Raw genomic sequence first — 269,379 nt, forward strand, 5'->3', positions numbered from 1 at the left:
AAGGGTGCTATGAAACTTCATTGTGATAACAAGGTTGCTATTGAGATTGCTCATAATCCAGTGTAACATGATCAAACAAAACATGTGGAGATTGATCGACATTTCATTAAGGAAAAATTGGATGCTGGAATTATTATGTTTCCTTTTGCGAGATCTGAAGATCAACTTCATGATGTTCTTACTAAGGTTGTGTCTAATAGTGTGTTTTCCAACTCGCTTGACAAGTTGGGCATGCGTGACATCTTTGCACCAATTTGAAGGGGGTGTGTTGCGAGTTATATATTAGTTAAAGTGTAAATAGTAGTTTATTGTCCCACATTGGTGAAGTACATATGTAATACCAATTGTAACTCCTATATATACTCCACTTTGGAGATTAATGAAATATAAGAAATTCTCAAATATTGTTATATATATTTTTGATATTTACCATGTTTAATTTAATATTGGTATTTACCATGTTTAGTTTAATATAATCAAGTTTCATGCACTTTCAATATAACAATAACAGTCACTTCATGTTACGATCTAATAGTATTCCTCTTCACTTGTAAATGAGATATCTTAGGTTCAATTATTGTCAAAGGCGAATTTGAACCACATTATTGCTAGTTTATTGTGAGGTTAAGTCCACCCCTCTCTCTTAGTGTAGATAATATCAATTGTTTGAAGAAGAAAAAAAATATAACGATAAGAAAATGACATAAATGCCCATCATTTATATATGGCATGTGAGCACGTTATCTACTCACTGATCCGTCTAAACATTGACAACGAGCTGGTGGGCCAATGGTAAAAGACGGATTATAAGGTTTCCTTAAAACTAAAAATTGGAGGTCTCGGGTTCGAAATCCGCTGCTAGTCTGAAAGCCAGACTTATGGCCAGGGAAGGCTAAAATGCCTTTGTGAGTCTTCCTAACCCTCGGAAGTAGTGGATAACCGTGGATTGTCACTAGTTGTCTTTAAAAAAAAAATAGTAACTAAACTCAAAAAAATGATAAGGCCAATACTTAGGTGCTCAGTGCTCATTGGGACGGAGGCAGATTCTCTGCCCTCCCATTTCTCGTGCCCTCTTGTTTGTGTGGTCACGGTTAAGCCACGTCAACATTTTATATTACTATTCCTTTTTGTCTTATTATCTTTATAAAAAATAATATAAAATATTAACGTGGCTTAACCGTGATCACATAAAACAGGAGGACATGGGAAATGGGAGGGCAAAGAATCTGCCTCCCACTGGGACTTCCTAATTTTATGACTATCTTTCACCGGCTCACTACAATTTTAACACATTTCAAATGAATTTCAACCCAAAACTCTTACTATCTTCATAACCAAACATCATCCATCTTCCTTCTCCCTTATTGCCTATGTGCATACAAACCGTCCCCTTCTTCTCCGGCAATTTCGCCGCTCACTTAACCGGTGATAACATCCATGAATTAAAAATAGTTTTGAATTCATATCTGAACTTTTGAGACCTAATTATTTTAGGCATGAAACATAACTAATATAGTTTGTAATATGATTTTTTCAATTTTTTTACCATTAGCCTCTCTTCTCCGTTGAGCCTGCCCCCAAATCCCTCACTTTTTCTGGTGAAGCCACCCTAATCCCTCTCTTCTCAAGCGAGCCCACCCCCAAACCTCTCTGCATCGGCAAGCTTGCCCCAATCCCTAATTTCCCCGGCAACCCCAACTCCACCCATCTCTCCTCTAGCGACCTCAACTACCCAAGAAACTAGGTGTTTGGTTACAAGGATAACAAATGTTTGGTGGAGTTTTAGATAAGACAGGTGGGCTATTTTCATTAGGCCACATCATAAATATAATTACAGAAAAGTAAGTAAAGTTAATGTCCAAGAAACTAAGGTTGGGTTTTTGACTAAATAGTTGCATACACCCCAAAATTACTATTAACCCTTTCTTTCCTAATAAGTGTTTTAGCCATTCTTAAATCACTTTCCAAACAAGTCGAAAGCTCTAATTAAGCTATAAACCACTTTCGGAAATGCGATTATGAGCCAAAATGATTCCTAGCTAGAAAAGCAATCCCAACAGCGATAGTTTGAAAGCAAATATCAAGATAAACAAAGAGAGGAGACATACAAATTCCAAAAGCTGTTAAGAAATAACTATGACAGAACTCATCAAAAAATTTACATTCCCCGTTACAAAATAATTATGCAGGAGGATCCTCTCCGAATCCTTTTTACGAGGATCCTAGGAATCCTCAAATCATGTCCATTCATCGTATATCATATGATCAGCTTTCGTCAGGTACTATTCATATTTAATTTAAAATAAACGTTTTTAAAATAATTTTTGACCGCATGATGTACGATGAACGGACACAATTTGAAGATCCCAGAATCCTCACAGAGAGGATCCGAGGATCCTCATTCAATAATTATGATCGACTTTCCTATGTGGGAGTTTCTACCGAAATTTGGCAGCCGGATACATGTAACTTGTGTAGTTGTATGTATCCATATTTTCTTGTACATGTATACCCCCTCCTATGTATTCCAAGAAAAATGGCTTTCATGTCTTCTAGGCTGAAAATTTTAATTCGCCGAAGGACCGAGCTCCATGTTCTCTTCATTGCATTCAGGAGCTCGGGATGCCTGCACGCTTTCGCCATTGCTATCAGGAGTCTGAGAACCCTGCGCGTTTTCTTCATTGCTTTCCGAAGAAGTTTGGGAAAGCTGCAATTTTTCATCATTGCTTGAAGTTCTGTAACGCCTTTGCTCCCTCTTGGTCTGTTTTTCCCTGCAAGCCAAGCAAACAGTTAATGCATCAACAACCAGTTCATAAAAAATGGGTTGGGGTGGGGGAGAAAACAGTGCGATATCAGAACGATATTAACAACATAAAACAAGTATGTGTGCATACTTTAGAGCCAGAGAAGAGCGGTATTTGTCAATTGGCTCTTTCATTTCAGCACCACAGACGAACCATTGTTCACCAGATGGAGTTCCATCCCAGGATCCCAGACCTGTAAAATGGTTGAAAATAAAATTATGACCTCGAAATAACTCAAAGACTGGAAATCAACACATTGTATTTGGAACAGTTAAAACTAACCTTGAAGCAATATATCTTCATCAAAATCGCCTCTCAGTTTCCAGAAGGCATGGCCATCAGCATCCACAATGTAGGGCTCTATTCTAACAGCCTCACATATTTCATTGCCTGTAAAATACGTCCACAATTTTAGCGCAAGCATGTGCAACCAGATTTTCGTGAAGGACCAAAACATGAAAAGAATTTCAACCATCTGGAAAAGCATCTCAAGTGTTCTTAAGTCTTAACGATAGTTTTAACATCAATTCTAGAAAGAAAAAAGGTAACTGAAAGGCTGAATATATTAGAAATGGGAACTTACTTTCGGGTACCATGGCCATTGCTTCAACCACCTCCATGTGAGCTTGAGCTAACTCACTTCTGAGTACTGAAGCAATGGAGTCCGACTCTGAAATCGGGATGCTCGACTCTGAAATTGGGACAGCATCGCTATTCTCTGCAGTGGTCCTCTTAGCCATCTGCTCTTGCAACTTTGCTTGGAGATCCCTCTCCTGCACATATTTGATTTAGTTAAAAACAGAACTCTATGTTGGCTCCATAAGATGCTTGCCTCATAAAAGCTTGACTTGTTTTCATATTACCTTATCCTTTGCTAGAGCAACTTTTGCTTTCATGTCCCTTTTACGTTGGACAGATCTTTCATTTTGCTCCTCAATCCATCCCCTCAGCGTCCTGGAGGAAAGGTTGAAAATTTATCATCACTCGTAACGCAGAACACAAGACAATTACAAAATTATAATTTACATATTATGTATCTTCTACTTACTTTGTGTTAAGAGCCTCATCGCAGAGGAAAATCAGGAGCTGAAGCTTTTGGGAGAAGTTTAAGGCATCGTATCCCTCCCCGCCTTCAATAAAACACTCTGTAGGCAGCTCCTTCATCACAGGGTCGACCTTAGAGACCCCGGATGCAGACACCAGGTTTGCCAAATCTTGGAACCATGAGCAGTTGGTGCTTGCTTGCTCAAGAGACCTGACAGAAAATGGAGATGTAAGAAACCATATGAGTTATTTCAATCATTAAAGTTTACAAAAAGAACTTTATGCATAACTATAATATGCTAGGTAGAGTTCTTACTCCTGTAATAAACCCTTCTGTATGAAGAAGAGCATATAGCTATGAAATCGAACTACAGAGGAGTACTGTCCAGGCCGTCCACTTCGCCCACTTCCTCCACGCGATAGTTCCCGAAGAACAGACTCAGCTTGGGGCTTTTCAATCTTAAAAAACTAGAGTAAAAAGAATAAAGGAATGGGATTTCAAGTGTCAAAATCAATATAAACAAGTTTAGAGCATCTTTCAATCGACTATCTAATAGAACAGAAGTTAGGATTACCTCTCTAAAAGTTTCACAAAATTTCAAGAATTGGAGAGCATTTCCCACATCCTCTGCAGCTAAGTCGACACCCGCTACAGTTGTCAATGGGGTGCCCTGAGGTAGGGGAACCTCAGGAACAGCCACTCTGCTCTCCATGCAATGTTCCTTGACCCTGTGACGCCCTCTTGCAGCCTTGCCCTTGGCCTTCGCATCATTGTCATTCACAGCAGCAGCACCATCTCTGCCGTCATCACAAGTTTCTATCAACTCATCCTCTTTTGCTGCATCCGAGTTCACATCTTCACTCTGATCAAGGGCGTCCTCCTTCCCTCGTTTGCTAGGTGAATCAACACCCGTTGCCTGCCAAAACTTGAGAGCATAAGCCACTTAACCAGTAACAGACCAACCAAAAACAACACCAACAATATCAATATGCATTAACCATTAAACTGTCATTAGTAACAGCACCAAACCTTGTCTGAAGCCACACGCTCCTGCCCGTTACCACCCTTGCTGTCGCCATTTTCCTTCTTTTGCGGCTTCTCCACAATCAACATATCGGCAACAGATTGATACCCTTTCCTCTTGGCTTCGTGTGTGCGAATACCAGTGGGCATTAAACCGGCTTTCTTACTGAGAAAACACATTTCTCTAATTAGCAGCAGCACCAAAACACAAACAACTACAAACACAAAGCCAACAGTTATATGGCATGCCAAACACTTACTGGCATATACTGCAATTACATTCGCCTCGACATTTCGGACATTTCTCTGCCACTTGCTCAGCCGTCAATGTATACCTATTCTCAATCAACACCCACCACCACCAATTTTAGTCCAAAAACTTAACTCGAAAAACCGAAAACCGAAAAAAGCGAGACCAAATTTCATTCTAATCTAACCTGTTCTTCAGACAACTATGGCATAGCTTAACCGTGCAAGGGCCTTTCGCTTTGACGTTTGTACACGACGCTGCGAATTCCGTCTTCCTCTGACGGCACTGCGCAATTAAACCAACAAATCGACGATTAAATTAACCAAAATAATAAATCTACTCCAAATCTCATTTTCCGACGTTTCCCGTCATCCAAACAGAATAAAGAAACAAGATATAACGGCTACGAAAATCAACTCTCCCCTACATTCAAAATTTTTCTCACCAAACAAACAGAGCCCCTCAATCGGTACTCAGAAACCGAAAAGAAAACCACTCACCTGGTGACAGGTTCCGTTCTTAGAACCGGCGATCTGGCCTCCGACGGCCGGGCCGTCATGGTCCTGCACAAACACGTTGCTCTCCGCAAGATAGTTGACCTCCACATCCATCCTCTCAACAGCAGAGCTCGAATCTATTGCCATTGCTCTCCCAAAAAATGGATTCAGAATTCAACAGTCACTCACTCGAAGTCTCAAATCTATCCTCAAACTCAGACACCGGAAGATTTCAGCTCTGCCGCTTGTGCAGCATACCGGAGAGCGGGATCGCTATTTATAGTGTCGAAATCTTCATCCGCCTTCGACACTTGGCGGGAGAAATTTGTCGCCAATCAAATTTTGGGGTCCGATTTGAGATTTGGGATTTACGAGGACCGTGAAAATAAAAGGGAATATGTTTCCTTCCTGTTCTGGCTGTGAAATATCAGGAGTCGTAACCTTCTCGCCTATTTAATTTCTACGTCTCGGATTTCTTACCATAAAAGCCTAAAATGTTAGATATTATTTTCTTTTTTCTTTTTCGACCAAATTTATTATCTTTCTCTAGTTTGTAAATGTATCTCGTTTTTCATACATACATAGACATTTTTATAGTAAATAAGTTTTAAAATATTTACCATAATAATGGTTTAAATCGTAATTAGCCGTTAATTTTAAATTACGGACTATTATCTTTGATTTTGTAAACCTAACCATTACTCTCTACCACCTTTTTTTAGGGAACTTTAACGAAAAGCATCCGGTACTGTTCACTTTAACGAAAAACCACATTTTTATACTAAAAAGTCAATCCTGGTACTATTCACTTTACCCTTTATTTTGTCCTTATCATTAAAACTCAAAATTTTCAAGCCATTTTCATTAGTTTTTTTTTTTTTTTTATCTCCCGCCAAGTGTGGAAGACGGATGGAGACTACAACATTGTATAAATAGCGTCCGTACTGTCCAACATGCAAAAGAAGTGTCAGCTCTGAAATCTTCCCAGCGTCTTGAATTTAAGAGTGCGTTTGTTGCATCGGACTGTCTCGGACTGGACTAGTTTCAGGGACTAAACTAGACTGGCTTAGACTAGACTAAGCTGGACTAACTTAGTGAAGCGTTTGGTGCAGTGTCGGACTAAGAAGCAGGACTATAATATTATATTATTTAATCTATATTTATTAATATTTTTTTTTAATTTAATCTATATCAATTAATATTTTATTATTTCTTTATCATTTTCCATTTTTTCTACTCCTCTTCTTCTCTGTTTTATATGCCTCCCTCTTTATCATTTTCCATTTTTTTCTCCGCCCTCCGTCTCCTCCTTCCCCCTTCCTTTTTCTTCTGTTTCACATATGTACCACTGTCCCCTCTCCCCTCTCTCCCCTTGTATTCATTTCGTTTCGCCTCCAAGGAAACGCTTGGAGTAGGAGTTGCAGTGTGGCAGAGGGATCTCAAATTGCGAAGATCGTTTTCGGATCCAAAGTTCTTTAGGCGAAGACTGTTATCTTTGTTTTATGGGTCTAATTCCAGTTCAATTGATGAAAATGGAGAACCCGTTTCTGCATATCGATTAAGTGTTAAATGTTCTTTTGTCTGTTCGTCGGGAAATTTAGGTTGTGGGTTCGTCGGAAAGCAAATATGGGGTTGGGTTTGCTGGGTTCGCAGGATGATGGAGGTTGGCAAAAAGGCTAGATTTTGATGACTGGGTTCGCGGGATATTGGTGGTGGTGGAGACGGGATTAGCAATCCCGTCGTTTTCGAGGGGTTTAGCTAAGATCAGCGAGCGAAGGAGTTAGTCGACACGAGTCCGAGCTAATCCCATTTAACCTAGTCCCTTGCTATACCAAACATGGGTTATTAGTCCTAGCTAGTCCAGTCCTAGCTAAGGAGGTCAAACAAACGAGGCCTTAGAGTATAAATTGAGGTTTTGAGAGAGAGAGAGATAGAGAGAGAGATTCGTACTTGCCAAACAATTTTGGAGGAAAATGGTGATTGCTTGGAGCTCTGCTACAGCTATCGTTGAGAGGATGGAAGTAAAGGTCAACTCTCTTGCGAAGAGCAACGTGTTTGTGCAAAAACACAATGATTCGGCCATTAAAGGCAGGATTGCCAGTTCGAAAAACGAAACCTGTCATCACCTGAGTTTTAAGTGTGGTTAAAAAATTTGTCTTATAGGTTTTATTTTTAATATATTACATAAAACTATCATTAAAATTTGAAGGTACAATTTTCTAATCTACATTTGTTTTTGGTAATTACTATCGGCATTTTAAAATTTTAATTGTGTACTCCTGGGAGGAATATTTTTTTTTTCTAAATATAAAAGAATTGGAGTGCACCATTAAATTTTTGGAGTTTTAATAACATTTTTTTTTATTCCTTAAATTTTCTAAAAAATAAAGAAAAAAATCTTCGAATTATTTATACATTTCCTCAAAATCATTCTATATTTGATGAATAATAACTATTGTGAAAAGCCACCTAATGTTTACTCATCAAAAATTTGTTACTTTTAAAACTATTTCACTAATTAAATTTGAAGACCAAAAAAAAAATCTCAATGCTTAACAGGGTAAAAATCTATGAATCTCAAATCATCATCCAAATAGAATCTAAACATCTTAATTGTTTTAATATATAATTTTAGTAAAGACAATATTCTATATTATTCTTGTCACATCCCAGCTCGGGCCCCACCACATCCCGAGCTAGACTCCGTCGTAGCACGATATTGTCCGTTTTGGGCCCTGACCACGCCCTCATTGTTTTGTTTCTGGGAACTCACACGAGAACTTCCTAATGGGTCACCTATCTTCGGATTGTTCTCGCCTGAAGTTGCTTAACTTCGAAGTTCCGATAGAACCCGAAGCCAGTGAGCTCCCAAAAGGCCTCATGCTAGGAAGATACGAGAATATACCTATAAGGCTTACATGATCCACTCCCCTGGACGATGTGGGATGTTACAATTCTACATGAGAGGGTGATGGCTTGAACACAGGACGCGGTAGATTGACAATCCACTAGTTTGCCCAAAAATGATATGCAGTAATGATTTAATTTAATCTAATTTTCAAATATATAATTACATAAAAAAATTAAAGTAATATGCAACTGATTTGTGATTTAAGTAGTTATGACCATTGATCTTTGAATGTGAAGTCTTACTCGATTCGCCACATCCTCAACACTTGTATAAGAAAACGATAATAATCTACTAAGAACTTAAGCTAACAACTACACACCCATAAAATTCATTTAGACAAGTTAACAATCATCAAGACTCTAATCTATTCCATTTTCATTACTAGATTACAATCGAGCTTGAGAAAAAAATGCAAATTAATATAGATATGAGAACATCGACATACATGCAATTGAGATATAACAGAAAAATGCTAGAGAAGTTTCATACCTTCATATTAGAGTGAGGGAAATGCAAACGGAAGAAAATTTATTGATGAAATCGTTTTCTGAAAAACACGAGACAAGATAGATATGAGCAACGACGACCTTTGCTGGTATGAAAGTGAAGCGAAAACACATATAAATAGGAGGCGTCTAGGGTTTGGAGGGTATATTTGTAATTTGATTAAAAAGAAACAACACTGAATGATGGCCGCTTTTACGTTGCTATTCAGTTTCCTTTTTATTCATAGTAGGTGCACTGTCACGACGTTGTTTATCACGCCCCAACTTGAAAATAGGGATGTGATATCCACACACATTTTTTTCCTTCTTTCACACCCTTTTAATTTTTGGCCGTCGGATCGGATGAATTGAAAAAGATCAAATGACGGAAATTAATTAACAAAGGGTGTGGAAGAAGTAAAAGGGATGTGTGGATAGCACACCCCTGAAAATATTATGATTTCTTAAGTTGGGCCGACCCATTATATAATGAACACAAGTCTTCATTCTCGAGCTTCACCCAACCTTGTTTTGATAAATAGGCATATGGTGATATTTCACGCTTGTGTGATGTTACTTAAGTCATTTTGATAGAGTGTAGGGGCCTTAACAACTATCAAGTCAAGTTTCTAGGACTATTTAATGAAATGATATTAAATATTACTTAAATGTCCGCTATTTATATATAACATGTGAACGATGAATGTTCTCATTGAAATAAAATTTTCTTTGTAGATACGGTTTATCGTAATGACAGAAAGCAATCATACTTATGCATCATAGTACACAGAAGTGGCTTGGGGGACAAAAGGCTCCAAATTTGAAGGGACCACAAAAAAATTTTGCCACCCAATATTTTTATGTTGTGATGCTATATATTAAAAAAAAAATTGTTTTCTTTCTAAATATAAAAATTTAGAGTACACAATCAGATATTTAGAGTAAAAAGAGCTACAAAAAAATTGTCCTACTTTTCTTTTAGGAAAACTATCTTAAGGAGGAGCCTTTTTATAAATTTTGCATAGGGCCCCAAAAATCTTAGAAACGGTCATGCTTATACGGGTTCGATCCTTATTGATTCCTCCCCCCCTAACAACTAATTATCTGATTGACTTATGCTATCATTCTACTAAAAAGGTGTAACTACTAAAACTAAACTATGTATATACAAAGTATGTCTTTGCAGTGCTAAAAACATAGCGGTAGTGACCTACTATGTATATACAAAGTATGTCTTTGCAGTAGTAAAAACATAGCGGTAGTGACCTTTTCTCACTCACCAAATCAACCCCAGTCTAGAGTATATTAATTAATTTCATATATTCATATTCATGTCCTCTGTTTGGTTGCTGAGAAAATAACTGAAATTTCAAAGAAAATGTATCCTGATTTGTCTAGCAAGTTGGCCTTTCGAGTTTGATCAGTTTGGTTGCTGAGAAAATGCTCCCTCATTAGTGTTTTACTTGGATAGCTCTGGTTTCTAGATTAAAATCTTGCCTGCATTTCTCCAAATGCACATGCACCCGCATGTGTTTTCAGCGCCAGCTTTTATGTCATCATCATTGTTTTCTTTATAAGATTTTTGCATGTAACCGTTGTAATTGTCACGTTCCTCAAGATAAAAAAAATGATAAAAATGATAGTTTGCATTCAAGTTTCCACATCCAACCGTTATGAGTGAGATAGATAAACAATGAAAAAATACAACATACATCCAAGTTTTTCTCCTTTTTTTCCTTCAAGAATCAATTGTTACAAAAAAGATAGAGAAACGATAAAAAATTACAACACACACCCAGGTTTTTCTCATATTTTTTTAAAGAATCAACCGTTATGAAAGAGATAGAGAAACGTGAAAATCACTACATACATCCAAGTTTTTATCATTTTTTAAGAATCGATTGTTACGAAAGAGATAGAGAAAGGATGAAAATCACAACATACAGCTAAGTTTTTATCATTTTTTAGGAATCGACCTTTATGAAAGAGAGAATAACAATGAAAAATCACAGTATACACCCAAGTTTTTCTCCTTTTTAAAAAAAAAAAAAAAGAATCAACTGTCATGAATGAGAGAAACGTGAAAACACAACTTACACCCAAGTTTTTACCCTTTTCTTCAATGCTCAAGTCCATTACTAATAGGGAAAACTAATGAAAATGGCTTGAAAACTTTGAGTTTTAACGTTAAGGACAAAATAAAGGGTAAAGTAAATAGTAACAGGATTGACTTTTTAGTATAAAAATATGATTTTTCGTTAAAATTAACAGTACCGGGAACTTTTTGTTAAAGTCCCCTTACTAATAAGGTAAAGAAACAGCGAAATCACATCTTACACCCAGCCAAATCGAGCACAGGCTGAAAACGTGAATTTTGTTTTCTTCAATGCCCAACCGTTACAAATGAGACAGAAACGATGAAAAATCACAACAAACGCCGCAGTTGTTTTCATTTCTTTTCTTATGCCAACCGTTACAAATAAGATAAAAAAACGAAATCACAACTTACACCCAAATTTTTCTCATTTTCGTCACCACCCAACCAATTCGAGCATGGGCCTGGACCCAATAATTTAAACTCGGGCCAGCCCATCGATAACACTTGCTAAAAACTTTTGTGTAATATGCTACGTTTTGGATCTTAAACTATGGGCAAACATAGTAAAACCTCCCCATAGTGATAACCTCAATGTAATCATAAAAAAATATTCGATCCCAACTTTGCCCAGTTATACATAGGAGTAAACAGCACATTATAATAAGATATATTTTTTGTACGTGCCTTCTTGAGAAACTTGTCTCCACATAGTAATAATCGTTAATAAATGTAGCTAATATTACATCTTTCACTAAGGAAGATAAGCATTGATTGTATTTAGAAAGAGAAGAATTAAAGCAAGCACTATATACATACATGTACTAACTTCTAGAGATTAGGCGTCTTTATTTTTCCAATTTTACTTCGTCGAAATTGGCATGCTCCACTACTAATGTGGGTTTTTGTAAACATTCAACTTTCATTAAGAATAACTAAGTCATATTATTTGTTTATTTTTAACTACACTTCTATTAAATATTAAGTAATAACCTCTTAATCGTTATAAAATGATTTAGTCCCAGCATTATAACGATATAGAGGTTGTGTTGTATCAAAGACAAATGAAGAGACATGAAAATGTATTAACTTCTAAAATGACTTCATGAATTACAATAAAAACAAAGCTCGTCACATTGTTTTACATTACCCAACACAAAATAAAATTAGGGGAATAATTTTTGCGCACTCGTTTTTCCTTCTGCACATTAGATATTTATATCTTTTGATTGATTCTCGTTAAATTTATTCAATTCAAAAGTAAAAAATAAACAAAAATGTGCATGAGAATGCAAGGCATGCGAAAATCACTTTCCTAACATTAAGATACAACTATCCGATCGAAAGTTCAGATTAACAATTCTTTCCGTCTGAGGCAGTTGGCCGGCTTCTCAAGATCGCTTCCCCGTCATACAGAGCCAAATCTGAAGTAGGAAATGATCATCCCATCTAGGAGTTTGTGCAGAAACTGGGGCAGCCAAATACTCCCTTCTGAGCTCCATGTTTTCTTCATTGCTTTCAAGTGTCAGAAACCTGCGCGTTTCTTCATTGCTTTCAGGAGTCTGAGGAACCTGCAAGTTTTCTTCATTGCTTGCAAACTGCGCGAAGTCTAATTGAAATTGTAAAACAATTCAGTCTAATTGAAATTGTAAAACAATTGTATGTGCATACTTTAGACTCAGAGAAGAGAGGTATTTGTTGATTGGCTCTTTCGTTTCGGCATCATAAACGAACCAGTTTTCAACAGAAGAAGCTCCATCCCACTTTCCCATATCTGTACAATACGCAAAAATTAAATTACAGACATCGAAATAAGTCATGAACCGAAAATCTTAATCTACACATTGTATTTGGCACAGTTAAAACTAAGGAAAACTAATGAAAATGACGTGAAAACTTCGAGTGTTAACGATAAGGACAAAATAAAGGGTAAAAGTGAATAGTACCATGATTGACTTTTTAGTGTAAAAATATGATTTTTCGTTAAAATGAACAGTACATGGAGTTTTTTGTTAAAATTCCCTTAAAACTAACCTTGAAGCAAAATATCTTCACCAAAATCGCTATTCAGTTTCCAAAATACACGACCATGCACGTCCAAAACATAAGCTTCTATTCTAAGTTCTAACAGCCTCACATATTTCATTGCCTGTAAAATAGGTCAAAACATTTTAGCACGAGCATGTACAGCAAGTTTGCTTGCAAAGTACGAAAGCTTAACAATTAGCAAGATGATAACCAGATTTTCATGAAGAATTAAAACATAAAAAGCATTGATCAAAGAAAAATGTTTTCTCAAAAGATGTAATTTGATTAAAACAGAAGAGGGGTATTTTTACTTTGCTTTTGCAATAATAAACTTTGGTCCTTTTTCGCTTACCTTGACAATCATTTTTTATAGGTGTGTCATGACGTTGGTTATCATGCTCAAACTTGAAACTATTTTCCTTTATTAAGTGGGGCCAACCCATCGTATAGCAAGCATGATTGATAATATATTTCTAGTTTAACGAGTTTGGCTTAAGCTATCTCCAATCCAAAACATAAAAGTTAACTTAAATGTCTGCCATTTGAATACAACATGTGAACACTGTCTACTCACTAAAATTATAAAGTAGTCTTTAAAATTGCAAATGCTGGAAAACTAAAGGATAAACCTACTTATATTGAAAGTATGGACCAATTTCCATAAACCATATGAAAGTTAGAAACCTAAATCCTTACCATATACACAATATGTCTGCGCACTTATACATTTGTGTATATATATATATTTCAGGCCCCAAAATGGGGGAAATAGGGCTTAAAATAAAATTTTCTTCATATAAACAGGTGGCTTAAAATAATTATAAAAAACTTATGTGGCCTTAAAATAAATAAATAAACAAACGTGGGGCCTAAAAGCCTCTACTTTTTCTTGGGTTTTCTTGTACGTTGACCATTAGTTTCTGACTAGTTGCCAAACCATATCGCCGGTGGGTCAATCGTGGCAACATCCTATTGAAGCAAAACAGATAAGGAGAATCCACATTGGATTTCATTCATTTCATGTCAGACTGTCGGTCTCACTTTCTTACTGTTCCTTTCAATCCTAAGCTTTCCATGTGTTATTTGTACTTGGTTAATGGCATAATCTGAATCAAAGCAGAAGTACAAACAACCTGGGACTTTGTCCCCCTATCAAAACTTCTGCAAATAAAAGCTTGTAAAACCCAGTTGGGGGTTGGACTGTCGGAGGTATGTAAAACTACCCTTTTGATATTTTCTGTTTTGTTCAATAAAGTTGGTATTTTCCCAAGAAAAAGTCTCCTCCTTTGTATTGCACTTGAAGAGAATATGGTTTCTAGATTAAAAGCTTGTTTTTGGTAACTATGGAGAAAATGGGTTGGTTATAAATGGAAATTGCTTTCATAATTAACCAGGCAAACCATCTTAAGCTTTTGTGTTTTGTAAAGTTGGCCTTTCTGTTTGGTTGCTGAGAAAATAACTGCCAACTAACAAGAAAAAGTCTATTGCTTTAGTATTGTACTTGTAAAAGAATTTGCTCTCTAGTGTCTAAAGCAAATGCAACCACATGTGTTTTCAGTACTAGCTTTTACTTCCTCACAATTTTTTCTTCAAGAGATTCTTGCATGTAACCGCACTGATTTCACGTGACGAGTGAGATAGAGAGCAGAAATAAACCACTGGTTATCGCTATTGTTGCACATATTGGAATTAGTCAATGCATGACACCCTTTTTGTTGTTTGGTTTCTTTCGTTTCCAGGAACAAATGGCTGTGGTTCCGATATGCTACAAAATGCCTTACAAAGGATATGCTCAATCGAATCACTACGTAATCGGACAAAGGGACAGCAAATTTCGATGTGATTATATTCCGACTTCTGCAAATACTGCTAGAGAACATAAGAATCTGGGGATGGTTTGGTATGCTGCACCAGATTCCGGTACGAACGGGGAGCAACTGAGATCCTTGGATTCTTACTTTGGGAAGCTCCAAAATGTCACGAATCTGCCTCTGGATAATTCAAACAAGACAAGGGAGCAGCCACTCAGTAAAAATAGCGGTCAGCTGAGATTAAAGAAGGGTTTGGAGTCTCTTGATGATTATCTTGGAAAACTTAATAATAATGGTAAAACTATCTTCCAGCTGAGTAGCCTTTATGTGTTGGTTTTAGAAATGACATTCTAATTCTTATAGTTTTTATTGACTCAGGTGGAGACTCGGCGAATTCGACATCTAGCTATTTTGATCTTACTACTGAAGAAATTCCAATTGCGAAACCATCAGCTATCATTCGAGATTCTGGAAATGGTGATAAGAGGGTACTGAAGACATATAGGAATCCTATAAGTAAAAGGGAAGATCTTGGTCCAGAGAATTCTCAAGATCCGCTCGAGTATAATGAAATCTCTGATCTCTACTTAATGTAAGACCCTGCTCTATCTAAATTAGTTCTCAGAAATACGCCCCCAATGGAACTGGTTAAGAACTTTTAATCAAAAATAGAATTAGGGGCATTAAACAGGCTCATAAGTTTGTATATAAACCGCAGTTTAATGTCCTTCCAGTTCTATTTTCGATTAAAAGTTTGTGAGCGTTTATATTTGGGTGTATGGTATTGGGAACTGCAAAAGCCAGGTTAAATCTGGGAGCTCCTCAGGAATAAGGACACTTTGCTTCTTTGTTCTTTGTGTTGGATGCAGAAGCATAGTGGGTTCTGTAAACATTGCAGTGTTTCTGTTTGAGATTGCGAGTCCGGTTAGGAACACTGACTTAGGGCTCTTCTCTCTTCCATTGCTATATGGAGCAAAGATAAATGATTTGATCCTGGTTGGGGAATGGTGGAGGCTAGTCACACCCATGTTTCTGGTACAAGACTAATGATTCGGTTCGTGATTCCATTCTGTTTCCATTTCAACATTATCTGTGATAGTTTGCATTAGCTAGTTAACCATTGGATTTGAATGTGAACATATCAAAGAATTATATAGGGCATTTGCACATTACTAGAGATTTATTCGGCCTTAACATTTTTCCGGTATTTAAACATAGTTCTTATAGAAGCTGACTTTTCATTCATTTGAAGAGATAATGGGAAAAGTCTGAAATGACATGGTGCATGAAATGGTTCAATTTGTTGGTTCTTAGTATAATGCAGCATATATATGCTTTCTGGTTTATGAAATATCTGCAATATCTGCCTCACAGTTTGTATCGATTAAACAAAATCGTTGGAATTCCTAAAAGCGATACATTCTCAAAGAGCATTACACATATTCTTCTTGCTGATCTACGATTAGCTCTTAGCTCATGTAACTTAATACAGCACTCAGGACTTTTCCACATAGCTGTTGGTTGCTGGGGACTTGTTGCATTTGGGCCTAAAGTGTGCAGAGGCTATGGATCATTCACATTTTTCTTGATTTACATACTTGGAGGAGTCTCCGGCAACTTGATTAGCTTTCTTCATACACCAGAGCCAACTGTTGGCGGAACGGTAAGCAGCTCAGCTCCTAAAATTACATTTCATGTTCTACGAATCTTGTTACCCTCTTCCAAACATGTTTGAGTTCGTAATGTGATCGCAGGGACCAATATTCGCTATGATCGGAGCTTGGCTCGCTTATCAGGTCCAGAACAAGGACATAATTGCAAAGGATGTTTCGGAGAGTATGTTCCAAAAGGCTGTCATAACCACGCTTCTTAGCTTCGTGTTGAGCATTTTCGGTCCTATTGATGATTGGTAAGCTACCGGACGCATTCTCAAAATTCAAGATACATATTCGTTTTTTCATCTTCATATTCGAAAACGTTACGAGACGGTAAGTGACCATATGTCATATTATGTTGTTCTAGGACGCATTTTGGAGCAGCATTTACAGGAGTGGCATATGGTTTTTTGACATGCCCAACTCTTCAACTGGATGATGCATCATCTTCTCCAGCGAGTGGGCAAGAGGAAGGGGTCGCACTTGTTAGACGATATGCAGATCCTTGCAAATCACTGTTTTTCTTTGCCCTATTTGTTCTTGTATTAAGCTCTATACTTTTCTTCGTTGAACCTCCTCTCGATGTCATAGCATCAGATACTTCTCTTTAAAACTTCAACAAGGATGCAATTTTCAATTATACAACATATTTAGCTTATTTGTGAATCGAAATCCTTCAGTTTTTTTATAGTATTTATCATGCAATTTGTAACATAGATTGTGAAACTTATGCTTCTCTAGAGTAGAGAGAAACTTCGGTAAAATTATGTGACTAGAGCACCTCTTACATCGGTTATAACAAGTTTGAGGCTGAATTTGACTTAATATAAGGGTCTCGTCCTTTTGTGAGAGACAAAGACGGAGCCAGCCTTAAACTTTGGGGCGGGCTGTGACCTTGTGCTAGGGGTAGGTTAGGATGGGAGGGCTATAGAACACGTGTGCCTCACGGTGCTCCGTTTTGAAGTACCATATAAATGACGTGATCAAACACTTTTAATCAAGTTTTTCTCTCTAAAGTACTATGTAATAGTATGCTCGGTCGTTTATGTACGTGAATAATTATAATTGCACATGCACACATAACTCACAATGCATAAGTCGAAATTCATTCACACTCACCGAACATAGTATCCCTTTGATTCTTTGAACAACTTGGCCAACAAACTAACTTTAATTAAACGAACTCCCGTCACCCTACATGTGATCCAAGTGACTTTGTTCTAACATGGCTCCCAAGTCCAAACTACAATTTCATTTGTTTTGTTTTTTTCAGACCGAATGTTTCATGCATGGTTTATCTCCACGTTAAAGGCACCAGGCCCTTGCTGCTGACACGTTTGCAGTTGGGTTCCTTACAACAAACCACGTAACACACACAGCTTTCTGTCCTCTTCTTCCATCAACTTTCAACCTCTCTGAGTCACTCAGGCTGTGTACTTTTGAGATTGGAGTATAAAAAGTGTGTATAGTTTGAGAACTAAAAATTTAAGTGTTGCAGCTTGAGCTTTTGAAGCTTTAATATCAATGGCGGTCGGAAGGATTGGTAGAGGTTTAATGGCTCCTCTTCTGGTAGTCAACTTGGTGGTCCATCTGATCATGCTTGGACTTGCTGGTTGGTCCCTTGATAAGTACATCAATGGAGAGCAAAATCACCCCCGTAAGCGCTCTCTCTCTCTCTCTCTCTCTCTCTCTCTCTCACACACATTGTAATGACAGCAATTTCGAAGGAAAATATGCACAAATAGAACCGACTATACAAACTTTTAAGCAAAATAATAGCGGGAGACACTATACATACAATAAACTGTACATAAATAACTGTTTAGTCCCTTGGTTTAGTCTCTGTCTAATATTTCTCTAGTCATCGATGTGCGTTAGGTCAATTGATCGTATTGTATAGTTTATTGAACATTTAGTATCCTCTAATACTCGATTTGGGTTGAGTCAGTTGATTATCGGTGTAGTACTCCAAATACTCAATGCGTGGATTAAGTTATTTGATCGCATTGTATATGTTTTATTGTCAGTGTAGTACCCCAAATACTCTGATATGTGGGTTATTAGCTCAGTTGATCAGAGAAGTGTGAGTCATGTGCACCGAGTATGATTACTTTTGGAATAGATGAGAGTAGTTTAGAATACTATGGTCGAAAGACGGCTTTGGACTCTGATACTTTTGTGCAGATTTGGGAGGGAATACATCGACTAGCTTCTTGTTGATCTTTGCATTGATAGCCGGTGTGGTTGGGGCTGCTTCTGTGCTTTATGGTCTGATACATCTCCGGATATGGCGAACCGATAGTTTAGCCGGTGCAGCTTCTTCAGCTATCATAGCCCTGACGATTATCGCCCTCACTTTCGGGTAGTTTTCTCTCCCCTCTCCACACCAAAATTAACAACAAAAGGGTTTGCATTTTCATAACAAAAAATTAAGAAATTAATCAGGTTTGGTTGATGTGATTTGATGCAGTTTTGTGTGCAAGGAGATCATACTTGGAGGGCACAGAGGAAAACGCTTGGTAAGAGGATTTTAAGCAAACATTGCTGTTTGATGAAGCACAATTAAATTAATTAAACTAGATTATCTTGATTAATTGGTGTTTTCCAGCAAACATTGGAAGCTATGATTGCAATATCACTACTAAGTCAATTGCTTTACCTGGTGCTTCTGCATGCTGGGATGTTTAGGAGCAGACATAGACATGGAGGAATTGGCTTGGGTCATGACCCCTGGAGCGCCGGCACGACGACTGTGATCTGACTTCCGTTCATATCAGTAGCTGTAAGTTAAATAACACAATGTCTCTGCTTTATTTGCTGCGCTCCGTTTGCATCGTTTTTTTTCTGGTTACTTTCGAGGGAATGGAACGCTGGACATATCCTAATCCTGATCCGAGCTATATTGAATGGTTTAGCATTAATAGTACATTCCCCAGGGGATTCCTTTCCTGCTCTTTCCGGCCAAACAGAGCTATTACTCCACCCATCCCTCACCGCCCCCTCCGGGCTCGGTGGGGCTTATGTTTGGAGGAGTTTCGGCATACAATGATTTTGCTTGAATGTTCATTGCACATTTTGATTACCTGAGCAACTATAGAGACTAACCTATAAATCCACCTAACTCAAAAACCCGAAATCGGAACAATTAAGAACAAAAATATTAAATTATGTTGCTGTTTGAACTAAAATAACACAGTTATACATAAACAACATCAATTATTCGAGTTACCGGAAAATTTTCCGACATAACTTCTATGATTCTGATTCATCATCAGCTTTCCATTCTACGATTGCCAAGGTATGGCGTCCTCCGCAAGCAACCAGTTTGGCAATCCAATGTCCATTGTCTGCGGTGCCATGTCTGGGAGGGATGCTGATGGGAACTTCCATCGGCTGACCAGTCGTCACCTTCCTTCCATATCCAAGGCGTCCGTGGTCGCCTCGGCCAAACTGCCGATACAAAGACAAGTCGTCGGAGTAAACAAAATGGTGGAACCAGATGTGATGTGAAAGCAAACTCAAGATATTGGAACATCAGAGCAAGATTATTCCAATGCGTTTGCAGATATAAAATTTCTTACCGAATACATTCGCCCATCACGAGTTAATGCAACAGAGTGAGTGCCTCCACAAGACACCTACATTCACAAATCAACACGATCCATCTCAAACTGTTGGAAGGAAATGAACTATTCTGAGCGTGCAGGATTTTTGAGCAATCGACGATAGAAATGGTACCTGAACAATATCCTCGCCGGCTAAAAGATGAACCTTTTGCGGCACCATTTTGCTGCTTTTATCATTATCGCCAAACCCAAGCCTCCCATGTTCTCCTCGTCCCCAACCATACACCTGCAATGAGATGAAAAGGTGGAAGAGATAAGGTTCTCTCACAAACTCAAATGCAGATGTTACAACGTTAGCAATACCGGAATATTTGAACTATAGCACATTGATCTCAGTTGGTTATTGATGAACTTGAAACGCCACTTGAGCGGTAGCCCGTGGAGTAAGAAGGGGGGAGGGAGAGAGTACTCACCTCTCCATCTTCTGTTAGTGCAGTAGAATGCCATCCTCCAGCAGCAATATCCACCTATAGTCGCAAAAAGGTTAAAAAAACACACATTATAAACATACGGCGAATCATATCGTAACGAAGGCATGAAACCTACGGACTATCACATAATAACCTTCCGGGACAGACAACAATAACAAAATCAGGACAAGCAAGTGAAGTTAGCCGAACAAGAATTGGTGTAAGCGACCAAGGCACCAATCTCTGCCTAACAACAATAGGCGTAAACAATATAAAATGGATTTTGAGCTCGTTTGGATGTGCTTTTAAAATGACTGAAAGCGCTTTTGGTGAAAATATTTTTGGAAACAATCCTTAGTAAAAATGATAGTAAATCCTGAAAAAACACTTAAAATGCTTCCCAGAAGAAGCAAATAACTGGTGCTTCTCGGAAAAAGGACTTAAAGTGCTTTTGAAACCCAAAAATATTTTCTCCAAAAGCACTTTAAGTCATTTTAAAAGCACATCCAAACGAGGCTATATCAACAGATACTTTGTCAAGGCTTCACACCATGAGAAATGAGACAACAGATACAACGAAATGTGATACAAACCAAAGTAAGACCAGAAAGCCCTTGGACAGGAATAGGTTGTGATCTCGGCTGAGTATCCCCTGTTCCAAGTTGTCCATATTCGTTGTTACCCCAAGCCCATAAAGCACCATCCTCTTGCAGAGCCAAATTATGAAATGCCCCAACTGCGATAAGCCTCACTGCATCAAGACCTTGTACTCGCACAGGTGTTGAAATTTGTTTTCTGGAAATTAAAAGAAACGTTCACGGATGATTGTAGGACAAATAACAATATGAAAAGAGTTTGATACGGTACAACTCAGAAGGTAGGCTTCTGTAAAAGATAGATGCTTGAAAAGGAATTGACGGAGTCAGGTCTAAGGGCAACATACATGTCTCCCGGAGGCCATGGCTGACCCCACGTCCAGACTTGCCCGTCGCGTGTAAGTACCACAGAGTGAGTACCCCCAGCAGCTACCTGTGATGTGAAAAATTAGAGCATGTCAAATACAGTTTTATAGAAAGAGAGGTCATTTGAGAAACAAAAGCATCCTACACCCAAAAATTCCTATCATGCAGTTCAATGTTCTACACATGGGCATGGGGTACCCACCTGGCGAACTTTAAGTTTCGGTGCACAGCGTTGAGGAATCACTATATCCCTTCTCAAGGGTCTACTAGTTTCATCTTTCCGCTCTGGTTCCTCGCCACACTGTCCATACTCGTTTCCACCTGCACGAAACAACTTTTGTACTCTTAGACTGACCAAAATAACATCCAGGTCACTCGCCAATCGCCACACATCAAGAAACCAATCAAAACCTTTACTTGGAAGTAAAGGACTAAGACTTCAGGATGGTTTTAATTCCTGACTTAAAGGAATTACATTCTTTCATCTATTGGATTCTAAATAATGAAAACAAAAGAACACAATGTAACGAAATAGCTTTTCATCCAAATATTCATTACAATTTAAGAGTTTGGATTCTAATTAACGAAAACAATAGAACCCAATGCAACGAAATAGCTTTTCACCCAAACATTCATTACAATTTAAGAGTAAAAGAAAGCGTGATTAAATACCCCAGGCGTAAGCGCGGCCTTGATCATCAACAGCCAAACAATGCCATCCACCAATAGCAGCCTATATTTCAAACAACCTCTAGTTACAACGAAAATTATAACGCTAGTTAACAATTTCCTATGAAAGTACGATTTCTGAGTATAATCGGAAATTACCTGAACAATTTTGACATTGGCCAGAGCTTTAACCTGGCTTGGAATGTTTTCAGTTTTGCTCTGGCTTGGAATGTTCTCAGATTTGGTCTCAGGAGGATGCCCCAGGGTTCCTCTCTGGTTCCAACCCCATGTAAACAACTGGTAACCCAATTCAATTCACAACCCAAACAATCAAACTTTTAGTAAACCCAAAACCAAAAATTCAACAAAAATCAAAATTTTCAGTAAACCCAAAACCCAAAATCCAAACTTTCAGTAAACCCAAAACAAAAAATTCAACAAATATCCAAACTTTCAGTAAAACCCACAACCAAATATTAAAAATTAAAAATCCAACTTTCAATAAAACCCAAAACCAACAATCACAAACAAGTGAAGAAGAGGGGCAGTAATCAAAACAGTTGAGAGAGTGATAAAAAGACAAGATGAAGAAGAAGAAAAAAGGGGCCCACCTTGCCATCATCGCAAATGGCGAGGGAGTTTCGGCTGCCAGCGACAACAGAGCGGACAGTCTGCGACTCGAGGGCTTTGACGGCGCACACCCATTCCTTCTCCTCGTTATTCCCGATTCCTAATTGGCCGTCTTCCCCGGAGCCCCTGCGCACAAAAACAAACGGAATGAACGAAACTTGCTTTACTTGCTATCTCTATAATAGCATAATAGTGAAGAAAGAGAGCAAATACCAAGTGACAATGGTGGTATCGGATACCATTTGAGCCTGAATCAGAGCTTGAATTGAAGATATGGACTATGAGCTAAAAAGCTAGCACAGGGGGAGAGGAGAGTGACTCAGTTTATCAATACAATACAATAGCATATCGTGCGTGTGTGTGTGTGTATATATATATATATACCGTGAGAGGAAGTTTTAACGAAAAGCTCGTAAGTTCATTTTAACGAAAATTTATATTTTTACAATAAAATATTAAACATGTTACTATTTATTTTACACTTTATTTTGTCCTTATAGTTAAAACTCAAAGTTTTCAAGTTTTTTTCATTAATTTTCTTTATATATATATTGATGCAATTTGTGCAGGGAACCAGATACCGAAAATGCGATAGAGATGGAAGAGGGGAAAACGAGGCGTTTTACTTGACCAGTGGAGAAAAAATTGGCGGCACTAGATTGGGAAATTTTATATAAACCCTACAATTATCTTTATACACCCAACTTAAAAGTATCTTTTAATGTTATTCCGATTAATCAGCGGTCCGATGAACACCTTATTGGACTTAATCAATTTATACTTAATGAGTACATCTCAAATCTTTATATTTTGTTTAGAGAGGCAGAGGGAGGATAATTCAAAGCATCAAATGAAGATAATATAGTTTGATATTCAATCCAACAGTAGATTTGGTGCAAAACCTAGCAACACCATGCTAAGCCCCTGCAAATCAACAACCACTAGTATTTTTTTCTAAGAGCATTCTCAATGGAGACTTTATCCTCCATAAGGCTACTATATTTGAAGTCTTATTGAGAAATTTCATCTCTAGTGGGCTTGAAAATTGGGCTAGATCCACCACTGGCTAGCAACTTCCTTATTTAGGTAGCATAAAATTAGGCTACATATAGCCCCAAAAAAATAGTGGGTCCCACAAAAAAAGTAGCAACTCATGTGAGCAAAAATCTATCACTCTCCTTCTACTTGCAAATGCACTTACACTCTCCTTTATTCTTTTTTTAATTCTTTTTTCTTACATATTTTTCTTGCAATTTGGCTTAATCATGATTGTTTTAAATTTCATAAGAATTAAAATTTCAAATGGATTTAACGTTCATGGGCATTGGTGGGTGAATTTTTCAAATAATATTTTTTTTTCAAAATTATATGATGCTAATTTACCAATTGGTGCTAGGTAAATTGTTGTGTTGTACGTGAAAATCAAATTCTTTCAGTGTGGTTTAATTGTTGTTGCCATGGCATGGCTGGGTTGAGTTTTGTCGCACGAGGGGGTTAATTGTGATTTTTGCTTTTAGTTCTCAAATTGCGAGCGCGAACTTTTGTTAGGGGCAAGGTAGAAATTTTATGTGACAAATTTAAAAGTTGGATGTAAAGAGAGATTTAACTAGGATTTTATGCATCAAATAGAATTTCTTCAGTAATTTTTCTAGCATTTAAAAAAATTTCTTTTATTTTGCTTGACCAGTAAATTTTAGAATGTGTATCAACTAATGGAAAATTAAAGAAAAACTAAAAAAGAAATATGCTCTAATAGAAAATTAAAGAAAATCTAAAAAAAATAATATGCTCATGACCTTTCTCTTTCCTAATTCCTAGTCAGTTGAATAGAGAAAGGAGAGCAAGCAAAATAGTAAAGTTTTTATTTTTGGGTGTGTGTGTGTTTTTGAGGGAGGGAGGGAGGGAGGGAGGGAGGGAGGGAGGGAGAGAGGGAGGGTTTGTTGTTCCATTAAGTCGAATACTATTTTGCCAGTAATCTCATTTTCTCATTCGACACTCTTCTTATTTCTTTATTTTTCTTTCATTAATTCTATTTAGAGTCAAGAAAGAGCAAAATATAATAACATCAAGAGAAAATGAGAGCGTGAAATTACTTTTCTTATTTTTAGTCTCAAGTGTAAAGAGAATAGGGAGGAGGGGAGAAAGAGAAAGATGTAGTGCGGAGGTTCTTCTCATAATTGTTTAATAGGGCAAAATCGCAATTTTGAGGGAGAATTTTTTTGATGGGCTAAAGATAAAATTGTGGGGGTTCAAATGAAATTTTATTTTATTTTAAAGTTAATCTCAATTTATTACCCTGAAGTTTTTTTATTTTCAACATTTGGTACATAAAGTTTTTTTCGTTCCTGTCTAGTACCTAAAGTTATAATTCTGGAACATTTTTTTACATTCGTTAAGTTTTCCGTTAGATTTTTTATTAACTAATAACGTGATGCCTACATGAACAATAACTAAGCACCACATGTCAACATGAGCCCACTTGAATGTTAATTTTTTTTTTATCCTTTGATTCTCTTTAATTCTTTCAATCCGACAATCAACAATTAAAAAAAGTGTAAAAAGCAAAAACGAGTGTTTTGATGGCACCACCCTTTTGTAAAAGCTCACCAACAATCAATTCTAATCTTCCAATGAACAATGGAGGTACCACATTCTAATTGAAAGAAGCAAAAAGAATACAAGCTACATAATGTTATATCTGGTAAAAAGAACACAAGCCATTGGAAATCTCAAAGAAACATTAAAACCACTATTTTTTGACACTAAATCATATAGCACAGCATTGAAATCTCACCAAATTATAAAACGCAATTTTGCAATCTGTTGGAACATTCCAACTCCTACGCTGGAACATTTCAACCCCAAGCGCTGCCGCACTCAAGATCGTCAAGTTCATAGACAAATCCTTCTACAACCCACATGCCATCTATTACAAAGGTCCCAAGATAAAAGGGGTACAGAGTACAAATTCTATGAACCAGAAGACCTGTTACTGTGCTTCACTGGATTCGCGCTTCGATGCTTCCTTGATTTCGTCCCCGGCATCATCCTAAACCACCAGATAAACAATTAAATTTAGTTTACCAAAGTTAAAATACTGATGTGGAACTTAATCATCAAACAGCATTTGATATATACTGAATTGCAAGGATTGGTTGCATAATCGGTATCACTATAATGATGCATCCCAATCTCAAGAGTCAAGACCCCCTTTTCGGTCATATGTGTACATGCATCACGAGGGAAAGAGGATGAGAGAGATACCGTGATATCAGAAGTCCAGAGTGTAAGATTGTCTCGGAGAAGCTGCATGATCAAAGTGCTATCCTTGTAGGATTCCTCACCCAATGTGTCAAGCTCAGAAATAGCCTCATCAAAAGCCTGTGGGAAGAAGTATCGAAATTGAGTTAAAAAGCAATACAGCAATACACTAAACATCCAATTCTCAAGTTTATTTAAAAACTGCAGGTCACAAACAAACCTGTACTCAGCCATAAGGGAGAAAAGAATCATTTTACAAAAGCTTGTTTGGTTCATTTAACAACCAAGTGTTAGAAAGCAAAACACATACCAAATTCATGCCATGAAGACACAAGAATGGTTAAACAGCCCCTAAATAAGAAATGTATAACACTCATATACAGATTCTGCAGCATGAATTGCTAATTTGTAACATGTTACATAACAGCAAAAACTCAAAAGTTCACGTCCAGATTGTCGATTCACTAAAGGTCCAATCTTATCTAAATTATCCGAGCATATTTCACCAATCAATACTCCAAGACTAATGAACAGAACCAAATATGATGGCTGATATTCTTGAAATTGGAGAGAGCTCATTTCTTCTAGTAAATGTAGTTGTACCAATTAAGTAGAAGGGTTTTTTAAATTTTGACCCAAGAAGTAGAAATTGTTCAGGAAAGAAGTATCCAGAGAAGTATAAAAGTGATTGATTAAAGGATGAGACACCATTTTTCATATGACATGTGGCATAACCAGATAAACCAAAAAGAGAAGTAGTTCTTACTTCATTTATAAACCAACTAACACTCTCAAATAAATTTGCAACTAAATGTCTACGGAAAAGAATTTCTCATCAAGCATGTAAATTCCATGCACACTAAAGCCAGGTGCAATAAGGGCAAACATAGTGACCTAATAAATTCATAAAGAACCATAAAAACCAGGGAAGGAGAATAACAATGAATATAGGTTATGTATTTTCAGTGAATATCTACAACTGTATATTAAATTTATACAATAAATACCACTGAATAATTTAGAGACTAGAATGCACATAAAGACGACAAAAGGCCTTGCGTACAAACCTGTTTTGCCAGATTGCAAGCACGATCAGGTGAGTTAAGGATTTCATAGTAGAAGACTGAGAAGTTGAGTGCAAGTCCAAGCCTTATTGGGTGGGTTGGAGCCAACTCGGCGAGGGCAATGTCCTGCATCAAACAAAACAAAACAAAACAAGCTTAAGGATCACTACAAAAAACAAAAGCACAATTAGAAAACTAAAAATGGCAGAAAGGCAAGCTGAATACCAACCTGAGCAGACTTGTAAGCCAACAAAGTGCTCTCAGCTGCTTCCTTTCTCTCGCCTCCAGTCTTAAACTCTGCAAGGTACCTGTGGTAGTCACCTTTCATCTTGAGGTAAAACACCTTGGACTCAGCGGAAGAGGCAGACGGAATGAGGTGCGACTCAAGAAGGTTCAATATCCCATCACAGATCTTGCTGAGCTCAGCCTCGATCTTGCTCCTGTATTCCTTGATAATCGCAACATGATCCTCATTCCCTCTGCTCTCCTCCTTCTGCTCAATGGAAGATATGATCCTCCATGAAGCTCTCCTAGCTCCAATGACATTCTTATAAGCCACAGAGAGGAGGTTTCTTTCCTCCACTGTTAGCTCCTCAACATCAACAGTCTTGGCAACTTTCTCCATAAACTCAACCATCTCCTCATATCTCTCAGCCTGTTCGGCCAACTTGGCCATGTACACATTCTCCTCACGTGAAGAATCAGGTGGCGACATCTTTGCTATCTAAGTCTAAATCTGAAACCTGGGAATTAATCCAACAAATGACAGTTTAAGTCAGTGATCTCTATTCACAGACACATATACTCGCATACAAGTAAATCACTACACACAGAACAACATCGTAGCACATATCAAATTAGTTACACACGAAACTAGCACGCAATAGATAAACAAACTATCAAACATTTACTCAGATCTGAACATAGTTGGAACTAAGTGGAGTCGGCTGTATGAATCCTAGAAGGCTATATGAACATAGTTGAACTAAGTGGTGTTCTAGGATTCATCCAGCCGACCCCACTTAGTGGGAAAAGGCTTTGTTGTTGTTGTTGAACATAGTTGAACTAACAACAGATGTGGAAAAACATGTTAATTCTATAAAATCCTATAAGAAACCAAATAAAAAAGCGAACTTCAGACCTTTTCATGAAATTTTCTCAGCAAACAAACAGATCAGGATCCTGATTCAGCTATCACAAAAACAGATTAGAGCAGTAAATCTCACTCCCAACTTACCAACAGTAATCCCCAAGCTTTTAACTTTAGTCATACCAGAAAAAAAAATACCCCAATTTCCAATCCCCTTTTCAAAAAACTCATCTTTTTTAATCATTGAAAAACCACTTCCACTTCCCCAGCAACCAAACAAGTCACAAATCGAAATCTAATCGATCCAACACTCAAATCAACTACCAAAGTTAAATCAAATCAGATCCAGTCAGAAGAAAATTAAGTCAACAACTTTTTTTTCCCAAAAAATAAAAGATATCAAAACCCTAGATAACAGATAAGCAATCATCACAAGCAAACAGTAGATCAACAACAAAAAATTAAAATTAAAATTAAAATTAAAATTGAAATCAAATCAGGAAAAATCAAACCCCAAGCTAACCCTAGTTCTTGAGAAGTTGGGGACGGCCGTACCTTCTCTGGTCCACGATGAAGATGAAGATCTAAGCTTGGAGTAAAATTGGGGGAAGTGGAAATCCGGGTGGGGGGCTTTAAAATGGTCGCCACGAGGAAAGAGTAGGGAGGTAGGCCCAATGGGAACGTGACACGTGGTGCGTGGTGGAGATTGCGTTTTTTTTGGGAGTGGGGGAGACGCCACGCTGGCGTTGACGGTCAACGGAAAATCCTTCATCATCTCTTTGGGCTGTCGACTTGTCGTTTGGTTTGGTATTATTGCTGCAGCCTGACGTGCGTTGTGAGGTGCGGGTGTTTGGCCTCGTGGGGACGGACGGACGGCCGGACTTGACGGTGTCAAAATCGACAAAATTAAGGCCGTGCAACAAGAATCACGCTGTGCTGACGGTGTTTTTGTTTTTCCATGAAGAAGATGTTCAAAACTTAGCATAATTGGTATTTTTATTTTAGGAAAATTAATGAAAAGAGTTTCAAATCTTCACATTTTAATTAAAAATCACCTATTAACTTTATTTAATAATAAGAACAAAAGACTAATAAAAAAATTAAAAACCTAACACATCCAACTTGCGCTGGGGCGTGTACCCTCTCCTTTAAAACTTCAAACACTCCATTTTTTTCTCCCATCTTTTTGTTTAATAGATTTTTTTTCTACCCCTCACCGTCGCCATCGCCTTTGGCCGACACTTTGGACTTGTCTCTGTGCAACAAGAGGCCTGCCTCGCCTCATGTGGCAAGGTTGAGTTATATGAGGTCAGGAGGTGCTACTTCTGTGACTGTAAGGTTCAATCCGGTTAGCAGTAGTTACGTGGATGAGGACATTCCACTACCTCCGCCACCTCCTCCTCTATCAATTAACCAAAACGATAGTAGTGTAGATGGTAACGCGAATTCGATAAACTCGGGAGTTGATGGGTCTTTACAAACAGGCAATGGTGAAGGGAGACAGTTGTGGGAAGTAATGCCAATGGTGGAGCTACAAGTTTGACAGGCAAAGTCGGTGTTGAGCAGTTTGGTTCAAAGAGAGAGAAGGATTTATGTGCAGAAAGAGAGGACCCTTTAGGAGTTTCATTTTAGTAAGTTTTTATAAACAATGTATTAAGTTTCATAAACAGTGTCGTAAGTTTTCATAAACAGTGTAGTAAGTTTCATAAACAATGTCCTAAGTTTCATAAACAGTGTAGAAAGTTTTATAAACAGTGTACCATGAGTCCACGCGTGAGATTTTTTGTTCTTTTTATTAAAATTATGTCTTGTTCATTAAAATTTAAGTTCTTTTGTCATTTTTATTAAAATTTAAGGATTTTTTTTTATTAAAATTTAAGTCTTTTTAATTAAATAAAGTTATAGCATAATTTTTTTTATTAAAATAAACTTAGTTCAAGCCTTTTTCATGAAAATTCTTTTCTTTTTTTGTGAACGCATAATTGGCATTTGGTGAATAGCACCTTCATGATTAATTATGTGTTTTTTGGTTTTTCTCAAAGGTAACATTCATTAAGCAGAAAAAGATTATTGGCCAACTCAAAGGAAGACAAAATAACCCAAAATACAATGAGAAATTCAGATACACAAAAATCCCACCCAATAAACAGCTTACGCTGCCTCCGCCACGAACGTGTTGCTAGTAGCCACCAAGGTAACAACACTAGAGAAAACAATCAAGTGATTAATTCAACTAAGACATGCACACATATTACAAACCCCCAACCAAAAGAACACCACAACTAGATTTTGTCACAAAAAAAGATGAATTGAGAAATTGTCACCATATCCAAATCCCCTTCACAAAGCCCTGCAAATATATACAAACATATTAACACATGGATAGAAGGTGAGGCTAAAGAAGTACGTAAAATACACCTATTGGCCGAATTCCCATAACATTTGGCCTCGATTATAATTCGGCATGCCAATCGATGGAGGGGAAGTAAGGGAGGAAAATGGATCTAACATCCATTTTAGGTTCAGAGACCGCAGATTGAAGCAAATGATGAGGTGGGGATGGAATATGAGGAAGGGAGGTAGAAGGAAAGGGTAGGGGAGATGGAGGTTTGGGTTTGAAAAGGCATGACCCAAGAGAGGGAGAGTGGAAAACTAAATAACAAATTGCAGTAAAAACTGACGAAAAACCCGGATAAGCGGCGATGCACGCCGAGGGAGAGGCAAGAAGTCCAAATCTGAGACAAGGTCAAAGGATAATTTTACCAAGTTCAAATAGAACTGAGATAAAACTCATAAGAAAATGAAATAAAAGAAAAAAGAAGAAGAGAATGAGGAAATGAGAAAAAAAGGGGTTGCCACGGGCACCCAAGGCAAAGCTAGGATCAGCGGCTATTGCTTTTTTGCTCCGTTTGTGTTTTCAACGAGAGACAACACAACTTATTGAATAATTGTGTGTTTAATGCCTTATGGTTTCTTTGTCAAATATGCATTCTCAATTCATAGAATTTCTTATGAAAAGTATTACTAACACTTTAAAAATGTCACTGTAAAAAGTTCTCCTACATCATGTGTGTGGTATATGCAAATATGAGGTTGATCCCACTGAGATTGCTTTAACACCAATTTAACCAGCTAATTACACGAAATTTAACTTAGAAAAAAACGAATGATTGATTGATTATGACAAAATTAAAATTAGAAAGATGAATAATGAAAAATCACAAAGAATAGAAGTTTAAACAAGTTAAGATGATGAAGCCTATGGTCATGAATCCACCAATAACAATCATATTCTCTTTTCTTCAAGCCAATTACTATCCAATTACCATACCAATATTTAAGGTTGTTCTTTCTAAGATATGAATTAATCCGTAGTCAGACATCAACTCGTGTATCTATACGCGATAAATATGTTCTATTGGTTAGGCAAGCTGTTAAACCCATTAGCACTGAAGAATCATGTAAACCAAGTAGGACTAGTTTGATATTGGTCATCCTGACTAGTTTTCCACTCTTCTTAATCTTAATTCCAATAAATCTAATTGATTGGTCATCCTCTTAGATTTACCTAAATATCTAGCAACAAGTTCACAATGATGGTCAATCAAAAGAACATTTGAAACTATAAAATACACACAAAGATTAAGAATTAAACATGGCATGTAATCGAATGATAATCAACAAAATACTTCGGAAATAATCATGTCATGGTTTCATCATATACCTTAGAAAAGTAGTTTAGTTACAAATAGTCATAATAAATAGCACAAAAGAAGTCATGGAAGATATCAATCTCAACATAAATATAATACGTCGTTGATGTCTATGTGAGTCAAACTTATGACATCTCACTTACAAGTTAAGAGAAAAACCATTAGACCATGGTACTAGTTTGTACATATGAGATTATTGAAGCCAAATTTATGGACAACATATACATTGTGTTGTAGAGATGGAGCAAGTCTCATCATTGGACCCAACACGTAGATAACCTGTCATGATACCAAGAAAGAATTCTTATTCAGCAGTAAAATCAATTGGCATTAGAATAGTGTTTAACTCATTATAAGCTATTGCAATGTTTTGTATTTTCTCTAATATATCACACTTCCTAATGTTTATTTTTATAAACTATTGCAATGTTTTGTACTCACCATTAAAAACTCACACTTCTTAAATTTTTATAAATCCTTGCAACCTCTCTATTGTATCTACATTTCCAGCATTGACTTCCTACTTCTTAGATGATACGGTCAAGCAAATGAAATAAGAGAGTTCGAAACTTTAATAATAATTTATAGGATGAGACATTTTCGAACCCGAGACGTATGGTTACAAGCTCTAACAATGAAAAAATAATAAAATAAAATAGAAGGTAGAAAAATATTGAATGGATAAGAGTCAAGCAAACCAATCAAAGCAAAAGAGGGAAAGCGTGTTTGTTATGGCTTTTATATCAACCATAATTCGAAAGGTTAGGGATCAATCATGAGTCATTTAATCCCAAACACTGACTTGATTAGTCACAAACACAACTGCCCCCTTGCTTATCCTAAATGATGTTTGGAAAATATAAGGATAAATATTAGATCTTGGCATGGTCCCATAGTAAGTTCCACGTGTATATATAATGGCTATTGAACTGGACTCCAATTGAGTGAAACAATAAGTTAGTTATGGTTTAACAAAATGGAACAGTTAAAAATTTGGGGAAATACTTTGGTATGGGTGTTTGAACACGTTAGTCGTATGAAATCTCTTACAAAAACACGAAACTTTCTTGTATTTTGATATTTCCCGATACCATGCGGTCTTATCTAGTATGAAAGATTCTCTAATCAAATAGCCATACTGAAAATGTACTCACAACTTCAATTGCTTTACTTTTTCTCTAAAGAAAGGAAAGCAATTTTAATGGATTTATTGATGGATTTGGAAGAATGGGGCAAAATGAGACTAAATTTGATTTTCAAGAGGTTAAGTGACACAATTTAAGTCTCGTGAAGCAAAAGTGAGAATGACTTTGAGTTTCAAGGGGCATTGACCTAAAGAAGTATAAAAAAAAAAAAAAGTTAGGACTGGGTCAGAACCATGGCAAGTGGTCCGGTGGAAATATTGCAGAATTCCAAGTCAGTTATGCTCTCTGGTATTGTGTTCAAGACACGAAGCTGACAAAAACACTAGTGATCCCTGGTTGAAAGCTTTGGGATGAAGTGTAGCATTTGATTGTGTTCAGGAATGGACTGAAATGTCTTTAGCCTTTTCGGACTCCGGTGAAGATTAGTCTTACCTTTCGAGGTGCGGGATACCTCTCGGAAAAAAGTAAATTTGGATTGGGTCAGATTCAGTGCCGAATAGCCAGTTAAAACAAGCCCACATGAAGCCCAGTGCCCTAGCGTTTTAGACCTGGACTATTATCACCCGCTGGTGATGGAGCGTGCGATCAGCCAATACAGTTAGTCACTGACTGCGAGTCCTGGCTTTTGCGCCACACTCCTTCGGTGCTCCGCAGCCAAGCCCCGTCGTCCTCTTCACTAGCTGAGACCTACAGAGAGGGAGAAAGGAGGAGAAATCAATGGGATACATACAGGAAGCACGTGAGAATCACGTGAAGAAGAAGGTTGAAGAAGGTATGACGTATTTCAAAGCTCAAACTCTCTAGGGCTCTCAACAATTATTCTTTCGTTTGATCGTTGTGCTGTAAAAATGTGTAATCTTTTTGTGGAAATTACTGCTTCAACAGCATTGCGGAGCAAAATGAAGCACAAGGCGCTGCAGGAGTGCAAGGATTTGGCGTCAAAGTACGCCGAGTGCTCCTACGGCAGAACCATATCGGTCGTCTGGCAGTGCCGGCAGCAAGCCAAGGAATTGAACGAGTGCCTTCACCAATTGTAAGCCCCAATTCCTCGATTAATTCACCCCGATCATTTGTTAATCGTAAGAAAAAATGGGAAAGATTTTGTTTTTAGAACAGGGTTTTATATATTAATATCAATTATATGTTTAGTTAGGAAATGCTCTTACCCAAATTGTATTGGCGTGCTTAGACTTGCTTGTTATGAATGTTGGTTTGCTTGAGTAGCGGTTAGAGAATAGCGGACTTGTGAAATTATTCCCTTTTTTTATGAAGATTCCTGGTGATGCTTACTACTATATCTGTTGTGTGTTGGTTGAGTTGAATTGCCTTTTATAATTGGACTCAATGCATTGTACTCGTCATGGTTTACGCAAGTGGGAGGCAGTAGAATAGCGGACTTGTGAAATTGTTCCGATTTTTATGAAGTTTCTCGGTGATGCTTACTATTCGTTTTGTAGTAACTAAAGAAATTAGTTGGATATTACTCTTTATCTTTTGTGTGTTGGTTGAGTTGAATTGCCTTTTAGAATTGGACTCAGTGCATTGTACTTGTCATGGTTTACTCAAGTGGGAGGCAGTAGAGTGGTGTTTGATCACGAAATATGGCAAGATGGTGGCAGCCTTAGGGTTAGGGCTGGGGTTGAGTTATGTAGTTTGGATTAATACGCTGCCATTCTACATTTTCTGTCCTTTTCTTCTTAACTGCGGAGTTAAATTTGGCTTTTGGGTTTTTGCATATGGTTTTCCTCGTAGTGTTTGCATAGACCAAATCAAAATGTGGAAACTGCATTCTGGTTTTTGAAAGCCTTGTGGGATTAGATTTGCTAGGCATAGTGTTTTATGAATTGGTTTCTAGTCCAATGACAACCGGTTATCAGAAAAATGGAAATCGTGCAACATTCATGAGTCGTGGCAATGGTAGAGGCATATTGAATGGGATCATCAAGGGCAACTTCTCATGCAATCTGTTCGAACCGAGGTTATAAATGTTTGTATTTGGCATTCAATTGTCTGTAGACGGGATACTAAACTAGTTATAGAACAGAAAAGGTATTCCAATCTCTTCTTGCATTTGCTTTAGACTTTAGAGAGCACGAAGCGAGAGAGGAGAAAATTTCTCATCGATAAGCTGAATGGCCGTGCTTGGGCATAGTTATGATTAGGTTATGCTTAAGGAATGGCTTGGTGCAGTGATGTCTTCATGTTGTTTTTATTGCTAGTAACGCATCACCATTTTTCGTAGTCTTTCAGTAAGAGAAATGAAAACTTTACGGATATCCAATCTACCCGCGCAAATGCATGCGAAGTACGTTTTTTCTCTATAGGGTTATGAATATGCAAAGCCTCCTGACATTGTTTTGCTTTTTGCAGCACCAACGATGACGTATTGGAGGAAATGAAAAGAGCGTACATGCTTCAACAAGACGGGAAAGCGCCTGCAAAAGTCTGAGATCATCACCGGTTCATGATTTTGACGTTGAAGTTTGTTATCTGAATTCTGGCATCATCACTGGTTTATGATTTTGATTTCTGTAGTTCGGTTGATGCCAGGAGGTTGTGTTCGTAATATTTTCCAAAGAACTCAATAATTTTAGAGATTTCACATGGATTATGTAACATTTTCTCGAGTAATTTATCTAGAAATGCATGAATAATTTCGTCTTGAAAATATCGACCGCGTTGAGTGCGAAGAATCGACCAACTCTTGATTGCAAAAAGCGTTGTATTCCATGGTCTTAACTAAAACCCAAATAGTAAAAACTCGAAAATTGTACAGTAATCGAAAATTCAAGAACAGAGGGTAACAAAATTATATGGTTGTTTTCCACCCTGGTTGAACCAATTCAACCTCAAAAAACGAGCGGAAAATGCGAACCTCGAAAAGTTTCAGCCAAACAAGATGTATATATTACAGAAATTCTTCATTCATAAGAAAAGACCTAGAGCACATGCAAATTCAGATTTCCTCTAACAATCCTCAGTCAGTTAAGGTAGTTTCAACCAAATCATTCACTGACGACAAGACGATAGGCTTCACACGGCCAGAAACATATGCTGAAGCTTAAGTTGGCTTCCGCATGTTACGCCCAGCACGAATTACTTCATCGACCAACAACAGTTGAGATGCAATTACGGGCCTGCATAAAATAAAAACGAACACCTGAATGTTAAGCACGATGAGAAAAGAAAGGCTTAAATGCAAGCTCGATTCAATGAGTTACATAAACCGAAAAAGATCTGAAAGAAAAGGATTTCAAAATCATGCCATGTACCCTGAGTTTATAATCTGTCGCTTCACAGAGTAGTTGTCAAAGATACCCTCCATCTGTGGGTCAAGCGGTTCTCCAGTGTTGTGATTTAGTCCCACGACATTTCCCTGATCATGCTCTCCCTGAACAAGCATCCACTTAAGAGATTATTTTTCAATCACTTGAAGAAAGATAACCAAATGAAAAACTCAGGAACTTTTTTAGAAGTATACCGTAAGGGCAATTATCACATCTTGCGTATCGAGGCCAGAATTCTCAGCAAGTGTCTTGGGTACCACAAGGAGAGCATCAGCAAAAGCTTGAACGCCTAGTTGAGCGCGCTGTTTCATAGTATGTGAATGTGAGAAAGATGAGAAAGACGAGGTTCAGAAAGATAAGAGGTGCTTAAAAGTAATACCCGTAAGGAAATTTAGGGAAATATTCAATTACCCCTTTAACAGTTTTCTTCACTTCATTTACTAGATATTGTCTGGCTGCAACTTCAAAAGCTCCAGCACCCTGATTCGTATATTAAAAACGTTTCACATATCACAATCAGACGTACCTTCCAGAAGCAAAAACTTGTTTATGACTTATGCCTAAAGCATATACAACATGTAGAAGGTCATATGATTCAAAAAACGAAAAAAAAAAAAAAACAAAAATACGATGGGGAAATCTCTAGAACAAACTTACTAAGATGACAGCTTCATCTTCAATTGTGTTTTTAACTGCCCTCAGACCATCACGAACAGCATCCTTAATCTGAGCAATTGTATGGTCATTAGGTCCTGCACCAATTTTAAGAGGAAATAAGGATTACATCACTACAGGACTTGCCAAAGGCAATAGAATGTTGAATATCACTTAAGCATTACTATGAGATGGGTGCTACATAAATTACTAACTACTGGGTAAAAAGCCAGAGACTAGTTATAATTTGCTAGGTGAAGCACGAATGGAGTACCTTTGATCAAGATTGTGCAAGAATGGGGGTTTTTAACATTTTCGACAAATGTATACTTCTCTTCACCAAGGACATGCTCGTATACAAGTCCAGCCCAACCAAGGCAATCAGGAGTTAGATCATCTACGGAGTTCACAGCCTCTCCGCCACAAGCCAAAACCAACCGTTCCATATTTCTCCTCTTTGCTCTTCTCAAGGCAATAATCTAAGAAACCAGGGGATTAGAGAAGTGCCAAACACGTTGCACAAAATCGTAGTTAAGTGCACAACACAACACCAATAAAAAAAGCTGCGGTGTCTATCTGGTTGATATGTTGGAAAATAATTGAAAAGAAATCTAAAATAATGATCCATAACTTACCCCTGCCCTTGCAAGGAGATCCAGAGATGGGGGATCAATTCCCTTCTGATTGATAACGACAAAATTATTATCATTACCAGAGCAAACCTGCAAATCAGCCAGTACAGGAAATATTTCAGAATCTGTAAAGTCGATATATGCTAGGATGAGTGCTAAATCAATATCAAGCAAATGGCATTGATAGCAACACTCTACCTTATTTTTCAGTTCAATGATTTTTTTAACTCTTTCATCAACCTGACGCCTTTCAGCTAAAACCATTGCTTCTCTCTGCTCCGCATTTGAATAGAAAAAGCCTGAGTTTACTTCACTGAGATGAAAATCATCAAATTCAAAATGATCAGAAAATCATATCCATAAGAACATAGGATGCTAGCTGTCCAAAAGACTGCTATTTCATAACTGTGCAAAAGAAAAAGAATGAGCAAAAGCAAGGGGGCAAAAGGAGAAAATATTGAAGACAAAATGTAACAATCATTTGATCAAATTTCTATATATATACACCTTTTATCGTACTCCAAAGATACATTGCTTGTCAAGATGTAACAATTCTCTGCTCTCCGCTTCATATCAGGATGCCTAGAACCATGATCCAGAACAAGACCCTCGACCTACAAGACAACATAAATGAGATGAAAAACCACAGGGTAACAATACATTCCTCTATTTTGTAAACAAACGTAATATTAAGCTTGCACAGTGTTCAGAAATCAAATCTAAACTGGTTCCAAGCAACTATCATGATTTACAATTTCATCATAGATTCAAAAAAAATGATTTACAATTTCATCATGTGAACTTGGAATAAAGAAAGAAAATAAAAGCACTAATTATTATTCAATGTTACCACCAAACAAAACAACTATAGCAATACAAAACCACCAATTGATGCACATAGTAGCACCAGAAAAGATACATAGCCATTACTATAGGATTACAACTCTAACAAAATAAAAGCCAAATCATTTGCAGAACCTTCGCAAAAGATTGAGGACCCAATATCCATGGAAATGCCTCTTTGGATTCATCAAGGGATAAGAAATATCTAAAAGGCAGAGTGGTGGAAAGTACAAGATATTAACATACCAAACGTGTGTCTACATCAAATTTGTGTCGCATGTGCATAATCTCCACCATAAACAGATCAATGGGTTCCTCAGGTTTGCGGATGCAAAGAACCTGTCATTTGTAAAACCCTAGTTTGTCACACGTCAAGATGCAAGAAGTCTATGAAATATTATAGATTCCATAAAAATGGATACAATCTTTCAAGCATTCTTACATAAACCACAAACACTCACCGAATTAACAACTATGTCGGTCAATTGATCCGCCAATGCTTCATATAACTGCAAAACAGAACATGTCATATTAAATATATAAAGGGTAAAAATTCCATTTACTCTGAGCGGTATGTAAACCTAGTAAACCCCACGCTGCCCAACACTATTTAAACGGTAAGAAATCATACAAACAACATACTAGATACCTTTGTTCGCAATGTTGTCCTTGCTACCATTTTCAGAATCTCTTTGTCGGGCTCATTGCCCATCACAACAGGAGTTTTGAATTTCTCAAGAAACTGAAGCGTTGCTCTTTTGGCAATCTCAAAACCATCAACTAGGACACGGGGATGCATCCCTAGAACAAGAACAAACTCACTATTATCAAGGATGCCAAGACAAAAAAGGAAGAAATGAAAAGAAATAGATTGACTTGGGGAACATTTCAGAACCACAAGGTGCAAAGATCTAGACTTTTAACCCTTTATGAAGAACCAGATCAAATGTCCAGTCATTGATTACAGGTAACTGTGAGTATGTAGCAACCAACCTTCGTCAATGTATCGCTCTGATTGTTTCATAAGCTCGCCGATGAATAAGACAGTGGACGTGGTGCCATCTCCGCTTATGTCATCTTGGGCAACAGCGGTCCTTGCAATCATAATTGCTGTTGGGTTCTGAATTTGCTGCAACCATTTGACAGAACACCAATGAACAAAGCAAAATACGAAAAACACAAAACATACTGAATAATTAAATTTAACACTAAATCCATACAGCCAATTCGAGTAAACCCTACACCATCTGTATTCTCACATTAGAAGCAAAAACAATCGACTTCGAGAGTTTCGAAAACATATCAAAGTTTTCGATAACCAAACAGAACCTCGGTTACTAAATACAGTTTCATTTCGCATTTCGATCAACCATAAATCCTTAAACCCTAATTTAACACACTCTATACAACCAACCGGAGATCTAGGGTTCCGAAAACACAAAACCATACCATTTCTTTGAGCAGAGTGTTGCCATCCTTAGTGAGCTTAATGTCGCCAGCTCCACCAACAAGCCTGAAAACATTATGGAAGAAATTAAAACCGAAAAATCAATAAAAAAAAAAGAAAAATGAATAAAAAAGTATAAAAGCAGTGTAATTTTTTCCTACATTTTGATGGTGCCCTTGGGGCCGAGGTTGGTCTTGAGGACGTCCTGCAAGCCCTTGGCGGCGTTGATGTTCATGTGCAGCGCCGCCGATTTGTTCAGCACCTCCGCATTCGGATTCAGCACTCGAATCGACATCCCTTTACTTCTTCTCCTTCTCCTTCTTGTTCTTCTTGTTCTTCTACTCAGATGAAATCCAAGTGAGAGCGTGCGAGTTTTTGAAAACTTTTGAGAGTTGGAGAACAAGTAGAAGCTCCAAAACAGTGTAGTTTTATGAATCTCAGAGCGTGGGGTTTGTTAGGGCTTTCTGGAGGGGACTCGGAAAGCTCCGAAACCGTACCTGCAAACGTCGTCGTGTTGGTTTTACAGACCGACTAAATGGGCCGATTCAAAAGTCTAAAGTCCAAAGAGGAAATGGGCTCATTGATGATGAATAGTATAGATCAATATTATTGGGCCACAATAAAATCTCAGTTCTCTTTCTTTTTCTTTTGTACTTTTCTCTTTTGGAGTTTTCCTCCTAGAGAAGTAACGAATGGTCGAACTGTCACGTGGTATTACTTCACTCATGCCATAAATATAAAGTACTCGTTTTTATTCCTCCTAAATTGAAAAATTATTCTCACTATTTTAGACAATGTAAAATGAATTTTAGACAATGTAAAACGAGGATATTTGCAACCTTCTCATTAGTTTAAACATTCTCAATTTTTTGTAGAATCCTACGATATTGCTTGATGGTCAGAAATTTTGTTCTATTAATATAGTTCATGGTATATATAATTTATCGGTATCCAGACCCATCCATTGCTTGAGCAATGGTGGGATGGTCAAAAAGGAGGAGGAGAAGTGAAAGAATAATTTTAAGGGAAAAGATGATGGCAGTGGCTCATCCATTCCTTCCTTCAACCTTCCTGCATGAAAGAATCTGAAACTTTAACTAACCGTGACTAATAATGCATGTGACTTATGAACAATGAGAATATATATGACCAGTCGTGCGGGATCCGTGTCCATGGATTTGCTGAGGTATCTGGTTTTATGACGACTTAGTTCAATGGACTGGAAGATATGCAGGTTTAAATTATATATTATACATCCAAGGTTAGATTTTTCTCGTATAAAGTCTTCCCAGCTAGTAACCGAGTTAACGTTGAATTTTTAAGACAAGGTTCACCTTGCTCGAAAATTCTAGAACGGCAGAATGTGCGGTCTGTTGAGAGTTCATATCACATCAAGTTTTGGATGTGTTTACCAAAGTTTGGATCACTTTTCATATTGCTAATTAATTTTATAGTGAAATTTCAACTTTCTTTCATGATCAATGATCCAACTGGTGAGAATCCCAATACATTCCATGCTCCGGTCTATAAGAAAATTTTCAGATTTCTGGCCTTTGAATTTTTTACTTCAATACAACCCAATACATTGAATGATATATATGCATCTGCCGAAATTAATTTATATTAGCCAAAAACTAAGGTATCCTTTTAAAATATGAAAAGGACTGTTAGTGCCAATCTGCGGTAAAGATTACAACTTGAATGTAGGAAAATGAATGTACAATCCCTTAACCAAGGTTCTTACGTAGGCACTAGTTGGGGGCGGGTTCCTCGCCTAGGCGGATTAGATTGATTTAAGTAAATTTATTATATATTGTATGAATAAGTGTCTAATTATACTTAAAAAGTACATAATTATATTGTAATATATAAATTACAAAATAAAATGACATATAGATTATAAAGTATTAGAACATATTGAAAATGTGTGGAACAAGTATATATGAGTGTTCATCCAAGTATTTAACAAGTCTCTTACAATTTATTGAAAATAAAATGCAAAATGAAAGTTATCGATTTTTGTCTACATGAAAGTTGCGACCTAAGCAGGTGCTTAAACGGGCTAGGCGGACGCCTAAGCGGGTCTTGGCACATTTTCTTAATTTTTAAACTCCTAAGGACTAATCCGGATGGTGGCCAACCGTATAGTGCCTAAGCGACGTTAGATGGAGATTTTTAGAACAGTGACCTTAACAGATTTAACTAACTAACTTAACTCGAGCTTGCAAAAGTAAAGTATCTTTAATTTGAAAAGAAATTACCGATCGACAACTTTTCAAATTTTCTATTATTTTCTTTGTAAACCACTGTCTAGCACCATGCATGAACTTTATATGAAAGTGTAACTGTTAGGGTAAAATTGGCAATCCCTGACATAATGCCTGAGTCTGTAATAGCTTAGACTTGTTATACATTTTCAATTGTAATAGTTTAAGTCTAGGAAGGGTTCTCACACTTTCGATGCAAAGATGTTACCTACACGCGATAAATATTCAGGTATGTTTGCATGCATACATCCAACTACATTCATCTATATCTCATGTTATTGTTTTTGATATAGGACTCTTAACCATTGTGTGGTTTATCTCTTTAAAATATCTTATTCCTTTATATTCGAGATTTTAAAGCATGCAAAATAGTCTAATTGCATTAGGACTAATCTGATGGTATTGAGACTTTTCAAACCGTGTTATCAAAACGTGTTTGGGTGTTGGTAGAGTTATTGATCAATATGGAGTGTCGATTTAGCTAAAACAGGTTTTAGTTATGAAATCTTATCAGGTTAAATTGGTTCCCGTGCATTGAGGATTTATAAGGAAGCTTTGAAATTGTTTCAAGTGAACCATTTTATGCATAGAAACTGATTTTATTGAAAAGGATTTTTTAAGAAACATCAGTTGGGTTTTTCGTGTGCGTTGAAAAATAATTGAAATACTGTTGTTTGCTTATGGTTCCAACAGCATGGGTTTTTAAGAGAAGATATTATTTTTCATGCTGTTTTTCTTTGAGGTTTTAAATTGAATACCAATTATGGAAATGAGCTTTGTGATTTTCGTAATTGATTGTTTTCCAAATAAACACTTCATCATATAAACATTCTGCATAATCGAGTTAGCATTGTGCAAAGTTCGAGGGAAAGGTGATTGACGGTTGCGTTAGTACCGTGCCACTTCAACTCGAGGACTGAAGAAAGATCGAGTAGCAAAGCGCGAAGACAAAGCTGCCAACTGGTATGAGTGTCTAGTTGATGAGTTTTGTAAGTCTTTATGTATTCTTTCTTTCTTAGTGCTTCCTGGCTTGGTAGCCCGAGGATTTTCCCAATGGTGGGTTTTGCCTCGTTAAATCCTACATCATGTGTGTGCTTTTTATATTCATGTTGAATATTTGTGTAGGATTAATTTTGAATAACTGATTAATAGAAACCATAATTTGCTTTAGCGTTAAGTTGTCATTTATAGATTAAGTTAGTACCCATCCTAGGACTTTCAGTAACAGTACTGTGGAAGAATAATGACGTGCATGCAAAAAGATGGACGAACGGCATATATTCCTGAGGCAAGTACAATATTAAGAACAAAATCTAATGTTTTTTGGGACAACTTGTACAGGAAAGGTACAACTGTACGTGTTGTTGCAAAAACTACAAATAGTCAACCAATGATCGATTTCCAAATTCCATAAACTGAAAGATTTGTGGAAGAAATTCAAAATTGAAAAAAAAAATGAGATGATTAATTGCATTGCATGAAATTTCAGAGAACTCGGTTTCGGTAATTATTCACTAAGCAAAGATTTCCAGAAGAGGGTTATTTTTAAAGGAAAACTAATGAAAATGGCTTGAAAACTTTGAATTTTAATGATAAGGACAAAATAAAGGGTAAAGTGAATAGTATCAGGATTGATTTTTTACTGTAAAAATGTGGTTTTTCGTTAAAGTGAACAGTACCGGGTACTTTTCGTTAAAGTTCCCTATTTTTAATGCATGTTTTTATCTTTTGTCTATAGTTTCAATGCATTTTTTGTGTTATAGGTACATTGAAAAATCTCATGTTTGGACGAATTGTTAGACTTCAAGTTTCACTGGTCATCCCACTGTTGAAAACCAATTTCGGGCATCAACATGGCTGATTAGTTGACCTTTTATTTCAGTTTTTAGATTATGTTCCAAGAAAGAGAACCTGGTGAGGGAAGTTATGATAACGCTTTAATCAAATCAACAAAAAAGAAGATGGCAACGGAATAATTGGACAGCATAAATTAGAAGGCAGGAACAACCTTGGTCATATGGTTCATCCGTTGACTCCAATCATCAATTTAAGTCAGACTTGAGTTAGACCAGTTGTTCATTATAGTGTGCTCGCCTCTACATGTACGAGTTAGACCAGTTGTTCATTATACGAATTTGTTTTCTTCTAATTCGGTTTGTATTTAGGGTTTTCCTTTTAGTGTTTTCCTTGTCTTAATTGGTTTCCTTCCTGTTGATTGTCTTGGTCTGAATTGTATATAATCCAGGAAATGAATGATTTTTTATTTTTTTTTATGTGTGTTTTGTGAATTCAATTGCAGAGAAGTATTATTGTTATATAGCGAACTAAAAGCAATGGTAGAGGGGGGCAAACATAAACCTAAGAAGGAGCGAGAATAAAAAAGGATTAGCGGTTGTCGGGATGGCGAAAAGGAGGGGAATGGAGAGAGGAGACATAGGTGAAAAAATAGAGATAAGAGAGATTGTGATCTAGTCATTCCGCAAGAGACGGGTTTTGTGATTCTGAGGACGAGAGGGACAATGTAGAGAAGGGCATTGAGGAGATAGGGAGAGTGGTAGTCATAGGAGGACTAGAGATAGAGAGAGAAAAAGGGAGAAAGAGAAAGAGAGAGAGGGCTTGGTAGAAGGAAAGGGACAAAGGTCGAAAGAGAAGGATGCGGAGTGATGATATAGGTGAGGAGGAGGTTGATGATGTTAGGGAGAGTGATAGGAAGCCACGTACGAAGGATGACAAGGAGAATGTGGAGAGAGAGGGGGAAAGGAGTAGAAGTAGGTCAGATAGACATTGGGATGGTCAAGTTGATAGCCTGGTAAAGAAGAGTGATGAAGATGATTTATTTATGAAAGAGAAGAAGCCAACCGAGGAGTTAGAGGATATACAAAAGAAATTGGATGAGGAAATGGAAAGGCGGAGGAGGAGAGTTCAGCAGTGGCTGGAGTTCATAAGGAAGAAGAAAGAAGCTGAGGGAGAGAAGCACCGGGAAGTGGATGTTGATGAACCCAATTCTGTAAAGACCTGGACTCTTGAGGGAGAATCTGATGATGAAGAGACAGGACGGAGAAGCCTATCGCACTGACAAAGAGGATGGAGCTGTCTTGGAGGTTGATTCCGAGAATGAAACAGCTGCACCTGCTTTGCAGGATGATGAAATTGATCCATTAGACGCTTTTATAATTCTACGGTGCCGCCTGACGTTGAGAAGCTGGCCAATGCTGTGGAACAATCAATAGTTTCTGTTGAAAAAGGTTCAAATAAATCTTTAGGCAGAATAATTCCTGGGGAGGATTCAGACTCGGATTATGGGGACATTGAGAATAATGACAATCCCTTAGAAGATGAAGACGATGATGAGTTCACAAAAAGGGTGACAAACAAAAAAGTGGAGAAACTTTGTCTAGTGGACCACTCAAAGATAGATTATGAACCATTCCGGAAAAATTTCTACATTGATGTGAAGGAGATCTCAAAAATGACCCCAGAAGATGTGGGTGCATACCGAAAACAGTTGGAAGTGAAGATACATGGTAAGGATGTCCCAAAGCCCATTTAGACCTTACCCAACTGGAGTTACAAATAAAATCTTGGAAATGATAAAGAAGCTCGACTATGAAAAGCCAATACCAATTCAGGCTCAGGCATTGCCTATAATTATGAGCGGTCAAGACTGCATTGGCATTGCAAAAACTGGCTCAGGCAAAACCCTTGCATATGTGCTGCCAATGCTGGGGCATATCAAGGACCATCCACCTGTGGTAGCTGGATGAGCCTATTGGTCTTATAATGGCACCGAGTAGGGAGCTTGTGCAGCATATTCACAGTGTTATTTTCAAGTTTGCCAAGGCACTTAGTCTCAGGTTTGTCCCTGTATATGGAGGTTCTGGTATTGCCCAACAGACCGGTGAGTTGAAGCTCGGTGCTGCATTTGTCGTCTGTACCCCCGGTAGGATGATAGACATACTTTGTACAAATGCAGGGAGGATAACAAACCTGCAGAGAGTAACTTACTTAGTTGTGGATGAAGCTGATCAAATGTTTGACTTGGGTTTTGGACTTCAAATCAATCGTAGTGTTCAAAGTATTCGGTCAGATCATCAGACTGTATTGTTTTCTGCCATATTCCCTCACCAGGTTAAAGTCTCGGCACATAAAGTCTTAAACAGACCCCTGTCTCTGCTGCCCAAATGCTTCCCAATGGTGGATTACCTGTTTCTTTTTCAGGTGTCCTTGGTAGTGTAACTTTACCAGGAACAGCAGCCGTTGTGCCTGGGATGGGTCTGGCACTTGTTGGACACTAGGGGGCAGCTCGGGCTGCAGCAATTGCAGTTGCCATGAATTTGAAGCATAACCTGGCAAAAATTCAAGCTGATGCAATGCCTGAGCACTTTGAAGCAGAGTTGGAAATAAATGATATTCCCCAGAATGCCCGATGGAAGGTTACCCACAAGGAAACTTTGGGCCCTATATCAGACTTGACTGGAGCTGCCATTACTATCAGGGGTCAATATTTCCCGCCAGGCAAGGTTCCAGGGCCAGGAGATCCCAAGGTGTTCCTGTTTATTGAGGGTCCTACCGAACAATCTGTCAAGAGAGGTAAAGCAGAACTAAAACGCAAGTTGGAAGAAATCATGAATCAGGCATTATCACTTCCTGGAGGCGCTCAGCCACGCAGATATCAATTATATAAGAGAGAACGTGATTCCAACCTACCTTTTGCATAATTTTACCTGTGTTTGCTGAACTTAATCTGCCTCTCAGTTCTTGGTTTATTATTTCTCACTCACCTAATGAGTGTTCTTTTTGAGTTTTTCTATTTAATAGAATATTTTTGTCTTTCCACATGTCCTATCTATCCTGCTGATCTTCAATATTCAACTTACTTTACGATTTTTATTTAGGAGTCATTTTATTTTTTACAATGAATAATCTGATACATTTGGATTTATTTGTGTGAATAGCTATGAATTTGTTTTGTCTTGCTTTGCACAATTTTCAGTCCACTTTTGATCTTTTGTTTTTTGACTTCCTTTGTTTGTCATTTCCCCTGGTGCGAGGGACATTATGTTCATATGCTCGCATGCTCAATATTTTCTTTGCCGTTATGAAGCTGTGCAAGAGATGCGATCATGGTGCGATTCTTCAGTTTAAAGGGATGTAAGTGTTTTAGAATCTTCTAGTCCATGTTGTTTTTTTCTTGTTCATGAGTTGTAGAACCTGTGAATTGATTCATTTGGGTTCTTTCCTTGGTGCTTACCCAGGTTTTGTTTGGGAATTGCTGGAGCCGATCAGCTGCCCTCCAAAATGGATTTGCTTTTGTGGCGTTGTTCGCTATAACGGGTTACTGAGTTCTGCAGAGATAACTAACCCTGTACAATTTGCTTTAGTTTTGCTGCTTTCGACTCTGTTCACTTTTTGATTACCGTGATCATTTTATTTGTTGCAAATGCATTTTATGATCTAAATTCTGAATAGCAGGCTTTGGTTTTGCTTTCTAGTTAAGATTTTCAGTTTTGGCTTGTTTACGTTCTTTTGCTTCTCATTAGCAGATTTAATTTGTCCTCTTTCTTGTGGAGACGATCTTATAATGTAGACAGTAGTAAACCAACACAGTGATGATATACTGATGTCTTTTGTTCGTTTCAGCTTCAGCTATCAACAGAACATAAGCCAATCGGAATGATTTCTTGCCAAAGGTCAGAAAATCCCCGCTTCATTAAGTATGCTAGATTTTTATAAAAACAACAACAACAACAAAACCTTTTCTCATTAAGTGGGGTCGGCTATATGAATCCTAGAACGCCATTGCGCTCGGTTCTGTATCATATCCTCTGTTAGATCCAAGTACTCTAAGTCTTTTCTTAGAGTCTATTCCAAAGTTTTCCTAGGTCTTCCTCTAACCCTTTGGCCCTGGACCTCTGTCCCGTAGTCGCATCTTATAATCAGAGCGTCAGTATGCTTTCTTTGCACATGTCCAAACCACCGTAACCGATTTTCTCTCATCTTTCCTTCAATTTCAGCTACCCCTACTTTACCTTGGATATCCTCATTCCTAATCTTATCATTTCTCGTGTGCCCACACATCCAACGAAGCATCCTCATCTCCGCTACACCCATTTTATGTACGTGTTGATGCTTCACCGCCCAACATTCCGTGCCATACAGCATTGCCGGCCTTATTGCCGTCCCATAAAATTTTCCCTTGAGCTTCAGTGGCATACGGCGGTCAAGCAGATTTTTATAATAAATAAAAATAAAATAAAAACAATCAAGAGGCTAAAAATTATAATATAATTGGAAAGAGAAGTTCAATATATATCGTAGTGGATTCTCTCATTATAATTTTGATACTTACACATTACATCTCTCTTACAAACTGATATAGCATTGATGATGATGAGATGATGATGGTGATGTTGAACGTGGTGCGATTCTTCAGTTTGAAGGCATGTATGTGCTTTAGAATCAAGGGATGCGAACGTGGTGCGATTCTTCCGTTTGAAGGGATGTATGTGCTTTTACAATCTTCTGGTCGATGTTTTGTCTTTTTTTTTTTTTTTTTTTGTTCCCTGAGTTGTGGGACCTGTGAATTCATCCATATGGGTTCTTTCCTTGCTGTCCAGGTTTTGTTTGGGATTTGGTGGAGCCGATGAGCTGCCTTATAAAAGAATTTGCTTTTGTTGGAGTTATTCGCTATAACGGGTTGCTGAGTTCCTTCAGAGACAACTAACCCTCCGCATTTTGCTTTAGTTTTGCCACTTTTGACCTTTTGACCTTTTTATTTTCGTGGTCATTTTATTTGTTGCGAATGCGTTTTATAATTTAAATTCTAGGAATTTTTTTAGCGTGCTTGAAACATGGGTACATACACCATATATTTAAATCGCTGGCTCTGTTTTTGCTTTCTAGGAAGGAGACCGGTGGCTTTGTGTGTTCCCTTTCATTCAATTTTTACTAGCCTAGTCTTACACTCTTTGTATAAAATTATTAGTATTTTTTTAATTCATTTTTAATATGTAAGTATATATATTTCTTAATAGAAAGTGACTCAGATCGTAAAGGTTGGAAAACACAATGACCATTTTGACTAAATGAAAAACATAGTAATTAAAATAGATTTTAAACATACAAGGTGACCAAAAAGGTTTTAGCCTATAAAAAGTGTTGTGGGCCCGATTTCCCTACTTGTAGTGTAGTAAAAAATAAAGAAATTATAAACACTCATTTTAGCCTCTTACATATTTGTTTAATCTTTATTGTTGTTTTCGTAAGACTTTTTCAATTCGACAATTAGAATATAAAATGATACGCGAGAAGCTAAAAATTATGAGTGAAAATAGAAAATATTGCCTACTTTTGAGGAGTAGACATCAATTGCCTATGCCATTGAAGTTTATTTTGACCTTACATGACTCATCAAAATGAGTTTGCCTATTCAATGGCCTACACTATTAAAGATGCTCTTACTGAAAAGAAGAAAATCAAACCGGCCGTATGCATGATGGGAGGAGCAAAGAACACACCACTTATCAAATGTATTTAAGAAGGCTGTACATATATGTATATCATATCTTTCACACATCTACCCCCAGTTTCACGTGAAATATAATTTTCTAGTTATTATTTTATTTTATTATATTCGGGGATGGTGAGCAATTTTTGTATTTTTATATTTTTATATGTTTTTGGAGTTTTCAAACTTGACTCATGGACGTTGCAGATCCACTTGAGCTTGACATTGCAAGTAGCTTTGGCTGGAGTGTACTAATCCTACATTGGAATGAGCCGACAAGTGATTTCCTGCGTGAAGTAGTTAAGTTGAGTTTCGTTCTCTCGCCTGTTGGATTTCTCTACAGCATTGGCTGGATGTAGTTTTCGTCTTGAGCGATGAGTTATATGATCTCGTCAACCAATGATAAATTTACGTGGTATCACTCATCTGCGATGATTTTATGTGGCCTCGTTATTTGACAACGACTTGTTGTAGTCACTGATACAAATATGTTGCATCTATTGTTTTGTGGTATGAGTGACGCCTCGCTGTTCGATCATGACTTGTGGTCACTAATAGAAATCTGTTTCATCTATAGTTCTGTGACAGATTAGTATAGTGGCGTGTGTAGTTTTGGTACATGTGGTAGCCATTTAGGGGTTTACTATGGTTCCCTTGTCTGAGAAAATTCACACTAGATCATTTTTCTTGTCATTGGAGCATTGTCCCCAATTAGCACCTTTGTATTAGTTTGCAATGTTAAATAAAAGGATAATGATAGAGATACTAAATTTTTAAATCAAATGATATGTCACCAATATGAAATAAGCACGTTAATCAACACTTAAGTAATAATCCAATCATCAACATCCACATCAGTTAGTTTACAAAATTTGGTTTAGAAGTTTGTTCTCCCTAGCATTACTTTAAATGAACTATCAACCTATCGTTTCTTGTAAAAAGAGAAAAGATAAGAGTACAAGTAGACCAGAAAAGGAAAGATAAAGAAAATGAATGATAAAGAAAATGAAATGCTGAGATTAAAAATAAAAAATCTAAATCATTGTGGAAATCAAAACTAAAGGCTGAAACACTCGTAAATTGAATGATACATATCATTGAAGCCTTACTCGATTTTATACTTTACTTTGGTCTTTTTTCTTTTGTGAGAATGATATTCTTACTTGTCTTAGTGGTTGTTCAAATTTCTCATCTCACGTTAGAATGAGATTCTTTCGAGTTTCTATAAATTTCTCTCCACTTCTCTCTTTTCATCTTCAAATCTTGTAACCATTTTGGAGACTTATATTTTAAAAATTGTTTCGGATTGCAGATTCTTCCTCGTCAAATCGGGACTTTGGTTTGTTTTTGTTCCTGAATCTTGTTGATTGCCTTGCTTTCGAAATATAACACACACATACTATGATTTCTTCTCTTGTTCTTAGCATTTATATAGAGTAGTGTCGTTTTTTTTTGTTTTTGTTTTTGGTCAATATTTAGGTGGGGTTCTGAGGAGAAAAGGGAGCCTTGAATTTGGATGAGGAGGGCCACAAGGGTGCTTGATTTCCACTATAGCACTTGCCCTCCACAAGTGGTGTTAGACAGCTGATTTTGTTTCATTTTTTTTCTTTCACATATGCCCTATTAACATAAAATCTCGTTGAATAAATGGGCAGGTTGAATATGACTACTACAGTTGTTTCTACAGTTCTTAATCATGAGAACTATAAGGATTGGAGTTTTCGAATAAAGACCTACTTTTTGGCCGAAGATCTTTGGGACGTCGTCCAAGGCACCGTTAAGGAACCTCCTGAAGGAGAAGAATATAAGGCTTGGAAGAAGAAGGATGCCAAGGCCCTATATGCAATCCAAAATTCTTGCGGGGATAATTATCCCTTAATCAAGGATGCAACCACGGCCAGAGAAGCATGGCAAGATTTGTCAAAGAAATTAGAGCGAGTTGAAGGACCACCAGATGTTGAAAGTGGTACGTACATACAAGAAATGTTGATGAGGATCATTTTGTAATTATTTTCACACGTACGCGTAGGCATTTGTATATAGGAAGGGAGAAGAAAAAGAAAATTAAGAATTGAATGATAAATCAAAATTTTCATTTTCGGCAGACAAGACAATTGGTGAAGCGTATCCGATTCCAAACAGGCCAGAGTCAGCATTGGAAGAAGGTCGGAGTGTCCCTGGAGCAGGACATGATGAGAGCATCCAAGAAACTTTCGTGAAATATGTCAAGTCTGATGATTGGGATACTGCGATCAACCTTCTTCGCCAACATCCCCAGGCAGCAAGGATGACAGATTGGCCACATACAACAGCTCTTCACTACGCAATCAGGAAGAGGTGCAGCGTGCGCATTATACAACAGTTGGTGGATTTAATGGATAACGAAGCCTTGGAAATGACAGACGTTACTGATTGCACAGCTCTTAACGATTTGATAAATCTGTTTCCAGAAAGGGTTGAAGTAGCTGAATGCATGGTTAAAAAGAACCCCAATTTACTTACTATTTTACCGAGATTTGATCGGAAGGCACTAGTTACGGTGGCCCAAGGGAATACAAAAGGGGATCGAATGGCTCGCTTTCTCTATAACCTCACTCCACTAGAAACAATAAAAGTTAAGGATGCCGCTCAACTTATTTCTGACGGTTTTCGTCTCCAAAGATTTGGTACAACTTTTCTCCATTTGATTTTGTTTTTTTTTTTAGGTTACAAATTTTGTCTATATATGTACTTACAATGTTTTCTTCTCACACTTGTATTATATATAGATATTGCGTGGGATTTGATTCATCGTTACCCAAAATTGGCCATGGCTACAGACCACGACGGGAATATCCCCTTAGCAACATTGGGTAGTAATCATTTTGCATTCAAAAGCAGAATGCCGCTCAGTTTATGGGAAAATTTGATCTATTATGGTTAGTACATAATTGCTTTTTGTTTTCTCATTGTATTTTTTTTTTCTTTCCAAAAGATACGGCTTGATATAAGTCCAATTTTATAAGTCATTATTAGTATTAGTCCACTTACATGAAATTGGTCCAATGTCTAGAATTACACATCATCATACTTTTATTTTCGTACCAATACTAATATACAACTAAGATTATAAATATGTAAATGCACATAATCCGATAATTATAGGATTACTAGTAGAACGAATTCCTTAATTATAGGAGTTGAACTAATCCCTTAATAACTTCAACTCCCCAGTAGAAAAATCTTCTTCTATATAGTTCCCTTAATAATTTTGTGTTCAACTTTATCAATTGTTTTTTTCATTTTGTGTTCACGTTTCTGTTTCCACAACAAAAAATTTCTATTACTGAATTTATTTTATAAAAAATAAAAATGTTGCATGGCATGCGTAAGGCCCACTTGTGTTAAATTGTAAGCCACGGGTACCGACCCGATTTCTCTGCCCTCTCACTTCCTATACACTTTTATATTCTCCTATTTTATGCGGTTACGGTTAAGCCACGTCAACATTTTATATTAATTTTTTTTATAGAGATAATAAGACAAAAAACAATAGTAATATAAAATGTTGACGTGGCTTAACCGTGATCGTATAAATAGAAAATGATGGAAGTGTATGAGAAGTGGGAGGGCAGAGAAGGTAGATCCCACGGGGACATCTGATCCAAGGTTGAAAAGGCTCTGACTCTGACAGTGATAATGGGTACGGATTTGGATCCTTTCCTGAGCTAATGGAGAGGATCCTCCTGATCAATCATTGTGGACTGTTGAATTTTTATCCAATAGCTACAAACAGGAGGTCCCTTTAAAGTTATAATAATTATAACCGTTGGATAAAAATCCAACGGCTCACGATGATTGGTTAGGAGGATCCTCTCCCACGATGATTGGTTAGGAGGATGATTGGTTAGGAGTCCGGGAGAGGATCCAAATCCAATGGGTACAAACGGGTTGGGTTCTGGTTTAAATTTTTAAACCCATTAAGCTGCTGGTTTGATATGACACAACACTTAAAAATAATTGATTTGACACACAAACACTACAAACACAATGGTTGAGAAGAATATTTCATTGAATTAATGATTGGGCTTGTATTCTTATCTTGATAGGTATCCACATAAAACCTCTTCCTCTTCCTCCCATCAACAACAAGGATAGTCATATAAATGTTGATGAAGGGCCTCTCGCAGAACAAAAAGAGAATAAAAGGCATCATCTCATTTACTCAGGTAATTTACATGTCTGCAATCCAATTTGGTTTTTGTTAATGCCATATTTCCTACTTAGATTGTTTTGACTTAGCAAAACACTTGAACACATCGTACTCAACAAAAATAAAAAATAAAAAATAACATAAACAAAATGGGCAGATTAAAACCGAAAAAGAATAAGGGTTTTCTCGGATTTCACCTTAATTTCACCCACAACCTTCCATTCTTCTCGGTCGAGCTTGGAAACAACCTTGATTCACCTTCCTCCTCCCCAATCATCCACGTGCATACACAAAATGGAATGAAAATTCCAAATATAGAAATCGATCCCAAAACTTAAAGCTTTGATTTTGGGATTAAAAACACTTACACTGGAGGACAGCCCACGAGGAGTGGATCATTCTTACCTCTTGGGTCGAGCTCCAATTCCGGTAGGTTTGGCCCGAAATTCCGCGAACGTCATTTCTTAGATCTGAAATTAAGGAACTTCGGCTACGAATTTGTAGAAACTATCTTGGGGTTTGAAAAGAGGACGGAAAGAGGATTGTGAAGGTATAATTTGACGGTCGTTGGTGACTGGTGGACGACAGCGCTGTTAGTCTTTATTGGGTTGCTGTTGCAACGTGAAAGGGAAGAGGGAGAAAGAGTATGCAAGAGAGAGAGAGAGAAAGAGAGAGAGAGAGAGAATGGGTTTCTAAAATTAAAAAGCGACAAAAAGAAAAGGAAAGGAAGGGAAATAAATTAAAATTAAATGAAAATGAAAAAAAAAGGTAATTAAACAGAGAGAGAGAGAGAGAGAGAGAATGGGTTTCTAAAATTAAAAAGCAACAAAAAGAAAAGGAAAGGAAGGGAAATAAATTAAAATTAAATGAAAATGAAAAATAAAGGTAATTAAACTGATAGCATAAGGTAAAATTCAAACTAATGGTAGAAAATAAGTATACATCCTGCAGCTAATGGAAAAATAACTGATATGAGGGAAATGGTGTTAGTGATAAATAAAATGTTTTTGTTTTGTTTTTCATCAAATTTGACTTGTAATGCAGGAATGAGTTTATTCCGAAGGCTAATGGCGAATCTCCAAACACTTTTGGGTGGGCCACATACACATTTATATTGTTGATTGATTTTTTTTTTTTATGATAGTTTTATTAATAGTCAATATTATTTTAAATGATTCTTTTTTTTAATGAACCTAGGAATCAATCGTATATATCAGATAAAATTGGTGCATGAGCGGGTCCAATAGTTTCTACCTCTCATGTGTAAAGCAATGATTGAAGGAGATATGAATGATTATAAAGCAAATAAATTGACGGAAGCACGGTGTGTGGCAGCAAAACGAGGGCATGCAGAGTATATTACTCATTTTCTCCCATATGACATACTTGATGTTAGGAACGAAAAAAATCAAAGCCTACTCCAAATTGCTATTGAATGTCGTCACTACAATGTTTATAATATTATATGTGAGTTTCTCCGAAAACAAGATAAAGATGGTCTCAATCAATCCAGGTATGGCTGGCATTCCGAAATGCTAAAGAAAACAGTGAAGCGTAAAGATAACCTCGGCAATAATATGCTACATACGGTAGCAAGGATTACCCCATTGTCACAAATTGATCACATTGAAGGTGCAACTTTGCAAATGCAAAGAGAACTACAATGGTTCAAGGTGACTATATATCTATCTATATATGCTTATATTTATGAAGTGTTTTCCCTATATGTTGTTTATATATATTTTGTGGCTATAATTTTACTCTCATTTTTCCCTACCCCTGCACATATTTTTGTTAATTTATTTATTCAATTTCAAAGAAAAAAGAGAATGTAGAGGTTACTTCACTTTAAAAATAAAAAACAAAAACAATAAGTTTGTCGACACGCACAAACATAACATGAAAGAATTGAAATTAAAATGGAAAACATTATTATGATTTGACTACGTACTATATTATCATCCTATGTGCTTAACTACTGATTTTGGGTTATGTGTTCAAAGATTTAAATGAAGCAATAAAGATTTCTAAGATACATATATAAAAAATATTGTCGCAAAAAATGCAGGAGGTAGAGAGAATCCATGGATCGTGAATCTAAAAACAATGATAAGAAGACACCGCGAGAAGTATTTACGGAGAATCACAAAGAAATGTGGAAAGATGCAAAAAAATCAATGAAGGAAACAACAAATTCTTGTACAATTGTAGGTGCTCTTATTATCACCATAATGTTCGCTGCAGTATTCACAGTTCCTGGTGGATACGATGGAGGTACAAGTCTTCCTATATTCTTAACTAAAAAGGTCTTCATAGCATTTATGGTTTCAGATGCACTCTCACTGTTTTCTTCCACAACTTCGGTTATCATGTTTTTGAGCGTTATCACTTCACGTTATCATGAAGATGAATTCCACGGATCCTTGCCCACAAAAATGATAATAGGCCTTTTCACCCTCTTTTCATCTATTGCCAGCATGATGATTGTCTTTTCTTGTGCCATTTACATTATGCTTGACGGAAAATCATGGATTATTATTCCAACCATTTTGCTAGCCAGTGTTCCACTTACCTCGTACCTATGGATGCAATTTCTGCTGCTCGTTGAGTCTTTTCTACTTTTAGACTGGGAGCATTCGAATCTGAAGTTTCTTATTTTTTAAGAAATTTGTGAAGAGAAGCTAATGTACGTGCTTTTTATTTGGCCAATTATGTATGTGCTTTCTATTTGGCCAATTATGTATGTGCTTTCCATTCTAATCCTACATTTGGATAAAGATGCAAATTATTAGAAATTGTAAAATGACAGAATTTAAATTCTCATCAAAGAAAATTTCGTCAATTGCAAATTTTATTGTTTGGAGATTATGTATGTGGAATTTCAAAAGGACAAATTATAAGACTGTTTAGGCCCAAAATGTTGGTTTGGGCCGAGTTTTATTCTCGGCCCAGAAGATCTTACGAAAATGTCACTGTGGATCGTTTAGTTCATGGGCTTCCTAACCTAGGTTGGCCAAGTCGTACTGCGAGACGAGTAATTGAATCCTGGCGCAATAAGGAGTCTCGGCAAGACATAGATATTGATAACCCGGAAGTGAATACGGCTTGATAAAGGACAGGGTTCAAAGTCTTTATGAAAATAGGACTGGTCGAGATACTGGTCGAGATTCTGTTCGATCAGAATAAGAAGTCCTAATCCGAGTAGGATTTTAACTCGATCTAAAGAGGACCTGAAGCTATAAATAGAGGAGGTTGTGCATCATTCAAGGCCCCTTCAATTTCAACACACAACTGCCCTACGCAAATTCTCTTAACAACCTTGAGATTTTTTCCTTTTCTCTTTTCGCCGACACACCTTCAGTTTGGATAAACAACACTGTGAAGGCAACCGGTGATATCTTTAGTCGGCATAGATAACACTGTCACCGTAGAATCAGCCGATCTCGTAGCATCTTCAGTTGGCATAAACAGCACTGCGTCGAGGGGGACTAGTTATCTATCCAAGTCTCGGTCGAGAAGGATTTCCGAATCCTTGTTGGTCGAGGTCATCTCATCAGCCTTCTCGGCAAAGTGAGGTGTTACAGCCTACTGGGCTCGGCATATTGCACGCCGAGTTATTTTATGATTAGATACTCATAAGTGGGATTTAGAGTTCGGCATTCCAATGGCCGAACCACGTTTACTGTTAAGACTTATATTCGCTTTGAGTATTTGTGCCCTTACACTTTGGTGTCGATTCGGCGTGAGTTTACTCTGACGAATACCATCACTGTGACCGAATTCGACGACGACGATTTGTGAACTTCGTAAGAATAGTAGCCTTGTTTTCAGGTTCGAGAACCCAAGAGGCCGAGACGTGTTCCTTCCTCGGTCGCAATCGCAAGACGCAGAAGTCATTCGCGCACCCAACGCAACATCAGTAAATTTTACTCCTCGGCCGAGCTCGACCGACGAGTTGGCACGCCCCGCATTCAATCGAATGACGTAGTTAGCTCATAGATTACTCGGCATGCGCACCACGTAGACTTGGTACTTTTTAGGGTCAACATTTTGGCACGCCCGGTGGGACCCAGTGCTAAAACTACGAAGTTCATGCCAATTGAAACACGATCGGTTAAAAAGAAAACAGCTATGGGAAAATCAACAACCGATTTGCCAATTCAGAACATAGGACAAAATGTACCACAGGCGCATAATCCCTTTAGCGCCGTGACGCCTGAGTCCACAAGCATGACTCGCCAAGAAAAGGGAAGTTAATCTCGGCGGTCAACTTCGCAGTCTAGAAATCCATAACAAAAACACCTGCGTTTTCAATGAAGGGATAATGGATGACTGTGATGAGGATGGTGGTGAAGGCTCTGATCCACCAACAAGATCGTTTCTTCAAAGACGACTTGACGAACAATCTCGGATGGTTGAACAGACATTTAGTCGAGGAATCGATAAACTGCACGACGTGATACGCAGTACCAGTGAGACACAAACCAGATTGCTCGAAATACTGGTTAGTAAGGTTAGTGACGACATGTCTTTCGATTTTTCCCGACACTTGCCACCAAGAAATAATCTATTACCAATAGTAGAGACCGAGCCAATCCCTGCTCGGCTCAAACCAATTGACTTAGAAAAAAAAGAGGATCGGGTAGTAGGTCAGATGAATCCGACCAAAAAGTGGAAACAACACCCGTTGATATGACCGAGGTCCAGCGGATGATCGATTCAGCCATGAAAAAGGGGCCGAAGTTCCCTAAATTTATCCATCTGTATCCAGCTTATGTGGAAACATTCGAATACCCTAAAGGTTTCAAAATTCCAGATTTTAGCCTTTTCGCTGGGGAATTGTCCTTGTCTTCGTTAGAACATGTGGCTCGTTTCACCGCGCAATGCGGAGATGTTAATAATAACTTTCATAAGCTACGACTGTTCAACTTTTCCTTCGCATGCATCGACATAACTTTAAGATGAACCCGGCCAAATACGCCTTTGGTATGTCAGCCGGTAATTTCTTAGGATTTCTTGTCCACCATCGCGGCATCGAGGTAGACGAGAACAAAGCTCGTGCAATTTTTAACGCCCCACACCTGACGACCAAAAAACAACTCCAGTCCTTGCTGGGGAAAATAAATTTTCTTCGCCGCTTCATAGCTAATTCAAATGGCAAAATGAAGGCATTCTTTACGCTTTTGAAACTTAAAGACTCAGACAAGTTTGAGTGGCATGAGGCCCTTTCAATTTCAACACACAACTGCTCTGCGCAAATTCTCTCAACAACCTTGAGATTTTTTCCTTTTCTCTTTTCGCCGACACACCTTCAGTTTGGATAAACAGCACTGTGAAAGCAACCAGTGATATCTTCAGTCGACATAGATAACACTGTCACCGTAGAATCAGCCGATCTCGCAGCATCTTCAGTTGGCATAAACACCAGTGCGTCGAGGGCGACTAGTTATCTATCCAAGTCTCGGTCGAGAAGGATTTCCAAATCCTTAATGGTCTAGGTCATCTCATCAGCCTTCTCGGCAAAGTGAGGTGTTACAGTCTACTTGGCTCGGCACATTGCACGCTGAGTTATTTTATGATTGGATAATCACAAGTGGGATTTAGAGTTCGGCATTCCAACGGCCGAACCATGTTTACTGTTAAGACTTATATCCGCTTTGAGTATTTGTGCCCTTACACTTTGGTGTCGATTCGGCGTGAGTTTACTTTGACGAGTACCATCACTGTGACCGAATTCGACAACGACGATTTGTGAACTTCATAAGAATAGTAGCCTTGTCTTCAGGTACGAGAACTTAAGAGGCCGAGACGTGTTCCTTTCTCGGTCGTAATCGCAAGACGCAGAAGTCAGCCGCCTACCCAACGCAACATCAGCAAATTTTACTCCTCGGCCGAGCTCGGCCGACGAGTTGGCACGCCCCGCATTCAATCGAAAGACGTAGTTAACTCATAGATTACTCGGCCTGCGCGCCACGTAGGCTTGGTACTTTTTAAGGTCAACAAAGACAAAGAAAGTGAAAACCATATATGGCAAAAGAGAGTGAAACAAGAGAAATATGAAATATATAAAACCCAAAATTCATAGGCACCAAATAAACTCGCGGTAAAATGAATTTTGCAGAAAAACCAGAAACCCACAACCCAGCCTCTCTCCTCTCTCTTAACCCTGATTTCCAGAGTCCACAGGATTTACAGCCCCCCACCCCGTAACCCTAATTTTGTTATGCAGCAAGTTTGCATCATACGACAACACAGAGGGAGCAGTCTAACGAAGTAATCTCACCGTCCGAATCGCGAATAGAGCATTAATTAGCACCTCTGTCGAGGAGTTGTAAAAAGAGATCGAGAACGGCAGAGCTTCTGGGAACAGCACGAATATCAGCTTTATAAAACTCATGTTGAGCTCAGAAAATTGGAATTGCGAAATGACGACGATTTTTGAGGAATTTGAACTCGGACAATTGGACCCCCAATTTCTGTGTTTTTTTTTTCAGCTCGGCAATTATCGATTTCTTTCTTCCAATTAGCCAAACGTGGAAAATCCAAATTCTTGTCGTCAATTCCATGCTTTTAGTTAAGGGAGTTTTAACGAAAGCACACTAAAAAGTCAATTATGGTACTATTTATTTTACCTTTTATTTTGTCTTTATCGTTAAAACTCAAAGTTTTCAATCCATTTTCATTAGTTTTCTTTTTAGTTAGGGATTTTTAACTTTTCTTTTAGTTTTCTTATTAGTTTTTCTTATCCAAACAACGTAAAAGAAAATTCCAATTCAATAGATATTTTTGGGTTAGTTACTAAGACAACCTCTCTATATGGCTCTATTTTTCATTTGATAAAATGAATTCATTGAAGCAAGCGCAAAAGGGTGAAAATTGCAGCAATGTTTGTTTGGCCTAGATTTGTAATCTCGCGTCCAGTCGAGGGGACGCGCTTCCAAGTTGGCGCGAGTAACTCCTTTTTTTCCTAATTTATAAAGTAATTTTATTTTTCTCATTTTTAACGTAATTTCAAGTGTATTTCTTATTTTCTCGCACTTTATTTTCTTGCAATAGGATTATTGAAATTTAGTTACTTATCGGTTCGATCTATTCGACCAATTCATTTGGGTTGATACGATTTCCCTTCCCATGCATCCCATCCTACCATATCAACCACAATATCCATTCAACATCACTTTCACGAACAGCCCCAATCTAAAGTTCTTTCACCTAAGGCACAGAGAGCCCTCGATCGAAACGAGTTCCTTGCTCGACCATCAATCACATTGAAAGAGGTCAATTTAAGCCAACCAAAATCACCAACTTACATCTTTACTCGCTCGACCTTAGGCAGTGAGTTACCACGCTCGCTACACAAACTAGAGGACCAAGAAATCCCAAAATCCTTGGCTTGTTAGCCGAGACCGATTTTAAGACCAACAATGTTATAAGCAGGGAAAAGACATCCCAGCAAGTAGAGACTAACAAAACTAAGTCACACAGGCATACCAAAGGAGGTCAGTAAAAAGCACTGCCGAGCAGCAACAATTCAAATACCGGAGGATATGGTAATTCATCGTGTGACAGGACCAAGACCAAATATATCATATTTTTGAAAATTACACGTATATCAAAAAATGTTTGGACTTCGAGAAGACAATTCACGTGTTAGTGGCTTAAAAAATATTTGGAACATGAGAAACCTTTCCACAAATACTATCAACATTGTGTTGACCCTAAAAACTACCAAGCCTACGTGGCGCGTAGGCCAAGTAATCTATGAGCTAACTACGTCATTCGATTGTGTGCGGGACGTGCCAACTCGTCGGCCGAGCTCGGCCGAGGAGTAAAATATGTTGATGTTGCATTGGGTGCGCAACTGACTTCTGTGTCTTGCGATTACGGCCGAAGAAGGAACACGTCTCGGCCTCTTGGGTTCTCAAACCTGAAGACAAGGCTACTATTCTTACGAAGTTCACAAATAGTCGTCATCGGATTCGGTCACAGTGATGGTATTCGTCAGAGTAAACTCACGCCGAATCGACACCAAAGTGTAAGGGCACAAATACTCAAAGCGGATATAAGTCTTAACAGTAAACGTGGATTGGCCGTCGAAGTGCCGAACTCTAAATCCCAATTGAGAGTATCCAATCATAAAATAACTCGGCGTGCAATGTGCCGAGCCCAATAAACTGTAACACCTCACTTTGCCGAGAAGGCTGATGAGATGACCCCGACCAACAAGGATTCGGAAATCCTTCTCGACCGAGACTTGGATAGATAACCAGTCGCCCTCGACGCAGTGTTGTCTATGCCGACTGAAGATGCAACGAGATCGGTTGATTCTACGGCGACAGTGCTGTTTATGCCAACTGAAGATATCACCGGTTGCCTTCACAGTACTGTTTATGCCAACTGAAGATATTTCGGCGAAAAAGAAAAGAAAAAATCTCAAGGTTGTTGAGAGAATTTGCGCAGGGCAGTTGTGTGTTGAATTGGAGGGGGCCTTGAATGATGCACATCCTTATCTATTTATAGCATCAGGTCCTCTATAGATCGAGTTAAAACCCTACTCGGATTAGGACTTCTTATTCTAATCAAACACTATCTCGACCAGTCCTATTTTCACTATGACTTTGAACCCAGTCCTTTATCGAGCTGCATTCACTTCCGGGTTATCAATATCTATATCTTGCCGAGACTCCTTATTGTGCCAGGATTCAATTACTCGTCTCGCAGCACGACTTGGCCGACCTAGGTTAGGAAGCCCATGAACTAGACGATCCACGATAACCTTTTCATAAGACCTTTCGGGCCGAGAATAAAACTTTACCCAAACCAACATTTTGGGCCCAAACACATTGACATCAATGAATGTATTATAACATGTAGTGTATCTACTCATATTTTGAATACACTAAAAGTCTCTCCCCACAATTGCCACAATAAATGCATTAACCACCATGACCTAGTGTCACGGGATGACTCTTTAAGCCTTCCGCCCGTGCGGCACTTAGACTTGAATAACTCGATGAACAAGCTAAGTAAGCCTTCGAAGCCTCGCTTCCCCGGATTGAATCACAAAGAAAGCTAAGATAGCTTGGAGAATGCTAAAATCACTTAGAAGATGGGAGAAAGGAAGCTTTGTATTGAAACTTAGGAGAACTTTACAATTGCTTACAATTCTTGGATGGTTTGGCCAAATGGCCTTGCCTCCTATTTATAGGCCTAAGTCACCTCCTCAATGGAGGGTTCTAGAATCCCCTACTTACATCCAGAAATATCTAGCATAGTTCTAGATACAACTTGCCTAATCTAGATTGTTCTAGGTGAGGCTTTAAATATGTACACTTGTGTGGAATGTTCCGGAATTCCCTAGATTATCTTGAATGCTCCGCCATGTTCTTGATTTCTCTGGGACGTTCCAGAAGCTTCCATGAAGACATGGCTTCATGGGCTTAGATATATGATGTCTTGGGCATTTCTTTGTTCTTGACACATGGCCCGTGACATCCTCCCCCACTTAAACCGTCGACGTCCTCGTCGACTCCTGCCTCTCGAATGTCTGAATCAAGTCCTTATATTGCCATAAGGACGTCTCCTTCTCCCATGTTGCTTCGGAGTATGGTAGCCCCTTCCATTTGACAAAGTACTCCACATGTTTTGGTTGTCTTGGTCGCACCACGACACGCTTAGCTTCAATGCTCTCTACTTCTTTGTCAAATGCCTCTGTCATCAAAGGGGGTGCTCGATGAGACTCACCTCGGCTTGGTTCCTCATTGTCTGCATGATAAGGTTTCAAGTTGCTCACATGGAACACTGGGTGAAACTTGAGACGGGGTGGGAGTTCCACAACATACGCGGCTTTGCCAACCTTCTTGATGATAGGGAATGGTCCCTCATATTTCCGCAACAATCTCTTATGCAAGCCACGAGTACTCTTGTGCTGAGACGCATTGAGCTTCACAAAGACTTGGTCGCCAGTTTGGAACTCCACATTCCTTCGCTTGCGATCTGCCCATTTCTTCATCTTCTTTGAAGCCTTCTCCAAATGAGCTCGAGCAAGTTCGTGGGCTAATTGCCACTCCTTAGCGGTTTTGAAAACGGCTGGACTATTCCCTGTGTAGCCAGTCACGACCGTGTTCGGGGTCAAGGGTTGTTGCCCTATAGCCAACTCGAACGGACTTTTCCCCGTCGACTCCGAACGTTGCAAGTTATAAGAGAATTGGGCAACATCAAGTAACTTAGCCCAATCTCGTTGATTGGCACTAACATAGTGCCGCAAATAAGTCTCCAACAATGCATTAACCCGCTCCGTTTGTCCATCAGTTTGGGGATGAAAAGCCGTGGAGAAGTCTAACTTTGAGCCAAGTAGCTTGAAGAGCTCCTTCCAAAATCTGCCCGTGAATCGAGCATCTCAATCACTGACTATGCTCCTCGGAACACCCCAATACTTCACCACGTGCTTTAGAAATAAGCGTGCAGCTACTTCGGCTGTGCACTCCACAGGTGCGGGTATGAAAGTGGCATACTTGGTGAATCTATCGACCACGACGAAGATAGATCCACATCCATCAGACTTGGGCAAATGTGTGATGAAATCCATGGTTAGACACTCCCATGGTCTTGATGGGGTGGGAAGTGGTTCCAACAGTCCTCCCTGTTGCCTTTGTTCCACTTTGTCTTGTTGGCACACAAGACAAGTCTTCACGTATGAATCTACATCATCCCGCATTTGTGGCCAATAATAAGCATCGCTCACCAAAGCCAACGTGCGGTGAGTGCCAGGATGTCCTGCCCACATTGAGTCATGGCACTCCTTCAGGATTTCTTTCCTTAAGCTTCCCCACTTTGGGACGTAGATCCGCTTGCCCTTAGTGTATAGCAAGCCGTCCTCAAGCCAAAACCTTCTTGTCTTCCCATCCTTGACAAACTCCACAATGTTCTTGGCTTGGACGTCATGTGATAAACCTTCTCGGACACGGCCCAAGAGATGGCTTTGCGGCTTGAGTACCGTAGCCATTAACTCTACTCGTCTACTTAGAGCATCGGCCACCACGTTCTCCTTTCCTTGTTTGTACTCTAGCTTGTAATCAAACTCCGCTAAGAACTCTTGCCACCTTGCTTGCTTAGGTGTGAGCTTTTGTTGGGTTTGAAAGTAGCTAGTGGCAACGTTGTCCGTCTTGATGATGAATGGGGTTCCAAGCAAGTAATGCCTCCAAACTCTAAGGCAATGGATGATGGCGGTCATCTCCTTTTCATGGGTCGTGTACCTCTTCTCGGCATTGTTTAGCTTGCGACTTTCATAGGCTATCGGATGTCCCTCTTGCATCAACACTCCTCCTATGGCAAAGTCGGAAGCATCAGTGTGTAACTCGAATGGCTTGTTAAGGTCGGGCAACCTTAGTACAGGTTCCTCCATTAGGGCCTTCTTCAACCTCTCAAAGGCCTCTTGACACCGGTCCGTCCATTCTCATGCCTTGTTCTTCTTAAGAAGGTCTGTCAAGGGTGCCGCTATGGCTGAGTACCCTTTAATGAATCTCCGGTAGTAGTTGGCTAGCCCCAGAAAGGATCGTAGTGTCGGTACCTTGGTCGGCGGTTCCCACTCTTGAATGGCCTTGATCTTGCCCTTTTCCATCATAAGTTTTCCCTCCTTTATCTTGTGGCCAAGAAATTCTACTTCTTTTGCGGCAAAGGAGCATTTCTCCTTCTTGACATAGAGTTCATGCTCCCGAAGGGTCTTGAACACTATGCACAAGTGCTCGACGTGCTCCTCCAATGTCTTGCTATAGACAACGATATCATCAATGTAAACCACGATAAACTTGTCAAGATAAGGATGGAATACCTTATTCATCAATGTGCAGAATGTTGCGGGGGCATTGGTCAGACCAAATGACATGACTTTATACTCGAACGATCCATATCTGGTCACCATCGCTGTCTTCGATTCATCTCCAGGGGCTATCCTCACTTGGTAGTATCCCGATCGAAGATCTAACTTTGTGAAGTACCTTGCTTCACCAAGTTGATCAAATAAGTCGGCGATTAACGGAAGTGGGTACTTGTTCTTGATGGTAATCTTGTTCAATGCTCTATAGTCGATGCACAACCTTAAGCTACCATCCTTCTTGCGTTGGAACAAGACGGGTGCACCATATGGGGACTTGGAGGGTTGGATGTAGCCATCATCAAGTAGCTCGTTGAGTTGCTTCCTCAATTCCTCCAACTCGGGTGGCGACATCCTATAAGGTGATTTGGAGGGAGGCTTAGCACCAGGCTCCAACTCAATCGCATGGTCGACCTCTCTCCTTGGTGGCAACTTCTTTGGAAGTTCCTTAGGCATCACGTCCGCAAACTCCACAAGGACGTCTTCCACTTGTTTCGGCAAAGGCCCTTGCTTCTCCTCCCCTTCATTCAACATTAGGGTTGCAAGAAATGTGGCCTCGCCTTTCTTCCAAGACTTGGCAAATTGAATTGCCGACAAGTGCTGGGTACACTTCTTGGCTTGCCTTTCCAATGGCACCAGGCAAGGTTGTCTTCCATCGGCTAGGATACAGAAGATATTGTAGAAGGGAATGGGAAAGGCTCGTACCTTGTCCATGAACTCTAACCCAATGACTACGCCATAGTCGTCCATCTTGACTACGGTGAAGTCGATATTTCCCTTCCATGCGCCAATGCCTACTTGTACATTGCGCGCAACTCCAACAATGGGGGTGGCAGCGGAATTTACCGTCTTCACGCTACCAGGCTCCTTTGTGACTCGGAGGCCAAGCCTTGTGGCTTCCTCCGACGTCATGAAGTTGTGTGTTGCTCCCGTGTCCACCAACACACGCGTCGTCTTGTCACCAGTCTTGACGTCGACGAACAATGATCCTCCTCCAACCTGAGCCTTGGGTTGTGGGAGGGTTGTCTGGATGGCATTCAGTAGACGGATGCATCCCATGCTTGCATCGTTACTCTCCTCGGCCTTGTCCTCCTTGAAAGCCATGGCCTTAAGGGCCTTCTTTTGTGGGCAATCTCGCATCATGTGAGGGCCGTCGCATAGGTAACAGTTGGGTTGCCAAGACTTACCCTTGCCTTTGTCATGCTTATCGGCTTTCTTCTCCTTCGGTTTGCTTGTCTCGGCCTTATCCTTCGGTTTATGTTCTCCCCCACTTTTCTCATGGTTATCCCTCTTCCCCGTGGACTTGGAATCACTTTGGTGGCTTGATTTAAACTCAATCAAGGATTCGGCAGCGGCAATGGCATCAGACAATGTTTGCACGTGTCTCCTTTGTAGTTCGAGTTTTGCCCAATTTTGCAGTCCACTCATGAAGTACATGAGCTTGTCTTCCTCTAACATGTTGGGCACCTCGAACAACAAACTCACAAAGGTGTTGACATAGTCTTTGACACTCCCCGTTTGCTTGAGCCACCTTAGTTTCTCCTTGGCTTCATACTTGGCATTTTGGGGATAGAAGTGCAACATAAGATCTTTCTTAAATTCATCCCAAGTGGTGAGAGAAAACGTACCTTGCTCAATCTCCATGCTCCGACGACGCCACCACATAAGGGCATTGTCAGCTAAGAACATGGTTGCCGTTGAGATTTTGGACTCGTCATCTTCAAGCTTCAGGTACTTGAAGTATCGCTCCACGTTCCACACGAATGTGTCGAGCTCCTTTGCTTCCCTCTTCCCATTATAGGATTTGGGTTTAAAGGAGTCGATTACCTTGGAGTCCAACGCCTTGATTTCCCTCGACCCTTGCACGAATTGCTTCACGACTGCTTCTTTACAAAACGCCACATCTCCCTTGAGTTCCCTTGTGTCCTTTATTTCTTCTTGAAGCGCCACAAACCTTGCCTCTATGTTGTCAAGGTGAACCTGGACTTCCCTCCGCATCTTGTCTGCCATGGTGTTGAGGGCGCCAAGGAGCTCATCTCGTAGCCCTTCCACCAAGCCACGCAGTTCATCCTTACCATTGTCCACCATGGTTTGGATTTCCTCCTTGTCGACAACGTCCTCATCAAGTCGAGTATCGAACTCGAGTATGGTTCGTTCCACCCTCTCGAGTGGCTCTTCCATGGTCTCCATCGATGCTTGCAAGTCCTTTAACTTTGGCTTGCTCTTGGCAACGTCTTGGACCTCGGCAGCACGCTCCCTTAGCTCGGAGACTCCGGACACCGTCTCTCCACTTGCCATATCCTACTTTCCTTCAAGTGATTCACGAGCTTGGCTCTGATACCAGCTGTCACGGGATGACTCTTTAAGCCTTCCGCCCGTGCGGCACTTAGACTTGAATAACTCGATGAACAAGCTAAGTAAGCCTTCGAAGCCTCGCTTCCCCGGATTGAATCACAAAGAAAGCTAAGATAGCTTGGAGAATGCTAAAATCACTTAGAAGATGGGAGAAAGGAAGCTTTGTATTGAAACTTAGGAGAACTTTACAATTGCTTACAATTCTTGGATGGTTTGGCCAAATGGCCTTGCCCCCTAATTATAGGCCTAAGTCACCTCCTCAATGGAGGGTTCTAGAATCCCCTACTTACATCCAGAAATATCTAGCATAGTTCTAGATACAACTTGCCTAATCTAGATTGTTCTAGGTGAGGCTTTAAATATGTACACTTGTGTGGAATGTTCCAGAATTCCCTAGATTATCTTGAATGCTCCGCCATGTTCTTGATTTCTCCGGGACGTTCCAGAAGCTTCCATGAAGACATGGCTTCATGGGCTTAGATATATGATGTCTTGGGCATTTCTTTGTTCTTGACACATGGCCCGTGACACTAGGAAGACATAAAATTCCTTGGTAGAATTCTCTACCAACTCCAATTTCAATATCTGCATGCACCACCCAACTCAGCATTCAACCATACATTAACACATGCATTCACCTTATGAGAATTACCTTGTGGCAATTTCAAAAGCCATGCTCCTCCACTGAGAAGGGACGTGTCATTCTCAATAAGAAGAAAATTTTCATTGTGACGAGAATATGGGTGGTACACCACGTGTTTTTTATATAAGTGGTGGGAAATTGTATTTTTTAAGTGATTAACTTTTTAGCACACATATTTCACCATTAGTATAGTGACACGTGATATACCACCCCGTATTCCAATCACAATGAAAAATCTCTCCTCAATAGGGAGAGATTTTGTAGCGTGTTCGAAAGATGATATGGTACACCGCGTAGGACTATGGAGACGCTGAGGACTGACTTGCTTAATTCTTATTGCTTAAGTAAGAGTTATGTGCAGATACGGAAAATGCATTGGCTGATCATTATTACTTTCTCTTCTGATCTTGGAAGTGCATACAAAACCTTCATACTTTCCTTCGACTCCGGGAAGGAAGAGTTCGGAAAGGATCGTAAACCATTCAACATGTTTCTTCTGTAACAAAGGATAACCAATTTGATATATGGCTCTTGAAGAAGTATTATATACGATAGGAAGAAACTCGTGGGATAAAGACTACAACATACACATCAAGGTGAGTCCTAGTGTGATAAAAACTTTCATACTCCTCTTTGTTTCGTGGGTACTCTGCGCAATCTGTCGTAGGTGCTTGGGAGCATGGCATATATTTCAAAGGGTACTACTCCAAATTTGAAAGTATTGTCTTCTTTTTCGATCTAAAATACGGAAACATTAGAGTTGTACAAGTTGGAACTTCGAATGGGAATTGCAATGTTATAACATCGATATATTCAGTTATACCACAAGCTTGATTCCTTTTCGGAAATATGGTAATTAGATCTAAGCAGATGTAGGCCAGAGAAATCTCTCTGACATGGGAAAGTTACAGAAGTCTACTAGTGTGCCACGGTATTGCAGAGAAGTTGGGCAGAGAAGCAACACTGCAAGAAAAAACAGTTTTTGCGACGAAATATTTGGCCACGGAAGTAGGATTTCGACCCCAAAGGTATGGAAAGCATGGCGGTTGGCAGACTGAGAAGTAGAACACGTTTAACTTATAAGTTGAGTCATCGTTCGTCAATTATATAAGAATTCATAGCATCATCAAAACTCAATGGAGCACAAAATCCTCTCATTTGAGCACTCGACCAATGTATATAAATTATGGGTTTCAGATTTCACATCGAATTCTTTGATCCATTGAAGATTTCGTAGCATTAGTGTCAATCGAAGAATACTAAAAAAATATATCATTTCTTGTACTTAAATTATAATATGTGGATGATCCCTTAAATATGAAAAATAGACTTTCGCAAAAAAGAATCAAAATAATATGATGCCCCTTCAGATACATAGGGACATTTGTAGGACTTTGAATTTTTTCAAGGCCGGAGTAAGGAGGATTGAAATACGTATATCTCATAAGTTCAATCAAAGACTTAACAACACCAATCAGATTGAGTTGCTCAAACGGATCATTGATACCAACACATCCTGTTGTACTTCAAAAATGTTTGCAAAGTCTGCACATTTCGTTGAGATTGACTATTTTTGTTCCGTAAGATATGAAAACCTGATCCATTTGGGGATCAGACGAGTTTTCTATATTATCAAAGATTTGTACAATCTAGGAATTGATGAGCGTATTAGTTATACTTACTTTGTTTCCTTTTCACTTTTGTTGCTTTATTTTATTTTTTTCCGCGTACTCGACAAAATGGAAAATTATCAATCACTCCACCACACCCAGCATCGTGTACAGTATACTCTGCCTTTATAAAATTGACAGATTGTGGACCATGCTTTATAAAACCTCCGAAAAATTGACCTGTTCTTTTTTCATAGCAATGGCCATATGAATTTATGAGTTCTTAAGGCAATCACCTACTGAATCAACCATCTTACCTCAGTTTGCGGTCGCAAAGTAGGCACCATTAAGTGTGTACAAAGAAGGTGGGACATGACACCAAAGCTGAACTTCATCAGTGTGTACGTCATCACATCTGCCACTAATTTCGTCATAAATTTTGTGTGACTAAAATGACAACAAGTAAGGTCATCTTCAACTGAAATGACTAAATATAGCCCCGTTCAGAATTATAGCCTAACAAAAAATTATTTTAAGTGAAAAATAAAAAAGTACACATGTAAGACGAAGCTCTGCAATGGTTTCAATGGGTAAATTGTGTCAAGAATTATCCTGGTTGGGAAGATTTCACTAAGTTGTTTTGTCGTGAACTTGGAACATCAGAGTTTAATGATTCTGCAAAAAAATATGGTTAAACTTCTTCACACGGGGTTTGCTGCGATTACATCTCTGAATTTTGTCGGTTGGCTAATCGAACGAAGGATATAGATCTGGGCCCACTCAAAATTTGTTTCATTGGTGGATTACAGCAGAAATCTGTCATGATGTCAAGATTCTCCGCCCTCGGGACGTCCATAAAGCGATTACAATTGATCAGCAGTCATTGTTTGCAAATATCATTATACAGATCAATAGTTAGAAGCATGTTTTCGAAAGCAGTACGCTTTTACTAAGATTGATAGGTTTTCAGATTCTATTAAACATCATCTTGCAGTTTCTTACGTTTTCCATGCCTTTCCCACTTTAACCATTTTAACCAAAATCAATCCAGTGTTAAACAATGAATGTTTGATATCACGTGTTTGACATTTCTGTTGAGCTCATCCTTGCATGCAGTTCGTACATAGCGTCTAATAAGTCCTGCCTTTGTGGTTTTCTCAGACTTAGAATCACATTATTGGAAATTTTGAGTATATTTCATTGTCCCACATTAGTCATTACTAAAAGATTTTCTTATTTTATAAGGCTTTATCCTTTTCAAAAAGTGAATGGAGTGATAGACTATGACGAATATTATTGGGCTCAACTTTGGGTATGAGACTTTGAGATGTGCTAATTAATTGAAAAGATGGGCCTCGGGCTATAATAAATAAATTCTTTAAATAATTATTTTTTTAATTAATTTTGGATTTAATTAATTAATTAATTTTTATATCAACAGACTCATCTTTTCAGATAAAGTTTGAAATGATGAAAGAAGCAAAGCACCCCTCTGAGAAGATGTCTCCTAACAAACACATCTCATACTCATACTTGTTGCAAACATGCATAAATTAATTATATATACATCCATCTGCATAGCATTTAGAATATAGAAAAAAAAAATCAAATTCATCTTCTACAATCCCAAACCTTCTTACTAAGAGAACCACAAAGAAATTCGATAAAAAAATCTAGTTTTCTGGTGCTGAAATCTCGACTTAGATCATTGAACCTGGTGAAGCATATGTCCATAAAACTACAAGCACATAATAGAAACGAAACTCTATTTCAAGGACATTGCCGTACTGAATCCTCGATCTTCAGTTTATCTGTTTAATATTATTTCGATTTCTTCATACTCTGTTAAATTATTTATTCATATTTATTATTTATTAACATATATAAATTTATCATTGATTGTTGATATTTATCCAACAAAAATTGCAAATCACATACCCTGTTAATATTTGTAAAAGGTATCTTGAGAAATCCAGGGGCAGTGACCAAGGTTAAACAGGCCAAACTTTGCATTATAACCTATGGACGATTAAAGTAAGCCAATAATTTGTTTGGTAAAAGCACTTTTTAGATCAGAAGTACTTATTCAGCTAATAATATCATCATATCCTTTGTCAGCTAATAATATGATCATAGCTTTTGTCACCACCGTATGCTTCAAAATTCAAATAACCAGTTCCTAACTTCCTAAAGCAGCAGAAACAATACCCCAGAAAATCCAAATTCTCCAATTCAATCACACACAGAAAGCATCATTTGCACAACAAAAGCACAATCGCAATCGAAATTCTCAAACATAAATCAACTACTTCCGAATTAATTCGAAGCTGTTGTGAAGAGCACCACCTAAAACCAAGCTCAAGTTAAAAATTGAGAAAAAATGGACCAAAAGTCTAATGTATAGAAACGTAAATAATCGCTATGGAAGAAGATGTGGAAGGGAATCAGAGCTTACCGGAGAGAGAGTGGAGAGTTTAGTAAAACCCTGATTTTTGAGGAAGAAGATGAGGGAGAGAATGGAAGCTAGAAGCAAGGAGAGTCAGAGAGCAAACTGCCGAGACAAAGAGAGCGATTGTTTTCTCGATTATGTCTCTTGAAATTACATAAAAGCTCTTAATAATTTGTGTTAACGGGTTTCGTGGGTTGATCCAAAATGACCCGTTATTTAACGAATTTACCCATTAACAACCCAACTCAATAAGCATTCATTCAAATACTAATTTTTTTGGCCGGTCACGTACTCAATAAAAAACAATACTTGACTACTCAAAGATAGGTAACAACTCCTACTTAAAATTCCTCTAAATTGTTTGTTGTCAATTTATAGAAATTAATGTTTATAATCAGAATCGTTCATATTATAAATCACCATATAAAGATCACCTCTGTAAATCAATTAAAATTAAGGTCGTTTAGTCATCAAACTGTTTAAAAATAAATGAACGGTATTGGTAAAAGCATTGCGAACCGTCTATGTATTTGCTACAATAGATTGCCTAAACGACCTTAGTTTTAATTTATTTTTTCGCTGAGATGATCTTTACAATGTGATTCATAGTATGAACAGTTCTGAACATAAGTACAAAACTCTGTGTTTAAAATATTAAGAGTTTTAAGTAGTAGTTTCTACTTATCTTTGACTAGCCAATTATTGTTCCTCAATCAACCATATGAATTTCACTGTTGTGGAGAATTCTAGGTTGTGTAGAACGTTAAAGGAGGTGGGACATGACAGCTAAGCTGAACGTTATTGCCTAGTGTGTACGTCATCACATTTTCCACTAATTTCGTCAGAAAGTTTTTCTTAGTGTGACTAGAATGACAACAACTAATTGCTAAGGTATAACAACCTAACATTTTGTGTCAATAAAAAAAAAATTAGAATAAAAATTTACATGTATATTTTATTATATTAGCATGCAATGTCACTAAGACAATATATCGTCTCATATGAGAAATTTTGTAAGTGTCTATTATTCAAATGGGTACTCTACGTCTCATAAAATAAGACGATAGATACAAAATAAAAATATCATTTCTCTATTTGTGTTATGACATTTAGAGTGCCGCTTGAATACCTAGTAGTCAGAAAAATATTTTGTATCATATTCTCGACTTAAACACAATCACGTGATTATTATCTTATTTAAATTACAATATGTGCATTTGTTATTACTTTTCGAGCAATAAAAAACTAAGAGCATGTCCAAAGGAAATACCAAATTCAAAACATCAAATTTAAATTTGGTGGCTGACTTGGCAATTTAAGATATGGTCAATATTTTCCTTTTACCCAGTATGCCAAAACAATAAAAATTAGGTTGATGTTGGTTTAAAAATAGTAAAATAATACTTAAATATGCTAGCATTTAAGGTAAGGCAAGTGAAATGCATTTGGAAATAGCAAAATCCATTTTGAAGGCAGCTTCAAATTTGATATCTCTTTGTCCATGTCATCTTTGACATCTCCATTGGAGTAGATAGTACGTCATCTGTTACGGTTATATGTATGTGACATTTTTGACGTCTCCTTTAAAGATGGTGTGTAATTTTTTTGTTTAATATATTTTAAAAATAAAACATTTCCGTTTTATATCTTGCTCACATAAAACAATGGATAAAGTATATTTACTGTCTCAAGTTTGGGTCTAATTGTACCCCCATACAATAATTTTAAATCATTTTAGTTAGGCTTACTTTGTTTCCTTTTCATTTTTGTTGCTTTTTTTTACATATGCTCGATAAAATGGAAAATTATCAATCACTCGACGAAATTTTATACGGTAACGGTTAAGCCACGTCAAAATTTTATATTGATTTTTTATAAAGATAATAAGACAAAAAACAATAGTGATATAAAATGTTAACGTGACTTAATCGTAACCGCACAAATAAAAAGGGATGGAAGTGTATGAGAACTGGGAGGGCAGAGAAACCAGTGTTGGAAAATATTAGTATTTAGGTTTACTTTAATGTTTTGTTTTCTGGGCTTAGCCCGTTAGCATTAGGGTTTAGGGTTAGTTTATTATAAATAGAGTGCTTTGTTATTCATTCGATATTAAGTCAGTCACAATGTAGTCTCTAGGGTTTTTGTAGCCGTCTTGGCATTCTCAATTTGTTCAATAAAATTCCTATTATTTTGTAGTCTTGTTTGTTCCGCACTCAGATATTCAACTTGGTATCAGAGCAGGTTTCATTCTTCAGGATTTAATCTGCTTTGGTTGGTATCTATTTGCTTGTTTTTGTCGTCGTTCGTGTTCGGATTGTCTAGTTGTGTTTGATTGTTTGTAGAAAAAAAAAGCCTGGAAAAAGTTCGACCCGTTTGCATCTGTGCCTTGTTATTGCACTCGCATCAACCCCACACCATGCCGCCAGCAACCTGAAGATTGAACCCGTAGGTTACCCCCGCTGATCCGCCGCCGTTCTGATCCGCAAACCATTGCCATCACCATCGCAGAATCAGATCTACCCACCACTGCCCTGTCTTTGCATGGTACCCGCATCCCCTTCCCTGCCTAATCGCACCGCCGCCGCACCAATGCTGGAGGTGTATGGCATGCATCTCAAATTTGTTAGTCCAGAAAGAAGGAAAAACGAAAAAAGGAAAAAGGGAAGTAAGGAAAAAAAAAGGAAAAGAAAATAAGAAAGAAAAAAAAGAAAAAAAAAAAGGAAAAGAAAATTGTTTGCTGTTGGTTTTAGGCCCACACGGGCAAAGAAAAAAAAAACATAGTTAAGTTTGTTTTTGGGCCACACAAGTTGTTGGTGTTGTCCGTTTGTTGGTACAATTGAGATATGGAAATCTCATCCATTTAGTGACGGGTTCTTTCCATACTCTCAACTCTAGTCAGTTGGAACCACAATCAGTTTGCCAGCAAGAATCAAGTCAAGTTTGCTAGTCAAGTCAAGTTCGCAAGTTCACCAGTTCGCAAGTCAAGTCAAGTCAAGTTTGCATACCTGCCTGTCTGTTTGTCCGCATTGCGGAGCCTGCCTGTCTGTTTGTCCGCATTGCGGAGCCTGCCTGTCTGTCTGTCCGCGTTGCGGAGCCTGCCTGTCTGTCTGTCCGCGTTGCGGAGCCTACCTGTCTGTCTGTCCGCCTAACGGAGCCAGTCCGCATCTGCTTGTTTGCAAACCCATGTCGTATACCGCCATGAGTTTGACAGGGGGTGTTGGAAAATATTAGTATTTAGGTTTACTTTAATGTTTTGTTTTCTGGGCTTAGCCCGTTAGCATTAGGGTTTAGGGTTAGTTTATTATAAATAGAGTTCTTTGTTATTCATTCGATATTAAGTCAGTCACAATGTAGTCTCTAGGGTTTTTGTAGCCGTCTTGGCATTCTCAATTTGTTCAATAAAATTCCTATTATTTTGTAGTCTTGTTTGTTCCGCACTCTGATATTGTCCTTTTAAAATGGACAGATTGTGGACCAAGCTTTATGAGGCCTCCCAAAAATTGACTTATTATGTTTTCAATGCTAGGGCTGTATGAATTTATGATTTTTAAGCCGACCACCTACTCCATTAACCATATTACCTGAGTTTGCGGGCCTCAAAGTAGGTGCCATTAAGTGTGTACGAAGAAAATAATGTCTGATCACTCTTGTGGACAATTCTAGTGGTGCGTAGAACGTTTAAGAAGAAATGGGGACATGGCAGCTAAGTTGAACTTGATCAGTGTGTACGTCATCACATTTTCCACTAATTTCGTCATAGATTTTTTTGGTGTGATTAAAATGACAACAACTAAATGTAAGGGTATACTAACTAGTACAAAAAAAAAAAAAAAGCAACTGAAAAGAAGAAAAGAAACAAAAAACAATAGTGATATAAAATGTTAACGTGACTCAATCGTAACCGCACAAATAAAAAGGGATGGAAGTGTATGAGAACTGGGAGGGCAGAGAAACCAAGACCTTTTAAAATGGACAGATTGTGGACCAAGCTTTATGAGGCCTCCCAGAAATTGACTTATTATGTTTTCAATGCTAGGGCCGTATGAATTTATGATTTTTAAGCCGACCACCTACTCCATCAACCATATTACCTGAGTTTGCGGGCCTCAAAGTAGGTGCCATTAAGTGTGTACGAAGAAAATAATGTCTGATCACTCTTGTGGACAATTCTAGTGGTGCGTAGAACGTTTAAGAAGAAATGGGGACATGGCAGCTAAGTTGAACTTGATCAGTGTGTACGTCATCACATTTTCCACTAATTTCGTCATAGATTTTTTTGGTGTGATTAAAATGACAACAACTAAATGTAAGGGTATACTAACTAGTACCAAAAAAAAAAAAGCAACTGAAAAGAAGAAAAGAAACAAAAAATAATAGTGATATAAAATGTTAACGTGACTTAATCGTAACCGCACAAATAAAAAGGGATGGAAGTGTATGAGAACTGGGAGGGCAGAGAAACCAGGTCCTTTTAAAATGGACAGATTGTGGACCAAGCTTTATGAGCCCTCCCAAAAATTGACTTATTATGTTTTCAATGCTAGGGCCGTATGAATTTATGATTTTTAAGCCGACCACCTACTCCATCAACCATATTACCTGAGTTTGCGGGCCTCAAAGTAGGTGCCATTAAGTGTGTACGAAGAAAATAATGTCTGATCACTCTTGTGGACAATTCTAGTGGTGCGCAGAACGTTTAAGAAGAAATGGGGACATGGCAGCTAAGTTGAACTTGATCAGTGTGTACGTCATCACATTTTCCACTAATTTCGTCATAGATTTTTTTGGTGTGATTAAAATGACAACAACTAAATGTAAGGGTATACTGCCATTTAGCATTTTTTTTATCAATAAAACAAAGACATTAGAATAAAAATTTACACGTATTTTTATTATATTTGCATGCAATGTTACCATTTTTTTTATGCACCCGGTATTTAAACGGATACTCCACACGTAATAAAATAAGTTGAGAGATTTAAAAAAATATATCATTTTCTCTATTTGTATTATGAAATGTTGAGAAACGCTTGAATGCCTTATACTTAGAAAAATTCTCTCTTTTCATATAAATCATTCCCGACTTGAACACCATCACGTAATTATTATTTTATTTAAATAATAATATATGGATTTGTTCCTTTTGAGGAATAAAAATAATATATCCCAAAAGTGTGTGCATTTTTTTAAAATAAATTTTTAATATAAAATATCTCAGTTATATTTCTGGTTCCACATAAAATGATAACAAGCATTTTACATAAATAAAAATTTTATTAATACCAAAACAATTCACAAGTATATAATTTTTAATGTTTTAAAATTCAGATGATGGTGACCATTTTTCGTGTTTTGGTCCTTTTGGACTTTTTGGCTTAAAGATAAGGTTCTAATTTTTCAGAAATATCCTCTCCATATTTCTTCCACCAAATCCACATAATTAACTAATTTGGGCCTTTGAAATTTTCGGATCCCTTTCCTAATTTTTCAATAAAGGAATAGTACATGTGGACCAATAAAGAAGGACAACACATTTTAATTAAAATTTCACTTGTAAGTAAGAGCGGTTAGATTCGAATATCATAGATAACGAATTTGATACCAAATTGGGTTGCCCATTGTGTGACTTAGCCAAATTCTTCATTTTCTTAGTGTAAAATATATCGTTGCATTAAAAAAAATCGCTATTTTTTGTTAGTATATTAAAATTTTTGTTTGTCAATTATAAAGTAATTAAATTCTTAGTTTTATGTGCCAGTGAAATAAATGTAGAATGAGTAAAAGTAAGAAGGCTAAAATGAGAAAATAAGTGAGAAGGTTGATGGCATTTTCCTAAACTAGATATACAAACATACAAAACAATCACATTATTGTTTATCTATAAATAAAAAGTTTGGCTACTCTATGTGCACATGCAAGGGAATTACCAATTTGAAAGCTTATAGCGCTGCTACTGCCTCTTTTGAAGATTGCCTCAGCTGAATTTGTGAGTGTACTGGTTAGAATGACTTTGTTTCTTTTCTTCTTTTCAGTTGCTTTTTTTTTTTTTTTTTCACAAATGCTCGATTAACATAAAGTATCGTTGAATAAATGGGCAGATTGAACATGACAACTGCAGTTGTTCGTACAGTTCTTAACTATAAGAATTATGACGATTGGAGTTCTCAAATCAAGACCTACTTGTTGGCCGAAGATCTTTGGGATGTTTTAGGTGAAGAACGTCCTAAAACAGAAGATGAAGAAAGTAAGGCTTGGGAGAGGAAGGATGCCAAGGCGTTATATGCAATCCAGAATTCTTGCGGGGATGATACTTATAAACTTATCAAGGACAAAACCACAGCCAAAAAAGCATGGAATACTTTGTTTTATGAACTAAAGCAAATGGAGCAAAGGAAGCAAATGGAGCAAATGGAACAAGCATTAAATATTGGTAGGTACATACATAAAAAATTGAAGGAAGAAAGAAAAGCTGATAAACATACGGCAATGGTTGTACGGTTGTACCTTGTATGTGATCTGTGATTCTATTCTGATCTGAGGAATATTTCACACGTTCGTATAGGCATTTTGTATGAAGGGAAAAGAAAAAGAAAATTAAGAATTGAATGATAAGATCTGTCATCTTAACATCAAAATTTTCATTTTCAGCATACAAGTCAGTTAGTGAAGTGTATCCAACGCCAGGGGTTTCATTGGAAGAAGGGCGCACTGGAGGTATATATGTATATACCTTGATCCTCACAAATGCATACTTCTATTTAATGGTAATTAATTATTTTGATGCAAGTATGGGAAACATAGCAATTAACAAACTGGAATGCAGAACATGATGAGAGCGATGAGAGCGGTGAGACTCTTGAGAGCATCCATAAAACTTTCGCCAAATATGTGAAGTCTAATGATTGGGTTAATGCGATCAAGTTTCTTCGCCAACATCGCCAACTAGGGTGTGCAAGACTTCCATTTGTGCGAAGTGGTACAGCTCTTCATTACGCAATCCAGAATTTGGAGAGGTTCTGCGAGCGCATTATACAAGAGTTGGTGGAGTTGATGGCAATGGAAGACTTGGAAATACAAGACAATCTCGGTTACACAGCTATTGATTATTTAATAAAATATTATCCAGAGAGGGTTGAAGTAGCTAAATGCATGGTAAAAAGGAACCACAATTTACTAAGTCCTCCTTATGACGATGTGCCACGAGTTGTCGTGGCCCAAGGGAAGACAAAAGGGGAAAAAATGGCTCTTTGGCTCTACTCCCGCACTTCACCCGAAACACTAAATGTTATTTATGCCGCTCAACTTGTTTCTGACGGTTTTCGTCTCCAAAGATTTGGTACACTTTTTCCCGTCTGATTTTTTATTTTTATTTTTTGTTACAAATTTTGTCTGTATACTTACAATGTTCTCTTTTTACACTTGTATTATATATAGATATTGTGTGGAATTTGATTCAACGTTATCCCAAATTGGCCGTGGCTATGAACTTGGAAGGGAATAGTCCTTTAAAAGCATTGGCTAGTAACCCTTTTGCATTCAAAAGTGGAAGCCGACTCAGTTTATGGGAAAATTTGATCTATTATGGTTAGTACATTACTGCTTTTTATTTTCTCATATTTTTTTCTTTCTAAAAGATAAAACTTGATACAAGTCCAATTTTGTACGTCGCTAATACGATTAATCCACTGATGTGAAATTGGTCCAATGTCTAATATCACACATCATATTTTTATTGTCTTACCAATATACCCCTAACATTATAAATTATTAAAAATATGTAACTGCACCTAATCCCTTAATTATAAAATTACTAGTTGAGTGAATTCCCTTGTTGTAGGAGTTGAACTAATCCCTTAATAACTTCAACTCTCCCGTAGAAAAATATGGTCTCTATGTGTTCTTCAATAGCTCCCTCGCTTGACACCGTTTACTCATTCAAACTTTGATTTTGTGTCCATCTCTCGTGTGGTGCTTGCTGGGTTCAAACTTCTTGGTAAAGTGAAAGTGGTATGGCAGGGAACGGTAGGATTAATATTTTTTACAAATTATATGGTAGTCTTCTTAATTCTGTGGAATTTGTTGGTGTTTACCTACTTGTATGATAGATTTTTTTAATTAATCTATCGTATTTATATCTAAACTATATGGTAATACAATCTTCTTTATCAATCAAAAGACAGTGAAAATATTGTTTAGTCTTCTATCACAACAAAAAGGTTAAGGGCATCAACATAATTTTACAAAACAATATTTTGCTGTTGTTTGTTTAAGCTTCATCTACAGGTGAATTTAACATCTCTAATATTTTGCCACTTAGTACTATGCCTAATGGTATTTCTCTTCACTTATAAGTGAGAGATCTTAGGTTCGATTCTCGCCAAAGATAAATTTGAACCACATTATTGCTAACCCATTGTGAAACTAAGTCCAACCTTTCTCCCTTAGTGTAAAAGATATTATTTGTTCAAAACAAAATTTTTAAAAAATATAAATAGACCTCTCTCCCTCTCTCCCTCTCTCCCACTTTCATGTTTTCTCTCACTCTCGTCCTCTCTCCTTCAATTTTAAAAACAAAAATAAAAATTTTCACACAGTTTGTGTGTGGGCATATGCTCTATTTACAAAATCTTCTCGGTCAACCAAAATAGCTTTTGAATGAAAAGACAATTGTAGCCCACTATTCACAATTCAATAAAGATATATCAGAAAAGAAAAATAATAGACATAAAAATAATTTCTCACAAAATGAAATTTTACTTTTTTTTCTTTCACTTCCCTCCTACACATATCATCAAATTATCTCTCTTTCTCTCCATGGTCTCTCTTTCCTCTCTCTTTCTCTCCACGTGATCTCTCTCTCTCTCTCTCCTCTCTTTCTCTCACTCAAAAATAAAAAACATTCAAATAAAAAACAAAAACAACTTAACCGGTGTTCTCTCTCTTAAAATGAAAACATTTTAGATAAAATAAAAAATAAATTAACCCACGATTCTCTCTTCATTTGATCCTATTAAAAAACAACTAAATCTCTCAGTGTGTGGGCTTTTTAAATATACTAGCCTTTTGCCACATGCATACGCGTGCGGCAATTGACATTTTTATATATCTTTTATTTAAATAATTAATTTACATATTTTAAAAAATTATTTAAAAAAAAAAAGAAATGAATTAAAAACGTGAAACCACCCACTAATGTGGGATGTTTTGTTTTTTTTTTTCTATAATTTTAAATATTAAATTCATTCAAAATAAAAATATGTTTAAATACTTTATCTTCTTTTGGTTCAATTGTAATTTATGAAATTCTTAAAGGACAATTTATGGTATTTTGAATGTTTCACCATTTTAGGGTGCTCACTTTATATATATAGATAGATATATATATATATATATATATTATAGATTAATTATCTTTTATCTATCTATATCACGTGATCTATCTCAAAAATGCTACTGTTAGCACATTTTGCCTACTTCTATGTGAAAATTGATACAAATATGATATGAAAAATACAATATGTGTAGCATTACTCGATCTATCTCAAATTAATTGTTTATTCACATGTATCATAGATTTTTGTTCTCTTATTAATCTACATCTCTGCATATATTTTGGATTTTTTTTATTAACATCTCACACATAGAATCTAAAGCTAATCAAGAAACTTTTCAATAACCTAATCTAACCCCCTTTTTTTCTTAAAGGTACTGTAGAATAGCTATTCTTTTTATACATGGCCTAATCGGATAAACGGTCCCTATGGTGATAAGGTAATCGAAAAGTAGCCCCCGTGGTAAAAAAATTAGGATTTAAACCCTCGTGGTGTAGTCCGTTAGCAAATTTACTCCAAAAGTGATTTTTCCATTAAAAGTCTGTTATATGCAAGGGTAAAAATGTACATTGATGTGTCTTCTTCATAGTCTCATAGAACACTGGGAGTATTTAAAACCTCAAAAGCCATCATTCAGCCAAGAAAATTACGACATGGCCCGAGTATTTTCCTTGATCAGGGAATGCTACTGAATCAAAAGCTGAGAGCTCTGAATCTTGAGAGGAAGCTTCATAGAGCTGGCGGGTTAAGCAGGTGGTTAGCATCACTAGGACTGGGGGTAGTTTGTTAGGATTTTCCAGAGGAAAGGTCTGAGTAAGTTCCAGTTGGTGAATCTGACCATGAAGAAGCTCAAAGACATGGGTGCCAATGCAGTAGGGTATAAATGTACATTTTTACCCTTGCATATAACAGACATTTAATAGAAAAATCAATTTTGGACTAAATTTGCTAACAGACTACACCACGAGGGTTTAAATCCTAATTTTTTTTACCATGGAGGCTACTTTCCGATTACCTTATCACCACGGGAAACGTTTATCCGATTAGGCCTTTATACATACATATACATATACATATATACACACACACACAAGATATATTTAGACAAAGGAGTGGAGGGAATAAATTGGTTAGAAATTCATTATTTTCGAGATTCAAACCTAAAAACTCTCACTTATAAGTAACGAAAAATATCACTAAACTGTAGTGTTAAGAAACAATCCACAACTAATTAAGAAAATTCATTGTTATATGTTTGGTCGAGGGCCGAGTTCATTGGGAATGTTTAAGAATGCTGGAATGGTTAAAGTAAAGTATTTAGTATTAAAGGTTATATGTTTGGTTTGTTATAACGACTCATAAAATTCAAAAAGGCATTCTAATTTCGTCCCGTGAAATTTAAATCTTGTTACTTAACCATTGAAACTCAAATTTAGTCTCCCAGGCCATCCAAATCCTTCTAACAATTTTCAAAAAATAAAAAATAAAATAAAATAAAATAAAAAATCCTTTAAACATATCTACAAAAAAATGTTGGCATGACATGCGTAAGACCCACTTATGTTGAAAGCCACAGGGACAAACTATTAATAGTCAGATTAGTTTTAAAAGATGTTAGACATTTGATCTAAAGGTTGGGAAGGCTCTCACTCCACCAGAGAGCTCAAGGGGTACCACAAACGGGTTGGGTTTGGGTTTTAACTTTTAAACCTGTTAAACTAACGAAGCTTAACAAGTTTAACATGACACAACTCATTCAAATAACGAGTAAAAAAAATACGAACACAACAAACACAATCTAAGGTAAAAATCTTGGTTGAGAAGAATATTTCATTGAATTAATGATTGGGCTTGTATTCTTATCTTGATAGATATCAGCATAAATCCTCTTCCTCACATCGACACGGACATTCGTATAAATGTTGGAGAACCTGAAAGTGAGCACAGTGATGAAGGGCCTCTCGCAGAACAAAAAGAGAATAAAAGGCATCATCTCATTTCCTCAGGTATTTGACATGTCTGCAATCCAATTTGGTTTTTGTTAATGCCATGCCAATGCTACTACAAAAATATATGAACATGTTTATTCCATATTTCCTACTTACGGTTGTATTCACGATATGAGTAGATACAATGTTAAGCAATATACTTAAACACACAAAACATAAACAAAATGGGCAGATTATAGTGCCCCTTAAAACAGAAATAGAAATTCTTGGATTTCACCTTAATTTCACCCACAACCTTCCATTCTCCTTGGCCCAATTCTGGCAGGTTTGGCCGGAAATCCTGCGGTCACCGTTTCTTAGATCTGAAATTGAGGAAATTCGGCTATGAATTTGTGGAAACTATCTTGGGGTTTGAAAAGAGGACGGGAAGAGGTTTGTGGAGGTATAATTCGAGGTCGTTGGTGACCGGTGGAAGGCGGCGCCGTTTGTCTTTACTGGGTTGTTGAAGTAGCGTGAAAGGGAAGAAGGGAAGAGGGAGTGAGAGGTACGGGAGGGAGGAGGGTGTGAGTGAGAAAGAATGGGATTCTAATTTTTTGTTTTTTTAATAAGTAATATTATCTATGCAGAAAAAGAGAAAAAGAGGTAAGTTTAATCTTATAATTAATTAATGATAATATGGTTAAAGTTCGTTTTTTACGAGATCATGTGATCTTTCATTTTGAAAATTATATTTAGGTTCACAGGACTAGGGTCCTCTCCGGATCCTTCGGACGTCTTAATCCTGACCGTTCATTTAAATCATACGGTCATGAATTATTTTAATCTTTTTGTCTTTTTTTTTTCTGTGCGCCTTCGTCTTCATCCTTTCTTTTCAATTTTTCATCATCATCATGCCTTCTATCTCTCCTTTCTTTCTCTGTGTGTCTTCGTCTCCGCCAGCAAGCGGTTGCCCATGTTTTGATGCCGGTGGTCAGTGGTTGATGGTGCCAGATCTGACATTAGGAAAATTGGGTGACAGTTGGACACACGAAAGAGGTGGTGGACAGGCGGCGATGGCGGCAGATCTGCATTGAGGAAAGAGTGGGAGGGAGGCCATCACTCGTGAAGGACGAGTTAGTGAGTGAAGGGTTCAAAAGTTTTGGGAAATTCAACAGCTCTAATTAGAGCTTCTAAGTTTTTAACATCTTGTTTGCGTGAAATTCAACAATTAACCCGCAAAAATTGTTGAGAGAGAGAGAGAGAGAGAGAGAAATGGTGAAGAGAAGAGATCGATTCAGGGTAGGGAGGAAATAAGGGGGTGAATATAGGAAAGAGGGATCGCTTCGTGAGGAGAGTAAAAATTCATATTGATCGTTTCATGGTGAAGAGAAGAGATAGATTCATATTGGGTTGAACACGTCAATCCAAGGATCCCAAGGATCCCGATAAAAGGGATCCAGAGAGGATCAGTCTTAGGTTCCCGTTCACCTGCTAGAATACTCCTCCAAAATAAAATGCGACAAAAAGAAAAAGAAAGGAAGGGAAATAAATTAAAATGGAAATGAAAAATAAAAGTAATTAAACTGACAGGCTACAGCATAAGGTAAAATTCAACCAAGGTAAAAGATAAGTACATATCCGTCAGCTAATGGAAAAATAACTGATAAGAGGGAAATGGTGTTAGTGATAAATAAAAGGGAGACTTTGGATGTGGTCCCTAGTTATGAACAGTCTTTGACTGAAATCTTGTTGGTTTTCAATTTTTGATCCAAGTCCCTGAAATTAATTGATAATTTATTTCTATGTACGTTACTATATTTTTTAAATTAAAAATTAAAATTTATAGTTGTTTATAGTAATGAGATTTTAAATAAAAAACCATAATTTGTGGGATTAAAAATATTAAAATATAAATATACTATTGTGTGTGTAAACATGGGTACATTCATAAAAAATAACCAAAAAATTATTGTATCAAAACATGAGTACATTCTTCAAAATAGGTACATTTAGCAAAAATAAAAATGGGTACAAATAAATAAAAAAAATATGGGTACAATACAAATAAAACTTTAAAAAATATGGGCACAAAAAGAAATTAATATATGGGTACAAATTAAAACTGAAAGGAAAATTGGTACAAATTAAAAAAGGGTTGCAAATTAAAATGGGTACAAACTAAAAATAAAAATATATGATAAAAAATTTAGCCATAAATATAAATATACTAATTGTAACATTTTTAATATTAAATGAATATATTTAGAAAAAAAAAATATTTTATTATTGAAATAATTAATGATATTATTAATACAAAGGACCTTGATCAAAAATTGAAAAGTAATAAGGTTTTAATCAATAGAGTAGTAAAAATAGGGATGAAAACCTAATTACTCCTAAATAAAATGTCTTTGTTTTGTTTCTCATCAAATTTAACTTGTAATGCACGAATGAGTTTATTTCGAAGACTAGTGGCAAATCTTCAAACACTTTTGGGTGGGCCACATACACATTTATATTGTTGATTGATTTTTTTATGATAATTTTATTAATGGTCAATATTATTTTTAAATGATTTTCTTTTAATGAACCTAGGAATCGATTGTATATACCAGATGAAATTGGTGCATGAGCGGGTCCAGCAGTTTCTACCTCTCATGTGTGAAGCAGTGAGGAGAGATGATATGAGTTATTATCAAAGAAAGAAATTGGAAGAAACACTGTTCGTGGCAGCAGAACGAGGACATGTGGAGTATATTACTAATTTTCTTAGATATTCCTCATATCCCATATTTAGAGTTAGGAACAAAAAACATCAGAGCTTGTTCCAAATTGCCGCTGAATGTCGTCGTTACAATGTTTATAATATTATATGTGAGTTGTTCCAAAAACTAGATAAATGTGGTTTCTATAAATCCAAATATGGCCTTGATTACTCCGAACAAGAACTAAAGGAAATAGTGGAGCATAAAGATGACCTTGGCAATACTATGCTACATACAGCAGCAAGGATTACCCCATTGTCACAAATTGATCACATTCAAGGTGCAACTTTGCAAATGCAAAGAGAACTACAATGGTTCAAGGTGACTATTTACCTGTCTATCTATATATATATGCTTATATTTATGAAATTTTTTTCCCTATATGTTGTTTATATATATTTTGCAGCTATAATTTTGCCCTCATTTTCTACTACTCCTTTACATATTTTTGTTATTTTATTTATTCAATTTCAAAGAAAATAAAAAAGAGAATGTAGAAATTACTTCTCTTAAAAAATAAAAAATCAAAACAAAAGGGTTGTCGACTCGACATGCACAAGCATAACAGGAAAGAATTGAGATTTAAAAGGAAAACATTATGATGATTTAACTACGTACTATATTATCATCCTACGTGCTTAATTAATGATTTTGGGTTATGTGGTGTCTCAAACGACAAAAGTTCAAGCATTTATATGAAGAGATAAAGATTTGAGAATCACATCCATAAATAATTTTGTTGCCAAAAATGCAGAAGGTGGAGAGCATTGCAAATGTCAAGGATTGTGAATCTGTAAACAATGATAATAAGACACCACGGGAAGTATTTATGGAGAATCACAAAGAAATGTGGAAAGAGGCAAAAAATTCAATGAAGGAAACAGCAAGTTCTTGTACAGTTGTAGGTGCTCTTATTATCACCATAATGTTTGCTGCAATATTCACAGTTCCTGGTGGATATGATGGAGGTACAGGTCTTCCTATATTCTTAACTAAAAAGGTATTCATAGCATTTATGGTTTCAGACGTACTCTCACTTTTTTCTTCCATAACTTCAGTCATCATGTTTTTGGGCGTTATCACGTCACGTTATAATGAAGATGATTTCCACGGATCCTTGCCCACAAAAATGATAATAGGCCTTTTCACCCTTTTTTTATCTATTGCCACCATGATGATTGTCTTTTTTTGTGCTATTTACATTATGCTTGACGGAAAATTATCGATTGTTATTCTAACCATTGTGCTAGCCATTGTTCCACTTATCTCGTACCTATGGATGCAATTTCCGTTGCTCGTCGAGTCTTTTCTACTTTTTGACTGGGAGCATTTGTATTCTATAGTTTCTTATTTTTTTAAGAAATTTGTAAAGAGAAGCCCATGTGGGGCTTTTTATTCGGCCTATTATGTATGAGCTTTCCAAAATGACAGAATTTAAATTCTCATCAAATAAAATCTTATCAATTGCAAATTTTATTGTTTGGAGATATGTATGTGGAATTTCAAAAGGACAAATTATAATCATGATTTATTTTGTTTCTTTGTTAGTTCAACATTAAACTCTATCATTGAAAACAATATAAGGCAAAGAAAGTGAAAACCATATATGGCAAAAGAAAGTGAAACAAGAGAAATATGAAATATATAAAAGGAAAACTAATGAAAAGGGCTTGAAAACTTTGAGTTTTAATGATAAGGACAAAATAAAGGGTAAAGTGAATAGTATCAGGATTGACTTTTTAGTGTAAAAATGTGGTTTTTCGTTAAAGTGAACAGTACCGGGTGCTTTTTGTTAAAGTTCCCATATATAAAACCCAAAATTCATAGGCACCAAATAAACTCGCGGTAAAATGAAATTTGCAGAAAAACCAGAAACCCACAACCCACGACCATTTTTGAGGAATTTGAACTCCGAGAATTGGACCCCCAATTTCTGTGTTTTTTTTTTCAGCTCGGCAATTATTGATTTCTTCCCATGTTTTAACAAAACTATGTCACACTGGCATACCAAAGGAGGTCAGTAGAAGGCACTGCCGAGCAATAACAATTAAAATACCGGAAGATATGGTAATTCACATGACAGGACCAAGACCAAAGATATTATATTTTTGAAAATTACACGTACATAAAAAAATGTTTGGACTTTGAGAAGACGATTCACGTGTTAGTGGCTTAAAAAATAATTGGAACATGAGAAACATTTCCACAAATACTATTAATATTGACATCGATGAATATATTACAACATGTAGTGTATCGACTCATATTTTGAATCCAATGAAAGTCTCTCCCCACAATTGCCACAATAAATGCATTAACCACCATGACCTAGGAAGACATAAAATTCCTTTGTAGAATTCTCTACCAACTCCAATTTCAATGCTTGCATGCACCACCCAACTCAGCATTCAACCATACATTAACCAGAGCGTGTAAATACCACAAGCATTCACCATATGAGAATTGAGATCAAATCTTCTGCATCCAAATTTAGTGTGGTCTCTCTGTGGCCCCAATGAGTGATTGACACATATTAAATTCATAACAACAAAATTTAGAAAAGTTAAGATAATAACTATGAATTTAATATGTGTCAATCATTTATTGAGGCCACACCAAATTTGGGTGCAGAAGATTTGATCTCATGAGAATTACCTTGTGGGAATTTCAAAAGCCATGCACCTCCACTGAGGAGCGACGTGTCATTCTCAATAGGAAGAAATTTTTCATTGTACTGGGAATATGGGTGGTACAACACGTATTTTTATATAAGTGGTGGAAAATTGTATTTTTAAGTGATTAACTTTGTAGCACACATATTCCACCATTGGTATAGGGACTCGTGGTATACCACCCCGTATTCTAGTCACACTAAAAAATCTCTCCTCAATAGGTAGAGATTTTGTAGCATGTCCGAAAGACAATCTGGTACACCATGTGTTATAATACAAGTAAATGAACTTCTCTCCACTTATATCATACTTCCTTTTGGTCGTGGGTTCTCCGCGTGAATTAGTTCAATCTTGTTTCCTTGATTTTGTATATACAATAGACAGACTTGCTTAATTCTTATCTTCATCACGCGTAGGACTATGGAGACGTTGAGGACCATAGTGTTCGTGGCAGGAATTTCCGTCAGGGATGTTCCCTGGCCGACGAGCACACAACTTCTCGAGAGGTTGGTGCCGGTTGATGCTTTCTGTCGGGCTTCTGCTTTACTGGCGGGCTTTGTCGGGCAAGGCTTGTCGGGCAAAGCTGAAAGAGAATGACAGAGTTAACTTTGAAAAGTGCCTTTGTGGGGCCTTAGGTGTAGGCCTTGAGGCTCACAATCAAGATTAACTTCTAAGTGCTCAGGCGTGCCACTGCCATCTTCAGCATGACAGATGTAAAATGGATGTTGAGTTTTAGTTGCACATATACTCTAGAGGCCATGTTAGTTATGACAGGTGCCTTTGTGGGGCTTTATGTGTAGGCCTTGAGGCTTCCGATCAAGAACTAACCCAGTACTCGAATATATGATGTCTGTTTTATTGATTGCAGGAGTCTTATAACCATTATAGTTCTGATTACCCGAGCCCGAAGAGCAGAATGAATCCAAATAGTGCCTTTGTAGGGCCTTAGATATAGGCCTTGAGGCTTCCTATCAGAATTAACTCTATACTCAAACGCTCTAGCCCGAAAAGTAGAATGAATCCAAATAGGTGCCTTTGTGGGGCCTTAGATGTAGGCCTTGAGACTTCCTATCAGAATTCATTCTATACTCAAACGTTCTACGATAATCATAATATAATAGAAATAAATCTAAGAGATAGGTCGATTACTTGCGCCCCAAGTAACTTCGGACTTCTTGTTATCAAAGCTTGTCGTGGATGGGTTAAGTCCACATAAGGTTCTTTTTTATGCCTTGAGGCCAATGACTTTTAAATGATCAATCTTATATGCCCAAGAGCTTAGAACTTAGATCTAGTTTGAACTGTGAAGACATATTCAAATCGGATTCAAGCATTGAGAGAGTCTTTTAATAGTCATCTTACTAAAAATAACTTGAATACAACTGGAAGTATACAACATATTGCTAGGCTAATGAATGAAAAGACAAAAAAAAAGAGGGTCGGGCAAGGTTTAACCTTGTCGGGCAAGGCTGATCGTCTTGCAACTTCCTATCTTTGTGGTTTATCAAGGGGTTTGAGAGTTTTATAAAAAAGGGTAGGGAGATGAGTTTACAGAAAGAAATCGATACTACAGCAAGAGTTGAACAGGGTAGCAGAGCTATTACAAAGGCTTTAGGTGAAGGTTTATCCCGAAAGGGATGAAGGCTTGGGCTGACTACAGCTTCGTTTGAAGGCAAATCTGGCTTTGAGCAGAGTTTGTGCTTGTATTTGTTTGTTTGATTGAGTGTCCTTATCTCTGATTTCACTTTCTTCTTTTATAGACACTTTGGCTTGGCCTCCTGTAGCAGTAATTTTGCCCGAATGCAGCTTGAAGGGTAGTGACTCATCAACTTTTTACTTGTACTATCACTGTAAAGTACTTTTTGTTGGAAATTTTGAGTAGTTTGAGTAGAAATTTCTTTGTCCCACATTGGCCATTCCCAAAAGATTTTATTACTTTATAAGGCTTTGTCCTTTTATAGAAAGTGATTGGAGTAATAGGCCTGGAGACTAAAATTGGGCTCACCCTTGGGGTTGGGCTTAGGGGTGCATTAATTAATTGATAATTAATATATAATTAATATATTTAATTGTCAAAAGATGGGCCTTGGGCCTTGGGGCTCTAATAATTAAATTAATTAATTATTTTTAATTTCGAATTTAAATTAATTAATTATTTTTACCAACAGACTCATCTTTTCAGATGAAGTCTGAAGTGTGAGAATGCAGAAACAAAAACACCATTTTCAGCAGAAGTCTCTCAACAGATGCATCCCTTCCTCATACCTGTTGCGAACAGGTATAATCACATTATATATACATCCATCTGCATAGCATTTAGAACATAGAAAATAATCAACTTCATCTTCTACATTCCTAAACCTTCTTACTGAGAGAACCACACTAAATTCGCCAGAAGTTAAATTTTCCGGTGTTGGAATTTTAACTTGATCGTTGAATCCTGGTGAAGCAGAAGTCTGTAGAACTACAAGCACAGAGTAGGGACAAAATTTCTGTTTCAAGGACATTGCGATACACAATCCTCGATCTTCAAGTTGTATGTTTTTATAATTCGTATTCTAGTTTATATTCTGTTAATTCCTATTGCATTTATTATTTATTAGCATAAATAAATTATCACAGATTGTTGATATATATCCAACAATTTTTGGGCTGATTAGCTGATTGGTCTACACTACTTGGCCTTTGGGTAGGTGAGCAAGTGGTTCAAATGAGCTGCACCAAGTCAGAAAAGGCATTTTCTGCTTTCTGGGTTTCGGCTGGGCTTCGGGCTTCTCTCTTCATTTTGGGCCAACTCCCCTTTGAGCCCAAAGTTTAAGTTTTAATCCAAACACATAGACCGACTTGCTTAATTCTTATTGCTTAAGTAAGAGTTATGTATGCAGATACGGAAAATGCATTGGCTGATCATGATTACTTTCTCTTCTGATCTTGGAAGTGCATACAAAACCTTCATACTTTCTTTCGACTCTGGAAAGGAAGAGTTCGGAAAGGATCGTTAACCATTCAACATGTTTCTTCTGTAACAAAAGATAACCAATTTGATATATGGCTCTTGAAGAAGTATTAAATACGATAGGAAGACACTCGTGGGATAAAGACTACAGCGTACACTTCAAGGTGAGTCCTAGTGTAATAAAAACTTTCACACTCCTCTTTGTTTCGTGGGTACTCTGCACAATCTGTCGTAGGTGCTTGGGAGCATGGAATATATTTCAAAGGGTACTACTCTAAATTTGAAAGTATTGTCTTCTTTTTCTATCTAAACCCCGGAAACATTAGAATTGTACAAGTTGGAACTTCGAATGGGAATTGCAATGTTATACCATCGATATATTCAGTTATACCACAAGCTTGATTCCTTTTCGGAAATATGGTAATTAGATCTAAGCAGATGTAGGTCAGAGAAATCTCTTTGACATGGGAAAGTTACAGAAGTCTACTAGTGTGCCATGGTATTGCAGAGAAGTTGGGCAGAGAAGCAACACTGCAAGGAAAAACAGTTTTTGCGACGAAGTATTTGGCCGCGGAAGTAGGATTTCGATCCCAAAGGTATGGAAGGCATGGCAGTTGGCAGACTGAGAAGTAGAACAGGTTTTAACTTATATTTCGTATCGAATTCTTTGATCAATTGAAGATTCCGTAGCATGACAATCGAAGAATACTAAAAAAATATATCATTTCATCTACTTAAATTATGACATGTGACTCTTGCAAAAAAGAATCAAAATAATACGATGCCCTTTCAGATACATAGTTAGGGATTTGTAGGACTATGAATTTTTTCAGGGCTAGAGTAAGGCTGATTGAAATACGTATATCTCAGAAGTTCAATCATGGACTTAACAGCTTCAATTAGATTGAGTTGCTCAAACGGATCATTGATACCACCACATCCTGTTGTACTCCAAAAATGTATGCAAAGTCTAGCCACTTCGCTGAGATTGACTATTCTTGTTCAGCAAGATATGGAAACTTGATCCAATTGAGGATCAAACAAGTTTTCTATATTATCAAAGATTCGTACAATCTAAGGATTGATGAGTGTACTACTTATACTTTGTTTGCTTTTCACTTTTGTTGCTTTTTTTCTTTCACATATGCTCGATAAAATGGAAAATTATCAATCCTGCATCGTGGACAGTATACTCTACCTTTATAAAATGGACAGATTGTGGACCATGCTTTATGAAGCATCCAAAAAATTGACCTGTTCTTTTTTCATAGCGATGGCCATATGAATTTATGAGTTTTTAAGGCAACCACCTACTGAATCAACCATCTTACCTAAGTTTGCGGTCGCAAAGTAGGCACCATTAAGTGTGTACAAAGAAGGTGGGACATGACACCTAAGCTGAACTTCATCAGTATGTACGTCATCACATCTTCCACTAATTTTGTCATAAATTTTTTGTGACTAAAATGACAATAATTAAAGCCATCTCCAACTGCAAAGGCTAAATATAATATCGTCCAGAATTATAGCCTTACAAAAAATTATTTTAAGTGAAAAATAAAAAAGTACACATGTAAGACGAAGCTCTACAATGGTTTCAATGGGTAAATTGTGTCCAGAATTATCCTTGTTGGGAAGATTTCACTAAGATGTTTTGCTGTTAATTTGGACCGTCAGAGGTTAATGATTCTACAAAAAAAAAAAAAAAGGTTAAACTTCTTCAAACAGGTTTGCTACGATTACATCTTTGAATTTCGTCGATTGGATAATCGAACGAAGGATATAGATCTGGGCCTACTCAAAATTTGTTTCATTGGTGGATTACGAGCAGAAATCTATCATGATGTCAAGATTCTCCGCCCTCAGGACGTTCATAAAGATTTTACAATTGATCAACAGATTGATGCCAAGATAATTGAGTTAAAGATTAAACCTCTTTCTAAATCAGGTAATTTGGCTGTTTATATTTCCCTTCTTGCTATAGTCATGTATATGACTTCTTGTTTGCAAATATCATTATACCGATCAATAGTTAGAAGCATGTTTTCAAAAGCAGTAGGCTTTTACTAAGATTGATAGGTTTTCAGATTCTATTAAACAGCATCTTGCAGTTTCTTACGTTTTCCATGCCTTTCCCACTTTAACCCTTTGAACCAAAATCAATCCAATGTTAAACAATGAATGTTTAACGTTTGCAGAACCTTCACAGAAGATTGAGGACCCAATATCCATGGAAATGCCTCTTAGGATTCATCAAGATCAAGGGATAAGAAGTATCTAAAAGGCAGAGTGGTGGAAGGTACAAGATATTAACATACCAAACAACGTGTGTCTACATCAAATTTGTGTCGCATGTGCATAATCTCCACCATAAACAGATCAATGGGTTCCTCAGGTTTGCGGATGCAAAGAACCTGTCATTTGTAAAACTCTAGTTTGTCACGCATCAAGATGCAAGGGGTCTTGAAATATTTAGATTCCATAAAAATGGATACAATCTTTCAGCATTCTTATATAAACCACAAACACTCACCGAATTAACAACTATGTCGGTCAATTGATCCGCCAATGCTTCATATAACTGCAAAACAGAACATGTCATATTAAATATATAAAGTGTAAAAGATCTAGACTTTGAACCCTTTATGGAGAACAAACTCACTATTATCAAAAGGTGCAAAGAACAAGAACAAACTCACTAGGACACGGGAATGCATCCCTAAAACAAGAACAAACTCACTATTATCAAAAGGTGCAAAGATCTAGACTTTTAGGGCACGTTTGTTTGACAGGATTCGCTGGGACTGGACTGGACTAGACTATAGTCCAGTGTTTGGTGGGTACCGGGATTAGCTTTAATGAGCTTAGGTGGGATTCGCTAGGACTAAGGGGGGGCTTAGCCGTTCTTCACGAGGGATCCCAAATTCGGGCGGACTCGTAAGCCAGAGAAACCGCGTCTTCCCACATCTCACATCCCACATCGTCCTCATCTCTGCGTCTGCCCTCGTCGTCGTCCTTGCCGTGCTCCCACATCGTCCTCACGCTCATCGTCGTCCTTGCATCTGGTCGCTGTCATCTGCCTCTAGTCGGTAAGCTTCGAATCTTGGATTTTTTTTCGTCGATTTGTGTGGATTTGTTTGTGATATTAACTGAGGTTTATTTGATTTTGTTGTTTTGGGTTTGAGAAATTCATAATATACAAGTGGATTTGCAATTGAACAAATTAGGGTTTTGTTATTTAGGTGAAATTGAGATTAGAATTTGGGGTTTTCATAAGATGAAATTGAGATTAGTCTCAGGTGTGTGCTCTCTGTGTGTGTGTTTGTGTGTACTGAAAAAAATTTGTCTGTGTGTTTGTGTGTGTGTGAGTGTGTTTGTGTGTGTGTGTATGTAATCTGTGTAACCTGTGTAATATCTGTGTGTGTGTGAGTTGTGTGTGTAAAATGTGTGTGTAATCTATCCGTGTGTGTGTGTGTAACCTGTGTTATTTGCAGTGTGTGTGTGAGTTGTGTGTGTAAAATGTGTGTGTAATATGTCCGTGTGTGTGTGTGTAATCTGTTTTTGTGTGTATGTGTGTGAGTTGTGTGTGTAAAATGTGTGTGTGAGTTGTGTGTGTAAAATGTGTGTGTGAGTGTGAGTGTGAGTGTAAGTGTTTGTGTGTGTGTGTGTGTTTGTGTGTGAGTGTGAGTGTAAGTGTGAGTGTGAGTGTGTGTGAGTGTGAGTGTGTGTGCAGTGTGTGTGTGTATGCAGTGTGTGTGTGTGTGTGCAGTGTGTGTGTGAGTGTGTATGCAGTTTGTGTGTGTGTGTGTGCAGTGTGTGTGTGAGTGTGTATGCAGTGTGTGAGTGTGAGTGTGTGTGAGTGTGAGTGTGTGTGCAGTGTGTGTGTGTATGTAGTGTGTGTGTGTGTGCAGTTTGTGTGTGTGTGCAGTTTGTGTGTGTATGCAGTGTGTGTGTGTGCAGTTTGTGTGTGTGTGCAATTTGTGTGTGTATGCAGTGTGTGTGTGCAGTTTGTGTGTGTGTGTATGTGTGTGTCCAGTGTGTGTGTGTGTGTGACTGTGTTCAGTGTGTATGCAGTGTGTGTGTGCAGTTTGTGTGTGTGTATGTATGTATGTAGTATGTATGCAGTGTGTGTGTGTATGTATGTAGTATGTATGCAGTGTGTGTGTAAGTGTGAGTGTGAGTGTGAGTGTGAGTGTGAGTGTAAGTGTGCAGTGTGTGTGTGTGTTTGTGTGTGAGTGTGAGTGTAAGTGTGAGTGTGAGTGTGTGTGAGTGTGAGTGTGTGTGCAGTGTGTGTGTGTATGCAGTGTGTGTGTGTGTGTGTGTGCAGTGTGTGTGTGAGTGTGTATGCAGTTTGTGTGTGTGTGTGCAGTGTGTGTGTGAGTGTGTATGCAGTGTGTGCAGTGTGTGTGTGTCTATGCAGTGTGTGCAGTGTGTGTGTGTGCGCAGTGTGTGTGTGTGTGTATGTATGCAGTATGTATGCAATGTGTGTGTGTGTGTGTGCGTGTGTGTGTGTGTGCAGTGTGTGTGTGTGTGTGCAGTGTGTGTGTATGCAAGTATGTATGCAGTGTGTGTGTGTGAGTATAAAAACAGAGTGTGTGTGTGAGGGTAAGAGTTTGTTGCACTCTGTCCCCGTGTGTGTGTGTGTGTCACTGTGTTCAGTGTGTGAGTGTGAGTGTGTGTGAGTGTGAGTGTGTGTGCAGTGTGAGTGTGTGTGCAGTGTGTGTGTGTATGTAGTGTGTGTGTGTGTGCAGTTTGTGTGTGTGTGCAGTTTGTGTGTGTATGCAGTGTGTGTGTGTGCAGTTTGTGTGTGTGTGCAATTTGTGTGTGTATGCAGTGTGTGTGTGCAGTTTGTGTGTGTGTGTATATATGCAATGTGTGTATGTGTGTGTCCAGTGTGTGTGTGTGTGTGACTGTGTTTAGTGTGTGAGTGTGAGTGTGTGTGTGTGTATGCAGTGTGTGTGTGTGTGCAGTGTGTGTGTGAGTGTGTATGCAGTTTGTGTGTGTGTGTGCAGTTTGTGTGTGAGTGTGTATGCAGTGTGTGTGTGTCTATGCAGTGTGTGCAGTGTGTGTGTGTGCGCGCAGTGTGTGTGTGTGTATATATGCAGTGTGTGAGTGTGAGTGTGTGTGTGTGCAGTGTGTGTGTGAGTGTGAGTGTGTGTGTGTGCAGTGTGTGTGTAAGTGTGAGTGTGTGTGTATGTATGCAGTGTGTGTGTGTGTATGTATGTAGTATGTATGCAGTGTATGTGTATGTATGCAGTGTGTGTGTGTGTATGTATGTAGTATGTATGCAGTGTATGTGTATGTATGCAGTATGTATGCAGTGTGTGTAAGTGTGAGTGTGTGTGTATGTATGCAGTGTGTGTGTATATATGCAGTGTGTGTGTGTGTATGCAGTATGTATGCAGTGTGTGAGTGTGAGTGTGTGTGTGTGCAGTGTGTATGCGGGGTGTGTGTGTAGTGTATGCAGTGTGTGTGTAAGTGTAGTGTATGTAGTGTGTGTGTGTGTTTGTGTACTGTGTATGCAGTGTGTATGTATGCAGGGTGTATGCAGGGTGTATGCAGTGTGTGTATGTATGTATGCACTGTGTGTGTACTTGCAGGGTGTGTGTGTAGTGTATGCAGTGTATGTGTGTAGTGTATGTAGTGTGTGTAGTGTATGCAGTGTATGTAGTGTGTGTATGTATGTACTGTGTTTGCAGTGTGTATGTATGTACTGTGTATACAATGTGAATGTTTTGTATTGTGTGGGGTTGATGCTGAATTGCAATTTGTTGTGGTTGTTGGTTGCAGAGAAGAGGAGCATAAACGGAAGGCTAAGGCTAAGGCTACTGCATTACAGGTGTCCTTTAATTTCCCTTTTCACATGCAATGCCTAGCAATGATAGCAATCCTCATACTAGTGTTCTTAGACACATGTTTATAGATGTATAAGAGTAGAACATTTTGAATATGATGCCTCGGGTTAATGAAAACTTTTTTTTTTCAACGCCATATGTATATTTGTTGCCTCGGGTTAATGATTTAGTTAATTTGTTTTTTGTTTGGATAGATATGGATCGAAGGAAGCTTTTATTGATCTTATTGTTAGAGATGTCTTATTTGGAAACAATTTGTATTTGTACGATTCTTGTGGTGATGATGCTACGTGGCAAACAGAGACATGTTGAACGACCCACATTGACTAACCGTTCACTTATTAGACGAGAGATTAGTTTGTGTTATCTGAATGGTATAATAGGGAATACTGATACTGAATGTGTTAACGAATTGAGAATGGATAGAAGGACTTTTGGCATATTACCAACAAAGCCAACAAAGCACCCCATCTGAAAATAGCCAAAGAAAGAGGAAAAGAGCTGTGGGAAGTTCAAGTGATGGAACCGAGGCAATTATCAGTGGACTGAAAGATTTTTATGTTGAAAGTGGGAAGAGGATGCAAATGGTAACTGAAGCTTTAGTTCAAGGTACTGCAGATCATACTGACATAGCTAATGAACTTGAAGCAATGGGTCTCTCTCCTATGGATCAAATTGATGCATTGTCTCTTATTTTGGATAAACAAAAAAATGTGGGAGTGTTCAGGGCAATCAAACCGGAACTCAAGAAAGTGTTCGTCCAAAGACTTTTAAGAGACAACGCAAGCGGATGAGGATTTTGGCTAATGTTAACATGGATGTATTTTATTAACGTTAACATGGATGTATTTTATTAATCATACAGTCTTATGTTATGACTTATAACTTAGCTTTGCACTAGTATTTTGGCTTATGTTTACTAGCCATTTTGTAAATTATGGAGATCTATTTTGGCTAATGTTAACTAATGTTAACTAGGATTTTCTAAATTATGGAGATCTTATGTACTTGTATTTGTTGAAGTTGCATGTATTGGCCACTATTATTTTTCTTCTGTTGGGTGATAGAGTTTAAATCAAGCTACATTTGCAAATTAAACCCAATTCTATTAGCAGGTAATAAAAACAAAACAATTGTCAATTTTTTTTAAGATTCATAATATACATGGCAAAAATATGCTCCAATTAACCCATATCATGAGATTTGTAGCATTACTCTATTACACAATGACAAAAATTTGTAGTCCTAGTCTAAGCAAACACAAATCTGGTGAACAGTACTGTTTTTCTTATCCTGCTTCTTAGTCCGAGACTGCACCAAACGCTTCACTAAGTTAGTCCAGCTTAGTCCAGTCTAAGCCAGTCCAGCTTAGTCCCGGCAGCTAGTCCAGTCCGAGACAGTCCGGCGCAACAAACGCACCCTTAACCCTTTATGAAGAACCAGATCAAATGTCCAGTCATTGATTACAGGTAACTGTGAGTATGTAGCAACCAACCTTCGTCAATGTTTCGCTCTGATTGTTTCATAAGCTCGCCGATGAATAAAGACAGTAGACGTGGCTTATGTCATCCTGGGCAACAGCGGTCCTTGCAATCATAATTGCTGTAGGGTTCTGAATTTGCTGCAACCATCTTTAATCTTTAATCTTTAATATTAGAAAGTAGTGTCTCAAGACTTCACTAAAAACAATTGGACTATAAAGCCTCTCAAACAAAAAAATCCATAACTAGCTGAAAATAATAGAAACAAAATTGTAGGGATAATTTTGTCATAAAAACAAAAAAAAATTACGAAACAAACAAAAAAAAAATTACAAAACATTAGAAATAGTTTTCTTCCCACTATCTTGCGAGAAGAATCCGCGTGATGGAAGCAAAAGAAACTGTCGTCGTCCCGCACAAGAACCACATCCGGAGGAACTCTTTCACTCATCTCAAGAACCACACCCGGAGGAAAATAACCAGTTTTCTTCCTACCAATTCTCTCTCCTCCACCTACGCCCCGGCGTCTTCATTGCCATCTTCTCCAGGTACCCAACTTCCCAATTTAAAAAACTAGGGTTTTTTCTTTTCTTTTTCCTGTCAGTTAATTTGGGAATGGTGACTATCTTGCTCAATGGGTGAGATTGTGTGTGTTAAAAGAGATTGGGCATCTACAGAGCCACGGAAAATCCCCAAGTCCAGTTTTGATTTTCCACTCTTTTCATTTTTTTCCCTTGCAGATTCGTGAAATGGATTGGGAGTACAAAGTGAAGCTTTTTTTGTAGTTTGTCACTGATCTTGATGTAATTTTTTTTTTTGAGGTTTTCAGAATATGGGATTTGATCGAAATGTGTGATTTATATTATAAGGCTATGAAATTTCACTAAATTATGTTTCAAGCTATGGAATTTATTTAACCGTGTGTTTTACTACTATGTTTACAGACTATACACAAGAGCAGGAAATGGAAATCGAAGCGTTGGAAGAAAATTCTTGCGACTTCAAGGTATCTGCTATGTCTGCTTCTGCAGACCAGCATTTGTTATAAAATTTGTTATCTGTTTTCAATTTTTATTATCACAAATAGTGAAATTAATAGGAATGTTCTTTTCTGTTGTTTTTGATATGCCAGAAATACATTCGGGTGAGAGCGGGTTAAATATTTCCAAGCGGTGTTTCCAAATAAAAGTATCCCAGGTGGTAGGTATCTCCTTCTCTTGCTGTTTGCATTCTACTGGCATAATATTGTTATAACAGCATCATGTTAGGTTGAGAAAGAGTCTTGCTCGGTACAACTTTTCAACTCTCAATCTTAATCTTTTATTCTCAATTCTCAACTTCATTCGTTTTGGTCTTGTCAAGCTTAAATAGGGATTACAAACTTGGACGTGCATATATGTATACTTACCATAATTCATTTTTAGTTTATACTTACCATAATTCATTTTTAGTTTCATTTTGGCAATCTTAAATAGGGTTTACAAACTTGGACTATTGGACTATTAATCGGTAGTGGGTACATATGCGTTTCATTTAGTGGTTTGCATTACTAATATCAATTCCCTGTCTATATTCTCCTCATTTCTTTGTGGTTAAATAGGCTTTGGTGCAGTGAATTAGTGGAGCATTCAAACAGAAATACAAACAAAATTACTGCATTACTAAGGTATTTCCCTCATTTCATTACTGAGGTAATTCCCTATTCATTCTTAATTTGTTAGATGGTAGACAATCGCACAACATGTTTAATATTTACTTTGAATGCCGTCAAAGGCATCACCTTTTTATGCCTACTTTAGAACAAAACTCTAATTAATAAAAGTACAAACAAGTTGATGAGAAAATATTATTTTTGACGGATGAAACATAAAATTGACGTTTTGGGAGGCTTCACATGAGCTAAGACTTTACATTTTTCGTATTTGAATGATTTCAACGCCATCGTGATCAATTTAAGCATGTACTTGCTTTTGCTTTCCAAACGGTGTTTCCAAATAAAAGTATCTCCAGTGGTAGGTATCTCATTCTCTTTCATTTTTAGTTTTATTTTGGATGCAAATTTTTCTTCGTTCTGTTAGATTATGTCATGGAAGCTTCAGGTGGAGTTTTTTTTTTCACAGTAAGTAGAATAGAAAAGGAAGGTCATGCCCAAAGACTTACGAACTAAGGCAAAACACCAGAAACGGAGACGGGAAAGCATAGAAATGGTACAACAAAAATAATAGCAAAAAGTGACTGCATGAAGGGTAAGTGACTTGAAGTAAACTTCAGTCTCGACCCCATTTCTAAAAACCAAGCCCCAGAGAAAGATAGGATAGGGTTAACAGTGCAAGTGCTAGCGATAGAATAGGTAGAACACTATGACACGATGGCACGATTATGTAATCTGCCTCACCAAATGACACTATCTGTTTTGTCCATGCATTTTTATGTCACCCATAAATGAAATAATCCCCTCTTTGTGAGCCTTAAAGTCAATTCATTCACCCACCATAAAAATATGAGAAAAAAACATATTATATGCGTCTTTATTGTTCTGTTTTCTATTTAGTTCATATGTTCTTCAAATATGACACGCATCCTTACTTCTTTATTGTGAATACTCTTCATTTGATGTTATACATTTTCTTGCCAAAGAGTAAATAGGTAGAAAAATTAAACATATGTCATTTGTTATAGCACAACACTATGACACGATTATCTAATCTGCCTCACCAAATGACACTGTCTGTTTTGTCCATGCATTTTTATGTCACCCATAAATGAAATAGGGATTACAGACTTGGACCATTATAGGGATTACAGACTTGGACTATTAATCAGTAGTGGGTGTATATGCGTTTCATTTAGTGGTTTGCATTACTAATATCAATTCCATGTCTACATTCTCCTCATTTCTTTTTGGTTAAACAGGGTTTGGTGCGGTGAATTAGTGGAGCATTCAAACAAAAATGCAAATAGAAATACTGCATTACTAAGGTATTTCCCTCATTTCATTACTGAGGTATTCCCCTATTCATTCTTAATTTTGTTAGATGGTACACAATCGCACAACATGTTTAATATTTACTTTGAATGTTGTCAAAGGCATCACCTTTTTATACCTACTGTCTTAACTTTGGTTAGGGTGGTATATGTTTGGCTCGGGGTAGTTGTGGGACATTACTGAATAGATAAACACTATGTCTCCTTTTACACAAAAACTCCCTAGACCAAGAAGGAGTTCCACCAGGAAGCAGTTCAACAATAGTCGCTGCAATACCTATGCCAATGAAAAATACAGAAAATGCAGACTAAATGAACAAAATTGAAGTACAGAATATGGGGAAAATAGATAAAAATAAAAAAATGCATAAGTAATTTAGAAACTGCACATAAAAAGAAAACTTTACGTGCTGCTGCTAGGTATTCCTCCCATTAGGGTGGTATATGTCGTTGAAGGCATCACCTTTTTATGCCTACTGTCTTATCTAATTTGTGCAAGCATCATTTTTTATTGTTCAATTTCAATGCTATGTGTTCATATTTTTCTTCAATTTTACCTTTATTAAGAGTCATCAAATTGAAATTTCAGTATTAAGATCTTCATAGGCTTTCAACATATCAAGTATGGAGGGAATTGATAGAAGTGATATGTCAAAGGTTGTTACCTTATCTGCAGTATTCCTCTTATGTAGAGATGCTTTATTTTTTCTTCTTTTTCAACAATAAAATAAAATTCATTCTCTTTGGCAATTTCTCCATGTAGGTCGGCAATCATGAAGTTCACTTCGGACAAACAAATGTTCACAATTCTCAACAATCAGACCAAAGGTATTGTAGGAGCAATCAACAAAGACAAAGACGACAATCTATGAATTCATCACAGCGGGCTCGAATTTCAATACAACGGCGTGCCAATTATCAAACTCGATTGAACTCGGTAAATATAGTACAAAATCAAATGGAAGTAAACCAAGAAGACATAGGACCAACATCGGCGGGTAACTATGATTTTTTTTTTTGGTCTCTATTAATTATATATTTGTAAATCCATACATGGTACGAATATTTTTGTACGAATTATTAAGACACATCTATTAAGATTGAATGGAATAGTGATTTTACATTATCATTGCCTTTTTGTACTATCAATGCAAACATCCATTTAATAATTCTGTTATGTCTATAACAATTTCAACATTTGGATTGTATATATCTAACCATAGTGACCAACGTTTTAACAAGTACTCCAAACAAAATAAATAAATAAAAAATAAATAAATTAAGGGGAAAAAAAAAAGGAAAGAAATATGTCTGGAATGATAGGTGATACAAAATTTTATAAAAACTTGGAATAACAGTAATAGTCAAGAGAAAAATGTAAAAAGAACATCACATAAAGATATAGTATATCTATATATACTAAAACCCAAACGGAGAAACATTGTTCATGAACAGTGAAAGTAACAGTGTCGTTCCGAATCTGCCCTCCCATGTTTACTCTAATCTCAGTTTTGCCCTTCTGTATTCTATTTTCCATTTTGCTCCATCACTTTTCTGCTTCTCTTCCTCCCTCTTTCTCTTCCTATCTCTCTGCCTCAAATTCAATCTGATCATCTAAAAACGTAGTTCCTCTATTTTTCTCCGCCGTTTTCCAGAAATCGATCATTTTTGCTGCTGTAGTAGTCATCGTCCACGCAGTCCATCACCGTCCGACCACACAAACCTTAACGGCGGCCGGAGAACCACATAACCAAGAGTAAAAAAAGGAGAGCGGGAAGCAGCCAAAATACAGAGAAGATGGCAAGAGAAAGGAGAAATGGAAAGCAGACAAACAAAAACCCTGTTGCAAACGTGGTGTGCTAGCGAGATTTCTCTGTCTTTCATTGCTGGCTGCTTTGGCTTTTTGATTGTTCAAGATATTTCTTTCCGTTTTCTCTCCTGACTTCCCCTTGCATGCATAGCCCTGCATCCCTGCCGCGATCTCGCCTTCGATTCCAACAAGTGCGATCAATCTCGCCCCTCATTTCCCTGCATAATCCTCCTTTTCCAAGCCTCTCCGCCCATCTGTCCTAAACGAAACCGTGGATCGACTGCTTCCCCTGAAATCAAACCCTAATTTTGCCCCCAAACGAATTCGAACCCAGCCAAACTCAAATCCCTGCAAATTTTTTTGCCTTTAAAAGGTTTGGATCGGTGCCGATTGATGTTGGATTTTGTGAGGTTGGATTTCTTACCTCTAAGATTTGTTGGTGAGTTTTTAAGTTTTTTTTTATTAATTATGTTTTAACTTTTTTCTGGTAGTTTTTTATGTTGAGAAGATTAGTGGTCAATTTTTTTTTTTTAATTTGATTGTAGGTGTTTTCTCTATATTGTTAGATCTGTGGCACGGTGTGTCTCCATATCACCACCAATGGAAGGTAATTTGAGAATCGTGTAAGATTAATCCTCAAATTTTGAATTTTAATTTTTATTTGATTTCTCTTAATGTATGTTTAAGATTCGTGTTTGTGGAGGTGATTTTAGACGGATTTCAAGCTGGATTGCAGAGATAAGTAAGTTAATAAGAATCATGATTATTGAAAGAAAAAATGGATAAAAATCAAAGTCGCACAGTATTTGGTACACTTTCTGTGTAAAGGAGCCGAAATTATAGTAATCTTCCTTTTATTTGATAGTTGTGTTAGGTATAATATATGGTTTTCCTATCTGTTAATAGGGGTTTGGGAGTTCACTAAAATCGCTTCGAATTTGCTTTAGTTTTGATCAGAAGAGGAGGCACAGGCAACTGGTCAGGAGACTTGGCTCGATTTTCGACGGGGGACAAAGATTTAGATGTATACTCTGCTTCTATTTGCCCATTTCTTTGTGTAATTCAATTCAATGTGCTTTGTTTTCATGAAACTAAATGCGTTGTAGTGATACTAATATTCAATTCTCTAGATGCATGTGCTTCTCTTTATGATCTAGCATATTTGATAGATAATAAAGCTGTACAATTGCACATTCAATAAAACATCCTGTCTTCCTTTGCTGACAAGCCGAATGATTATGAGCTTCCAATCCTTTGAGCAATATTTTTACCAATTGTTTTTTTGTTGAGTAAACCAATTCTTTTTTTATTAAAGGAAAGAATGCTTTTACCAAATTGCTTACAAAATTCAAACATACTCACCTATATGCAGGTTTTCTACAAAAGATCATCATATTTTTCAATGCGTAGTCAATTAATGGTCCAAATTGTTCACTTTTAGAATTTCTTTCAAGAATACAAATAATCAGCTAAACCAACAATGGATTAGTTGTTCGATTGTTTTGACATTTTCATTACAATTTTGTCTAATGAGTTTCGTGATTTTGTGTATATTTTAGGATTTGAATGATTGGTTGCGAGATTAACTCTTGAATATGAAAGTTAAATATAAACACAGTTTCGATCACTAAAATGCATTATGAAAAATGAGAATAAAACTTTACAAAGATATAATAATATATAGAACTCCAAAATACTAGATTGGCCCAAAATAATTTAATACGTTTTGACTTCGTTAGGGGATGATCAAAAGAATTGAAAACAAAGAGAAGAAACAACGATGAAACTGAATACATAGTAGTCATACTAATATTCAATTCTCTAGATGCATGTGCTTCTCTTTGTGATGTATAAGAGATTTGAGGAATTTTGAGAACATGATGGCTAGCTAAGGTGTGTTGTTTTAATGTTTGTTTTGTGGTGTAGGATTCTAGACGGAAATTAATCACAGAGGTCAACGTCAACATGTTGCTTCCAATTTCTCCCTTTCTATATATTTTGAATGATTTAATAAGGGTGTTAGGCTTTTTTATTTAGGTTATTTGAGTTCTTTCAGTCTGCAATGAATTATAATCTGTATTAGCATATACTGTAAGGTTCTTCTACCTTACTAACATTCATGAAAGTTAATTTTAAGTGGAATTTTTTTGAAAGCATTTACATTTTTTCTTAAGCTTTTTTCATGCTTTAATTAGGTTGCCTTGCTATGTTGTTAAGGGATGAATTCAAAATGTGAATAAGAAAGATAACATGCTGACATTTGATGGAATTTCTGTCACCAGGTAAAAAAAAAAAAGTATGTGTCATTACTCGAACAACTCATTTCATGCTCTAATTCAGAGTTATGAATCATAGTATTGTCTGACATTATAAAGAGTGGGATTCTGAAATCATGAGATATTTGACATTGTATGTTATACTTAATTAAGAGCACATTTTCATATAGAATTTCATTTATCTTTACTCAATCTAAAAGTAGTTCTACCAATTTTTATCTGATTTCTTTTAACATCTCTCTTTTTTTCTCATTCAATATGCATTACCGATGCTTTGTTATGCACCTAGCTCTTTGCTTTTGTTGCATACTATCATTTTCTACTATTGTAATAGAACTTTTTACATGTTTTATATACTTTTAAAACCCGCAGCAACGCGCGAGCTCTTTTACTAGTCTATACTAAAAGGCAAAAATTGTGAAGTTAAAAAAACATCATGATAGGATCAATCAAAATTTATAATCCACTATTAAAGGGCAAAAATTTAAGGAAATGAGAATGGATATAGATATAGAATATCGATCTAGCAACATAATTAAAAAAAAACGAAAAGTTCTATCAAAATTAGTGGAGTGAACCTCCGTTTTTATTGTTTTTTTTAACCCCAAAACACTGAGGTAGTAGAAACCATTTCTTTGTCCTCCTCTCCAAACGTGTTATTATGTGGTAATTCAAGTATGTTGTAAACTAATTTTATTTTACCACTGTTATAATATTTACTCTTTAATAAACTAAGTCTACTGCAAACTATTTGTTTCCAATCAAACGAAAAAAAAAAAAACAAACCGTAATGTATACCAGATTCAATTACAAAAACAAAAAGAAAAAAAAAAGTATGTAGGTACTTAAATAATATTCTATGCCTACTAATATTTTTCGTGCACCATTACGTTTCTTGATTTAGAGCAACAAAATGCATATGTGACTGATGAGAGACAAAGCCAACGAGAGCAATGGCGGGATCAACAACGTATGAGGCTGAATTCAATGAGTTCAAGGCAAAGACATGATTACTTAGCACGGCAACGATCCAATTATCATGTTCAATAAATTCAACGCTCAAACATAATGTTATTTGGTGGCGATACCGATCAAGAACACCCTAACATAGTGCAATTCGATGAAGGCAGTAGCAATCATGTTGAACGACTCAACATAGTGCCGTTTGGAGAAGGCAGTAGCAATCAAGTTCCAAGAACAATATGCTTAACTCATATAAAGCAAATTGCCCGATCGAATAGGACACGCTTGCCTCAGGATGGACTTATTCAACGTTTTACTAATAATGGTAATTGCACAAACTACCATAATACAACTTTGAAAAAGATAAACATCAATATCATCATTAATGTAAACACCACTTATTACCTTACTTCCATTTCATTTGATTATAACAGAAAATACAACAGCGCAATCATTCCTTTCAAATATTCCAATGAATCATTCTTATCCACCCATCATTAATGAAGGTATCAGTTTTGGAATATTAATACCTACAATTTTAACTATGCTCTCTAAATCATAAAACACTTTTAATGTTTCATTTTGAAGCAGATGATTTTAATCTCATTAATGAAAATGAGATCCAGCCTAACGAGGACGTACCACCTCGACAACATACTATGGGAACAAGGCCAAATCATAATTGTGCTAGAAACTTTAATGAAAAAATGGGAATCCCAAGATTTCACATGCCAAATCCAACCACATATCCAGATTGTCATGCCCGTTTGTCCTCTCATGAAACATTTGAAATGTGTTGCTTACGTGGAAAGCTTGCTCTACCATTAACACCGTCCCCTCCTGAAATGACTGAGCTCTTTTGCAACCAATCTGCCAAGGGAAGACATTTGAGGCAGAATATACGAGCTTACAACCACATTTTTGCCTTCACTTCAATGGGAGTTCATGTTGACGAAAACCTAGCAACAGGAAGACGTGGTATTTACACATTTCGTGCTCAAGGTTCTATATACCATAAGATTGGAAGTCTCTTACCTATTGGAGATAGTAGACCAAGTTTCCTATAAATGTATATATATGACACTGCTCATGAAATAGACAATCGGATGAGAGAAAGTGATGCCCTAAACAAAGATGTGGTTGAAAAAATCCAACAAATCTTGAATCAATATAATCCATTTGTGCAAACATTTCACCACCTTGCACAACGTCAAGATTTGCAAAGTTGTAGATTGATTATCAAGGAGCAACCCGCGAATCAACGAAAATATTGTTTACTGTCTGCATCTCAGGTTGCTGCAATCATAGTAGGTGGTGAAGGATCAGAAAACATTAGAGGTCAAGATATTGTTATGCAAACTACATATGGTCAACTTAAATGTATCAAAGACTGTGTCGGCTACTATGACCCTTTACAATATCCGTTGTTGTTACCTTATGGAACGTACGAATGGGATGTGAATACTCGAAATAATAACAACAGAAAAGTGACATGCTGTGACTATTATTCGTATGTTCTTCAGGTAACCTAAGACCTTCATCTCTGTCAATAAATATTAATTTTTAAAACTTATAGTGTTGAACAATAAATTTTATCATTTTAGATTTGTCAACACGATGAATCACTTCTACTTCGTGGTGGCCACCTATTGCAGCAATATGTAGTTGTCAACTACGTAAAGATCGAATCACAAAAGCTTAGATGGATGCGTGATAATCAACACACAATTCGATCTTAATTTTATCGAGGACTACAAGACTCATTAATTGCAGGACAAAATAATGCAGGTATGAGGCTAATCAGTTTATAATAAAAAATATAGTCTTCATGTTCATGTTTTGTCATATTAAATGAGACTTATTAATGGGTTGAAACAAAACAAACATATTTAGACTTATTAACGACTTTTAACAAAACAAATATAGGAAACATCGGTCATCGTAGGACTATATTACCATCATCTTTTGTTGGTAGTCCCCGTGACATGTATCAAGGGTATCAAGATGCAATGACTTTGGTGCAAAAATATGGAAGACCAGATATTTTCCTAACAATGACATGTAATCCAAATTGGGAAGAAATAAGTGATGAGCTACTACCTGGCCAAGCACCACAAGATTGACCAGATTTGCTTACAAGGGTTTTTTCGTGCAAAATTCGAAGAGTTGAAGAATGATGTTATAAAAAGGTGTTTTAGGCAAAGTTCTTGCATATGTATATGTCATTGAGTTTCAAAAGCGCGGTCTCCCCCATGTTCACATGCTTCTCATGTTAGAAGAAAATGATAAGCTTAATAGTCCAGATGATTATGATCGGATGGTACGTGCTGAAATACCAAATCCAAATGAAGAGCTTGAATTGTATGGTGCCGTGTTAAGGCAGATGATACATGGTCCATGTGGAATACACAATACACGGTCACCCTGTATGAAACGTGGTAGTTGTAAACGAAATTATCCTAAGCCATTTGCACCAACTACAGTTCAAGGAAATGATTCTGATCCAGTCTATCATAGAAGAGACAATCATAATCCAGTCCCATTAGATCAAAATGCACGTATAATGGTGGATAATCGGTGGGTCATTCCGTATAACTCATGGTTACTCCTTAGATATGATTGTCATATTAATGTTGAGATTTGTTGCAGCATTAAGAGTGTTAAGTTTCTGTACAAATATGTTTATAAAGGTCCCGACCGAGTAGCTTTTGAAGTCCATCCTAAACCTATTCAAGATGAAATAAAGTAGTTTGTTGATGCAAGATGGGTTTGTGCACCTGAAGCTTTATGGAGAATATTCAAATTTGTAACTAATCGAATTTATCCATTGGTAGAATGATTACAAATTCATCTCCCTGAAGGACAAACTGTTCATTTTTACCCTCACCAAAGAGGATCAGATATTTTGACAGATGACACAAACTCGATAACTACTTTCCCGGAAGCACGACGATACTTATACGGGAGTTCCCTGAACGGTTCAGATGGAGTCAAAGAGATAAAATCTGGAGTGAGAGGATGAATAACCATAAAGTTATTGGTCGAATATATGCAGTTTCGCCGAACGAGGGTGAAAAATTCTACTTACGCATCCTTCTTAATCATGTTAGAGGACCAACATCATTTGACGATTTAAGAACAATCAATGACATCGTACAACCAACATTTAAAAAGGTAGTGGAACAACGAGGTTTGCTAGAAGATGATGATAGCATCAGACAGTGTCTTCGTGAGGCCTTTAACATTCGGATGCCGTCAGCTTTACAAAGGTTATTTGTTACCATCTTGGTTTACTGTGAACCGCATGGAGTAAGAAGATTGTGGGATGAATTTCATTCATTTATGGTAGAAGATTATTCTGTTTCAAGTACCATAAATAATACTTCTATCTTAAACAAGCTTTTGCAAGACTTGAATGGGCTATTAGTGCAACATAGTAAGCCTGTATCTGATTACGATCTACCACAAATAACACAAGATTGTGTTAGAGACAACACACTTCCAAGGATATTACAAGATGAAGTTTCACTTGACATCTCTGAAGCAGACCTCAATGCGGTATATAATCTAAATGAAAACCAAATGACAGCGTATAACTCAATTGTGTCTGCTATTGAACGTCGAGACAATGCCATATTTTTTGTGGATGGTCCTGGAGGGACGGGAAAGACATACTTATATCGTGCTTTGTTAGCAATGTTAAGGAGCAATGGTCATATTATATTGGCAATAGCAACATCTAGAATTTCAGCAACCATATTGCCAGGCAGAATGACAACACACTATAGATTTAAAATTCCCCTCAGTCCAGATGCATCTTCCACGTGTTCTATTAGTATCCAGTCAGATTTGGCAGAATTGATAAGAAAAACATCAGCTGTTGTTTTGGATGAAGTACCAATGGCACACAAGTTTGCATTTGAGACACTCGATCGAATGTTCAAAGATATAATAGGCATTGACCTGCTATTTGGAGGAAAGGTCATGATTTTTGGAGGAGATTTTCGACAAGTTCTTCCAGTTGTTCCAAAAGGTACAAGGTCTGAATTGATGCAAGCAAGTATGATTAATGCTTCATTTTGGGGACATGTGAAAATCATTCGTCTTAGGCACAACATGAGATCCATCAATGATCAAGATTTTTCAGAGTTCTTACTTCATGTCGGTAATTGGGAACAAGAAACTATGATAGACGACATGATGCAATTACCATCATCTATGGTCATTCCATGGAATGGTGAAGAATCCATTGTCCAATTGGTTAATGAAGTTTTCCCCGATTTGGAATGTCATGTATGTGATGCAATATACTTGGTGGAAAGAGCAATTATAACTCCAAAAAATGAGGATGCTGACAAGCTTAATAAAATGATCATCGATAAATTTCCGAGGACTGAACATATCTTATACTCTTTCGATTCAGTTGAGGACGATGTGAGAAATTTGTATCAAGTATAAATCACGCATATATGTACATCTAAAATGTGTAAATCACGCGTAGTGCGCCGTGATGAAAAAAAATGCCTTTCGCACGAGCGTGAGCGCGTGCAGAAAGGCTAGTGGGTTAAATTGAAAACCATAGTTAGGTTAACCTTTAATACTCCTCCCAAATAAAAAGCGACAAAAAGAGAAGGAAAGGAAGGGAAATAAATTAAAATGGAAATGAAAAATAAAGGTAATTAAACTGACAGCATAAGGTAAAATTCAGCTAATGGAAAAATAACTGATAGGAGGGAAATGGTGTTAGTTGTAAATAAAATGTTTTCGCTTTGCTTTTCATCAAATTTGACTTGTAATGCAGGAATGGGTTTTTTCCAAACACAAGTGGCGAATCTCTGCACACTTTTAGGTGGGCCACATTCATATTCATATTGTAATTGATTTTTTTTAATGACAGTTTTATTAATAGTCAATATTATTTTTATATGATTCTTTTTTAATGAACATAGGAATTAATCGTATATATCAGATAAAATTAGTGCATGAGCCGGTCCAGCAGTTTTTATATCTCATGTGTAAAGCAGTGAGGAAGGAAGATATGAGTTATTATCAACGAAGGAAATTGAACGAAACACTTTGCGTGACAGCAGAACGAGGACATGTGGAGTATATTACTCATTTTTGTAGATCCACATATCCCGTACTTGAAGTTACGAACGAAAAAAATCAGAGCCTGCTTCATATTGCCGCTGAAAGTTGTCACTACAATGTTTATAATATTATATATGAGTTTCTCCGAAAACAAGATAAAGATGACCTCGATAGATCCAAATATAGCCTTTTTCAGTTCGAAGGACTAAAGAAAACAATGAGGTTTAAAGATCACCTTGGCAATAATGTGCTACATACGGTAGCAAGGATTACCCCATTGTCACAAATTGATCACATTCAAGGTGCAGTTTTGCAAATGCAAAAAGAATTACAATGGTTCAAGGTGACTATTTATCTGTTTAGAACGAATTTTTGTGACTATAATTTTACTCTCATTTTCTCCTACTCCTTCACATATTTTTGTTACTTTATTTACTCAATTTCAAAGAAAACAAAAAGAGTGTGTTTGTACCATACTTGACCAATCCCGAAACTACTGAGCATCGGTCAACGCTATACCGTCAAGGATCCATAAGAGTTTCCCTCCAACTAGGAGGCCAATCACAATGCGACAAGTGTCGACATCAGAAGCCAATCACAGTGCGACATGTGTCAACATCGGAAGTCAATCACAACACGACACGTGTCAATGTCAAAACAAAGCTAGAAACTCTTCTATAAAAGGAGATCATTCTCCCACAATATTTCCTAATGTCATTTGTACTAAATCATTCACTAGTACTCACTAAAGGAGAGCTTGAACCTATATACTTGTGTAAACCCTTCATAATTAATGAGAACTCCTCTACTCTGTGGACGTAGCCAATCTGGGTGAACCACGTACATCTTGTGTTTGCTTCCCTATCCCTATCCATTTACATACTTATCCACACTATTGACCGGAGCAATCTAGCAAAGGTCACAAACTTAACACTTTCTGTTGTACCAAAGTCCTCACTGATTTTTTGCATCAACAGATTGCATAAATTACTCTTTAAAAATAAAAAATCAAAACAGAATTTTGTCGACATGCACAAGCATAACGGGAAAAAATTGTAATTAAAAAAGAAAATATTATTATTTAAAGGCATACTATAATGTCATCTTATGTGCTTAACTATTGACTTTGGATTATGTGGTGTCTCAAAAGACAAAAGTTCAAGGATTTATATGAAGAGATAAAGATTTCAAAGTCACACCATAAATAATTTTGTAGTAAAAATGCAGGAGGTGGAGAGCATTGCAAATCTCATAGATTGTGAATCCATAAACATAGATACTAAGACACCAAGAAAAATATTTACAGAGAATCACAAGAATTGGGGAAAGAGGCAGAAAAGTCAATGAAGGAAATAGCAACTTCTTGTACAGTTGTATGTGCTCTTATTATCACCATAATGTTTGTTGTAGCATTCAATGCTCCTGGTGGAAATGAGGAAAAGACAGGTCTTACTCAGGTATTCACAACTTTATAGTTTCATATGCAATCTCGCTTTTTTCTTCAACATCCCCGGTTATCATGTTTTTGGGCATTCTCATCTCATGTTATTCTCAAGATGATTTCCACAAATCATTGCCTGCAAAAATGTTAATAGGCATTTTCACCCTCTTTTTATCTATTGCCACTGAAAATGCACAAAATCAGTGAGGACTTTGCTAGATCGCTCCGGTCACTAGTGCGAATAAACATGTAAATGGATAAAGACAGGGAAGCAAACACAAGATGTACGTGGTTCACCCAGATCGGCTACATCCACGGAGTAGAGGAGTACTCATTAATTATGAAGGGTTTACACAAGTACATAGGTTCAAGCTCTCCTTTAGTGAGTTCTAGTGAATGATTTAGTACAAATGACATTCAGAAATATTGTAGGAGAATGATCTCCTTTTATAAAAGAGTTTCTAGCTTTGTTCTGACATTGACACGTGTCGTGTTGTGATTGGCTTTTGATGTTGACACGTGTCGCGCTGTGATTAGCCTCCTAGTTGGAGGTAAACTTTTTTGGGTCATTGACGGTATAACGTTGACCGGTGCTCAGTAGTTTCAGGATTGGTCAAGTATGGTACAAACAGTGCTCCCCTAAGTTCCCGAATGAGAGAAGCTCATCGGTTGGGGACTTGCAAGATCCAAGTCGCTGAGTAATCATGAAACTTCTAAGTACCGAAATGTGGTATCGTCTTCACTTGCCTTATCTGTCTCATAGGTAAATGTGGCTTCTTCTCTGGAAGTACTTTTCCTCCATCCAAGGGTGGTATCTTTAACCGGTGGAGATGCACAAGGTAATGTATCAATTTTCATTTGAATCTTACTTGTAGTTTTAGGCTTGGTCAAGTGCGATACAAACCATGTAGTAGGAGTCCCCCAAGTTGCCGAGTTAGGAGATCTGCCGAAAGAGGTGATAGACAAGGTAAGCAATCAGAGCTCCAAGCAATCAGTCCCAGATCAAAAGTTTGATTTCGAGTTTCGGCTGATTGTTCTCATTCTCCCTATCTTGTAGGCAGCATGAAGGATAAAGAGAAGAAAAAGGAGAAGATATGATATGAGATACTTTTGTTTTTGAAGAAGTAACTTTCCACAGGCTTATTCTTGAACTGGGCTGGAGGGTTTTATGGTTTCCTCCAGAGTATAAGGCCGACTTAAGAATTTGAGGGTTAAAACAAGTCCATCAAATCTAGAGTACATCAAATCTAGAGTACGTTCGACCTTGATGATATGAGATATTTTTGCTGTTGACAAAGTAGTGGATGTATCGCCACATGTTCTGTTACTTTTGTCTTCACATATTTCAATGTATCATTCTCACTTGCCCTATCTGTTCCTCATGCAGATGTGGTATCTTCTCTGGAAGCATAAGATGTTGAAGATGAGTACTCGAGAGTAATGTCAGGTAAGTAATCAGGCAAGGGGTTCCAGGCAGTTAGTTCCTGATTGGAAGCTTGATTCCAAGTGCTGACTAATTGCTCTTTTTCTCCTTGTCTTGCAGGTAAGAACAAGGGCAAAGGAAAAGACAGGGAAAAAGCATGATATGGGATACTCTTGCTTTTGACCTTGATGATATGAGATACTCTTGCCCTGGTGTGGTTGGTTTGCATAGGTATTATTGAGGAGGAAGAAAGTTGAGTATTTCGAGAGGCTTCGTTGGGAGTGCCTTCTCAGATATGAGGAAGGATTGAGCATTTTTGAAGGTCTGCCTGTCTGTGGAGGATGGAGGTCGACATATATAGGAGTCTCCTTAACAACAAGTAGTAATGCTCTTCCTTTACCCTTCTTGGTCATAGCAATGTAGTGGGAGCTGCAAGCTTCATGTGTTTTAACTTAGTCAGAGCACTTTGAAAAAGTGGTCTGTGGTATCTAGAAAGCTGATGTTGCGTGTGAAGATTACAGACAAGCTTTATACAAGGAAATTTGGCTCTCGAAGTTTGGAGAGCGATGCCTCTTCGATTTTCGAACAAGCAATCCTGTCGGGGATATGGCTCTCGAGATTCGGAGAACGGTGCCTCTTCGATTTTTGAGAAAGTAATCGTGTTGGGAGTCTGGCTCTTTAGATTTGGAGGGCGGTGCCTCTTTGATTTTTAAGCAAGTAATCCTGTTAGGAGTCTGGCTCTCGAGATTCGGAAAGCGGTGTCTCTTCGATTTTTGAGCAAGTAATCCTGTTGGGAGTCTGGCTCTCGAGATTCGGAGAGCTGTGTCTCTTCAATTTTTGGGCAAACAATCTTGTTGAGAGTGTTTTCTCGAATGTGAGTAAAGGTTGGGCATTTTTGCCAGTCTGCCTTGCCACGGAGCACGGAGGTTGACACACATATGGACTTTCCAGTTATCAAGCAGTGGTGCTGTTCCTTTACCCTTGTGGGTAACAGTAGGGTAGTTGGACCATCAAAATTTATGTGTCTAAACTTTGTCATAGATCTTTGGAAAAGTTATCTGTGGTACCCGAGGAGCTGATGTTGCATGTGGAAAGTGGTGCCTCTTCGAAATCCAGAGAGGTGCCTCTTCGAAATCTAGAGAGTGGTGCCTCTTTGATTTTTGAACCAACGACCATGTTGCCATTTCTTTTATAAGGCACCAATTGTGTGCAAGAAGTATATTAAGAGATTTATTGGACCTCATTTCTCCTTCATCATTTCTGAAAATGTCTGGCCTATCCGACCATCGTTTTGACTTGAATTTTGGTGAAGAGGTAGCTATGTCTCCTCAAGACAATATATGGTGCCTATCATTCTTATCCCCTACTGGTCATCTTACCGTTGGAGACTCTGTGATGAAGAATGATATGACCGCTGCGGTGGTGGCCAGGAACCTTCTCACTCCTAAAGATAACAGACTACTTTCCAAACGGTCTGATGAGTTGGCTGTTAAGGATTCCCTGGCTTTCGGTGTTCAGTGTGCAGGTTCTGTGGCTAATATGGCCCAACACCTATTTGCTACAACCCGCCAAGTTGAATCATTGGCGGTTGTAGTGATAAGTCTCAAACAGGAGATTAAAGGGCTCAAGTATGAGAATAAACAGTTGCACAGGCTCGCACATGACTATGCTACAAACATGAAGAGGAAGCTTGACCAGATGCAGGAATCTGATGATTAGATTTTACTTGATCATCAGAGGTTTGTGGGTTTGTTCCAAAGGCATTTATTGTCTTCGTCTTCTGGGGCTGTACCGCGTAATGAAGCTTCAAATGATTAACCTCAGATGCCTCCTCCTTCTGGGGTTCTGCCCAGTACTAAGACTCCGAATGATCACCCTCCGGTGCCTTTTCTTTATGGGGCTCTGCAGACTACTGAAACTTTTCCTAAGCAACCTTTGTGAAGGCTCCCTCTTGTTTGTTTATTTTGACTTATGTATATGTACATATTTGTAATTTATCGGAGATATCAATAAATAAGCTTTGCTTCATTTCAACGTATTGTGTTAAATACACCAAAGTCTTCTTCACTAAGTTATTTGAATTTGTTCTTTTGTTGAATATTGTATGTTGAAGCTTTGTGAGTGAAGCATGTAGGTTAAGGTAGTGTTCCCTTAATTTCCCGAGTAAGGAAAGCTTCTCGGTTGGAGATTTGAAAAATCCAAGTCACTGAGTGGTCGTGAGACTTCCGAGTATCAAGGTGCAGTAGCATATGGTAGGAGTCCCCCAAGTCTCCGGTCGAGGGAGTTGACGAATGAGGTGTCTTGCTAGTAGCCAAGCTTCTAAAGTAACAAAACTTCACCATTTTCCTTTCTAAGTGGTAGCCCAAAACTCATTATTCATAAATTGGTTTTGCTTCACACTGTCTTGATCAAGAGTGTGTGAAGCTTTCTACGAGTTGTAGTGTTTGCATTGTTGCAGAGGAGAAATGTCTGAAGCAGATGCAAGAGGGCTGAATAGCTTGATCTTCGTATGCCATGCACTGAAGTTGTTGTTGGCTTGCAATAAGACTTTGTTGGTGACTATAATTCTTGTTGGGCATAAGTGCTCCCCTAGTTGAGTTGTCAAGCTTGAGGGTTTTTGATTATTTGTGAATGCTAGGAGTTCACATGTACAAGTTGTACCACTCGTCTTCTGGTAGGTGGAATGAATGGCGAGTTGCTTTCATCACTTGGTTGATGGTACAAAGGTGAGTTCCTTCATCACCTTTCATCACATTTCATCACCTAGTTGGTAGCACGAAGATGAGTTCCTTCTTCACTTGGTTGGTGGCATGAGTGGCAAGTTGCCAAATGATATTAGAGTATAGGTTGTACACTTCATCACCTGTTTGGTGGCATGAAGGAGAGTACGGGTTGCACATTTTATCACCTGGTTGGTGGCATGAAGATGAGTTCCTTCTTCACCTGGTTGGTGGCATGAGTGGCAAGTTTCCAAATGATATTAGAGTACGGGTTGTACATTTCATCACCTGGTTGGCATGAAGATGAGTTCATTCTTCACATTTCATCACCTGGTTGGTGAGAATAAGGGCAATGTGTCGAGGCACATTGTAGAAGGCGTCGAATGATACAAAGTATGTTGAACCCTTTCGAAGCACAGTTGGGTTATGTATGGATGTGTTGGAATGTATGATGTTTATGTATGAATGTGTTGGAATGTATGATGTTTATGTTGATTGATATGAGTGATGCTTATGAATGTTTTGCTATGCATGAAGGGATCCATTCTTTTGATATATGTGTTTATACCATACTTAGGGCCTCCGTATTTAGACCTCGTATAAATACTCGGGGGACTCAAATGTAATTATGTAATAAAGGAAGAGGCAAATATGTAATAAGTGAGGAGCCCTTATTCTATAAAAGGGACTCACCACCCTCACAATTTGGGAGAGCCTCCTCACTTCCAGAGGCCAATTCCTAGACCATGAGGATCCTCACACTCTCTCCCTCACAATCCTATCAGAAATACAATATCAGTGTGGACGAAGCCCAATCCTTGGGGTGAACCACAATACATCTTGTGTTATTTACTTTCTTGCAGATTCATGGTCGGATTTACGTTGTTCCAAGACCCATCCAGTTTTGTGCATCAACAATGTGAACCATGTTGGTTGTAACACTTAGTATTACATACTTTGGGTCAAAGTACGCATGTTGAAGGTCTGAGTTGGAGTATAAGGGTAGGTCAGTGTAGACTAAGTGTTCCAGTGCTAGGAACGTAAAAGACTCAGAAGAAGTTGTCTGAATTCCATTTTCTTTAAATATTTGTTGAATGGCTTGTGTGACAAAAGATCTCAAGCGGTTGAGAGTCAAAACATTTGTAATGTGTATGCCTTCTTATAATAGCATTTCCTTTTATACCTAGTCATCCACTTTGAAAGAGTGAGGCTTGGCCCCATAGTCATAATAGTCGACGGTACGTTCACCCCTGGTTGTCTTGATACGAACTTTTATCCCTCTTGTTGTAATGGGCTTACGGAGAGTAAAAATCCTTCCTCTTACCAAGAGACAAATACGTTTGGTGACTTAGCGAGTAGCTAAATGAGGTAGGAGATGATGCAATGGGTGTCTGAATGGCCAAGACCTCCTCACTTGGTAGAACTTGACTTACATTTCCCACTTGTTGATAGGGGTTAACCATATAGGGGTTCCCTTGGTATGTCCTTGCTTCGGCGGAGGCGTGGTTGTAAGCCTGTGCCATTACCTCAGAGTAAGTCTTCCAAGTATTGGCATTGATCATATACTTGAAGAAACAATCATGTAGGCCTGCCGTGAAGGCCTTGAGGGCGGTATTGTCATCTACCTCAGCGCAACGAGAATACTCATGGCTGAAGCGACCGGCATACTCGCGTAGTGACTCATCCGGCTTCTGGAAAATAGTGTACAAGTCATCTGCAGAATGCAAGCGATTGGTTTGGAAGATGTGTTGAGAGACAAACAATTTTCTCAGTTCCTCAAATGAGTCTACTGTCTTAGGTGGAAGACAGCAATACCAGTTTAGAGCTCTGCCAGAGAGGGTGGAGGGGAAAAGATGACATCGCTTTTCGTCAGTGTGCATCCGATATGCCATGGTGGACTCAAAGAGGTTAATGTGTTCAATTGGGTCATCCCTTCCAGTATAGAGTTGTAAACCAAACTTTTGTTTTATCTTCACTTGAAGGGGGTGTCGAGGATCCTCCTTGTGAGAGGGTCAGGCCTGCGTTGGTTCCAGTCAAGTATCTCAGCCTGACGTTCGGCCTTCAACTTGCTTACTTCCTCAAGGAGCTGTAGGACAAGGGGGTCCTGAGTGGAGTCATGTACCACTGGAATTTTCTTTCGTAAGTTTCTATCGCCTCTTGGAAGTAGGAAAGTTTGAGCAATGGTGTGTGGTTTTTCCTTGGACTCGCCGTACTGACTTCTAGGGCGAGTCTGTCGGAATACCTCAGAGTCCCCTGTACCTTTATGTTCCTCTGGGACATGTCGTTCCTTCCCTAGATTGGCAGCTGGCCTGGGTCATGGGATGGGACCGAGTCTTTCAGAAACCCTTGGGTCATTGATCTTCGAGCATATGTGGAGGGGATTCTCTCGACGTTGCTTTAGGAAGCCTCGGCAGTCACGATAAATGACTTTCGATCCTTCCAACCATTATGCAAGGAGGTATCTTCCTCCACTTTTCCTGCTTCTGGTCGAAGCATCTGGGTTGAGAGAAGTCTCATGTTGATCAATGTTTTGATGATTAGCTCGCTCCTCATCAGGGATACCCATGTCGAAGGAGGGTGACCTTCCGTGTTGGGGGGCACCCAGATGATGGTTAATGTCCACAAGGGCAACGAGCTCGCGTGTTTGAGTACGCCTAGTTTCGTGGAGCGTCTCAAAGAGCTTCTCATACTGCTCCTGAAGGACCTCATTCTTCATTGCTATCTTGTTGTTGTGAGCTTCTAGCTCATCGATTTTAGCTTAAAGAGAAACCCTTTTTCCTCATTCTTTCGTTGCTTCGCACTAGGTGCAAGATGGGTGTCATTCTGTGTGATGTGGCTTCCTTCGCTCCCTATGTTGGTGATGGATGACACTGGTCAAAAGAGAATGTACGAATGGTGGAAACCAGCTTGGCAAAGCTGAAGAGAGTGGGAATAAGTGTCGTTTCTCACAGACGGCGCCAAATGTTGATGCACAAAATCAGTGAGGACTTTGGTACAACAGAAAGTGTCAAGTTTATGACCTTCGCTAGATCGCTCCGATCACTAGTGCGGATAAACATGTAAATGGATAGAGACAGGGAAGCAAACACAAGATGTACGTGGTTTACCCAGATCGGCTACATCCACGGAGTAGAGGAGTTCTCATTAATTATGAAGGGTTTACACAAGTACATAGGTTCAAGCTCTCCTTTAGTGAGTTCTAGAGTGAATGATTTAGTACAAATGACATTCGAAAATATTGTAGGAGAATGATCTCCTTTAATAGAAGAGTTTCTAGCTTTGTTCTGACATTGACACGTGTCGTGTTGTGATTGGCTTCTGATGTCGACTCGTGTCGCATTATGATTGGCCTCCTGGTTGGAGGTAAACTCTTCTGGGTCCTTGACAGTATAACGTTGATCGGTGCTCAGTAGTTTCGGGATTGGTCAAGTATGGTACAAACAGCCACATGATGATTGTCTTTTTTTGAGGCCTTTACATTATTCTTGACGGGAAATCATCGATTTTCATTCCAAGCATTTTGCTTGCCGGTGTTCCAGTTGCCTCGTTCATATGGATGCAATTTCCATTGCTTGTAGATTTATCCATTTCTACTTTTGGACGGGGAATATTTGATAGGAAGCAGAAAAATTTGTTTTGAATTGCTATGATATCTTTAGTTAGGTTTGAATTTGCTACTTTTTAAGAAACTTGTGAAGAGAAGTATATGCATGTGTTTTCTATTTGGCTAGTTATGTATGTGCTTTTGATTTGATAATGATCTATGTGCATTCCATGCTAAAAGAAAATTCCAACTTCAATTTATATTTTTGAGTTTTCTCTTTTGGTGAATTTCTAGTTTGAGTAATTAGTTACTAACAAACAATGTTTGTTTGTGTGATATTCCGTCCCGATATTTATTATTTATTTTATACTTAGAACTTGATAATTACTTGAATCTGAAAGAATTGTATTCTCCATCGTCAAAATATACAAACCCCTCAAAAGATACAAACCCCCAATTCTTTCACCACGACCAATTATCTTCTGAGTTATAAGGTCTTGAAAATAACAATACGTGGGGTAAAAGTGTGTGGAACAATGGAAGATATCAAATATTTTTTCTACCGACAAAAGATTGCACTTAGCATCAGGGACAAATAGAGCATAACTAGTGATAAAGTCGGAATACTGTAGCATAATTCTTGTTCATTTGGCACTGTTGCATATCACTGTTCATTGGTAGTGTCGTCATTTTATTTTATGGCAATTTTTTAATTTTTTAATTTTTTGTAAATCTTGAACAAAACAATTCACGACAACACAAACCCTAATTGAACAATTAAGGCACGAAACTAAGAAGAAAAAGTGACACATCCCAACTCGAAATGTCCACTAGGACTCCGAATCGAGCTTTGCTGGCCGACACCTGGAAGGTGACGATGCCATAAAGTGTAGGGATGTGGAAAATGTGAGTGAATTTAAACCTAAAAGTGCCTAAATATAAGTGCGCTGGGGAGTAGGTATAAACCCATTCAACATGTGACGTCAGAGCATAAGTAAAGTACAATAAAGTGGGTAAGGATTATACCCTCAGAGGTAGCCACCTGTATTGAGATTCGCCTAGATACCTCGTCGATCCAACTTTTAGCAGCTAAAACTTGTACGGCTCTAAACTTGCACATGAGTCAGAACCACCTAATGTGGTCTGTACGACAAGCTGGGTGTAAATAAGTACGCTCAAGTGCTACGATCACGTGAAGGCTGTGCGAAGAATCGCATGTCACCTATGAGTCAGAACCACTTAATGTGGTTTGTATGACAAGCTGGCACCTGACTTGGATCCAAGCTGAGTGTGCGGTGCAAGAGGTGAATGATCACGTGAAGGCTAGGCCCTTGCCACGGGCGGAGCACTAACATCGGGGTGCAGGACAATGAGCTCTATGTGCATCCAGGCATAACCATATACATCACAACCACTAACATTATCATGTACTTACCTGTAGCTTACCTGGGCCTCCGCAACATTATGCAACATTATGCATAACTACACTGATGCTTACACTAAAGTATAACGCAAGTATGACATGGCATTTCAATCACATTTCATTTAAAACAATTTCTGGGAAAAAAGTAAAGCATACATACGTATATATAGAAAACCAAAACCCCACTCACCTGGAGTCCGCGCTACAACTCCCTAGCACAAGCACCGAGGCGTCACGAACGATCGGCGCCTAGAACAATTATCAAACCACATCTCAAAATCCTTATCAATAGAACACATAACTTACATAAAACACATCCCCAAGGACAATCTATAATGATTTGAGACCCATTGACCAAAAGTCAACCGTCGGTCATAGATCGATGGTAGGGTCCACAATCATACGTAACTCGATTCGGAAGATCTGCATATCAGATTTCCAATCTGTAAACTCCAAAGATCCACATTATGTTTCTAGAATAACATACTAAAGTTTCGGAACGATCCAACGGTCGAATCTCCACTAATTGCCAAAACCAAATGACGATTAACGTTTTATTTTATGAACTTACAAATTCAATTCGGGAAGATCTGTATGTCGGATTTCCGATCCGTAAGTTCCTATATTCCTCAAATATTACGAATAATAACCTATTAAAGTTTTATGACGATCCAACAGTCGGATCGTCAATTCATATAAGGACCTTTTTTTTTTCTTCTTCTTTTCCTCGCGAAAACCTGCATTTTGCAGGTTAAAATGTATGACTTTCAGAGTTTATTTCGAGCTCGATTCTCAACCAAAATCCGTGATTCAAAAACCTAAGTAAAGTTAGGAATGTAGGGAATAGATCTATACCCACTTGGAGTCATGTCATGGACAGAGCTCGCTGGAAAAATGGTATAAATGTGGACAAATGGCCACGGGTCCAAGATTTCCAGAAAACTGGAATTTCTTCCCAACCTCCCTAGGTAGTTTCTAGTTTGATACTTAACCAAACTTGATTATTCAAAAGCCATAATGAAGCTAGAAACGTAGAGAAGAGAGTCATACCCTAAAGAGGCCAAACGGAGATCGGAGTTGGCCGAAAATTTAGTTTGAAAATGGTCAAATGGCCACGGGTCTTGTTTTCCAGAAATATGGGAAATTTTTCCCAGGTTGCTTCCTACATTAATTCATCATCAAGTCACCATGCAAAGTTTACCAACACTAAAAGGACTTCGAAACGTGAAGAATTTGAGGGTCTCAAGACTCACCATGGTTGCACAGAGAATAGAGAGAGAAGGTCCCTTAGCTTCCCTTGAAAATAAACATTCAGTCATCAGTTCATCATCATACACATCACCGGTACCAGCTTGTAAATCCATATCCTTGAGGAATCATTGCCAGTGCAATTAACCACTAGGCTAAGAAGAAAGCCGGTGATGGTGTTTTGGGTTAAACGGGCAGAGAGGGAGAGTTGACAGAGATGAGAGAGGAGAGACGAGAGAATTCTCGAGGGAGAGATCACGGAAGGGGAAAGAAATGGGCTCCCATGTGTCAGTCATGTAGTGACCAAAGTGGAGAAATATGTCCATTTGTGAACTTACCAAAATACCCCTACATTTCAAATTCCATAATATCCCCGTTTTTGCTCCAAACTCAAATCCACTTGTGCCCATGCGTTCGTATCGTCGAGTACTACGCAATTACGCTAAAAGAATAAGTTATCGTTTCTCTAGACGATGATCAACGAAAGTCAAAGTCCTTGCCTCTAAGGGCATTTTCATCTATTCCTTCAATTAAAATAAATAAATAAAACATAATTTCATGGACAGGTTATCACAAAATTAAGGCACATAAGTCACCAAAAGCAAACTGCTCTAATGTTATGTTGAATTAAATATGGAAAATATCAAATATATAAAACAATATTTGGGGAATTTATGTTGTATTCATTAATCTCCAAAGTAGAGTATATATAAGAGTTACTAGTGATATTATATATGTAGGTCTGATGTGGGACAAAAATTACTATTTTTGCGCTAATTCTTACTCATATAACTCGCAACAAATTTTGATTATAAGTGGTATTACATATGTATTTCTGTTTGGACCCAAAATTACATCATCGGTCTGTGCAACCGAAGTCGTTGAGTAAGCATAGCTCCCAACTGTAGGATGGAAAAATGAAGCTAATTTTGTTAAAGAATAATATTATGGTTTTTATTATAATAATTATCTTTTAATATGAATTATCTTGACATATTCTTAAGCGGGATAAATAGAATGTGAATTATATCCCTAAGCAAGCGGTACAGTTCAAATTGGGCTCTAAATCTGCTGTCCCGGACTCTCTGTCTCATTTGTGTCTTTTTTTTTTATATATTTTGACACGTGTCTCTTACTTAACGCCAACATCTAACATTGTTAAGTTTTAATAAAATGTTGTAAAATCGATGGCATGTGCAGTGGAATAAAAGAAACAAGACACAAAATTTACGAGGTTCCTCTACAGTCAGTGTGACTGGAGTACTCCTCGAGGCAGCGATGGTGCTTTCATTATAATTTAGAATAATACGAGTACAAAAGTAACTCTCTCTATTATCTCCTCTCATCTACTCTTCCTCTCTTTTCTCTTTTCCTCTTCCGTCAACTTCTCACCACTTTGGTGTTGTGTGGGGTTTGTGTTTATATAGAAAATAGAAGTCGTATGAATCAATCTTCGGCATACAGTGGAAGGGCAACTTGCCCATTATTTAATTATTTGAGTGGACATCCATTGTTCTACAACATTCCCCCTTGGATGGCCACAAGTATTCGATTGACTTGTTAAAATCTTGATATATCTTGGATGCTCCCCCTGATGAGTATCTCCCCCTGATTTCAATTCATTTAGGTTGATCGTTGATCATTCTGTTTCAGTATCTTAGTAAGAAGAGTTGCCGAAAGAGGTGCTTTATTGTTGTTAACTTTCCACAGGCTTGTTCTTGAACTGGGCTGGAGGGTCTTCTGCTAAATTTCCTCCAAAGGTCTGAATTTACTTCTTTTATCTGGAGCTAAATTTAATTCAAGGGTGGTGGACCCTTGATTTTGAATCAAACTTGTGATTTCTTCAAGGACCTTCGAGGCTTAATCTTGAATGAAGTTGTACCATGAGGAGCTTCACGTGGCAAGTGATATTCGGCTTTGTTGGGGATGAATCAGCACGTGTTTGTTGCGCTTGTCTCCACATACTTCAATGTATCATTTCCACTTGCCTTACTTGTTCCCCTTGCTTAAATAGTATTTTCCCTGGTTTTCCCCATATGCATATGTGGCATATTCTTCTGTAGTATTTATCTTCTGATGCAGGAGTGGAATGCAACCCTTGCATTTGGATGGTTCATCACTTCTTGGTAACTGGAGACCCAGCTCCAACAACAGTTGAAGATGGCTACTCGAGAGCAATACTAGGTAAGTTATCAGGAAAGGTTACAGGCAGTCGGTTCCTTACCGGGAGTTTGAGTGGAGGTTCCGACATATTGCTTTCTTTATCCTTATCTTTGCAGGTAAGAACAATGACAAAGGAAAAGACAGGGAGATTGAATGATATGAGATATTATTGCTCTCGTCCCTTATGATATGAGATAATCTTGCTCTGGTGTGACTTGTTTTGAAGAGGTATTCTCAGAGAGGAAGAAAACTGAGTATTTCGAGATGCTATGTTGAAGATGCATTCTCGGAGATGAGGAAGAGTTGGACATTCTTGCAGGTCTGCCTTGTTATGGAGAACGGAGGTCGACATATATAGAGATTTCCCAATAGCAAGTGGTGGTGTCGTGCCTTTACTCTTGTCAGCAACTGTGGTGTAATTAGAACAGTAAGATTTACGCGTTTTCAACTTTGTCAGAGATCTTTAACAAAGTTGCACGCGATATCAGAAAAACCTAAGATTGCTTGTGAAAAATGCCAACGAACTTTATTCAGGAAAATCTGGTTTTTGAAATTCGGAGAGCGGTGTCTTTTCAATCTCTAAACAAGTGGCTCTGTTGCCTCTTCTTTTATATAGACATCAATTATATTCAAGAGTATGCTCAGAAAGTTGCTGCCTGTACAAATTTTCCCCTTCTTGTACTTCTGAGATTTTAATTGACCTCCTTTTTTTTTCATCATTTCTGAAAATGGCTTGCCCATCTAACATTTGCTTAGATTTGAGTCTTATGAGTGATATAGACGAGCAGCGTCAGGATAACATATGGCACCCGTCCTTCTTATCTTCTAATGGCCATCTTACAGTTGGGGACTCTGTGATGAAGAATAACATAACTGCTACTGTGGTAGCTAGGAATCTTCACACTCCAAATGATAACAAAATCCTTTCAAAACAGTTTAACGAGTCGGCCGTTCAAGACTTCTTGGCTCTCAGTGTTCAATGTGCGGGCTCTATATCCAATATGGGTCAACGCTTACTTGCTCAAACTCGCCAAGTTGAATCATTGATGGCTGAGGTGGCAAGTATTAAACAAGAGATCAGAGAGCTCAAGCACGAGAATAAAGTGTTACACATGCTTGCAAATAATTACTCGACGAGCATGAATATAAAGCTTGACCAGTTGCAGGAATTCGAAAGTCAGATTCAAAGTGATCACCAGAGGTTCGTTACTAGATTCCAAAAGCAACCGATGCCTTCCTCTTCTGGTGTTTTGCCAAGTACTGAGGTACCACATGATCAATCTCCAGTGCCTCCTCCTTCTTGGGTACTTCCGAGTACTGAGGCTTCACATGAACAACCTTTGTAAAGGCTACATCCTGTTTGTTTATTTTAACTCATGTGTATGTACATATCTGTAATTTCTCGGAGATATTAATAGATAAGCTTTATTTCATTCAGTGTATTATGCTAAATACAATAAAGCATATACTTCATTAAGATATGGTACTTTTGGACCAAATATCAATAAAATGATCTTTCTTAGTGTCTACATCATTTGAGTATTCAACTCATAATCTTCAATCCATATAGTTCTTTAACATCATAAACATCATGGATAAGATTCGTGTTGGTAGATTGTTCGATCTGCAACTCGAGACAATATTTCTCTCAACACTTTATAATCTTTCTTGACTCTTCATGAGTCTCAATTTAATATCATCAACTCTTCACGAGTTCTAATTTAATGTCACTGACTTCTTGCAAGAGATTTTATTATGCTGCAACAATATCATAATGATAGTACTCACTAAGGCAATTTATACCATCCATTGGTATTGAGTACATATTTTATGTTTTACTCTTCCGGGGTTTACTTCAAGCAATATGAATCCTTCAAGGATTTTCTATACTTCTTGACACATTTTCTTTTGGAATTTATACAGAACAATTTGCTCTCATGTATACTTGAAGGATTTACTTATGGAGATATGATGTGGGCGACTCACAACCCTTCGTATATAATTCTTCATTCATATGAACTTGTTTACAAGAGTATAATTTCAGGTTTCAATACATTGTGTCTATGTGAGTGTATTTCACTGTATTACAAATGCCCAATGTAACTTCCTTGGTTCAACATCTTTTGGCTATTTGTATTATATTCAAATATATAGGTCCATTTTTTCCACGTTCTTACAAAATTGTAATGGAATTGCATTTCTCCATTTTGGCCAATAATTTAGTTGACGAAAAAGAACGAGACTCAATATCAACACAGCTCATTGATGAATTTAGTAACTACTTGTAAAAACCAAAATTACCTTTGGTTATCATCAATCCGTGATCCCATATTCTCATGTGCATACGCATGCATAAAAGTTTTTCATTTCCTTTGGATATCTATTGCCTCTTCAAAGGCATTACACTATCTCTTCCAGGATAGTCGTAATTTAGAGAATGCGGATCATAACCTCTTTTTAAGCGTTATAGAGCTTAGATTTTAATCTCCACTTCCGGAAGTTGAGTCATTGGAACCTATACGTCTATCATGCTTCATGCATGAGACATCAATATTCCCATGTCCGCGGATTGTCCTTTCTAGGACGTGTATCCATGCGGTGACTGTCATGTTTCTGGCATGCAAAAGTTATGCTTCGGGAATGCAATAGTTCAGTAGTGCCATATTCTTCTTCTTTCGAAAGACTGAATCTTTTGAGTCTAAGGGTCTGCCACGCTTCAGGTGTACAACAGATAAATCATTTACTGCCATATTATTTTGTCCAACAGGGACATCAATTCTTGTAGGCACATTTGCAGCAAGTATATATGATTTCATCACTTTCGTTGCATCATTCAATTATTCCTATTTCATTTTCTCATTGATTGCTTCATGAATCAAAATAAGACAAATTATCTTCGTTCTTCTGGAACGGTCTTTTCTTATCATTTTTCTGGAATGATATTTTCTCATCGTTCTTCTGGAATGATGTTATTTTCTCCTCCTAATGGCGGGAAAACTGTCTTATCAAAATGACAGTCCGCAAACCATGCGGTAAACATATCCCCAGTCAAGGGTTCTAGGTATTGAATGATAAATGGTTAATCAAATCCAACATAAATTCTCAGTTTGTGTTGATGCCTTATTTTAATATATTGTGGCTGTGCAATAGGCACATAGATAATACAACCAAAAACTTGTAAATGTGTAACGTTTGGCTGGTGCCCAAACACGAGTTGTACTGAGAAATATTTATGGTTGGCAACTGGTCTCAACCGAACTTCATAATGAATTATGTAAAATGGCATGTCCCAATCTTGCAATTTCTTTTTTCATGAGCAGAGCGCGAGTAATCAATTTCATCCGCTTAATAAATGCTTCTGCTAAACCATTTTGAGTATGGACATAAGGAACTTCTGGTCCTTATTAAATAGTTTGTGGACTGAGACTTTTATGGCCTTTATTACAATTAAGTTGAGGCACTTCGACTCTTCAAACTTAAGGTACTTATCAAGGAACTTCATGTCCTAATATTTCTATATGACGGAACTTCGGGTCCAATCATTTTATATGATGAGGATCAAGAAACTACAGGTTCTGATCTGTTCAAGGAACTTCGGGTCCTTGTTGTATACTCATCGTAACAAAAGATAAGTACAATAAATAAATTAAAGCAATAGGCGGTAATTCTAGCCATAATAAATAAATTGCATTTGAGTAAATAAAGCTTGTGACAAGGGCTTTAATGCAGCACCATTCACATAAATCGAAACTTAAAGCAGTAGGCGGTAAAACCGTCCATGGTAAATAAATTGTTTTAAAGTAAATAGAACTTGTGAAAGTGTTTTAACCCAACACCATTCACATAAATGACAAAAACATGAAATATATATATTTTCCTTTTCAGAATGGTGGTTCCAGAAATCTTTGGAGAAATGTTGTGTGTATTATTTCCCTCGGAATCCTATTCACACACATGCGCACACCTAATATTAATAATGGGTCACATGCACCATTCAAAGCCTTTTGGCTTTTCCCCCTTTTTGTTTTATTATATCCCTCATTTCACTTCTGTCGGGGTACCCATCCAAATTGTGCTTATTTTATTTTTATTTTTTTCTTTTCAGAATGGTGTAGATGCACCATCTCCTTTATTTTATTTTATTATTATCTTTCTTATTCATTCAAATGGTGTCTGAAACACCATTCCATAATCCCTCCTTTTTTTTTCTTTGTCTGTCTCTACCAGTCTTAAACCCAGAGCTAGTTGGGTTGTTGTGGAGGTCGCATATAACCAATTCAATCCAAAAGGTTACCAGAGATTGGCGTTGTTCTTGCATGACCCAGGGAACATGGCACCGCGAAGCAAGAACCTCCATACAGAGACATAGATGACAGCGGGGTTGATGGAGGCACAAGAGAGGGAGGCTTATGTGGATTCATTCTTGCCATCACCATCTCAGACAATCGAGTATTCATGGGAGTTCTCGAGATACGTCGAAAACGATGTGATCTGGGTTTCCAAGTCTGATTAGATTCTTCTGGATCTCTGGAAACCTGGAAACCAGTTGTCTGGTACGAGTTTTCTTATCTCGTGACGACTACAGGTCGTAAATTTCAATTCTCACCGGAATTCGGTGGGGCGCTTCAAGCGCTATGGGAGATACAGAAAATGAACATACCTTTTATTCTGTGAGATTTTTTTGGCTAGCAGAGGTGGGAGATAGGTAATACTTCATCGGATTTATAACGTTGTGCTTTCCACTGACATAAGAGCTTCTCATGCTGATAACGTGTTGTAAAATCGATGGTATGTGCAGTGGAATAAAAGAAACAAGACACAAAATTTACGAGATTCTTCTACAGTCAGTGTGACTGCAGTACGTCCTCAGGGCAGCGATGGTGCTGTCATTATAATTTAGAATAATAGGAGTACAAAAGTAACTTTCTCTATTATCTCCTCTCCTATACTCTTCCTCTTTTTTCTCTCTTCCTCTTCCGTCAACTTCTCACCACTTTGGTGTTGTGTGGGGTTTGTGTTTATATAGAAAATAGGAGTCATATGAAGCAATCTTCGACATACAGTGGAAGGGCAACTTGCCCATTATTTAATTATTTGAGTGGACATCCATTGTTCGACAACATAAAACTAATTAACAAATAAATAAAAACTAAAAACCCAGGCATGGAGAGAGCCATTCGGCTTCTGTGCTCGTCCGCCTCGCCATCGCAAACCCAGCAAAGAGCAAAGTAGAAAAATTAAAAAATCAAGTTGAAGAAGAAGATGACGACGATGTGTTGGTGAATAAAGAGACCGACAAGATAGGTGGCCGGAGCCCACGTGTTTTTGCAATTGGGAGCTAAACGGCCTATGCTCTTATTTTTTTAGTTTGCTTTTTTTTTTTTCCAGATCTGATCAAATCATGATAGCAATGTTATGCAAGTTTCAAGAGGGAGAGATGCACCTGGGAGAGCAACGGTATGGTGACTTCTAAATCACCGTCCAACAGAACAATTCTCAGTAGAGAGAGATGCACCTCACCAGTGAAAAGTTTAACTGCAAAAATTCTGGGTATCGAGAGTTTTGGGGTGGGTCTCGGCAGTTTTCTTATTTATTTGATTTTTTTTATAATTTATTTTATAAAAAGTAACAGTGTTTTGTGGGGTTAAATTGTAAAACACGTGTCATCAAACTAAACAAAGAGACACCAAGGAGACATGGAATCCAGGACAGCAGACCCACAGCCTTCAAATTGAGTTGGGGTGTGTGTGGACGTGTGGATTGGATAGGAGATGGATTGTCTGTCCTCCCCTCCTCATACCCTTCTGTTTTGTGCGGTCACGGTTAAACCACTTCAAGATTTATTTTTTGTCTTATTATTTTTATAAAAAATTAATATAAAATGTTGACGTGACTTAACCGTGACCGCACAAAACATAAGGGCATGGGGAGGGTATGGAAAGGGGAGGGCAGACAATCCATCTCCAATTGGATATGTTATATTCAAGAAAGGGGATCATGATGCATGCATAGATGAGTTTAAAGGTGATGAGACAAGAAGCCTAAGTAGGCTAGGCCTTTGGTCATGGTGTGATAATTCCACTAAAGGTGATGAGATAGGATGCCTAGGTCGGCTAGACTTTTGGTCATGATGTGATAATCTTTTTATTTTGTAGAAAAGTCACGGATAGCATCTGGAAGATCGGCTTTAGCTTATGTCAGTCTTTCATTCCACCAGTTGAGTCGCAATTGTATTATGACATGTGAAGAAATGCTTGAACAACTTGTTTATACTATATTTGACCAATTCCGAAACTACCGAGCATCGGTCAACGTTATACCGTCAAGGACCCAGAAGAGTTTCCCTCCAACCAGAAGGCCAATCACAACGCGTCACGTGTCAACATCAGAAGCCAATCATAACGCGACACGTGTCAATATCGGAAGCCAATCACAACACAACACGTGTCAATGTCAGAACAAAGCTAGAAACTCTCTTCTATAAAAGGAGATCATTCTCTCACAATATTTCCTAATGTCATTTGTACTAAATCATTCACTTGTACTCACTAAAGGAGAGTTTGAACCTATATACTTGTGTAAACCCTTCACAATTAATGAGAACTCCTGTACTCCGTGGACGTAGCCGATCTGGGTGAACCACATACATCTTGTGTTTGCTTCCCTGTCTCTATCCATTTACATACTTATCCACACTAGTGATCAGAGCAATCTAACGAAGGTCACAAACTTAACATTTTCTGTTGTACCAAAGTCCCTACTGATTTTGTGCATCAACACACCTTATACTTAAAAAAAATATCTTGTATTAAATAAATCGTTCTCGACTTAAACACCATCCCGTGATTATTATTTTATTTACATAATAATATGTGGATTTGTTTTTTTGACCATCACATGATTATTATTTTATTTACATAATAATATGTGGATTTGTTTTTTTTTTCGAAGAATAAAAATAATATATCCTAAAAGTGTGTGCAATTTGTTCTTTTTTTTAATATTTTTAAAATAAAATATCTCAACCATATTTCTTGCTCCACATAAAATGATAACAAAAAAATTCACATGGGATATAATTTTTAATGTTTATAACTCAGATGATAGTGACCAATTTTCGTGTTTTGGACTTTTTGGCTTAAAGATAAGGTTCTAATTTTTCAATAAAGGAATAGTACATGTGGACCAATAAAGAAGGACAACGCATTATTAAAATTTTAGCTATTTTAAAATTTCACTACAAAGTAATTAAACTTTTAGTTGTACTAGTAGAATGTACGTGACATGAATGAAAATGAGAAGATTGAAATAAAAAAATAAGTGAGAAGATTACTAGCATTTTTCTAAACTATATATACAAACATACAAAAAAAAAAGCATTATTGTTTATCTATAAATGAAAAGTTTGGCTACTCTACGTGCACATGCGGGGGAATTAGCAATTAGAAAGCTCATAGCGCTGTTGCTGCTGCATCATTTGAAGATTGCCCCAACTCAATTTGTGAGTGTGCTAGTTAGACTGACTTTGTTTCTTTTCTTCTTTTTCATTTTTTTCTTCACAAATGCTCATTTAACATAAAATATCGTTGAATAAATAGGCAAATTGAACATGACAACTGCAATTGTTCGTACAATTCTTAACTATAAGAATTATGACGATTGGAAATCTCAGATCAAGACATACTTGTTGGCCGAAGATCTTTGGGACATTATAGATGAAGGCACTGATGAATGTCCTAAAACAGAAGATGAAGAAAAAGCTCAAAGTAAGGCTTGGAAGAAGAAGGATGCCAAGGCCTTATATGCAATCCAGAATTCTTGCGCAGATGAAACTTATCAACTTATCAAGAACAAAACCACGGCCAAACAAGCATGGAATACTTTGTCAAAAAGACTGGAGAAGCCAGGTGGACCATCAAATGAAAAAGGTACGTACATACATGAGCAATTGAAGGAAAAAAATAAAAGCTGATAAACATATGGCAATGGTTTTCCGGTTGTACCTTGTGGGTGATCTATGATTCTATATATTCTAATTTGATGAAGAATATTTTCACACATAGGCATTTGTGTGAAGGGAAAAGAAAAAAGAAAATTAAGAATTGAATGATAACATCTGTCATCTTAACATCAAAATTTTCATTTTCAGAATACATATCAGTTGGTGAAGCGTATCAGCCAGAGGTTATAATAGAAGAAACACCAGGTATAGTATATAATTTATATACTATACCTTGATCCTCACAAACTAATACTTGTATATAAGTCTATTTAATAGTAATTTATGCCACTGACATCACCGATAGACCTCGGTGCTATTAATTTGGGGTGGAGTCTCCCTTATATATAGTATATAATTTTGTTATATTTTCCAATGTAGGATTGTTTTGTATTAATTATTTTGATGCAAGTATGGGAAATATAGCAATTAACAAACATGGGATGCAGGAGCAGGACATTATAAGACCCAAGAAACTTTCGTGAAATATGTCAAGTCTAATGATTGGGATAATGCGATCAACTTACTTAGCCAAGATCCCCAACTAGGAAGTGCAATTGTTAAATGGGGTGGTACAGCTCTTCACTACGCAATCAGGAAGAGGTGCAGCGTGCACATTATACAACAGTTGGTGGAGTTAATGGAAAAGGAACACTTGGTAATACCAGCCGCATTTGGTTACACAGCTCTTTATTATTTGATACGTTGGTTTCCAGAAAGGGTTGAAGTAGCTAAATGCATGGCTGAAAAGAACCCCAATTTACGAACTATTTTACCGCCCCGGGATAAGAAGGCTCTAGTTGCGATCGCCCAAGCGAATACACAAGGGGAAAGAATGGCTCACTATTTTTATTCCCTCACTCAACCGGAAACGATAAAAGTTGTTGATGCCGCTCACCTTATTTCTCACGGTTTTCGTCTCCAAAGATTTGGTGCAACTTTCCCCCATCTATTTTTTTTTTTCTTACAAATTTCGTCTACATACTTACTTACAATGTTTTCTTTTCACATTTGTATTACATATAGATATTGCGTGAGATTTGATTCAACGTTACCCAAAATTGGCCATGAATACAGACCACAATGGGAATATCCCCTTAGCAGCATTGGCCAATAACCGTTTTGCATTCAAAAGTGGAAGGCCGCTCAATTTATGGGAAAAATTGATCTATATTGATTAGAACACAATTGCTTTTTGGTTTCTCATTGTATAAAGATTGATATGAGTCCATTTTGTTAACTCACTATTAGTATTAGTCCACTTCCGTGAAATTGGTCCAATGTCTAGAATTACACATCATCATATTTTATTTTCGTACCAATATCAATATACCACCAAGATCATAAATATGTAAATGCACAAACCCCTTAATAACTTAAACTCCCCCGTAGAAAAATATGGCATCTCTGTCTTCTTCTATATAGTTCCCTTAATTATTTTGTGTTCAACTTTATCATTTGTTTTTTTTTAATTTTGCGTTCATGTTTCTGTTTCCACAACAAAAATTTTCTTTTACTGTTTTTTCACTTCCCTCACCCACATGTCATCTCCACGTTCTCTCCCTACTCCCTCCCTCTCCCTCTCCCACAAAAATAAAAACAACTTGATCATTCACGATTGGAAAGCTCTCACTCCGACAGAAAGTGAAAGGCTCTCACAACTTAATATAAAGATTAGTTTAAAAAAAATGTTGATCTAAGATTGGAAAGGCTCTCACTCCGACAGAAAGTTCAATGGGTAAAATAACAGATTTCACATAAAAAACTTGGTTGAGAAGAATATTGCATTGAATTAATGATTGGGCCTGTATTCGAATCTTGATAGGTATATGCATAAAACCTCTTCCTCCCCTCGACAAGGAAAAACGTGAAAGTGATGAAGGGCATCTGTCAGACCAAAAAGAGAATCAAAGTCATCATCTCATTTCCTCAGGTAATTTAAATGTCTGCAATCCAATTTGGTTTTTGTTAATGCCATGCCAATGCTACTACAACTTAGGTTTGTATTCATGATATCAGTAGATAAATAGAATGTTTAGCAAAATACTTCAAACACACAAAACATAAACAAAATGGGCAGATTATAGTACCCTTTAAAACCGAAATAGAATAAGGGTTTTCTCGGATTTCACCATAATTTCACCCACAACCTTCCATTCTTCTTGGTCGAGCTTGGAAACAACCTTGATTCACCTTCCTCCTCCCCAATCTTCCACATGCATACACAAAATGGAATTAAAATTTCAAATATAGAATCCATCCCAAAACTTAAAGCTTTGATTTTGGGATTAAAAACACTTACACCGGAGGGCAGCCCACGAGGAGTGGATCATTTTTACCTCTTGGGTCGAGATCCAATTCCGGCAGGTTTGGCCGGAAATCCCGCGGTCACCGTTTCTTAGATCTAAAATTGAGGAAATTCGGCTACGAATTTGTAGAAACTATCTTGGGGTTTGAAAAGAGGATGGAAAGAGGATTGTGAAGGTATAATTTGACGGTCGTTGGTGACCGGTGACCGGTGACCGGCGGACGGCGGACGGGAGGGAGGAGAGAGAGAGAGAGAGAGAATGGGTTTCTAAAATTGAAGGCCATAGTTAGGTTAACCTTTAATACTCCTCCCAAATAAAAAGCGACAAAAAGAGAAGGAAAGGAAGGGAAATAAATTAAAATGGAAATGAAAAATAAGGGTAATTAAACTGACAGCATAAGGTAAAACTCAGCTAATGGAAAAATAACTGATAGGAGGGGAATGGTGTTAGTTGTAAATAAAATGTTTTTACTTTGCTTTTCATCAAATTTGACTTGTAATGCAGGAATGGGGTTTTTCCGAAGGCAAGTGGCGAATCTCCGCACACTTTTAGGTGGGCTACATTTGTATTCATATTGTTAATTGAATTTTTTTAATGGTAGTTTTATTAATGGTCAATATTATTTTTAAATGATTCTTTTTTTTTAATGAACATAGGAATTAATCGTATATATCAGATAAAATTAGTGCACGAGCTGGTCCATCAGTTTTTATATATCATGTGTAAAGCAGTGAGGAAGGAAGATATGAGTTATTATCAACGAAGGAAATTGAACGAAACATTATGTGTGGCAGTAGAACGAGGACATGTGGAGTATATTACTCATTTTTGTAGATCCACATATCCCGTACTTGAAGTTACGAACGAAAAAAATCAGAGTTTGCTCCATATTGCCGCTGAAAGTCGTCACTATAATGTTTATAATATTATATGTGAGTTTCTCCGAAAACAAGATAAAGATGATCTCGATAGATCCAAATATGGCCTTTTTCAATCCGAAGGACTAAAGAAAACAGTGAGGTTTAAGGATCACCTTGGCAATAATGTGCTACATACGGTAGCAAGGATTACCCCCATTGTCACAAATTGATCACATTCAAGGTGCAGTTTTGCAAATGCAAAGAGAACTACAATGGTTCAAGGTGACTATTTCTCTGTTTAGAACGGATTTTTGTGACTATAATTTTACTCTCATTTTCTCCTGCTCCTTCACATATTTTTGTTACTTTATTTACTCAATTTCAAAGAAAACAAAAAGAGTGCATAAATTACTCTTTAAAAATAAAAAATCAAAACAGAAATTTGTCGACATGCACAAGCATAATGGGAAAAAATTGAAATTAAAAAAGAAAATATTATTATTTAAAGGCGTACTATAATGTCATCTTATGTGCTTAACTATTGACTTTGGATTATGTGGTGTCTCAAAAGACAAAAGTTCAAGGATTTATATGAAGAGATAAAGATTTCAAAGTCACATCCATAAATAATTTTGTTGTAAAAATGCAGGAGGTGGAGAGCATTGCAGATCCCATAGATTGTGAATCTATAAACATAGATAATAAGACACCAAGAAAAATATTTACAGAGAATCACAAAGAATTGGGGAAAGAGGCAGAAAAGTCAATGAAGGAAACAACAACTTCTTGTACAGTTGTAGGTGCTCTTATTGTCACCATAATGTTTGCTGCGGCATTCACAGTTCCTGGGGGAAATGAGAAAAATATAGGTCTTCCTCAGGTATTAACAACTTTTATAGTTTCAGATGCAATCTCGCTATTTTCTTCAACAACCTCGGTTATCATGTTTTTGGGCATTCTCACATCACGTTATTCTCAAGATGATTTCTACAAATCATTGCCCACAAAAATGATAATAGGCCTTTTCACCCTCTTTTTATCTATTGCCACTATGATGATTGTCTTTTCTTGTGGCCTTTACATTATTCTTGACGGGAAATCATCGATTGTCATTCCAAGCATTTTGCTTGCCGCTGTTCCAGTTGCCTCGTTCATATGGATGCAATTTCCATTGCTTGTAGATTTATCCATTTCTACTTTTGGACGGGGAATATTTGATAGGAAGCAAAAAAATTTGTTTTGAATTGCTATGATATCTTTAATTAGGTTTGAATTTGCTACTTTTTAAGAAACTTGTAAAGAGAAGTAAATGTATGTGTTTTCTACTTGGCCAGTTATGTATGCATTTTTGATTTGATAATGATCCATGTGCATTGCATGCTAAAAGAAAATTCCAACTTCAATTTATATTTTTGAGTTTTCTTTTATGGTGAATTTCTAATTTGAGTTAGTTACTAAGAAACAATGTTTGTTTGTGTGATATTCCATCCCGATATTTATTATGTATTTATTTATTTTATACTTAGAACTTGATAATTACTTGAATATGAAAGAATTGTATTCTCCATCGTCAAAATATACAAACCCCCATTTCTTTCATCACGACCAATTATCTTATGAGTTTGAAGGTCTTGAAAATAACAATACGTGGGGTAGAAGTGTGTGGAACAATGAAAGATATCAAATAGTTGTTTTACTGACAAAAGATTACACTTAACATCAGGGACAAATAGAGCATATACTAGTGATAAAGTCGGAATACTGCATCATAATTCTTGTTCATTGGCACTGTAGCATATCACTGTTCATTGGTAGTGTCGTCATTTTATTTTGTGACAATTTTTTTTTTTTTTGGGTAAATCTTGAACAAACAATTCATGACAACAAAAACCCTAATTGAACAATTAAGGTACAACACTAAGAAGAAAAAGTGGACACAAAATTAAGGCTCATAAGTTACCAAAAGCGAACTGCTCTAATGTCAAGTTGAATTAAATATGGAAAATATCAAATATATAAAACAATATTTGGGGAATTTCTGATATATTCATTAATCTTCAAAGTAGAGTATTTATAAGAGTTACAAGTGGTATTATATATGTAGGTCTGATGTGGGACAAAAACTACTATTTTTGCGCTAATTCTTACTCATATAACTCGCAACAAATTTTGGTTACAAGTGGTATTACATATGTATTTCTGTTTGGACCCAAAATTACATCATTGGCCCATGCAATCGAAGCCGTTGAGTAAGCATAGCTCCCAACCATCAAATGGAAAAATGAAGATAATTTTGTTAAAGAATAATATTATGGTTTTTATCATAATAATTATCTTTTAATATGAATTATTTTGGTATATTCTTAAGCAGGATAAATAGGATGCGAATTATATCCCTAAGCAAGCGGTAAAGTTCAAATTTAGTTGAGATGTGTGTGGACGTGTGGATTGGATATGTTGCAAATTGATATTCAAGAAAGGGGATCATGATGCATGCATGGATGGGTTTAAAGGTGATGAGATAAGAAGCCTAGGTAGGCTAGGCCTTCATGGTGTGATAATTCCACTAAGAGCAAGTCCCCCAGACACTTCATTGCCTAGCACCCTATCCAAAAAACAGCCCAGCACCCTGTCAATCTGCTCCAGCCGGTAAAACAGCCTGGCACCTAGCCCAAGCCAGGCAACAGACCAGCCCATTTCGGATAGACCAAGAGGCCGGTCTATTTGCCAGGTGCGTGCAGCACACTCGCGACTGGGCGTGCAACACACTATCAAGTTGGTGACGTCCTTGAGGTTCTCCCCAGTCAAAATCCTGCTGCATTGGATGCTTTCATACTTCGTTGTATTTGGACCATGAATCATTTTTCTGGTCATAAGTATGTTGGCAACAGCTGAACGTGAAAAAGAAAGACTTCAATATTTTGTGTCACCTGAACGAAGAGAATAAGCAACTGAACTACCTACGAGCAGCCAAAACAAAAGAAAGACTGCTAACAGCCTCTTGCCGGGACCTTATGTGAAAGAGAAGAGCAAATAAGAAAATCCGAGCTATACCTATAGCTACACAAATCAATCGAATGCTGGACTCTATTGTTTTCTGCCACATTCCCTCACCAGGTTGAAGTCTTGGCACGTAAAGTCTTAAACAAACATGTGCATATACAGGTTGGTGGTAAGAGTGTTGTAAACAAGGACATTACACAATTTGTTGAAGTGAGGTCGAAAAGTGAAAGGTTAATTAGATTGTTAGAGATACTTGGGGAATAGTACAACAACAATAATAACAACAAAGTCTTATCCTACTAAGTGGGGTTGGCTGTATCAATCCTGAAATGTCATTGTGCTCGCTTATGTGCCACGTCTTCCACTACATGGGAGGAAAAAAATTGGTGTTTACCAAAGGACATGCAACATGTGACACTTTGCTTAGGGGTCTACTTAAGAATGGATAGCAGTCTCTCGTTTCACGGGAACAAAGATCAAACAGATCGTGAATCCACCACATCTGATTTTAAGACCAATGTGTGTAATTTGTTGATTGCAACAAGTCTTGCTTCTAGAGGGTTAGATGTCAAGGGGGTTGAGCTGGTGATCAACTTTGATACTCCAGATCATTACGAGGACTATGTTCACCGTATTGCAAGAAAGGCTGTGCTATAACGTTCATCTCTGAGGAAGATGCTAAGTATGCCCCAGATCTTGTCAAAGCATTGGAGCTCTCTGAGCAAGCTGGGACTCAAGCAGGCCCACGGAACTGTTTACAGGGGAAGTGGTTATAAATTTAATGAAGAGGAAAGATTGGAAAGCACTAAAGAAAGCACAGGCCAAAGACTATGGTTTTGAGGATGACAAGTCAGATTCTGAAGATGAAGATGATGGTGTCAGAAAGGCAGGGGGTGACATCTCACAGCAAGCTGCCCTTGCACAAATATCAGCCACTGCTGCTGCGTCTAAAGGTAGTTAGGCTTCCGTTCAGACCCCTGGCTCTGCTGCCCAACTACTTCCAAATGGTGGATTACCTGTTTCTCTTTCAGGTGTCCTTGGTGGTGTGACTTTACCAGGAACAGCTGTTGTGCCAGGTGTCCTTGTTGGACACAAGGGGGCAGCTTGAGGGGCAGCAATTGCAGCTGCCATGAATTTGCAGCATAACCTGGCAAAGATTCAAGCTGATGCAATACCTGAGCACTATGAAGCAGAGTTGGAAATAAATGACATTCCCCAGAATGCCCAATGGAGGGTTACCCACAACGAAATTTAGGGCACTATATCAGTGATTGACTGGAGCTGCCATTACTATCAGGGGTCAATATTTCCCGCTAGGCAATGTTCCAGGGCCAGGAGATTGCAAGCTGTACCTGTTTATTGAGGGTTGTAGTGAACAATCTGTCAAGAGAGGTAAAGCAGAACTAAAACGCAAGTTGGGAGAAATCATGAATCAAGCATTGTCACTTCCCGCCGGCACTCGGCAACGTTGATATCAAGTTATGTAAGTGAGAACTTGATTCCAACTTACATTTTGCATAATTTTATCTGCTTTTGCTGAACTTAATCTGACTCTCAGTTCTTGGTTTATTGTTTCTCAGTCATCTAACGAGTTTTATTTTTGAATTGTTCTAATGAATAGAATATTTTGTCTTTCCATATGTGTATCTATATCCTATTGATCTTCAATATTCATCTTACTTTACGACTGATATTTAGGATTCATTTTATTATTTACAAGGAATAATCTGATACATGTTGGATTTTATTGAGTAGCTATGAATTTGTTTTGTCTCGCTCTGCACTATTTTCAGCCTCGCTTTTGATCTTTTTTCTTCTTTTTTTTGTTTTTCATTTCCCCTGGCGCGACGGGACATTATGTGCATATGCTCGCATGTTCAATCTTTTCTCTGCCCTTACGAAGCTGTGCAAGAGATGCGGTCGAGGCGCGATATTTCAGTATAAAGGGATGTATGTGTTTCAGAATCTTCTAGCCCACGTTGTTTTCCTTTTGTTTTCATGTGGGTCCTGTGAATTCATTCATTTGGGTTCTTTCCTTGGTTCATATCCTTTTTTTGTTTGGGAATTGTTGGAGCTGATTAGCTTCCCTTCAAAATGGATTTGTTTTTGTGGCGTTGTTCGCTGTAACGGGTTACTGAGTTTCTTAAGAGATGACTAAACCTGCGCACTTCCCTTTAGTGTTACTGCTTTGGACTCTGTTCATTTTTTGATTGCCGTGATCATTTTATTTGTTGCAAATGCGTTTTATGATCTGAATTCTAACTAGCAGTCTTTCGTTTTTGGTTTCTAGTTAAGATTTTCAGTTTTGGTTTGTTTTTACGTTCTTTCGATTTTCACTAGCATGTGCTTTAGTTGGAAACAGAGATAGCACTCGTACCTCTCTACACATAAAGACATTGCCAAATCGACACTTACAAATTCTCTCTCTCTCTCTCTCTCTCTCTCTCACAAACTGATATAGCATTATTCTTGAGTTTGAAGGGATGTATGTGCTTTACAATCTATTTGTTGAATTGTGGCCAAGTGGCCAACTCAGCATTACCTTTCGGCTATTAAACAAAGCAAACGAAAAAAGGGCCAAATTACTAGATATCTTTTGGCTAATAAAAAAAGAGAAAAAGAGAGACATCAATTATGTTGTTCCTTGCTTTGTGATGATGGCAATTATGATGTTGGAGAATTTTTTTTTTTTTATTTGGCCTATGAAAAGCCACGGATGAGGGTTTTAATTAGAAGCAATTGCTGCTTTTGATTAAGGGTTGTAAGGCAGCCATAGAGCAGAAAACGCAGCAGAAAATAGAGAGCAAAAAACAGAGGTGCTGCAGCTCCATTTTGAAAAGAAGAAAGAAAGGTGATTTTCTTTCTTTGTTGGTACTCACTCTGTCAAAGTTGTATTTGTGTATTAGCTTTGAGCTTTGTATAGAGGAGAAATTATTCACTATATTTCCCTCTCTATTTGTTTCTTTGGTGAGTGAGAGTTATTGGGTGTATTGGGGGTTTTGGGTTGTGAGATTGCCAACACTTTGTAAACTCCCATTTGGTTGATAGTGAATTATTGGGTGAGCTCCTACTGCTTTGAGGACGTACTCCAATTACACTGACTGTTGAGGAACCTCGTTAAAATCTTGGTGTCTTTTATATTTTGTTCTTGCATTCCATTTGATATATTTCTTGTGGGTTAGTGTGAGTTGGTTCTAATTGGTCTGGTGCTGTCATAGCACAACAATTGGTATCAGAGCTAGGTTGCTCTTGGGTATTGTCTAGTTGCCAAAGATGTCAGATGGGCAAGATGAGAATCCTTTTGGAAGTAGCTCCGGGTTTGCAAGAACTACGGTGCAAAATGCAAAGTTCGAAGTGAAAAAATTTGATGGCACAAACAACTTCGGGATGTGGCAATGCGAGGTCAAAGATGTGTTGGCTCAACAAGATCTACTTGCCGCTTTGGGAGAGAAGCCGAAAGCTATGTCGAAGTCGGAATGGGAGAAATTAAATTTGTGGGTTTGCTCTTCAATTCAGCTGTGCCTTGCAAAAACTCAGAAGTATTTTGTGATGCAGGAGACATTAGCAAGTGTGTTGTGGCAAAAATTGGAAGACAAGTATATGACGAAGAGTGCAGAGAACCGGGTACACTTGAAGAAAAAGTTCTACCGCTTCCAATTCAAAAAAGGTACAAAAATGATTAGACACCTTGATGCTTTTAATAAGTTGATTGCCGACTTGTTAAATTTAGATGAGGATATTAAGGATGAAGATAAGGCCTTAATATTGTTGAATTCCTTGCCGGGCTCTTATAAGCATTTTGTTACCACTATTTTGCATGGTAAAAAAACTATGAAATTTGAAGATGTGTCAAATGCCTTGATGAATTATGAAATGAGGCATAGCGATAAAAATCATGATAGCATCTCTGAAGCTTTATTTATTAGAGGTAGATCATCGGAGATGAGGTACTATACTAGTAGGAAAAAATCACACTCTCGACCTAGAGGAAACTCTAAAGGTAGAAAAACCTTGGAAAGGGATGAATGTGCCTTTTGTCATAATAAGGGTCATTGGAAGAAAGATTGTCCTAGGTTGAAGACCAAAGGAAAAGAAAGTTCTGAAACAAATGTTGCTGAGGTTGAAACAGATTTTTTTTATTTTGCTTTAACCACTTCCTCATCATTTGATTGTGCTACTAAGTGGGTGTTGGATACGGGTTGTACTCATCATATGACTCCTCACAAGGATTGGTTTTCAAGCTTGAAAGAGTTTGATGGTGGTGTTGTGTTCATGGGAGATGACAATCCTTGCACAACAAAAGGTATTGGTACAATTCGTTTGAAGTTGCATGATGGCATGGTTAAAGAGTTTACAGGTATTCGGTATGTACCGAATTTGAAGAAAAATCTTATTTCTTTGGGAACTTTAGAAGCCAAGGGCTTCAAGTTTCATTCAGATGAGCAGACATTGAAAGTTACTTATGGTGCACTTGTTGTGATGAAAGCTCCTCGATGTGGCCATTTGTATTTATTGCAAGGACGCACTGTGACAGGTGAAGCATCTGCAGTCTCCGAAAATATGGGCACATTCGATTCTGATACTACTAGATTGTGGCATATGAGATTAGGCCATGCTGGTGAGAAAGCTCTACAAGGGCTTGTGAAAAAAGGTCTTCTAAAAAGTGCCACGACTTGTAAGCTTGATTTCTGTGAGCATTGTGTCTTAGGAAACCAAACTAGAGTGAAGTTTAGTACTGTAGTACATTAGATGAAGGGCATTCTTGATTATGTGCATTCGGATGTTTGGGGTCCTACAAAGAATCGCTCTTTGAGTGGTAGACATTGGTTCGTGACCTTTGTTGATGATTATTCAAGAAGGTCTTAGGTCTACACTATGAAGCACAAGAGTGAGGTGTTGAGCATTTTCTTGAGTTGGAAGAAAATGGTTGAAAACGAGACTGGGAGAAAGATTAAGATTTTGAGATCGGATAATGGTGGAGAATACACATCCGACCCTTTGTTTAAAGTTTGCTAAGAGGAAGGGATTGTGAGACATTTTAGTGTCCGAGGAACTCCACAACAAACTGGAGTTGCAGAAAGATTGAATCAAACCTTGCTTGAGAAGGTTAGATGTATGTTGTCTTAGTTGGGTTTAAGCAAGTCATTTTGGGCAGAGGCAGTTAATTATGCATGTCACATCATCAACTGGTTACCTTTAGCTGCTGTTCAGGGTAAGACACCAATGGGGGTATGAACTGGAAAACCTTCTTCTGATTATGACTATCCGTATTTTTGGTTCACCTGCTTATTTTCATGTGACTGAAAATAAACTTGATCCTAGAGCCAAAAAGGCTATATTTCTTGGTTTTAGTAGTGGTGTCCAAGGTTACCGGTTGTGGTGCCCAGAGATGAAGAAACTTGTAATCAGTAAAGATGTGACATTTGATGAAAAAAGTATGTTCAAAGACTCTGAGAAGAATGTGAAAGATGTCCAACAGGTGGAGCTTGAAAAAGTTGCCTCTGGTACTTCAAATCCTATTTCTGCTGATGTCGAAGCGACTACAAGTGAAGAAGTTGGAGACCATGAAGAAGTTGAAGAAGTTGAACTTGAAGATTTTATTCAAGTTGAAGAGGAAGTTTCACCTCAAGAGTCTATTGCTAAGAACAGAGGAAAAAGACAAATTACCAAGCCAGCTCGGTATAGTGACTATGTTGATTTTGCTCTTCCTATTATCATTGATAATATTCCATCCAATTTCGAGGAAGCCATTGAGAGTGAGGAGAAAGAGAGCTGGTGCATGTCATGGGTGATGAGATGAATTCTCTCTTGAAGAACAAGACTTGGGAGTTAGCTAAATTGCCTAAGGGCAAGAAAGTTATCAGTTGCAAATGGGTGTATGCCAAGAAGGAAAATGCTGATGAGAAAAGCAATGTGAGATTCAAAGCAAGATTAGTTGCTAAAGGGTATGCACAAAAGGAGGGCATTGACTACAATTAAATCTTTTCTCCGGTTGTGAAACACTCTTCAATTCGCATTATGTTATCTCTTGTTGCACAGTATGATCTTGAGCTTGTGCAACTTGATGTGAAGACGGCTTGCTTACATAGTGATTTGAATGAAGAGATCTATATGTGTCAACCGGATGGGTATATAGTGAAAGGGAAGTAGAATTTATTTTGCAAATTGAAGAAATCACTTTATGGCTTGAAACAATCTCCAAGGTAATGGTATTTGAGGTTTGATAAATTTATGAGAGGCCAAAATTATTCTAGAAGTCAATATGATCATTGTGTGTACTTCAAGAAGTTGCAAGATGGGTCTTTCATTTATTTGTTGATATATGTTGATGATATGTTGATTGCCTCAAAGAATGTCGAAGAGATTGAGAAATTGAAGAAGCAAATGAAGAATGAGTTTGAGATGAAGGATCTTGGTGAAGCGAAAAAGATCCTTGGCATAGAGATCACTAGAGATAGAGAAAAGGGTTTGGTCAGTTTGAATCAAAGACAATACCTTGAGAAGTTGATTCGGAAGTTTGGAGTTCATGATTCAACCAAACCGGTTAGTACCCCTTTAGCTCCTCATTTTAAATTAAGTTCTCTACAGTGTCCTAAAACTGATAAAGAGAAGCTGCAAATGAAAAATATACCATATGCAAATTTGGTTGGTAGTTTGATGTATGCAATGATATGCTCTAGATTGGATATTGCTCATGCAGTTGGCATGGTGAGTCGATATATGTTTAATCCAGGTAAAGGGCATTGGCAAGCAGCTAAGTGGATATTGAGGTATCTCCATGGTACTCGAGATGTTGGTTTATGCTTTGAGAGAGATGACTCTGGTATTGGTCATTTCGCAGTTGGTTATGTTGATTCAGATTATGCAGGTGATCGGGATGGAAGGAAGTTTACTACAGGCTATGTGTTTACTATGGCTAAAAGGCCAATTTATTGGAGGTCTATTTGCAGTCGTCTGTTGCCTTGTCAACTACAGAGGCTGAATATATGGCAGTTGCTGAAGCTATAAAGGAGGCCATTTGGATACATGGCCTGATTAGAGATTTGGGGGTTGATCAGAAGCAGGTGGAGGTGCATTGTGATAGTCAGAGTGCCATTTATTTGGCTCAGTATCAGGTTCATCATGCGAGGACCAAGCACATAAATGTGCGCTATCACTTTGTTCGTGAAGTCGTTGGTGAAGGAGAGATTATTCTCCAGAAGATTCCAACTAAAGACAACCCCGCTGATATGTTGACTAAGGTTGTTGGTGTAGCCAAGTTTGTTTACTGTTTGAACTTGGCTCACATTATGCCTATATAAAGAAAGCGTTGAGCAGTAGGAGTTTTGGAGTATTTGGCTCGGCATGAGTTGTTCTCTTGCTAGTGTTTGGGAGTGATTTTTTGGGTCAATTGTGTTGGTTGGCTTATGTTTTCGGAACTTGGCCAAGGTGGAGATTGTTGAATTGTGGCCAAGTGGCCAACTCAGCATTACCTTTCGGCTATTAAACAAAGCAAAAGAAAAAAGGGCCAAATTACTAGATATCTTTTGGCTAATAAAAAAAGAAAAAAAAGGAGACATTATGTTGTTCCTTGCTTTGTGATGATGGCAATTATGATCTTGGAGAAAATTTGTTTTTTTTTATTTGGCCTATGAAAAGCCACGGATGGGGGTTTTAATTAGAAGCAATTGCTGCTTTAGATTGAGGGTTGTAAGGTAGCCTTAGAGCAGAAAAACGCAGCAGAAAATAGAGAGCAAAAAACATAGGTGTTGCAGCCCCATTTTGAAGAGAAGAAAGAAAGGTGATTTTCTTTCTTTGTTGGTACTCACTCAATCAAAGTTGTATTTGTGTATTAGCTTTGAGCTTTGTATAGAGAGGAAATTATTCACTATATTTCCCTCTCTATTTGTTTTTTTGGTGAGTGAGACTTATTGGGTGTATTGGGGGTTTTGGGTTGTGAGATTGCCAAAACTTTGTAAACTCCCATTTGGTTGATAGTGGATTATTGTGTGATCTCCTACTGCTCCGAGGACGTACTCCAGTTACACTGACTGTTGAGGAACCTCGTTAAAATCTTGGTGTCTTTTATATTTTGTTCTTGCATTCCATTTGATATATTTCATGTGGGTTAGCTTGAGTTGGTTTCAATTGGTTTGGTGCTATCATAGCACAACACTATTATGGTTAGTACATTTGCTCCCTCAAACTTTGATTTTGTGTTGGTTTGTGGGGTGGTTTGGGAGTGAGGAGCTTAGAAAAAAAGCACCCATGAAAAAAAGCTGTGAGGGTTTTAAGTGTTTGGTAAACTGAAAAAAAAAAAGGGCTTATTTGGAAGCTGCTGTGAGAATAAGCTGAAATCAAAGGAAAAAGTTGAAGTTGCTATTTGCAGCTTTGGAAAACTGGTTTTTTTTTCAAAGCACACGGAGTTACAGTACTTCTTTAATGAAAAGACCCACTATCAGACTGTTTTTTTCTTTTTCCAAAAGCACATTTACAAAAAAGTTTACCAAACACTCTGCTGATTTATTTCACAGCCGTTTATTCTCACAGCACAGCCGCTTATTCTCACAGCAGTTTTTTTTCAAAGCACAGCAATACCAAACCAGCCCTGTATCGTATGTTTATTATTTTATGTTCATCATTCTCCTTCAACACCATTGCTAGTCTGAAATCTCGTGTGGGGCTTGCTGGTTTCAAACTTCATGTTGGTACACTGAAAGGGGGCACGGCAGGGAAGGGAAGTATTTACATTTTTATTTAAAAATCATATGGTAGTCTTCTTAATTTAATTTTGTGGCATTCGTTGGTGTTTGATCTACTTGTATCAGTTTTTTTTTAATTAATTTACCATAGTTATATCTAAACTACATATTAATATAATCCTCTTTATCAACCGAAAGATGATGAAAATACTATTTAGTTTTCTATTCCAACAAAAAAGATAAGGACAGTAAGATAATTTTGCTCTTTTTTTTTTTTGTTTTTTTGTTTTTGTTTGTTGTTTTTGTTTATGATTCACTTACATGTGCTTTTAACCTCTCTAATTTAAAAAAATAAAAAAGTTAAACCTCTCTCCTTCTCCCAACTCTCACGTTCTCTCTTTCTTCCATTTTAAAAACAAAACTAAAAAAAATTCATATACACTTTGTGTGTGGGGCATATACTAATTATTTATTAACAAAATTTTATTGGTCAACCAAAAAAGATATTAGAAAAGAAAATTAATGGGCATAAAAATGATTTAACACAACTTCTTCCTCCCATTAATGATACTCGTAAAAGACATTTAGTCATTTCTGTGTATGGTACAAAACAATGATTTGATAACAATTAACATGAGAAACATAACTTAAAAAAAAAAAATAATAAATAAAACTTGCTTCAGAAGATTATTTGCTTTGATTAAGGGCTGTGCTTGTGCTCTTTTTCTTGATAGTTATACGCATAAAACGTCTTCCTCCAATCAACAAGGATAGTCATATAAATGTTGAAAAACATAAAAGTGGCCAAAGTGATCAAGGGCATCCCTCAAACGAAAAGGAGAATAAAGGGCATCTCATCGTATTTTACATGTCTGCAATCCAATTTGGTATTTGTTAATGCCATCACAAATATGTTCCATAATGCTACTACAAGAATATATGAACATCTTTATTTTATATTAAATATAGTCACGTTGATTTAGGAGGTTGTATTCAATTGAGATTTTAATAGATTTTAGGGTTAAACTCTGTTTATTACCCTTATGTTTCATGGTTTTCAATATTTAGTACATCAAGTTTTTTTCATCCCAGAGTCATACCTAAAGTGTTAATTTTGGGACAGTCTCATACATCTGTTAGTCAAATTGTTAATTCTCCCATTATGTGATGACGTAGCGCTCATGTAGACAATGATTGGGCGTCACGTGTCATTAAAAATATTAAAATAATTAATTAAATAAAAGTTAAAAAAATAATAAATAAACCCATCCCATCGTCCCCCTCGCCCCCAACCCAGAACAAGAACAAGAACAAGAACCCAAAAGAAGAAGGAAAAAAAAACAAAAAAAAAAACCCCCCAATCCCGCCCCAACCCAGAAGAAGAAGAAGAAGAAGGAAAGAAAAAAAAACCCAGTTCGTCATTTCCAGATTAATGGAGATCTACCACAAAACCAGTCCAAAAATCATCTCAAACTCCCCATCTCAAAGTATTTTTGAAATTCACCCACATTGAAAATCCCAAAAATATGGAGTTCATGGTCTGGGTTCACGTCCGCAGTAGTGGGGCGGGGGGGACTAACTGGGTTTGGGCTGCTGTTTTTTTTTTCTTTTCTTCTTCTTCTTCCCAATCTCAAAGTATGTTTGAAATTCACCCACACTGAAAATCCCAAAAATATGGAGTTCATGGTCTGGGTTCATGTTCACGGTCACGGGGCAAGGGGGGTGGACGAACTAGGTTTGGGCTGCTGTTTTTTTTTTTTTCTTCTTCTTCTTCTTTTTCTGGGATGCAGATTTGGTTTTTTTTTTTCCTTCTTCTTCTTCTTTTGGGTTGTAAATTAGGTTTTTCTTTTTTTTTTCTTTTTTCTTCTTCTTCTGGGTTGCAGATTCGGTTTTTTTTTTTTCTTCTTCTTCTTTTTCTTCAGGGTTAGGGGAGGGGGGAGAAGGGATGGTTTTTTTTTAACTTTTATTTAATTAATTATTTTAATATTTTTAATGACACGTCGTGCCCAATCATTGTCCACATGGCACCACGTCATCACTTAACGGGAGAATTAACAGTTTGACTAACAGATGTATGAGACTGTCCCAAAATTAACACTTTAGGTATGACTCTGGGACAAAACAAATTTGATGTACTAAATGTTGAAAACCACGAAACATGAGGATAGTAAACAAAGTTTAACCCTAGATTTGAATTCTTTTGATGAATTTAGGGGTGTTTAATCATGATTTTAAGAGATTATCTGAAATTCAAAGTGTATTCAATTAGGATTTTGAGATACTTTATTAAAATCCTTAAAAATTTTGGTGTATTCAATTAGAATTTAGAAAAATTTATAAAATTCCAAGTGAATCCAATTAGAAATTGATTTTAAAGAATTTGAAAAAGTTGAGAAATTAGAGGGAATTGAAGATTCGTATTGTATTTTATGCATCCACAAGGTGTATCCAATTGAGATTTTGAGGGATTTTAATTCTTTTTATCAATCTAGGGGTATTCAATTAGGATTTTATGTGATTATCTGAAATTCAAGGTGTATTCAATTAGAATTTTAAGATAGTTTATTAAAATCATTAAAAATCTAGGTGTATTCAATTAGGATTTTAAAGAAGTTTATAATATTCTAGGTGTATTTAATTAGAAATTGATTTTAAAAAAAAATTGAGAAAGTAAGGAATTTGAGGGAATTTGAGAGATTTTGTAGTGTATTTTAAACATTCACAAATCTCACATCTTTCCATGAAATTTCTAGGGAATTGAATAAAAAAATTTATATTGGATCTTTACAAATCAGTTAAACTTCATAAAAATTCATCAAAAATCTCTCAAATTCTCAATTGAATACATTAAAATCTCTTCCCATTACATTTCAACTTTTTATTGCCATCAAAATCTCTCAAATTCTCAATTAAAATCTCTTCCCATGAGATTTCGAGAGAATTGATAAAAAAAATTTACATGGAATCTCTACAAATCAATTAAACTCTATAAAAAATTATAGATTTATGAAACCAATAAAATATCTCAAATTTCCAATTGATTACACCCCTTAACATACTTAAAACACAAAACATAAACAAAATGGACAGATTATAGTGAATCTTAAAACTGAAATAGAGAAGGGTTTGTCTTTAATGGGTTGTTATTGCAGTGTGAAAGAGAAGGGGGAGAGAGAGGATACGGGTGGGAGGAGAGATTTGTGGATGCTTAAAATACACTACGAAATCTCTGTAATTCTCTCGAATTCCTCAATTTTTTTTCAAACTCTTTAAAAATCAATTTCTAATTGAATACACCTGGAATGCTATACATTTTTTGAAAATTCTAATTGAATATTGTCACATCCCGCCCCGGGCCCCCACCACATCCCGCCCCGAGCCCCCACCACATCCCGGGTTCGACTCCGCCGTAGCACGATATTGTTCGCTTTGGGCCCCGACCACGCCCTCACGGTTTTGTTTCTGGGAACTCACATGAGAACTTCCCAGTAGGTTTACCCATCATAGGATTGCTCTCGTGCGAACTCACTTAACTTCAGAGTTTCGATGGAACCCGAAGCCATTGAGTTTCCAAAAGGCCTTGTGCTAGGAAGAGATGGGCATGCACATTTAAGACTTACATGATCCATTCCCCTGGGCGATATGAGATGTTACAATCCACCCCCCTTAAGGGCCTGACGTCCTCGTCGACACACTTTCGGCTAGGGATTGGCTCTGATACCAAATTGTCACATCCCGGCCCGGGCCCCTACCACATCCTAGGCTCAACTCCGCCGTAGCACGATATTGTTCGCTTTGGGCCCCAACCACACCCTCACGGTTTTGTTTCTGGGAACTCACACGAGAACTTCCCAGTGGGTTACCCATCATGGGATTGCTCTCGCGCGAACTCGCTTAACTTCAGAGTTCCAATGGAACCCGAAGCTAGTGAGCTCCGAAAATGTCTCGTGCTTGGAAGAGATGGGCATGCACATATAAGGTTTACATGATCCACTCCCCTAGGCGATGTGAGATGTTACAAATATACCCATATTTCTAATGATTTTAATAAACTACTTAAAATCATGATTGATTACACTTTGAATTTCAGAGAATCACTTAAAAACTTGATTGAATACCCCTCAATTCATTAAAAGAGTTAAAACCCCACAAAATCCCAATTGAATACACCTCATTAGTGATTTTACAGCTTCTTTTGGAGATATAGTGGACTAAACCTCATAATGGGTTACTAAACCTCGAATTGGTAATGACGACAATTAAACCTAAGACATTTCACTTATAAATGAGTGAAGAGAATTATCAACAGATCATAATATGAAGTGACAGCACCAATATGATTATAAAGGTTAAAAAAGGCAGGAAATGAGGAACATAATAATATAAAAACAATGTATATCCTTCAGCTAATGGTAAAGCACTAAAGTTCAACAAGAAGTTGGAAAAAAAATAAGGGGCGTTTTGATATAGACGCCTCGTTTTTAAATGTCATAGATTAAACATCTATTCCTTTTGAAAATTTGATTAAACATTTTCCCTACAATTTTGGTGCTTAATATCATTTCATTTTATTTTCTTAGAAGTCTATTCATGTTTTTTTATTGAAACATTTATGTTAGTAAATTAAATAGAATGTAAAAAAAACTCGTTGTTAGGTACGTTTGGTTACATCGGTACGTTTGATTATATCGGTAAGTTTGGTTACTAATAAGATGAATACATTTGGTTTATGGTATATTTGAATTTTTGGTACATTTGGTTTCTGGTTACATTTGAATTTTTGGTACATTTGAATTTTTGATACATTTGATTGTAGTACATTTGAATTTTTTGTACGTTTATTTTCATTACTTTTTTTTACTAATAATGAGGAATTACTTTAATTAATTAAATTTTTTTTTCCAGAAAGAGTCATTAAAAACATAGGAGTTTAAATTACTTTAATTAATTATTTTTTATAGAAGGAGTCATTAAAACGTAGGAGTTTAAAGGACTGTGAAATTAATTTCCTAGATTGTAGGCAATTAGTTACAAGGTGAAGTGAAGCTGCCTGTAAACTAATTATAGGTAATTTTAAAATAGAGAAATGTTAATGTGGCAATTGGTCAAAGCCTCTTAATCTAATCTTAAAAAGGAATTAATGTTTGATCTAAAAAGTATTGAAAAAAATGTAAGGGATTCTAATTTCTCCTTTAATTTAAATTTAATTTTCCTAATATACGAACTCGTATACACAATGATTTGGAGAAAGGACATAAAAAAACTGGTTCTTTACATTCAAACCACTGCCATATATGTATGTATCCTTATTTACATTTTCCTTGCTGTGTGGAGTGCAGTGTAACTAATCTAACAGACACATTGTTCAATGGTACGATTACTTTTACGGCCTTACTTGGACCGGATCTGTTTTATAGGATCGTAGCTGCGTATTCTTGATTAATGTAGTTGTTTTAGGCACATAATATGTACTAAGATTTCTTTAAACAGGGGTGATCAAGTACGCGAAAGATAGACCGATCCTGTTTTCGAGCTTTCGGCTTGATGCTGCATTGCTGATGAGAAAATTGCAGACCACATACCCTGTTAATATTTGTAAAAGGTATCTTCAGAAATCCAGGGGCAGTGACCAAGATTAAACAGGCCAAACTTTGCATTATAACCTATGGACAATTAAAGTAAGCCATCAATTTGTTTGGTAAAAGCACTTTTCAGATCAGAAGCACTTATTCCGCTAATAATATGATCATATCCTTTGTCACGTCCGTATGCTTCAAAGTTCAAAGAACCAGTTCCTAACTTCCTAAAGCAGCACAAACAAAACCCAAAAACCCCAAAATCTCCAATCCAATCACACACAGAAAGCATCATTTGCACAACAAAAGCACAATCACAGTCGAAATTCTCAAACGCAAATCAACTACTTCCAAATTAATTCGAAGCTGTTGTGAAGAGCACCACCTAAAACCAAGCTCAAGTAAAAAACTGAGAAAAAATAGACCAAAAGCCTAATCTACAGAAACATAAATAATAGCCATGGAAGAAGATGTGAAAGGGAATCGGAGTTCATCGGAGAGAGGTGGAGAGTTCGGCAAAACCTTGATTTTTGTGGAAGAAGATGAGGGAGAGAATGGGAACCAGAAGCAAGGAGAGACAGAGCAAATGGAGCGAGACACAGAGAGCGATGGTTTCTCGATTACATCTGTTGAAATTACATAAAAGCCCTCAATAACGTGTTAAGGGGTTTCGCGGGTTGATCCAAAAGAAGAAGGTAGGACATAACAGCTAAGCTAAACGTTATCAGCTAGTGTGTACGTCATCACATTTTCCACTAATTTCATCAGAGTTTTTTTGGTGTGACAGATAATAACTAAATATTAAGGTATACCAATATAACGTTTTGTGTTAATAAAATAAAAACATTAGAATAAAAATTTACACATATATTTTATTATGGGAGCATGAACTACTGAATATGCAAATCAGTGTCTTACTTGAAGAGGTCGATTAAAAAAAAACAACCATCCCCAGAAATAGCATCCATAATCAAAGGAGTGAAAAGAAGATAGGTACGAAAGGTACTTAGAAAAGCGGACTTCGAATATGCAAATACAAAAAAAATCTGGCAAAAAAAGGAAAAATGTGGAACACAAGAGTTCTGGAATTGATGAATCAATGAGGAAAGTTGGTGACATACCTTATGAAAATGCAAAGAAAGGAAAGAAGATGATACAAATTGGATGTCGGTCACCTCATGATCCAATTAGACAAGAGATAGATTGTGATACTTATGTTTCGAAGAAGGTTGCAAGAAAATGTCATGAGAAAAATATTGTTATGTCTGAAACGTTTGTGGGTCCCATGTTTGATAAAGATGACTACGAACGCCTTCAAAACTTCATAAATAGCGATTATTCAGGGTAAGTAATCGTTTTTACACCATTGTATATGCATATTAGAGGACTGGTGATTGGAGCATTGTAATTAATGTGTTTGTGTTATTGTACCATATATCACAGGATAACATTATGGTCAGGAAAGACAGCTCAAATAATGCAAGAAGATGTAGAGTTTCTAATCACTAACAAGGGAATCACATGGTAGGTAATTAATGGGTCATTTGAAGGTATAAAGATTAGAGAAGTAATAATGTATTTAAGTACTTGCATACCATAGATGCGTACGCAAAAGTGCTATCTAGGAGGCTAGCAAGTGATAAGAAATTGAAACTGTTTGGATCAAAACTTAAACTTTGGGCTCGGGGGAAGTTGGCCCAAAGAACAGCCTAAAAGGGAGAGGAACCCGAAGGCCCAACCAAAATCCAGAAGACAGGAGAAGCCCGTTTCTGACTAGGTGCAGGCTATGCAGACCACTTGCTCACCTACCCAAAGGCCAAATGGTATAGACCAGCCAGCTAATCAGCCCAAAAAGTACTTTTAAATGGCAGTACAAGTAAAATAGCTGATGAGTCACTACCCTTCAAACTGCATTCGGGCAAGGTTATTGCTACATGAAGCCAAGCCAAGGTGTCTATAAAAGGAGAAAGAGAGGTCAGAATCAAGGACACTCAAACAAACAAACAAACAAAAGCACAAACTCTGCTCAAAAGCCAGATTTGCTTTCAAAACGAAGCTGTAGTCAGCCCAAACCCTCATCCCTTTCGGGATAAACCCTTTGTAATAGCTCTGCTACCCTGCTCAACGCCTGCTGTAATATCGATTTTCTTTCTGCAAACTCATTTCTCAACCCCTTTTCCAAGCCTTCAAACCTTCTGTTAACCCACAAAGATAGGAAGTTGCAAGACGATCAGCCTTGCCCGACAAGGTTAAACCTTGCCCGACCTCCTTTGTTTTTGTCTTTCCATTCATTAGCCTAGCAATATGTTGTATACTTCAAATTATATCCAAGTTATTTCTAGTAATATGGCGTTTAAAAGACTCTCTCAGTGCTTGAATCCGACATGAATATGTCTTTACAATTCAAGCCAGATCTAAGTTCTAAGCCTTAGGGCATATAAGATTTGATCACCCTAAAAGTCCTTAGCCTCAAGGCATAAAAAAAGAACCTGATGTGGACTTGACCCATCCACTACAAGCTTTGATAACAAGAAGTCCGAAGTTACTTGGGGCGCAAGTAATCGACCTACCACTTGATTTTATTTCTGTTATATTATGATGACCACATAATGTTCGCGTACGGGATGAATTCTGATAGGAAGCCTCAAGGCCTACACCTAAGGCTTCACAAAGGCACCTATTTGGATTCATCCTATTTCTCGGGCAAGAACATTAAGTATAGAAGGGGTTCTGATGGGAAACCTCAAGGCCTATTCAAGGCCCCACAAAGGCACCTATTTGGATCCATTCTGCTCTCTGAGCTCAAGTAATCAGAAGTATAATGGTTATAAGAACCATATAACTAACAAAAGGAACCTTATGTGTTTGAGTACTAAGTTAGTTACTTACGGGAAGCCTCAAGGCCTACACCTAAGGCCCTACAAAGGCACCTGTCAACAACTAACATAGTCTTTCAAACACATATAATTAAAACTCAAACATCCGTTCTACATCTACCATGTTGAAGATGGTAGTGGCACGCCTGAGCAATTCAAAAGTTAATCTTGATCGTGAGCCTCAAGGCCTACACCTAAGGCCTCACAAAGGCACATTTCAAAGTTAATTCTGTCATTCTCTTTCAGCCTTGCCCGACGAGCCTTGCCCGACAGGCCTTGCCCGACAGGCTTTGCCCGATAAAGCCCGCCAGCAAAGCAGAAGCCTGACAGAAAAGCATCAACTGGCACCAACCTCTCGGGGAGTTGTGTGCTCGTCGGCCAGGAAACATTCCCCACGGAAATTCCCGCCACGAACATAGTTTTGGCACGCCCGGTGGGATTTTCATTGATTAAAGTAATATATGTCAAGAGGATCAGAAGATCTCCAAACTGCTTTGTTGCACATGCTGCAAAGACTGGAGAACACTTCTGCAGGCTTGAGAAAAGAAGATGACCTGGTTCTAAGACCACCTATTCCTATGTCTTTACCTCATCTTGGGGAAGAAAATGATAGGGAGAAGGGGGGCCTTAAAACCAATCACCTAGAAGAAGCTGCGGTGACGGATAAACATACAGATCCCTTCTCAGATGCCCCTATAAATATGATCAGTATGGCCTAGGCGGAGAAGGGAAAAGAGAAGGTCACAAGAGAAGAAGAAAGAAGACTGGTTGACAAACCCATAAAATGGGTGGTTAACTTGCCCAAATATCCAAAAGCAGCCATATTCAAAGGAAGGGTGATGTGCAGTAAGTGCCAATGCGAGTGTGAGCTTGAAATACCACCCACAGGAGCCTTCATCGATCATGAACTGATCAAAAGGAATGAAGAGCAAAAGAGAAAAAAGGCACAAGAGAAGGCTCAACGGACTGTAGGAAGGGATACCTCATGAAGTGTCTTTCAGCGGCTAGAAGGTGATTCCCAACCAAGGGCTTTATCAGAAATATTTCGTAACCATGAAGTTTCTGAGGAGGCAGAGGATAAAGAGGCCAAGAATCCAAAAGAGAGAAGTGTAGGGCACTCTCAGTACGGCTATATGGGAAGAGAGGTCAGGCGAAATGACAAGATAACAAACCTTGTTACAAAAGATAATCCTGCCCGCCTCGGGCGAAAATGGTATGTGGTCGGGAAGAATGGGCAGCTTGTTAAGAAAATGCGAGCCTTCATGGTCAGAAGGGTTCAGAGGCAACATAAAGCCTACATGAATTCCTTGAAAACCCCAGCGGCGTCGAAGGCTTCCAAAAATCAAAAGTTAGAGAAAACATCGTCTGGAGGGAGCAGTCAGCTCCGCTAGAGAAGTAAGAAGGAGGTGGAAAGGGCTAACAGCAAAATTGAAGGCGAAGGAAATCATGTGCCACAAAGCCTGCACCCTGGGAAATATAGAATCTTGAGGAGAGCTCAAGAAGATATGGTTATGGTGCCAACTCCCGGGTGGAAGGCAGAGCTGCCTATTTGCTTTGGAACTGTCTCCCCTGAGAAAAAACAACCTTCTTCATCATTAGGGGATCCCTTCGGGGAAGTTCCAAAACAAACACTATGTCCAGGTGTGAATCAACTCGAGGGGGCACCAGAACCACTGCTTCCACCAAATGCTATGGCATGGTTGGATGAATTCATGGACCAGATTGAGAGCAAAAAAGAGGAACTGCCAGAGCCTAACAACTTTCATATAAACATGGCATATGTGCTATCTGCTATATTTGTTGCCCAACCTGATCAGCCCGCCGCCATGGAAGGAGATTATGTAACAACTGAGCCAATGATGGCTCATGTTAATATGGAGGTAGCGGAAGAATGAGCATCGGGAAAAGCTGCATCATCTGAAACATCCAAAGAATGTCCTGTAAGGATATACACAGACAAAATGGTGTTCAGTCGCCCGAATATTTCACTTGCCAATCATCTGAAACCCATATATGTAACAGCTCATTTGGAGGAGGTACCCTTCAGAAGGATTTTGATTGATGGAGGGGCAGCTGTTAACGTATTACCAGCTAAACAGATGAAAAAGTTGGGGAGAGGCACATATGATCTTATTCTTACAGACCTCACAGTTTCTAGTTTCTCGGGCGCTATCACCAATACTCTTGGGATATTGCCTTTGGAAGTAAATCTGGGGTCTAAACAGATCATGCTGGCGTTCTTTGTGGTGGACTGCACCTCCACCTATGGAGCCTTACTTGGAAGAGATTGGATCCACCAAAGCCTTGTTGTACCCTCCACCCTACATCAACAAGTGGCTGTGTATCATGAGGCAAACGCAGAGAGCCCGGCTTTTGGGAGATGGTAGAGGCCGAATCACGGCCATTTCTTCCCACAGCCAATATAACGGAAGCAAGTTTCTATAATCCCAACATAGGAATCTTGAAGTGTTTGGGAGCAGATGAGAACGGCCGTCCTACCAAGGTGACGGCCCAAAAGCTTCTAAAACAAGGGATGCTCCTTACTAGAGAGGAATGGGATAGACCTTTTATTATCCCAACACCCATACATCATCAATGATAGAACAAAAAAGGAAAGATCAGGTAATGGCAGTCAGATCCCTGATTAAACGACTGTTGGTGTATAGGAAAGAAAGAAGACAAGAAAATGAGCTCTTAGACAGAGAAGAGCAAGAATGGCAGGTAGGAGCTTCAACCAGCCAGGATGACAGTAGCGAGGAATCTTGTCAAGAAGAATTGGAAAGGGCCATTCAAATGGCCGAATGTATATATGACCTAGATGAACCAGACGACTTGCCCGAGAGCCCGGAGCTAGTCGAATTTTTGTGTGCAGAACCCGATAAGCCACCACCAGAGGTCCAAGATCCTTTGGAAGTTATTGAGCTAGGAACAAAGGAGGACCCAAGACCAATACAAATCAATGGTTTATTGGAGAAAAAAGATCAGGCACAAATTATCTGTCTCTTGCAAGAATTCAAAGATTGTTTTGCTTGGCATTACACTGAGATGCCGGGTTTAGATGCAACCTTGGTGGAACATAGAATGCCCATCAAGGAAAGATATAAGCCGGTTAAGCAAGCACCACGAAGGATGTCGAAAGAGATAGAAGAAAAAGTCAAAGAAGAGATTGAAAGGCTCATAAAAGCCGGATTTATCAGGCCAGCCAAATATGTGGAGTGGTTAGCCAACATTGTACCCGTTTTAAAAGCTGTAACAAAAGCAGTACGATGTTGTGTTGATTACAGAAATATTAATGGCGCTACACCTAAAGACGAATATCATATGCCTATGGCAGATCTTTCCATAGATGCGGTAGCAAAAAACAAAGTCTTATCTTTTATGGATGGAAATGCCGGGTATAATCAGATAAAGATGGCTTCGGAAGATATACATAAAACAACTTTTAGGTGCCCTGAGCATGTGGGGGCATATGAATATCTGGTGCAACCTACCAAAGGGCGATGAATGCCATCTTTCATGATCTGATTGGCCATAATATGGAGGTGTATATTGATGACATCGTGGTGAAATCCAAGACGGAAGAGCAGCATCTGATAGACCTCAGGCAGGCCTTAACAAGAATGAGGGTCCACAAATTAAAGATGAATCCTAAGAAGTGTGCGTTTGGAGTAAGAGCGGGCAATTTCTTAGGATTCCTGGTTCATCAACGAGAGGTAGAAGTGGACAAGAATAAAGCTCGGGCAATAATGGAGTCACCTTCACCCACCAACAAAGTGCAACTTCAGAGGCTGCAGGGAAAAATTAATTTCTTAAGAAGATTCATTGCCAACCTGGCGGGCAAGATCCAGCCGTTGACTCCTTTATTAAGACTGAGGGATAAGGAGAAATTTGAGTGGGGACCGCCACACCAAGAGGCTTTCGATAGTATCAAAGCTTATTTGACTTCTCCACCAGTATTGGTACCACCTCATAGGGGAAAACCCTTAAAGCTATATATCTCCGCTTCAGATAAATCAATTGGGAGTTTGCTGGCTCAGAACAATGAAGGCGGGAAAGAGCAGGTAGTGTACTACCTCAGTAGAATTCTGACCGAGGTAGAAACAAGGTATTCCCCAGTATAGAGATTGTGCTTAGCTCTGTATTTTACTGCCAATAAGCTGAGGCATTACATGTTACCTTGTCACGTGCACATCATTGCCAAGACAGATGTGATAAAGTACATGTTGTCAAAACCAATGTTAACAGGGAGGATTGGGAAATGGATTCTAGCATTATCAGAGTTCAGCTTCCAGTATGTTCCCCAAAGGGCAGTAAAAGGCCAAGCAATTGCTGACTTCTTGGCGGAGCATCAAGAATCTCGAGATGAGATAATCAATATACCAGGAACCCTGGAAGTTACTTATGTTTGGATCCCACCAGGCAAAGGGATATCGGGCAAAGAGGAGTAGATCCAGCAGGAGATAAGAAGAGTGGCTGGTTTGTGGATTACTCATTGGAAGCTGTATTTTGATGGTTCTTATACTCAGAAAGCTTCAGGAGCTGGGATTGTGATTATCAACCCTCAGGGAATTTATCATTATTACTCATTTTTCTTGGATTATCAAGGGAATACCAACAATCGGGCAGAGTACGATGCCTTAATAATTGGTTTGGAAATCTTGATGGAACTGGGGGCAATGGAAGTTGAGGTGTTTAGTGATTCAGAATTGGTGATAAACCAGCTAAATGGGGAGTTCAAGTGCAGACATATCACCATGGCCGGATATTATTTGACGGCCACGCAGTTGTTGAGTTATTGAGATTCTGAGATATCGGTGAGTCATGTTCCCAGGGGAGTCAACCTAGCAGCCAATGAGATGGCGCAATTGGCCTCAGGCATACCAATACAGGAGAGAAGGTATGGGTTGGAAGTCAAGATTCAGAGGAGAAATCTTCCTTCCATTCTGGAAAGAGGATTCAGCCTGGATGTAATGGTTCAGGAAGCTGAGATTGAAGATTGGAGATCGCCCATCATCCATCATTTGAAAGATCCATCTTCATCCACCATCAAGAAGAATAGACAGCAAGCAACGAAGTATGTCTTATGGGCGAAAGACCTACTAAGAAAGACTCCAGACGGGTTACTACTGAAATGCTTAGGCCAAGAAGAGTCAATGAGAGTGATGGCCGAAGTACATGAAGGAGTATGTGGAGCACATCAGGCCGGAACAAAAATGAGGTGGTTGCTCAGAAGGTATGGATATTTCTGGCCCGACATGGAAAAGGATTGCAAATCCTATGCCCGAGGCTGTGAAGAATGTCAAAGACACGGACCTCTCCAACATGTGCCCTCAGTACCTTTGAATCCAGTGGTTAGACCTTGGCCCTTCTGAGGATGGGCGATGGACTTCATCGGGCAGATTTATCCAGCTTCTAGCAAGGGGCACACTTTCATAATTGTGGCAACGGATTACTTCACCAAATGGGTGGAAGCATTGGCAGTAAAGTCCATAACCTCAGCCACAGTCAAGAATTTCATTGAGACCAAGATTTTGTACAGATTTGGGGTGCCCGAAACTATTGTGATTGATCGAGTGCCGTCTTTTATTTCAAAGAAAGTTGAAGAATTTGCAAGTAAATACAAAATAAAGATGGTCCAGTCCAGTCCTTACTACCCGCAGTCAAATGGCCAGGCAGAATCCAGTAACAAGATTTTGGTAAACATTATTAAAAGAATGGTGATTGAGAGTCCGAAAAATTGGCATGAAAAGCTGGGAAACACTTTATGGGCATATAGAACTTCCAAGAGGGCAGGAACAGGGACAACTCCTTATGCTTTAACCTTCGGGTAAGATGCAGTGATTCCCATAGAGATCAATGTAAGTTCTGTCAGAATTCAGAATTAGTTCGGGTTACACAGTGAAGAGTACGTTGAAGCCATGTGTCAAGGAATTGAAGACTTAGATGTAGCCCGAATTGAAGCCTTGAATCAGATTCAAGAAAGAAAGAAAGTTGTTGCCCGAGCATATAACAAGAAGGTGAAGATGAAGTCTTTTAAGGAGGGAGATTTAGTATGGAAGACAGTCCTCCCTCTAGGAGCTCAGCTTAGGGGCTTTAGAAAATGGAGCTCGACATGGGAAGGTCCTTTCACTGTTAGTCAAGTGTTGAGCAAAGGGGGATATTACTTGGCAGACCTTGAAGGGAAAGGGCAGAAACATCCCATTAATGTTAAATTCTTAAAAAATTATTGTCCGACATTATGGGATGTTAGAGATTGTTACATTGAGGAGGATGCAAGGTGAAGCCGACCTCGGGGTATCAAGGTGCAGTGTATGATCACCAATCATTCAAAAGAAGACAGAAAAAACAAAAAGTTGCTAAGATAATGTTTATTTCATTTCGACAAATTGGTGATATTTACAAACTAATCCAAGTCCAAAGTACTACATTCGATTCCTTCTACAATGTTATTTTCAGCTGGTTTTCTGATGTCTCCCTGGATAGGACCCGATCAGGTGATCGGGTTGTACAACCAAGACGTGCCTAGTAGGGGATCCTTAGGCAAAATTACCACCATGTGTGATGGTGAAACCTGATTTATCACGACAGCAAGTAGGAAGGCAAGCCATCGTGAGGAAACCGCCTGACCAAGGGTGTTGGAGATAGCGGGGTGATCGACCAAAGGTGTTGGGGATAGTAGTTGTCTGATGAGAACTCTTTTCTCATGAAAAAGGAATTTTAAGAAACCCCACTTGAACTCTGAAGAACTCATTTCACAGTTTTGGGAGAAAACTAAGGAAGTGGAAAACACTTGAAGCGGATAAAAGATGAGATCGAGGATGGTTTGTGGGGAGAACCATAATTTATAGAAATGTCAGAAGGTAGTTCAAGGGTCGTGGGAAGATCGAGAGACTCCGGGTGACGTTAATCTCAATCAAAAGATACAAGTTCCGAGAGCAAAGGCGCAGACACATGCAGCTATTCAATTAATATTGGTGCCTAGAATTCCAGGCTAAATATCAATTGAAGGGGCACTGTTTGGATCAAAACTTAAAATTTGGGCTCGGGGGACGTTGGCCCAAAGAACAGCCTAAAAGGGAGAGGAACCCGAAGGCCCAGCCAAAATCCAGAAGACAGGAGAAGCCCGTTTCTGACTAGGTGCAGGCCATGCAGACCACTTGCTCACCTACCCAAAAGCCAAGTGGTATAGACCAGACAGCTAATCAACCTAAAAAGTACTTTTAAATGGCACTACAAGTAAAATAGCTGATGAGTCACTACCCTTCAAACTGTATTCGGGCAAGGTTATTGCTACAGGAGGCCAAGCCAAGGTGTCTATAAAAGGAGAAAGAGATGTCAGAATCAAGGACACTCAAACAAACAAACAAAAGCACAAACTCTGCTCAAAAGCCAGATTTGCCTTCAAAACGAAGTTGTAGTCAGCCCAAACCCTCATCCTTTTCGGGATAAACCCTTTGTAATAGCTCTGCTACCCTGCTCAACGCCTGCTGTAGTATCGATTTTCTTTCTGCAAACTCATTTCTCAACCCATTTTCCAAGCCTTCAAACCTTCTGTTAAACCACAAAGATAGGAAGTTGCAAGACGATCAGCCTTGCCCGACAAGGTTAAACCTTGCCCGACCTCCTTTGTTTTTGTCTTTCCATTCATTAGCCTAGCAATATGTTGTATACTTCAAATTATATCCAAGTTATTTCTAGTAATATGGCGTTTAAAAGACTCTCTCAGTGCTTGAATCCGACCTGAATATGTCTTTACAATTCAAGCCAGATCTAAGTTCTAAGCCTTCGGGCATAAAGATTTGATCACCCTAAAAGTCCTTGGCCTCAAGGCATAAAAAAGAACCTGATGTGGACTTAACCCATCCACTACAAGCTTTGATAACAAGAAGTCCGAAGTTACTTGGGGTGCAAGTAATCGACCTACCACTTGGTTTTATTTCTGTTATATTATGATGACCACATAATGTTCGAGTACGGGATGAATTCTGATAGGAAGCCTCAAGGCCTACACCTAAGGCCTCACAAAGGCACCTATTTGGATTCATCCTATTTCTCGGGCAAGAACATTGAGTATAGAAGGGGTTCTGATAGGAAGCCTCAAGGCCTATTCAAGGCCCCACAAAGGCACCTATTTGGATCCATTCTGCTCTCTGAGCTCAGGTAATCAGAAGTATAATGGTTATAAGAACCATATAACTAACAAAAGGAACCTTATGTGTTTGAGTACTAAGTTAGTTACTTACGGGAAGCCTCAAGGCCTACACCTAAGGCTCTACAAAGGCACCTGTCAACAACTAACATAGTCTCTCGAACACATATAATTAAAACTCAAACATCCGTTCTACATCTACCATGTTAAAAATGGTAGTGGCACGCCTGAGCAATTCAAAAGTTAATCTTGATCGTGAGCCTCAAGACCTACACCTAAGGCCTCACAAAGGCACCTTTCAAAATTAATTTTGTCCTTCTCTTTCAGCCTTGCTCGACAAGCCTTGCCCGACGAGTCTTGCCCGACAGGCCTTGCCCGACAGGCTTTGCCCGACAGGCCTTGCCCGACAGGCTTTGCCCGACAAAACCTGCTAGCAAAGCAGAAGCCTGACAGAAAAGTATCAACCGGCACCAACCTCTCGAGGAGCTGTGTGCTCATCGGCCAGGAAACATTCCCCACGGAAATTCCAGCCACGAACAGAAACATAAGTCATACTTTATGACTATTCTTGTCTCGGTATGTATTGAAAAGATATTCGCATGTTTGGCTTAATTATTTTTCATATATTTGCATATTTTTAAACTTTACCTATTGAATGTTTTAACTAGCATGTTATGTCTTTAATATGATCATGTCAAATAGGAATACCACAAGATGAATGACATTATACAACGTGTATTTGTAATGTACCAGGTGTTTGGTACGTTACGTAATGTTACACTAACTCATATTGATAGTTTGATTCATGAAATAATATTCATTAGATCATTCCAGGTATTTGGTACGTAAAGTTTTTTATTTTTGAAACGTATCCGTCTGGAAAAACGTTATACAATGCGTATTTGTAATGTACCAGGTGTTTGGTACATTACTTAATGTTACACTGACTCATATTGATAGTTTGATTCATGAAATAATATTTAATTAGATCATTCCAGGTGTTTGGTATGTAAAGTTTTTTATTTATGAAACGTATCCGTCTAGAAAAACATTATACAATGTGTATTTGTAATGTACCAGGTGTTTGGTACGTTACTTAATGTTACACTGACTCACATTGATAGTTTGATTCATGAAATAATATTAAATTAGATCATTCTAGGCATTTGGTACGTATAGTTTTTTTATTTTTGGAATGTATCCGTCTGGAAAAATGTTATACAATGTGTGTTTGTAATGTACTAGGAGTTTGGTACGTTACTTAATGTTACACTGACTCATATTAATAGTTTGATTCATGAAATAATATTAAATTAGATCATTCCAGGCATTTGGTACGTAAAGTTTTTTTATTTTTGAAACGTATCTGTCTGGAAAAACGTTATACAATGTGTATTTGTAATGTACCAGGTGTTTGGTACGTTACTTAATGTTACACTGACTCATATTGGTCGTTTGATTCATGAAATAATAATTAATTAGATCATTCCAGGCGTTTGGTACGTAAAGTTTTTTATTTTTGAAATGTATCCGTCTAGAAAAATGTTATACAATGTGTATTTGTAATGTACCAGGTGTTTGGTACGTTACTTAATGTTACACTGACTCACATTGATAGTTTGATTCATGAAATAATATTAAATTAGATCATTCCAAGCGTTTGGTACGTGTAGTTTTTTTATTTTTGAAACGTATCGATTTGGAAAAACGTTATACAATGCTTGTTTGTAATGTACCAAGAGTTTGGTACGTTACTTAATGTTACACTGACTCATATTGATCGTTTGATTCATGAAATAATATTAAATTACATCATTTTAGGCGTTTGGTACGTAAAGTTTTTTATTTTTGAAACATAAGAAGCTACCGAAGTGTTGGTGTGTTAATCCAAATGTACCAATTATTTGGTTTGTCTTTTATCATTAGTTAGACGATTAATGATCAATTGGTATTAAACTATCAACTAATAGGTACGTTAATTAGCGTTATATTGACATATTAATGCGATAAGTTTGTCAATTAGTCCACCACCCTTTTTTCTCAAAATCTGCAGGTTTACGTCGAACACTTCTGGAGTGGATGAATAAGCACAGTTCTTGAATAATTGGACCATTGTCTTACGAAACTTTTTCCCAAAGCCAATAGGATATGTTTTCATAATATTCTTTTGTATGTGGTAAATACAAAATCCATGTGGAGAAGTAGGGAAAACATTTGCCATAGATTGAAGCAATCCTTTGGGCCGGTCCGATATGAATGTAATGGTACGTTCATCTTCAGATGATACGGCATATAAGTTCATCAAAAACCAAGTTCAATTAGCCTCATCTTCAGCATCAACCAAAGCAAATGCAAGAGGGAAAAAACCTATACAAATGAAAAATATAACAGAATTAATACAGCATGATGTTAATTAACATACAAAAATATATAAACATCTTTACATGCATACCTTGGTTACGATTTTTCCCTGTCGCACCAAGCAAAGTGCCTTTGTACTTTGTTTTCACAAACATACCATCCAAAAATAGTAAGGGTCTACAATAATTAAACCCTTCAATAGAACCTCTAAAAGCAATAAATAGACGACGAAAGTGGGGGTGTTTGGATCGCACTCCAACACACAATGGGATCAGGATCACTTTTGCGGATCTCTTCAACATAACAACCTAACTTTTGGTAAGATAAAACGTCATCACCATGAATCATTGTCATCGCCATCTCTTTTCCGTACCATGCATTGTAATAGGAAACATCCAAACCATAATTCTTTTTTAAATCATCAACTATCTGAATTGGTTTAATGTGTGGATTGGACCGAATTTGCTCAACCAGTATGGAACACACAATCTTTGAGGTCATCATCCCACTTTTACGTTCTCGAATGCAACCGATGCATGTGTGCTGATTATTTAATGTCCAGATAACAAAATGGCCATTAGCACTGCATATAGATGCATGAACACGCCACAGACAACCTTCAATATCTTTCTTAATGCAAGAAGCTGTTATCCTTTTATGCTCATTTGCGACATACTCAAATTCAAAACCCATCTCAACAACATACTTGCATAGTTTAAGCCTGAACTCATCCGCTCCATCCTCATAATCCTGACCAACATGACTAATATAGCTTTTCCAAGGATGCGATAAATACATCTTAGCAGTAGGTGTTTTTAATTTCCCCAAAAACTCATTCCCATCGGTGTGCATTACACCTTCAGCCAAAAATGGTTATGTAATACGAATATCTTGACTAGCATTGCCAATTTCATTTGATTCTTTTAAGCTCACCAATATATCAACAAAATATGCGTTCTCCTTCGTTATAGACATTTGCAATACACGCACATCCATGTCACATTCCAAAAGACAACATGGGCATCCATTCATAGCATATGTAAGGTTAAATGAACCAACTACCAAACCACTGAACCTTGAGCTAACCTGGTTGCACAACTCAGAAAATGAAGTGTGCTAAAAAATGGGAATAGAAGCAGTAATATCATTATGGGTACATCTCCCAACAATAGCTCCTTCCATGAAGTCCTACATACAAAAATAAATTGGAAAATTGAGCTATACACACCAGATTACCAATGCAAAATGTAAACTTATATATCGATCGATGCTGAAAAACTAATTGGACCAGGGAATTCCTATTTAGCCAAGTAGCAGAGAAGAAAAGCAAAAAACAACCTATTCTACAACAACTTATTTACACCAAAGAAGATATATTACTGTCCTCTCCATTGTTATTAATTGCTTAATTTTTCTCTCGTTTATTTTGTTAAAAATTAGTGTAAAACAAGCCTTTCATAAGCCTTACACGCCCAAGCAAAATACATGCAACACCAATGTTTATTGGGGCATTTCATCGAACATGTGTTGGGCAACTTTCAAATCTTCAAAAACTCAACACAACTCCTCAGTGTGCATCTTATAACTTATCAATATAAATGAACTACTAGTATTTAAGCATAAACCAGAAGAAATACAAGCAAACAGAGCATTAAGCAACAAACGCACAACAAAATAATCAATCCCAATCCCTTTTCGAACCCAGACTAAAGTCGATGAAACTGCAACTTTATGATAATTATCTGAAAACCTTATGCACGTACCACAGACAACAAGGTCGACATTGTAGAGAATCTCGATAAAACCTTCTAAACGTAACAGCCTCAAGCATCTGAGAATAGAGAATACGTCTAATTATCTCACATGATATCAATATAAAATAACGAAAATAACCACTAATGGAAATGGATAAGTCCATTCAAAATTCAGCAATGAGGATCACAAAATTCAAACATGGAAGAAGAATTCTGGAAACACAATCCAGCGGCACATCCTACAAAAAAGGCCACGTACAGAAATAGGGTTTAGGAATATATCAGGCCAAAATGATATATATGGAATTTAATAATTAACATTTTAAATTATAAAAAACATGTAATTTAAATAAAAATATAAAAATACTGACATGATTATAGTTTAGGCATCCTAATCAAATTTCAAAATAGAACCAATGTTTGATCTAAAGAGTACTCGAAAAGTAACGGGGATTCTAATTTTCCCAAAAAATAAACAAAAAGTTCGCACTACAGCACAGGAAAACCAAAGAAAAAATCGGTTTCTAATATTACTTGCTTCAGAATTTTGAATTAGTTACTGGTAAGTTGAAATTATATTTTTATAATTTTTTGCCCTTACATTGTTCAAAAAGTTATTAAATTTTGAAGTTTCTTTAACAATGAGTTATATGTTTTTTTGCATAAAATATGATTTTTTTTTTCTTTTCATAATATAGAATATGAATTTTGTTGTTCCATAAAATACAAGTTTATGATTTTTTCTACACGATTAAAAAGTTGAGAGATTTTTTTCCCTTTGGTTTCTATATCGTCCGGTACACTTAAAAACCTGGCTCGGCTACTGGTATCATCTCTTTAATAGAGATCAGTCTATTGATACAACTGTATCTCACCTTAATTTGTGATATGAAAATTTTGAGAAAAGTAATAATTTTGCAAAGAAAACATAAAAAAAGCAATGTAATACACATAGGTGAGTTTGACAAAAACCAACGTGGTACGAAGAATGGCCCATTTATGGTATATATAAATTAATTTTTTTTGTCATCAAATTTGACTTGCAATGCAGGAATGGCAATGGGTTTATCCCGAAGACTAGTGTCAAATCTCCAAACACTTTTGGGTAGGCCACATACACAATTATATTGTTAATTGCTTTTTTTATGATTGTTTTATTAATAGTGAATATTATTTTTAAATAATTGTAAATTTGTATTTGTTTTTAATGTACCTAGGAATCAATCATATATATCAGATGAAATTGGTACATGAGTGGGTTGCACAATTTTTACCTCTAATGTATAAAGTGAATGAAGGAGATATGAGTAAATATCAGCAAATGAAATTGAACACAACATTGTGCATGGCAGCAGAACGAGGGCATGTGGAGTATATTACTCATTTTCTTAGAAATTCCTCATATCCTGTAAATTTAGTTAAGAACGAAAAGGACCAGAACTTGTTGCAAATTGCCGTTGAATGCCATCATCACAAAGTTTATAATCTTATACATGTCTCCGATCAGTTGCGCAAAAAAGAAATTATACCTGGCCTCGATCATTCAGATGAAATACAAGCAAGAGTGAGGACGAGAGATCAATTTGGTAATAATTTGCTACATACAGTAGCAAGTATTACCCCATTGTCACAAATTGATCACATTCAAGGTACAGCTTTGCAAATGCAGAGAGAACTACAATGGTTTAAGGTGATTATTTATCTACCTATCTATATAGCTTATAATTATAAAATATTTTGCCTACATGTTGTTTATATGCTGTTATTCTAATCTCATTTTCTCCCATTCCACAGATTTATGTTACTTTATTTATTCAATTTCAAAGAAAAAAAATACTGAAATTATTCTCTTTAAAAATAAAAATAAAAAGTTTGTCAACATGCACAAGCATAATAGAAAAAAAAATGAAACGAAAAGGAAAAAAATATTATGGTTTAACTACGTACTATATTATGATTCTACGTGATTAACTAATGATTTTGGGTTGTGTGGTGTCTCAAACGACAAAGGCTCAAGGATTTATATGAAGAGACAAGATTTAAGAGTCTCATCCATGAATAATTTTGTTGCAAAAAATGCAGGAAGTGGAGAGTGTCACATCCTGGCCTAGGCCCCCATCACATTTCGGCCTTGACTCCACCGCAGCACGATATTATCCGCTTTGGACCCTAACCATGCCCTCACGGTTTTGTTTTTGGGAACTCACACGAGAACTTCCTAGTGGGTCACCCATCCTTGGATTGCTCTCGCTGCGAACTCGCTTAACTTTGGAGTTTTGATGGAACCCAAAGCCAGTGAGCTCCCAAAAGGCTTACAAGATCCTTACCCCTGGGCGATGTGGGATTTTACAATCCACCCCCCTTAGGGGCCCGACGTCCTCGTCGGCACACTTCCGGCCAGGGATTGGCTCTGATACCAAATTGTCACATACCGGCCCAGGCCCCCACCCCACCATATCCCCGGCTCGACTCTATCGCAGCACGATATTGTCTGCTTTGGGCCCCGACCACACCCTCACGGTTTTATTTCTGGGAACTCACTCAAGCATAATTTCCCAGTAGGTCACCCATCCTGAGAATGCTCTGGCCCCTTTCTCGCTGAACTTTGGAGTTCCTATGAAATTCGAAGCCAGTGAGCTCCTAAAAGGCTTCGTACTAAATAGAAATGAGAATATACATATAAGGCGAGACAATCTGTAAATGAAGACAAGAAGACACCACGAAAAGTATTTACGGAGAATCACAAAGAATTGGGGCAAGAGGCGAGTCAATGAAGGAAACAACAACTTCTTGTACCGTTGTAGGTGCCCTTATTGTCACCATAGTGTTTGATGTGGTATTCACAGTTCCCGGTGAAAATGATGAAAAGACAAGTCGTCATACATTCTTAACTAATAATGCACTCACAACTTTTATAGTTTCAGATGCAATCTCACTGTTTTCTTCAACAATTTTGGTTATCATGTCTTTGGACATTCTCACTTCATGTTATTTTGAAGATGATTTCTACAAATCCTTGCCTACAAAAATGATAATAGGCCGTTTCACCCTCTTTTTATCCATTGCCACCATGATGATTGTCTTTTCTTCTAGTCTTTACATTATGCTTGAGGGGAAATTATCAATTGTTATTCCAAGCATTTTGCTTGCCAGTGTTCCAGTTACCTCGTTCATATTGATGCAATTTCCATTGTTTGCTGAGTTATTCATTACTACTTTTGGACCAAGAATATTTGACAGGAAGCAGAAAAATTAGTTTTGAGTTCCTATGTTATCTTTAGTTAGGTTTGAATTTGCTACTTTTTAAGAAACTTGTAAAGAGAAGCCAATGTATGCATTTTCTATTTGATAATTACGTATTCGCTTTCAATTCTAAAAGAAAATTCGATCTTCAATTTATATTTTTGAGTTTTCTTTTTAGGTGGATTTGTATTTTGAGTTAGTTACTAAAACAGGCTCTCTATATAGGCTCTATGTTTTGGTCAATAAAATGAATTCATTGAAGCAAAGCGAAAAAGCAGAAATGTTTAACAATGACTAGTTATCTTATGAGTTTTAAGGTCTTGAAAATAACAATATGGGTGGGGGGTAGATGTGAGCGGAGTAATGTAAGGTATCAAGTAGTTTTCCTACCGACATAACACTCAACATCAAAGACAAGTAGAGCATGGACCAGTGATAATGTTGGAATACTGTAGCAGAATTATTGTTCATTGATATTAAGTTTTATGGTACAATTGAATTTTTAATACATTTTGTTTTTTGATACATTTAGAATCAATTTATCGAAAGTCGGTACGTTTATTTTCAAATGTATCATAAGTTTTAAATACATTTTTCTATATAACAATACGTAAATTTAACAAATTAATGAAGTTTTCTTATGAAAGTATTATTGACTGTTTTAATTTTAAGGAAGAGACTAATTAAATATAATAATAGAAATAAAAAGTTCTCTATTTTTTTTAGTGATAATGAGCAATTAGTTAAATTAACATTTTTAACAACATAAACCACGAATTTAAAATGTCAGGTTTGGTAGAAAATTGGTTTTTAGCGGCTTAAAGGGATATATATTAAATAAATAGAAAATGATGAGTTGACAATTGTTCATGTTAATGCCCAAAATTTACAAGCTAATAAATTAAACAATAATTAGAATATGAACTAAAATGAAATGGACTTGAAGATTTAAGTGGTTCACCCTTCAAAACAAGCAACACGATATATGTAGCCTAGTTTTAAGTGGCTCAACTTTGGTTATCCAACCACGTCTCTTCAAGCAAAGTCCCGACCACCTTTATGCCCTACCCTAAGTCTTTACTCCTAGTTGCGAGTCATCATGTGGCTTGATTGATGTATGCCGGTCCTAAAACTTACATTGTAATATAAATTTGTCAGATTGCTCGCGTGCCTCTAATAGTCAAAAAAATATTTTACCTAACCAGTTAGGCTAAGTTAGTCGGTGGTCAGCTTTAGTGCTTGACTTTACCTTAGGCATTTCATTGTTTCATTTCCGGCATGTATCATTATGTGGGCCTAAAAGTGCTCAACATTAACAAATCAAAGCTTCTTAATCAAATTTTGTGAGGGAACATATGTTTAGTTTAATTAAGTTGCAAATAATGTGGGAGATTCTAACTAACTACTTTAAAATTTCACTATTTTTATTCTTTTTTAAATGTAATTAAAATTTTAGTTTGTCAACTAAAAAGCAATTAAATTTTACTTTTGCATGCTAGTAAAATATACGTTTCATGATTAAAACTGAAAAAGTGAAAATTAGAAGATAAATGAATAGTAATTACCCGAGTTTATCTTCATCCTATAAAATTGGATCTATTTCAAATTTTTCCTAAAATAAATTATCCAGACAATTGGTATTAAAATTTAATTTGTGATAACCTTAAAAAAAAAAAAATCTTATTTATCTTTTTTCTATTTTTTTGTTTTACTCCGTCCATCTCTCGAAACCTCCGCCTCTCCTCCCTGTTTTCCTCCGTCCCCTTTGTCTTCCTTTCTCTCGAAACCTCGCTTCCACCAAGTTGTCGCTACTGCTCCGGGAGAGAAGACACTTCAGTCCCATCCGATACTTCGTCGAGAGGTCATCACCGGCTTCGATAAGACCGATTTCCATCGCTCATGGGTTCTCGTAAGTCTCTCTCCCTCTCTCTCCACTCTTTGTCTCTAAAATCAATGGTAGGCTAGGTCGAAGAGGAGTCCACTAGAGAGGAACACCAGAGCGGATTTGGGTTTTGATCGTGGGCTAAACTCGGGACTAGCGATCGGCCAAACCGGGGCCCAGCAAGCGCACCACTTTTTAGCGTGGGCTGGAGATGGGTTTTGCAATTCTTGAGCAATTTTTGTGCTCAATTGTCTGACTTTTTCAGAGGACTGGAGCTGCTTTAAACCACCTGTCAGTTGTGTTTCCTTGTTCATGTTATTTTTGTAATATATCCGATATTTTTCATTGGTCATATCATATAACATCCGTTAAAATGAACAGGATATGACCGGACTCATTACATTTTAAAGAAAATATATTTTAAATCAATAAAATAATCAATTAAAAAATGTAATACTAAATTAGTATCCATATACCATATTGTCACATAAATATTACCTCAAAACATAAAAATATATTTGTTTTCACTAATTTTTTAATAGATTTTTTTTTTAATAAATGTTACTTCAAAACATTGCAGTAAGGTTCTTTTAATACTTTTTAATTAATGTAGAAGTATGAAAAATACAAAATAAATAAATAAATAAATACACACACACCCCCCACAAACGCTAGTAATGACAAACTCCACAACTTTTGTGAAGATGTCAACTCTGAAATTGGCTACCATAAATCATAGATTAAATTTAACTGTGATTATCGTTTACGTTCTATTATTCTCAAACCAAATTTTTTTTTTCAGATTTTATTTTTTGGGAACATGATCTTTTCGCGGATGCAAAAAGATGAACAGTTCGGATCATAGATACCAAGTTCAAGTTTTTACGGTTGGTAAAAATATTGCTTGGAATATATAAAGTTTCTAGAAACTATATAACATCGACTCATATTTCAGTTAATCATAAAATATCGGAACGTGATATCAACGATTTGAACCGGTCATTTTTCTGCATCCACTAAAAGATTATGTTTAAAAAAGATTTGAAAAACAAAATTCGGTTAGAAGAATTGAGCGTAAGACAATAGACGGTTAAATATAGATCTAGGGTTTATGGACTATGATGTCAAATTTCGGAGTTAACCATTCACGAAAGTTGTAAAGTTTGTCATCACGAGTAATTGCATTTTTTTTTTTACATTTTTTGCACTTGTATATTAGTTATTATGAATTTTAATTAGTTTTGCACTCAAACAAAAAATATTATTCATGAGATGTAACATCTCACATTGCTCAGAGGAGTGGATCTTGTAAGCCTTATATGTATATTCACATCTCTACCTAGCACGAGGCCTTTTGGGAGCTCAGTGGCTTCGGGTTCCAACAGAACTTCGAAGTTAAGCGAGTTCGCGCGAGAGCAATCCCATGATGGGTGACCTACTGGGAAATTTTCATGTGAGTTCCTAGAAACAAAATTGTGAGGGTGTGGTCGGGGCTCAAAGCAGACAATATCGTGCTACGACAGAGTCAAGCCTGGGATGTGATGGGGGCTCGGGCCGAGATGTGACAATTTGGTATCAAAGCCAATCCCTGACCGGAAGTGTGCTAACGATGACGTTGGGCCCCTAAGGGGGGTGGATTGTAACATCTCACATCACCCAGGGGAGTGGATCTTGTAAGCCTTATATGTATATTCTCATCTCTACCTAGCACGAGGCCTTTTGGGAGCTCACTAGCTTCGGGTTCCATTGAAACTCCAAAGTTAAGCGAGTTCGCGCGAGAGCAATCCCATGATGGGTGACCTACTGAGAAGTTCTCGTGTGAGTTCCCAGAAACAAAACCGTGAGGTCGTGGTCGGGGCCAAAGCGGATAATATCGTCCTATGGCGGAGTCGAGCTTAGGATGTGGTGGGGGTCCGGGGCGAGATGTGGCCTGAGAGATAGGAGAAATCTAACATGTCAATGTAGAGAATGCAATCTTGAGCATTTATATATCCTTTCACATTTTTCACATTTGTGCATTAATTATTATGAATTATGAACACCTCTTAAAAACATTAGTCACGAAGATTTGTAGGGTTTTAAAAACTTAAACCACGATGTACACATCGTCAAAGCGTAGAGGATGTGATCATGAATGCTTACATATATTTTCACATTTGTAATTTAATTACTATGAATTGTTTAATTTGCTTTGGAATTTGAACTTTTTGCTTAACGGGTTATCCACAGGTAAATCTGTTAAGAACTTGTCATTAATGGATTTTTAACGTATGACCAGATTAATTAACGTGTTGAATTGAAACCCGTTATTTTTATATCCTTTCCAATAGAGTCAATAGATCGCATAAAAAATTGCCATGTCTAATCTTTCTCAATAATTTGCCCAGTCTTTTTTATTTTATTTTATTTGCAGTTTGTATCAAGTCATTTTAAATTGCTGATCCGCCAGGTTCTTGTGATTGCTCATTTGTATCTTTCGCCAAGTCTTTTTTAATTGCCATGTGTATCTTTCTTGGAACTTTGCCAAGTCTATTTTAATTGCTCATTTGGGTATCTTTTGCCAAGTCTTTTTTTATTGCTCATCTGTTTATTTCTTGGTAACTTGAGGGAGAGAATTAGAAAAATATTATCATAATTATTATAATATTACTGTTATTATGATAGTATTTTTGTGATTAAGTCAAATATTAAAAAAATATTATCTTAAGTTATTAACTTATTATAATATTATGATGATTATATTTTACCTTTTTTAGCATGAGTTAAATGCCACAATTTGTCAATCACGGCTTGCATGCCGTAATGGTAGCCATACGTTGATTGTAAATGGCAAGTCATTTTTAATTGCTCATTTGTTTCTTTCTTGGTAATTTACCCGAGTATTTTTTCAATTGCTCATTTGTATTTATTTTGGTATTTTGTCTTTTTAACGTCTAGTTGGGACGACTTTAGTGCTTAAGAGTATCTTCTTTTAAACCACTTGGACTTTGGGATTTGACTTTACTATGGCTTTATGAGGGTAAAAAAAAAAGGCCTAATATTAACAAATCAAATCATCTTAGTCAAATTTGGTAAGGAAACAGTCGAACAGATGTTTAGAATAAATAAGTTCAAAAAAATGCAGGGAATTTTAATTAAGGGTTCTTTAGATATAAGTTCATGTAACACTTATTTTCTTGACAAAAACCATCTCATTTTAAACATCCAATTAAAACCCAAATTTGAAATAAACTACCATGTAAACAAATAAATACCTATTATTTTCAAAATATTTACAATTGTGCCACAGCACCCTAATTATGTTGATGAATTTAATTACCACCATAATTATGGAAAATAAGTGCCTTATTATTACAAAAGTAAATACTTTATACTTGTCTTGCCATCATTTGTCCCATTTCTTATATTTGTTTGACAATCATTGTAGGTAAATTATTTTGCATGTATACATTAGGCACATTTCATTATTAGTATATATGTGTGAAATAAATGACCTATATTTTTAAGTAGAATATGGGTAATCAATTAAATTTGAATCAATTGGCTAAAAACATCATTTTATTTTGTAGGTAAATAATTTTGCATGTATTATTACATATACTAGGCACATTTGTTATTATTATGTGTTGTTTGCAATCAATCAACATTCATTTATTCTATAGGTAAATTACAAAAGTATCTACTTTATAATTGTCTTACCATCATCTGTTCCATTTTTTATATTTGTTTGACAATCATCGTAGGTAAATTATTTTGCATGTATACATTAGGCACATTTTGTTATTATTATATCTGTGTGAAATAAATTACCTATATTTTTAAGTAGAATATAGGTAATTAATTAACTTTGAATCAATTGACTAAAAACATCCTTTTATTTTGTAGGTAAATTATTTTGCATATATTATTACATATACTAGGCACATTTGTTATTATTATGTGTTGTTTGCAATCAATCAACATTCATTTATTTTGTAGGTAAATTATTTTGCATGTATTATTACATATGTTAGGCAAGTTTTGATATTATATATATATATATATATATATATATATATATATATGTATACAAATAACCTAATTATTTCACCTGGAACTTATTTTGTTATTTTATATATGTAAAATATTGGCAATTTTGAATAAAATAACATTTGTATATTTGTGAAAATACTAATTTACCTATTACAATTATTTTTGAAAAGGAAAAAAAATGCTCATTTTTACATAAATGTGAAAACAACTATATAAGGAATCAAAACTCTAATATCATATAATTTTTGTTATTAATATGCACTAAAATCATGACACTAAAATTTTTCTTTTCCAAATTTGCATAAACATTTTGAAAGGTTAATTGAATGAAATAATATAAATAAATGTAGATAACAAGTAATAGATCCAAAGTCAATGATATTAGGGGTAATTTAGACATCCAAAAATACCAATTTTGCCAAATCATACTTAAATATGGATATTGCTTAGGAGCCTAGTCATTGGGTTTTTAATAGAAAATTTTACAATTGTTGGTTTTAGTTAATGAAAATTGAATTCTAAGGAGTATACTCATATTTTCAGTTTAATTAACTACTTTAAAATTTTACTACTTTTGTTTCTTAAATGTGATTAAAATTTTAGTTTGTCAACGGTTCTGATTATAAATACAAAGTTCTATAAATTGACGACGAACAATTTTGAGAAATTTTGAGTAGAGTAGTCAAGTATTATTCGGCTTCGTTCATCAAAAATGTGCTTCTGCTCATATTTATAGTGCTGTTGTTTTGTAACCATGTGTGATGCAATTCATGTGAAAATGACTAACGATATTGGCCCAGATATAACATTGACCGTCAACTGCGAATCCAAAGACGACGATCTTGGCACTCATGCGATTCCCTTCAAAGGTGACTATGAATTTTCCTTTGGGACCAATATTTGGGGTGGTACACAATTCTTCTGCAGGTTCGAATGGCTGGCTGTATTTCGCTACTTGGACATATACATGCAATCTAGAGATTCTAATGAGTGTGATGATTGCTTTTATAGAATAGTACCAACGGGTGCATGCAGGTTCAATCCAGAATACAGGGCATATAAGTATAACATTTGCTTTCTCTGGAACTCGGATGTTCCGATAGCATTTCCTCCTAAATTACCGAGTATTTTAATTTCTCTATTGTTATGTGAGATGGATAATGGAACTTAGATTATGATAATGGAACTTAGATTATGATCTTCATCATTTGGAATAAACAAGAGCTTCGGTCATTGTTTTAATTTTATGAGTTAATCTCAGTTTACTACCCTGAAGTTTCTTGATTTTTAAAATTTACTACGTGAAGTTTTTTTTTTTTTGTTTTTTTTGTTTTTTGTTTCATCCCAGATAATTTTCTTTTAATGTTTTAATTTTAAAATTTTATTTTATTTTTAATATTCATGTGGGCCCATATTGACATGTGGCGTCCAGTTATTGTCCATGTTGACGCCTCGTTACCAATTAACGGCTAATTTAACAACATTAACTGACACACCTCAACCCCAATCGAGTTATGTTAACCGTCACGTGAGGATGACGTAGCCATGTGCGATGTGCGGAAGTGATAATGATATAAAAAATGTGGATAAATAAAAACCAACTAACTGTTCTACACTAGACTAGCATATAAATATGCGTAAAAGGGTTAGAATATAAATGCACACATAACCAGAGCATAGGTATCGAAATGAAGTCCAGAAGACTAAGAACTAATTATACACTCAGGTGGATGTCTGTCAGAACCGCCGTGGAATCCTCGTGAGCCACCAACACGAACCTCTACCTAGAACCTGGAGGGGCGCAAAACTGAAAGTGTGAGTGGGTAAAACAAAACTTTTCCAAAACTATTTGTCTTTTCAAATATAATAACTCCTCATCATAAAACCCGTATAATTTCCCAGAAAATAGTACCATATATGTATATAAGAACCATGCTCGAAAGTAACAAGAACCAGGTAGATGCCATGTCAATCATCTCAACCATGAATAGGTAAGCCAGGTGGAATGAATCAATATAAAATAACATATCAGTCAAGTTCTGCACACGAATTGGAACCACCAAATGTGGTCTGTACAACAGGCTAGGTGTAAATGAATACGCTCAAGTACTACGATCACATAAAGGCTGTGCGAAATATCGCAAGTCACCTATGAGTCGGAATCACCAAAGGTGGTCTGTACGACAGGCTGGCACCTGCCTTGGATCCAAGGTGAGCGTGTAGTGTGAGAGGTGAACAATCACGTGAAGGCTAGGCCCTGGCCTCGAGCGGAGCACTAACACTGGGGTGCAGGACAATGAATTCTACGCACAACAATTCATCACTAACTACTATGCAATCATATTAACAATGCATATTCACTTGAACTTACCTTGGCCTCTGCAATAGCATGCAATATTATGCAAAGCTATACTAAATCATATGCTAAAATAAAAAGTAAATATGACATGGCATTTTAAAACGTAAAAACCATTTAAAACTATTTCTAGGAAAATGTAAAGCTTATATACGTATATATAGAAAATCAAAAGCCCACTCGCTGGTATGTAGCCGGGTCGTAACCCCATAGTCTCGCCTGGTTGTGCTCGTCCTCCAGAAACGTCTCACCTATATGTGAAACCACTATTTTAACGTCAATTTTAAGCACATAACCAAAACCGTGTAATAATTTCTCATACGTTACTCAATTGAGGTGTTTGAATATACCATCATGGCCTACTCAACACCACGAGCATCCCTATCGTTTTTAAAAAAAATTACGACATCCTACGTGCCCTCACGCGTGGGCCAAGGCACGGCAACATGTGCTGGCCACACGCAGGCACGTGCCTGGCACACGGACAGAATCCTTAATGGCGTTAGGGAATATTCTGTTAAATAGTAACATATACTGTTAACTTTACCTGACACTGTTAGTACGCCGTTAGTATATTCCGTCAAAGTTGACAGAATATTCCTTGTCTTCTTCGGTGGTCCTCGCCAGAGCTGTCGCCGACCATTGTTTGGGTCGCCGGAAATTGGAAAAACTTAAAACTTGAATATCTTTCTCAAAACTCAACCAATTTCCACGAATCTTATATGGATTTAAAGCTCTCAACAAGGAGAACACATTCATACTTGATTGGAGTCTTAAAACTAATAGAAAACGATCAGAATAAGTTCCGATGCCTCAGGCAAAAATGGAACTTCTCGAAACCCGTATATCCCGACGTCAACTTCGACCCAAAACTTCTCTATGATCTACGTGTAGCTGTTTAGAAGTTTCCTTATGCTTTAAAATGTAATGAAACAACCACAATCACATTTGAGGAACTGTACCTGCCACTGGAGCTTATGGGTTCCCCGGGTTTCTGGCTCGTAACCTAACAAGGAATACGATGGTGATGTCCAAATAGTTTATCCGTGTCAATTAGGCTAAGGTTGTAGGTTTGAGTCTCTCAGCTGTACGGACGAGAGAGAAATGTCGAGAAAAGATGAGAGAGAAGGGGGTTACGTATGAGTATGTGGGTGTGTGAGCTTGTGATTGGCCAACAAAGATAGAACAAGAAGGGATTTCTAGGTATGCGCACATCCAGATTGGGCTAGGGAAAGAATGGGTGTGCAATTAGTTCCCAAAAACAATTTAAGCCCAAATGTTAATTGGACCCAACAAGATAGGAACCTAAGTTATTGGTTTAGATTTTTGTTTCCTTATTCTGGCCAAGTCACATTCTAACGTTCGTAACCTTCTCGTTACCACTCCGATTCGAGCCTAACTCTCGTCAACGGTCTCGTGACGATGCGTACAATTTAATCACGTCAGTGAGAAAAATAATGTGAAACAATATACATATGTCCACATCACAAAGCCTCAAGGGCATAATCATCATTCCCACACATTCGAGGATAAAGTCTATATATTAATTCGGGATGGGTTGTCACAACCTACCCCCTTAAGAAAATTTCGTACTTGAAATTTTGTACACTAATATAACAAACCACTAATATTTATAAAATAAGCGTGGATATATGTCACGCATACGATCATCTGTTTCCCAAGTAGCCTCTTCCACTGAATGGTTCATCCACAAAACTTTCACCATGCGCACGTTTTGTTCCCAAAAACCTTGTCATTCCAATAAAAATTCTTCACTGGCTGCTCATCATATGTCGTGTGGATTAATTTCTAGTGGCTGAGGAGGTAATACGTGTGATGGATCAGAAACATAATGACGAAGCATGGAAAGGTGAAAAACATCATGCACCTTTGACAACTTCGGGGGCAACTTAAGCCTGTAGGCAACTTCACCAACTCTCTTGGTGATCTGGTATGGTCCAATGTATCTATGACTTAACTTACCCTTCTTCCCGAACCATACTACTCATTTCCATGGTGATGGCTTCAAAAATACCCAATCACCAACTTTATACACCCTATCAGTGGCGTGTTCATCAACTCTTGAGCTGCTTTCAGGTTGGATTTAATTACCTGAATATTCTGAGTAGTCTCATCTACAATCTCTGGCCCCACTAATGCCTTTTCACTAACTTCTGACCAACAAATGGGAGTACGGCAAGATTTACCATATAATGCCTCGAAATGTGACATCCAAATACTAGAATGATAGCTATTATTATAGCAAACTCTATCAAATCCAAACGCTTATGCCAAGCGTCACCAAACTGTAGTACCGACGATCTCAGCATATCCTTTAATGTTTGGATAGTCTTCTTGAATTGACCATCTGTCTGGGAATGATATGCCGTACTATAAAGCAGTCTCGAACCAAGTGCCTCCTGAAATGCCACCCAGAACTTAGAAGTGAACCTAGGATCCCAATCAGAAATAATACTAACCGGAACCCCGTGGTATTTAACAATTCCTGAAATAAACAACTCAGCTAATCGGCTTAAAGAATATTTCTCCTTTACTAGAATAAATTGTGCTGACTTAGTAAGCCGATCCATTATCACCCAGATGCCATCGTATCCATTTTGCGTACGGGGAAGCTTGTACATGAAATCCATAGTAATATTTTCCCATTTCCACTGGGGAACAGGAAGTGGTTGCAGTAATCCAAAAGGTTTCTTTCTTTCAACTTTAACTTGCTCGCAAATTGTATACCTACTCACGTATTCTGCAATCTCTCTTTTCATGCCCAACCAGTAATAGAAAGGTCTAATGGTGTGATACATCTTGGTACTTCCAGGATGCATCACGTAAGCCGATATGTGCGCCTCATCAAGAATATCTTTCTTTAGTTATGAAATATTTGGCACTTACATTCTATTTTCCTGCATAAGCATGCCATCAGATTCTCGAATTCTGAGATCTTTCTTCTCCCCTCGTGACACTACCTCGGCTAATTCCTGGGATTTTTCATCCTCCGCTTAAGCTTCTAGCACCTGATCTATTAAGATCGATCTGACCTGGAAACTAGCAAATAAAGCTTCTTCTCGATCTTCCACTCCTAATGCCATTCTAGTAGATCTTAATTCTACGAGAAGAGGGATATGGCAAGCATATAAAGCATTAATACAGCCTCCAGATTTCCTGCTAAGTGTATCTGCCACCACATTTGCATGACCATGATGATACTCAATTGTGCAATCATAATCACTGAGTAATTATATCCATCGCCGCTTTCGAAGATCTCTCTAGGTGAAAAGATACCGAAGGCCTTTATGATTTGTGAAAATCTTGCACTTTTCTCCATATAAGTAATGTCTCCAAATCTTCAGGACAAAAATGATGGTTGTTAACTCGAGATCATGGGTAGGGTAATTCATCTCATATGGCTTTAACTATCGTGAGGCATATGCACTCACCCTACCATGCTGCATTAATACATAGCCTAAGCCATTTAAGGAAGCATCACTGTAAATTTCAAAATTACCACCGTCGTCTGGAAGCTCCAAAACAGGTGCGTGAGTGAGATAATACTTTAGTTGCTGGAAACTCTGCTCACAATCATCGTCCTACTCAAATCTCACATCTTTTCTAGTTAGCCTCGATAACGATAAATCTATAGTAGATAAATCTTTAACAAACCGTCGATAGTAACTCGCTAAACCAATAAAACTTCATACCTCAATAACGGTTCGTGGCTGCTCCTAATTTTCAACTATAGCTACCTTCTGTGGGTTCACCTAAATACCCTGAGATGATATTACATGCCCCAAAAATGCTACTTAATCTAACCAAAATTGGCATTTGCTAAACTTAGCATATAATTGGTGTTCCTTCAATTTCTTCAAAACTAAAGTGAGATATCGAGTATCCTCTACTTTAGACTTAGAATACACCAAAATGTCATCAATGAAGACGATAATAAACTTGTCGAGATACGGCTTAAATACTCAATTCATCAAGTCCATAAAAGTTGCGGGTGCATTTGTTAACCCGAATAGCATCACAAGGAATTCGTAATGACCATATTGAGTCCTGAAAGCCGTTTTAGGAACATCTTCACTTCTAATCTTCAATTGATAATACCCGGATCTCAAATCAATCTTGGAGAACACGCAGGTGTCTTGAAGCTGATCAAATAGATCATCTATACGCGATAACGAATAACGATTTTTAATCGTTACCTAATTCAGCTGTCAATAATCTATACATAACCTCAAAGTTTCGTCTTTCTTTCGTACAAGTAAAACTGGAGCTCCCCAAGGTGAAGTGCTAGGCTTAATAAAACCCTTATCAACCAATTCTTGCAACTGAGTTTTCAATTCCCTCAACTCCGCATGAGCCATTCGATAGAGAGTTAAGGAAATAGGATTTGTAAATGGGAGTAAATCAATAGTGAACTCCACTTCTTTGTCTGGTGGTAATCCAGGTAAATCGTCAGGGAAAACATCAAGGAAATGCCTAACTACCCGTACATCCTCCACACAGGTAGGTGTATCTTCGTTTAACACCACATGAGCTAAATAACCCTGATAACCTTTCTTTAATAACCGTTCGGCCCGTACGGTAGAAATAATGTCGTGTTTCAATCCACTATGTATACCTACAAAGGTAACCACAGGTAATCTCGGTTGATGAAAAGTGACTATCTTTTCATAACAATCCAGCTTGGCACGATTGTAGTGTAACTAATCTATACCAAGAATAACATCAAAATCCATTATATCCAATGGAACCAGATTAGCCGACATAACGATGTTCTCCACTAGAATAGGACATCCCTGATATACCCAACTAACATAACACGTCTCACCTCTAGGCATCGAAAACTCTAACTCATACTCGAGAGGTGTGGGATGAGGTTGTGTCGTCTGAGCAAAAGTATGAGAAATAATAGAGTGTGTGGCACCAGAATCAATTAATACTCTAGCAAAATGGCCAAGGATATTTAATGTACCTATAATCAGATCGGAATTATTCTGAGCATCCTGTAAGGTGATATGGTGAACACGACCTTGTTGCTGTTGTCGTCCTCCACAACCTCTGTTAGCTTGATTTCCACGTCCATGTGCACCTCGTCCCTGACCAGGCTAATTAGGCTGCCTCGATGATCCTGCATTGGTAGAAGCAACTTCAACATTATGAGATTGTCCTCCAGGATGCCACTGTGATCCACCAGCTAAATACGAAGGATATGAAATATAACCTCCTGGTACTGGGTACTGGTTATATGAAATATAACCTCCCCGATGATACGGGTCATGTGGATACTGATACTATCTTCCAGAATAGGGAGTTATATCACCCTGGTAGTGGTATGCTCCACCATAACCCGTCTGGGTATAACCACTAGACCCTGGAATCTGCTGGATAAGAACTGGTGGTGGCAATGCAGATGGCTAAGATTTCTGCTGGTTCTGTGGGCACTGGATGGCCCGATGTCCCATCTAGTCACAATTAAAACATCTTCTGTTACCTTGCCTGCACTCCCCAAAATGTCAACTATTACATCGACGACAAAATGGACCACCAAAACCACTAGAGCCTCTCTGTCCCTGGAAGTAAGAACCGCCTGAACAGTCGCCCTTCTGCTGCACCATGGAACTTAAACCTCCATTAGAAGAACTGGAACTAGTACCACTTTTCTTAAAACTCTGCGTCTTACGAGGTCCCTGTGATGACTGGTCTTTATCTTTATTATTATTTTTCTTCTGGTTACTATCTTTTTCTTCCTATTCATCACTATCACTGGGCATGTTTTCAGAATCCTCAATCCGTAGTAGAATCTCACAAAACTCCTGATAGGTGGTATAGAGTGTCGTGGTTGCCATAGAACACCATTTCTTCCTAGTACCCAATTTAAATCGTCAAAGCATCTCAACAGGGTTCTCAACAATCTCTGGACAATATCGAGCTAAATCAGTGAACTTTCTGTAGTACTCATTAGCTGACATCTTCCCTTGCCTTAGACGCGTGAATTCTTGCTTCTTACGATTAATATACTCTGGAGGTACAAATCTCTTCTGAAATAACTGCTTAAAAATCTCTTAGTCTGCAGCTTCCTCTGGTGCTAACAGAAAAGATTCCTACCTCTACCAGGATGCAGGCTCCTCAGCTAAAAACTAGGTAGTCGTCTCTACCCATCTATCTTCAGGAAAGTTCCCCTGCCTTTGCATCATTCGATAAGTTTTCCCGACATGATTAAGCCACTGTTCAGCTCCCTCGGGCCCCTCAGTACCAACAAAGTTATTCAACTTTAAATTATATATCCTCTTCAAGGGAGTCATCTGGGAAGGACGAAGTGAGGACTGAATAACACTAGCAATAGCCTCCCCAAGTTGGGTAATATCAGGAAAACTAGACTCAGCTGAAGTACGTAACTCTCTACGAGGCGACATAGTTCTAACATAAGACATCAAAATAATTAGAATACTTACAAAATATACAGGATTGCCAAACCTAAGCTTTGATACCAAACTGACACACCCCGACCCCAATCAAGGCATGCTGACCGTCATGTGAGGATGACGTAGCCATGTGCGCTGTGTGGAAGTGATAATGATATAACAAATGTGGGTAAATAAAAACCAACTAACTGTTCTACACTAGACTAGCATATAAATATGCGTAAAAGGGTTAGAATATAAATACACACATAACCAGAGCATAGGTATCGAAATGCAGTCCAGAAGACTAAGAACTAATTATACAGAACAAAAAGAAACTCTACTCAGGTGGATGTCTATCAGAACTGTCGTGGAATCCTCGTGAGCCACCAACACGAACCTCTATCTAGAACCTAGAGGGGCGGGAAACTGAAAGTGTGAGTGAGCAAAACAAAACTTTTCCAAAACTATTTATCGTTTCAAATATAATAACCCTTCACCATAAAACCCGTATAATTTCTCAGAAAATAGTACCATATATGTATATAAGAACCATGCTCGAAAGTAATAAGAACCAGGTAGAAGCCATGCCAATCATCTGATCCATGATTAAGTAAGCCAGGTGGAATGAATCAATATAAAATAACACATTAGCCGGAGTCACCTAATGTGACCTGTACGGCTAAGTCTATAACTCATCAGTCAAGTCCTGCACACGAGTCGAAACCACCAAATATGGTTTGTACGACAGGCTAGGTGTAAATGAATACGCTCAACTGCTACGATCATGTGAAAGCTGTGTGAAATATAGCAAGTCACCTACGAGTCGGAACCACCTAAGATGGTCTGTGCGACAGGCTGGCACCTGCCTTGGATCCAAGGTAAGCGTGTGGTGTGAGAGGTGAACAATCACATGAAGGCTAGGCCTTGGCCTCGGGCGGAGCACTAACACTGGGGTTCAGGACAATGAATTCTACGCACAATAATTCATCACTAACTACTATGTAATCATATCAACAATGCATACTCACTTGAACTTACCTTGGCCTCCGCAATAGCATGCAATATTATGCAAAGCTATACTAAATCATATGCTAAAATATAAAGAAAATATGACATGGCATTTTAAAACGTAAAAACCATTTAAAACTATTTATGGGAAAATGTAAAGCATATATACATATATATAGAAAATCAAAAGCCCACTCATTAGTATGTAGTCGGGTTGTAACCCCTAGTCTCGTCTGGCTGCGCTCGTCCTCCGGAAACGTCTCACGTATATGTGAAACCACTATTTTAACGTCAATTTTAAGCACATAACCAAAACCGTGTTTGAATATACCATCGTGACCTACTCAACACCACGAGCATCCTTATATTTTTAGAAAAATTCTCCGATATCCCACGTGCCCTCATGTGCCGGCCAAGGCACAGCCACACGCCCAGGCACATGCCTGGCACACGGACGGAATCCCTAACGGCATTAGGGAATATTTCGTTAAATAGTAGCATATACCGTTAACTTCACCCGACACCGTTAGTACGCCGTTAGTATATTCTGTCAAGGTTGACGAAATATTCCTTGTCTTCTCCGGTGGTCATCACCGGAGCTGCCACCGATCGTCATTTGCGTCGTCGGAAACTGGAAAAACTTAAAACTTGAATATCTTTCTCAAAACTCAACCAATTTCCACAAATCTTATATGGATTTAAAGCTCTCAACAAGGAGAACACATCCATACCTGATTGGAGTCTTAAAACTAACAGAAAACGGTCAGAATAAGCTCCGATGCCTCCAGAAAAAATGGAACTTCTCGAAACCCGTATATCCCGACGTCAAATTCGACCCAAAACTTCTCTATGATCTACGTGTAGTTGTTTAGAAGTTTCCTTACGCTTTAAAACATAATGAAACAACCACGATCACACTTGAGGAACTGTACCTCCCACTGGAGCTTATGGGTTCCCGGGTTTCTGGGTTTATTCCTCGACTTATGGGTATGAATGAACTCATAACCTAACGAGGAATACGATGGTGGTGTCCAAGTAGTCGATCCGTGTCAATTAGGCTAAGGTTGTAGGTGTGAGTCTCTCGATTGTACGGACAAGACAAAAACGTCGAGAAGAGAGGAAAGAGAAGGGGGGTTACGTATGAGTATGTGGGTGTGTGAGCTTGTGATTGGCCAACAAGGGTAGAAAAAGAAGGGATTTCTAGGTATGTGCATATCTGGATTGGGCAAGGGAAATAATGGGTGTGCAATTGGTTCCCAAAAACAATTTAAGCCCAAATGTTAATTGGACTCAACAAGATAGGAACCTAAGTGATTGGTTTAGATTTTTGTTTCCTTATTCAGGCCCAGTTACATGCTAACGTTCGTAACCTTCTCGTTACCACTCCGATTTGAGCCTAACTCTCGTCAACGGTCTCATGACGACGCGTACAATTTAATCACGTAAGTGAGAAAAATAATGTGAAACAATATACATATGTCCACGTGACTAAGCCTCAAGGGCATAATCGTCATTCCCACACATTCGAGGATAAAGTCTATATGTTAATTTGGGACGAGTTGTCACATTAACGGATGTATAAAAGTGTCCCAAAATTATGACTTCAGGTACCATTCTGGGATAAAAGAAACTTCATATAGCAAATGTTAAAATCCAATAAACTTCAGAGTATTAAGCTGATATTAACCCTAATTTTAATGTTGAGGAGCATATGCTCTCTAACTATCAAATTTATCTTTTTTTTTCATGAGGACAAATAAATTTCTTTAAATAAGATGGGATTTGATAAATCATCCGCGCTAAACTTGATTTGATATATATCTACACGTTCTTCAAGTAAATGGATCCCCATTTAAAAAAAAAATAGAAATCACTTGCTCAGAACTTGATTGGATTCATTTTTATGCTGACATAAGGAATTTGACTTTCGGTAAGTTGGAGTAGAAAGAGATTTTAGGTTAAAACGTGTAAGTTAGAGGCAAACTTGAGAAATATATTTATGGGCATGGATTGATTCAAATATATTTCTAGGCATGGATTGATTTAGGTCTTTTATTTTTGTTATCCAGTTTTAATTAACTAATTAATTACGTAGATTTTTTTTAATTAAACTTAATAAGGAGTCTTTTATTAATTTGGTTTAACTAGTGGCAAGTTTTTAATGAGTGGTAGTGTCATTCAGTGTAGTGTAGTGGTAAATTGAATTCCATTCAAGTTTTTCTCCTATTCGGGAAGGTGGAGTCTTGTGCAACCTGACAGCCGTACAAGCTCTCACCTTTACCTCTCTTCTGCATCACCAATACCGGTATCTTCTTCCTCCTCTTCACTCTCATATTCTTCAATTCCAAAACCTCCCAACCCCCCCCCCCCCTCCCCAAATACTCTAACTGGATTCACATTGAATCCCCAAGATTCCACTAAAAAGATACAATGTTTCATCACCACTGATTGAAAATTCCAGAGAGATCTGAATCCCCCATTTTGTACCCAAATATTCTTCAAAATCCAACACCCTTTTGAAAACCGAACGCTGCAAAGCTCTGATTTTTTTAATCAACAGAGAATGCAGTGAAGAGGATTGAACTTTGAGGGCGAGAGGGACTTGAGAAAAATGGAAGGGAGCCATAAAGATCGAGAGAAAGTGGTTTGGGATCAGATACGGAGCTCCACAGATAACGAAATCGTAGGAGACGGAACAAAACCGAAACGCTTGTCAACCGTCAATGGCGCGACAATTTGGTCACTGAAACGAACGCCCATGACATCATCTTCCATGACATCAACTTGCATGTGTCTTAGAATTTGTCAACCTAAGAACTAATATAAAAAGTACCTAAATGCTCATTTAATAATGGTTTTTTTATCTAAAATGGTTATTGAAATTTGCATAATTCCTTATTTTAATCCATTAGATTTGCAATCGACAGAATTAGTCCCTAAAATTGGTCTTTAGTTTGTCGATCATCGATCATTTTTGTTATTCCAAAAGAAATCTCCATTAAATAACAATAAAATGATAAAAGTACACTCAATTTTTATTAAATCATTTTGGCCTATTGTTTATTAAATTGATGATGGTTTTGTCATTTTAATTTTTATTTAACATAACTATTCACAGAATGATCAAAATGATTAATGGTGGACAATCTCCGGAACTACTTGTATTGATTTCAAATCTCAGGGACTAAAAGGAGGAGTTATGACTCATGAGGTTTAATTGTAATCATATACATATAAAATGATAGCTATCGAATGCCAATCTTCGGATTTTATTTGTATAGTTTCTATTGCATGACATTATCTTACATGTATATTAAATATGTCAACCTAAGAACTAAAATAAAATTATCCAAATGGTCATTTAATAATTTGATATTTTAATTCAATATTCACAAAAACCTCATGAGTTTATTAGGTTTCACAAAATGCCTCTAGTTTCAAAAATTACATGAACACCTCTTGAGGCTTCAAAATTGTTCATTATAAGTGTGCTGTTGCTGATGGTTCTAGTTTGTTGTTAAATAAAAAAAATAAATTCTATGCAGTACAAAGCCTAGCTAAATGTTCAATATAATTTAAGAATGATGATCTTGGTTCATTATAATGGCTGGAAAGTCTAAGGAGAGTGGCAGGTTGGATACTTTTTGTCAAGGTTCTAAAAAACGCTAGGCGCTAGTTGGGCGGCGGACTGGTGCTTAGCGCCTAGGCGGTTAGGCGGGGTCTAGGCGGATTTAGGTAAATTTCTTATATATATTATAAATAAGTGTATACTAATACTTGCAAAAATTATACTTGTATGAAATCCTTGAATAAGATAGTAAAAGAATAATAAAATACGTATCTAACAAGTCCAAAAAATCCATAGCACTTGATGCTATGAACTGATAACCTGACAATCAATGTTTTTCTAATGAGAAAAAAATTGATTTTTTGTCAGGCTATTAATTTTTTGTAGATGGCAGCTAGTCTGCCCTTTGTCCTGGAAGAGATGAGTGCTCCATCGCTATCTACAAAAAATCCATAGCACTTGATACCACAAAAATTAATAGCCTGACAGCCTTTTTTCTTTAAGAAAAGTCAAGGCTAGCTGTCCAAACTTGAATGGACAAAAATAAATTAAAATTAAAATTAAAATTAAATAGTTTAAAAGTGATCACGTGGGTGGATGTGGAAAGAAGAGAGAGAAACTAATTCTCTCATCTTCTTCCTCTTTCGCGAACATAGACCACCAGAAGCATAAAGTCCAGAAAAACCAGAAGCATTCATCATTTCTCAAGTTCGAACACAGAAAAAATTGAAATTCCCAGACCGCCTAGGCCACCCAGTCGCCCGCCTAGGCCGCCCAAGGGCCGCTCAGGCTGCCTCGGCGCCCGCCTAATCCCTGTCCTGATTTTTCTTCCTATTTTGCGTTAATCCCGATGGTTGGCCACTGCCCAGCGCCTAGGCGGCCGCCTAGACCGATTTTTAGAACACTGCTTTTTGTATATTACATTGGCAAAATATCTGCACAATATATACATTATCCACAACTAACTCAACTAATCAAGCTTACATCAAAGACAAAAAGGTGATCCACTTTAAGTGGGATTGACCTAGACTATTTGAGATATATATATTACACACAATATTTCTTAACATGGATCCCATGTGGTCCCATTAGAGGCACTTGTAAGTTTTCATTTAAGCCAAATTTTGTGGGACTACGCAATTCTGGTGCAGGTTCGAATTCGGATCCTAATCTCATTACTTCAACATTTACGTACATAAAATAGATGAATCAGGTGATAGTTGTCTATATTGCAAGATAATACAATTGGAAGCCTGATTGGATTCATTTTCTATGACAGAATTATGTGTTTTTTCTTTCTGCTTTTCGGCAGACATTCACTTGCTTTCCTCTCATATACTACAGCCAATTTAGTAAAAGGAAGAAAATATAATTTGTTTGCCAATTTTCCTGTGTAATCCATCAACTAGTGCTATTTCACGTTAAGAATTAAAGTTGTAACATTTTATATCTTCCACAAAAAACTTAATTGCTATGATTTCAGAACAATTGAGAATCAAATGAGTAATGTAAAATCAACAAGCCACAGCGAAAGTAAAGTTTGAGGAGTTTCGGGATTTTTCATTTTAAAAAAGCAGGAAGAATACCGAGACTAAAATGCTTGTTTAATTAAAGCAGCAAAACTTTGGGAGTTTGTGGAAATCTTGTACCATCAGAATGAGATTGTAGCATAGCGACGAAGTTTACGATAGTGTCTAGTGTTCAGTTGGCATGAATCGTAGCCAAAGTATAATACTTACAAGAACCATGGAGTGAAAGGCAAGATACAATCTAAGTCAGGAAGATTTTCTTTCCTGATTTAAAACAGATTGGCCTCTTTATTAAGTCCTAATCCTAGCTGGAAACTCATATAGCACTCATTACCTCTCTACACATAAAGACGTTCGCCAAACCGACTCTTACAAATTACATCTCTCTCTCTCTCTCTCTCTCTCTCTCTCTCTCTCTCTCTCTCTCTTACAAAACTGATATAGCATTGACGATGATGACGATAATGAGATGACGTTGCTTTCATGAATTCTATGATGTTACCCCCTCCATCAGTAGCATTAAAGCTTTAAGTAAAAATTCATCCATTTGTCAACTCTTTTTTAATTGCTCAATTGCATGTTTTGCCAAGTCTTTAATTGCTCATTTGCATCTTTCTTGGTAATTTACTGAGTCTTTTTTAATTGCTCAATTATATGTTTCCAAGTCTTTTTTAATTGCTCATTTGTATGTATAAATGATGAAAAGTTTGCCTACTCTATGTGCACATACAAAGGAACTACCAATTAGAAAGTTCATAGCGCTGCTACTGCCGCCTCTTTTAAAGATTTCCTCAACTCAAATTGTGAGTGTAGTTGTTTCTTTTTCCTTTCTCTTTGCTTTTTTTTCACATATATGCTTGATTGACATAAAATATCGTTGAATGAATAGGCAAATTGAACATGGCAGCTACAGTTGTTCATACAGTTCTTAACCATAAGAACTATGATGATTGGAGTAATCAGATTGAGAACTACATGTTGGCTGAAGATCTTTTGGATGTTTTACATCAAGTACGTCCTATTCCAGAAGATGAAGAAAATAGTAGGGCTTGGAAGAAGAAGGATGCCAAGGCCTTATATGCAATCTGGAATTCTTGCGGGGGTGAAACTTATGGACTTATCAGGAGAGCAACCACGGCCAAACAAGCATGGGTTGCTTTGTCGAATAAATTGAAGAAGTCAAGTGAACCATCAGATGAAAAAGATGAAAATGGTACATACATACATGAAAAGTTGAAGGAAATAAATATACGGCAATGGTTGTACGGTTGTACCTTGTAGGTGATCTATGATTCTATATGTTATGATGATTTGATGAGGAATATTTTGTAATTATTTTCACACGCATAAGCATTTGTATGAAGGGAAATGAAAATGAAAATTCAGATTTGAACGATAGAATTTGTCATCTTAACATCAAAGTTTTCATTTTCAGAAATGAAATCAGTTGTTCAAGCGTATCCACCTCCGATTGATCTTGGTACTACGCCACCGTTGGCAAGGAAAGGCCGCACCGAAGGTATCCTCACAAATTCTGACTTCTATATAATTCTATTTAGTAGTAAATTAATGAAAAACTTTTAAGCCCCGTATGACTAATAACTAACATCACCCATATAATTAGGGATGGAATCTCCTTTATATATATTGCATATTATTTTGTTATATTTTCCGCAGAATTTCCCATTTGTTTTCAAATTGTATAACTTATTTTTATGCAAGTATGGAAATTCAGCAATTAACAAACATGGCACGCAGGATATGATGAGAGCAATGCCAACGATATCCCTAGACTTTTCGCCGATTATGTGAAGTCTAATGATTGGAATAATGTGATCAAGCGTCTTCGCCAAAATAGAGAGGAAGGAAATGCAACACTTCCATTTGTGCGAAATGGTACAGTTCTTCACTACGCAATCCAGAATATCAAGAACTGCAGCGCGCGCATTATAAAACAGTTGGTGGAGTTAATGAAAAAGGAAGACTTGGTTATAACAGACGATGATGATTTAACAGCTCTTCATCTTTTAATAAGAGACTATCCGGAAGAGTATGAAATAGCTGAATGCATGGTTAAAAAGAACGATAGATTTGTGATTGGTAAGCTCATCCCGGTGCCTCTTGTTGTAGAGGCCCAAGAGAACACAAAAGGGGAAATGATGGCTCGCGCTCTCTATGCCCACACCCCACACAGAGAACTAGAAGTTCCGTATGCCGCTCGACTTATTTCTCTCGGTTTTGATTACAACAAATTAGGTACGCTTTTTCCCTTATGTGATTTTGTTTTTGTTACAATTTTTGTCAGTATACTTACAATGTTCTTTTTTTTTCACACTTCTATTGTATATTAGATATTGCGTGGGATTTGATTCAACGTTACCCAAAGTTGGCCATGACTATAGACTGCAATGGGAATATCCCCTTAGTAACATTGGCCAGTAACTCTTTTGCATTCAAAAGTGGAAGCCGACTCAGTTCATGGCAAAAAATGATCTATTATGGTTAGTAAATTATTGTTTTTTATTTTCTTCTTATATTTTTTCTTTCTAAAAGATAAAACTTGATATAAGTCTAAGTTCGTGGGTCACTATTAGGATTAGTACACTTACTTGAAATTGGTGACCAAGATTATAAATCATCATATTTTTGTTTTCATACCAAAATACCCCTAAGATTATAAATATTTATAAATATGTAAATGCACATAATCCCTTAATAACTTCAACTTTCCCGTTGAAAATATGTTATATCTTCTTCTATAGCTCCCTCGCTTGACACCATTTGCTCATACATAATCTTTACAACACTGCAATGTCATACACAAATTTGTGTATTAGTAGCAATTTCATATGTCCATTAATCAAACCATCAATTTGTCCAGTAAGTGATGGTGTTTCAAAGATAATGTATGAGATTGTAATTGCATTCAAACTCAAGAGTGCAAAATACAATTTGCCCCTTTTTGTTGTATTACAAATTAATTTTACTTTATCTCCTTGTATCTCATTTTTTAATAGATCTATATTAATGCCGGAATAAAATGCTAAACAAAGAATAACATCAAGCAACATGGTCTTAAAAAACAAATCCTAGTCATTTCATATTTAGGAAGTTACATTTGAAAAAGAATAGTACTTGCATTCCCATTAGGGACATGACCTCATTTCTCCACTTGCAAATAACATATCTTTATTGTAGAATTTTCAGAATCGAAATCGTTATATTTCTTAATCTTCACTTGGAAGTCATATTCACAAAAATCATTCAAAATGGAGGTTGTTTGGTCATCCAAATGTATCAAATAAATAAACGGTTTGTCATTGATATGTTGGTACCTACATTGTTTATTTATTTGATATATTTGAATGATGCAACGATCTCCGGTTTGAATGATTTTTATTGTAAGGATGATCTTCAAAAGAAGATTAAGAATTTCAACAATTTTGATTATAAAATTTCTACAATAAAAGTAGTTATTTGCAAGTGTGAAAATGAACTTATACCAATAAGAAATGCAATAGGTGTATGCCTAAATTGTAAACTTGGTTGAGGTGAAAAGAAAAAATTGAGGTAATATTATTTATTATCTGGAAGATAATTAAGTGTGATGTTGTTGTTAATTAAGTTGGTCAAAAAACAACTTACCATTTATTCTTTCTTTAATATCCCCATAGAATCCAGAGCTGTTTAAGAAATTTTTCTATAATCTAACCCCTTTTTTCTTAAAGGTACTGTAGAATGCATAGCTATTTTTTATATATATACAAAATTTATTTACACTAAGGAATGGGGTGAATAAATTAGTTATGAACTAGCTATTTACGAAATTCGAACCTAGAACTGCAAGTGACGAGACGAGGAATACTATTAGGTCATAACACTAAATGACAATCCATAGCTAATTAAAAAAACAACTTACCATTTATTAGTTGGTGAAAAAACAACTTACCATTTATTCTTTCTTTAATATCCCCATAGAATCCAGAGCTGTTTAAGAAATTTTTCTATAATCTAACCCCTTTTTTCTTAAAGGTACTGTAGAATGCATAGCTATAAAGGTATTGTAGAATGCATGGCTATTTTTTATATACATACAAAATTTATTTACACTAAGGATTGGGTAATTAAATTAGTTATGAACTAGCCATCTACGAAATTCGAATCTAGAACTACAAGTGACGAGACAAGGAATATCATTAGGTCATAACACTAAATGACAATAGCTACTTAAAAAAAATTCATTGTTATATATTTGGTTTGAGGGCTGAGTTCTTTGGAAATGTTTAACAATGCTGGAATGTTGAAGTAATCACTCTTAAGAGCTATATGTTTGGTTTGTGACATTGTGTAAAATGTGTAGTAATAAATATTAAAGGCTAATTTGCGATGACGACTCCGGAAACTCAAAGGCATTTTCACTTTGCCCCATGAAGTTTAAATCGTGTCACTTAGCTCATTGAAACTCAAATTTAGTCTCATTTTGTGTTAGGCCATCGAAATTCGTTAACTGTCCGTAAAAAATGTTGGCATGACATACATGAGAACCACTTATGTTGAATTGTAAGCACAGAGTCAAAAAGTAATAAAAAGATCAGTTTTTAAAAAATGTTAGACATTTGATCTAAGGTTGGAAAGGCTCTCACTCCGACAGAGAGCTCAATGGGTACAAACAGGTCGGGTTCGGGTTTAAATTTTTAATCCCATTATGCTAATGAAGCTCAAAGGCCTCTGTCAGACCATAAAGAGAATCAAAGGCATTTCAGTTCCTCAGATATTTTGCATGTCTGGAATTCAATTTGGTTTTTAGTAGGGGTAGGTCCATTGATCCAAATGTGTCTCACTTTAATTAGAAAGATAATGCAAATATGATATGAAAAATGTAATAAAAATAACACATTTATAAGAAAAACAGAAAGGGAAAAAAAAAAACAACGTAATACAGATAGGTGAGTATAACCAAAACCAACACAGTACAAAGAATGACCTATTTATGGTAAATACAGATAGGTGAGTATAACCAAAACCAACACGGTACAAAGAATGACCTATTTATGGTAAATAAAATGTTTATATTTGTCATCAAATTTGGCTTGTAATGCAGGAATGGGTATACTCCGATTCAGAGGACCAGTGGCGAAATTCCAAACATGTTTGGGTAGGCCACATATACATTTGTATCATTCATTGATTTCTTTTATGAGTGTTTTATTAATATTAAATTTTATTTTAATATGACTGTAATTTGTATTTGTTTTTAATGAACCTAGGAACCAATCATATATATCAGATGAAATTGACCCATGAATGGGTTCAGCAGTTTTTACCTCTCATGTGTAAAGCGGGTGAAGAAATTCTGACAATGAGTGAAAGAAGTGTGAGTTATTATAAAAGAAAGAAATTGGAAGCAGCACTGTGTGTGGCAGCAGAACGAGGGCATGTGGAGTACATTACACATTTTCTTAAAGATTCCTTATCTACAATATTGGCAATTAGGAACGAAAAAGGCCAGAGTCTATTCCAAATTGCCGCTGAATCCCGTCACCACAATATTTATAATCTTATAAATGACCTCGATAAATATAAAATACAAGAAATAGTGGGGAATAAAGATCACTTTGGCAATAATATGCTACATGCGGTAGCAAATATTACCCCATTGTCACAAATCAATCACATTCAAGGTGCAGTTTCGCAAATGCAAAGAGAAGTACAATGGTTCAAGGTGACTATTTATCTATCTATGCTTATATATATGAAATTTTGCCTATATTTCTCATTTTCTCCTACTCCTTTACATATTTTTGTTATTTTATTTATTCAATTTCAAAGAAAAAAAAGAGAATGTAGAAATTACTTCTCTTAAAAAATAAAAAATCAAAACAAAAAGTTTGTCGACATGCACAAGCATAACATGAAAGAATTGCAATTAAAAAGGAAAACATTATTATGATTTAACTACGTACTATATTATCATCCTACGTGCTTAACTAATGATTTTGGGTTATGTGGTGTACGTGCTTAACTAATGATTTTGGGTTATGTGGTGTCTCAAACGACAAAAGTCCAAGCATTTATATGAAGAGATAAAGATTTCATAGTCAAATCCATAAATAATTTTGTTGTCAAACATGCAGAATGTGGAGAGCATTGCAGATGTCAAGGATTGTGAATCTGTAAACAATGATAATAAGACACCACGAGAAGTATTTACGGAGAATCACAAAGAAATGTGGAAAGAGGCAAAAAATTCAATGAAGGAAACAGCAAATTCTTGTACAGTTGTAGGTGCTCTTATTATCACCATAATGTTCGCTGCAATATTCACAGTTCCCGGTGGATATGATGGAGATACAGGTCTTCCTATATTCTTAACTAAAAAGGTATTCATAGTATTTATGGTTTCAGACGCAGTCTCACTTTTTTCTTCCACAACTTCGGTTATCATGTTTTTGGGCGTTATCACGTCACGTTATAATGAAGAAGATTTCCACGGATCCTTGCCCACAAAAATGATAATAGGCCTTTTCACCCTCTTTTTATCTATTGCCACCATGATGATTGTCTTTTCTTGTGCCCTTTACATTATGCTTGATGGAAAATCATCGATTGTTATTCCAACCATTTTGCTAGCCAGTGTTCCACTTACCTCGTACCTATGGATGCAATTTCCGTTGCTCGTTGAGTCTTTTCTACTTTTGGACTTGGCAAATTCTAAATTTTCTTATTTTTTAAAGAAATTTCTTATTTTTTTAAGAAATTTGTAAAGAGAAGCCAATGTACGTGCTTTTTATTTGGCCAATTATGTATGCCCTTTCGATTCTAATCCTACATTTGGATGAAGAAATTGTAAATTATTACAAATTGTAAAATGACAGAATTTAAATTGTCATCAAATAAAATCTCGTCAATTGCAAATGTTATTGTTTGGAGATTATGTACGTGGAATTTCAAAAGGACAAATTATAATCATGATTTATTTTGTTTCTTTGCAGTTCAACATTAAACTCTATCATTGAAAACAATATAAGACAAAGAAAGTGAAAACCATATATGGCAAAAGAAAGTGAAACAAGAAAAATATGAAATATATAAAACCCAAAATTTATAGCACCAAATAAGGGTTTTTTATTAGCACCTCACATATTGTTGAATATATCCCACATAAATATGTAGTGTTAAAAAACCTCTCACATATTTGTTTAATCCTTATTGTTATTTTCGTTTGACTTTTTCATTTGACCACCATAAATATAGAGTAATGTGTAAGAAGCTAAAAATTATGGGTGAAAATAGAAAATATTGCCTACTTTTGAGGAGTAGGCATCAATTGTCTAAACCATTGAAGTTAATTTTGACCTACATGACTCATCAAAATATGTTTGCCTATTCAATTGCCTACACTATTAGAGATGCTCTTGCTGAAAAGAAGAAAATCAAACCGGACGTATGCATGACGGGAGGAGCAAAGAACACTCCGCTTATCAAATGTGTTCATAAAGGTTGTAATTATATGTATATCATATGTTTCATACATCTATCACCAGTTTCACGTGGATTATAATTTTATAGTTATTTTATTTTATTTATTAAATTCGGGGATGGTGAGCAATTTTTGTATTTTTATATGTTTTTGGAGTTTTCAGACTTGACTCGTGGACGTTGGAATGAGCCGACAAGTGATTTCCTTCGTGAAGTAGTTGAAGTTGAGTTTCGTTGTCTCGCCCGTTGGATTTCTCTACAGCATTGGCTGGATGTGTTTTCGCTTTGAGCGATGAGTTATATGATCTTGTCAACCAATGATAAATTTACGTGGTATCATTCCTCTGCGATGACTTTATGTGGCCTCGTTATTTGGCAATGACTTGTTGTAGTCACTGATACAAATATGTTGCATCTATCGTTTTGTGGTATGGGTGGCGCCTCGCTGTTTGACGATGACTTGTGGTCACTAATAGAAATCTGTTGCATCTATCGTTTTGCGTAGTATAGTGGCGTGTGTAGTTTTGGTACACGTGGTATGGGTGGCGCCTCGTGTTGCATCTAATATGGTTCCCTTGTCTGAGAAAATTCACACTAGATCATTTTTCTTGTTACTAGAGCATTGTCCCCAATCAGCACCTTTGTATTAGTTTGCAATGTTAAATAAAAGGATAACGATATGGATACTAAATTTATAAACCAAATGATGTGTCACACATATGACATGAACACATTAATCAACACTTAAGTAATAATTCAATCATCAACATCCACATCAGTTGGTTCACAAAATTTGGTTTAGAAGTTTGTTCTCCCTAGCATTACTCTAAGTGAAATATCAACCTATCGTTTCTTGTTAAAAAGAATTTGTAAAAAGAGAAAAGATAAAGAGTACAAGTAGATCAAAAAAGGAAATATAAAGAAAATGAATGATAAAGAAAATGAAATGTTGAGATTAAAATAAAAGATCTAAATAATTGTGGAAATCAAAGCTAACGGCTGAAACACTCGTAAATTGAATGATACATAGCATTGAAGCCTTACCTGATTTTATACTTTTGCTTTGGTCCTTTTCTTTTGTAAAAATGATATTCTTACTTATCTTAGTGGTTGTTCAAATTTCTCATCTCACGTCACAATGAGATTCTTTCGAGTTTCTATAAATTTCTCTCCACTTCTCTCACTTGATTTCATTCTCTCTTTTCATCTTTGTAACCATTTTGGAGACTTATATTTTAAAAATTGTTTACATTTTGGATTGCAGGTTCTTCCTTGTCAAATTGGGACTTTGGTTTGTTTTTGTTCCTGGATCTTGTTGATTGCCTTACTTTCGAAATATATACACACATACTATGATTTATTCTCTTGTTAGTGTCGTTTTTTTTTTTTTTTTTTTTGTGTGTGTCAATAGTTAGGTGGGGTTCTGAGGAGAAAAGGGAGCCTTGAATTTGGATGAGGAGGGCCACATGGGTGCTTGATTTCCACTAGACCTATAAACGGGTCAGATTTATTAGGTTTGAGTCGGATTCAATCCGATCCGTTAATTGAATTTGGATGAGGAGGGCCACAAGGGTGCTTGATTTCCACTAGACCTGTAAACGAGTCAGATTTATTAGGTTTGAGTCGGATTCAATCCGATCCGTTAAGTTAACGGGTCATCCGAACCTGACCCGTTAAGCTAACTGGTCACCCGTTTCACCCGTTAATAATAATAATAATTATTATTATTTTTTTACATAGATTTTATTTTTTGTTGTTAAGACTTTACTGAAATTACTAAAGTATCCTCAACTAACAAGTGCTAACGGGTTGACCCAAAATGACTCGTTATTTAACGGGTTCACCCGTTAGCAACCCGACCCATTAAGCATCCGTCCAAATACTAATATTAACGGATCGGGTCCAAACTATCAGGTCTAATTTCCACTATAGCACTTGCCCTCCTCAAGTGGTGTTAGACAGCTGACTTTGTTTCATTTTTTTTCTTTCACATATGCTCTATTAACATAAAATCTCTCGTTGAATAAATGAGCAGGTTGAATATGACTGCTACAGTTGTTTCTACAGTTCTTAACCGTGAAAACTATAAGGATTGGAGTTTTCGGATGAAGACTTACTTTTTGGCCGAAGATCTTTGGGACGTCGTCGAAGGCACCGTTAAGGAAGGAAAATAACAAAAGGCTTGGAAGAAGGATGCCAAGGCCTTATATGCAATCCAGATTTCTTGCGGAGATGATACTTATCCATTAATCAAGGACAGAACCACGGCCGAAGAAGCATGGCTTTCTTTGTCATGGAGGTTGAAGCGATATGAACCAACAGATGAAGGACGATATAAATATGGTACGTACATACAAAAAAAAGTTGATGAGAAATATTTTGTAATTATTTTTCACACGTAAGCATAGGCATTTGTACATAGGAAGGGAAAAGAAAAAGAAAATTAAGAATTTAATGATATATCAAAATTTTCATTTTCAGCATGCGGGTCACTTGGCGAAATGTATCCAGACAGGTCAAAGTCGGCATTAGAAGAAGATCTCAGTGTCACTGGAGGTATCCTCACAAATTAATACTTTTTGTACATAATTCTATTTAATAGTAATGATGACCGTTTAGATTCATTATCGGTGATATTAATTAGGAGTGGAATCTCCCTCTTATATATTATATATTATTATTATTATATTTTCCGTAGAATATCCTATTTGTTTATTTCAAGAGGAATTTTATTAATTAATTATTTTTATGCAAGTATGGGAAATTTAGCAACTAACAAACATAGCATGCAGGACATGATGAGTGCGATGAGAGCGTTGAGACTCTTGAGAGCAATGCCAACCATATCCAAAAAACTTTCGTGGAATATGTGTGGTCTAATGATTGGGATAATGCGATCAACTTTCTTCGCCAACATCCCCAACTAGGAATTGCAAAGCTCAATGGAATGGTACAGCTCTTCAAAACGCAGTCAGGAAGAGGTGCAGCGTGCGCATTATACAACAGTTGGTGGAGTTAACGGGAATGGAACACTTGGAAATACGAGACACTGATGGTTATACGGCTTTTTATTATTTGATATGTTTGTTTCCAGAAAGGGTTGAAGTAGCTGAATGCATGGCTAAAAAGAACCCCAATTCACTTACTATTTTACCTTGTTCGGATCTACTTCTGCTGACCCAAGGGCAGACAAAAGGGGAAATAATGGCTCGCTATCTCTATTTCCTCACTCCACCCGAAAGGATACAAGATATACTAGTTACTGATGCCGTTGAATTTATTTCTTACGGTTTCCAAAGATTTGGTACAACTTTTCCCCGTCTGATTTAATATTTTTGTTACAAATTTTGTCTATATACGTTTACAATGTTTTCTTTTCATACTTTTATTATATATAGATATTGGGTGGGATTTGATTCAACGTTATCCAAAATTAGTCATAGCTACAAACATCGACGGAAATATCCCCCTAGGAACATTGGCGAGTAACTGTTTTGCATTCAAAAGCGGAAGCCCGCTCAATTTATAGGAAAAATTGGTCTATTATGGTTAGTACATAATTGCTTTTCGTTTTCTCATTGTATTTTCTTTCTTTCTAAAAGATAAAACTTATGTGAAATTGGTCCAATGTCTAGAAAGTACACATCATCATATTTTTATTTTTGTAACAATATTAATATACCACTAAGATTATAAATATGTATATGCACATATTTATAATCTGCACATAATTCATTAATTATAGGATTACTAGTAGAACGAATTCCTTAATTATAGGAGTCGAACTAATCCCTTAATAACTTCAACTCCCCTGTAGAAAAATATGGTCTCTCTGTCTTCTTCTTCATATTTCCCTTAATAATTTTGTGCTCATGTTTCTGTTTCCACAACAAAAATTGTCTTTTACTGTTTTTTCACTTCCCTCACCCGCATGTCATCTCCACGTTCTCTCTTCTCCCATTTTCTCTCCCTCAAAAATAAAAACAACTTAATCATGCATGAGACCCACTTATGCTGAACTGTAGGCAAAGGGGACCAAAAAATAATAAAAAGATTAGTTTTTGAAAAATGTTAGACATTTGATCTAAGTTTGGAAAGGCTCTCACTCCGACAGAGAGCTTAATGGGTACAACGGGTTGGGTTTGGGCTTAAATTTTTAAACTCATTATGCTAGTGGAGTTTAACGAGTTTGACATGATACAACTCATTAAAATAGAGGGTTCACACAAACACAACTTAACATAAAAATCTTGGTTGAGAAGAATATTTCATTGAATTAATGATTGAGCTTGTATTCTTATCTTGATAGGTATATGCATAAAACCTCTTCCTCCCATAAACAAGGAAAAACATGAAAGTGCGCAGAGTGATCAAAGGCATCATCTCATTTCCTCAGGTAATTTAAATGTCTGCAATCGAATTTGGTTTATGTTAATGCCATGCCAATGCAACTACAAAAATATATGAACATATTTATTCCATATTTCCTAGAGTTGTATTCATGATATCAGTAGATCGATAGAATGTTAGGTAGAGTCATGCAATGCAATTCAAGTATGGTCACATTGAATTAGCAAAATTCTTAAACCACAAAACATAAACAAAATGGGCAGATTATAGTACCCTTTAAAACCGAAACAGAATAAGGGTTTTCTCGGATTTCACCTTTATTTCACCCACAACCTTCCATTCTTCTTGGACAACCTTGATTCACCTTCCTCCTCCCCAATCTTCCACATGCATACACAAAATGGAATTAAAGTTTTGATTTTGGAAAAACACTTACATTGGAGAGGACAACCCATGACAAGTGGATCATTTTTACGGTCGAGCTCCAATTCTGGCAGGTTTGGTCGGAAATCCCATGGTCACCGTTTCTTAGGGTTTGAAAAAAGGACGGGAAGAGGATTGTGAATGTATAATTTGACGGTAGTTGATGACCGGTGGACGGCGGCGCTGTTTGTCTTTACTGGGTTACTGAAGCAGCGTGAAAGGGAAGAGGGAGTAAGGTATGGGAGGGAGGAGAGATAGAGAGAGAAAGTGATAAAAAGAAAAAGGAAAGGAAGGGAAATAAAAAATAATGGTAATGAAACTGAAAGCATAAGGTAAAATTCAACTAATATTGAAAAATAAGTATATATCCTTCAGCTAATGGAAAAATAACTGATAGGAGGGAAATGGTGTTAGTTGCAAATAAAATGTTTTTTTTTTTTCATCAAATTTGACTTGTAATGTAGGAATGGGTTTATTCTGAATACTAGTAGCAAATCCCAAACACTTTTGGTGGACCACCTACACATTCATATTGTTAAATGATTTTTTTATGATAGTGTTATTAATAGTCAATATTATTTTTAAATATTATTTTAATGAACCTAGGTATCAATCGTATATATTATATAAAAATTGGTGCATGAGCGGGTCCAACAGTTTCTCCCTCTTATGTGTAAAGCAGCGGAAAGGTATATGAGGTATTATCGATGTGAGAAATTGAAGGAAGCACTGTGCGTGGCAGAAGAACAAGGGCATGAGGAGTATATTACTCATTTTCTTATATATTCCTCATGTCCCGTACTTGAAGTTAGGAATGAAAAAAATCAGAGTCTATTCCAAATTGCCGCTGAATGTCGTCACTACAATGTTTATGATATTTTATGTAAGTTTCTCTGAAAACTAGATAAAGATGGCCTTGATCAATTCAAATATGGCCTTCATGAACCCAATGGACTAAAGGTATCGTTTGGTATGCAGACGGGACGGGACGAGACGGAACGAAATGGGACGGGACAAGACAGGACGGAACGGAGAGGGAGCAAAGATGCTCTCGGATGGAAACAAGGAGGAAGAAGAAGGAGACGGAGAGGTTATAATTTTGTGTTCCACAGATGTGGAACGAGTCGTTCCAGGGGGTGAGGCGGAACGAAAATTCACCTAAAATTCGTCCCATGGAACAGCACGTCCCACCCATTTTAGGCGCACTAAACGTGGGATGGAACGCCTCGTCCCACTTCGTTCCGTCCCGTCCCACATACCAAACGGTACCAAAGGGAATAGTGGGCCATTTTACAGTTCTCTGAAAGTTAGAGGTAGTTTTGTTATTATCCGAAGGCTTGGGACAAAACTGTGATTTTAGAATTGTTTTTGGGGCAGATGCTTGCTACTTTTCCAGCAAGGTAGCATGTATATAATTGAGAAGTTTTTTAGGACCCAAATAACAAAAAAAAAAAAAGTTTTAAGGGTCCAACTGAGATAAGGTGATGTTAATCCGACCTTGAATCTGCAAGAAAGTAAAGAACACAAGATGTATCGTGGTTCACCCCAATGTTTGGACTACGTCCACACTGATATTGTATTTCTCTGAGATGATTGTGAGGGAGAGAGATAGAGAGCCTCTGTAATGAGAGTGAGGCTTTGAGAGGGTGAGGGTCAGGCCTAAGAATTAGCCTCTCCTAATAAGGAGAGTGAGGGGTCTTTTTATAGAATAAGGGCTCCTCACTTATTACATATGATGTAGAACAAATGGCGGAATGGATCGAGGAGGAGATGGAATGTCGGAAGACAAAAGGGCGCAATCATAAAAGGGGTATTAATTTCCCATAAAAGTGGCTTGAGCCACTTTTCGCAGAAACGTGTTAAAATAATTCTCCCACAAAGGTGTCTCGAGCCATCTTTTGCAGAAAGTCATCGAAATAGCAGTCTACTAATAAATAGAGTCTTTTGGGGTTTCAAGGGCTTTATTATATGTCAGTTATTTTCATTTTAATTCCTTAAGTCTTTTGAGTTTCCAAAAAGGTTGTAAAAGGCTTATTTAAAGCCATGGCTTTGTAATCATTTGGACATCTTTTATCAATTAATCAAATTATCCTTTGGGATTTCTATCAACTGGTGGACTCCAGTAAACTTTGTTCTACAAGGGATTACGCTGGTAACCCTTTCATTGCTTCGTGCTGCGTCAATTGGTACCAGAGCGGGTTTCTCCCGTCTTGGCATCGTTGATTATCCTATCTATCCATGGGTGATCGTGATCGTGAACCTGCCCCTATCACTCGAGCAGACTTGGATGCTCAAGCTGAACAGATTACAAACTTGACTACTCAAATTGGAGAACTTCGTGAGATGTTGGTCCAAGCCATCGGTCCAAATAATCATAGAGCTACTGGAGTCAATAATCTACGAGTTCCTAGGCTCCGTGTTCAAGACAGCGAATCGGAGTCCGAAGAAGAAGATGTGGAACCACATGCAGCTAACAATCCAAACCATCAAAATCGCAACAACTTTGATGACTTTCGGATTAAGGCCGACATTCCAACTTTTGCAGGAAACCTTAAAATCGAAGATTTCCTAGACTGGCTAGTTGAAGTTGAAAGATTCTTTGATGTCATGGAGGTTCCCGAGACAAAGATGGTGAAGATGGTGGCCTTCCGTCTCAAAGCAACTGCCGCTGTTTGGTGGGATCAATTACAAAATACTCGGCAGAGGTAAGGAAAGAATCGAATTCGCACTTGGAGAAAAATGAAGCAACTCTTGATGGATCGTTTCTTACCTGCGGATTATGAACAGCTTTTGTATCATATGTACATCAGCTGCGTCCAAGGCAATAGAAATGTGACTGATTATACAGATGATTTCATGAGACTTGCGGAGCGAAACAATCTGATGGAGACAGAAAATCAAAGGGTTGCAAGGTTCGTGAATGGATTGAAACCCTCAATTCAAGAAAAGATTGGGCTGCAAAATCTGTGGAGCTTGCAAGAGGCCATTAACATGGCCTTGAAGGCGGAGATAATAGAGAAAGAAAGGCGATAAACCTCTTTCCGGAGGAACGTGACGGAGCATTTTGAAAACCCTGTTGTCTCGTCCACCGACAAAGGGAAATCTGTGCCACAAAGTTCGGGAGAATTGAAACCTTCAAGTCTTTCTTCTCGAGCAGCAAATAAAGGGAGTAGCAGAACTTTTAACAAGGGGCAGAATAGAAACCAACCTCCAAGGGAGAATCCGTACGCCAAGCCTATGGGAGACATTTGTTATCGATGCAACAAAATCGGGCATTGATCTAACGTTTGTCCTAAACGGAGACAAGCCAATTTGTTGGAGGCTGAAGGGGACCAAGAAAAAGTTGGTGATGATGACTATGAAGGCGTTGAATTCACAACTGAAGAAGGAATGGATCGCCTTGCTTTGGTGTTGCAGTGAGTTCTTTTAACACCAAAAGAGGATGGGCAACGACACTGCATTTTTCGTTCTCTTTGCTCCATCAACATCAAAGTTTGCGAAGTGATTGTAGACAATGGAAGTTGTGAAAATTTTGTGGCCAAGAAAGTGGTGGAGCGTTTACAGCTACCAACGGAGCCTCATGTCACCCTATACTCACTTGGATGGGTGAAGAAAAGACCTTCCGTCTATGTCACAGAAACTTGTCGTGTCCCACTTTCCATTGGTAAGCATTACTGTGATGAAGTACTTTGCAATGTTATTGATATGGATGCTTGTCGTATACTATTAGGGAGACCGTGGCAGTTTGATGTGGATTCGACATTGAAGGGTCGAGATAATGTGGTGATATTTACTTGGAATAATCGGAAGATTGCGATGGCTCCTGTTTCGCCCTCTGAAGTACCAAAAGCAAAGAATACTAGTTTCCTCACTCTAATTAGTGATAAGCAGGAGATTGAATGGGCCATAAAAGAAGCAGATTCTTTCTTTCCGATCGTGATGAAGGGACTATTGACAGAAAACAAAGAACAGGAACAAATCTCTTCAGAAGTGCAGCAATTATTGGAGGAATTTCATGAACTCATTTCTGACGAGTTACCTAACGAGCTTCCTCCCATGAGGAACATCCAACATCAAATTGATTTGGTACCTTGTGCTAGCCTACCAAATCTTCCCCATTATCGAATGAGCCCTGCAAAAAATGAGATTTTAAGGGAACAAATTGAAGACTTGCTGCGAAAGGGGTTTATCCGAGAAAGTATGAGCCCTTGTGCAGTACCTACCCTATTGGTTCCAAAGAAAGACAAGGAAAAGAAAAAGGCATGGCGTATGTGTGTAGACAGTCGAGCTATTAACCGAATCACCATCAAATACAGATTTCCAATACCTCGGTTAGATGACATGCTAGATGTGCTTGAAGGTTCGAAATTATTTTCAAAAATTGACCTTCGCAATGGCTACCATCAAATTCGAATCAGGCCTGGAGATGAGTGGAAAACGGCGTTCAAGAGCAAGGATGGACTGTTCGAGTGGTTAGTGATGCCATTTGGATTGTCTAATGCATCGAGTACCTTCATGAGGCTTATGAATCAGATTTTTCGTCCGTTTATTGGTCTCTTTGTTGTGGTTTACTTTGATGACATCTTAATCTATAGCAAGACTAGAGAAGAACACATGATGCATTTGAGACACGTTTTGGGTGTTTTGAAAGAAAATAAATTGTATATGAATCTCAAGAAATGCATATTTTGTACAATTAAATTGCTATTTCTAGGATTTGTGGTTGGTGAAAATGGTATTCAGGTGGATGATGAGAAGACCAAGGCCATCCGAGATTGGCCAACTCCGAAGTCCGTCTCCGACGTGAGGAGTTTCCATGGCTTGGCTACTTTTTATCGGAGATTTGTGCGGCATTTCAGCACCATCACTGCACCCATTACAGAATGTTTGAAGAAAGGCAAGTTACGTTGGGGAGATGAACAAGAACAAAGCTTTGTTTTGATCAAAGAGAAGCTTTGTACTACTCCGGTGTTAGCTCTTCCAAATTTTGAGAAAGTATTCGAAGTCGAATGTGATGCAAGTGGAGTGGGAGTGGGTGCTGTCATTTCCCAAGAGAAGAGACCTATAGCTTTTTTCTCTGAAAAGCTAAGTGAAGCCCGTAAAAAATGGAGCACTTATGATCAGGAGTTTTATGCGGTGATTCAAGCTTTAAAACAATGGGAACATTATCTCATTCAGAAAGAATTTGTGTTATTCACGGATCATCAAGCCTTGAAGTTTATTAACAATCAGAAGCATGTTAATAAAATGCATATCAGATGGGTAACGTTCTTGCAAAAATTTCCATTTGTTATTAAGCACAAATCTGGAGCTCAAAACCGTGTTGCCGATGCCTTGAGTAGACGAGCATCATTGCTGATCACTTTTTCCCAAGAAGTTGTGGGTTTCGAGTGCTTAAAGGAGTTGTATACAACCGATGATGATTTTCAGGAAATATGGAGGAAATGCATCAATCATGAACCTATGGCAGATTACTCTATCAACGAAGGTTTTCTGTTCAAAGGTAACCAATTATGTGTTCCTATCTCTTCCTTGCGGGAAAAGCTTATTCGAGATTTGCATGGAGGAGGATTAAGTGATCATCTTGGTCGTGACAAGACGATAGCAAGTTTGGAAGAAAGGTACTTTTGGCCACAATTGAAACCGGATGTTGGAGCCATTGTGAGGAAGTGTTACACTTGTCAGGTTTCAAAGGGGCAAGTCCAAAATACGGGTCTTTACATGCCTTTACCTGTTCCTAACGATATTTGGGAGGACATTGCTATGGATTTTGTGCTTAGACTACCCTGAACACCAAGGGGAATGGATTCAGTTTTTGTGGTGGTTGACAGGTTCTCCAAGATGGCTCATTTCATTGCTTGCAGAAAAACCGCTGATGCATCAAACATAGCCAAACTGTTTTTCAGGGAGGTTGTTCGATTGCATGGGGTACCTAAGTCCATCACTTCTGATCGAGACAACAAGTTCTTGAGTCATTTCTGGATTACATTATGGATAATGTTTGGGACTACTTTGAATCAAAGTACTACTGCACATCCCCAAACTGATGGACAAATAGAGGTCACAAATAGGACTCTTGGTAACATGATTCGAAGCATTTGCGGAGAAAAAACAAAACAATGGGACTATGCCTTACCTCAGATGGAGTTTTCTTATAATAGTGCTGTGCATCGTGCTACTGGTAAGTCACCATTTTCCATTGTTTACACTGCCACTCTTCATCATGTGGTGGATTTGGTGAAGCTACCTAGGGGACATGGACTTAGCATTGCTGCAAAAAATATGGCTGAAGATGTGGTGGCAATTCGTGATGAGGTCAAGCAACGGCTTGAACAAACCAATGTTAAGTATAAGGAAGCAGTGGACAAACATCGGCGGGTGAAAGTGTTTAAGGAAGGAGATTCTGTCATGGTGTTCTTGAGAAGAGAACGATTCCCTGTTGGAACTTATAGCAAGTTAAAGCCACGGAAGTATGGTCCATTCAAAGTTATCAAGCGAATTAATGACAATGCCTATGTTATTGATTTGCCGGAGTCTATGGGAATTTCCAATACTTTCAACGTTACTGATTTGTATACCTTCTGTTTGTACCATACTTGACCAATCCCGAAACTACTGAGCACTGGTCAACGTTATATCGTCAAGGACCCAGAAGAGCTTCCCTTCAACCAGAAGGCCAATCACAATGCGACACGTGTCGACATCAGAAGCCAATCACAACGCAACACGTGTCAACATTAGAAGCCAATCACAACACGACACGTGTCAATGTTAGAACAAAACTAGAAACTCTCTTCTATAAATAGGGATCATTCTCCCACAATAATCTCTAATGTCATTTTGTACTAAACTATTCACTAGAACTCACAAAATGAGAGCTTGAACCTATGTATTTGTGTAAACCCTTCACAATTAATGAGAACTCCTCTACTCCGTGGACGTAGCCGATCTGGGTGAACCACGTACATCTTGTGTTTGCTTCCCTGTCCCTATTCATTTACGTACTTATCTTCACTAGTGATCGAAGCAACCAAGCGAAGGTCGCAAACCTGACACTTTCTGTTGTACCAAAGTCCTCGCTGATTTTGTGCATCAACATTTAGCGCCGTCTGTGGGAAACGACACTTATTCCCACTCTCTTCAGCTTTGTCAAGCTGGTTTCCACCGCTCGTACACTTTCTTTTGGCCAAACATCTATCTCCAACATGGGGAGTGAAAGAAGCCATAGCACACAGAATGACACCTCCATTGGACCTAGTATGAAGCAACGAAAGCAGGAAGGAAATAGAGTTACTCTTCAAGCTAAAGTCGATGAGTTAGAAGCTCAGAACAACAAGATAGTGATGAGGAACGAGGTCCTCCAGGAGCAGTATGAAAAACTTTTTGAGATGCTTCACGAGGCTAGGCATGCTCAAGCACACAAGCTCGTCGCCCCTGCTGAGGTCAACAATCATCTGAATGCCCCCCAACACGGAGGGTCACCGATATCCAACACGGACATCCCTGATAGGGATCGAGCTACACATCAATGTGATAATCAACATAAGACTTCTCTCAACCCAGCTGCTTCAACCCGAAGCAGAAGGAGTAGAGGAAAGCACCGCCTCACAGAAGGAGTGGAAGGATCAAAAGCCGTCTATCGCGATTGTCGAGACTTCCTAAAGCAACGTCGAGAGAATCCCATCCACATAAGCTCGAAGATTAATGACCCAAGAGTTTCTGAAAGACTCGGTCCTCTCCCACGACCCAGGCCAGAAGTTAATCTAGGGAATGGGCAACAAGTCCCAGAAGAATATGAAGGTACAGGGGACTCGGAAATGTTGTGACATACTCACTCTAGGAGTCAGTGTGACGAGTCCAAGGAAAAATCATGCTATCTTGATCAAACTTTCCTACTTCCAAGAGGCGATGGGGACTTACGGAAGAAAACTTCAGTGATGCACAACTCCACTCAGGACCCCCTCGTCCTACAGTTCTTGGAGGAAGTAAACAAGTTGAAGGCTGAACGTCAAGCCGAGATACCTGACTGGAACCAACCCAGGCCTGGCCCCCTCACAAGAAGGATCCTCAACAACCCCCTTCAAGCGAAGACAAAGCAGAAGCTTGACTTACAACTCTATACTGGAAGGGAAGACCCGATTGAACACCTTAACCTCTTTGAGTCCACCATGGTATACCGGAGACACACCGATGAAGAACGGTGCCTTCTCTTCCCTTCCACCCTCTCTGGCGGAGCTTTAAACTGGTATTGCCGTCTTCCACCTGAGACGGTAGACTCATTTGAAGAGTTGAGGAAGTTGTTTGTCTCTTAACACATCTTCCAGACCGATCGCTTGAATTCCGCAGATGACTTGTACACTATTCGCCAGAAGCCGGATGAGTCATTACGAAAGTATGATGGTCGCTTCAGCTATGAGTATTCTCGCTGCGCTAAGGCAGATGACAAGACCGCCCTCAAGGCCTTCACGGCAGGCTTACGTGACTGTTTTTTCAAGTACATGATCAATGCCAACACTTGGAAGACTTACTCTGAGGTGATGGCACAAGCTTACAACCATGCCTCTGTCGAGGCAAGGACATATCAAGGGAAACCCCCTACAGTCACCCCTTATCAGCAAGTAGGGAGTGGAGGCCAGATCCAACCGAATGAAAAGACCTCAACCTTCCAAACGGTAGCAGCACACCCCCCGGCCTTATTTAATGCTTCGCCAAGTCAGCAGACATATCAATCCCAGGGCAAAAGGAAAGATTTCCATCCTCACCAATCTCATTTTAATAAAAAGAATAAGGGGCACTATCGGGATAACTCAGGATATCGTCACAATAACGCCCGTCCCTAGACAGTCAATGCAGTGGGCCAATCACATGTCAAGACAGGCCCTACCCCGAGGTATGACACATACACACCTTTGAACGCTACATGCACGGCCATCTACCCCAGTATAGCTCATCTGATACCAAAGCCAAAGCCAAGACAGCCAGATTACAAGTCCACGAAAAACACGGGCATGTTTTGCTGCTACCACGAGTATAATGGCCATGATGGCGAGAAGTGCGTCATCCTCCGTGATCATATTGAAGCTTTGGCACGTGAAGGAAAAATTGATCAGTTCCTCCTTCACCCTCCAAGGGATAACCGTAACCAACGCCAGGTGAATGTGATATATTCTATAAGCGGCGGCACACCTATGTTTGAATCTTCCAATAGGGCCATGAAAAACAGTGAACGAACTTTGAGACCTGGCCATCAAGTGTTTCACGTGGAAGACATCAGGGGAGGCAAGTATCAAAAGCCTAACTGGGATCCAATATGTTTCTACCCTGAGGAAGAAAGAGGTATCATCTACCCTCACAACGACCCGCTGATCGTGGAGGCTCACATAGCAAATTTTGATGTGAAACGAATCCTGATAGACACAGGTGCTTCAGTCAATATCATGTTTGCTGAAGCTTTCAAGGCACTTAATGTAGCTGAACACTTGCTCGATCGCTCGATTTCTCCTCTGATAAGCTTCTCTGGCGATATCGTGCAACCTTTAGGGAGTATACACTTACCCCTCACCATTGGTACATGCCCCTACACAGCTACTATTACCACTAACTTCCTAGTGATCAATTGCCCGACGGCATACAATGTCATCTTTGGGCACACAAGCATCAATGATCTCAAGGCCATGGTATCCACACATATGTTGTTGATGAAGTTTCCAACCCCTTTCGGCAATGGATACATCAGGGGAGATCAACTTAGTGCTCGATCATGTTACAACACTTCAGTTAAGCAACAACACCTGCCTGTCCCCAAGGAGACCCTCTCTATACATAACCAAGTAGTAAAGACCAGTCCAGATGAAGCCAACTCGGATCTTCATAATGGCAACAGTCAACCCGATGACCCTCGAGATGACTCCTTCACCCAGCAAGCACAACCCGCTGAAGAGTTAGAGAATGTCTCTATCTTCAAAGACCATCCAGATCGCATGGTGAAGATTGGCACCACTTTGTCACCACCCCTTCAGTTGTTGTTGATCTCATTTTTGCAAGAGAACGCCGAGGTCTTCGCTTGGTCATATAAAGATATGCCGGGCATCTCTCCCGATATCATTTGTCACCACTTAAGTATTGATCCCAAGACCAAACCAGTAAAACAGAAGTGAAGATCTTATGATGTTGAACGATACGAGGCGATGAAAGCAGAAGTTGAAAAACTCAAGGACATAGGCTTCGTCCGTGAAGTCAATTACCCAACATGGGTAGCAAATGTTGTCATTGTTAAGAAAAATCCGACCAAGGAAAGTCTCCTGCTTCAAAAGGTCTTGTGGAGAATGTGTGTCGACTACACCGACCTAAACAAAGGATGCCCAAAGGATAGTTTCCCCCTTCCTCTCATTGATAGACTTATAGACTCTACGGCAGGGTGTGAACTCTTGAGCTTCATGGACGCTTATTCAGGATACAACCAAATCCTCATGAACCCCTCAGACCAAGAACACACAGCCTTCACTACTGACAGGGGACTATATTGCTACAAAGTCATGCCCTTCGGTCTAAAAAATGCAGGAGCAACTTATCAGAGACTGGTCAATTCAATGTTAGCCGAACATATTGGGAATAGCATGGAAGTTTACGTTGATGATATGTTAGTCAAGAGCAAACATGCTGACCAACACATCACCAACCTATCTGAAACTTTCACCATTCTAAAGAGGTATCGAATGAGGTTGAACCCCAACAAATGTGCCTTCGGCGTGGGATTTGGCAAATTCTTAGGCTTCATGATTAGCCAACGAGGCATTGAAGCTAACCCCGAAAAGATCAAAGCAATCCTCGACATAAAAGAGCCAGTAACTTCAAAAGACATCCAAAGCCTTACTGGCAAGGTGGCAGCCTTAACCAGATTCATCTCTAAGGCCACAAACAGATGTGCTCCTTTCTTCAAAGCACTCAAGGGAAATAAGAAGTACATTACATGGACGGAGGAATGTGCCAAGGCATTTAGGAACCTCAAAGAGTACATGAGTAAAGCCCATCTACTCTCCAAACCAGAAGTTGGTGACACTCTCATTATCTATCTATCGGTCTCGGCTTCAGCAGTCAGTTCTGTTCTTATCTGAAAGGACAGTGGTGTCGAACGGCCCGTCTACTACGCTAGCAAGGCCCTACAAGATGTGGAGACACGATACTCCAACATTGAGAAATTAGCTCTAGCATTGGTCATGTCTGCTCGAAAACTTCGCCCTTATTTCCAAGCACACGCCATCATCGTGCTTACCAATCACCCTATTCGACAGATACTCCAGAGTCCTGACACGTCTGGGCGAATGATCAAATGGGCGATAGCATTGGGTGAGTTTGACATCTCCTACCAACCAAAACCAGCCGAAAAGGGTCAAGCAGTAGCAGATTTCATCGCCGACTTCACATATCCTGTTGACATTGCTTTTACACCTGAAGCAATAGCTTCATTACCATCGAAAGCTCAGAAGATGGAATCAACAACCCCAGCATGGAGTCTGTATGTTGATGGCTCATCCAACCAACAGGGCTGCGGAGCAGGATTAGTCCTTACTACCCTGACAAAGTGGCGATAGAATACGCTATTCGTTTCAAATTCAAGGCATCGAACAACGAGGCCGAATACGAAGCCCTTCTAGCAGGCTTACGTTTGGCCAAGCATCTTGGGGTTAAACGAATTGATATCTTCAGTGACTCCCAATTAGTGGTCAACCAAGTCACAAACAACTTTGATGCTAAGGATAGCTCCATGGCAGCATATCTTGCGCAAACGCGACTTTTGCTCAAGCACTTCCACTACCAGATCACCCAAGTTCCTCGAGCGGCAAACAGTCATGCAGGCGCTTTGGCTCGCCTCGCCTCGACAGTGGAAGACAAGATTGGGAGAAAAATTCATGTCGAATTGTTGGCAGTACCAAGCACCATGGTCGCGGAAGTGTGCAATTTACAACAAGGAGATAGTTGGATCACCCCAATTTATAAATTCCTTGCTCATGGTACCCTCCCAATTGACAAAGTCCAAGCTAAGCAAATTCGATACAAGTCTGCCCGCTACCTGATCATTAATGACCAACTCTACAAGCGCGGTTTTACCCTGCCATACCTAAGATGCCTTACACCTGCGGAGGCGGAAATTGTCCTTCGGGAAATACATGAAGGAGTCTGCGGAGATCATGCTGGGTCTCGATCCCTAGCATACAAGACTTTTCGCCAAGGATACTATTGGCCAACACTCCACCAAGATGCCATCAGAATATCTCGCTCATGTGATAAGTGTCAACGCTACGCAACTATCCCTCACTCCCTTCCCGAGCCGCTCACTCCTATGATTAGCCCTTGGCCCTTCGCCCAATGGGGACTTGATTTGATCGGCCCAATGCCTGCAGGGAAGGGCAAGGTCCGCTATGCAATCGTTGCAGTTGACTACTTCACAAAGTGGGCTGAAGTAGAACCCTTGGCAACCATTACTGAGGGAAAAATAGAAGACTTCGTATGGAAGAACATCCTTTGTAGATTCGGCATTCCCAATGCGATAGTCATGGACAATGGGCGGCAGTTCGACAACAAGAAGTTCAAGATGTTCTGCTCTAAGTTCAACATCAACTTATGTTTTGCCTCTCCAGCCCATCCCCAGTATAATGGACAAGTCGAGGCCGTTAACAAAATAATCAAGCGCACTCTGAAAACTAGCTTGGACAAAGCTAAAGGTTGTTGGCCAGAATTCGTACCCCAAGTTCTTTGGTCATACCGCACTTCATATCGGACTTCCACAGGAGAAACTCCATTCTCACTTGCTTTTGGTACAGAAGCAATTGTCCAGGTTGAGCTTGAGCAAGCAACATACCGAATCCAGAATTACATGCAGAGTGAGAACGACAAACAACTCACCCTCAACCTGGATTTAGTCGAGGAACACATAAATCAGGCTCACCTGAGGAATGTCGCCTACAAGCAGTGCATTTCCAACTACTACGACTCAAGGGTCAAACCTCGCTCTTTCAAAGTGGGAAACTGGGTACTGAAGAAAAGATTACTCTGTGATAGGGTCCCGAGTGAAGGAACACTCAGTCCTAACTGGGACAGACCGTTCGAGGTCGTCGGCATCAGCAGCCCTGGCTCCTACAAGCTCAGAAACTTCGACGGCAAGACCCTTGGCCATCCATGGAATGCTAACCACTTGAAGTACTATTACAAATAGACTCACATTGTACAAGTGTTTAGCTACAGCCGTTCGGCATCCTATGTAACAAAGACCGTTTGGTATGAATTCAATAAAGAGGTGATTTAGCCAACTCGGCCCTAAACTCTTTTACATTATGAGCAATGAAACACTCAAGTGTTGAAGCTTCAACGCAAATGTTTCCAATGCAAAACAAAATCTAAGTATGTGTCAACAAGACTATACAAAGGATCTACATCATACATTCCAATACATTCATACATAAACATCATACATTCCAACACATTCATACATAAACATCATACATTCCAATACATTCATACATAAACATCATACATTCCAACACATTCATGCATAAACATCATACATTCCAACACATCTATACATAAGCCAACTGTGCTTCGAAAGGGTTCAACACACTTTGTGTCATTCGACATTTGCCACAATGTGCCTCGACACCTTGCCCTTATTCTCACCAACTAGGTGATGAAGGAACTCACCTTCGTACCACCAACTAAGTGATGAAATGTACAACCCGTACTCTAATATTATTTGGAAACCTGCCACCCTTATCACCAATCAGGTGAAGAAGGAACTTATCTTCATGCCACCAACCAGGTGATGAAATGTACAACGCGTACTTTCCTTCATGCCACCAACCAAGTGATGAAATGTACAACGCGTACTCTCCTTCATGTCACCAACCAGGTGATGAAATGTGATGAAAGGTTATTAAGGAATTCACATTCGTACCACCAACCAAGTGATGAAAGCAACCCACCATTCATTCCACTAACCAGAAGACGAGTGGTACAACTTGTACATGTGAACTCCTAGCATTCACAAATAATCAAAAACCATCAAGCTTTACAACTCAACTAGGGGAGCACTTAGGCCTAACAAGAGCTATAGTCACCAACAAAGTCTTATTGCAAGCCAACAATGGCTTCAGTGCATGGTATACGAAGATCAAGCTCTTCAGCCCTCTTGCATCTGCTTCAAACATTTCTCCTCTGTAACAATGCAAACACTACAACTCATAGAAAGCTTCACACGCTCTTGATCAAGACTGTTCGAAGCAAATTCAATTTATATGGTTCATCCAAACCTTCGACTACTACAAGATGTGGCTTGCATCACAATCTCTCGCTCAACAGTGTGGAAGCAAAATTTGTATACGTTGTCTCTCCCACATTTTCAAATTTCTAGTTTTCCCAAAAAAAAAAAAAAAAATGAAATTGGAAATTGGGAAATTCAACAAAGCTTCATCAATGGAACACAACTACAATCCTCAAAAGCTTCGCACTATCTTCATCAAGATAGTGTGAAGCAAAATCAATTTATGGTGCCAACAAAAGCTTCATCAATGGAGGACAAATATCAATCTCAAAAGCTTCGCACTATCTTCATCAAGATAGTGTGAAGAAAAATTAATTTATGGTGCCAACAAAAGCTTCACCTATAAAGCTTCAACACCAAAGCTTCACCTATAAAGCTTCAACACCAAAGCTTCACCTATAAAGCTTCAACACCAAAGCTTCACCTATCAAGCTTCAACCCCAAAGCTTCACCTACAATACAAAATTTCAACACAAAAACATATAAAATCTTCACACACTCTTCATCAAGATAGTGTGAAGCAAAATCAATTCATGATGCCCAACAAAGCTTCAACCTCAAAGCTTCACCTACAAAACTTCAACACCAAAGCTTCACTTACAAAGCTTTTAAATATATATATATATATTATTTTTATTTTTTATTTTTTCGGAAATTCAAAAATTCAAAAATCCGGAAATTTGAAAATTAAAAAAAAAAAATAAAAATTGCCCAGGTCTCATCTTCTTTGGGCCTAACAACTTTCATAACAAATATATATGAAGAAGGAGTTTTGGGCTACCACTTAGAAAGGAAATGCCTCATTCGTCAACTCCCTCGACCAAAGACTTGGGGGACTCCTACCATATGCTACTGCACCTTGATACTCGGAAGTCTCACGACCACTCAGTGACTTGGATTTTTCAAGTCTCCAAACGAGAAGTTTTCCTCACTCGAGAAATTAAGGGAGCACTACCTTAACCTACATGCTTCACTCACAAAGTTTCAACATACAAGCTTCAACAAAAGGAAAAATTCAAAGAACTTAGTGAAGAAGGCCTTGGTGTATTTAACACAATACGTTGAAATGAAGCAAATCTTGTTTATTGATATTTCCGATAAGTTACAAATATGTACATATACATGAATCAAAATAAACAAACAAGAGGGAGCCTCCACAAAGGTTGCTCAGGGGAAGTCTCAGCAGTCGGTAGAGCCCCAGAAAGAGAAAGCACCGGAGGGTGGTTATCCGGAGCCTCAGTACTGGACAGAACCCCAGAAGAAGGAGGCATCGGAGGTTGACCATTTGGAGCTTCATTACGCGGTACAGCCCCAGAAGACGACGGCAATAAATGCCTTTGGAACAAACCCACAAACCCCTGATGATCAAGTAAAACATGACCATCAGCTTCCTTCATCTGGTCAAGCTTCCTCTTCATGTTTGTAGCATAGTCATGTGCGAGCCGGTGCAACTGTTTATTCTCATGCTTGAGCCCTTTAATCTCCTGTTTGAGACTCATCACTTCAGCAGCCAATGATTCAACTTGGCGGGTTCTAGCAAATAGGCGTTGGGCTATATTAGACACAGAACCTGCACACTGAACACTAAGAGCCAGAGAATCCTTAACAGCCAACTCATCAGACCGTTTGGAAAGTAGTCTGTTATCTTTGGGAGTAAGAAGGTTCCTGGCCACCACCGCAGCGGTCATATCATTCTTCATCATAGAATCCCCAACGGTAAGAGGACCAGTAGGGGATATGAAGGATGGGCGCCATATGTTGTCTGGAGAAGGCGTGGCTGTCTCTTTTCCAAGGTTCAAGTCAAAACGACGGTCGGAGGGGCCAGACATTTTCAAAGGTGTTGAAGAAGGAAGAGGTCAGACAAATCAAGATCTTAGAAGTGCAAGAAGGGGGCTTCTACTGGTGGAGATTCAAGTGTGCTATGGAACTTAATGCCAACCTCTATAAAAATCTGCACTTGACGGAGTTTCAGAAATCGAAGAGGCGTTTGCTTTCTCAAAAACTGAGCTGCTCAGAGACCACGAAGGCCGATCTCAGAAATCAAAGAAGCACCTGCTTTTTCAGCCTCGTCAGCACCTGTCACATGCACACTCAGCTTTGCGAAAATTACGGGCAATCTGTCGAAGATTTCTGGTGAAGTAGAAAGCACGTGAATCTTACTGTTCAATCACCACTCTCCACACGCACCATCAACTCCTCGGGTACCACATATAACTTTGCCAAAGATCTCTGACACAGTTTAGGCACGAGAATTTCGAAGTTCCAGCTACCCTACTATTACCCACAAGGGTAAAGGAACAGCACCACTGCTTGACAACTGGAAAGTCCCTATGTGTGTCGACCTCCGTGTTCTGTGGCAAGACAGGCTGGCAAGAACGTCCAACCTTTACTCACATTCGAGAAAAGACTCCCAACATAATTACTTTCTCAAAAACCGAAGCGGCACCGCTTTCCGAATCTCGAGAGCCAGATCCCCGACGGGATTGCTTGTTCGAAAACCGAAGAGGCACAGCTCTCAGAACTTCGAGAGCCAGATCCCCGACGGGATTGCTTGTTCGAAAATCGAAGAGGCACAACTCTCAGAACTTCGAGAGCCAGATTTCCTTAGATAAAGCTTGTCTGTAATCTTCACACGCAACATCAGCTTTCCAGGTACCACATACCATTTTTTCAAAGTGTTCTAACAAAGTTAAAACACGTGAAGCTGGCAGCTCCCACTACATTGCTGTGACCAAGAAGGGTAAAGGAATAGCATTACTACTTGTTATTGGGAAATCCCTATATACATCGACCTCCCTCCTCAACGGACAAGCAAACCTGCAAAAATGCTCAACCCTTTCTCACATTCGAGAATGCACCCTCAACATAACCTCTCGAAATACTCAGCTTTATTTCCCCCCGATAATACCTCAGCAAATAAGCTACACCAAGAACAAGAGTATCTCATATCATCAGGGTCGAAAGCAAGAGTATCCCATATCATGCTTTCTCCCTGTCCTTGTCTTCGTCCTTGTCCACACCTGCAGGACAAAGAGAAAGAGAGCAGTCAGTCGGAACCTGAAATCAAACCTCCAATCTGGAACTGACTGCCTAAGACCTTTGCCTGGTTGCTTACTTAGCATTGCTCTCGAGAACTCATCCTCAACTGCTGTCAAGGTTATGAATTCCACCGGCAAATACCTCATGACAGTTGATCAGATATTGGCTCTTTACACTGAAGCTGCCAAGCGTGGATGCGTCACTATGAAGGAATGTTCTGAAGGACCATTTAAATGCAAAGGTTACACGCCACTTCTGCCATGCAAAAGATTGAAGCAGAAGGTTCAACGGTGAGCTGAAACAGATCACTACAGCACGACACATTTCCATACCACATTCACTATTCCGTCAACAGCAAAAGTATCCCATATCATCAAGGTCAAACGTACTCTAGATTTAATGGACTTGTTTTGACCCTCAAATTCTTGAGTCGGCCTTATACTCTGAAGGGAACCAGAAAACCCTTCAGTACAGTTCAAGAATAAGCATGTGGAAAGTTACTTCTTCAAAAGCAAAAGTATCTCATATCATCTCTTCTTCATTTGCTTCTCCTTATCCTGGCAGCTGAATGAGAGACAAGGAGAAGGAGAACAATCAACCGGAAGCCGAAGTTAAACCTTCGATCCTGGGTTGCTTGCTTGAAAGTTTGACTGCTTACCTTGTCTGTCACCTCTTTCGGCAAATCTCCTAGCTCGGCGACTTGGGGAACTCCTACTATAGGGTTTGTATTGCACTTGACCAAGCCCGAAACTACAAGTAAGCTTCAAGTGAAATTGATACATTACCTTGTGCATCTTCATCGGTTAAAGATACCACCCATGGATGGAGGAAAAGTACTTCCAGAGAAGATGCCACATCTACATATGAGATAGATAAGGCACGTGAAAATAATACCACACTTCGGTACTTAGAAGCTCAATGGCTTAGATCTTGCAAGTCCACAACCGAGGAGCTTCCCTCACTCGGGAACTTAGGGGAGCACTGTTTGTACCATACTTGACCAATCCCGAAACTACTGAGCACCGGTCAACGTTATACCGTCAAGGACCCAGAAGAGCTTCCCTTGAACCAGAAGGCCAATCACAATGCGACACGTGTCGACATCAGAAGCCAATCACAACACGACACGTGTCAATGTTAGAACAAAACTAGAAACTCTCTTCTATAAATAGGGATCATTCTCCCACAATAATCTCTAATGTCATTTTGTACTAAACTATTCACTAGAACTCACAAAATGAGAGCTTGAACCTATGTATTTGTGTAAACCCTTCACAATTAATGAGAACTCCTCTACTCCGTGGACGTAGCTGATCTGGGTGAACCACGTACATCTTGTGTTTGCTTCCCTGTCCCTATTCATTTACGTACTTATCTTCACTAGTGATCGAAGCAACCAAGCGAAGGTCGCAAACCTGACACTTTCTGTTGTACCAAAGTCCTCGCTGATTTTGTGCATCAACACCTTCAATGATGATGAAGTTCTTTATCCTGATCATAACTCGGGGTCGAGTTCTTCTGAAGTGGAGGGGACTGATGTAGAACAAATGGCGGAATGGATCGAGGAGGAGATGGAACGTCGGAAGACAAAAGGGCGCAATCATAAAAGGGGTATTAATTTCCCATAAAAGTGGCTTGAGCCACTTTTCGCAGAAACGTGTTAAAATAATTCTCCCACAAAGGTGTCTCGAGCCATATTTTGCAGAAAGTCATCGAAACAGCAATCTACTAATAAATAGAGTCTTTTGGGGTTTCAAGGGCTTTATTATATGTCAGTTATTTTCATTTTAATTCCCTAAGTCTTTTGAGTTTCCAAAAAGGTTGTAAAATGCTTATTTAAAGCCATGGCTTTGTAATCATTTGGACATCTTTTATCAATTAATCAAATTATCCTTTGGGATTTCTATCAACTGGTGGACTCCAGTAAACTTTGTTCTACAAGGGATTACGCTGGTAACCCTTTCATTGCTTCGTGCTGCGTCAACATATTTGCCCCTCCATTTATTACGGAGGCCCTAAGTATGGTATAAATAGTAGTCCCCTAAGTCTTCAGTCAAGAGAGTCTTTTGGCTGGAGACTTGAAATTCAGTCCATGTGTGGGCCGAAGTAACTAGATGTCGTCTAGGACTGATACTCGATATGAGGCGATGCTCAATCTGAAATGATGCTTAACTAGAAGTAGCACATGTTGCGAGGATGCTCTGCTTATGGCTTATGTTGCCTTGGTTGGCTCGGTTTGTGGCATTGAAGGTGAGTGAGTCCCTTTTATAGAATAAGGGCTCGCTTCTCAATACACAAATGATGGCTAGAGTTGATGATCACGGCGAGGCGATTGCTCAGCAGGCGGCGATGCTATCTAATGATGGTAAGGGAGTCCCTTTTATAGAATAAGGGTTTGCTCCTTAATACATAAATGATGGGTTAGAGTTGATGCTCGTGGTGAGGCGATTGCTCAGCAGGCAGGGATGCTCTCTAATGATGGTGAGGGAGTCCCTTTTACAGAATAAGGGCTCACTCCTTAGTACATGAATAATGGGTGCTCTCTAATGAAAGTGAAGGAGTCCATTTTATAGAATAAGGGCTCGCTCCTCAATACATAAATGATGGGCGAGAGTTGATGCTTGCGGTGAGGCGGTTGCTCAGCAGGCAGCGATGCTCTCTAATGATGGGGAGGGAGTCCCTTTTATAGAATAAGGGATCGCTCCTCAATACATAAATGATGGGTTAGAGTTGATGCTCGCGGCGAGGCAGTTGCTCAGCAGGCGGCGATGCTCTCTAATGATGGTGAGGGAGTCTCTTTTATAGAATAAGGGTTTGCTCATCAGTACATGAATAATTGGTGCTCTCTAATGAAAGTGAGGGAGTCCCTTTTATAGAATAAGGGGTCGCTCATCAATACATAAATAATGGGCTAAGTCCCCCAAGTATTTTTCATGAGGCCCAATATATGGTACATAGTGGCACAATATATGGTACATAGTGGCACAATATATGGTACATAGTGTAGTCCCCCAAGTCTTTGGTTAATAGAGTCTGTTGGCTGGAGACTTCAAATTGAATCCATGTATAGGCCGAAATGGCGGTTGTTCGGAGGCGGTATTTGTATACCCTGCACTGAAGTTTTGTAGGTGAAGTTTTGCAAGTGAAGCTTTGCAGCTGGAGCTTTTGTAAATGAAACTTTTGAAGCTGGAGCTCTGTAAATGAAGCTTTTGAAGCTAGAGCTTTTGTAAATAAAGTTTTTGAAGCTAGAGCTCTGTTGTAAATGAAGCTTTTGAAGCTAGAGCTTTGTCATGAAGCTTTCGAAGCTGGAGCTTTTGTTAATGAAGCTTTTGAAGCTAGAGCTCTGTAAATGAAGTTTTCGAAGCTGGTTGACATGAGTGATGCTCATGAATGTTTTATGTTGATTGACATGCGTGATGCTCATGGATGTTGACATGAGTGATGCTCATGAATGTTGACATGAATGATAGTCATGAATGTTTATGTATGATTGACATGAGTGATGCTCATGAATGTTTATGTATGATTGACATGAGTGATGCTCATGTATAACTTTGGAGTACTGGACGTACTTTTGATCACCTGGTTGGTGATAATAGCGGCGGGGTGCCAAATAATTTTTTTGTAGTACTGGGGGTACTTTTGGTCACTTGGTTGGTGATAATAAAGAGCTTGGCTCTTTTGGGCATATGGGCCTTCGCCCTCTACATAATATTCCAGCCCATTATTTTAGGCTTGCCGATTTTTTTTTTAACCCTCTGATAGGGTTTATACAGATGTCTCCGAAAGATAAGAAAAATATATCAGTCAAAAATAATAAAAGTAAATCACATCATTCTGGTGGGGTGTTTATTCCTTGTTTTTGCTTTTGTTTTTCTGCTTTGCTTTTGCTTTTCCATTGCATTTCCAAACATCCTTTTGCTTTTCTCGTGATTTTCTCAGAAAAATGGGTTTCTTCACAGTTGTGCTGGGGTGGGAGCTGAGCTGGTTGATGATTATCCTGTCATTTCACCCATCATCAGTGGTTGTCTTTTTTCTTTTTATTATTATTTTTTTATTGCAGATGGCAGACATTATCATGGAGAATAATAGAAATATTGTAAGGCAAACTTATTTTCTTTTCTGCGGGAGAGGGAACCACCACATGCATTTGCAGTAGCCACCGCCATTTTCTTTGTTGCTTTTCTCAGTTTTGATGATGCCCATCCTCCTCCTCCTATCCGTCTCTCTTTTTCTTTCTCTCTCTCTCTCTAATTGGTGGTCGAGTCACTCACTGAGCCACAAAGCTTGGGAGTTGCAGTTCGGGACGAGGAGGACAAAGGAGGACAGAGCCAGCGTTGGCGTCCTCGGCGAGCTTGGCTTGCTCAAGGGTGTTAACCTTGACAATGGCGCCGCCGTGAGGAGATCTGGAGATTTTGTTTTCTTAAAACTTGAACCGAGCTTCTCATACTTTGGTGTAAGCTTGGAGCTGATACAGAGCGTGGTGTGCGGGGCCTCCATTACGACGCCGCTGGATGTGGTGAAGATGAGGCTGATGACAAGTGTTGCGTAGGGTCTCTGGTGGCGGTGCGCTCGGAGTCGAATGAGGCGGACCCGAGAGAAAATGTAGGCTATGATGGATAAATTTTGATGATGCGGTCCAAGTTGATTCTGAACTCCAGGACTGGTGGACAGAGCTTCGTAATGTAGGCTACGGTGACAAGAAGAATGAACCATGGTAGCCTCCCTAACCGCCCAATTGTAAGCTGACGCTTCATGCCTAAGGCAGGCACTGCTGAATATGCTGAACTTGAGTCCAACCCTGACGCAGCTTTCCTCAAAACAATTACAGCTCAATTGCAAACTCTCCTTAGTGTATCTCTGATAGAGATTTTATCACGACATTCAACTGATGAGGTTTATCTTGGGCAAAACGATTCTCCTGAGTGGACTTCAGATGCTGAAACACTAGCTTGCTCTATCCTAACACATCAAACAATAGTAGAGAGGGTGGACTCACTGGAAAAGGAATTCCCAACAGTGTCTCAATCTGAACCTTTTGATATGTATTGCAATGGAAGTATACAGAAAAAGATGCAGACTTGCAGGGATTAGAGTGGAGAGAGAAGAAACTGTGGTTGAGTTTAGGAGTTTTCATTTTTGCATTTTTGAGATATGGGTTTTGTAGTGACTTGTATCGATTTCCCACAGACGGCGCCAAATGTTGATGCATAAAACTGGAGGTCTTGGAACAACGTAAATCCGACCGTGAATCTGCAAGAAAGTAAAGAATACAAGATGTATCGTGGTTCACCCCAATGTTTGGGGTACGTCCACACTGATATTTTATTTCTCTGAAAGGATTGTGAGGGAGAGAGAGAGCCTCTGTAATGAGAGTGAGGCTTTGAGAGGGTGAGGGTCAGGCCAAAGAATTGGCCTCTCCCAATGAGAAGATTGAGGGGTCCTTTTATAGAATAAGAACTCCTCACTTATTATATATTTGCCCCTCAATTTATTACATGATTACATTTGAGTCCCCCGAGTATTTATACGAGGTCTAAATACGGAGGCCCTAAGTATGGTATAAACATAATTATTGGTGAAATGCTATTGGTTGAGAATATACTATGGTATACGTGAATGATAAATGAAAGTATTTGTGAATCATTCATAATTGGTCGTGTGGTTAGAGTTTCAGTAGTGAGAAGGAATTGGAAATGAGGGTAGTTGGAAAGGATCTTTTGTGTACTTGAGCCAAACTCTTAGCAGGTACCAAGTCTCAGGCGAGCTCACAGTGCGCATATTCTTTAAGGGTAATTCAGGACTGGCGACGAAGGGTTTTGGCAAGATGACTGACAAAAGGGGAAATTTGGATGATTAAGTTACAGGGGGTTAATTTGTATATTAGAACATTTGAACCACCTCTGCAGGGGTAAAATGCATGGTATGGGACGTGCAGGTCCGCGTGTTTTACTATATGAATTAACAGGTAAAGATGAAGAGTATTGCATTGCATTCATGCATTGTTATCGATAATGATTTGGTACTTGATTACATGATTATAACACATAATTTAGTATTGTCAATTTATTGTGGTAAGGTTATATCCCTACTGAGCTGTTGAAGCTCACCCTCAATTTTTATGCATGTTTACTAACCAAACTGTCAAAAGGGTAGACCAGATGAGACGAAATAGATGTGAGGCTAGAATTTGTATTTATTTATTTAGCCTTGTAAAGAATTATTGAGTTATTTTAAATAAGAAGAATTTTATTTTTCACTCCGTTATTTCAGATTTAAATTAGTTAGCTTTTAACTTGCGTTTCGGATTCGGGTTCGAGTTTTTATTACCGACTCCAAGTCCGGGGCATGACAGAATGATATCAGAGCATAGAGATTAGACAATCTTGGATAAAGCTGTGGTGTCGTTCAGATAAGTTGGACTTAAAGAAATTAGAGCCTTGGTAATTGGAACTATGTATTAATGGAGGTTGATAGTTGACTGGTGATATCACTTTGAGTACATTAGTAGGAGAGACTAGTACTGTAGTTATGACGGGTAGTGTTAAGGGTTGTTAGAAAGTGACATATTTCATTTCACTGATTGTTTATTTTGAATTTTATCTTTGTTTTCATCATATGTTAGTTAGAATTCAATCAACTAGTCGGAATTCCCAGTCATGATCTCATATTGTTGGGTATTCTTTGTTGCTCAGTGAATTGTTTTGGATTATATGAAAGTGGTTATGAGCTAGATTCTTTCTGTTGAGGTTTAGTAGATGAAAATGGCTACCATACTTTTGTTTGCTTAGTTTTGCAAACGTGATCCCTCTTGGAGAATTGAGAGTTAAGGGTTGTGTTGGTTTTAGTAACGGGCTAAATGGGTATTGCCCGTGAGTTTACGGACCTACTAAATGAGCCGACTAAAACAATATTATCGGGCCACAATAAAAACCTAATTCTCTTTTTCTTTTTCTTTTCTATTTTTCTCTCTTCGAGTGATCTAGAGAAGTGATGGATAATCGAACTGTCACATGGTGTTACTTCATTCGTGCTATAACATCTTTCTAGACATAAACTACTCTTTTTTAATCCACGTAAAATGAAAAATTATTCTCCCTACAAAAGTGACAGACGTTTATAAAAAATCACCTATTAATCACATACAAAAAATTCTCGTAAATAGTGGCCCATTTGTCAAACAATAGGATATTTAAATATACTTGTACAACCGGTCCATTAACTCACCCACAACAAGCCAAATGAATTATAGACAATGTAAAACGGGGATATTTGCAACATTCTCATTAGTTTGGACATTCTCAGTTTTTTGTAGAATCCTACGATATCGCTTGATGGTCAGAAATTTTGTTCTAATAATATAATTCATGGTATATAGTTTATCAGTATCCAGCCCCTTCCATTGCTTGATCAATGGTGGGATGGTCAAAAAGGAGGAGAGTGCGTTGTGAGCGGGAATGAACTCTTCACACGAGATGGTAGAACATAAGTAAAGTAAAATAGTGTGGGTAAAGATCATACCCTCAGAGGTAGCCACATATACTGAGATTCTCCAAGAATCCTCGTCGATACGAACTTTCACCAATTAAAACCTGGAGGGGCGCAAAATAGAAAACATGAGTGGGCAAAAACAAAACTTTTCAAAACCATTTCTTTTTCCAAAAGTAATAACCCCTTGCCATAAAACATGTATAATTTCCCAGAAAATAGGATGCGTACATATAACAAAACCATACTCAAATTACCAAAATCCACATATATATCATGTCAAATGTCTCAGCATAATGAAATAAGTAAACCAGATGAAATAAATCAATGAAAGTAACATGTCAGCCGGATCCACCTATTGTGGTATGTACGGTTGAACGTATAGCTCATCAAGTATGCCTACACACGAGTCGGAACCACCTAATGTGGTTTGTACGACAGGTCTGGGTATAAAAATAAGTACTCTCAAGTGCTACGATCATGTGAAGGCTGTGCGAATAATTGCAGGTCACCTACAAGTCAAAACCACCTATAATGGTATGTACGACAGAACTGTGCACCAAACTTGGATCCAAGGTGAGCGTGCGTTGCGGAAGGTGAACATCACGTGAAAGACTGTGCCTTGACCACAGGCGGGAGCACTAACACCGGGGTGCAGGTTTATGAGCTCTAAATGCATTTATGTGTAACCATCATAATGCAACTCACAATCATCAATACCTATATTCACCTGGAACTTACCTGTGCGTCCGCAGCGTCAACAATACCATACACAACTACTAGAAGCATATTCTAAGATATAAGGCACTTGACATGGCATTTAAATCATAAAATCATTTAAATCAACTTTTCTGGGAAAAACGTAAAGCATATATATAAATACTGAAAACCAAAAGCCCACTCACTGGTATGTGGCAGGGTCGTAACCCCCGAGTTTTGCCTGGCCCCGCTCGTCCTCAGGAAACGTCTCACCTATATGTGAAATAACTGATTAAACATTAATTCGATACCACATACATAAAACCTAGGATCAACTTCTCATATGTCGCTCAATTGAGATGTTTGAATATACTATCGTGGCCTACTCAACACCACGAGCATCTCCATATTTTTAGAATTTTTTTTTTTTTGGACTTAATCTAATTTAAGTGAAGCCTAAATTAAAACTAAGTGGACTTAATTCACTTTAAATATAAGGCCTAAACCAATTAAATGGCTTAGGTCCAAATTGAAATGACTTAAAAGGTTGGGCTGGCCCAACAGATTTCAAAATATTATTATTATTATTATTATTTTATTTATATATATATATATATATATATATATATATTTTTTTTTTTTTTTTTTAATAACCGAACTGGGTTTTTGGTTTGGGCTGTCAACACAGCACAATAAATTAGGTTTTGGTTCTGGACTCATTTTTAACAAGGCTAATAAACTGGGATAGGACCACTTTGACCCAAAACAAATTGTGGCCCGCCGGAACTATTAGAGAAGAACACCGGAATTTGGTGTTCTTGCCGAACAATTTCTCCAACTCCGATTCAGGGTCAAAACTCAACCAAAAACCGTCATTCAAAAGCCAAAATGAAGATCAAGGAGTAAGGATTCGAGCCTTATCAAGATGAAGTGACGTTGCCATCGAGATCGTCCGGAAAAAGCCCTAAAACTCATGGCCACCCGCCGGAAAAATTCTAGAAATGTTTTTCCCCAAAGGTTCTGCATCCACACCACTCCAAAATGTCTCAAAATATAATTATCTTGTCTAAACATAATTTTATAGCGGTCTAAGGTGCTTACCTTAATCAAAAGGTTCGAGATCTCGTCGGAGTCACCACACCATGACTACACAATATTGGGGGTGAAAAAGGATGAGAGTAGGACGTGAGGGAGAAAAGGGAAAGGTCTTGATGGTTGTAGTGTGTGCGCGAGCATGTGTGTGTGTTGTGTCGGGGACGAGAGCACCGAGAGAGGGAGAGGTGCAGGAGAGCGTGAGGGAGAAAAGGAGAAGTTTTTGGAGTGGGGGAAAAGGCACGGGTAGGATGGGTAAATAATAAGGCCCTTGATTGGGCCATAGGGTTTAAGCCCTAAAAATGGGTCCAAAGAAGAAATAACCCCACCCAAAATAGAAATTCGCCCATTCTCGTTCTTAATTCATGCCATTGTGCTCGTGACGTCAAGCACCATTTAATTTTGCGAGCAAGAAAACAATTTAAAACTATATATATCCATCCACGTCACTAAACTACGAGGGTATTATCGATATTTTACATACTCGGGGATAAAATATATAATAATTCGGGACAAGCTGTTACAACCTACCCCCCTGAAGAAAATTTCATCCCCGAAATTTAAATCATTCACCAGACAAAAGTAGTGACAAGACAGTAGAAAAATGAATACGTGAAGGAGATATCAAGTTAAAGCGGTTACATAAAAGAGAATGTCATTGCGTCGCGATCGGATTGCACTTATTCCTCTTTCATGCCTCCAAACTCATACTTTCCTTCTCCTTTAGTATAATACTTCAATATAAAATTCTTTATGAAAACCTCAAGTCAAAAAAATAGATATGTAAAAACATAATGTCAAATTACGTGTGTGTGTATATATATATATTATAACATAAAATTAAAGTAATTATACTGAAATAAAAAACCAAACATAGAAAAATTTCACCTATGCTTTCGCAAACGGACCTAGATACCCACTTGCGTAACAAAACCAACAATAAGTTATTGATATCACAGTCTGCAACCCGAAATACCAATAACTCACTGTCGTCTCAAAAAACAAGTAAGGAATTCCAGGGTGCAATATTACCATCTTGCCCCCTTATTGGGAAATACATATACATCGCCTAAACAAAGCCTCGATCAAGCTCACACACTACCTTCTCAAGACACATCATCAATATCATAAAAATTTTCATGTCACAATCTCGATCATTCAAATACCTGTTTGCAATACTCTTCTGTAAATCGCCTACTGCGCATAAATATTTATACCATTTCTCAAATGATGCCATCATAACCAAGAATGTAACCGCAGTTACACATAACTTTAACCAGGGTAAGTGCCTACCAATTACGTATTGTGCATTATATTGGTTCCAATGACATCATATCTAAACCAAAATTGTATCCATAATTACAAGCAACTAAAATAAAGATAATGGTATGTTGCAACCAAGCTAATGGTGGAACGAACAAAATGCAACTCGTCCACTAAGGTTTGAGTAACTTGTTTCAGTCTAATCATTAGTCTTAGGGGTGGAAATATGATACTAAACAGCATCTAATACTCATAACCTTCGTAAAGACTTCCAAAGGCTTGGAAGTGAAACATGTAGCACGATGAAATATAAATATGCCAAGATGATAATCTTGTCGAGTTTCTGTTTGCCTAAACTTGTATAGAAGTCTAGAAGCAGTTTTCTCATAATACCATCATCCTCCGAAAGCAAACAGAGAAGAAAATGTGGTTGTCTAGGAAGTTTGGATTTTATTTCTTCAAACATCCTTTCTACTCTAACCAAAGGCGAGGCGCGCCTAGATTGAGAATTCTCTTCAAACACCTCAAGTGGAGCCTAAATTTTAATCTCTTTCCTATCTTCACATTTGATCATATCACATACACGAACTTTTAGATTACATCGCGTGGAGAAGTTAACAACATCTCACTTCTATTTTAGTTGTCTTCACAATTGTTGTTGAAATTTCAACGCCCATTTTAAGGAAAGAAATCATCACCAATACTTTAAGCTTTGAGGCTGGAAAAATACGGCTTTTCACTTAAGTAAAGCTACCACCAATTGAAACACCACATAAGCATAGCATTGGTTCAACATCATGATTATTGAATTTCACATGCTCTACACGTACAAAATACCTCGTACTGAGAGCATATAATGATACTTCCCAACTCCATTCATTCAAAAAAAGTGATTATAACTATTCGAACTATTTCTTGATGGGTTAAAGGTAACGCCATATCGATACTTGAATTTTCCAACTGAAATAGAATATGATAAGCTAAAAGTGGTCAAGGGTAGATATGTCATTTTCTTACAACTGGATTGATACACAATGATGGGTGACCTACTGGGAAGTTTTCGTGTGAGTTCTCAGAAACAAAATCGTGAGGGCGTGGTCAGGGCCCAAAGCGAACAATATTGTGCTACGGCGGAGTCGAGCCCGAGATGTGGTCGGGGCCCGAGCCAGGATGTGACAATCATTGTTACATCCCACATCGCCCAGGGGAGTGGATCCTGTAAGCCTTATATGTATATTCTCATCTCTACCTAGCACGAGGCATTTTGAGAGTTTACTGGCTTCGAGTTCTGTAGGAATTCCGAAGTTAAGCGAGTTCGTGCTAGAGAAATCCCATGATGGGTGACCCACTGGGAAGTTCTCGTGTGAGTTCCCAGAAACAAAACAGTGAGGGCATGGTCGGGACCCAAAGCGGACAATATCGTGTTACGATGGAGTCGAGCCCGGGATGTGGTGGGGGCCTTGGTCGGGATGTGTCAATTTGGTATCAGAGCCAATCCCTGACCGATAGTGTGCCAATGAGGACGTCGGGCCCCTAAAGGGGGTGGATTGTTACATTCCACATCGTCCAGGAGAGTGGATCATATAAGTCTTATATGTATATTCTCATCTTACCTAGTACTAGGCCTTTTGAAAGCTCACTAGCTTTGGGTTCCGTAGGAACTCTGAAGTTAAGCGAGTTCGTGTGAGAGCAATCCTATAATGGGTGACCCACTGGGAAGTTCTCGTGTGAGTTCCCAGAAACAAAATCGTGAGGGCATGATCGGGGCCCAAAGTGGACAATATCGTGCTACAGTGAAGTCGAGCCCGGGATGTGATGGGAGCCCGGACCGGGATGTGTCACTCATCCATTCCTTCCTTCAACCTTCGTGCATGGTGGGGGACTGGGAAAGATTTGTTTCTAACTTCTGTTAGGAATTTGAGCATGAAAGAAAATGAAACTTTAACTAACCGTGACTAGTAATGCATGTCACTTATGAGCAATAAGAATATATATGACGAGTCGTGTGGGATCCGTGTCCATGGATTCGCTGAGGTATCTGGTTTTATGACGACTTAGTTCAATGGGCTGGAAGATGGTTTAAATTGCATATTATATATCAAAGGTTCAAAATTCCATAAACTTAAAGATTTGTGGAAGAAGTTCAAAATTGAAAAAATAAAATAAAATAAGATGATTAATTGCATTTCATGAAATTTCAGAGAACTCAATTTCGGTAATTATTCACTAACCAGAGATTTCCAGAAGAGGGTTATTTTTATAGAAAAACTAATAAAAAGGGCTTGAAAACTTTGAGTTTTAATGATAAGGACAAAATAAAGGGTAAAGTGCATAGTACTAGGATTAACTTTTTAGTATAAAAATGTGGTTTTTCGTTAAAATGAACAGTACAATGTGCTTTTCGTTAAAGTTCCCTTTTTTTATTGCATGGTTTTATCTTTTGTCTATAGTTTCAACGCATTCTTTGTGTTTTAGGTACATTGAAAAATTTCATGTTTGGACAAATTGTCTGACCTCAAGTTTTCCTGGTCATCCCATTATTTTTTTTTTTTTGAACAAAATGATATTATCTACATTAAGGGGGAGGAAATATGCTTAGCCTCACAATAAACTAGCAATAAGGTGGTTCAAATTCGCCTTTGGTGAGAATTTAACCTAAGACTCACTTACAAGTAAGGAGGAATACAATTTAATCGTAGTACTTAAGTGGCTGGTCATGATGAGGGAAGTAACGCTTTAATCAAATCAAGAAAAAAGAAAACGGCAACAGAATAATTGGACAACATGAACTAGAAGGCAGGAACAACATTGGTGATAAGTTTCATCCGTTGACTCCAATCTCATTATCTTCTCAATGCTTGACATCAATCATCAAAGTGACTCAGACGCAAATTAGACCAGATAGTCACGATAGTGTGTTCGCCTCTACATGTTTAAATATCCCTCTTTGTAAATCAAACAGCATAAGAAACTTTTAATTTGGACGGCTGACTAATTCTAGCTCAGGTTAGATGAGAATAATCTGCGTGACAGCATATGCTGAGTTCGAATCCCACCTTTCAGATAACTTTAATTCTTTCAGAACGATCCCAATGTTTCTCATTTTGTTTATAAAGACCTTGTACGTGCCGAAGGAAATCACATTCACGTCCATTGATCCACAAACATTGTACGAAATTTAGAAGAAATATGGCAGCCAGATCTCTTGATCCAAGGCTTAACCTCCAAGCAACTAGAAAACCTAACCAACATGGAGTTGTACTCAAAGAAATCGAAGGTCTCATCTGAGTTCACAAAGACGGATAAGTTGAAAGGCCTCCGATGATCCCAAGTGTCCACAGCACTCTAGCTCTACCACCTGGTGTCGTGGCCAAAGACGTTGTCATGGACAAATTTACCAACACGTATTTATGTTCTAAGCCACCCCAGAACCCCCCCCCAAAAAAAAAAATCTTTGTGACAAGGTTCTAAAAAACGCTAGGCACTAGTCGGGCGGTAGCCTAGGCGGATTTAGGTAATTTTCTTGTATATCTTGTAAATAAGTGTATATTGACGCTTACAAAAAATTATACTTGTATGAAATCCATGGATAAAATAACAAAAAAAATGATAAAATGCAAAAAGAGTATCCAACAAGTCCAAAATTTAAAAACACCAGCATATATGTCATATAACCATAGTCAGGAGTATTGTAGGATAACAAATGTACAACAAGTTCATAATTTTAAACCACTTAGACTTAGATAGGATTTTTTATTTTATTTTTTAATTTCATTAAAAAAAAAAAAAAAAAAAAAACCGCCTAGCCCCGCCTACCCCGCCTAGCCCGCCTAGGCAGCTGCGTAGAGCCGATCCGATTTGCAAGAAAACGCCTCGACTCACCACTGCCTAGGCCGTTTTTTATAACAGTGCTCTGTGAATTACCCTTTAGCCCCCGACAACCGTCTCCCTGCTGCTTATGATGACGGATTCAAAGCCCTTATGTGGGTAAAACAACAAGCTCTGAATGAGTGTGGTGAGCAAAAATGGTGGTTAAGTAAGTGTAGCTTGTCCAGCTTGCTCATAGGTGGTGACAGTGCAGTGGCTAACATAGCCTACAATGTCACCACACAGTTAGGTTCATATGACCCCTCAATTTTAAGGCCATTGAGTCTCAAAGGCACCGTCTTGATCCAACCCTTTTTCGGATGAGAGGCTCGAACTTGGTCTGAAAAGTGTGCAACTCAGCCTCTATACTCCGCCCTAACTCTGCCAAATTCGAACACGTATTGGCGGTTGTCTCTTCCCTTAAGGGCCAGCATAGACCATCCGCGGTGCAACCCTCTAGCGAAGGCCAGCGTGGCCAAATTGTGCGATTTAAGTCTCCCGAGCATGATGGTATGCGTATCGGAATTGGATATATTGAAGGATAGGAATTTCGAGTTGCGACGCGTTGAGCAGCATGGGGAAAAGGGTGGAAACTACAATGCACAAAGAAGTTGGACATGCATTCCAAGTTCTGCATAACTATCAGCTCTCTTATTCCCGGACCCAAGAATTGATATCTCACATCAAGGCCTTCACGATCAAGCAATGATAGCTATTTCATGGATTCTTTTTCTAGTTTGATCTTTTATTAGGGTATTATGTAATATATTATGCTGAAATTAACTTAATATCGAAACTTGTTAATTACTTGTTATGTATTATATTTTCATGCTATATGAATTTTGTTCACTTGGTAATCTGTTGTGTGAGTTCGAAAACGTCATATTTGATGGAATCAACAACCCGCAATGAAGTCTTGATGATCCATCAGATGAAGGATTCATATGTGGATGATTGTCAAAACCTCTACAACAACTTGCATGTGATTTTTTTAGTTTAAAAGATTGATCCAGAGAATGGCAGCAACTTTCTCGAGGTATAAAGTTTGATTATTCCCATTCTTTTGGATATAGTAGACCAGATATGAGTAGATGGTCAAAAATTTGGAAGATGTACTGCAATTCATGGTGAGTGAGAGATATTATCTCTAAGAGTAAGAGCCCTTTCTCTCCGTGATGAGAGCAGTAGCAACACTAATGATTTTCCTCTTGCCACCGACACTAATTCTGATTAGGGTCGGTGGCAGCCCTTCCTTCTTCCTCTCTGCTTCATCTTCTTTCTTTTTTCTGATGTTTTCCCCTGCTTTCCTTCCTATTTTGCTTTCCCTTTACACCTCAATTTTCACAGGTATATGCTGCCGCCCTCAGATCAAATCATCCATCCATCCATCCATATACATGTTCTTATTTTGGCTTCCACTAACTCCATCTCCGCTCTGATCTGTAATCAATTTTAACCGCGAAGTGATGCGGTCTTCAATTGAGAATGTGCGTAGAGTTCCGACGTTCACTCCTGCTCGAATGGCAACACCACCTCCTTCTCTCTGCCATTTTTGGCAGTGCTGCTTGTGGCGATCCCACAGGCTTCTTTGGTTTCTCTTAATCTGTGGCTGCGATCGGTGAGATGTTTTCTGGTGGAAAGTGAAATTTATCTTCTTTTCATCACTGAGGTGTGGGTTTCTGGCGAAAGTTGGTGGTGGAGGCCCATGACCATCGTGGAGTGCAGTTTCGGTGCTTTCGGTGGTGTCGTTGGAAGGATGTAGCTAGTAGGGGTGGGTTGGAAAAACCGAAAACCGAAAAAAACCGGACCGAAAACCGAACCGAGGCCGAAAAAACCGAACCGAAAAAAAAAACCGAACCGAATCTGTTGAACCGAATCGAACCGAATTTGGTTGGTTCGGTTTCGGTTTCTGGGGTTCGGAAACCGAACCGAACCGAACCGAACCGAACCGAACATCTTCAAAACGATGTCGTTTTATAATATTTTATTAATTAATAACCCTAAGTCTAAAACGGCACCGTTTTATTCCTAAACTAAAACTGGTTCCCGAAAGTAAACTAACCCTAGCCGCTCTCCTCCTCTCTCGGTCTCTCTCTTGTTTTTCCCAATCCCTTGCCCAGATCGCAGATTGCAGTCGCACTTCCACTTCGCACGTAGCCTTGCAGCAGTCTCCTCCATCTGTCTCTCTCTCTCACAGCAGCAGCCCTCTCTTTGTCTCTCTCATTCCCCCTTGCAAGTTGCAGCAGCCTCACCTCTTATTAGAGATTCGCAGCAGCATCCTCTCTGTCTGTCTTAGAGATTCACAACAGCATCCTCTCAATCACAGCAAAAGGTATGGCAGCCTTCATTGTTTCGACTATGCTCATTGTGCTCTGGAAACTTCAATTGTAAAATATATGCACACACTTCTCTTCTTCTGCATGAAAAAACTTATTGTCTGGTTGTATCACTTATGAATCTATGTTCCTTTTTATATAGAAACTTTAGTTTACACAAACCCTTAAGATTCCCAGGGACTTAAAAATACAGGGAATCTACTAACCTATTGAAATGTCAATATTTGTCGAAAACCCTTTTTCAATTTTTGTGATTTACTTAGGAACTACTAATTGAACAAATAATACAGCTTAAAGATACCTTGTTAGTGCCCTCGAATTAAGTATTAAGGTATCTTTGCATGGGTTTTGGGTCACTGCTGATCAAGTGGAGTTCCTTTTCTTTATAGATGTCTAGGGAAAGTGGTTTTAGATAGTTCGATGAACCCTACTGTTGAAATCACAGCAAGTGGTTTTAGAGATTTGAAATCACAGCAAGTGGTTTTAGATAATCCGTGTACGCAAATTCCCCCATCTCTACATGAATTATTAGATAAAAAAAACGAAAGTATAGTTATGCACTTGAAATCACAGCAAGTGGTTTTAGAGATTTGATTTGTATTTTAGTGAATATATTGATTGAGTTGTAATAACAGATTGGGTATTTTTATGCTTCATAAAGTAATTGAATTGAGTTTCCACGATTGATTGTGCTTGAGATTGGGTATTTTTATGCTTCGGAATGTCACTGGGGCACATAGCTGGAGCATTTTGACTGAGTTTGCTGTTATGTGACTGAGTTTTTATTATATATATATATATATATATAATGGCTGCAGGTTCAGGTTGTGTATGTGTTGTGTGATTCAGTTTTTATTATATATATATAATAAATATAATGGCTGCAGGTTGTATGTATATAATGGCTGCAAGTTGTGTATGTGTGTGTTTGAAACAATATCCTTAATGAAGCGAGTTTGGCTGCAGGTTATATATATATATATATATATATATATATATATTGTGAAGGGAATTTGGCTGCAGGTTATATATATATTTGCAGGTTATATATATATATATATATATATATATATATATATATATTGTGAAGGGAGTTTGATTAATGCCTTCCATATTTTATCGTGATTTTGTATCATTGGCCTTTCATATTTTAATTAACATTTACTTTTGTATAAGTTTGTAGTACTAACTACTATCCTCTTATTATTTTGTTTGAATTAGATGAAGTCAAAGGTGTCAAAGGTCTCAAGAGCCTCAAGCTCAAGTTCAAACTCAATGAGATCAAAATCAACTAGCCCACATGATCAAACGAACTCATCTTCGAGTATACCATCGGAAGTAAGTATTAAGTAGTCATATCTTTCTATTACCTTAGCCCTTATGTTTAATAATTATTTCATTAATTGTAATGATAAGAGTGAGTAACCAACCATAACAAAAACCTACCATACCCATCTTATTTGAATAATTAATTGTATGATTCTCTTATTTTAGATGGACATTGTTGGTGAATCAACTCCGCCTCAAAACGCCGTGGTGGCACCTCGACAAACCCCTACTTCTCTTGGTGGATCCGGAAATCCCTCCGATGCAACTCCAAAAGAAGGTGACGCAAGTGACCAAGTAAGTAAAGAAGAAGCTCTTTTGGAATCATTAAAAAGTCATGAAAGGTCTTCAGTTTGGGAGCACTTTGATAGAAAAATTGAGGGTGGTAGAGTTAAGGGGTTGTGCAAGTATTGTGCCCAATCATATATGGCCGATCCGGATAAAAATGGTACAACTAATTTAAGAAACCATTTAGCAAGATGTAGAAGCTACGGTCCTAATAAGGAAATATTTGCTGCAAATAGGCAAAAGATCTTAACCTTTGCTAGCACGAAAGATAAGTTGGAAGCTATAGGTTTTTCTCAAGAGGAAGTAACTAAGGCTTGTGTTGAGATGATAATTATCGATGAGTTGCCTTTTACTTTTGTTGAGGGAGAAGGTTTTCGCCGTTTTTGCATGCAAGCATGTCCTATGTGGAGAGTGCCTAGTCGTAAGACAATTGCTAAGGATGTACTTAGCTTGTTTTATTCCGAAAAGGATAAATTGAAGAGTCAATTGAAGACATTTAGGGTGTGTCTAACAACGGATACATGGACATCTATTCAACAAACCAATTGCATGGTTCTCACCGCCCATTTTATTGATGATGATTGGATATTACATAAAAAGATTTTGAACTTTTGTGTCATTCCAAATCATAAAGGAGAGTCCATTGCTCAACTTTTGGAAGAATGTTTAGTGGAGTGGGGTATAGAGAAGGTGTTAACTATTACAGTTGACAATGCTTCCGCAAATGATTTCGGTTTAAGGGACTTGGTGCACCGAATAAGGGGGTGGGGGATTCCTAATGCACTCTTGCATGATGGAAAATATTTGCATATGAGGTGTGTTGCTCATATCCTCAATTTGGTTGTGAATGATGGCATAAAATTGTTGAATACGGCTATACAAAGCATTCGTAATGCGGTTAGGTATGTAAGATCTTCCCCTCAAAGGTTGGAAAGCTTTAAAAGGTGTGTTGAGAAAGTGAGAATAGATAGCAAAGGGCTTGTAATTTTGGATGTCCCTACTAGATGGAATTCCACATTTTTAATGTTGGAATCGGCTTTAAAGTTCAAGATGGCTTTTGATAGATTAAAAGTAGATGATGGTCATTACCTTCCATACTTTGTTAAAGACAATCATGATAGTACGAGGGAGGGGCCACCTTCGATGGATGATTGGAGTGAGGCGGGGATATTTGCAATCTTTTTGAGACCTTTTTATGAAGTCACTTTAAAAGTATGTTGTTCTAATACTCCAACCGTTCATACTACTTTTGGTGATTTGTTTAAGATCAAAAGTCTCTTGCATGAAAAGAAAAATGATGAACTTTTATCTATGATCTCCATGTTGATGCAAGAAAAATATGACAAGTATTGGGATTCAACTGAGGACATGAATCAATATCTTTTTATTGCACTTGTGCTTGATCCTCGCCACAAATTAGAGAAAGTTGTTGATTATTTTGAGATACAATTTGGTGAGGACGAAGAAAAAGTTGAAAGTGCCACAAATGCGGTGAAAGACTTATTGATTGATCTTTACAAGATTCATGAAGATATGTCTTTTAGTACACAACAAAATATAAGTAGTAGTGGTAGTTCTCAAACAACAAGTGGAGACTCTTCATCAAGCATGACCGAAATAGAAAGAAAATTGAAAGAAAAAAGTGAAATGAGAAAAGCAAAGAGAGCTCGGGTTGTGCATAATGATGTCGACAAGTATCTTTCCGATCCTAATGAAGGAGAAGAAGAGGAGAACTTTGATATATTGAATTGGTGGAGGGTGAATGGGGTTTCTAAGTACCCTATTTTGGCACGTGTTGCAAGAGATATCTTAGCTATTCCCGTATCAACCATTGCTTCGGAATCTTCCTTTAGCACAAGTGGACGGATAATTGATCCATATCGTAGTTCTTTAAGTCCAAAAATGGTGGAGGCCTTGATATGTACTCAAAATTGGCTTAGGTCTATTCATGTTGCATTACATCATGAGCCAACCATTGAGGAGATGGAGTTTTGTGAAGAAGTTGAGAAAGGTAATTTTATTTATTGCATTTGATTTTGTTAGATTATTTTGAATAACATTTTAATTAGTATCATTTGTTTTATTATTTGTATGTAGAAATGGCAAGTGGAAGTTCAAAAAAAGGTGCTATGTTACCCCCTAGGCCGCCCAACCGTTAGTAAGCAAATTGTCATTCAAACTCGAAATGGTTGAGTGTTGATCTTGAGAACTTGAAGAATTATGTGCAAGGATGGAACTTTAGATGTTTATTGAATTTATAATCTTAGTTGTAATGTTTATTTAGCTGTGGAAGACTTCTTGAACTTTGAAATGTTTATTTTAGGTGTGGAAAACTTGAACTTTGATGTGTATTTTAAGTTTGGACTTTGATTTGAACTTTGATATTTATTTAACTTGGACTTTGGAAGGCTTGATTATAATTGATTTTTGAATGGAAGGTTTATTTTCATTATCTTTGTTAGTTTGTTTGATGATTCTATTAGAAATTTGGAATGCTTATGTTGAAATGAGACTTTGATTTTATTTATATTCCTTTGAAAGATGTATTACAAAATGGCTCCAAGTTGTTTTCTTAGAAACTTTTTTTTTTTGCTGCTGAAAAAAAAAAAAAAAAAAAAAAAAAAAAAAAAAAACCGAACCGGGCCGAAACCGAACCGAAAAAAACCGAACCGAATGCAAACCGACAGAAAACCGAACCGAACCGAACCGAACAGTAATTTCGGTTCGGTTTCCGGTTTTGGCAAAAAACCGAACCGAACGGAACCGAACCCACCCCTAGTAGCTAGGTTTAGCTTCTGTGTTTTTATTTTTTTTTTGTTTTGGGCATTTGGGTCACTATTGAGGTCCATTCTTTTGCTTGAGTGGTTAGTGTACTTGGGCCTTAATTTGTGTAATTAATTGAGTTGTGTTAATAAAGTAACCTCTGACCAAAAAAATTATTAAATTCATGATACTTCAAAATCATCTACTCATGGACAAGATAGTCAAAAATTTGACAACTCTCTATTTTATGATATTAAAAATTCAACAATATGGAGATTGAGCTCGTTCAGTCCAAGTTTAGCATAGTTATAGATGAGATGGTGAAGTTTAAGTATTTATTTTACTTTGCCACTGTTAAACTTTGCAATTTTTTTTAAATTAGTTTATACTACTGTTCTAAAAAATTTCGACGCTAGGCGGCTGACCACCATCACGATTAATCCCTAAGCATTTGAAAATTAAGAACGCCTAGACCTGTTTAGCTACCTGCCTAGATTGCCTTGGCGCCCGCCTAATCCGCCCAAACCTTCCTAGGCATTGGGCTAGGTCACAACTTCTACTTAAACAGAAAATAAAACCTCAATTTATACAACTATTTCTTGTAATTCTATTTAGTTTGAAGAGCTTTGTGATTATGTGAAATCTCAACGGTACATTATTTCAATTGCCAAACATGTACCCTAGGGCACGTTTGAGAAGTGATTTCAAGCATTTAAAAGCTTTTTTCAAACGAACTCCGATTATCTAATCTAATATTTGGGCCAACACGGTTATCGATCATGATCACATTTGAATAAGAGTGAGACCGACCGAAATGTTTTTTATTCAACCCAATGTTTTCCTACATTTGTGTCTTAAAGACTTTTCGGCCCAATTAAGAAACCCAAAAAATTACCGACCGACCAATAGCCCAATTTTGATCAAATTCAATTAATTGCAGGCAAAGAAATCAATCTGCCCCAACTCTGCGATTTTCCTGTTTCGCGAGCTTTTCCGTATCAATCAGGTAATCAATCTTTTCTGCATCGAATTTTCTTCAATTTTTCAAATTATTATACGAATTTGTTTTCTTCTAATTCGGTTTGGATTTAGGGTTTGCCTTTTAGTATTTTCCTTGTCCGAATTGGTTTCCTTCCTGTGGATTGTGTTGGTCTGAATTGTATGTAATTCAGGACACTGAGTAATTTTTTGTGTGTTTTGTGAATTCAACTTCAGAGACGTATTATTGTTATGGATGGAATTGGGATGTTGATGAACCCAATTTTATAAAGACCTGGACTCTTGAGGGAGAAGCCGATGATGAAGAGACGGGTATGGACGTTGACGGAGAAGCCTATCTCACTGACAAAGAGGATGGAGCTGTCTTGGAGGTTGATTCTGAGAATCAAACAGCTGCACCTGCTCTGCAGGATGATGAAATTGATCCATTAGACGCTTTTATGATTTCTACGGTGCCGCCTGAAGTTGAGAAGCTGGCCAATGTTGCGGAACAAACAATAGTTTCTGTTGAAAAAGATTCAAATAAATCTTTAGGCAGAATAATTCCTGGGAGGATTCAGACTCGGGTTATGGGGACATTGGGAATAATGACAATCCCTTAGAAGACGAAGACGACGATGAGTCCACTCAAAGATAACCCCAGAAGATGTGGGTGCATACCGAAAACAGTTGGAATTGAAGATACATGGTAAGGATGTCCCCAAGCCCATTAAGACCTGGCACCAAACTGGACTTACAAATAAAATCTTCCAAATGATAAAGAGGCTCGGCTATGAAAAGCCAATGCCAATTCAGGCTCAGGCATTGCCGATAATTACGATCAGTCGAGACTGCATTGGCATTGCAAAAACTGGCTCAGGCAAAACCCTTGTATATGTGCTGCCAATGCTGAGGCATAGCAAGGACCATCCACCTGTGGTAGCTGGATGGGCCTATTGGTCTTGTAACGGCACCGACAAGGGAGCTTGTGCAGCAGATTCACAGTGTTATTAACAAGTTTGCCAGGGCACTTAGTCTCAGGTGTGTGCCTGTAAATGGAGGTTCTGGTATTGACCTACGGACCGGGGAGTGGAAGGTTACCCACAAGGAAACTTTGGGCCCTATATCAGAGTTGACTGGAGCTGCCATTACTATCAGGGGTCAATATTTCCCGCCAGGCAAGATTCCAGGGCCAGGAGATTGCAAGGTGTTCCTGTTTATTGAGGGTCTTACTGAACAATCTGTCAAGAGAGGTAAAGCAGAAATTGTTTGGGATAAAACTTGAACTTTGGGGTTAAGAAGAGGTTAGCCCAAAAAAAAGCCCAAAAGGAGGTTCAGAAGAAGGAAAAGTCCAAGGCCCAACCGAAGTCCAAAAGCAAGAAGGGGCTTGGTTCCTGACCAGGTGCAGATCATTCAAACCACTTGCTCACCTACCTAGAGGTCAAGAAGTGTCTTTCAGCAGTTAGGAGGGGATTCCCAACCTAGAGCTTTATCAGAAGTGTTTCGAAATCACGAAGCTTCTGAGGAGGCAGAAGACAAGGAGGCTAAAGGTATAAAAGAGAGAGAGATAAGGCATCCTCAATATGGCCATGCAGGGAGAGAAGATAAAAGAAATGATAGGATACCAAATCCTGTAAAAAAGGAGAACCTTGCCCGTCTCGGACAAAAATGGTACGTGGTCGGGAAAAATGGCCAACCCACCAAACAAATGGGAACCTCTATGATAAGAAGGGTCCAGGGGCAGCATAAAGCCTATATGAATTCTTTAAAGATTCCCGTGACATCTGAAGCCTCAAAAAATCAGAAGTTTGAAAAAACACCCTCTAGGGGAAGTAGTCAGTTTAACTGGAGGAGTAAAAAGGAGGTGCAAAGGGCTAATAGCAAAACAGAGGGTGAGAGAAACCATGTACCACAAAGCCTATACCCTGTGAAGTACAGGATATTGAGGAGAGCTCAAGAAGATATGATAATGATGCCCACTCCTGGATTGAGGACAGAGCCAATTTGTTTTGGAATTGTTTCGCCTGAGAGGAAGCTCCCTTCTATATCATTGGATCCTTTCGGTGAAGTTCCCAAGCAGATACCAGATTCGGGCATAAATCAACAGGAGGGAGCACCAGAACCTTTACTCCCAGAAGATGCGATGACCTGGTTAAACGAATTTATGGAACAGATCGGGAGCAAGAAAGAAGACTTTCCAGAGCCTAGTACCTTTCATATCAACATGACGTATGTGTTATCCGCCATGTTTGGTGCTGAGCCTGATCAGCCCGCCACTATGGAAGGTGACTATTTGACAACAGAACCAATGATGGCCCATGTCAGCGTTGAAGTAGCCGAATAGGAAGAATTAGGAAAAACTGAATCATCCAAGACATTCCAGAATGGTTCGTTAAGAATCTATACTAAAAAAATGGTATTCAGCCGCCCAAACATGTTGCTAGCCAACCATCTTAAGCCAATATATGTTGCAGCTCATTTGGAAGGAATTCCCTTCAAAAGAGTTTTGATTGATGGAGGAGCAGCTATTAACATATTGCCCGCCAAGCAAATGAAGAAGATAGGAAGAGGTGTAGAAGATCCCATTCCCACAGATTTCACGGTCTCGAGCTTCTCCAGCGCTATCACCAAAACTCATGGAATATTACCTTTAGAAGTGGACTTGGGATCCAAGCAAATCATGCTGGCATTCTTTGTGGTGGATTGTGCTTCCACCTATGGAGCATTACTCGGAAGGGATTGGATCCACCAAAGTCTTGCCATACCCTCCACTCTACATCAACAAGTTGTTGTTTACCATGAAGCAGGAACAGAGGGACCCGGCTTTTGGGAGATGGTGGAGGCCGAGTCACGACCATTTCTTCCTACAGCCAACGTAGCAGAAGCAAATTTCTACGATTCCAATGTAGGAATTCTGCAATGTTCAGGATCAGATAAGAACGGCCGTCCTACCAAGGTGACGGCCCAAAAGCTCTTAAAACAAGGAATGTTTCTCACTAGAGAAGAATGGGATAGACCCTGTATCGTCCCAACACCTCAATACCATCAATGACAGAACAAAAGAGGAATGATCAGGTAACGGCAGTCAGGTCCCTGATCAAAAGACTGTTGGTGTATGGGAGAGAAAGAAAACAAGAAAATGAGCTCTTAGGAAAAGAAGACCATGAGTGGTAGCCAGAAACTTCAACCGGCCAGGATGAAAGCAGGGAAGAACTTTGCGGAGAAGAATTAGAGGTGGCCATACGAATGGCCGAGTGCATATATGATTTGGATGGACCAGACGACTTGCCCGAGAGCCCGGAGTCAGTCGAATTTTTGTGTACAGAACCTGACAAGCCACCACCAGAAGTTCAGGATCTTTTGGAAGTTATTGATCTCGGGACAGAGGAATATCCAATACCTATACAAATTAGTGGCTTATTAGAAACTAATGATCGGGCAAAGATTGTCTGTCTTCTGTAAGAATTTAAAGATTGTTTTGCTTGGCATTGTACTGAGATGCCAGGTTTAGATTCAACCTTGGTGGAACACAGAATGCCCATCAATGAGGGATATAAACCTGTCAAGCAAGCACCACGAAGGATGTTAAAAGAGATAGAAGAAAAGGTCAAAGAAGAAATTGAAAGACTAGTGAAAGTTGGATTTGTTAGACCTACCAAATATGTAGAGTGGTTGGCCAATATTGTACCCGTTTTGAAAGCCATAACAAAAGCAGTACGATGTTGTGTTGATTACAGAAATATTAATGGTGCCACACCAAAAGATGAATATCCCATGCCCATAGCTGACCTGTCCATAGATGCGGTAGCAAAACATAAAGTCTTATCTTTTATGGATGGAAATGCCGGATATAATCAGATAAAGATGGCCCAAGAAGATATACATAAAACAGTTTTTAGGTGTCCCTGTCATGTGGAGGCATATGAATATTTAGTCATGCCGTTCGGACTCAAGAATGATGGTGCAACCTACCAAAGGGCGATGAATGTTATTTTTCATAATTTGATTGGCCATAAAATGGAGGTGTACATCGATGACATCGTGGTGAAATCCAAAACAGAAGAGCAGCATCTGATAGACCTCAGGCAAGCATTGACAAGGATGAGAATCCATAAACTCAAGATGAATCCAAAGAAGTGCGCATTTGGAGTAAGAGCGGGCAACTTCTTGGGATTCCTGGTTCATCAAAGAGGTGTAGAAGTGGACAAGAACAAGTCTCGAGCAATAATGGAGTCACTTCCGCCCACCAACAAAATGCAACTTCAGAGACTGCTAGGCAAAATTAATTTCTTAAAGAGGTTCATTGCCAATTTAGCAGGCAAAATTCAGCCGTTGACTCCTCTATTGAGACTAAAGGATACAAAAAGTTTCGAATGGGGACCACCACACCAAAAGGCTTTTGACAGCATCAAAGCCTATTTGACTTCTCCACCAGTGTTGGTACCACCTCAAAGGGGAAAACCCTTAAAGCTATATATCTCTGCTTCAGAGAAATCAATCGGGAGTTTACTAGCTCAAAACAATGAAGGCGAAAAGGAACAGGCAGTATACTACCTCAGTAGAATTTTGACTGAGGTAGAAACAAGGTACTCCCCTATAGAGAAGTTGTGCCTAGCTCTGTATTTCACTGCTAGTAAGTTGAGGCATTACATGTTACCTTGTCATGTGCACATCATTGCCAAAACAGATGTGATAAAGTATATGTTGTCAAAACCAATGCTAACAGGAAGGATTGGGAAATGGATTCTAGCATTATCAGAGTTCAGCGTTCAATATGTACCCTAAAGGGCGGTCAAGGGCCAAGCAATTGCTGACTTCTTAGCAGAGCACCAAGAGTCTCAAGAAGAGATCGTCAATGTACCAGGGATCCTTGAAGTAATTAATGTTTAGATCCCACCAGGCAAGGGCATCTCGGGCAAAGAAGAATGGGTCCAACAAGAAATAAAAAGGGTAACTAGTCTTTGGATTACTCATTGGAAGCTTTATTTTGATGGTTCTTACACTCAGAAAGCTTCTGGAGCAAGGATTGTCATCATAAATCCCCAAGGAGTTCACAATTATTATTTATTCCTTCTTGATTACCAAGGGAATACCAACAATCAGGCGGAGTATGAAGCCTTAATAATTGGCTTGGAGATCTTGATAGAGTTGGTGGCAATGGAGGTAGAGGTATTTGGTGATTCAAAGTTAGTGATAAACCAGCTAAATAGAGAATACAAGTGCAGACATATCACCATGGCTGGGTATTACTTGGCGGCCACACAATTGTTGACCTATTGGGATTCTGAAGTATCAGTTAATCATGTTCCTAGGGAATCTAATCTGGCTGCCAACGAGATGTCACAAATAGCCTCGAGAGTACCAATCCAGGAAAGGAAGTATGGAGTAGATGTCGAAGTTCAAAGAAGAAATCTTCCTTCTATCCTAGAAAGGGGATTCAATCTAGATGTAATGGTCCTAGAAACCGAGACGGAAGACTGGAGATCGCCTATCATTCATCATTTGAAAGATCCTTCTGCCCCTACAAGCAAGAAGAATAGACAACAAACAACTAAGTATGTCTTATGGGAGGAGAACCTGCTAAGGAAAACTCCGGATTGGCTCTTACTGAAATGTTTAGGCCAAGAAGAATCTATGAGAGTAATGGCCGAGGTACATGAAGGGATATGTGGGGCACATCTAGCTGGAACGAAGATGAGGTGGTTGATTAGGAGGTATGGGTATTTCTGGCCTGACATAGAAAAAGATTGCAAGTCTCATGCTCGAGGTTGTGAGGAATGTCAAAGGCATGGACCCCTCCAACATGTGCCTTCAGTACCTTTAAATCCAGTGGTTAAACTTTGGCCCTTTAGATGATGGGTAATGGACTTCATCGGACAGATTTATCCATCTTCTAGTAAGGGGCATACTTTCATAATTGTGGCAACGGATTATTTCACCAAATGGGTAGAAGTATCAGCTGTAAAGACCATAACTTCAGCTGCAGTCAAGAAGTTTATTGAGACCAAGATTCTGCATAGGTTTGGGGTGCCCGAAACCATAATCATGGATCGTGGGCTATCTTTTATATCAAAAGAAGTTGAAGAATTTGCAAACAAATACAAATAAAGATGATCCAGTCCAGTCCTTATTACCCTCAGTCAAATGGTCAAGCATAGGCCAACAACAAGATTTTGATAAACATTATCAAAAGGATGGTGACAGATAGCCCGGAGAAGTGGCATGAAAAGCTAGGGGATACTTTGTGGGCATACCGAACCTCTAAACGGGCAGGAACGGGGACAACTCCTTTTACTTTGACATTCGGGCAAGATGCGGTTCTTCCTATGGAAATCAATGTAAGTTCTATCAGAATTCAAAATCAATTCAGGTTACATAGTGAAGAGTACATAGAAGCTATGTGTCAGGGGATTGAAGATTTAGATGTAACCTGAATTGAGGCCCTGAACCAGATTCAGGAAGGGAAGAGAGCTGTTGCCCGAGCTTATAACAAGAAGGTAAAACTGAAGTCTTTCAAGGAAGGAGATTTAGTATGGAAGGCAGTCCTCCCTCTAGGAGCTCAACTTAGGGGCTTTGGGAAATGGAGCCCGACATGGGAAGGTCCTTTTATTGTTAGTCAAGTATTAGACAATGGAGGATATTACTTGGCTGATCTTGAAGGAAATTAGCAGAAACATCTCATCAATGTCAAATTCTTAAAAAGGTATTACCCTACATTATGGGATGTTAGGGATTGTTATATTGAAGAAGATGAAAAATAAAGCAGGTGTTGGAATGTAGTGTATTCATCAACCATTCAAGAAGACAGAAAGATAAAAGTTGTTAAAATGATGCTTCATTCATTTCGACGAATTGATAAAATTACATCGGAGTAAGTCTCAATGTGTCATGTTTCATTCCTTCTACGTTGTGTTGGTGTCTCGACTAGTTTCTGGTATCTTCATGGACAAAACCTGGTCAGGCAGGTGATCGGGTTGTGCAGCCAAGATGAGCTTGGTAGAGGACTCTCGATAAGGATCATCACCAGATATAATGGTGAAGCCCGACTTATCAAAGCAACGAGCAGGAGGGCAAACCCTCAGGAGAAAACCACATGACCAAAGGTGTTGGGGATAACGGGGTGTCTGACCAAAGGTGTTGGAGATAGTAAATATTTGATGAAAATCCTTTTTCTCACAAAAATGAAGTTTTAGGAAACCCCAATTGAATCCAGAAGAACCCATTTTCCAGGTTTAGAAGAAGACTAAGAAGGTAGAAACGTCCGAGGGTGATAAAAGAAAAGGTTGAAGATGATCTGTTGGCTGGACAGGAGAAGTTTTGAGCTGGAATTTATAGGAACCTCAGAGGATAGTTCAAAGGTCATGAGAAGAGCAAGAGATGCAAGATTGCATTCATCACATCTGGAAAACACAAGTTCCGAGAGTAAGTATACAGGCATGCAGCTATTCAATCAATATTAACGCCTATAATTCTAGCCTGAATATTAATTAAAGGGGGCACTGTTTGGGATAAAACTTGAACTTTGGGTTAAGAATAGGTTAGCCCAAAAGAAAGCCCAAAATGAGGTTCAGAAGAAGGAAAAGTCCAAGGCCCAGCCAAAGTCCAGAAGCAAGAAGGGGCTTGGTTCCCGACCAGGTGCAAATCATTCAAACCACCTGCTCACCTACCTAGAGGTCAAGTGGTGTAGACCAACCAGATAATCAGCCCAAAAGTACTTTACAAGGGCAATACAAGTAAAAAATTGATGAGTCACTGCCCTTCAGATGCATTTGGGCAAAATCAACACTGCAGACAACCAAGCCAAATCGTCTATAAAAGGAGGAAGAAAAATTAGAGACAAGGACACTCAATCAAACAAACAAATACAAGCACAAACTCTGCTCAAACCAGATTTGCCTTCACGAAGCTATAGTTAACCCCTAAGCCTTCATCCTTTTTAGGATCAGCCCTCACAAAAGCCATCTTTTATCTAGTATATTAGCTCTGCTGCTCACTTGTAGTATCGATCTCATTTGTAGTCTTTATGTACAACTCATTTTCAGTCATTTAAATTACAAGCAATCTGCAATATTAGTCACTTTCCTCTGTCATTTACATTTCCGAGCAACCTTATCATTTACATATTGTTTTATCTCTCCATATAAGTAAAGTCCTTATTTTTAAGGCAAAGGAAGGACCTTGATTTAAGCAACTCTCACTCAAATGACACAATCTCTTGATTTGAAGTCAAAAGGCGCAACCTCAATCATTCAAATCCCGTCTACTAGCGACATCTAGTAGTGGCATGCCCGCACCCACCAATCTCGTATGTGAAGTAAATCCCCGGCTTGCCCGCGAGACCCATGGCGGATTTAGGGAGCAAACAGAAATAAAACGCAAGTCAGAAGAAATCATGAATTAGGCATTACCACTCCCAGGCGGTGCTTAGCAACACAGATATCAAGCTATATAAGTGAGAACGTGATTCCTACTTACTTTTCGCATAATTTTATCTGCGTTTGCTGAACTTAATCTGCCTCTCAGTTCTTGGTTTATTATTTCTCAGTCACCTAATGAGTTTTCTTTTTGAATTTTTCTATTTACTAGAATATTTTTGTCATTCCACATGTCCTATCTATCCTACTGATCTTCAATATTCAACTTACCATACAAGTTTTATTAAGAAGTCATTTTATTTTAGGGTGTGCTATCCACACACCCCTTTTTACTTCTCCCACACCCTTGTTAATTTTTTTCATTTGATCTTCTTCAATTCATCTGATCCGACGACCGAAAATTAAAAGAGTGTGAGAGAAGTAAAAAGAGGTGTGTAGACTAGAAGATTCTAGAACACTTACATCCCTTTTTACGGCCGAAAATATTGTCAGTCACACGAGCATATGTTCGACCGAACATATGCTCGCATGCTCAATATTTTCTTTGCCTTTACGAAGTTGTGCATGAGATACGATCATGGTGCGATTCTTCAGTTTAAAGGGATGTAAGTGTTCTAAAATCTTCTAGTCCATGTTTTTTTCTTCTTCATGAGTTGTAGAACCTATGAATTCATTCATTTGGGTTCTTTCTTTGGTGCTTACCCAGGTTTTGTTTGGGAATTGCTGAAGCCGATCAGCTGCCCTCCAAAATGGATTTGCTTTTATGGCGTTGTTTGCTATAACGGGTTATTGAGTTCTGCAGAGATAACTAACCTTGTCACGCCCTGATCCCGACATATGTCCAGAATTGACGCGTGACAGTAGACTGTAGGGGGATGCTAGGAAATACCAACTGAAATACTAAACTGAAAACAACTATAATTACAACTATTTAAGGAAAAGTATAAGGGTAACCTAACACTCTAAACCCTCTGAACTCTGTCTACTACCCCAAAGCTCCTCGTATCTACTAACACCTGCACAATCGCCCTTACAAACAACGACCCGGATAAGCCACAAAGCTCGTGTGACTGACAATAATTCTACATATATCATACTATTAAAAACCAACCATCGATTTTGAAATCGAAGTCATGCCATTGAAATATCTCGAAGAAGTCACTCAGACATCCAACGGCTCGTCTGAAACAAATCACAACAGCTCACAACCATAAACTCATACAACATAATGAAAAGAAGGGCTAAAGCGACATAGTTTAGTCAAAGCATACATCTCTAAAGCTATTTCAATCCAAACTTAATCCGAAGAATCAATAAAGCAATTAATCGGGTTCTGGACCTCTCAACGGAACCATAATACCAAACGGGATTCGGACCACTCAACGAAATCTAAACCAGGATATGATTCTAGACCACTCAAAGGAATGGCAGAGTAGAAAGGATTTCAGATCTCTCAACAAAATTCGAATGGATACGATTCTGGACCACTTAACGGAATCGTGGAGTATAATGGATATTGGACCACTTAATGAAATCCACAGCGAGATACGATTTTAGACCACTCAACGAAATTGTGGAGTACAATGGATATCGAACCATTCAACGAAATCCACAGCAGGATACGATTCCGAACCACTCAACTGAATCGCGGAGCTTGAGGGATTCCGAATCACTCGACGGAATCCTGATGGAGCAGGAACTGGACCACTCAACGGAACCCCAGCAAAAACCCAGTTCTGGATCACTTAACTGAATTGAGCAAAATTCCAAGAAATATAACAACGCTCGAAGAACAAGACATGAAACAAGTACTCAAATTAAGAAAGCTCAACGAAACAAGAAATGGAACCAAGCACAAGTATTAAGTTTAGAACGGCTCAACGAAACAATGAAATGAGATGTGAAACATGCTTCGAAGCAACAAACCCTATGACAATGAGTTAACGGTCCACTATTAGCCCCTACATTTCATCACATCAAGCCAATCATACAGAACAAACCACATTTCAAATATGTACTTCAAATCACATTTAATAAAAATAAATCGATGGCTAAATATTAAAAAAATAACAATTTTATAAAAACATAATTATAAAACCAAGATATATCCACACAGGATAATAGTTACGAAAACAGGGTAATCGCTAATATCACATATATTAAAGTCACTCACCTAGAGTCTGCGCTACAACTTACTCGCACGAATCTCGAGGCATCCACGTCCGTTCGTCGCCTAGAACAAACATCAAATCTCGTCTCAGAACCCAAGTGATAAACCACATAGTTTTACATAGAACACGTCCCTAAGGACGTTCTAGGTGGATTTGGAACGTGTTGACCAAAAGTCAATTGTCTGTCAAAGGTTAACGAAAGGGTCCACAACCCCAGCAATTCAATACGGGTGATCCGCACATCGAATCCGTAACTTTCTAAGGTCCAAATTATGCTAATAGAACATCATACTAAAATCTCACCACGATCCAAGCCAATCACAAACGCCATTGGAGGTCAACGTTTGATTTTACGAACTTAGAAATCCAATTCAGGAAGATCTGTACGTCGGATTCTTGATCCGTAAGTTCCTATTGTCCTCAAATATTACGTACTATAACGTATTAAAGTTTGGTGACGATCCAATGGTCAGATCGTCGAATCACATAATGACCAAGTGGCAGACCTTAACGAAAATATGCACAAACGACGGAATTTCGTCAATCGGATGTCACATATGGAATCAGGGTATCCAAATTAGTCTAGAAAGAGCAGGTGGGGTCTCGGCCCACCCACCGGCCAGCCGGCCTGACTTGCTTGAAAATTCGACTTTTTTTAAAAATTACCAAATTTTATAGAAATGAAGATCTCAGTGAGTAAAGCAAACTTTATACTTGTGACTAAGGCCAATTTGGTCGGGAAAAGCTCAAATTTCACTCAAACCACCTGGAAACCCTAGAATGGGTGTTCTTTGATTCGACTTCCTCGGTGTTTTAACACCATTACCACTGGTTGGGTCTTGTTTCTTGGTCCAAGGGGAGTTTATTAAGGGTGGTGGTGAGTGATGAAACTTGCCAGAACGGAGGAATTGCCATAGAACACCTCCGGCTCTTCTACACGGTTTTCGGGATTTTGGACCTGAAAGCTCACTAATTTGGGTGAAAATGGTAGAGGAGAGGTTATGGAAGAGGTTGCAGGTGATGGGTGGGTGTAGTTGGCCTGAAAAAATGGTGGAGGTGGTCGGAATTCACACCGGTTCGAACGGGTTGGTCACTGGTGCACGGGTCACAGAACAGAAAGGGGTTTCGGTTCCCTCTTTTTCTTTATCTCCTTTCCCCTCCCTTCTCTTGTTTCTGAATGGCCTCACACTTCCTCCTTCTTTTATCTGATTTGTTCTCTCTATCCTTTATCTGATTTGTTCTCTCTATCCTTTATCTAATTGGTACCTTGCCTTCCACTCTCTTCTCCTGATTGGCCTCTTTCCCACAAAGTGGGAGTTTAATTAAAAACCTAAAAATTAACTAAAAAAAATATAACCCAAAATACGAAATTTAATAACGAAAATACGTAGTCAATAGTGAAATTCCGAGGATGGTATTTCACAAACCCTGTACAATTTGCTTTAGTTTTGCTGCTTTCGACTTTGTTCACTTTTTTATTGTCGTGATCATTTTATTTGTTGCAAAAGCGTTTTATGTTCTAAATTCTGAATAGCAGGCATTGGTTTTGCTTTCTAGCTAAGATTTTGGCTTGTTTACGTTCTTTTGCTTGTCATTAGCAGATTTAATTTGTCCTCTTTCTTGTGGAGACGATCTTATAATGTAGACAGTAGTTAACTAACACGGTGATGATATACTGATATTTTTTGTTCGTTTCAGCTTCAGCTATCAATAGAACATAAGCCAATCGAAATGATTTCTTGCCAAAGGTCAGAAAATCGCGCTTCATTAAGTATGCTATCAGTAGATTGTTATAATCAATAAAAAAATAAATAAATAACAATCAAGAGGCTAAAAATTATAATATAATTGTCAAGAGATGCAAACGTGGTGCGATTCTTCCGTTTGAAGGTATGCAAACGTGGTCCATGTTTTGTCCTGTTTTTTTTTGTTCCCTAAGTTGTGGGACCTGTGAATTCATTCATCTGGGTTCTTCCCTTGTGTCCAGGTTTTGTTTGGGATTTGGCGGAGCCGATGAGCTGCCTTCAAAAGAATTTGCTTTTGTTGGAGTTGTTCGTTATAACGGGTTATTGAGTTCCTTCGGAGATAACTAACCCTCTTCACTTTGCTTTAGTTTTGCTACCTTTGACTTTTTCACTTTTTGATTATCGTGGTCATTTTATTTGTTTCAAATGCATTTTATGATCTAAATTCTAAGAAATTTTTTAATGTGTTCGAAACATGAGCACTTATGCCATGTATTTAAATCGCAGTCTCTGCTTTTGCTTTCTAGGAAGGAGACCGGTGGCTTTGTGTGTTCCCTTTCATTCAATTTTTACTAGCCTAGTCTTACACTCTTTGTATAAAATTATTAGTATTTTTTAAATGTAAGTAAATATATTTCTTAATAGAAAGTGACTTAGATTGAAAAGGTTGGAAAACACAATGTCCATTTTGACTAAATAAAAAACATGGTAATTAAAATAGATTTTAAACATACACGGGGACAAAAAAGGTTTTAGCCTATAAAAAGTGGTGGGCCCGATTTCCCTACTTGTAGTGTAGTAAAAAAATAAAGAAATTGTAAACACTCGTTTTAGCCTCTCACATATTTGTTTAATCTTTATTATTGTTTTTGTTTGACTTTTTTAATTCGACCATCAGAAATATAGAGTGATGTGCGAGAAACTAAAATTTGTGGATGAAAATAGAAAATATTGTCTACTTTTGAGGAGTAGGCATCAATTGCCTATACCATTGAAGTTAATTTTAACCTACATGACTCATCAAAATGAGTTTGCCTATTCAATTGCCTACACTATTAGAGATGCTCTTACTGAAAAGAAGAAAATCAAACCGGCCGTATGCATGATGGGAGGAGCAAAGAACACTCCACTTATCAAATGTGTTCAAGAAGCCGCACATATATTTCACCCATCTACCACCAGTTTCACGTGAAATATAATTTTTTAATTATTTATTTTATTTTATTAAATTCGGGGATGGTGAGCAATTTTTGTATTTATATATTTTTATATGTTTTTGGAGTTTTCATACTTGACTCGTGGACGTTGCAGATCTACTTGAGCTTGACATTGCAAGTAGCTTTGGCTGGAGTGTCCTAATCCTACATTGGAATGAGCCGACAAGTGATTTCCTTCGTGAAGTAGTTAAGTTGAGTTTCGTTGTCTCGCCTGTTGGATTTCTCTACAGCATTGGTTGGACGTAGTTTTCGCCTTGAGCGATGAGTTATATGATCTCGTCAACCAACGATAAATTTACGTGATGTCATTTTTCCGCAATGACTTTATATGACCGGCAATAACTTGTTGTAGTCCCTGATAGAAATATGTTTTATCTATCATTTTGTGGTATGGGTGGCGCCTCGCTGTTCGACGATGACTTGTGGTCACTAATAGAAATCTATTGCGTCTATTGTTTTGATACAGATTAGTATAGTGGCGTGTGTAATTTTGGTACATGTAGTAATCATTTAGAGGTTTACTATGGTTCCCTTATCTGAGAAAATTCACAATAGATCTTTTTTCTTGTCAGTGGAGCATTGCCCTCAATCAGCCTTTGTATTAGTTTGCAATGTTAAATAAAAGGATAATGATAGGGATACTAAAATTTTAAACCAAATGATGTGTCACCAATATAAAATAAGCACATTAATCAACACTTAAGTAATAATTCAATCATCAACATCCACATCAGTTGGTTTACAAAATTTGGTTTAGAAGTTTGTTCTTCCTAGCATTACTCTAAATGAAATATCAACCTATCATTTCTTGTAAAAAAGAATTTGTAAAAAGAGAAAAGAGATGTCACAGCCCGTCCCGGAGGTACTTTTGACGGGAATGTGAAATAACAGAATTGCCCTTATTGGACATTAAGGTACGTAGGTATGTAACGTTATTTTGAAAATAGCATTGGTTGGATGGGATTTTATTGGAAATTGATTTTTGGTATGTTTGGTTAGGATGAAATGGAGGGTGTGGATTAATTTGGACCACACATGACCTTCCTCTCTCCCTCTCCTTTCCCCGTGCTTTCCCTGTCTCTGTCTCTCTCGAACTCACACCCTCACACACCCATATCGTACGGACCACCACCAAAACCCTTCAAAACTTGACGGATCGGGGCAAATAAGGTATGTATCTTCATCGTTTTGACGTCCTGAGTTCATTGGTGCTAGTTTTAGGAAGTGAAACCTTCGATTTCACGTAGATCCCGAACCTCCATTTTTGAAGTACTGTTCATGCGAACGTAAAATGTTGTGTTTCAGGAGATTTCAAGCTTGTGGTGAGCTTTAGGAGGTCCTAAGGAAGCTCGGGGACGTTCGTTGGAGAGTTTTGGACGTCGGGATCGTAGATTTCAAGTTTGGCCGAACCCTTGGTTTTTGCAAGGTGAGATTTCGTAGTTTTTAGGCCCTAAAACTAGTCCAACGTGATAGTACACTCTTAGGGCTTCAATTTGGTATAAAATACGAAGAAAATGGGTGAAAAACGAAGGAGAACAGTGAGTTTGAAAATCGGCCGGAGTTCGGCCGGAGTCCGGCCACCGGAGAACCAGTCCGGCGAGGCCCTGCGAAGAAGACGACACGTGCGCTGCACGTGCTGCGCGTGGCCAGCGCGTGGACCCGTGCCACGTGTGGCGCGTGGGGGCGCGTGGGGCTTCCAAAAATTTTTCTAAAAATTTCTCGACGCTCGTGACATCGAGTAGGTCGATGTGGTATATTCATATACCAAAATTGAGCATCGTATGAGAAGTTATTTCGAATTATTGGTGATATGCTTAAAATTAATGTTTTTATAGTTGTTTCGCATATAGGTGAGACGTATCCCGAGGACGACCGCATCCAGGGACGCCACGGGGGTTACGACCCGTCGACTTATCAGTGAGTGGGCAGTTTTGTTTTCGTATTACCTATATACTACTGTTTTTCCCAGAAAAATGTTTTATATGAAAATATGTTTTGAATATGCCATGCATAGAATTATTTGAAAATCATGAATTGGTTTATGAATTATATGATTGAGATATGATGCATACATGTTGCATGGTGCTGTGGAGGCACAGGTAAGTCAGGTGAGTTCATTATTCATTTAATTGAATTGATTGATATCGATATAATTTGAGCTCATAACCTGCACCCTAGGTGTTAGTGCTTATATTATTCACCACACCGCACGCTCGCCTTGGATCCAAGTAGGTGGATGTCGTACAGACCATGTGAGGGTTCCGACATGCTAGTCGTATAGATCACTAGGCGTGATTCCGACTAGTGGGTGATCTTAGTTATGCGCGCTGATGATATGATGAGAGAAGCACTAGAGCGTATTTTTACACCTTTCATCGTATAGACTACCTTACGTAGTTCCGAGTGATGTGCAGAGTAGGGCCGTATAGGTCACTGTGGTGACTCCGGCTTAGTGGGATTTGAGCTATTGAATTAATCGTATAGGACCAACTGCAGGGTCTCCGATTAATTCCTTATTTCACCTGATTTATATTTTTATTTATGTCATGGCATGTTTTCTTGAAAATGTTAAAGATTTGAGATTTAAATGTTGAGATTTTATATGGTTATATATTTCTGGGAAAGTATACAGGTTTTTACGGCGAGGGGATATAACTGTTTTAATGAAATGTTTTGGAAAACTAATTTGTTTTACTGACCCACTCATTTTGTTTTGCGCCCCTCCAGGTTCTAGTTTAGCGGTGGTTGGCTCACGAGGTCCTTTCCGGCTTTCTGACAGATTTGGGACATGTAGGACTCACCTGAGGGTGATGTATTCTTATTTTAGTCCTACTTGACTGCAGATAACCTATGCTCTGAACTTATGTGTTTACTTGTAAACTTGTCCGGTTATGTCCGTATGTGGTTATGTTGAGTTTGGTTTGAATTTCTGTTGTTATATGTTGTTATTACGCTTCCGTGTCGTGCTTATGGTTACGTCACGCCCACGTGACGGCCAGCACACCTGGATCCTCCGGATCAGGGTGTGTCAAGAGAAGAGTACAAGTAGACCAAAAAAGGAATGATAAAGAAAATGAAATGCTGAGATTAAAAATAAAAGATCTAAATAATTGTGGAAATCAAAGCTAACAGCTGAAACACCCGTAAATTGAATGATACATAGCATTGAAGCCTTACCCGATTTTATACTTTACTTTGGTCTTTTTCTTTTGTGAGAATGATATTCTTACTTGTCTTAATGGTTGTTCAAATTTCTCATCTCACGTCAGAATGAGATTCTTTCGAATTTCTATAAATTTCTCTCCACTTCTCTCATTTGATTTCATTCTCTCTTTTCATCTTCCAAATCTTGTAACCAGGTTGGAGACTTATATTTTAAAAATTGTTTATATTTTGGATTGCAGTGTCTTCCTTGTTTTTGCTACAGAGAACGCGGTTAAAGACAGATGGAGAGGTTATTTTCATAATCTTTTCAATGAAGGACCTGAAATGAGTGCTTCTTTAGGGGAGTTGAGTAACTCAGAAGAGTGTAGAAACTACTCTTTTTATCGTCGAATCCGGAAGGAAGAAGTGGTTGTAGCTTTGAAGAAGATGAAGCATAGAAAAGCAATAGGCCCAGACGATATACCAATCGAAGTGTGGAAAGTTTTGGGAGAGACAGGTATAACATGGCTCACTGACCTTTTCAATAGGATTTTGAAAACGAAGAAGATGCCAAATGAGTGGCGAACAAGCACTTTGGTGCCTATCTACAAGAATAAGGGCGACGTACAAAATTGCATGAACTATAGGGGTATTAAGTTAATGAGTCATACAATGAAGCTCTGGGAGAGAGTCATTGAGCATAGATTGAGGCAAGAGACACGGGTTTCGGACAACCAATTCGGGTTCATGCCAGGGCGCTCAACCATGGAGGCAATCTATCTCTTACGAAGATTGATGGAAAGATATAGAGATGGGAAAAAGGATTTACACATGGTCTTTATAGATTTGGAAAAAGCGTATGATAGGGTCCCAAGAGACATTCTTTGGAGGATTTTAGAGAAGAAAGGAGTACGAGTAGCATATATCCAAGCTATAAAGGATATGTATGAAGGAGCAAAGACTGCCGTAAGAACTCATGAAGGACAAACCGAAAGCTTTCCCATAACTGTAGGATTACATCAAGGCTCATCCTTAAGTCCTTACCTTTTTGCGTTGGTAATGGATGAGTTAACAGGACATATTCAAGATGATATTCCTTGGTGTATGCTTTTCGCAGACGATATAGTGTTGATAGATGAAACTCAGGAAGGGGTAAATGCAAAGCTTAACCTTTGGAGAGAAGTGTTGGAATCTAAAGGTCTTCGCCTAAGTCGATCAAAGACAGAATATATGGAGTGCAAGTTCAGTGCAAATGGAGGCCAAAACGAGGTAGGGGTGAGAATCGGAGATCAAGAAATACCAAAGAGCGACCGTTTTCGTTACCTAGGATCTATCTTGCAAAAGAACGGAGAATTAGATGGAGATCTCAACCATAGAATACAAGCTGGATGGATGAAGTGGAAGAGTGCATCTGGTGCGTTGTGTGACCGCCGTATGCCACTGAAGCTCAAGGGAAAATTTTATAGGACGGCAATAAGGCCGGCGATGCTGTATGGCACAGAATGTTGGGCTGTGAAGCATCAACACGTACACAAAATGGGTGTAGCGGAGATGAGGATGCTTCGTTGGATGTGTGGGCACACGAGAAAGGATAAGATTAGGAATGAGGATATCCGGGGTAAAGTAGGAGTAGCCGAAATTGAAGGAAAGATGAGAGAAAATCGGTTACGGTGGTTTGGACATGTGCAAAGAAGGCCTACTGACGCTCCGATTAGAAGATGCGACTATGGGACAGAGGTTCAGGGCCGAAGGGGTAGAGGAAGACCTAGGAAAACTTTGGAAGAGACTCTAAGAAAAGACTTAGAGTACTTGGATCTAACGAAAGACATGACACAGGACCGAGCACAATGGCGTTCTAAGATTCATATAGCCAATCCTACTCAGTGACTTGGATTTTCCAAGTCTCCAACCGAGAAGTTTTCCTCACTCGGAAAATTAAGGGAACACTACCCCAATCTACATGCTCCACTCAGAAAGCTTCAACATACAAGCTTCAACAAAAAAAAAAAATTCAAAGAACTTAGCGAAGAAGGCTTTGGTGTATTTAACACAATACGTTGAAATGAAGGAAAACTTATTTATTGATATCCCCGATAAGCTACAAATATGTATACATGAGTTAAAATAAACAAACAAGATGGAGCCTTCACAAAGGTTGCTTAGGAGAAGTCTCAGCAGTCGGTAGAGCCCCAGAAAGAGAAGGCATCGAAGGGGGATCATTCGGAGCCTCAGTATTGGACAGAACCCTAGAAGGAGGAGGCATCAGAGGTTGATCATTTGGAGCTTCATTACGCGGTACAGCCCCAGAAGACGAAGGCAATAAATGCCTTTGGAACAAACCCACAAATCTCTGATGATCAAGTAAAACCTGACCATCAGTTTCCTTCATCTGGTCAAGCTTCCTCTTCATGTTTGTAGCATAGTCATGTGCAAGTCGGTGCAACTGTTTATTCTCATGCTTGAGCCCTCTAATCTCCTGTTTGAGACTCATCACTTCGGCCGCCAATGATTCAACTTGGCGGGTTCGAGCAAATAGGCGTTGGGCCATATTAGACACAGAACCTGCACACTGAACACTGAGAGCCAGCGAATCCTTAACAGCTAACTCATCAGACCGTTTGGAAAGTAGTCTGTTATCTTTGGGAGTGAGAAGGTTCCTGGCCATCACCGCAGCGGTCATATCATTCTTCATCACGGAATCCCCAACGGTAAGAGGACCAGTAAGGGAGACGAAGGATGGGCGCCATATGTTGTCTGGAGAAGGCGGGGCTGCCTCTTCAACAAGGTTCAAGTCAAAACGACGGTCGGAGGGGCCAGACATTTTCAAAGGTGTTGAAGAGAGAAGAAGTCGGACAAATCAAGATCTTAGAAGTGCAAGAATGGAGCTTCTACTGGTGGAGATTCAAGTGTGCTTTGGAACTTAATGCTAGCCCCTATAAAAAAGCTGCACTCGACGGAGCTTCAGACATCGAAGAGGCGCCTGCTCAGAAATCGAAGAGGCGTTTGCATTCTCAAAAGCTGGGCTGCTTAGAGACCACGAGGGTGATCTCATAAATCGAAGAGGTGTTTGCTTTCTCAAAAGTTGGGCTGCTCAAAGACCATGAAAGCCGATCTCAGAAATCGAAGAGGCGCTCGCTTTCTCAAAAGCTGGGCTTCTCAGAGACCACGAGGGCCGATCTCAGAAATCGAAGAGGCACCTACTTTTCCAGCCTTGTCAGCACCTGTCACACGCACACTCAGCTTTGCGGAAATTATGGGTATTCTGTCGAAGACTTCTGGGGAAGTAGAAAACACATGAATCTTACTGTCCAATCACCCACATCCCACACGCAACAATAGCTCATGGGTACCACAGATAACTTTGCCAAAGTTCTCTGCCAAAGTTGAGCACGTGAAGCTTGCAGCTCCCACTACATCGCTCTGACCAAGAAGGGTAAAAGAATAGCAAAGAAACAGCACTAACAAAGTTTAGACCCATAAATTTTGAAGGTCTAGTTACCATATTATTACCCACAAGGGTAAAGGAACAGTACCACTGCTGGATAATTGGAAAGTCCCTGTGTGTCAACCTCTGTGCCTTGTGGCAAGGTAGACTAGCAAACATGCCCAACCTTTACTCACATTTTCGAGAAAACACTCCCAATAAGATTGCTTGCTCCAAAATCGAAGACGCACCGTCCTCCGAATCTTGAGAGCCAGACTCCCAACATGACTACTTTCTCAAAAATCGAAGAGAGGGTAAATGAACAGTACCATTGCTGGATAATTGGAAAGTCCCTGTATGTCAACCTCTGTGCTTCGTGGCAAGGTAGACTAGCAAACATGCCCAACCTTTACTCACATTCGAGAAAACACTTCCAACAAGATTGCTTGCTCCAAAATCGAAGAGGCACCGCCCTCCTAATCTCGAGAGCCAGACTCCCAACATGATTACTTTCTCAAAAATCGAAGAGACACTGCTCCCCGAATCTCGAGAGCCAGACCCCCAGCATGATTGCTTTCTCAAAAATCGAAGAGGCATCGTTCTCCGAATCAATCGAAGAGGCGCTCGCTTTCTCAAAAGCTGGGCTGCTCAGAGATCACGAGGGCCGATCTCAGAAATCGAAGAGGCACCTACTTTTCTAACCTTGTCAGCACCTGTCACACGCACACTCAGCTTTGCGGAAATTATGGGCATTCTGTCGAAGACTTCTGGTGAAGTCGAAAACACATGAATCTTACTGTTCAATCACCCACTTCCCACACGCAACAATAGCTCATGGGTACCACAGATAACTTTGCCAAAGTGTCTGCCAAAGTTGAGCACGTGAAGCTTGCAGCTCCCACTATATCGCTCTGACCAAGAAAGGTAAAAGAATAGCAAAGAAACAGCACTAACAAAGTTTAGACACATAAATTTTGAAGGTCTAGCTATCATATTATTACCCACAAGGGTAAAGGAACAGTACCACTGCTGGATAATTGGAAAGTCCCTGTGTGTCAACCTCCGTGCTTCGTGGCAAGGTAGACTAGCAAACATGCCGAACCTTTACTCACATCCGAGAAAACACTCCCAACAAGATTGTTTACTCCAAAATCGAAGAGGCACCGCCCTCCGAATCTCGAGAGCCAGACTCCCAACATGATTACTTTCTCAAAAATCGAAGAGACACTGCTCCCCGAATCTCGAGAGCCAGACCCCCAGCATGATTGCTTTCTCAAAAATCGAAGAAGCATCGTTCTCCGAATCTCGAGAGCCAGATACCACATGCCACTTTTTCAAAGTGCTCTGACAGAGTTAAAACATGTGAAGCTGGCAGCTCCCACTACCGTGCTATGACCAAGCAGGGTAAAGGAATAGCATTACTACTTGTTGTTAGGGAGACTCCTATATATGTCGACCTCCATCCCCAACGAACAGGCAGACCTGCAAAAATGCTTAACCCTTCCTCATATCTGAGAGGGCACTCCCAACGAAGCCTTTCGAAATATTCAGCTTTCTTTCCCCCTGATAATACCTCTGCAAACAAGCTATACTAGAGCAAGAATATCTCATATCATCAGGGTTAAAAGCAAGAGTATCCCATATCATGCTTTTTCCCTGTCTTTTCCTTTGGCCTTGTTTTTACCTGCAAGACAAGGAGAAAGAGAGCAATCAGTCAGCACTTGAAATCAAGCTCCCAATCAGGAACTGACTGCCTGGAACCCCTTACCTGATTACTTACCTGGCATTGCTCTCGAGTACTCATCTTCAACTTCTTATGTTTCCAGGGAAGATACCGCATCTGCTTGAGGAACAGATAGGGCAAGTGCGAAGGATACAAGGAAGCATGTGGAGACAAGCGTAACAGCACACGTGCCTATACATCCATTACTCTGTCAAAAGCAAAAGTATCCCATATCAGCAGAGTCGAACGTACTCTAGATTTGATGGACTTGTTTTGACCCTCAAATTCTTCAGTCGGCCTTATACTCTGGAGGAAACCAGAAAACCCTCCAGCTCAGTTCAAGAATAAGCCTGTGGAAAGCTACTTCTTCAAAAGAAAAAGTATCCCATATCATCTCTTCTCATTTTTCTTCTCTTTATCCTTCATGCTGCTGCAAGATGGGGAGAAGGTGAACAATCAGCCGGAGCTCTGATTGCTTACCTTGTCTGTCACCTCTTTCAGCAGATCCCCTAGCTCGGCGACTTGGGGGACTCCTACTACATGGTTTGTATCGCGCTTGACCAAGCCTGAAACTACAAGTAAGCTTCAAGTGAAATTGATACATTACCTTGTGCATCTCCACCAATTAAAGATACCACCCCTGGATGGAGGAAGAGTACTTCCAGAGAAGCTGCCACATCTACCTATGAGACAGATAAGGCAAGTCAAGATGATACCACACTCCGATACTTAGAAGTTTCGTGATTACGAGATCATTCTCCCACAATATTTCCTAATGTCATTTGTACTCTAATGTCATTTGTACTAAATCATTCACTTGTACTCACTAAAGGAGAGCTTAAACCTATGTACTTGTGTAAACCCTTCACAATTAATGAGAACTCTTCTATTCCGTGGACGTAGCCAATCTGGGTGAACCACGTACATCTTGTGTTTGCTTTCCTATCTCTATCCATTTATATACTTATCCACACTAATGACCGGAGCAATCTAGCGAAGATCACAAAAAGCGACCGTTTTCGTTACCTAGGATCTATCTTGCAAGAGAACGGAGAATTAGATGGAGATCTCAACTATAGAATACGAGCTGGATGGATGAAGTGTAAGAGTGCATCCGGCGTGTTGTGTGACCGTCGTAGGCCACTGAAGCTCAAGGGAAAATTTTATAGGACGGCAATAAGGCCAGCGATGTTGTATGGCACAGAATGTTGGGCGGTGAAACATCAACACGTACACAAAATGGGTGTAGCGGAGATGAG

General features: G+C 38.1%; 15 protein-coding genes, 7 long non-coding RNA genes and 1 pseudogene across 61 annotated transcripts; 13 read left to right on the forward strand and 10 right to left on the reverse strand.

The window, feature by feature from the left end:
* Window positions 1-2,111: 2,111 nt before the first annotated feature.
* LOC103425954 (uncharacterized) lies at window positions 2,112-6,074 on the reverse strand. Its single transcript, XM_029097666.2, has 12 exons — window positions 5,623-6,074; window positions 5,310-5,407; window positions 5,133-5,207; window positions 4,879-5,038; window positions 4,424-4,765; window positions 4,165-4,316; window positions 3,853-4,059; window positions 3,668-3,758; window positions 3,388-3,577; window positions 3,087-3,194; window positions 2,895-2,997; window positions 2,112-2,771 (listed from the first exon to the last, which is right to left on the reverse strand). The coding sequence occupies exons 1-12, from the start codon at window positions 5,764-5,766 to the stop codon at window positions 2,567-2,569; spliced, it is 1,875 nt and encodes a 624-aa protein (XP_028953499.2). The 5' UTR covers window positions 5,767-6,074; the 3' UTR covers window positions 2,112-2,566.
* An 8,079-nt stretch (window positions 6,075-14,153) lies between these two features.
* On the forward strand, window positions 14,154-17,270 carry LOC103404711 (RHOMBOID-like protein 9, chloroplastic). Its single transcript, XM_008343656.4, has 7 exons — window positions 14,154-14,347; window positions 14,878-15,244; window positions 15,328-15,541; window positions 15,819-15,984; window positions 16,442-16,612; window positions 16,704-16,858; window positions 16,972-17,270. The coding sequence occupies exons 2-7, from the start codon at window positions 14,884-14,886 to the stop codon at window positions 17,213-17,215; spliced, it is 1,311 nt and encodes a 436-aa protein (XP_008341878.3). The 5' UTR covers window positions 14,154-14,347; window positions 14,878-14,883; the 3' UTR covers window positions 17,216-17,270.
* Window positions 17,271-17,695: 425 nt separating this feature from the next.
* LOC108169935 (membrane protein PM19L-like) lies at window positions 17,696-19,552 on the forward strand. 2 transcript variants are annotated; one of them, XM_017324345.3, is made up of 4 exons: window positions 17,696-18,261; window positions 18,789-18,966; window positions 19,075-19,123; window positions 19,213-19,552. In XM_017324345.3, exons 1-4 carry the CDS (start codon window positions 18,129-18,131, stop codon window positions 19,363-19,365), a joined length of 513 nt encoding a protein of 170 aa, XP_017179834.3. In that variant the 5' UTR covers window positions 17,696-18,128; the 3' UTR covers window positions 19,366-19,552. The 2 variants fall into 2 exon arrangements, with proteins under 2 accessions (XP_017179834.3, XP_017179835.3); XM_017324346.3 differs by having other exon boundaries at window positions 19,293-19,438.
* Window positions 19,553-19,749: 197 nt separating this feature from the next.
* On the reverse strand, window positions 19,750-23,255 carry LOC103404710 (ultraviolet-B receptor UVR8-like). The gene is made up of 11 exons (XM_008343655.3): window positions 23,115-23,255; window positions 22,883-23,027; window positions 22,431-22,568; window positions 22,275-22,335; window positions 21,805-21,923; window positions 21,584-21,669; window positions 21,234-21,435; window positions 20,644-20,697; window positions 20,343-20,456; window positions 20,186-20,242; window positions 19,750-20,054 (listed from the first exon to the last, which is right to left on the reverse strand). Exons 1-11 carry the CDS (start codon window positions 23,141-23,143, stop codon window positions 19,857-19,859), a joined length of 1,203 nt encoding a protein of 400 aa, XP_008341877.3. The 5' UTR covers window positions 23,144-23,255; the 3' UTR covers window positions 19,750-19,856.
* Window positions 23,256-25,621: 2,366 nt separating this feature from the next.
* On the reverse strand, window positions 25,622-29,008 carry LOC103432099 (14-3-3-like protein A). Of its 3 annotated transcripts, none has more exons than XM_029097115.2 (5): window positions 28,872-29,008; window positions 27,456-27,969; window positions 27,230-27,352; window positions 26,166-26,282; window positions 25,622-25,950 (listed from the first exon to the last, which is right to left on the reverse strand). In XM_029097115.2, exons 2-5 carry the CDS (start codon window positions 27,939-27,941, stop codon window positions 25,891-25,893), a joined length of 786 nt encoding a protein of 261 aa, XP_028952948.2. In that variant the 5' UTR covers window positions 27,942-27,969; window positions 28,872-29,008; the 3' UTR covers window positions 25,622-25,890. The 3 variants fall into 3 exon arrangements, with proteins under 3 accessions (XP_028952948.2, XP_070673010.1, XP_070673009.1); XM_070816909.1 differs by having other exon boundaries at window positions 28,829-28,943; XM_070816908.1 differs by having other exon boundaries at window positions 28,840-28,923.
* A 4,513-nt stretch (window positions 29,009-33,521) lies between these two features.
* LOC114822553 (uncharacterized) lies at window positions 33,522-35,842 on the forward strand. The gene is made up of 3 exons (XM_029097090.2): window positions 33,522-33,946; window positions 34,060-34,207; window positions 35,545-35,842. The coding sequence occupies exons 1-3, from the start codon at window positions 33,892-33,894 to the stop codon at window positions 35,621-35,623; spliced, it is 282 nt and encodes a 93-aa protein (XP_028952923.2). The 5' UTR covers window positions 33,522-33,891; the 3' UTR covers window positions 35,624-35,842.
* A 36-nt stretch (window positions 35,843-35,878) lies between these two features.
* Window positions 35,879-40,548, reverse strand: LOC114819097 (T-complex protein 1 subunit zeta 1). The gene is made up of 15 exons (XM_029097089.2): window positions 40,199-40,548; window positions 40,040-40,103; window positions 39,584-39,719; window positions 39,240-39,391; window positions 39,052-39,099; window positions 38,837-38,929; window positions 38,255-38,361; window positions 37,946-38,060; window positions 37,751-37,837; window positions 37,390-37,594; window positions 37,119-37,213; window positions 36,873-36,941; window positions 36,656-36,763; window positions 36,447-36,565; window positions 35,879-36,311 (listed from the first exon to the last, which is right to left on the reverse strand). The coding sequence occupies exons 1-15, from the start codon at window positions 40,330-40,332 to the stop codon at window positions 36,236-36,238; spliced, it is 1,608 nt and encodes a 535-aa protein (XP_028952922.2). The 5' UTR covers window positions 40,333-40,548; the 3' UTR covers window positions 35,879-36,235.
* A 4,103-nt stretch (window positions 40,549-44,651) lies between these two features.
* Window positions 44,652-142,750, forward strand: LOC103417096 (DEAD-box ATP-dependent RNA helicase 42-like; annotated as a pseudogene).
* Window positions 46,937-49,291, forward strand: LOC139187697 (uncharacterized). Of its 2 annotated transcripts, XM_070816936.1 has the most exons (5): window positions 46,937-47,455; window positions 47,560-47,669; window positions 47,945-47,994; window positions 48,684-48,806; window positions 48,922-49,291. In XM_070816936.1, the coding sequence occupies exons 1-5, from the start codon at window positions 47,428-47,430 to the stop codon at window positions 48,995-48,997; spliced, it is 387 nt and encodes a 128-aa protein (XP_070673037.1). In that variant the 5' UTR covers window positions 46,937-47,427; the 3' UTR covers window positions 48,998-49,291. The 2 variants fall into 2 exon arrangements, 1 of the variants encoding a protein (XP_070673037.1); XR_011577907.1 differs by having other exon boundaries at window positions 47,236-47,455; window positions 47,560-47,638; window positions 48,684-48,981.
* Window positions 50,649-56,852, forward strand: LOC139193593 (uncharacterized). 3 transcript variants are annotated; one of them, XM_070816933.1, is made up of 8 exons: window positions 50,649-51,777; window positions 51,917-52,477; window positions 52,580-52,729; window positions 53,900-54,019; window positions 55,048-55,095; window positions 55,201-55,357; window positions 55,517-55,676; window positions 56,072-56,852. In XM_070816933.1, exons 1-6 carry the CDS (start codon window positions 51,459-51,461, stop codon window positions 55,248-55,250), a joined length of 1,248 nt encoding a protein of 415 aa, XP_070673034.1. In that variant the 5' UTR covers window positions 50,649-51,458; the 3' UTR covers window positions 55,251-55,357; window positions 55,517-55,676; window positions 56,072-56,852. The 3 variants fall into 3 exon arrangements, with proteins under 3 accessions (XP_070673034.1, XP_070673035.1, XP_070673036.1); XM_070816934.1 differs by having other exon boundaries at window positions 50,946-51,150; window positions 51,467-51,777; window positions 55,201-55,676; XM_070816935.1 differs by lacking the exons at window positions 55,048-55,095; window positions 55,201-55,357 and having other exon boundaries at window positions 51,064-51,777.
* On the reverse strand, window positions 53,991-54,341 carry LOC139193597 (uncharacterized). The gene is made up of 2 exons (XR_011577912.1): window positions 54,201-54,341; window positions 53,991-54,032 (listed from the first exon to the last, which is right to left on the reverse strand). It is a non-coding gene; the product is annotated as an uncharacterized lncRNA (long non-coding RNA).
* Window positions 78,646-88,428, forward strand: LOC139193592 (uncharacterized). Of its 6 annotated transcripts, none has more exons than XR_011577905.1 (8): window positions 78,646-78,918; window positions 79,031-79,362; window positions 79,581-79,646; window positions 79,756-80,268; window positions 80,367-80,516; window positions 84,136-84,270; window positions 86,808-87,278; window positions 87,712-88,071. XR_011577905.1 is itself a non-coding variant. In XM_070816912.1 (8 exons), the coding sequence occupies exons 2-8, from the start codon at window positions 79,038-79,040 to the stop codon at window positions 88,369-88,371; spliced, it is 2,340 nt and encodes a 779-aa protein (XP_070673013.1). In that variant the 5' UTR covers window positions 78,646-78,918; window positions 79,031-79,037; the 3' UTR covers window positions 88,372-88,428. The 6 variants fall into 6 exon arrangements, 4 of the variants coding, with proteins under 4 accessions (XP_070673013.1, XP_070673015.1, XP_070673014.1 ...); XM_070816912.1 differs by having other exon boundaries at window positions 86,788-87,278; window positions 87,712-88,428; XR_011577906.1 differs by having other exon boundaries at window positions 78,793-78,930.
* On the reverse strand, window positions 84,064-84,792 carry LOC139193598 (uncharacterized). The gene is made up of 2 exons (XR_011577913.1): window positions 84,491-84,792; window positions 84,064-84,283 (listed from the first exon to the last, which is right to left on the reverse strand). It is a non-coding gene; the product is annotated as an uncharacterized lncRNA (long non-coding RNA).
* LOC139193595 (uncharacterized) lies at window positions 93,200-95,251 on the reverse strand. Its single transcript, XR_011577910.1, has 2 exons — window positions 95,119-95,251; window positions 93,200-94,999 (listed from the first exon to the last, which is right to left on the reverse strand). It is a non-coding gene; the product is annotated as an uncharacterized lncRNA (long non-coding RNA).
* Window positions 94,393-99,453, forward strand: LOC139193594 (uncharacterized). The gene is made up of 4 exons (XR_011577909.1): window positions 94,393-94,533; window positions 94,784-95,674; window positions 98,376-98,424; window positions 98,635-99,453. It is a non-coding gene; the product is annotated as an uncharacterized lncRNA (long non-coding RNA).
* LOC139187483 (uncharacterized) lies at window positions 104,430-106,872 on the forward strand. 14 transcript variants are annotated; one of them, XR_011577989.1, is made up of 5 exons: window positions 104,435-105,155; window positions 105,262-105,323; window positions 105,404-105,458; window positions 105,623-105,740; window positions 106,643-106,872. XR_011577989.1 is itself a non-coding variant. In XM_070817067.1 (5 exons), the coding sequence occupies exons 1-5, from the start codon at window positions 105,110-105,112 to the stop codon at window positions 106,751-106,753; spliced, it is 351 nt and encodes a 116-aa protein (XP_070673168.1). In that variant the 5' UTR covers window positions 104,435-105,109; the 3' UTR covers window positions 106,754-106,872. The 14 variants fall into 14 exon arrangements, 2 of the variants coding, with proteins under 2 accessions (XP_070673168.1, XP_070673167.1); XM_070817067.1 differs by having other exon boundaries at window positions 105,664-105,740; XR_011577993.1 differs by lacking the exon at window positions 105,404-105,458 and having other exon boundaries at window positions 105,262-105,339; window positions 105,664-105,740.
* LOC139193596 (uncharacterized) lies at window positions 108,813-125,110 on the reverse strand. Its single transcript, XR_011577911.1, has 6 exons — window positions 124,851-125,110; window positions 124,648-124,759; window positions 123,788-123,846; window positions 109,155-109,251; window positions 108,991-109,038; window positions 108,813-108,914 (listed from the first exon to the last, which is right to left on the reverse strand). It is a non-coding gene; the product is annotated as an uncharacterized lncRNA (long non-coding RNA).
* Window positions 134,272-201,493, forward strand: LOC103454437 (uncharacterized). 16 transcript variants are annotated; one of them, XM_070816922.1, is made up of 9 exons: window positions 134,272-134,509; window positions 134,607-134,936; window positions 135,158-135,214; window positions 135,457-135,939; window positions 136,833-136,940; window positions 137,821-137,868; window positions 137,973-138,458; window positions 138,826-139,056; window positions 140,548-141,478. In XM_070816922.1, exons 2-7 carry the CDS (start codon window positions 134,618-134,620, stop codon window positions 138,404-138,406), a joined length of 1,449 nt encoding a protein of 482 aa, XP_070673023.1. In that variant the 5' UTR covers window positions 134,272-134,509; window positions 134,607-134,617; the 3' UTR covers window positions 138,407-138,458; window positions 138,826-139,056; window positions 140,548-141,478. The 16 variants fall into 16 exon arrangements, with proteins under 16 accessions (XP_070673023.1, XP_070673022.1, XP_070673024.1 ...); XM_070816918.1 differs by having other exon boundaries at window positions 134,279-134,509; window positions 134,681-134,936; XM_070816921.1 differs by lacking the exon at window positions 140,548-141,478 and having other exon boundaries at window positions 138,826-139,583.
* Window positions 136,619-137,589, reverse strand: LOC103425026 (uncharacterized). The gene is made up of 3 exons (XR_011577908.1): window positions 137,310-137,589; window positions 137,098-137,216; window positions 136,619-136,894 (listed from the first exon to the last, which is right to left on the reverse strand). It is a non-coding gene; the product is annotated as an uncharacterized lncRNA (long non-coding RNA).
* Window positions 160,274-161,816, forward strand: LOC139193303 (uncharacterized). Its single transcript, XM_070816286.1, has 2 exons — window positions 160,274-160,695; window positions 160,979-161,816. Exons 1-2 carry the CDS (start codon window positions 160,274-160,276, stop codon window positions 161,814-161,816), a joined length of 1,260 nt encoding a protein of 419 aa, XP_070672387.1.
* LOC103410917 (uncharacterized) lies at window positions 168,538-170,848 on the reverse strand. The gene is made up of 3 exons (XR_011577999.1): window positions 170,586-170,848; window positions 168,914-170,010; window positions 168,538-168,828 (listed from the first exon to the last, which is right to left on the reverse strand). It is a non-coding gene; the product is annotated as an uncharacterized lncRNA (long non-coding RNA).
* A 44,781-nt stretch (window positions 201,494-246,274) lies between the features above and the next one.
* On the forward strand, window positions 246,275-247,075 carry LOC114822526 (DEAD-box ATP-dependent RNA helicase 45-like). The gene is made up of 2 exons (XM_070816937.1): window positions 246,275-246,349; window positions 246,559-247,075. Exon 2 carries the CDS (start codon window positions 246,657-246,659, stop codon window positions 246,942-246,944), a length of 288 nt encoding a protein of 95 aa, XP_070673038.1. The 5' UTR covers window positions 246,275-246,349; window positions 246,559-246,656; the 3' UTR covers window positions 246,945-247,075.
* Window positions 247,076-252,183: 5,108 nt separating this feature from the next.
* LOC114819982 (uncharacterized) lies at window positions 252,184-252,989 on the forward strand. Its single transcript, XM_070816287.1, has 3 exons — window positions 252,184-252,373; window positions 252,526-252,659; window positions 252,774-252,989. Exons 1-3 carry the CDS (start codon window positions 252,184-252,186, stop codon window positions 252,987-252,989), a joined length of 540 nt encoding a protein of 179 aa, XP_070672388.1.
* Window positions 252,990-269,379: the final 16,390 nt, after the last annotated feature.

The sequence above is a fragment of the Malus domestica genome, chromosome 17 (genome assembly GCF_042453785.1).
Source record: "Malus domestica chromosome 17, GDT2T_hap1".
NCBI lineage: Eukaryota > Viridiplantae > Streptophyta > Magnoliopsida > Rosales > Rosaceae > Malus > Malus domestica.

What these genes read in the sequence shown, in the direction of transcription:
- LOC103425954 (XM_029097666.2), bottom strand. Translation starts at nt 5,766, where the DNA reads ATGGCAATAGATTCGAGCTCTGCTGTTGAGAGGATGGATGTGGAGGTC. An exon ending in AGCGTGTGGCTTCAGACAAG is followed by an intron (nt 4,766 to 4,878) that starts GTTTGGTGCTGT and finishes AAGTTTTGGCAG; the next exon opens with GCAACGGGTGTTGATTCACC. An exon ending in AATGGCCATGGTACCCGAAA is followed by an intron (nt 3,195 to 3,387) that starts GTAAGTTCCCAT and finishes CGTATTTTACAG; the next exon opens with GCAATGAAATATGTGAGGCT.
- LOC103404711 (XM_008343656.4), top strand. Translation starts at nt 14,884, where the DNA reads ATGGCTGTGGTTCCGATATGCTACAAAATGCCTTACAAAGGATATGCT. An exon ending in TAGTCACACCCATGTTTCTG is followed by an intron (nt 15,985 to 16,441) that starts GTACAAGACTAA and finishes AACTTAATACAG; the next exon opens with CACTCAGGACTTTTCCACAT. An exon ending in AGCCAACTGTTGGCGGAACG is followed by an intron (nt 16,613 to 16,703) that starts GTAAGCAGCTCA and finishes ATGTGATCGCAG; the next exon opens with GGACCAATATTCGCTATGAT.
- LOC108169935 (XM_017324345.3), top strand. Translation starts at nt 18,129, where the DNA reads ATGGCGGTCGGAAGGATTGGTAGAGGTTTAATGGCTCCTCTTCTGGTA. An exon ending in TGGAGAGCAAAATCACCCCC is followed by an intron (nt 18,262 to 18,788) that starts GTAAGCGCTCTC and finishes ACTTTTGTGCAG; the next exon opens with ATTTGGGAGGGAATACATCG. An exon ending in GGCACAGAGGAAAACGCTTG is followed by an intron (nt 19,124 to 19,212) that starts GTAAGAGGATTT and finishes GGTGTTTTCCAG; the next exon opens with CAAACATTGGAAGCTATGAT.
- LOC103404710 (XM_008343655.3), bottom strand. Translation starts at nt 23,143, where the DNA reads ATGGTATCCGATACCACCATTGTCACTTG. An exon ending in CGAAACTTAAAGTTCGCCAG is followed by an intron (nt 21,670 to 21,804) that starts GTGGGTACCCCA and finishes TTCACATCACAG; the next exon opens with GTAGCTGCTGGGGGTACTCA. An exon ending in CACTAACAGAAGATGGAGAG is followed by an intron (nt 20,457 to 20,643) that starts GTGAGTACTCTC and finishes ATCTCATTGCAG; the next exon opens with GTGTATGGTTGGGGACGAGG.
- LOC103432099 (XM_029097115.2), bottom strand. Translation starts at nt 27,941, where the DNA reads ATGTCGCCACCTGATTCTTCACGTGAGGAGAATGTGTACATGGCCAAG. An exon ending in CTTGCAATCTGGCAAAACAG is followed by an intron (nt 26,283 to 27,229) that starts GTTTGTACGCAA and finishes TTCTTCCCACAG; the next exon opens with GCTTTTGATGAGGCTATTTC. An exon ending in TCTGGACTTCTGATATCACG is followed by an intron (nt 25,951 to 26,165) that starts GTATCTCTCTCA and finishes CTGGTGGTTTAG; the next exon opens with GATGATGCCGGGGACGAAAT.
- LOC114822553 (XM_029097090.2), top strand. Translation starts at nt 33,892, where the DNA reads ATGGGATACATACAGGAAGCACGTGAGAATCACGTGAAGAAGAAGGTT. An exon ending in GAAGAAGAAGGTTGAAGAAG is followed by an intron (nt 33,947 to 34,059) that starts GTATGACGTATT and finishes CTGCTTCAACAG; the next exon opens with CATTGCGGAGCAAAATGAAG. An exon ending in AACGAGTGCCTTCACCAATT is followed by an intron (nt 34,208 to 35,544) that starts GTAAGCCCCAAT and finishes TGCTTTTTGCAG; the next exon opens with CACCAACGATGACGTATTGG.
- LOC114819097 (XM_029097089.2), bottom strand. Translation starts at nt 40,332, where the DNA reads ATGTCGATTCGAGTGCTGAATCCGAATGCGGAGGTGCTGAACAAATCG. An exon ending in CCGACATAGTTGTTAATTCG is followed by an intron (nt 38,930 to 39,051) that starts GTGAGTGTTTGT and finishes TACAAATGACAG; the next exon opens with GTTCTTTGCATCCGCAAACC. An exon ending in TGAAGAAAACTGTTAAAGGG is followed by an intron (nt 36,764 to 36,872) that starts GTAATTGAATAT and finishes ACTATGAAACAG; the next exon opens with CGCGCTCAACTAGGCGTTCA.
- LOC139187697 (XM_070816936.1), top strand. Translation starts at nt 47,428, where the DNA reads ATGGTGCGATTCTTCAGTTTAAAGGGAT. An exon ending in CTGCAGAGATAACTAACCCT is followed by an intron (nt 47,670 to 47,944) that starts GTACAATTTGCT and finishes TGTTCGTTTCAG; the next exon opens with CTTCAGCTATCAACAGAACA. An exon ending in GGAATGATTTCTTGCCAAAG is followed by an intron (nt 47,995 to 48,683) that starts GTCAGAAAATCC and finishes AAACTGATATAG; the next exon opens with CATTGATGATGATGAGATGA.
- LOC139193593 (XM_070816933.1), top strand. Translation starts at nt 51,459, where the DNA reads ATGGGCAGGTTGAATATGACTACTACAGTTGTTTCTACAGTTCTTAAT. An exon ending in GCATCATCTCATTTACTCAG is followed by an intron (nt 54,020 to 55,047) that starts GTAATTTACATG and finishes CTTGTAATGCAG; the next exon opens with GAATGAGTTTATTCCGAAGG. An exon ending in GAATCTCCAAACACTTTTGG is followed by an intron (nt 55,096 to 55,200) that starts GTGGGCCACATA and finishes TAATGAACCTAG; the next exon opens with GAATCAATCGTATATATCAG.
- LOC139193592 (XM_070816912.1), top strand. Translation starts at nt 79,038, where the DNA reads ATGACAACTGCAGTTGTTCGTACAGTTCTTAACTATAAGAATTATGAC. An exon ending in GGAACAAGCATTAAATATTG is followed by an intron (nt 79,363 to 79,580) that starts GTAGGTACATAC and finishes TTTCATTTTCAG; the next exon opens with CATACAAGTCAGTTAGTGAA. An exon ending in GGAAAATTTGATCTATTATG is followed by an intron (nt 80,517 to 84,135) that starts GTTAGTACATTA and finishes TTATCTTGATAG; the next exon opens with ATATCAGCATAAATCCTCTT.
- LOC139187483 (XM_070817066.1), top strand. Translation starts at nt 105,110, where the DNA reads ATGTTGGATTTTGTGAGGTTGGATTTCTTACCTCTAAGATTTGTTG. An exon ending in CATATCACCACCAATGGAAG is followed by an intron (nt 105,324 to 105,403) that starts GTAATTTGAGAA and finishes TGTATGTTTAAG; the next exon opens with ATTCGTGTTTGTGGAGGTGA. An exon ending in AAGCTGGATTGCAGAGATAA is followed by an intron (nt 105,459 to 105,663) that starts GTAAGTTAATAA and finishes AATTTGCTTTAG; the next exon opens with TTTTGATCAGAAGAGGAGGC.
- LOC103454437 (XM_070816919.1), top strand. Translation starts at nt 134,405, where the DNA reads ATGAAAAGTTTGGCTACTCTACGTGCACATGCGGGGGAATTAGCAATT. An exon ending in TATAATAGAAGAAACACCAG is followed by an intron (nt 135,215 to 135,456) that starts GTATAGTATATA and finishes CATGGGATGCAG; the next exon opens with GAGCAGGACATTATAAGACC. An exon ending in GAATCTCCGCACACTTTTAG is followed by an intron (nt 137,869 to 137,972) that starts GTGGGCTACATT and finishes TAATGAACATAG; the next exon opens with GAATTAATCGTATATATCAG.
- LOC139193303 (XM_070816286.1), top strand. Translation starts at nt 160,274, where the DNA reads ATGGTGTTCAGTCGCCCGAATATTTCACTTGCCAATCATCTGAAACCC. An exon ending in AGCCCGGCTTTTGGGAGATG is followed by an intron (nt 160,696 to 160,978) that starts GTAGAGGCCGAA and finishes GTTGGTGTATAG; the next exon opens with GAAAGAAAGAAGACAAGAAA.
- LOC114822526 (XM_070816937.1), top strand. Translation starts at nt 246,657, where the DNA reads ATGGACGTTGACGGAGAAGCCTATCTCACTGACAAAGAGGATGGAGCT.
- LOC114819982 (XM_070816287.1), top strand. Translation starts at nt 252,184, where the DNA reads ATGGACTTCATCGGACAGATTTATCCATCTTCTAGTAAGGGGCATACT. An exon ending in CGAAACCATAATCATGGATC is followed by an intron (nt 252,374 to 252,525) that starts GTGGGCTATCTT and finishes GGATGGTGACAG; the next exon opens with ATAGCCCGGAGAAGTGGCAT. An exon ending in TTCTTCCTATGGAAATCAAT is followed by an intron (nt 252,660 to 252,773) that starts GTAAGTTCTATC and finishes GCCCTGAACCAG; the next exon opens with ATTCAGGAAGGGAAGAGAGC.